The sequence below is a fragment of the Gnatocerus cornutus genome, chromosome 3, assembly GCF_029298725.1.
Source record: "Gnatocerus cornutus isolate USDA-ARS CGAHR chromosome 3, icGnaCorn1.1, whole genome shotgun sequence".
Taxonomy (NCBI): Eukaryota; Metazoa; Arthropoda; class Insecta; order Coleoptera; family Tenebrionidae; genus Gnatocerus; species Gnatocerus cornutus.
Genome location: NC_142235.1, coordinates 12,569,244 through 12,838,300, shown reverse-complemented (window position 1 = coordinate 12,838,300; position 269,057 = coordinate 12,569,244). Strand labels below are relative to the sequence as shown.

Genomic DNA, 269,057 nt, shown 5'->3' with positions numbered 1-269,057 from the left:
ACATCGATTTTTTTCAAAACTTTTTCATGAAAATCTCAACAAGAGTCATCGCGATCAGCATCACTTTGTTGCTGCTCTTTCAAACTTTCCTCTTCTTGGAAAAGTTCGATTTTTGGTACTTTGTCAAGTTTTTCCCATCTTACGGATGCTTCTTCTTTGTAAGTATCAAGTGAAACTCAATTGTTTTCTTAATATGCAAAAAATATAAAGTTTTTTTTTTAATTTTGGTGCACTTATCAATTTGATAGTAGTAAGTAAAGAAGAAGTACGAAACTTTTTGTCATTTTTCCCGTGGTTAAGAATTTCAAAACATGAATTAATGTGTCGCTAGAACTAAATACTGATGAGTGTACAAAATTATCATTTTTTAGAGCCAGAAGTAAGAAATTTTAGATTTAGTATTTTGTGCCAGATTATCTCTAGATTTCGTTCTTGTTCTTTTGTTTATTACTGCATACATTTTTTGCTTCTTTTCTTTTACAGAATTTATTGTTTCTTTTATTGTTTCCTCTGATGGCCACACATTATCAAAATACATTCATCAGTTGTGAGTATTGGGAAATAACCACAGCCAGTGTTGCTACCAAAAAAAGAATTTATTTGGAAGCTCTCTATTTCAACACTTTTACTGTTCTGAACACAATTCTAAATATTTTTTGTTGTTTAACGCACATGAAGCCGATAGACGGTGACGCAGATATTATCTTTCCTTTTGCTATCTTTGAGGAGTTTTTTCCAGAATGGGAAAAAATTCTATCCTGGGTCATTAGACTGAGCTGTATTCCCACAGGTTTGATGACAACGGCTGGATTTTACATGACCTTTTACGTGGGAGCGCGTTTCCGCTTCGAATTCTACTTATTAATTGATTTTTTGAAAAGAATTAATGAAGGATTTAAACATAACAAAACGTTGTTTTACCAGAAAGAGTACCAAGAAGCTGTTGAGCAAAAACTGAAGATTGCCATTGTAAGACACATTTACCTTCGATCGTATGTGTTTTAGTTATAATGTTCTTTTTTATTTTATTGTATTTTTAGTGTTATTGCTCACGTCTTGCGTAAAATTAATACATTAATAGCTCTTTACAGCGTCGCCGGCACCATTTTAGGTATTAGCATTTTAGTTTTTATCTACACTGTAAGTAGATTAAGGTCTAACTTTTTAATCTTTCTGAAAAGTGGCAGGATTTGTTGGAAGAGCGATATGCCAGAATTTATTCTATTTTTGCAACAGCAGCACTGACTTTCATTCATATTATATTGACGGGACAAATGGTGGAAGATGTGGTAAGATTTTGGTACCCATCATTTCTTGTTTTCAGTGGTTTTGTAGTCAAACGAGTTGAGTTCAGTGCTGTCAACAACAAATTGGTACGACTGGAATGGGGAAAATAAGAAGAATTATTTGTTGTTTGTGGTGCATGCTCAAAAGACTTTACAATTAACTTTTTCTAAAGTTATGGCAATTAATTATGATTTAGGACTAGCGGTGGGTAGTACAATCCACAAAATCAAACCAACTGTAAAATTTTAAGATTCTCAAATGGATATACTCAATGGTTTCGCTGTTGAGCCAGATTCAGCGCAGCAGTGACTTCAGCACTAATCAATTCTAATGGCAATTTTTGTCTTTAATTTATTCTCGTGAGTATTTTTAAAGTATATAAATTCTATTGTTCGGGCTGTAAAGGCTTGGTTGTAATACATATTTCTTATACAGGGTGACTTTTAAAAAACGACAGGTGTTGTAGAATTTTTATGTATGAACCGATTCCAAAAATTAAAAAAAATATATTAAATGGCTTTTAATTTACCATAAGCTGAAGATTTTTGAATTTTTCTAAATGTCTTAGTATATTTTGAGCTAAATTCAACTTTTTTTATCTTAAATTGCGTCCCATATATGTTTTTTTCATAATTCGGAAAATAATAATTTTTTTGATTTAGAAATGTGCAATATTTTTTACTTTTAAACAAAAAGATATTTAGAAAAATTATCAAAATTGAGAAAAATTAGGCAATAAAAGCTAATAAAATCTAGATGCGTGGTGTTAAATAAGGCAATGGTGTTATTGTAGTGTCAAAAAGCAGCAAATAACAGAAAGTATTCACAATCTTTTTTCAAATTTTTAGTAACAAAAGACATTAATAATTACAAATCAGAAAAACAATACCTAATTTAATTATAATACTGTTGAAACTCCATCCCGTTTTTTTCACTGCGCAATCCCCCATTTTTTTAATTTTGATATTTATTAAAAAAAAGATTTATTTGTTAAAAGTAGAACATATTGCACATTTCTGAATCAAGAAAATTAATATCTTCCAAATTATTAAAAAAATATGTGTCGCCATTTAAAGTAAGAAAGTTAAATTTAGGCCAAAATATTCTAAGACATTTAGAAAAATTCAGAAATCATCAGCTTATTGTAAATTAAAAGCAATTTAATTCATTTTTTAAATTTTTGAAATCGCTGTTTATAAATAAAAATTTTACAACGCCTGTCGTTTTTTTAAATTTTTATAATATATAAGAGTGTAAAGAAGCAAATTATTCACAACAAATCTCGAGATCGAAGATCGAGAGCAGCCATTCCATGACGGTGATTTGGCAATCAATTTGTACATTATAATTTTTACAATACATATATGTAGTAGATATTGTGCTTAAAGGTTTATATTTTAACATAATATATGTATTTCTTATCAAATATATAATTTTTTATTTGTACGATAATTGCCTTAGAATATGTAAAAAGTGACAAACAATTTCGCAATAGTCTGAGAAACAAATTTATTTAAATTTAAGTATGTACTCATTTGTTCGACGTTGACACTGTAAGATTATTTATTATTGGTTATGTCGAAATTTGTCACAAAAAGTAAATATGTATTTTGGCGGCATATGTTAGTTTAAAACTTGCATTGCATGTACAGGGTGATTTTTTAAAAACGGCAAACGTTGTAGAATTTTTATTTATGAACCGATTTCAAAAATTTAAAAAACAAATTAAATGGTTTTTAATTTCCTATAAACTGATGATTTTAAAATTTTTCTAAATGTCTTAGTATCTTTTGGGCGATACTCAACTTTCTTATTTTAAATTGACACCCATATTTTTTTTTTCATAATTTAGAAGATATTAATTTTCTTGATTGAGAAATGTGTAATATGTTCTAATTTTACAAAAAATATTTACAAAAAATATCAAAAATGAAAAAATTTAGGCAATAAAAGTTAATAAAATCTAGGTGCGTGGTGTCAAATAACACAATATCGTTATTGTAATGTCAAAAAGCAGTAAATAACAGAAAGAACAATTTTTTTTTTCAACAAGATGGGGCTACACCTTACAAGCACAATGCATTTCTCGTAGGTGTCAATTGTGCAATGAAAAAACGGGATGGCGTTTCAACAGTATTTTAATTAAATTAGGTAGTTGTTTTTTCTGATTTGTAATTATTATTGTCTTTTGTTATTAATAATTTCAAAAAAAAATGCCGATCTTTTCTGTTATTTGCTGCTTTTTGACATTACAATAACGGCATTCTTTTATCTGACACTATGCACCTAGATTTTATTAACTTTTATTGCTTTTTTTTCAATTTTGATATTTTTTTTTAAATATTTTTGGTTAAAAGTAGAACATATTACACATTTCTGAATCAAGAAAATTAATATCTTCCAAATTATGAAAAAAAAAATATGGGTTCCAATTTAAAATAAGAAAGTTGAGTATCGCCCAAAAGATACTAAGACATTTAGAAAAATTTTAAAATCATCAGTTAATAGTAAATTAAAAACCATTTAATTTGTTTTTAAATTTTTGAAATCGGTTCATAAATAAAAATTCTACAACGCCTGCCGTTTTAAAAAAATCACCCTGTATGTCCCGTCCGTTAATCTAAAACACGCAAAAGTTAAAAATGTTAGCACAGTTTCCACTTAAAAAAAACTTGATGCTTTTGATGCTATAAGTTTTTTATTGAATCCCGTTTTTTTTTCCAAGTTTTAATTACTTTATTCGCAGATGAAATAATAAGAAAAAATAATTTGAGTTTTTAAAATTTTTTCCGTCCGTTATCACAATTTTATTTTTTTTTAAATAGTTATTTGTGTACCAAGGTCAAAAAGTGTTTCTTATTTGGTCGAAGCTATAGCCGAGGCCAGAAAGAAGGCGAGGGTAAAATGGCACTATTTGGCGGTGATACAAACATGATTTTTTAGGCGGCATCATTAAATTTACTAAATTTAATAAGTTAATTAATTTTTATTTATGATTTATGATTTAATCATTTATAACAACTGAATAATTGTAAATATTTATTAATTTTTCAGAAAAGTTTATATTTTCTTTATTTAATTGCATTGCTCGACAAAAAGTACTACTTTTCTGCCGTATAAAAAAATCTACTGTTATCGCCGACCGTAAGTCATAATTTTCGGAGGTAAACAATCACTTTATTTCACAGTAAAATCAAGCACTTTACCTGCCGTTAATATATACAGGCTGATTTTGAAATAGTAGTGGAAAAAATCACGATTTGATGGAAATAATCATAAGACGTTTTATGTGATTTTTATTAATTTGAAGTAAAGGTAAAAATTCTAAAATCTGGACCTTACTCGCCGTCACTGATATGCACAAAATAACCTTAACAACAACGCAGAGCATTTTGTTCGTTAATAATGAAATGTACCTATATATTGTAACCTTAGTAACCTTAGTAATCATTGGCGTAACATGAAAATTGGAGTCAATTTCTTTTATTTTTTTCTTGAAACTAAGACAGCAATTAAAAAAACGAAATCTGCTAACTTCTTTCATGGACAATAAGCTGTAATGGATTTTTTTCCGCCTTTATTTCAAAACCACCCTGTATTTATCAGCATTGCCATGACTGTATGACATTAACAAAAATTGTTTCAATCGCTGTCACGGCTCTAACAGTGAACGTTTTGTCGCGAATTATATATTGAAGATAATGGAAAAAGATGCAGTGCACGCTTCCAAAAATTACAATTGAAATATTAAATACAGAAACTAAAAATACACCAGTATGACATACATATGTATGGAATGGTGAAACAAACATGGAACGACAAAATGCAGTGCCAACGTATTTTGGCGTATTTTTCCGATTTTTTTAAAGAGTATTCTTCTTCGTCAAAGTGGTCCTATTATTCCATAATAAAAGCAACCCTCAAAATAAAATGCAACACGTTATAACATCTCAATATTTTAAAATTTATTAATTTTTACGGTTGGCGATAAAATTTTGTATGCACCACGTCAGTAAAATGTCGCTCGCTACACTCACTCGGTTTGCAATCCAGACTCTTTCAATAAAGAATCATTTTACTGACTTGGTACATAAATAACTAATATGTCATTAAAAGTTTTGTTTTATTTAAACAATATAAATGCGAACTAATTACTTAATCGTTACATTCTAATTACAAGTTAGTAACTATAACAACACTTGTAACAACACTAATTTTGAATTATCGTCTGAAAAATGCGCTTCGCTGGAACCCCAACAGTCGTTTCCTTCTCCAAGAAAGGTAAAATCCCCCAAAAATAGCCGAAATTAAGTCCTCGTTGTTTTTAGATGACCATCTGTGGCTCCTTCGTCTCCTTTATCTCGATTCTTTCCATAACATCCTCCTGAAAATTTCAACTGGAGTAATCTCCATCAGTATCGCTTTGTTATTGCTCTTTCAAACTTTCCTCTTCTTGGCGAAGTTCGATTTTTGGTACTTTATCAAGTTTTTACCATCTTATGGATGCTTGGTCTTTGTAAGTTTCAAGTGAACTTCTTTACTTAATTTTTTTACAGTACTTTTATTTCTCTTTTTTATCTTTTTAAATATCTTTTAACCATTGACGGATTAGGCATTTTTTTAGTTCGTAGTTACAATTGGTCCAACTCCCCTGTTAGCAACACTGTACCACGACACAGTCAGCAACTATCAGTTTTGGGACATGAGCACAGTCAGTGTTGCAACCAAAAAAAGAATTCGTCTGGAGGGTCTCTATTTCAACACTTTTACTGTACTAAACACACTTCTAAATATTTTTTGTTGTTTAACGTTCATGGAGCCTATAGACGGTGATTCCGAAATTCTCTTTCCTTTTGCAATTTTTGCGGAGATTTTTTCAGAATGGAAGAAAATATTATTCTGGCTCTTCAGACTGACCTTTATTCCCATAGGTCTGATGTCAACAGCAGGGTTTTACATGACAATCTACATGGTGGGGCGACTACGCTTCGAATTCTATTTATTGATTGATTTTTTGAAAAGATTTGATGATGGGTTTAATCATGAGAAAACGTTGTTTTATCAGAAAGAGTACCAAGAAGCTCTTGGGCGAAAACTGAAGTTTGCTATTGAGAAACACATCTATATGCGTTTGTAGGTGTTATACATTCATTGGTCTTTTTCTTTCTATTATCTTTTTAGAGTAACGACCAACGTTCTGCGTAAAATTAGCACATTGATAGTTCTTTTCAGCGTCGCCGGCACCATTTTTTGTATTTGCATCTTAGTTTTCTTCTACAATGTAAGCTGATCTTGGTATAATCTTTTAATTTTTTAAAAAGTGGCAGGATTCGTTAGAAGGACTACATGCCAGAATTTTCTCTTTGATTGTAACAGTGGCACTGACTTTCATTCACATTATACTGACAGGACAAATGCTGCAAGATGTGGTAAGATTTTTGTACCCTTCATTTCTTGTTTTCGATGGTTTTATAGTCAAACGAGTTGAGTTCAGTGCTGTCAACTAGAAATTGGTACGACTGGAACGGGGAAAATAAGAAGAATTATTTGTTGTTTGTGTTGCATGCTCAGAACACTTTACAATTGACGTTTTCTCAAGTTATGGCAATTAATTATGATTTAGGAGTAGCGGTGAGTACTAAAATCCGTAAATTCAAATCAATAAAAAATTTTTAGATTTTTAAATGGATATATTCGATGGTTTCGGTGTTGAGCCAGATTCAGCGCAGCAGCGACTTAAGCACTAAGTAGTTCTAGTTGCAATTTTTGTCTTCGTCGTCTGTGTTTTCAAACTAAAATAAAACAAACCTTGATTCTTGCAAATCATGAAATCATTTTGAGATTAGATTAGATAACCTCAGATTTTAACAGTTCCAAAAATAAATAAAGATTGAGTAATATCACATGAAATAATGACAAATTGTTGATAAAATAACTCAAATAATCATAAAAAATTATCTTTTCTCGGCATTCAGCCAAATCCCTCCTTCGGCTGCTAATATAAAACCATTCGGCTTCATCTTCAGAGGCTGTTTCGTCTTACCATCAACACTAAACTTGTATTGTCTCAACAAAGAAGCCAAACCAACTTTCGTCTGCATAAGTCCAAATCTCTGTCCTGGAATATAAGTTTTGGTACCACCTTCCTCCAGGTCGTACCAACTTACCTATACAAACTCTCGGTCCTTCTCCAAAAGGAAGATGAGCGTAACCATGCCTCTCCTTCTTCTTCTCTTCAGAGAACCGCTCAGGATCAAACTTCTCAGGCTCAGGGTAGTACTCTTGATCGTAATGAATTGCCAGAACTGGTATAATAACGCTTGTACCTTTCTCAATGACGACGTCATCATCTGGAATTTTGTAGTCCTTAACACATCTTCTGCTTAAAATTGAAAACGGAGGGTACATTCTCAGAGTTTCGTCCAAAACCTGGTCTAAGTACTTCATTTCTTGGATTGCCTCATACGTCATGGTACCATGCTTCTTCAAAACAGTCTCAACTTCATCTCTCACTTGCTCTTGGATGTCTGGTCTTCGCCCTAACTCGTAGAGAGCGAAAGCCATGGTGGTGGAGGACGTTTCAAATCCAGCTATAAAGAAAACGAAGCTTTGAGCGGCGATTTCTTCGATAGTCAAACCATCGCCTGAATCCCTCAAGTTGAGCAAAAGCTGAAGAAAATCGTTGCGAGTGATGTTGTTGCTGTCACGGTACTTAACAGTGTCTTTGACTAGTTTCATGTAGAATTCAGTGACGTCGGGTGGAGTTATAGTAACTCCTAACTTCTTAGCCAAGGTGGGCCAGTTCGCCGCAAAAAGCAACTTGAGAATCCGCAAGCGTGACCCAGAAGAAACTTTTTTGCCATACACACGGAAAGGTGAATTCTCGTCCTCGAAGGTGTTACAATCTAAACCAAAAGCACAAGACCCGATGATGTCGGTGGTGAAGCAACCACAGACGTCTTTGATGTCAATAGGGCCTTCCAGTTCTGATTCAATTTTCTGGAGGAGACGAGGGACACAGTCCATCAAAGTCTGAAACATCATCTTCATCTTCCCCGAGGTGAAAGTTGGAGTGATTTTGGTTCTCAAGTTGCGCCATTTTGCACCTTCAAGATTGAAGAGGTGTGCACGGAGGGGGTCGCTCTTCGGATCAAAGAAATTCCCGCGGTGGGTAAAGTACTGGAAGTCTTTCGTCATGACGTTTTTGATGTAGTCCAAATCAACAACCATGTAGGAGGGTGCGGTAAGGAAGTAAAGACCACCATGTTTCCACCCTTTGGCTTTGATGGCATCGTAAGAGCGTTTGGCGCGGAATCCAACTTGCTCCCGTCTAGTAAAGGGGTTAGAAATGGAACCCAAAGGAATTGATGGTGTTAAGAATGGTAAATTTCTTCGCTTCCAGTATTGAAACTTCCACTTGTAGTACACTATAATCATGGCGACCAAGGAAGCCACGACCATGAAGAAGTTGCCCAGGACCATAGCGAGACGGTTCACTCGAGATAAAACACTGAACTGATTTTAGAAGAGTGATATTTCTAGTTACCTAATAGTGGAAGTTGTAAAATATGACGACATATTACGACAAATTTATAATTTTACTTAAATAAACTTGAAAAAGAAAAATCGTCTTCTGAAGGAGTGGCAGATAAGTAAAAAAGAAAGAAAACTAACTGCTCCATCAAGTTATCAATCAATATTTGCCTTTACTGTAGGTGGAGTCATCTGTGAGGAGTCAAAGCAAATTCGTTTTAGTAAACTGTAATGTGGCTACGGAGATTCCAAATCTGGGATTTAAATTCAGATCCGACAACAAATAACTGAGTTATGGCCGATCAAAGTTTCGGAAAGTTGATTTTCATTTTTCCTCATTTTTTCTAATTTTTAAAGATAAATATCTCGGAAACAATTTGAGATATTGAGATGCGGTTTGCGACATTCTTTTTCTCGGTTCATTTTACGTTAGAAAATGTTATCAAAAGCCTAAAATTCGATAGTCGATTTTTCGCAAAAAAAAATGCCGACCCAAAAATTTTTCATTTTTTTTATTTTTGGGCATAACTCGTAAACTATTTATCCCATCGATTCAAATTTGGCCAGTAGATAGATTTCGAGCTCCTCATTCGACTGATGTTTTCGTCGTTTTCATTTTGAAAACATTGATTGAAAATCACCCTGTAATGACGTCCTCAAAACAGTTTTTGGCCAATGCCTCGTTTATTTATTAAGCAAACTCAACAAATCTGGGCTCATTTTACGCAGAATGTCGCGCTGAATCCAAAAACATACTTTACTTTTCGTCAACAAATAACTGAGTTATGGTCGTTTGAATTTTTGGGTTGTCGCCAGAGGGCCAAATTTTTGAACGTTTGAAACAATTTGTGCTCGATATTTCGGAAACTATTTCAGATATTGAGATGCGGTTTGCACCATCGTTTTTCTCGCGATTTTTTACATAAGAAGAAGATTTTTGATTTTTCTACAGTCGAAATTTGTAAATTGTAAAAATTCACGACTAAAACTATGCCAAATCTCTGATATTGATATCTCGCTTATTTTTTAGAGTAAACTTAAGTTATTTACATCGGTGTACGCAGAATTTTCCGCAGATTCCAAATCTGAGATTTAAATTCAGATCCGGCAACAAATAACTGAGTTATGGCCGATCAAAGTCTCGTTAAGTTGATTTTTATTTTTCCTAATTTGTCCGATCGATCTCAAAGGGCAGTATTTCGAGCTTCTTTTTCAATTTAAGAATTTAAAAAAGAACAACGAAAGCAAGAAATGCACACACGTTAGAGGAAAAGAGGAAGAAATTTAAAAAAATTAGGAATAATTCAAATATAAAGGAAAAGGAGTACATATTAGAAATAGAAGAATTAAAAAATAAAAAAATATCAGAGTCCAGAATCAACGAAATTTGAAATTAGAAGATAATTAAAAGAATCCCAAAAATTCCAAGAACGGTGAGAATCTATGCAATACAAAAAATTTCAGTAGAAATTGAAAGAGTAAAATAGTTTTTTTAACACACAAGTCTATTAATTTTAATTTATGAATTATTGATCTAATTATTATTAGATTTTTATAACAACTAAACAATAATTAAAAATGTTTATGTATCCTTCAAACAAATTTATGAAGATTTTATGGACAATCTGTGCTCTTTGACATCATTGCTGCAGCAGCACTTTCGTCACTCTAGTAGAGGTCTAGGAATAATTCAACACGTGTTTCTTGCATTTTACAGCAGTTTATCGTTTAATTTTACTCAAATTATTATTAAATTGGGGGTGCCTAATCTCGTTATCCTGATGTAAGTTACAAAAATCATGCATAGATGGCGCCACCTTAGTACGGAAAATGAAGAACAATGAACAATGAAAGTGCCTGAAGAAACAAAGAAAATAATTTAAAACCTAAAAAAACCTGAAAACTTATTACTTGCTTAAAAATTTAAAAAAAAATAAAATTTAAATTATCCCAAATTTATTTTTTTCTAAAAGTCGAAAATTCCAAAGCATTCCATGGAATCAAAACTGAAAGAGAATACAAAAACGTATTCAAAAATAATATAGATGCAAATAATTAATTTTAATGAAAAAATCTGAAGAATCTGGAAGTAATTAAGAATAAAAGAACTTAAATCCAGAAGTCTAACATGTATAAAAAAATTTAAAATACTCTGTTTTTTGTATTTTCATATATTGTAAAACCACTTCACTTAATAGTGTTGTAGATTTTCTCATTTATATTGTTTTCTGATTCAATGCTTTAAGAGTTGCCTTATAGCATTGTTTTTCAATTGTTTGCGATGCTTTAAGAAACTCCAGACAGCACTGTTTTGTGAGTTTGCACTCCTGTCATTTCTTGTCAGAACTGTAAGAATTGTTCAATAATAAACGTCATTTGATTACAGTTGACACTTGAATGACGTTTCACCAACTTAACCGTTCTACAAAAAAGTCCCAAAATAAACTTAAATTAAAAAAAAACTTAAAAACACAGCTTCAATACAAAACATACCTAGTATGAAAAACCTGTCTGTCGAAACTTGTACCTTTAATATGTATTTCTTCTATAAAAAATAAGAATCTACGTGAAAATTTTTTATTAGACAGGTACACAGTACTTCTTATATATTTTATTTTTGCTGAATTTTCTCGCCACTCAGCCAAATTTCTCCTTCAGCGGACGGTATGAAAGAATGTTTCTTTATCTTCAGAGGCTCCAAGGTCTTCTTATTTACGGTCCACGTGTAGTTCTTGATCAAGAAAGCCAATCCTACTTTTGACTGCATGAGCCCAAATCTCATTCCTACAACCAAAACAAGAAGTAATGAGCACTTTAAGAATCCCACCAACTTACCAACGCAATTTCTTGGCCCTTCACCAAACGGAAGATGAGCGTAGTTGTGCCTCTTCTTTTTATTCTCTTCAGTGAACCTGTCAGGATCGAATTTCTCGGGCTCAGGGTAGTACTCAGGGTCATAGTGAATTCCAGTAACGCTAATATTGACTTTGATGCCTTTCTGGATGACGAAATCTTCACCAGGGATTTTGTAGTCTTTAACACTTTTTCTGAAGAGGATAGGAACCGGTGGGTACATTCTTAAAGTCTCGTTGATGATCCTGTCCATGAGCTTCATATCTTGGATGGCATCATAAGTTATCTTCCCGCCGTGTTGAGCAACGACTGTGTTAATTTCTTCTCTGAGTTGCTCCTGGAGCTCTGGTCTTCGCGCTAATTCGTACATGGCAAAAGTCATGGTGGTAGAGGACGTCTCAAAACCAGCAACAAAGAAAACAAAGCAATTAGCCGCGAGTTCTTCGATGGTCATCGTATCACCGTCTTCTTGGTTCTTCAGATCAATTAAGAGCTGCATGAAATCCTTCCGGGAGTGATTCTTCGTCTCTCTGTACTTAACAGTGTCTTCGACGACCCCCATGAAGAAGTCAGTGATATCTTTCGGTGTCATGGTGAGACCAAACAACCTGGCAAGACGAGGGAAGTGAGTGCAAGTCAACAAAGTGTAAATCCTCTTGGAGTGGCTTTGGAAGAATTTTCGACCATTATCGCGGAACGGGGAGTTCGGGTCTTCGAAGCTGTTGCATTGAAGACCAAACGCACAAGAACCGATGATGTCGGTGGTGAGGCAACCAAGAACTTCTTTGATGTCAATAGGGGCGTGGTTTTCACAATCCGAGTCGATCTTCTTCAAGAAACTAGGAACACACTCTATCAAAGCGTGGAACATCATCTTCATCTTCCCGGAGGTGAAAGTCGGGCTGATTTTCATCCGCATGTTCCTCCACTTTTGACCACCGATGTTGAAGAGGTGACAACTAAGAGGATCAGCTTTTTCGTTGGTGTACATACCACGGTCTGTAAAGTGTTGGAAGTCTTTGGTGAAGATGTTTTTTACCAGATCAAGATCGGTGACCAACAAAGTGGGCGTTAGCATGGAATAGCTTCCGGCGTACTTCCACCCATTTCTTCTCATGGTGTTGTAAATCTCCTTGGTGGCTTCCACGTTGCCTTTGGTCTTCTTGGAATTATTATCGAAATAGGGGATGTTTTGGCGTTTCCAGTAGCTGTAGGTCCATTTCACGTAAGCGATGGCGATGGAGACCAACAAGGCGATGGCGGTGATGAAGAATATCATTTTTTGAAGGTGAAGTTTTTCACGTTCTGGCTAAACATAACGTGGATTTGTGTTTATATATTGTTTCTTCTGATGCATGCGGAGATAAATAGATAAGAAGATAACGCTCGCGGTTTGAAATTTATATTGTGCGAACGGAGAATGAGAGTACAAAAATTGTTTAGTCAGATCATGAATTGCGAAAAATACGTGACGTGACTTGTTTTTATCACTAGTTGAAGTCTTTAAACTGTACTTTTAAATTTGGCGCCTTTGCTTTTTGGACTTCAACTTTTAAATAACTATCTATTATATTTCAATAAACCAGCAATCAAAATGCTTTGGTTTTTTTTGTTTAGATCTAATTACCAAAATTTGAAAAGTAGAACTTCTTAAGCGTTGAAAAATGGCATGTGGATGTATTTGGACTTCGTCTTTCAATTTTTATATCAATTAATCCCACAAAACAAAATTCTTAATTTTACAATTTTTTTCCTCTTACAAGAGTTTTTTTTTGTCACAATTCAAAAATCAGTAAACTGGAATATTAAAAAACAACATTTTGTGTTTGTACTAGAAAATGCGGTCATTTTTTTTATTTTTGAAATTAATTCAGATTTTATTTACATTTGCTTTAATTTCGAAAATGGCAATTCTAAAACATTGAAAAATAAAACGTGCTTGTTTTTGAACAATTTTTGTTAGAAATAATATCCTCAAAGTGTCACAAACAAAATTGAAAATTTTTAGTTTGTATTTTTTAAGTTTAAAAATTTTATTTATCTAATACAGGGTGATTTTTAAAAAACGGCAGGCGTTGTAGAATTTTTATTTATGAACCGATTTCAAAAATTAAAAAAAAATGGTTTTTAATTTACTATAAACTGATGATTTTAGAATTTTTCTAAATGTCTTAAAAAGTATCGTTTGGGCGATATTCAACTTTCTTATTTTAAATTGCCACCCATATTTTTTGCATAATTTGGAAGATATTAATTTTCTTAATTCAGAAATGTGTAATATGTTCTACTTTTACAAAAAAATATTTAAAAAAAATAGGCAATAAAAGTTATTAAAAATCTAAATTTATGGTGTCAATTGTGCAATGAAAAAACGAGATGGCGTTTCAACAGTATTTTAATTAAACTAGGTAGATGTTTTTTTCTGATTTGTAATTATTATTGTCTTTTGTTATCAATAATTTCCAAAAAATTGCCAATCCTTTCTGTTATTTTCTGCTTTTTGACATTACAATAACGGTATTGTGTTATTTGACAGCACGCACCTAGTTTTTATTAACTTTTATTGCCTAAATTTTTTCATTTTTGATATTTTTTTTTAAATATTTTTTGTAAAAGTAGAACATATTAGACATTTCTGAATCAAGAAAATTAATATCTTCCAAATTATGAAAAAAAAATATGGAGGTCTATTTAAAATAAGAAAGTTGAATATCGCCCAAAAGATACTAAGACATTTTGAAAAATTCTAAAATTATCAGTTTATAGTAAATTAAAAACCATTTAATTTGTTTTTTAAATTTTTGAAATCGGTTTATAAATAAAAATTCTACAACGCCTGCCGTTTTTAAAAAATCACTCTGTATTTAAAAAATTCTTGAAGTTTTAAAGTAGCACTTTTATTTTTATAAACTACTTTTTTCCATATTTAAAACAATTCATTCTGTCAATACGCTCAAGGACTTTAGTTTTTCTGCTTACATTCGCCATAAATTCAAAACTAGTAAGCGATATCGAAGTGCCATATTAACAAATTTAAAAAAAAATCGTGCAATTACTTTTTTGTCTGCTTACAAAGCATTCTTTTGCTACAATTTAAAAACCAGAAAATGAGAAGCGCTGAAAAATGGCATCTGCATGTTTTTGGACTTTTCCATATTTTTGCCAAAAAATGAAATAAACAAATTTATTTTGGCTTCTATGCTTACATTTTACACAATTTTAACAGTATTAATTCTAGCACGTTAAAAATGGCACCTGTACGTATTTGAACATCTTTTATCCAAATTTGAAACAATTCATTAAATAATTCTGAGTGAAAGAAAACAAAAAAAAATCTTAGATTTCCTTTAGTAGTTTTGTTATTTGTCACAATTTAAAAACTGGATGTTCTAAAACGTTGCAAAATGGCATGTAGACTTTTTCATTATATTTTTTTTACCGATGTTTTAACAAAAATGCCTCAAACCAAAATAAAAAAAACTTGTAATAACTTTTTGTCTACTTACAAAGACTACTTCGACATAAATCAAAATCCAGAAAATCTGGACCGTAAAAAAAAGCACTTTTATGAATTTAAAATTTCAGAAAATAAAATAAAAATGTTTTATCTTAAACTTGATTTAGTTTTTCTGTTTACTGAGATGCGATTTGCCGTAATTTATAAACCAGCGTTTTCAGAACATTTTTTGCAGGGAGCCAGAATCTAAAATAAAAATTTTATTACAAATTATTATTACAAAATTTGTATTTAATCTTCTTTTTAGATTAGATATATGTATTTATCTTATCTTACAATTAGAGAATGTCGAGCAGCAGATATAAAATACAGGGTCCGGCAACACTTGTGTCCACCCCTAAAATCGTCTTTAATTTTGAAGATAAAATTTTAGAAATTTCATAGTTGACAAAGCTCTAGAAGCTGACGCAAACATTTTGCTTTTTATCACGGTTTGGTTGGCGTCGCGACGCCTAAGAAGTATATTTTTTCGCAATTTTTGAGTTTTTGCGAAAATATTCGCGAATTCAATTTTTTTTCAACGTAACTGTGATACAAATATTTGAGTTTTTACTTTAAATCTAATGCAAATTGTGTTTAAAATTTGCGAAAAAAACGCTGTTTTATCAAGTTAGTTTTCAAAATTATGACAGCGCAGCGCCAAACTACGTTTACACCAAAATTTCACAAGTCACTTCATTCACTCTTATGAAGGTTAATTTTGATTAACACGGGCATGTTGCACTTTATGGACACCAGAAATCGTTAATTAACATCGACAAAGCGACAATTTCACCAAGTAAGACTTTTGTTACAATCTAAAGCAAACCAAAGGATAGATGTCATTTGTGACACAAGATGTTGACAGATGGGTGTAAACGTAGTTTCCAATTTTGACGTAATGAAATTAGAAACTAACTTGATAAAACAGCACTTTTTTCTCAAATTTTGAAGACAATTTGCATTGAATCAAAAAATTAAATTAGTTGTTGATACCACAAACCCTCAAAATTAACTAAAATTACGTTTTTAAGGCGTCGCGACGCCAACACTATCAGTGATAATAAACAAATTTTTGCGTCAGCTTCTAGAGCTTTGTCAACTATGAGCGTATGCAAATTTTCAAAATTTTACCTTTAAAATTAAAGACGATTTTGGGGGTAAGTGTTGCCGGACCTTGTATATGTATTATAAAAGAGTCTGGGAAGAGTGAAAACCAAAACAAAAAGAAATACATAGCCCAAAAAATTAGAATAAAAATGCAAAAAGATCCAGAAGAGCAAAAATTGAAAGACATCAAGAAATCTATATAAAGCAAAATTCTATAAAATACTAGCAAATTAAGCACAAAAACAAATTTATTTGACAAACATTCTATTTCTGCTGAATTTTCTCGGCACTCAGCCAAATATCTCCTTCAGCCGCCGGTATAAAAGCAGTCGCGCTCATCTTCAGAGGCTCCATGGTTTTCTTATTTACTTTCCACTTGTAGTTTTTGATCAAATAAGCCAATCCAACTTTAGACTGCATCAATCCAAATCTCATTCCTACATAAAAAAAAAAACGAAAAAAAATTTTTACTGTGAGAAACCCAACAACTTACCAATGCAATTCCTTGGTCCTTCGCCAAACGGAAGATGAGCGTAGTTGTGCCTCTTCGCCTTATTCTCCTCAGTGAACCTCTCAGGATCAAACTTCTTCGGCTCAGTGTAGTACTCCTCATCGTAGTGTATCCCCAAAGCACTAATATTAACTTTCATACCTTCCGGAATGACAAAATCTTCTCCGGGAATTTTGTAGTCTTTAACACACTTCCTGAAAAGAAGAGGAATCGGTGGGTACATTCTTAGAGTCTCGTTGATAACTCTGTCCATGAGCTTCATCTCTTGGATGGCATCATATGTCACCTCTCCAGCGTGTTGAGCCAAAACTGTGTTAATTTCTTCTCGGAGTTCCTCTTGAATCTCTGGTCTTCGTGCCAATTCGTACATGGCAAAAGTCATCGTGGTGGAAGACGTCTCAAAACCAGCAACAAAGAAGACGAAGCTTTGAGCGGCGAGTTCTTCAATAGTGAAGGTACCACCCTCATCTTGATTCTTCATTTCGATCAGAAGTTGCATAAAATCCTTCCGGGAGTAGTTGTTCGTCTCTCTGTATTTAACAGTGTCTTTGACGACGCCGATGAAGAACTCCGTGATGTCTTTCGGGGTAAAACTGAGGCCTAAGAACCGAGCAGCATTGGGGAAGTTCATACACATCATAGAATTAATGAACTTCTTGGGGCTGCCTTTGAAGAACTTTCTTCCGTTGTCACGGAACGGAGAGTTGGCGTCATCAAAACTGTTGCATTCAAGACCAAACGCACAGGAACCGATGATGTCGGTGGTGAGACAACCAAGAACTTCTTTGATGTCGATAGGAGCGTGGTCTTCACAATCGGACTCGATCTTCTTCAAAAAGTTAGGAACACACTCTATCAAAGCCTGGAACATCATTTTCATCTTCCCTGAGGTGAAAGTCGGGCTGAGCTTCATCCTCATGTTCCTCCACTTTTGACCACCAATATTAAAAAGGTGACCACTTAGGGGATCATCCTTTTCATTAGTGTACATCCCACGGTCTGTAAAGTGTTGAAAGTCTTTGGTGAAGATGTTCTTAACAAGATCCAGATCTGTGACCATCAGAGTTGGACTGAGCATGGAGTACATCCCGGCGTACTTCCATCCATTTCTTCGGATTGTATCGTAGAACTCCTTAGTAGCCTCTCCGCTGCTCTTGGTGCGTTTGAAAGGGCCCATGGAGTTGCCGAAAGGGAATTTCGGCTCAAAGAAGTGGACGTTTTGGCGCTGCCAGTATTGGTACTTCCATTTTACGTAAGCGATGAAGATGGAGACTAATGCGGCGACAACAGTGATGAAGATAATCATTTCTAAAGAAACAATTCAACTTGTGAAGAAGCACCGATTGCATCTGAAGTTATATAGCTGAATTGTGTGGTGTTATTTAGATAAATGCGTTGATAAACAGATAAATTGAGGCAAACAAGATAAGGCTCAAGATTTGAAGATTTCATTGTAAAGGGAAAACGGAGGATTTGAAAAGTAATTAATTAGTCAGATCTGGTGATTTGCAAAAAAATTTGCAAATTTGCAAAAGAACAAAATTTTACCACACATTCAAATTTAATATTAATTTTTCAGTTTGCTAAGAAAGTAAACAATTTAGACTAAAAACTTTATTGTAAAAGACTGTATTTTCTCATTTTACAATAATAAACTGTGACTTTTACATGTATTTTGGCTTGTTTTTGATTTTAGAATAATATATCTAATTGCCATAAGTATCGTGTAATCAATATTGTTTGAAATCGGGTCATCCATGGAAATGAATCCGTATGTCTATCGACAATTCATACTAGCGATCTGACAGCGAACTTGACAACCGATACTGGAAAAAAGGTAAATCAAGCAGTAAAAGAAGGAATTCTGGAAGGTGTTGGACACAAAATGGAAGAAAACCTTCAATGTGGATTCGCTATTTGCCCAATTTTGGAATTGTAGTTGACAACCATTTGACAGATGTCAGTACGAATCTATCAAAGACATACCCACAAATTAATTTCCAAGGCTGACTCAATTACAACAATTATGATCACACGAAATACAAATTTAAATCTGAGAACAAACGTATTTTTCTGCTTATCTTATCTTATTCATGTGTCACAGTGTCAAAACCAGTCATTTTATTACATGAAAATGTGGCATTTACTTATATGTATTAGGACTTTCTGTTTGTACTTTTAAAACAATCAAAATTTTCCAAAAACTACAAATAAAAATTAAATTTGATATTAAAAACGAACTTAATTTTTCTGCTAATTAGGACTTCATGTGCCACCATCTATAAACCACTGATTTCTAAACGTTGACCTATGACACTTATACACAAAGGTACATTTGGACTTCCTACTTTTACATTTTCAATAACGCAAGGTATTCCATGTGCCATAAATATAAATAAAATTTGAAATCTGCAGTGTACCTGGACGTAATGCGCTATAATTTCAAAACAAGTCATTTTAGAACGTTGGAATGGGGCACTCATGTCTATTTAAACTTACTAATTTTATTTTTAAGACAAATAAAATGATTCGAATGCCTCAAATAGTAATAAAAAAATTTTGCTAAAAAGAAACTTAATTTTTCTATTTACTGCGACTTCGTCTCTTACTTTGTCTTCTTACTGAGATTATGTGGCATAATTTCAAAACCACTCATTATAAATTTTTGTTTTTATTCTTAAAACAATCTAAATTTTTCAAGTACCGCAAATAACTCTATAAATAAAATTTAATTTTTCTGCTTCTCCCGAGACATTATGTGCCAGATTTTTAAAATACGTCAATCCAGAACGTTGAAATGTAGCACTGCATATGTATTTGGACTTTCTACTTTTAAAACAATCTTAGTTATTCAAATGCCACAAATATAAATAAAATTTGAAATCTGAAAACGAATGTAATTATTCCGCTTACCTGGACTTAAAGTGCTACAATTTCAAAAACGCGTCATTCTAGAACGTCAAACTGTGGCACTTATATGTATTTAAACTTCCTACTTTCATTTCTAAAACAATCAAAATAATTGAAATGCCTCAGATAAAAATAAAAAAATCACATCTTAATTTTTCTTCGTACTAAACCTTCATGTGCCTTAATTTTTAAACCACTAATTTTAAAACTTTGAACTGCGACACTTACATGTTTTTGAACTTCCTGTTTTTTTTATTTCACAAACAATCCAAGTTTTCAGTGCCACAAATATGAACAACTTTTTGAATTTGAAAACAAACCTATTTTTTTCCTTACTGAGACTTTTTATGACATAATTTCAAAATCAGTTATTCTAGGACGTTGAAGTGTGGCACTTACATGTATTTAGACTTCCTTTTTTTTTGAAATAATACAAGTTATACAAGTGCCACAAATTTCAATAAAAATTTAACTCTTTGAATGAAGTATTTTTTGGTTTTTGAGACATTATGAGCCAAAGTAGCTAAACTGGTTATTCTTGAACGTCGTAATGAGGCACTAGGTAAATATGTGTTTGGACTTTCATTTGTACTTTTACAACATTCTAAGTTATTCAAGTGCTAAAAATAAAAATAAAGTTTGAAATTTGAAAATGAATTTTATTCCATTTCTTCCTGAAGCTTTAGGTGCCAGGAAACTTTCTAAACTACTCATTTTAAAACTTTGAACAGTGGCACTTATGTTCATTTGAACCCTTCCTGTCTTAACTTAATAATACAAATTATAAATATAAATAAAAATTGAAATCTGAGAACAAATTTTTTTCCTGCTTACATGGTTTTAATTTTCCATAATTTCAAAACCAGACATTTTAGGGCGTTGTAATGTAGCACTAAAATATATTCGAACTTCATAAACTCATTTTTCAAAAAATTAAGGTAATCAAAATACCACAGATAAAAATAAAAAATTCATACTGAAAACAAACTTTATCTCTCTACATGTGCCATAATTTCTAAACCACTCACTTTAGAACTGTGAACTGTATCACTCACAAGTACTTGAATCCAATGTTATTTTTTGGAACAATCCACATTTTCCTAATCCCACAAATATGAATAAAAATTATAATTTTAGAACCAATCTAATTTATCTGCTTACCAAACATTTTTATGTCACAATTTCAAAACCAGTGGTTCTATAACGGTGGAATTTGGCACCTGCATGTATTTAGACTGCCTGATTTAATTTTTAGAACAATCTAAACTTTTCAGGTACCACTATTACAAATAATATGTAATTTGAAATCTGTTAACAGGCGTAATTTTTTTGCTTCCCGAGACTTAATATGCCACAATTTCAAAACCAGTGGTTTCAGAATGTTGAAATGTGGCATTTATATGTATTCGGACTTCTTGTTTTTATTATTAAAACAAACCAAGTTATTCTTGCACCACAGATTTAAATTTAAATTCAAATTTAAAACCGAAATATTTTTTCGTTTGTCGGCTCATTATGTGCCATAATTTTAAAACCAACCATTCTAGAATAAAAACCACAAATATAAATAAAAATTTAAATCTGAAAACGAATATATTGTTTTGGTTTATAGGGACTTTATGTGCCACAATGTTAAAACTGGTCATTTTGAAATGTTGAAACGTGACACTCGTATGCATTTTGACGTAATACATTAATTTAAAAAAAAACAGAATGCCCCAGATATTTAATACTGCTATAGGTAACTTATTTATTCTTCTTACTGCCACAAGTTCTAAATAATTCAAGTGCCATAAACCACAATCAAAAATTATAACTCACCCTAATAAAACATTTCGATTGCCATCAAAAAATTTCATTTACTCTACTCAACTTAAGTAAACAAAATCTTTAGTTTCTACAAATACGACGAGATCAGAATTACAAATCAATCATTCTAATTTCGCATGTTCTCAGATCAAGGTCAAGAGTTGCGTAACATTTTAACCATAACATCCCAACCTAACAATATTCTCATTGACTCTTCAGAAATATGATTTACACCAGAAGTAAAAGTTGTTTATTGTGAAGATTCGTGCGAGTTATATTTATTTTTCTGAGATAAAAATAAATGTTACTTGGAGACTCGATAAACAGATGCAGATTAGAGGGTGTTTATAACGTTTTTTTCGCGATTTGGCGTCAGACTGTGACGTCGAAGATGCACTAAAATAGAGAGATATGATAACATGACCTTCACTGCATCGGAAGTTTGGAAAAAAATGTGTTAATACGAAGAGATCCCTTTGTGGATTTTCCTCTATCAATTTGCAGTTTGTAAGACGGAATTCTTTTCAACGTTAGCAATTAATATGCATATTTAATACTGTTGTTATTGAAAATACCGCAGAATCTAATATAAAAGCGGTTGTTGCATTTTCCGAAGTGGTCATTCTGAAATTCCCGAGGATGTAAAAACTAGTTTGATTCAAACATGTGTGGAGTTTTCAGTGTGGGAATTTTGTGGTGTTAAACAAAATGTGGCATTGTTTTGTGGTGGTTTCTTCGATAGTTTTGAGTAATTTTGGGTTTCTTGGTAAGTGAAAATTTTAGAAAATTTGTTTTTTTTGTTCTGAATTTTCGAGTTTTAGCATAGATTATAATCATTTCATTTCACTGTTGTGACGTTAAAACTGACAATCAAATGGGTCATTAATTATTTTTTTTTTAATTTAAAAATTGTAAGGTTGATAAAATGATAACTTTTATATTATGGTGGAGTAAATAAAAAAGTCAAACGTAATAAATGTAAACTAACATTTTTAATACAATTTTTACAAATTTTTGGTTCAATTCAATGTTAAATTTTCTAAAATTAGTTTTTATGGTCTGTAACTTTTTTACTGAAAACATTTAATTGAACTCAATGACCTTCCCTGTCGTTACTTTAGCAGTAAATGCTCGACATTACAGACTGGAATAAAATTTTTGAATCTATCTAAAAATAAAATTTTATAAAATCTATGTCTGCTACTCTACAATTTTGTAATTTGGTACAATTGTGAAGCTAGCCAAGGTTAATAATTTCGCCAAGTTTTGTTGCTGTTGCGTAAAAACTACTGGAATGACAGAGTCAACAAATTTTGAAAATGATTAATTCTACCTAAAAAATTATTTTGTTATTTGTTTTTTTTGCTGTATAATTTTGGAACTTAGATGTGTAAATAGACAAGTGAAAAAAAATAACACGCGAAATTCCAAAACAATAGCCTGAAAACTACCAGAATTACAAGCATTAATTAAAATTTTGAAAATTTTCAGATCTACCCAAAATAGGTATACAGGATTTTGTCAAATCTGTGCCATTTGCTTTATAATTTTGAAATTTAATACAATTGTAAAGCTAGTCAAGGTTAATAGTTTCGCCAAGTTTCGTTGCTTTGGTGTTAAAACTGCCAAAATAGCAGCCTGACAAAATTTCGAATTTTTTTTTAATAAACGTCGAAATAAAACTTTGGAAAATAAGTTTCTTTTGTTTTACAATATTGAAAACTAAATTGAAGTGATTAACCTTTTCAAATTTCATTACTTTATCATCACAATCTAGAGAAATACAAACTGGAATAAAAATTTTGAAATGTTTTTAATCAATCTATAAATTAAATTTTGTTAAATCTGCGTTTTTTACTTAATAATTTTGTCGCTTTTGCTCTACAATTTTTAAATTTTAAACAGACAGGTGAAGAAAAATAACCTTACAAAATTTCGAATTGTTACCCTCAACACTACTAGAATTACAAGCCTCAATTAAAATTTTGAAAATTTTTAGTTCTATCCAAAATATAGGATTTTATAAAATCTGTCCCTTCGACTCTATAATTCTGTAATTCCATACATTTATGAAGCTAATCAAGGTTAATAACTTCACCAAATTTCGTGGCTGTGGTGTTAAAACTGTTAAAATGGCAGCTTGACAAAATTTCGAAAATTTATGGTTAGATTCAAAAATATAATTTTCTAAAACAGTTTTTACTGTTTTATAATTTTGGAATGTGGATGTGTACGTCAACAAGACAAGCAGAGTAACCTTGACCTATCACAACACCGCACTTGATTTTTTTTTATTTAGATTTTACCCAAAAATAAAAATTTGTAACATTTCTCTCTTTTGCTCTACAATTTTAAAACTTGGATGCGTAAGGAAAGAGGTAAAAAGAGTGACCTCAAATTTCAACTCTATGACCATAAAACTACCAGAATTACAAGCCTTAATTAAAATTTGAAAAATTAATTAATCAAAATTCAAAAATTTTGTAAATTCTGTATCCTTTACTCTATAATTTTATAATTTGGCACAATTTAAAAGCTAGCTAAGGTTGATAATTCAGCCAAGTTTTGTTGCTGTGACGTTGAAACTGCCGGAATAACAGAAATATTGATTTATCGATTTTTTTAATTTTTTTTGTGTATAATTTTAAAATTTATGTGTGAACAGACAGATGATAAATAATAACCTCACAAAATTTCAAATCGATGGCTTGAAAACTACCAGAATTGTAAACCTTAATTAAAATGTTGAAAATTAATCAATCCAAAATTGAAAACTTGCATAAAATCTGGTTTACTTACTGTGTAATTTTATAATTGAGCACAGTTAAGAAGTTCACGAAAATTAAAAGTCCAGGAAAATGCGTTGTTTTGGTATTAAAATACTTTGAATCTTTGCCCCACCTCAAAACCAAAATTTTTAAAATTTGTTTTTTGCCCAAAAATTTTGTGTTTTGGACTAGCAAATATATTACAGATCAAACATAACCATGTCAAATTTCATTGATTGAAAAACTTCGGTATAACTCAAAATAAAATTTTGAAAATCAATCTTTTTCATTCTCTTATTTAAAACTTACCATGTGATTTATTAACAAATCATTTAAACTTTGTTGCTGTACTATTAAATTTTTTGAAATTACAGATCAAACTTGAAATGACGATTTTATATGACGATTTTAGCATTTGTTCCTCTTGCTCTAGAGTTTTAAGTCTCTCTTAAAATATTTGCTAAATTTCAATAAAGTGGTCATAAAACTACCAAAATTACAGACTTAAATCTATTGTTTTTGGAAAAATGCAAAAATAAAAAGACATTCGAGAAGCAGTGGCGTAACAATAGGGTGGCAAAACGGCAAAATGCCACGGGCCCCGAGCCAAAAGGGCCCCTGGTCAAAGAGGGCTTCTTAAAAATCAATAGAGAAAGAGCCCCCTCCGATGGATTTGCCACGGGCCTCAAACGATATAGTTACGCCACTGTCGAGAAGGTTAAAGGAAATGTACTTACGACAGGTACAAAGTTTTTATAAATTAATATTAATGGAGTATACAATTATATTAATACGTTGACCGTCCAGTGTTGCCAAATTTTAACTTATAAATGAGTAGGACTATGTAAAAAAATTGTATTTTTTTCAAACACCTTGTATACTTTTGTAATTTTGCACAAATAATAAGCATGTCGAAAGTCGTAACCCCTGCAAATTTCATACCTCTGGCATTAAAATTACCGAAACTACAAACTGTAAGATAAATTCTGAAAATTTTTGTTTTTTCAAAATTTGCAAATTTCCAAAATTTGACTCAATTACTATATAAGGTGTTTATAAATGTTTCTAGCATCAAAGGTGGCTATGAAATGTCAAAGAAATTAGCTGCTTATTACAAATGCGGGTTTAGATTGTTCAACTGACATTTGTAGTTAACCTCAATCATGTAACAAAGTAAGTTTTGAAAGAAAAAACTGTTCTAATTGCGGTTTAAAACCTGAAAATTATAAATTTAAACACAAAACCGTAACTTAAAAGTCGTTGACGCAAAGTACATTCTAAATAATTTTCTAGATAGTTATATTCACTATAAAAACAAAGCGGCAAAATAGTGTATGACAGAAATTCCAGAGCCATCTTTGATGCTAGAAACATTTATGAACACTTGTATAATTTGGCTGTTTCGTAATAAAACTATCAGATTTTTAGAAACCTTTTTTCCAGTGACGTGCTACTTGACAGAGCCCCGCCTCCAAGATCTCACCAACGGTCACACCACCACCGGTCAAAGCATCCACCTCCAGTGCACAGTCACATCAAACCACCCCCACTTTACAATAGAATGGAACGCTCCCCTGAACAACCTAACCGTGAGTCGCAAAAACGCCCCTTTTTCTTACACACCCTGTATATAATTTGCAGCTAGATCGTGTTAACATAACTGGAGTGATTGAGCGAGATTCGGAAACGTACAAAATGACGAGCATTTATAGTGTTAGCGAAGCAACAGTCAAGGACAGCTCAATTTATTACTGCACAGCCGTAGACACGGAAAATGACTACTACTCGAAGTATACGTACATGTGGGTCCCAGTTTACGGTACTTATAAGGTGGTTGTATGTTTTTTGGTCACCCTGTATGTTTCAGGAGTTGAAGAGAGTGTGATTGAGTTTTTTGGGAGCGTCGTGGAGGGTAGTGAAGTGCACGTCTTCGTGAGGGCGCACCCCGATGCCAATTTTACCTGGATTGACAATAAAAGAAACAAGACGATTTCTTCGTCAAAGAAGTTCTCATTTGGTTCGACAACCACGAGCAACTTCGCCAACGTCGACGCGTTCTTGGAGTTCAAGAGACTCTCTGGTGATGACTTCGGCAACTACACCGTCGTTGCTCGCAACAAAAATGGTACTAAGAACTTCATGGTCCCGGTAAACATGACAGGACCTCCTCAAACAAACCTTCAAGTCCGACCTTTTGGCAACGACACCCACATCGTCAAATGTCGAACCACTGCGGACCCCAAGCCCAAAATCCAATGGGAGTTTCATGGTTGTCACGGCTTGGCTTGCTTTCTTGGGGATGTCCAGTACCATGATGGTTCCCCTTGGGCGCCGTTCCGATCCGAAGATGTGGGTCTCCAGACAATATCGTTCGTCACCGTCAACAAGTCGGATTCCGGGCAATTGAGAGCTGTCACGTCCAACAAGTTTGGGCGAAGAATCTCAGTCCAGCACCTCCATGGTAAGACTCCAGACAGTACCATCTTAGTGACAATCTTAGGTTGTAGTGAACCAAGACGATTTCGAGGTCTTCTCGCCAAACATGATCAAATCTGAAGAGACGATTAGAGTGGAGAGCGTCTTCAAAGACGATGTTGAGATGGTTTGCTCAGTGTCTCTAGCCACGTTCTACCACGAAATCAAATGGTACCGTCATGGTCGGAATTTGTCGCTAGATGATGTCAAAGCCCCCATTAGAGGGTTTGATGAGTACCACATCAAGAACTTCAACGCTGTCTATAGCAGTGTTTCAGTTCTTAGAGTTAACATTGACAAAACTGATGCTGGGGAGTACTACTGTCGAGCTTGGACCAAGAATGGTACCAGTGTTACAAAGACAGTGGAACTCGTCGTCAAAGGTGGGTGCTCAAAGTTGGTACTTACTCTACACTTAATTTTTCTTCCAGAACTGCCAACTCTTAACGTGGCCACCAACATGCAGAACAAGACCGTTAAAGCAAAACTGGGTACTTCTTGGAGGTTCTATTGCAACATCGACGGTTACCCAACTCCTTCCGTGCGGTGGTACCATGTAAGTTCCTCTTTTTCCCCATCAGATCTCTATGTTGTTTTTAGCTCAACCGCACCATCATAAACTCACAGAAGTTTACCCTTAAAGAGAACAACCAAACGTTGATCATCAATAAGATCGAGCCTCCAGACGGTGGTACCTATAAATGTGTCGTCAGCAACAGGTTCAATAAGACGACAAAACTCTCTTCGCTTCTTCCACTCCAAGACGACTTCGACTGGTTGATGGTGACCATCATCATCTTGTCTTTGATTGTCGTCGCCTTCACCATCTTCATCGTCATCAAGACCCGCAGAGATAACAAGTTAAAACGAGAGTTGAAAGCCGCGGGGTTGGCCAACTTCGAAGAAGGAGCTGTGGAGAGTATCAACCCAGAGCTGGGTCTTGACCAACAGGCAGAGTTCTTACCATATGATAAGAAGTTTGAGATTGCGACGACGAACTTGAAGCTGGGCAAAGAACTAGGATCTGGAGCGTTTGGTGTTGTGGTCAAAGGCGATCTTCTTGGTCCCGATGGTACTACAACAGTTGCTGTCAAAACGGTGAACAAATTCGCCGGTCATGACTGTATCAAAGCTCTGGTGTCGGAGCTGAAGATCATGGTCCATCTAGGGAGTCATATCAATATCGTCAATCTTATCGGAGCTTGCACTAAAGAGATCACAAAGAGTAAGTACTGACTTAGAGCGTCTTGGCTGAATTTTGATGTAAGAAAAACTTCTGGTGGTGGTGGAGTTTTGTCCGTTTGGTAACCTCCACGACTACATCCTGAAGAATAGTACCAATTTCGTTGACCAAAGAAAAGAAGAATCCTTTGACTGGAACATCCACTACACGACTCTACTCCCAACCACCGAAGAACCAAAGAAGTTCATTTCTAGTCACGACTTCTTGGTCTGGGCCTTCCAAGTAACAAAGGCATGGAGTACCTAGCATCAAATAAAGTCCTCCATGGTGACTTAGCAGCACGCAACATTCTTCTTTCTGTTGACAACATCGTGAAGATCGCCGACTTTGGTCTAGCCAGAAACATGTACAAAAACGATGTCTACAAGAAGACGACCAATGTAGGTACGACCTTGATAGTTCTTTTTTGACGGTACTTCCAGGAACCACTGCCGGTAAAGTGGATGGCGCTGGAATCCATCGGTGAGCACGTCTTCTCCACTCAGTCCGACGTGTGGTCTTTTGGTATCGTCCTCTGGGAGTTCTTTTCTTTGGCGAAGACGCCGTACCCGGGAATGCCGGTAGACCAAGCCTTTTACCAGAAACTGGTAGATGGTTATAGGATGGAAAAACCACAGTTTGCGACGACGGAGATGTGAGCTCAGACGTACGTTTACGTTTTCGGTTATAATGTTTTTTTAGATACCAAGTGATGATGGATTGTTGGAATGCTAGTCCTTCGAGTAGACCAAGTTTTACTCAATTGGCTGAAAAAATATCCAAATTGCTCGAAGCCGCGGTGAAAAACGTACGTCTCTGCTTATTTTCCGATAAAATTCTAATTTCATTATTTCAGCATTATTTGGAAATGACCAATGGTTATGTCGTTATGAAAAATCCTAAAAATATTGGCTGTGGAAAAAACTACATGTCGGTGATAAGTTCACAGCCCACCTATGCTTGTAATTTTGATTATTTCCATGGGTACCAGAACACGGAGAGTTATATTGCTGATCCGAAAGACAAAAGCGAGCAGAAGCAAAGTGATATAGTTTTAGAGACTGTATAATTTTAAGATAATATAATTTTGAGGTTATGTTTGGAATTTTATTCTAAAATTTGAATTTGACGCCAAAACGTGGCCGCGAGAAATTCAAATTTTGATTAATTTTTAAGATATTTTATTTTAAATCTTTTGGGTTTTTAAATTCCTCTTGAAGTAAGTGAATCCTTTTAAAGTTCCAATTCCTACAAATTAATAAAAAGCCTCGTTGGAGTTGGAGTCTCCTTTTTTATTTTCCATCATTAAAAGTTTAGTTCTATTTATACAATTAAGTACTGATTACTTAATCGTTAACTGTTTAGAACAGTAACCATAACAACAATTATAATAATAACACTTTCTGAATATCGGGAGCCCCAACAATTGCTTCGTTTACCCAAAAAGGTATAAAACACCAAAAGCAGCCCAAATTTAATTCCAGTGATGGCAACACTATAATGTGTATTGGAACATGACGACAGCCAGTTCTGCCACGACAAAAAATCGTTTGGAAGCCATCTACTTCAATACTTGTACAGGTATGGTGAAAATTAAGTGGTACAGCTATTGAGCGACATTGGAATCCAAGTCAAAAATTGAACTGTCAATAATAGGCAGTTAATAAATATTAACCTACAAAAGGCCATCTGTGTCGACAATGTAAAAGTGTTTTGTAGATTGAAGATGCATTTAAAACTGAAAAAAAATAATGGCCTTGTTTAACCTACAATAATTATCATTATGCCTACTTTGATAACCGGTTTAACACAGCTCAATTTAATAAAAAATGTGATCTAAGACTTGTACCACTTCATTTTGGCCACCACTATATAAATATACGGCAATACATAAAGATATTTTCAAAGATCTAGGTAATATCGATTTTGTATAAAAATTGAATAAGGATAATTCTCAAAAATATACAGGGTCCGGCAACACTTGTGTCCACCCCCAAAATTGTCTTTAATTTTAAAGATAAAATTTTCAAAATTTGCATACGTTCATAGTTGGCAAAGCTCTAGAAGCTGACGCAAAAATTTGTTTTTTATCACGGTTTGGTTGGCGTCGCGACGCCTAAGAAGTATAATTTTTACCGATCTTTGAGTTTTTGCGGAAATTTTCGCGAATTCAATTTTATTTCAACATAACTGTGATACAAATATCTTTTGAGTTTTTATTTTAAGTCTAATGCAAAATGTGTTTAAAATTTGCGAAAAAAACGTTGTTTTATCAAGTTACTTTTCAAAATTCTGACAGCGCAGCGGCAAACTACGTTTATACCAAAATTTCACAAGTCACTTCATTCACTCTTATAAAGGTTAATTTTGATTAACACGGGCATGTTGCACTTTATGGGCACCAGAAATCATTAATTAACATCGACAAAGCGACAATTTCATCAAGTAAGACATTTGATACAATCTAAAGCGAACCAAAGAATAGATGTCGTTTGTGACACAATATATTGACAGATGGGTGTAAACGTAGTTCCCAATTTTGACGTAATGAAATTGGAAACTAACTTGATAAAACAGCATTTTTTTCTCAAATTTGGAGACAACTTGCATTGAATCTAAAATAACAACAGAGATAATTTTAACACAATTATATTGAAAAAAAAATAGAGATTAATATCACAAACCCTCACAATTAACTAAAAATTACATTTTGAAGGCGTCGCAACACCATAACTATCAGTGATAAAAAACAAATTTTTGCGTCAGCTTCTAGAGCTTTGTCAACTGTGAGCGTATGCAAATTTTCAAAATTTTGTCTTTAAAATTAAAGAATTTTATTGGATCAATTCTTGGTGTTGACAAAAATTATCAAAAATACAATTTATTCCCAAATACCAAATTTCGTCAAAAAATGCTGACGCGCGTTTCAATAGCAGTCATCAGACCGACGATTAAACTAAAAACTAACAAATAATTCGTCCTTATATACTAAAAGCGTGTCGACCCGTCCTCTTTGGCGCAGGTAGAAGGGAGTAGAGGGAGGAGGAGGGGATGGGGCCGTTGTCTGAGTTCATTATTACATTTTTGTTTCTAAATATTTCTAGACTTTCATAAATATCTAGAAATTTACAATTATTTACATTTTTAATTAAACGAAGACAGCTTTTATCAATGTGGTGGTCATTGTCAAAAACATGTGGGCAACGCTTAATTTTTCGAACCTTCCAAATTTGAGATGAGCTTGATGCTCTTCTTCTTCTTCTTCCAGCACGAAGGCACGGCAATGGGTAATTCATTGTCTCCGTTCATTGCTGACCTTTTCATGAGCCGCTTTGAAAAGGAACTTGAATCTGAGCTTGAATATTTTCCAAAAATCTAGATTAGGTATGTGGACGACATTTTGGCCATTTTTGATACAAACAAGTCAAATATTGATGACTTTTTAATAAAAATAAATAACCGTTATCCAACGATTAAATTGAAAGACGAAAAGCTTCCATTTTTAGACACAATTGTAATTAAAAATAAGAACAGATTAGAGTTTGAAGTCTATAGGAAAGAAACCAGTACTCTTCGCTACATCACCGCAGACTTCCATCATTGTCCTCAACATAAGAGGGCGAGTCTAAATTTTCTTGTTTACAAGCTTTTCAACTTTCCATTAAACAAATTTAGATTCACAAAGGAATTAAAATTAATTAAAGGTGCTGCCAGGTGTAACGGTGTCGATTCCAACATTGTTGATAAAATAGATAAAAAGTTTAGATCAAAGAAATTGGTCAATGAATGTTCTACTTTTCAAAAAACACCTGAAAAGACTTCTTTTGTAACAATCCCTAACTCACCTTCAGTGACAAAGGAACTGGAAAGAATTTTCCAGGGTTTAGATCTCAAAGTAGTCTTTACTTCGGGTCCAAGCCTCCAAAGTCTTCTAGGTAATCTTAAAGACAAAGTAGGAACAACAGAAAAGTCGGGGATTTATGAAATTAAATGTAAAGATTGTGATCAAAAAGATATTGGGCAAACAAGAAGGTCAATTTTAAAAAGGTTTAAAGAGCATCAAGCTCATCTCAAATTTGGAAATTTCGACAAATCAAGCGTTGCCCAACATGTTTTTAACAATGACCACCAACCACATGGATGAAAGCTGTCTTCGTTTAATTAAAAATGTAAATAATTGTAAATTTCTAGACATTTATGAAAGTCTAGAAATATTTAGAAACAAAAATGTAATAATGAACTCAGACAACGGCCCCATCCCCTCCTCCTCACTCTACTCCCTTCTACATGCGCCAAAGGGGACGGGTCGACACGGTTTTAGTATAGAGGGTGTCCCAAAACAAGCGTGCCAAATTATTATTATGTTGGTGGTGAAGGTTCTAAAAACCCGAGAAAAGTGTTAAAAAAATTCAATCTGTTGTAGTTTTTAAGACACAGGATTCCAAAGAGACACATTTGAACACTTTTATTTTTATGTTTGAAATTATTATGAGTATTAGAGCTCCAGCATTGGGTTCTGTTAACACCTTTCAATGATATAAGATGCTTTTTAACGTAATTTATTACATTGTTTCTTGTATTTTCAGAAGATTTAGGTGTCGATTTCACCTGAAAAATCATTTGACAACATTGCTTTTCCACCCCACGTCATAACCATAACAATCAAAATTTTCATTGTTAGTGGAAGTCAATGTTGTGTATGTCAAAAAGAGCTGTCAATGTTGTGTAATTCAAAATGAGCTGTCAATGTTTTTCTTCTCTAAAATTTGCGCTATTTGCTGTTCTAAAATGGAAAAGGAAAGTCCTTTGGCATGAGCGATTTGTGTCTGAATTTGGCAGAGGTAAAAGCGATAACATAAAGCCCTGACTGGTCTTATGAAGCCCTTCAAAATCTGGTTTTGTTCTGAGTGGTGGCAATCCTTGAGTTCATGGTGAAATGGCATCTAAATGAACATTTTACGGACATTTTGCTCTCATGAAAGAAATAATCGCATGAAACTATTTCATCTTGGATCGGAACCTTTGGTGTTTTCCAGCGTTTTCTACTAAAATTTCAATATTCATTTATTCATCTTCTTTGGCATTATTATTATATCATTCCCGTCACTATTACTGTGCATTGTCTATTCGTCAGTGAATGTATTTCTTGTTTTACATTGATAATAAAAGTTTTCATTACTGAAAATTGTTAAGCTGTCGAAACGAAGCGTAATAAAACAAGAAATACTTGTTGTTAGTCTTTGAGAATTACCTCTACCATTTTAAAAATAGTTTATTTTGAGATTTATTACGTAAAAATGCATTAAAAAGAACATTCAATTTTAGAAGGTTTAAAGCAAATGTTCAAAGTTCCGACCATTGGCTTGAAGACACCTAACATATTCACCCTTCTAATTTTTTAAAACTGAACATCTTCTAACATCTCGGGCGATACTCCATTAGCAACCATTGTGATTCTTTCTTCTCTCCTTTCTGGCACAGTGGCATAAACCATTTGTTTCGCATGTCCCCAAAAGAAAAAATCCAATGGCCGGCCAATAAACAGGAGCTGCTCGGCCAATCCATTTTTGAGAAAAATTTGTATTTAGTCATTCACGGACCAGCATGGTGAGTTGGTGAACCTGCAGTTGAAACCACATTTGGCGCAAAATATCTAGAGGTAAATCATCGAAAAAAAGTTATAATCGTCAGGTTCCATGTGTACAAGGGTGCAATCTCTCCGTCCTCAAGATTCTTCCTACTAAGCTAGAATTGACCCCTAGTTCTCGAGCAATTTGGCGAATGCTTTTATTTGAAAATTCTTTAACCTGATTAAGAACAACTTCTTTAAGTTGAGGGGTGCTTGTGGTTCTTGGTCTCCCACTATCATAATTTTCTCCCAAATCGATCCCTCCAGTCCCTCTTTCGTGTTGATCCAATCTTTGGAACGTAATTAGACAGGGTTGTCGTCGATTAGGATAACGTTGCTGGTACGTACATCCTTTGGGCTAACCTGAAATTGCCGTTTGCGGCACCAAGTACTTGGTACATGTCACAGTAATCTCTAATACTATAATTCATTTTTTCTATTTCGCGTTCATAATGAAGATATTTTGATACGCGTTTGAGAGTATTTCGGTATCGTAATGGACCAATCCCGTGCCAATATTTCCAGGAACTTATATTTTTCTTAGGTTTGCAGCAGACAAACCGTCAACCTGCCGTCAACGTTGACAATTTAGATTTTGGTTTTGATAAACTTTCGATCAATACACTATTATTTCTGTCCTTGGCTTAATAATTCATCGGAGAAAAACTCTTGGATGCAAGAGAACCATCATGATCATAATCAACATCTTCGCTCTCTTGGCTCCCTTGCGCTCCGATAACCTCAAAACTTCACACCTGTCAAACTGACTGAAACTGGATTTGGCTACTTCGAATTTTTTCCCGAACATTTTGCAAATGCCAACTACTCTAAAATTCCCTAGATTTCGAAATCAAGTTTTTTCGTTTAAAATAAGGCGAAATAGAAAAAATAGCGTATGATACTTGTCCATAATGCATTTTGCCGCACTTACTACTTTATGACACTCCTCGCTGCGCTCGTCGTGTCCTAAAAACGTGCGTGCGGCAAAATATTCATTATGAAACGCGTTTCATAATATACTATTATTTTTGTCTCCAACTTTAGAGTGTTTCAAGTTCCTTTTTTAAAGATCCTTCAAAAGTCTAAAGTAAGGATCTAAGAAACATATCGATTTTGTCTAAACACTGAATAAGCATAATTATCTAAAATAAGTTTAACCTAAATTCAGTCTCCCCCTTACTTTTTTCTTATGAGAACGCAATTGATATGTGACCTCAAATTGTTCAAAACTACGATTATGTGACGAATTTGCTCATAAATTTTTTAACTGTCATTATCCAAATATAGGAAAGTAACCAAAGTAATTGTACTACCGCCAATTAATATTGAATTATCGTCCCCCTAAGATTAAACATGTCTGTCACCGGAGCCCCAACAATCGTTTCCTTCTCCAAAAAAAGTAGAAAAACCCCAAAAGTGTCAACATTTGGTCATCAATGTTTTTAGATGACCGACTTTGTGTCCTCCGCCTCCTTTATATCGATGCTTTCCAAAGCATCTACATGAAAGTCTTAACAGGAATCATCGCCATATCCATTGCTCTATTGCTGCTATTTCAGACTGTCCTCTTCTTGCAAAAGTTTGATTTTTGGTACTTTATCAAGTACTTCCCATGTTACGGCTGCTGTCTTTTCGTAAGTACCAACCGAAACTATAACATCTCTAATTATTTTTCTAGATTCTCGGCTCGATTTCTACCATCCCACATTTAGCACCACTGTATCTAGACGCAATTAGCAATTTTGAGTTTTGGGACATGACAGCCAGTACCGCCACCACACAAAGAATTCGTTTGGAAGCTGTCTATTTCAATACTTTTACTGTTATGAACACAGCCTTGGCCATATTTTGTGGATATACGTGTAGTCAGTGGAAAGATGACTATAAAAATATTATCTTTCCGTTTGCTATCTTTGAAGAGTTTTTTCCAAAATGGGGGACAGTCTTATCGTGGATCCTCAGAATGGGTTTTATTCCGACCGGCTTTATGGCTCCGGCTGTGTTTTACATGACTTACTACGTCGTGGGGATATTACGCTTCGAATTCTATTTATTGATTGATTTTTTGAAAGAGATTGATGAAGGATTTGAACATGACGAAACGTTGTTTTATCAGAACGAGTACCAAGAAGTTGTTGCCCGAAAACTGAAAACTGCTATTGAGAGAAACATTTATCTTTATTTGTATGTTGTACTGAATTGTTCTTTTACTTTTTATTGTGTTTTCAGTGTCGCTAAAAAGGTTCTACGTAAAATTGACCCATTGATAGTTGTGTATAGCATCACCGGCGGCATTTGTGGCATCAGTATTTTAACCTTTTTCTACACTGTAAGTAGAGCCTCTGACCCAAAATGTTATTTTTTCTTAAAAGTCTGAGAATTTCTTGGAAGGACCATCCGACAAGTTCTACCTTTTCATTCTAACAGCAGTACTGACTTTCGTTCACATTATTTTAACAGGACAAATGGTGGAAGATGTGGTAAGATTTTAGTTACTTTAAGTTCTTTCTTTCAGTGGTTTTGTAGTCAAACGAGCTGAGTTCACTGCTGTTAACTACAAATTGGTACCATTGGAATACTGAGAATAAAAAAAATTATTTTATGTTTATGATGAATGCTCAAAAGACTCTTCAATTGACGTTCTCTCAAACTATGACAATAAACTATAATTTAGGCGTTGCGGTAAGTAAAAGAAGCAATAAAAACAAACTAATAGAAATTTTAGATTCTCAAATCAGTGTATTCGGTGTTTTCTGTCTTGAGCCAAGTTCAGACCTAAGCAACTAGTCGTAGAAAAAATATTGTATTTCATCTAGCGAGCGTTCAAATACACAAGGCATGCCGTTGATAAGTTTATTGGAAATGTCACAAATGAGAGTGACAGTTCGTGTTGTATATACATCTTGTTTTATTTGCGCTGTTCTTCGTATTGTATTATTCATGTTTTCAACAAACTACAAATTGTTTAAAATACGTTCAATTTGTCTTTTAGCTCGGTGAGTAACGTGACGTTAAGAGTGACATGGCCTTTGCAAAGTGAGCTCTACGACTTACGTTACTACTCTTTGGTTTTAACAAACATCGTAGGTGACATTTCTCTTTTATTTGACATCTTTTTATACAGAATGTCCCAGAACTCGTGAAAGAGAAAAAAGACAATAATTCTAAGCCAAAATTTCGAAACAAAAATTTTCTAGCTCAAAAAATAATCGAGTTAAGACGAAAAAATCCAATCCGGAAGCTAAACGGAATTTGAAAATTGGTAACTAAGAACACATACTATCGTCCATTGGTCAGGTGAACATTACACTTTCGTTGCCCAAGAAATTGGGATGGCTTTTTACTCCACTTCAAGAGTAAGCTTTTGAGATTGGTTATTTTATCCTTTCTCAAATACTATTAATCTTAATCAATTTTTGTTTTAAAATTTACCATTTTTACCAACAATTTGTCAGCACCCTCTCTTGTTCTCTGGGTCATGAGTTCTGCATAAACTAGCTATTATGATGTATTTTTCATGTTTTTAGTATTTTTCATGTTGTATTTAATCCCACACTTTGTATTCAATTAAAAAAAAAACTTTGATTAACTGTTTTATTCGAAATCAGAGAAAAACCATCAAAACTTGCAGATACATAATTACAAAAACCCAATTTATTTCTTCAAAGGTAACAAGATTCAATTTGGAGCTATATTTTCTTAGCCTTCAACCAAATTTCACCTTCTGCTGCCAATACGAAAGAATTGGGCTTCATCTTCAGAGGCTCCTTTGTCTTCCTGTCAACACTAAACTCGTATTGTCTTACCAAAGAAGCTAAACCAACTTTTGTTTGCATAAGCCCAAATCGCATCGCTGCAAAAAATTAGGTACCACTTCATTCTTGGTCGTTCCTACTCACCTATACAAACTCTCGGTCCTTCTCCAAAAGGAAGATACGCATAACCATGCCTCTCTTTCTTCTTCTCTTCAGAGAACCGCTCAGGATCAAACTTCTCAGGCTCAGGGTAGTACTCTTCGTCATAATGAATCCCAAGGACCGGTACAAAAACTCTTGTACCTTTTTCTATGACGACGTCTTCATCCGGAACCTTGTAGTCTTTGACACACTGTCGTACCAAGAAAGACGCCGGAGGGTACATCCTAAGAGTCTCGTCAATAACTTGATCCAGGTACTTCATTTCTTGGATTGCTTCGTACGTGATGGTACCATACTTCTGCACAACTGTCTCAACTTCTTCTCTGACTCGCTCCTGGATGTCGGAATTTCGCCCGAGCTCGTAGAGAGCAAAAGCCATAGTGGTGGAGGACGTTTCAAAACCGGCTACAAAGAAGACGAAGCTTTGAGCAGCGATCTCTTTGATAGTCAAACTGTCTCCTGAGTTTCTAATGTTGACCAACAGCTGAATGAAGTCGTTGCGATTGATACTGTTGGTCTCGCGGTACTTCACAGTGTCCTTCACCAGGTTCATGAAGAAGTGAGTCACGTTTCGGGAAATCACTGTGACTTCGAGTTTTTTCCCCAACTCGGGGTAAGTTATGGCAAAGATGAACTTTACCATTTCCCATGGTGTGGGTGCGAAGACCTTCTTCCCGAACTCCCGGAACAAAGAATTTTTTTCTTCAAACGTGTTACAATCCAAACCAAAAGCGCAAGTTCCTATGATGTCAGTGGTGAAGCATCCAGAAACCTCCTTGATATCAATTGGGATATTTCCCTCTGATTCGACTTTTCGGAGAAGATTCGGGACACAATCCACCAAGTTCTGGAACATCATCTTCATCTTACCTGAGGTGAAAGTCGGAGTGAGTTTGGTTCTTAAGATCTTCCACTTCAAGCCTCCCATGTTGAAGAGATTGGCAGTTAGAGGATCATCCCTCTCGTTACTGTACATCCCGCGGTCGGTAAAGTACTGAAAATCCTTCGTCAACACGTTTTTGACATAGTCAAGATCCACAAGCATGTAAGCCGGCGACGTGAGCAAGTAGAGTCCACCGTGCTTCCACCCTCTGGTCTTCATGGTATCATATTGGTGCTTCAAGAGAAAACCAGTGTGCTCCGTTCGGGTCACCGGGTTCGTATCAGTACCAAATGGTATTGATGGTACCAGGTGGTAGAAGTTTCTGCGCTTCCAGTACTGGAATTTCCATTTATAGTACGCTATGATGATGATGACCATAAGCGCGGTGGTCATGAAGATGTTCCATAGTATCATGCCTGATGAAGCACTAAACTGTTATGGTAGTCAAATGAATTGGTGTTGAGTAAAGTTAAAAACAAGTTTAAGTAACTGCGTAGTCATTAGCCTTCTGGACACAAATTAATAAGTGGACTTCAAAGTGTTTTGATAGGTATAAAAAAGGAAAAACAGTGGCGCCACATATAATACTGTTTGGACTCTTTTTTGAGTTTCTTCAAATACGTCAGATTGTGACTGTTGAAAATTTTAAACACATTTCAAACTTTAAAATCTGTACTAATCAAAATACATTTTAACATCAAAAGATTTTTCTTGGTATTATATCCTCTCGGCGTTTAACCAAACTTCGCCTTCCGCCGCCAGTACAAAGGAATTAGGTTTCATCTTCAGAGGCTCCATGGTCTTACTGTTAACACTAAACTTGTAGCGTGTTAATAAAGAAGCCAAACCCACTTTTGTCTGCACAAGTCCAAACCGCATCCATACAAAATATGTTTTGGTACCACCTTCCTCTACTCGTTCCTACTCACCTATACAGACTCTTGGTCCTTCTCCAAAAGGCAGATAAGCATAACCATGCCTCTCCTTCTTCTTTTCTTCAGTGAACCTCTCAGGATCAAACTTCTCAGGCTCAGGGTAGTACTCTTCGTCGTAATGAATTGCAAAAACTGGTATGATAACACTTATATCTTTCTCTATGACGATGTTTTCGTCAGGAACCTTGTAGTCCTTAACACATTTCCGTAATATAAAAGCAACCGGAGGGTACATTCTAAGAGTTTCGTCGACGACCTGGTCTAAGTACTTCATTTCTTGAACTGCCTCGTACGTGATGGTACCATGTTTCTTCAGAATAGTGTCAACTTCTTTCCTCACTCGCTCTTGAATGTCAGGTCTTCGAGCAAGCTCGTATAGAGTGAAAGTCATGGTGGTGGAGGACGTCTCAAAACCGGCCAAAAAGAAGACAAAGCTTTGGGCAGCCATCTCTTCGATTGTCAAAGCGTTCCCTGAGTTTCTCATGTTGATCAAAAGCTGCAGAAAGTCGTTGCGATTGATTTTGTTGCTCTCTCGGTACTTAACAGTGTCTTTGACAAGCTTCATAAAGAAGTCGGTGACGTCTTGGGATGTCACAGTAACTCCGAGTTTTCTTCCCAACTCGGGATAAATGTTACCAAAAATCATCTTCGTAATCTCCCATGGTGAGGGTTCAAAAGCCCTCTTCCCATACTCCCGGAACGGGGAGTTTTCTTCTTCAAACGTATGACAGTCCAAACCAAAAGCACAAGTTCCGATAATATCGGTGGTGAAGCAGCCCAACACTTCTTTGATATCAATTGGGGTACTTCTCTCCGACTCAACTTTCTTGAGAAGATTAGGAACGCAGTCCACCAGGGTCTGGAACATCATCCTCATCTTCCCTGACGTGAAAGTTGGCGTCAGTTTCGTTCGTAAGTTCCTCCACTTCGGGCCTCCAATATTGAAGAGATGGGCACTCAGAGGATCACTCTTCTCATTGCTGTACATACCTCGATCTGTAAAGTACTGAAAATCCTTTGTCATCACGTTTTTAACATAGTCGAGATCCACGACCATGTAAGATGGCGACATGAGAAAATAAAGTCCACCATGCTTCCATTTTCTGGCCTTCATAGTATCGTAGTGTCTTTTCAGGTGAATTCCAGGGTGTTCTTTCCGTACCACCGGGTTTGAGGCGGTACCAAATGGTATTGATGGTACCAGACATTGCAAGCCTCTTCGTCTCCAGTATTGGAACTTCCATTTATAGTACGCTATAACGACTACCACCGCAGATGCGATAATCATGAAGATGTTACATAGTACCATAGCTGCAGAAAAATATTTTAAGAGCAAACACTGTGACTACGTGATTGATTTTAGATAAGCTAGTGTGAAAATTGTGAAAGCGAAAGTACTTGAACTAGTAATCAGCGCTATCTGTGTCGGCAACGAAGATAAAACGCTAAACTTATCTCAAATTAGTAATTAGTTCTTCTGCTTAAGTCATGGTACTATGGAAGTTTTTCACGTCCATCGTGTCTTTGGTTGTCGTAATCATAGCGTACTATAAATGGAAGTTCCAATACTGGAGACGAAGAGGCTTGCAATGTCTGGTACCATCAATACCGTTTGGTACTGACTCGAATCCCATGGCCCGGAAGCAACACAGTGGTTTTCTCTTGAAGAAGCAGTACGATACCATGAAGACCAAAGGATGGAAGCACGGTGGACTCTACTTTGTCACCTCTCCGGCTTACATGGTCGTGGTTCTGGACTATGTCAAAAATGTCATGACGAAGGATTTTGAGTACTTTACCGATCGTGGGTTGTACTGTAACGAGAAGAGTGATCCTCTAAGTGCCAATCTTTTCAAGCTTGGAGGCTCCAAATGGAGGCAGTTACGTACGAAAGTAACGCCGACTTTTACCTCCGGGAAGATGAAGATGATGTTCCAAAACTTGGTCGATTGTGTCCCGAATCTCCTCCAGAAAATCGACTCGGAAGGTAGTACCCCAATTGATGTTAAAGAACTCTTGGGATGCTTCACCACTGACGTCATAGGAACTTGTGCTTTTGGTCTGGACTGTAAGACTTTCGAAGATGAAAACTCCCCGTTTCGTGAGTACGGCAAGAAAGTCTTTGAACCCTCACCGTGGCAACTCATGAAGCTGCTCTTTATTACGAATTTCCCCCAATTGGGGAAGAAGTTGGAGGTAACTGTGACGCCCCAAGACGTGACGAATTTCTTCATGAAGCTTGTTAAAGACACTGTTAAGTACCGCGAGAGCAACAATATTAATCGCAACGACTTCATGCAGCTTTTGATCAACATGAGGAACTCAGGAGATGCTTTGACCATGGAGGAGATGACGGCTCAAACCTTCGTCTTCTTTGTAGCCGGTTTTGAAACTTCCTCCACCACCATGGCTTGGGCTCTCTACGAGCTTGCACGTAAACCCGACATCCAAGAACGGGTCAGAAAAGAAGTTGAGGCGGTTCTGAAAAAACACGGTACCATCACGTACGAAGCAATCCAAGAAATGAAGTACTTAGACCAAGTGATTGACGAGACCCTGAGGATGTACCCTCCAGCGCCTATCTTGACGCGAAAATGTGTTAAAGACTACAAAGTTGCTGATGAAGACATCGTGATTGAGAAGGGAACAAAAGTTTTCATACCAGTTCTTGGAATTCATTATGACGAAGAGTACTACTCTGAGCCTGAGAAGTTTGATCCTGAGAGATTCTCTGAAGAGAAGAAGAGGGAGAGACGTGGTTATGCGTACTTACCGTTTGGAGAAGGACCGAGAGTTTGTATAGGTGAGTAGGTACGACCAACAGGAAGGTGGTACCAAAATATATTCTGCAGGAATGCGATTTGGGCTTATGCAGTCGAAAGTTGGTCTGGCTTCCTTACTGAGGTACTACCAGTTTAGTGTTGACGAGAAGACAAAGGAGCCTCTGAAGATGAAACCCAATTCTTTTGTGTTAGCAGCAGATGGTGAAATTTGGTTGAAGGCTAAAAAAATATAACAAAAAATTAAATTAAATTATTAATTAAAAAATTAAGCAAAGAGTTTAAAGAAAAATCTAAAAACTCAAAAAGACTTAAGTAAAATCTCTTAAAAAAGAATCAATATTTGAATTTCCTGCGACCTCTTTCGGCCCTTTCGTCTTTTAGATCAGCAATATAACTCACAGTGTTCTCATACCTATGAAAATAATTAGTTTGGCTACCAAACGTAGGGTGTGAACTTATCATCGACATGTAGTCTTTTCCACAGCCAATATTGTTTGTTTTTTTCTTTACGACATACCATTGATCCTTTTTAAGTAATGTTGAAAAATAAATTAAATCTTTTATCTTATAATAAGCTGAGACATACGTTTTTTACCTCCGCGAAACTCTCTACTCGGAGGAGTAGCGTTCCTGTACATGCATTTTAAAGCTATTTTGACAATTTCATATCAAATTTTTTCTACAAAATTAGCACTTGTTGCAAAATAGTTGCAAAAAACAAAAGTGAGAGTCGTTGTGATTTTAACCTCAAGTTTTAGAGTATAATATGCAATTTTGGATTGTCCTATAAATGTTCTATCAAATTAAAGTAATCGTAAGTTGTTGTGAATCGTCAATAATTTTTTAAAGCCATTTTTAAAATTAATAGACTGATTTTGCGTTAATTTTGCTGGGTAGTGTACATAGTTAAAAACTCTAGAATGTGCGCCTTTTTCTCAACAATTTTCCAGTTTGCTAAAGTTAATATACGAGTGAAAAGTAAAAAATTTCCCTATTTTCATAGCTGTAACACAAAAATTACTAAAATTACGAATTGTAGTGGTGGATGTCACAACAGTTTGCTTCCTCTTAAAAATTAAAATTTCTAGATTATTTTTTTGACCCGATAAAATTTTCCTAAAATCTTGGTTAATTCTACCAGATTGCCCGAAAAAAAAGCTCAAGTAAAAAAGCAAAATAGTTATTTGTGTACCAAGACCAAAAAATGTTTCTTTTTTGGGCGAGCTTTATTTTAATGACCGAGGCGACAGCCGAGACCATAAAAAAAAGGCGAGAGCAAAATGGCACGTTTTGGACGTGTTACAGACAAGAGTTTTTAGGCGACATCATTAAATTTACAAGTTTATTAAATCTTATTTATGATTTATTGATTTAATCATTTATAACAAGTAAATAATTGTTAATATTTATGGATCCTTCAAAAAAGTTTATATTTTCATTTTGATGTTGTTGCAGCAGCACTTTCGTCACTGCTAGACATGCAATAGTTTAATACGTCTTTGTTGTACTTTACAGCGCTTTGTCGATTTTTTGTCGGCCAAAAAACTATCATTTTCGTCCGCATTTGAAAACTGAAATTTCAGCTTTTAGTTAAAGTCGCCTAAAAATTTAATTTTTGTTAAGGTCGCCAAAAAAATAGTTATTTGTGTACCAAGGCCAAAAAGTGGCACTTTTTGGCCGTGATACACACAAGATTTTTTAGGCGACATCATTAAATTTACAAGTTAATTAATTATTATTTATGATTAATTGATTTAATCATTTATAACAACTAAATAATTGTAAATATTTATGAATCCATCAGAAAAGTTCATATTTTCTTTATTTACATTTGCACTTTTGGCTTGTGTAGCTTCACAATTTGTATGAATTAGGTTTGATGTGCTTTTTGGTATTGTTGCAGCAGCACTGCTAGACATGTTCATTTTCAATAATTCAACGTCTTTGTTGCACTTTACAGCAGTTTGTCGCTTTGATTTTACCCAAATAATTATAAAATTGGGGATAATGTAGTATGCAAAACTTTGGATAGATAGACTTACTTTTAGGCCGGTTTTGAAGGCTAAAAATTCCATTATCAGTTTAAGTCGCCTAAAAGTATTTTTTTAAGAATTTCTTCAAATCCGAACCTGATAGAGAAGAAGAGACTTCAAATTCAGAATCAGAAAGCCATTCCACTTCTCCAATTGGGTTGACTAGTAACTTGAAGAACTTGAAACAATCTGGGCTTGGAGACGAAAATAAAAGAAAAAAAATTAGACCTTTATTTACACCAAGTTCTCTATTTTCTGTGCCGTCAGCCACACTTCCCCCTCAGCCGCCAAAATAAAAGCATTACTCTTCATGGTCAAAGGTTCATTTGTTTTACTGCTCACACGAAACTCGTACTGCCTCACCAAAGAAGCTAGACCAACTTTAGACTGCATAAGCCCAAATCGCAGCCCTAAAAACTCAAATTTAGTACCACTTTCTACGTGGTGTCCTTGCTCACCTATACAAGCTCTCGGTCCCTCTCCAAATGGAAGATGAGCATACGCGTGCCTCTCCTTCTTCTTCTCTTCAGAGAACCTCTCCGGATCAAAGGTCTCAGGCTCAGGGTAGTACTCTTCGTCATAATGAATTGCAAGTACTGGTATCGAAACCGTCGTACCTTTCTCTATGATAATATCTTCTCCAGGAACCTTGTAGTCTTGAACGCAGCGCCTCATCAAGAATGGTAACGGAGGGTACATCCTCAGAGCTTCGTCAAGAACTTGGTCCAAGTACTTCATTTCTTGAATTGCTTCGTACGTGATGGTACCATACTTCTTCAGAACAGTCTCAACTTCTTCCCTCACTCGCCTCTGGATGTCGGGTCTTCGAGCAAGTTCGTACAAAGTGAAAGTCATTGTGGTGGAGGACGTCTCAAAGCCCGCCAAAAAGAATACAAAACTTTGAGCAGCAATCTCTTCAATCGTCAAAGCATCACCGGAGTTCTTCATTGTGATCAAAAGCTGAAGAAAATCGTTCCGACTGAAGTTGGTACTCTCTCGGTACTTAACAGTGTCTCTCACGAGCTCCATGAAGAAGTTCGTGATGTCTTTCGAGGTGATTGAGACGCGGAGGTTCCTCGCCAAGTCAGGGAAGCACAAAGTGAAGATCATTTTGAAAGTTTGAAGAGGTGTTACTTGGAAGGCCTTCTTCCCGTACTCCCGAAACGGTGAGTTTTCGTCTTTGAAAGAGTTACACTCCAATCCAAAGGCACAGGTTCCGATAATATCAGTGGTGAAGCACCCCAAGACCTCTTTGATATCAATGGGGGTGCTACCCATCGACTCTATTTTCTGGAGAAGATTCGGGACACACTCTACCAAGGTCTGAAACATCATCTTCATCTTCCCCGAAGAGAACGTTGGAGTTAACTTGGTCCTCAACCTCCTCCACTTGGAGCCTCCAAGATTAACCAGATGGGCACTAAGAGGATCAGTCTTCTCATTATAGTACATTCCACGATCAGTAAAATAAAGAAAATCTCTCGTCATTATATTCTTAACATAGTCCAAATCCACCACCATGTAAGATGGCGTCAGAAAGAAGTAGAGTCCGCCATGTTTCCATCCTCTGCCTTTCATCTTATCGTAATGAACCTTCATTCGGTACCCAACCTGCTGGCGCTTCTTGAATGGGTTGGTACTGGTACCAAACGGAATTCTCGGGGTCAAGAATGGTAATTTGCGTCGTTTCCAGTATTGGTACCGCCACTTACAGTACCCAACGACGATGGTGAGGAAAGTTGCGACGAAAATGAAAAAGTACGACAGTACCATTGGTACCATCTCTAGAAACAACAAAATTAGTGTTTGTTGAGCGAAATTGGTACTTTATCTCACTGTTTCTAGGTTAGGTGACGCCTCTTCTCGTTGTACCGAACCGGAATAAATTAGTTTAGTCATCCTGATAACACCAACTTGAGTGAAGAATGTTGATCAAGTGCAATGATAAGAAAAAATAATTTCGGTGAGACAATAACAAAAACTAAAATAAATATGTTAATTTATTATATAAAATTAATATAAATACAACGAAGATGAACAGAGAACTGATGAAAATGCAACTGGTTATACAATTTCGTATAGTTGGCTGCCTGCCTTAAGTACTAAACTCGCCGCATCATTCTTTAAGTGCTCCATTAATTAATCTCTCATTTTATCACAATTAACGTCAATTAGATCGGTTGCGAGTCCAACCAGATTCCGCCCTTGGCTGTTAAAATGAACGCATTCTTCGCCATCACCAAAGGGTCTTTTGTCTTCGGATTCACCGTAAACTTGTACTTCTTCAAGAGAGCAACGATCCCCACTTTAGACTGAAGGAGTCCGAATCTCATCCCTATAAAAACGTGTAGTACCTTTGATAGTCACGGTAGTACTTACCTATACAGTTCCTGGGCCCTTCACCGAAAGGAATGTAAGAGTACTGCGGTCTACTATTCTTATTCTCTTCAGTGAATCTGTCAGGATCAAACTTGTCGGGATCCGGGTAGTACTCTTCGTCGTAATGGATCCCGAGGATTGGTACTATCACCCGACGCCCTTTCTGGATGGTAGCTCCAGCTTCCGGAATCGGGTAGTCTTTAACACAGGTCCTAGTGACGAAAGGAAGAGGAGGGTACTTCCGGAGACTCTCTGAAAAATAACAGTGAGATAGTGTTGTCGACAACACAAAAAAGTCGTACCTTCAATGACTTGATTCAAGTACTTCATCTCATTGATGGCATCATAGGTAATCTCGTGGTTGTGCCTCGACAATACAACGGAGATCTCCTCTCTGAGCTTCGTCTGGATGTCTTCATTCTTCGCCAATTCGTAGAGAGTGAACGTCATGGTGGTGGAGGACGTCTCAAAACCCGCAAGAAAGAAAATAAAGCTCTGCGCGACGACTTCTTCAACCGTGAGCGTGTACCCGGCGTCGTTCTTCAAATCAATTAACAGTTGCATGAAGTCCGGGCGCCGGTAGTTGTTCTTCTCGCGGTACTCCATGGTTTCTTGCACCAATTTAGTGAAGAAGTCGGACACGTCGCTGGAGACCTGTCGGATCCCGAGGAGTCGCCCCAAGTTCGGGAAACTCGACACGAACGTCATCTTCAGCGACCTCATTTTCGTCGACGTGAAAACCTTCTTACCGTACACACGGAACGGCGAGTCCTCTTCTTTGATGGTGTTGCAATCAAGACCAAACGCGCAAGACCCGATGATGTCGGTGGTGAAGCGCCCGAGGAGTTCTTTCACGTCGATTTCGGCGGTTTTTCGTTCCATGGCTTCCATGAGAAGACCCACGCATTCGATGAGCACCGGAAACATGCTCTTCATCTTCCCGGAAGTGAAAGTTGGGGTTAACTTCGTGCGGAGGTTCTTCCAGCGGGTGCCTCCGATGGCGAAGAGGTGGGCGCTGATGGGGTCGGACTTCTCATTGTAGTACATCCCGCGGTCGACGAAGTACTGGAAGTCTTTTGTTACCACGTTCTTCAGGTACTCCAAGTCGATGACTAAATAGACCGGGCTGGCGAAGAAGTAGAGACCGCAGTGTTTCCAGCCTTGCTTCTTTGCGTGGTTGTACAAATCCTTGATGTGGTACCCGATGGATGCCGTCTTCTTCGACGGGCTCTGGAGGTTCCCGAACGGTACCGATGGTACTATAAACGGGACGCTCGTTTTCGACCAGTACTGGTGCTTCCATTTTATGTAACTTATCACTACGATTAGTATCGATACGAGCACTGTGAAGATGTGGAAGAACACTGTTAGTACAGACATGGCTGGAACAAATGTGGTACTGTTGCTTCGGTGTATTTAACGATAACGTTATCACTAGTTGACATATCTTTTACTCATCAGTACGACGAAAATCGTCGGAATGCTTCTAAGTATACCTATCAGAACCGGTCGTTGTTTACATCGCTAACAAATTAATATCTAGAACGTGATTTCCGAATGAATGATAATGTTTTTGTTGTTGAACAATGAATGGCGTCACGAGAATTTTAATTAGAGGATTTTGTGGTTTGAAGTGTGAGTACTGTAGTCACGCTGAATGTTTGATGTGAATGAGGTGGTACTTGAGAATTTGAGTAAAAATGCCAGGTGGGGAACAAAGTCTGAAAAAAGTGAAAGTAATGGTACTGTCACAGTGAGTAGGGGAACGTGGAGCAAAATGGTTATTAATTGAATTTTTTTTATTAAGTTCTCCTGCTACTCGGATTCACATTTTTATTATTTTTTATTTACTGAGTTTACCTTTTTATCCTCGTCATATTTTTACTTGCTCAGTTTTCTTAGATTCACAGTTTCTTATTTTTCTAATTTATCAGTTTATTTGGTTTCTTTTGTCGTTATTCCAGATCTAGTTCCTCGGGTTTTTTAGATTTTCGGTTTTCTCATCTTCATAGTTAATTTTTTTATTTCTTTATTTCTTTGAATAGTAATGCCTTTTATTTCAGTGGGTTTAAATTTTAATTTGTCTTTATTATATTGTTTGAGAGTTTTTTACTTTATCAAGCAACTAACTTTTCATGTAACTTATGTCTTGATTTCGCGGTTTTTCAGTTTGATTTTTTAGTATCTCATATTTTAATTTTTCAGTTTTCTCAGGATAACAATTTCTAAGATTTTCAATTTCCTAGTTTCTCAGTTACATTTTTAACGTTTTCAGGAACTCAGTTTATTAAACGGCAAATTTCCCAGGTTCACAGTTTTTTAAGTGTTCAGATTTTTATAGCTACTTTTACAGTTTCTCATTATTTGACATTTTTCAGGTTCTTTTAGTCTTTTAGTTTTTTTCAAGTTCATTGTTAGTCAGTTTCTTATTTTTTCTACTTCACAAATGTTTTATTTCTTCGTTTCCCGGATTCTCATTTTTCCAGTTTCTCAGTTTTTGATAAAATTTTGGGATTTTATCTTTTTCAAGATCTTAGTATTTCTTTTTTCCAGACCACAAAATTTCCCAATTTCATAGATTTTGATTTTTTTATTTTTTTAGTTTCTCTGGTTTTTAATTTTCTACTTTCCCATATTTTTAGTTTTTTAGCTTTGTTATTCAAGTTTCTTAGATTCTCGTTCTTCTAGTTTATCAATCTATAAGCATTTCAAATTTTTAGCTTTTTGTGTTTTTATTTTGTCTTTTTCTCAGTTTTTTGTTGCTCATAAATATTTGGGTCATATATTATTTTTCTCAGCATTTTATTTTTTTAGATTACAAGTTTCCGATTTTTCAGGTTTTTGGTTTTAGGTTCTCATTTTATTATGTCCTATTTTTACAGTTTCTCATTTTTGCACTTTATCAAGCTACATATTTCTCATATTGATTTATTTCATAGTCTTCTATTTTTTTTAGTTTTTCAGCTTTTTAGTTTCACAGTTTCTCATTCTTCCAGTTCATCAACGTCCCAATTAATCAGGTTATTAATTTCCAATTTAGCGTTAAATTTGGGGAGCAGTGTAGTTTAATTAATGATTAAAATGAAATAATAATTAAAAATTGTTTTCAACTAATCTAAATGAAATAAACAATCAATAATTTAGAAAAAATACACCAATTATTGTGTCCTAAAACGAAGTAATGAGAAAACTTACTCTCCGATATCAAATTTATACGACAATATGATTTTCACACGCTCAATTAGCTGATTTTATGATTTTGTGTGTATTTTATTAAACAATGATTTATACAAGCTGTGCCAGAACGCTCGCACTTCCTTTTAATGGAAAATTCTTCATCAAAATCTAAGTTGATTGATGTATCAGGTCCTTACAGTTTTTGACTTAATAAGCTCTTTAAGTTGGCCAATCACAGCCCATGAATCGCTGGAGAGCATTCTGTTGTTAAGTTACATACGAAAAATTTTCCTAAAGGAATTGCGAGCGTCTGGAATACCTGTGTAGGTATAGAATTCCCAGTGGAATAAGGTTATATGGCCTCCATAAACCTATTTAACTTCGTTTAAGAGTTAGCTACCCACCATACTTTGTACCATTGGCAGAGATAACTTCCATTGGTAAAATGATGGGCACGCTTGTAAATCAAAGACCTGCTGTAATCCGGGGAAACAGCCAGATGTAAACTAGATAGCCAGGCAAGAATTTTTAATTTATGATGGGGGTAGTTTGGATAATTTCGCCTATTGAAAGAGAAATGACTCCACAACAATAGCGTAAGCACTGACTGATGCTAAGAATGACGAGAGTGACATAACCTAATTCTAAAGAAGCCACCATCACCACAAAAACAACATAAAATTGCTGTACTTGATATTTTCAATGTACGCAATTTCGTTTAAAATCGGTGTCCACTTGTCCACCTTCACACATTTATTCAACGTAATGGACCAATAGAAATAAACATAAATGAACGTTTTATGCTTGAATTACTTTGGGGTGTTTACTTTTAAACGGAGAAACACGCTAATCGTAAAAGAACCCCGTTTCTTTTTTAGGGGAGAACGCACGAATGCGAAAGAACCCCATGGATGGTCAGCTCAGTCTCGTCGGTTAACCGACGGGTCAGATTGACAATTTGCAGTTCATCATTTGGTCTGTGGCTGCTTTTGCGTGGTCTCACGATCTTCGTGTTCTTCCACAGTCATGGTTCCTTTTCTTCGGTGGTTTTCTTCTTTCTTCTTGTTTTCTTCGGTGGCCTTTTGTTTCGGTGGTTTTTCTTCTTTCTTCTTCGGTGGGTCTTGTGTTTCCAGTGTGGGACCTTTTCTTCTTCTTCTTCTTCTTCTTTCTTCTATTCTTCTTCCATTGCGAGTCTTGGCCTCTTGAATCTTCTCGTGGTGGTTTCCTCTGTTTGCTTCCGAATTGTTGGGTTGTCATGTTCTGCTGCCTTCTCGAAGTGCCTCCTGGCGATCTTCTGGATGACATCTTCAATGGGTGGAATCTTCAGGTCGTTGTGGATTTGTTCGTTGGTCATGAACCATGGGGCGTCGATGGCGTTCCTCAGGGTCCTGTTCTGCACGATTTGGAGTTTCTTCTTTCTTCTTTCGTCTGCTTGGTTCCAGGTTGGTGCTCCGTACGTCATGGTGGGCCTAATAACAGAAGTGTAAATACGTATTTTGTTTTCAATACTTACCTTACTCCTCCGGTTGAGGAGTGGGTAGAGTTCCTGGTTCGTTGATGTGCTTCGTTGATGTGCTTCTGGAAGTCAAGTTTTTGGTCCATGGTGATTCCAAGGTACTTGACTTCCGTCTTCCATGGGATGTCTTCTTCGCTGAACTTGATGCTTCTTATTGGTTTGTGCTTCTTTGGTCTCTTCGTGAAGATGATTCCGTTGCTCTTCTTCCCGTTGACTTTGATCTTCCATTTTTCTGCCCATTTTTCGATTTCCTCCAGGTGGGTGTTGATCTTCTTTGCGAGTCCTGCGGTGTGTCTTCCTTGGGCCAGGATGGCCGTGTCGTCCGCGAACGTTGCGATGACGGTGTCATCCGTCGTTGGAACGTCCGCGGTGTAGAGCAAATACAGGAGCGGCCCTAGGACAGAACCCTGAGGGACTCCTGCTTTGCTCCACTTCTTGGTGGATTCCTCTTCGTTGACTTTGACCTGAAAACAGCGATTAGTAAGGTACGAGTGGATTAACTTACCGTAGGCCAACGGGATCCGGAAATCGATAAGTTTCCGGACGAGTCCTTGCAATTTGCAGTTCTGGATGTAGACATCTATATCGAAGAGGTTGCCGTCAGTAGTTAGGGACTAGTAGTCGCGTGCGCCAACTACTTGTAACAATATTAAACTTTGAATCGAAATTAATTGTTCAGTAACTCTTTTAAATTAGGTAAGCCAGTTAATTCGGGTTTTTGTTACTTTGGATTTACTCCACCTACTGTACAGGGTGTTTGGTAAGTAAAGCATCAAACTGTAACAGAAATACAAGGTGTTTATAAATGTTTCTAGCATCAAGGGTGGCTATGAAAAGTCAAAGAAATTTGCCGTTCATTACAAATGTGGGTTTCGATTTGTCAACTGACATTTGCAGTTAACCTCAAACATGAAGCAAAGTAAATTTTGAGAAATAAACTGTTCCAGTTGTGGTTTAAAACCTGAAAATTGAAAACTTGGACACTAAACCATAACTAAAACGTTATTGAACTAAGTAACATTATAAATAATTTTCAAGATAGTTATATTCACTATGTAAACAAAGCGGCAAAATATTGTACGACAGGAATTCCAAAGCCAAGCCTGATGCTAGAAACATTTATAAACACCTTGTATTATAAAGGTGGCTGTAATTAAAATCTCGAAGATTTTTTTTCTGCAGCACTTCTAGTAACCTGTAGAAGGACGTAAAAGTAACCAATCAGTTTGGATATTTAGAAAATTTAAGGAGTCAAATCATATCGTCAAACAAAATTTCACACGTCACATCTGACATTTTGACAGGCGTACGCTGTCAAGTATCTGGCAAGGTGTCCTGAGATTACAATGAATCATTCCTTGTTACGGCGTTTATATCTTGGTTTAGATCGGAACAAAGGACAATTTGAAAGGTTTTATAATTTCGCACACAATACAATTATTTGAATTAAATATGTATTCAGTATCAAGTACAGTACATTTGGGCCGCCACTGACTAATCATATCAAATCTCGTTTTTGTCAAAACCAAACTACATCGTATGTTTTCAGTTAAATCTTTAATTAAAGCAATAAAAAAATAATTTCACTAAGACCTCTTTCTGTAAGCTGTCTGATTCTCCAGGTGACAGTTGGTGCTTTACTTACCAAACATCCTGTATACTCAGTTTCTCAGTTCATCAACTTACCAACTTCTCACATGTTATTTCTTAGTTTCTTAATTTCTCAGTTTATTACTCTGTTAATTTATTAGTAACTCATACGTTTAGAGTTCCATGTTTTCAGGTTTTTTGTTTTTCATCTTTCTCAGACTTATAACTTGTCAATTTCTGTTTCAGTATAGCAAACTCTTAATTTTAAAATTTCTCTTGTCAGTTTTTGGTCTCTTTCAAGTTTCTCAGTTTTCTATTTAGGTACTTACTTTTTTGGCACGATTTTAAAAGAAGTCTTAATTTTTTAAATTTTCGAATTTTCGTTTTTTCAACTTGCTCACTTTTTTATTTTGACATTTTTTTATGTTTACTTGTCTATATTCTCAGATTTATGCTTTCTCAATTTTTAGTTTTATGAAGTGCTCAGCTTCAAAGGTTCAGTTTCTTTGCTTCTCAGATTTTTTTTCAGTTTCTCAGTTTACCAATTTTCCAGTTTTTTAGATTTTCATATTTTTAACTTTTTAACTTTTTTAGTTTATTCATTCCAATTTTTTCAGTTAATTTGTTCAGGATTTCTCAATGTACAAAACTCAATTTTGGTTAAATACACCACCTTACGTAATTTCTAAAAGTTGTCTTGTATTATTAGTTTTTCGATATTGCCAAATTGTCATTTTTTAATTGTTCAGGTTCTCAAAAGTGTCTCAAAAGTTTAAATTCTCCAATTTTGAGATACTCAGATTTTGAATTTTGTCAAAGTTTTAGCTTCTGAGAATGCCACATTTTGGTTTTCAGTATCTTGTTCGTTTAGGTTCAGATTAGGAAAAATTAAAAAAAAGTACAAATATTTTTAGTTTTCTAATAAAATGTGTATTTAGGTAATCTTTTGATCTTAAAATAACGGAACAAAGAGTTTGTAGATTAAGATAAAACGATTAACAAACAATGTCGACATATTTCCAGTTATTTTTATTTTTAGACAAATCCTCTTATCAGATTTTGAAAAAAAAAACAAACAAACAAACAAATATAACCTTAATTGTAACCAGGCAACCAGTAAAGCACTCGTTAAATCAAGTCATCTGTTACTTTCAAGGTCCAATCAAAAGCGAGGTGGTGTGTGTGTAGTTTCGTTACTTTCTCCTGTGTGATCTGTTAACTGATTGGTTAGACAAAATTCCAAGGTTACTACTACTTGAATTATGAATGGGTTTGAATGAAACAACTTGTCAATGTTTGACATAACTATTGAACTCTTTCAGCCTTCAAATAAATTGTATGAAGACTCGAAATAATAAATCTTTGACTATCCATCTCCATCGGCTTCGTCTTTGGACTAACACTCAGTTTATAATTCTTGACAACCGACGCGATACCAATCTTTGACTGCATGGTACCAAACCTAGAACCTAAAACTCTCCAAGTTGACCACAGAGTCAAAACTCAAACTTGGTCAAACCTATACAGTTCCTAGGACCTTCACCAAAAGGTAGATAGGCGTACGGATGCCTACTCTTTTTGCCATCTTCACTGAACCTCTCCGGATCAAACTTTTGGGGCTCCGGGTAGTACTCTGGATCCATATGAAGCCCATACGGAGATATCAAAATGTGGGTACCTTTTGATATAGTCACATGAGTACCACGAAAGGTGTAGTCTTCTGTACAACGACGGTTGAGAGTGGTACCTGGCGGGTACTTCCTCAGGGTTTCTACAAGAAACGCGTACTGTGGTACTGAGTAAAAAATGCGTTACCTTCAAAGACCTGGCTTAGGTACGACATCTCCGACAGACTCTCATAAGAGATTTCATGGTCGTACTTCTCCAAGACCGTGGAAATCTCCTCTCGAAGCCGCTCTTGGTACTCTTCGTTCAGCGCCAATTCGTAGAGAGCGAACGACATAGTGGTGGCACTACTCTCAAACCCCGCCAAGAAGAACAAGAAGACTTGCGCCGCTATCTCGTCTAAACTTAAGTTGATAGTGTCTTTCATATCGATGAGAATCTGCAGGAAGTCGTTTCTCCGGTTCTGGTTCTGTTTCCGGAGTTCAACAGTGTCGGCTACTAACTTACAGAAGAACCTGCGGACGTCTTTGTTATTGCTGGTGAAGCGGAGGAACTTTGATGCTTTTGGAACGTTGGCTATACAAAAGGCACGGATCGACCTCCACAAGTCAAAGTAGAAGATTCTTTTTCCCATAGTCCGGAACTCGGCGTTCGGGTACTTGAAACTGTTGCATTCGATCCCGAAGGCGCAAGAACCGATGACATCGGTGGTGTACCGACCCATGATCTCCTTGATGTCGACTTCGTCGTGGCGACCAACAGCTTCCAACATATTGTTGCAGCACTTCTTCACCTCTTGGAACATCGCCTTCATCTTACTGGAGGTGAAAGTTGGAGTGAGTTTAACGCGGAGGTTTCTCCATTCGGTACCATCGACTGTAAACAAGTTGGCGCTGATTGGATCGTCCTCTTTGTTGAAATAGAACCCGCGATCGACGAAGAAGTTGAAGTCTTTTGACAGAACGTCTTTGATATACTCAGGATCCACGATGACCAAATTTGGCTCCGTCATCATGTAGACACCTCCAAGCTTCACTCCTTGGGATTTGAAGTAGTCGTAGAAGATCTTGCTCCTGATCCCTAGAGTAAACCCTTTGGGGAGGTACGGCTCATTGTTACCAAAAGGTACTCGCGGAGGCATCTGGTGCACGCCCTTCTTTGTCCAGTACTTGTAGCGCTGGTGGAAGAACGTCAAAACCACCAGGAAAACCGTCGTCAAGAAAATCAAAATTTTTGACACGGCGCTGTGTAAAAGGATCTCCATCTTGGACTGGTTCTAATGATAACTGGTGAAAAAACCTTCGTTTTATGCACAAACAATTATAAATGGTTACGATGCACAAGTTTGTTTATTCGTTTTGTTATCTGAGACTGTTTGGTTTTTTTCAATTTTATCAGTGGATTATGTATGTTCGAAGATTGTTATGGAAGTTATGAGGTTTGATAAGTTTGTTGCTTGTAATGGTGAAAAGTTGGGAAAGGAGTCGGCGGTGAAAGCGGAAAGGCATGTCTGAGATTAGTTTAAATTGACAAAAATTAAAAGCTACTGAATTCAATGACAGTTGTTAGTTTTTTTTGTGTCTGGATTCGATTGAAGGTTGAGCGTTAATTTAAAATTTTTCTAACTAGCCATAAAATTTGATGATTCTGTAATTTGGAGTTTCAAAAGACGGCTTAGTTTGAGATTTGGGAATTGGAAATCTTAGTAGAAAATAGAGTACATTAAATAATTTTGCTAATTTGAAATTTTCGATATTTTATTTGAAAAATTGAAATTTTGAAAAAACAAAAAATTAAAAATTTTATGTATAAAATTAAGGATTTTAGAATTTTTGACATTTGAGAAGTAAAAAATAATACATTTTGAGATATTGGCTGATGAAAATTTAGATTTAGATGCTCCAATTAGAGAATTTTGAGAGAAATTTGGAAGTTTTAATTATTGAGGATCTAGAAATTCTGAGATTCAGTGGTTTGAATATTTTAACATTTTAGAAGCATAAAAGAACAAATGAAGATTTGTAGATTACAAAGTTCAAAAATTTGGAATTTTAACAAATGAACATGCAAACAAGTAGATTTTTAAAAATTTAAAATTTTAAAATGTTGATATTTTAGATTTTTTGAACAATTAAAACGGATTTGGAGATTTGAAGCGACGACAGTTTTTTGATAAGATACAAATTTTGGAATTTGAAAGATCAAGATAGTTGAAAAAATGATTAGAACTGCGAAATAAAAATCTGCAGATTTGGAAACTAGAAAATTAGAAAATTTGGAGATTTGCATTACATAAGCGTAGAAAATTTGTAAATTAAAAATTTTGGATAATTAAAATTAATTTTAGGCATTTATAAGGTTGAAGGTTTTAGGTTGAAGGTTGAAGGTTTTGAATCGATGATTATATTGGGCGACTGAAAAAATTGGAAGATTTTAAACATTTGAAAATTGTTGAAATGTTGAAATTTTTGGACGTGTTTGAAAGTTTAAATAGTTGAATTTTTATATTTTAAAGTTTTAAATTTTTGAAAAGTTGGGAAAGAAGAAGAACGAAATTTATTTAAATTGAGTTATAAAAAAGGTTGGTAACTCGCAAATTGCAGACTTGAGACTTTAAAAATCAAATTTTAACCAATTGAAAGTTTCTAAATTAAGTCAGTATTATATAAAAAAATTGAAATATGTAGATTTGCATATTGAAAAGTTAAAAAAAATGTGGAAATTTCAAAATACGAAAACTAAATTTTATAAAATGGCAATTTTTGAGATTTTGAAACATTAAAATTAAATTTTTTATTTGAAGCTATAAAATGATCAAGAGATCAAATAAAAACTCATTCTTAGTTGGCTTTGAAATTTTAAGACATGACTTTGATTGAAGGAACAGTCTTTTGTTTCTGTCAAGTCATTTGACGTTGGCAAAGTGGAAATTTTGTGAAAATTTTAATGAACGATTTTGACAGCGCTGTTATTTTTGATTTATATGAAGTTTAAAGCATAAAGTTTTGTTGTAAAAAACTAACTACAACACGTGGTCTTGCTTTTTATTATTTGCATTTCAAGACAGTTTTCATCTTATAACCTTTAAATTGGCAGCTGTCAAAGTGATCATTAAAGACACGTTGTGGAATTCCAAAGGTAACTAAGGTTGATTTTTATTTTATCTCTCAATACATACAAGGTGTTTATAAATGTTTCTAGCATCAAGGGTGGCTCTGGAATTCCTGTCGTGCACTACTTTGCCGCTTTGTTTTCATAATGAATATAACTATCTTGAAAATTATTTATAATGTTTTTTACGTCAACGACGTTTCTGTTACGGTTTTGTGTCCAAATTTTGAATTTTCAGATTTTAAACCATAACTAGAACAGTTTTCGTCTCAAAACTTACTTCGCTCTATGATTGAGGTTAACTACAAATGTCAGTTGAAAAATCTAAACCCACATTTATAATGAGCGGCAAATGTCTTTGACATTTCATAGCCACCCTTGATGCTAGAAACATTTATACACACCTTGTATTTGGACGAATTATTACAAAATTTTAACATTTTAAAATTTGAAAATTCAGAATTTTGAAAATAGAAAAGTTTGATATTTTGATAACATTCAATTTTGAACGGTAAGAGTTTGGAGACTTGGAAATTAAAAATTTAGACTTTTTATAACTTTACTTAAAAATATTCGTAAGTTACGAATTTTTGTTGTTTAGCCGTTTATAAATGTGGACATTTTAGTTAGATGCGAATAGTTAAAAATTGAATTTTGAAAGTTCGAAACATTTTTTGTATTAGGCTTGAAATTGAAACAAACTTAAAAAATTAAAAAAAAATACAAAAATACGACAAAAACAAGTCCAAACTCGAATTCAAAGCTTCAAGGCTCTTAAATGACGTGACAAATTATTTAATCTATTAATGCGACAATTTCAGATAATAAACAGCAAAAATTGTGAATTATGTCTAATTTGTCCGACACAATGTCAGTTATAAAATAGAAAAACAGTTACTCAGCTGAAAATAATGTCACAAAGGTGAAAGAAAATATCTCTAAAATCCATTAAAATAGTCAAAAAAATGTCAAAGTTCAAAGTAAAGAACATTCATTGCACAAACAAGATAATTTTGCCAATTTTTTATTTCTCTGTCTTTTTATTACATTATTTTCTTAATTATTTATATTCTGAGTTTTTTTTTAATTATAATAAACATAGGTAACCACAAATATGCTTTATTGGCAGTGTTGCTAACATAATTTTTTCGACTACAACCAAATTCCATTACACTTTTTCAACATTTAGAAAAATTTTCTCCTTCGTATTCAACATGAAAGTATACGGATCAAACTCCACCGGTGGATTAATCGGACTGACAGAAACCCGGAAATCCTTGATGATGCTGGAAATCCCAATCTTTGACTGCATCAACCCAAACCTCAACCCTATACAATTCCTAGGACCATCCCCAAAAGGAAGATGAACAAACTGGTGGCGATCCTTCTTCTTCTCCTCCGTGAACCTCTCCGGATCGAACTTCTCCGGTTCCGGGTAAAACTCCGGATCCGTATGAAGACCCAACGTCGATATAAGCACCGGAGTTCCCGCTTCGATCTCCACGTTGGTACCTCGAAGAATATAGTTTTTGGTGCAGCGCCGGTTGAGGGTGGTCAAAGGCGGGTACTTCCTCAGAGTTTCTAAAAAAATCTAGTAGAGTTCTTCAGTTGTGGAATTTCAAACTTACCATCGACGACTTGTTGTAGGTACTTCATCTCGTTCAAGCTCTCGTAGGTAATTTCGTTGTCGTACCTCTCCAGGACGTCGCTGACCTCCTGGCGCAGCGTCCTCTGGATCTCCGGGTTCTTCCCGAGCTCGTACAAAGCAAAAGTCATCGTGGTCGAGCTCGTCTCAAACCCAGCAGCGAAGAACAAGAAGACCTGTGCGGTAATCTCATCGATGGTCAAACTATACGCGTCCTTCAAGTCCATCAAGATCTGCAAGAAGTCGTTTCTGTGGATGTTGTTGTCTTTGCGCATCTTCACAGTATCCTCCACGATCCCCTTGAAGAAGTCTTGTACTTCTTTAGTCACTGAAGTTAGCCCCAGTTTTAAAGACAGTCGCGGGAGGTTCATCGACATGAAGGCTTTGAGCGACCCCCAGATGCTGTACTTGAAGATGTCTCTGCCCATTCTTCGGAATTCGGCGTCGGGGTGCTTAAAACTGTTGCATTCAATACCAAAGGCGCAAGAACCGATGACGTCGGTGGTGAACCTCCCGAGGAGTTCTTTGATTTCGATGTCTTCGCCGGTCTGTCTTTCTAGAGCGGTTTTCATGTTGTTACAACACTCCACGACTGTTTGGAACATCATTTTCATCTTCCCGGAAGTAAAAGTTGGCGTGAGTTTGACTCGGAGGTTCCTCCACTGGGTACCATCAAGAGCAAACAAATGGGCACTGATAGGATCATCCTTTTCGTTGTAATAGAACCCGCGATCGACGAAGTGTTGGAAGTCCTTCGTTAAGACATCTTTGACGAGTTCTGGGTCCACCACCACCAAATTCGGCTCAGTTACCAAGTAAACTCCTCCGAATTTCTCTCCTCGGGACTTAAATTCGGTGTAGAACTTCTGACTGAGAGTACCTACAGACAGACCTTTTGGTAGGAGGATGTTGGTATTACCTAGGGGAAACCGCGGTTTGATAGTTGGCACCCCTTTCTTTGTCCAGTAGTTGTAGGATCGGTGGAAATAATTCGCCACCAGGAGGACGATGGTTGTTACCACCAAAAGAACTTCTGTTAACGTGTCTTGGAGAAAAACGCTCATCGTGGGTTGCAGCTCAAGACAAACTAAATGAAGAAAACGCCGATGAAACTATTTAAAGAGCGTCGTCATGATAAGATAAAGAAGAGAAAAATGTTTGAGCGATTGAGCGGCCTGTGGGGTTTGAAGTCGGTTGGTAGCACTGCAGTTTGACAGGTTGAGGTAAAACGTCAAGGTCATTAATAAAAGTCGATGGAAACAGGGCTGCCTTACTAAATCAGACTAAATTTACCTATAATCCGTGAAATAACAATTAGTTAGATCGAATAAATTGGTTTGACAATATTTTTTTTAATTTGTAATGAGAAAATACGTCGCATCAACACTGTTGCATCATGTCGCCAGTTATCGCGCCGGCTATAATTAAATTTCATGGTACCAACTTTAAAAAAATGAAGCACCCCAGATAACCAAACTTGATAACGCCGACATTTATTGGCTCGCAGTCAGTGCAGTACCTCACACAATGCTCGACTTTTGGTCCCAACTTGTTCTTCTGGTGTCAACAGTTACCATCGCTGTTGTCCTCTACTTCCGCTATGCCTACGAGTACTGGGCGAAGAAAGGGGTGTACACCATCACACCCCATTTTCCTCTGGGGAACACCAACATGGTACTACCCAAAGGGTTTTCCGTGGGCATCCTCACCAAGAAGTTCTACGACGAGTTGAGAGAAAAAGGGCTGAAATTCGGAGGAGTTTACTTCGTCACTGAGCCGCACTTGGTGGTGGTGGACCCGGAGTACGTCAAAGACATCATGAGTACCGATTTCCAGCACTTCGTCAATCGAGGTTTCTATTTTAACAAGAAGAGCGATCCGTTGAGCGCCCACTTGTTTGCTATAGAAGGAGGAGACTGGAGGAATCTTCGGATTAAGTTAACACCGACTTTCACTTCTGGTAAGATGAAGATGATGTTCCATATTGTAATCAAGTGTGCGAACTACATGAAAGAGGCCATCGATGGTTCCTTAGGGCAAGACCTCGACATTAAAGAGATTATGAGTCGGTTTACCACCGACGTCATCGGGTCCTGCGCTTTTGGTATTGAATGCAACAGTTTCACGCATCCCGACGCCGAGTTTCGACGCATGGGGCAGAAGCTCTTCGAGTACAACTTGTGGGAGAGCGTGAAGGCTTTCTTCATGTTGAATTTACCAGAGTTGTCGGTCAAGCTGGGGATACCATCGAACAAGAAAGACATCCAGAAGTTCTTCATGGGGACGATTCGAGACGCGGTACAACTCCGCGAGGAGAACAAGATCACGAGGAAAGACTTTTTGCAGCTTTTGATTGAGTTGAAGAACACAACAGATTTTAATTTGGATGAGGTGAGCGCGCAAGCCTTCCTCTTCTTTATTGCCGGTTTCGAGACGAGCTCCACCACCATGAACTTCGCGCTGTATGAGCTCGCCAAGAATCCAGAGGTTCAACAGAAGCTAAGAGAGGAAGTGGTGAGAGTCTCTGGGGACTACGGTGGTGAAATTACCTACGATGGTTTAATGGAGATGAAGTACCTCGCTCAAGTTATCGATGGTAAGTCTCTTCGTCTTTGGCTCGTCTTTTAAGACTTCTTTCAGAGACCCTGAGGATGTACCCTCCTTTGGCGACCCTCAATCGCCGCTGCTTCAAGAAGTATACTCTTCGCGACACTGATATAACTATAGAGGAAGGTACAAGAGTACTGATTTCCACTCTTGGGCTCCATATGGATCCAGAGTACTTTCCGCAGCCTGAGAAGTTCGATCCGGAAAGATTCAACGAGGAGAATAAGAAAGGAAGACACTCGTTCGTGCATTTGCCATTTGGTGATGGTCCTAGGAATTGTATAGGTGAGGTGGTACCGAAAAAATTGTACTAAATTGATTGAATTGATTTTAGGCTTAAGGTTTGGACAGATGCAGTCAAAAATTGGTGTTGCGACGGTCATCAAGAACTTTAGGTTGAGTGTTAGCCCTTCGACAAAGCCTATCGAGTTTGATCCCTACGTCTTCTTGCTTTGCAGCATTAATAAGATTTATTTGAAGGCCGAAAAAGTGTAGATTATTTGGATTTGAATTTACAAAAAATGTAGCTTGAGTAAAAACTAGTGTTTTCGGTTTTTTCTTTGATAGAAAATGATAGAACAAAATGATAGAAATAAATATAATTAAACATATTTCTTTTAATCTTATCTGGTAACAAAATAAATTGAACAATTATTGTCATATTTATTATTATTGTGTTACGTATTCAAGGCTCTTTTAAATGTGGTAATAAATTATTGTACATGTCATTTTGTCTAATAGAAAAAAAGATAGAATAATACTTTATAGCTTGCAAAAACAAGTTTACGGTTCAAGTAGAAGATATAGAGGAAATAAATATAAGAAAATATAAATAAATAAAAAAATAGATTTGTTCGAAAAATTGAAAAAGTTTGTACATACACTCAATTCAATAAACGCCTCAAAGGTAAGACGTCCAATTACTTTCGTCGCATTAGCAAAAAAATAACTTCCTGAAATTAACAAAACATTTTGAAAATTGTATTTTGAGTTTATTCTCTAAATAAAAAATTCAAACATTTTATTATTTAGTTCTAAAACTCTATAATTTAGTAAACTTTAATAAGTGTCTCTGAAGTAAAATTTCACCATCGGATTTACAGAATTTACATATTAAATTTTGGGTTTGTTCTGTAAAGAAAAAATTCAAAAGTTTCTGTTTATTGTTCAAAATTTTGAAATTTAGTACACTCAGTTCAATAAACGTCTTTAGACTAATACGGCCAATTAATTTCATTACGTTTAGAAAATTACAAGGAAATTTACCAAATTGGATTTTGAGTTTATCTTTCAATTAAAAAATTAAAAAAAAAATTTTTGTTTTAAAATTTTGTTAATTAGTACACTTGATAAGTGTTGATTTTTGTTCTAAAATCTTAAAATTTAGTACACAAAATAAAATCCTCTAGAGTAAATAATTTCACTGCAAATTTTGGATTTGCAGAGTTTAAAAATTAGATTTTGAGTTCATCGTCCAAATAAAAAATTCAACATTTTTTTTTAGTTTTAAAATTGAGTTTTTTAGTACACTTAATAAATGTCTCTAAAGTATAAGTTTATTAGGTTTTATAGCTCTAGTGTTAAAAGAGTCAAATTAATAGAATTTTATTTAAAATTTTAGATTTTGAGTGGTCCATAAATAAAAACTCTAAAATTTTTGTTTTTTGTTCTAAAATTTTGAAATTTAGCACACTTAGTATGTGTCTCTAAAGTAACAATCTCTCAAAATTTCATGACTAACGTTGAAACTTTCAGATTAAAACAAATTAATACATTTTGAACCTTGAGTTTTGTTCTATAAATGAGACTCGAAAATTCTTGTTTCTTATTGGAAAATTTGAAGTTTAGTACACTTAATAATCGTCTCTAGACTAAAACGCTCTATTAATTTTATTGACATGTTGAAGTTGAAAATTTGTTGAAGTTATTAATCACATAAAAAACTCTAAAATACTTTATTTTAGTTCTACAATTTTGTTATTAAGAACTTTTAAAGTGTCTCAAAAGTAATAAAATCCACCAAGTTTTATAGCTTTAGCAATAAAACTGCCAAATTTACGGAATTTTATTCAAAATTTTGATTTTGATTTCGTCTAATAAATAAAAAATTTTGAAATTTTTGATTCTTGTTCTAAAATTTTAAAATTTAGCACACTTAATAAACATTTCTAGAACAAGACGTTTAATAAATTTCAGTGCATGAGTTTGAAAATTTTCATTAAAAATTAAATTTTGACTTCATCGTCTAAATAAAAAATTCAGAAATCTTTTCTTTTACTTCTAAAATTTTGTAATTTAGATCACATAATAAGTGCCTCTAAAGTAATAAATTCACCAAGTTTTATAGTTTTAGCATAAAAACTGTGAGATTTTTTTTAATTTTTGAGTTTTTTCATAAACGAAACATTCTAAAATTCATGTTTCATGTTTTAACATTTGAGAATTTTGTACACTGGTTAGGTTACTAAGTTGTTTACAAAATTTTATTGTTTTAGAATAAAAATTGCCGAACTTGCCGAATTTAATCTAAAATGTTCTATTTTGATTTGGTTCAACAAATAAAAATTCTAAATTTTTTATTTTTTGTTCTAAAATTTGATAATTCAGTGGGGTCAATAAACAGTTTTAAAGGCATAAGTTCACTAAATTTCATAGCTTTAGCGTTAAAACTATTAGATTTACAAACTTTAATTCAAAATTTTGATTTTTGAGCTTGCTAAATAAATGAAAAATTGTAAAAGTTTTGATTCTCGTTTTAAAACTTTGAAATTTAGTAGGTACACTTAATAACCGTTTCTGAAATAAGACGTCTAAGCAATTTCATTCCATTTGCATAAAAACTGTTAGATTTTTGTATTTTATATTTTGAGTTTATCTTTAAAATGAAGAATTTAAAGTTTTCTATTTAATTTTTAGTTCTAAAATTCTGTAATGTAAAACACTTGATAAGTGACTTTATGCAAATTAATAAATTCTCCAAATTTGATCGCTTTGACGTTTAAATTAAGGGATTTACAAAAGTTAACACAAAATTTTCGATCTTAATTTTACAAAAATTAATTGAATCTAAAATCTGTATATTTTGTATTAAAATTTTGGGATTTAGTACACTTAATGAACACCCCTAAAGTAATAAGTGAACCAAATTTTTATTGTTCCAACATGGAAACTGTTGTATTTACAGAATTAAAAAAAATGAATTTGGTGTTCAATTTTCCCTTTTTTTAGTAAGTATTAAAATTCTGTAATTTGAGACACTTAATAAGAGCATCTAAAATAATACGTCTAGCAAATTTCATGGCTTTGACGTTAAGTCTGTGACATTTATATAATTAAATAAGAATTTTTTTATTTTTATTCGGTTCAACAAAGAACAATATTTAAAATTCGTACTTTTTGTTTTAAAATTCTTATATTTAGTAGACTTAATAAGAAGTTCTTAGATAATAAATCCACCAAATTTTTTTGCTTTTGGTTTAATTTTACAGAACTAATTAAATTAAATAAAGAATTTTGATTTTTGAGTTCAGTCAAAAAATAAAAAACTTTAAAATTTTTACTTGTTGTAGTGGAAATCTGAAATTTAGTACACTTTTTAAGTGGTTTCAAATTAATAAGTACACAAAATTTCATGACTTTACGGTAAAATTCGTGAAACTTACAGAATTTAATAAAAAAAAATAATTTCGTTTTTGTTATAAAATCAAATCCGTATTTTTGAATCTAAAAATTTGAAATTTAGTACACTCAAAAACCACCTTTAAAGCATTAAATGCTACAAATTTTATTACTTTGGCGTAAAAACTGCCGAAGTTACAAACAAACGTTTTCTTTACGTATCAACGGCAAGCAAAACGAGCTGAACTTCTATACAATTTGACTTGTACAGGCAGGCTGTGACTTTCAATAAGATGTTGGTGACACTGTCAATCAATGTCATTTTAAGTGTCATTTTAAAAGTAAAGTCATGGCTTCCTCAATTATCTATCCATTTCAGGCAGAATTAACTTCTACCTTGTGGTTACTATAATAGTTGCAATTAAATGTAAATGGATCTTATCAGTTGTAGCATAAAAAATAAAAATTGATAATGAAAACAATAATGTAATACTTTTATTTGGGTTATTTTCACTTATCGTAGGAAGCGAAAACTGTGTACAAACAGGATTCAAATAGTCGCTGTTGAGCAACACTAGCAAATAAAAAAAAAGGGCTTTTTTATGGAAGATACCGTCCTTGAAATCGTGTTATTCTTATCAACTTGTGTCTTTCTTATCATTACTTACGTCAATAACGCGCACACCTACTGGGAGAAGAAAGGAGTCGCAACCATCCGACCACACTTCTTGCTAGGTAACGCCAACACATTTTTTCCCAAAGGCTTCTCCATAGGTACCCTCAGCAAACGCTTCTACGATAACTTCAAAGCTCGTGGGGAGAAATTTGGGGGAGTTTACTTAGTCACCTCCCCAACCCTAGTCATCGTGCATCCAGACTACATCAAAGACATCCTGGTCAAAGACTTCCACCACTTCGTCGACCGTGGAGTGTACCATAACAAGAAAGACGACCCTTTAAGCGCACATCTCTTCAGCATCGACGGTCAAGACTGGAAGAACATGCGAAGGAAATTAACACCAACTTTCACTTCCGGTAAAATGAAGATGATGTTTCACTCCATGGTGGAGTGCTGCGGGTACATGAAAGACGCCATTGAAGCGCGTCCTGGTGAAGATTTCCACATCAAGGAGTTCCTCGGGAGGTTCACCACCGATGTCATCGGCTCTTGCGCCTTCGGGATTGAATGCAACAGTTTTAAGTACCCCAACGCCGAATTCCGAAGAATGGGAAAACGGATCTTCGAGTACGAAATCGTGAAGGCGTTTCGAGCGTTCTTCTTGATGAACCTCCCGAAGATGTCTTTGCAGCTCGGGTTCAAACACACCACTAAAGACGTTAGAAAGTTTTTCTGTACCATCGTCGCCGATACTGTTAAACTTCGAAAGGAAAAGAATGTTAGAAGAAACGACTTCTTGCAACTGTTGATTGATATAAAAGATGATTCGGGTTTAACTTTGGAGGAGATGGCCGCGCAGGTTTTTCTGTTCTTCATTGCTGGCTTTGAGACGAGCGCCACTACTATGACTTTCGGGTTGTACGAAGTAGCGAGAAATTCCGAAGTGCAGAAGAAGTTGAGGGAGGAGGTGAACGAAGTCGTCAGGAAGTACAATGGAGAAATTGCCTACGAAGCGCTCGCGGAGATGAAGTACTTGGAACAGGTCATCGAAGGTAAGAATCTGTTTTCGTAATCTTCTGTTACCAGTTTCTTTGCGCAGAAACCCTGAGAATGTATCCTCCTGTAACAACCATCAATCGCCGCTGCACCAAAGACTACACTCTCCGAGACACCAACATTAATATCCCCAAAGGAACCCCCATTCTCATCTCAACTTTGGGCCTCCACATGGACCCGGAATTTTACCCTCAATCGGAGAAATTCGACCCTGGACGATTCGCCGAAGAGACTAAGAAGAAGAACAAACACTCATTCGTGTATTTACCGTTTGGAGAAGGACCCAGAAACTGCATAGGTTGGTGGTAACTACTCAAAGACAACTAATTTCTTCGTTTTCTTAGGTCAGAGGTTCGGTTTAATGCAGAGTAAGATTGGCATCGCCACAATGGTGCAAAATTTTGAATGGTCGGTCAGCCCGGCGACAAAACCGGTGGAGTTCCATTCGACCATGTTTTTGTTAAATTTCCTGCACCCTGTTTATCTCCGGGGGCGCAAATTGTGAGGGAAAAACGGGATAATCGGGAGAGGAATGTTGCCATGTTGACACGCGCAATGTTGGTTGCCTACCTCATAAAACAAAATTTAAATAATTGCAATTTCGCTGAACTACTTGTATTTATTCATTGAAATAAAGAATTTAGTTTGATTTTTGAGTGAAAATTGTTTGGAATTAATACAAATCAAAATATATTATTGATTTTGACTATATGGTGCACATGAAGCCATAATGAAAAGAAGTCGGTAACAGGGGGCGTAGCTCAGATGGTAGAGCGCTCGCTTAGCATGCGAGAGGTACCGGGATCGATGCCCGGCGCCTCCACTTTTTTTTTCGTAGTATCAATACCCCATAATTATTACCCTATTTATAACCAACCACTGATAGAGAAAATACCTATTTTTATTGATTTTTATCAAAAATCCTGTCAATAATGAAAAACGTAATTATCTTCAAGGTCATATTTATCCCCAGCCAACCCCGACTCGTCTCAAACATTTGAAACTCGCACCGCCACTGCGCATGCGCAGCACATTTACCCAAGTCTCCCATTCCAAGAAGTCTTCAAGTTGAACCGCAACAATGGTCAGTTGTTAGTTTCCCACGAGGAGGTTAGGTGCGTTGTGTCGAAAAAGTGCAGTGTTACCAAGCGTTCAATTAAAACTAACCAAAATGAAGTGATTTCCACGGATTATCGGAAAATCGGACGAGGTAAGAGACCGTGTTGAATCGCAGGCGGCGTGGGCGATGACGTTACCAATAGCAACCAACAAACAATAACCTCTAAGCGGAAATATTAATCATGGGGGGCTGGGAATTTTTGGGATGTGGTTATGTTGAGTCGATAATGGGTGCGATGGTACCGACCGGCACTTGTAGGGTACTTTTTTGAGGGGAATTGGTACTTTGGAGAAAGCCGGGTCTGGAAACCATCTGCGGCGGCAGATGTTTTTTGAGACGGATTGAGTTTCGCCCTAAGTTGGCTGTGAAAGAGGGCTTTGTGTGGTGATCAAGAAGGCTGGGTGATAGGGGACAGTGGGATACGTTGAGTTGGAGGGTATGGGAATTATTGAGCTGCGGAGTTCTTGTGCTGGAATTTTGATATTTAGAATGCAAAAAGTGTTTTAAGAATAATTTTGAAAATCTAATTTAAAACTTTCTATGATTTCACTGCATCTTTGCGTTATTTTGTGTAAGTTTCTCATTCCTAGAGATTCTAAACATTATATTAAATAGAATTTTAGTTTTCTAAAATTTCGGGGAATTTTTGGAATTAAAAAGTAGAACATTGTTTCTTCAGAAAATATTAAAAAAAATTAAGTTTTCGGTCATTGTTTCAGAGAATATAAAAATTAAATTATACAAATAAATTAATAAATATTATGGATTTTCGAAAATTTTTGGGATTTTATAGGTCCGATAAAATCTCCAGTTCCTAACATTTACACCGACGTAACATTTTATTTAGTCATTTAATAGATATTCTAATAAAAATTTGAGGAATTCTAAAATTTTTCAAATTTTTTTAGCATAACCAAAATTTGAATACTTGTTTTCCAAAAATTCTAAGAAAATTTTAGAAATTGTTGTCCAAACCAATGTTCTATGGCTTTTAGAGTTTTTTAAAGGAATTGTAGTAATGCTAAATTTGATGAAAATCCAGGCTTACAGGCTGTATAATAAAATTTTGAAAATTTTTATTTTTAGTTTTCTGAAACTTTTGTTTTTCGCTCCACATTTTTGTAATTTGGGACTTTTAACTAACAAGACAAATTTAATTGTTGTATCATTAAAACATTTTGAAAGTTTACGGTGCTAAAATTGAAAATTTGTTTCTACGATTCGAGTTCAAAATTTGGTCAAGTTTTTTATGTTTTTTATATTTTATAATATATTGTCAAAATACCCAAATTGTCAAAATACCCAAAAATTAATAACATTCTAAAAACTTTAGATTGATTTCAAAATTTTGAAAAATTTGTTTATTTAGTTAGATTATTTTGTCTTTATGACGACGCCAAATTTCATAATGTATCATCAGAACTACCCAAATTGCAATGCGTAATAAAAATTTTTCAAATTTTCAATTTTCAAAACTCGTCTTTTACGTTACATGATTTTGTCTTCATGACGACCTCAAATTTGTGCTAATATATTGTCAGAACTGCATAAATTGCAAATTTTGAAATTTTTTTTGGGTTTTTCTGAAATTTCGAAACTGTCTAAAATTTGTCTTTCTTTCAGATTTTTGTAATTAGACACTTTCTATAAGGTGGTTATAAATAGTATTGTAGTCTTAGAAGCGTCGACACCAAGAAAGATGTCAAAATTTTATAAAAATAAAAAGGTTGCAAAATTTTAAAAATTTACAAAATTAGTCTTTTTCGTAATATAATTTTGTTTTCAAAAACTGGACGTAAGTAGTGACTTCCGAAGCTTTAGCACCACGAAAATTCTCAGAATTTTAGAACAATCAATTTAGAAGTGGCTTGAATGTGATCATCACACTTTGTAATGAAATTTCGATCCCATTTTTCATGTTCCACGTCATAAATAATAATTTCGCGCCCACTCCTAGCAAACTTGCTTCACAAATCAATTAAAATGTTATTAATACATTGATGATTGCAAACTTTATTTATCATTAAATCTGAACATGTTGCTACTAATGGCGTAATCTGTTTAGTTTCACAACACGTAAATTTTTCAAGTCAGCTCCAGACAACAACACGACTTGTTTAATGTTTTCGACAAGAAAAATAAGATTTTTGTGACAGTTTCAATGTTTTAATATCCGACTTGAGCAAGGTTGTCCAGTTGAACGATATCAACTAGTAGAACCCCATTAGAAAGTCTTGATCCACTTGATAAAAGTCACTTGAATTTTTTACCAGAACATTTCACGTTGACTCAGATCTGGCGATTGCGACGTAACAATTCAGAGTTTGACAGAACCCGACTCAAGGCCACGATTATCCATAAGTGCACTTGGAATTATCTTGGGTCAGATAACTTTTTGTTATTAGAAACAAAATACCACAGATACGTTGAACTTCGCTGTTTTTCTTCTGACGGTCACATCCGGCTCGAAGGACCACTTGCAACGACCTTGAGACCGGTTGATTACATAGTGGGCGCTTGTAATGCCAGGAATTACATCAAAGGCCGCATTTTTGCCAAATCTAAAGTGCAATTGAAATTGTGTCATTGCAAGTAACCCAATTCCGAAATTTGCGGAAGATTACAGGGACTTTTTATTGGTTGTAAAATCATGTTTATTTTGACGCGTTTGATAATGTTAACGGTGCAGCTTGTAAAATAGAGCAAACATGAGTAAATGTGTCTCTGTGAAAGAAAAAGTAAATTTATCTTGATTTATTCGCTTCGGTTGGTTAAGTGGTTTTAAGTTAAGTAGGTCAGACTTACGATTTCTGTACTGTGACTTAAATTTGGTTGGATTTATGCGCAGAAATTTGAGTCGAAGTCGTGTGCGGTGAGTATAAATAAAGTCTATGAATAAGTCGAGTCGGAAGAATTTTAAGGCTTCCGGTTACGTGCTATTTTCGGGCGAGATTGTCGAGAAAATGATTTTTTGGATTTTTTTTTGGTCGGTTTCAAATTTTATTTCTGATTTTTCGAGGATTTAGAAATCTTTATAGTTTATATTTTTATTTTTTTTAATCTTAGTCCTTTTAGAAATTCAGATTTTTGAAATATTGATTTTAATTTAAAAAGGCAATGAAGTTTTAACGCGATAACAACGAAATTTGGGAAAGTTATAACTTACGACTCTAGAAAATTTTAAAATTCTAGGAATAAGAAATTTGCATTTATAATTCATTTAGGATAAACACGAAGGTTATAAATAACATTGAGTTGATTTGTAACTTCATATTTCTAAGCCAGTAGACAGACTTTTAAAAATGTCGATTTTTTTGGAAAACATTTAAAATGCCGGAAGTTTTAATGTTGAAGCAATAAAATTTTGAGAGGTTTCCACAAATGGTTTGCTCATATTATTAAATTACGCAAAATTACAAGATTATAGTGCAAAATTAACAACTTTATTTTTGAACCGATTTAAAATTTTATTTTTTTAATTTGTTAGTTTTGTGGTTTTAATGCGATAGTGACAAAATTTCGAGAAGTTATAACTTATATCAATGAAATTTATAGAGGATTTTACTTACGATTTTGTGTTTATTAATCTATAAAGTTTAAAGAAAATGAGACGGATTTTTCAAAATTCAAATTTAAGGCGGTTTGACACGATCACATTTTTCTCAAATTTTTACGAATAAAAATTTAAGAATTGAATAAAAATTTGAGAATTTATTTTCAAACAAATATTCTCCTGGCAAACAGCGAATTTGGAGAAAATATTTGCAAACAAATTTGAAAACATGTTCTAAAAATTCACAAATAATTCAAAATTACCTATTTTATTTTTTTATTTCTTAACCGATTTAAGTTCTTATTTTTTTTAATTTGTTAGTTCTGTTAAAGAGTGTAGAGAAGTTAAAACTTACTAATACTTGTTAGTTAATTACAAAATTTGGAGACAAAGAAGACAGATTTTTCAAAATATTTCATTTCAAAAAACTCCAAAATTGTTATTATAGTTTGTAGTTTTGCAAGATTTAATGCCGCAGCATTGCAATTTTGGAAGGTCTCCACATTTGACATGCTTATAAAGTGTGCTTAATTGCAAAATTATAACTATAAACGATACAAATTTGGAATATTATTTTCGCTGAATCAAAAATTCTTTATTTTTTCCAATTTTTCAAAATTTGAATGCAATATACATGATATTTGTAAAGGATTTTACATACGATTTTGTGTTTATTAATCCATTAAGTTTTAAAGAAAATAAGACAGATTTTTCAAAATTCTAACTTTTAAAGCGATCACATTTTTTCTCAAATTTTTACGAATAAAAATTTGAGAATTTATTTCCAAACAAATATTCTCGTGGCAAACAGCGAATTTGGAGAAAATATTTGCAAACAAATTTGAAAACATGTTCTAAAAATTCACAAATAATTTAAAATTAACTATTTTATTTTTTTTATTTTTTAACCGATTTAAGTTCTTTTTTTTAATTTGTTGGTTCTGTGGTTTTAATGCGATGGTGATGAAATTTAGAGAAGTTAAAACTTACTAATACTTGTTAGTTAATTACGAAATTTGAAGAAGACAGATTTTTTAAAATATTTCATCTCAAAAAAATTCAAAATTGTTATTACACCTTGTAGTTTTGCATGATTTAATGCCCCAGCATTGCAATTTTGGGAGGTTTTTACAGTTGACGTGCCTATAAAGTGTGCTTAATTGCAAAATTATAACTATAAACGATACAAATTTGGAAAATTAGTTTCGCCGAATTAAAAATTCTTCATTTCTTCCAATTTTTCAAAGTTTGAATGCAATATCAATGTTTGTGTTTATTAATCCATAAAGCTTTAAAGAAAATGAGGCAGATTTTTCAAAATTCTAATTTTTAAGGCGGTTTGACACGATCACATTTTTCTCAAATTTTTATTCGTAAAAATTTGAGAATTTATTTTCAAACAAATATTCTCCAGGCAAACAGCGAATTTGGAGAAAATATTTGCAAACAAATTTGAAAACTTGTTCTAAAAATTCACAAATAATTCAAAATTACCTATTTTATTTTTTTATTTCTTAACCGATTTAAGTTCTTATTTTTTTTAATTTGTTAGTTCTGTTAAAGAGTGTAGAGAAGTTAAAACTTACTAACACTTGTTAGTTAATTACAAAATTTGGAGACAAAGAAGACAGATTTTTCAAAATATTTCATTTCAAAAAACTCCAAAATTGTTATTATAGTTTGTAGTTTTGCAAGATTTAATGCCGCAGCATTGCAATTTTGGAAGGTCTCCACATTTGACGTGCTTATAAAGTGTGCTTAATTGCAAAATTATAACTATAAACGATACAAATTTGGAATATTATTTTCGCTGAATCAAAAATTCTTTATTTTTTCCAATTTTTCAAAGTTTGAATGCAATATAAATGATATTTGTAAAGGATTTTACATACGACTTTGTGTTTATTAATCCATTACGTTTTAAAGAAAATAAGACAGATTTTTCAAAATTCTAATTTTTAAAGCTATCACATTTTTTCTCAAATTTTTACGAATAAAAATTTATTTTCAAACAAATATTCTCATGGCAGCGAAATTGGAGAAAATATTTTTGCAAAAATATTTGCAATTTTTTTTTAAACATTCACAAATAATTTCACAGTTCTGCGCAGTAACAATGCGCTAAGTGAAGAGAATGAAACCCCAAACCGCTGATTTTGGAGGTTTTAGCAAACAGGGAACATTTTTCTGCATTAATTTTGTGACAGATCTTGAACGTCAATTTGACAGAAAAATTCGTAAAAATTTGAGAAAAAAATGTGATCGCGTCAAACCGGTTTTAGGTTCAAAAGTTTTGAAAATTATTGGTAAAATTTGCAATTTTGTTAGTTTTACTGAAAATTGAGGAGATTTTAACAGTTGCTTACTCTACACAATTCCAGAACTCATGGATGAAAGAAAGATTTGTTAAAATTTTTATTTACATTTCAAAAAAATTCAAAATTTTTTTTATAGGTTGTAGTTCCGTAGATTTTAATATCACAGCAATGCAATTCTGGAAGTTTCGCATATAAACTCATAAACTCCGCTAAATTTTATAGTTTTAGCTAGTACTGAAACAAATTTTATTCTTTTCAGTCGAATCAAAAATTTTCCTTTTTTTTATTTTCTACTGTTGTAGGTTGTAGGTACTAGGTTTGAATTCAATATTAATGATATTTAAGGATTTTGTGTTTATTAATATGCAAAATTCTAGAGAAAATGACAGATTTTAAAATTTCGAAAATCTTTATTATGGTTATAATGTTTGAGTGGTTTAGTAGCAATAAAAAACAAAAGGGCCAAATTTAAGAAATTTTCATTTAAGAAGACATGATTTGTCAAATTTGTCACATTTGTTCTACGATTTTCTAATTTGACACAGATAATACGCAAATCACAAGCAGTAATCCGCCATAATTACATCGCTGTAGCATTAAAACTTACAGCTTGTAATAAACATGTTCGTGTTTTTTTTTGACACAAAAACGAAAATTTTGAAAAATCTATCACGTTCGTCCTAGAATTCTGCAATTTTGTAAATTAATAAACACGTGACTTATGACGTTCTTTTCCAAATTTAGTTATAATCGCAATAAAACCAACAAATTTACGAATTTTTATGAATTTTTGGGAAAAATAAAAATTTAGTAAAAAATGTTTCTGGTCAAAACTGCACTTGCATAAAGTTAGAACAGTCTTTCCAAGAAAATGTTAAAGATTAATTATTATGGTTCTCGGCGCGAAAAGTGAAAATACATATTGATCACATTGAAACCACTAAAAAATTTCCCAACGTTTCTCATAGCAACCCGACGCATCCACCGTAAAATAAATAACAAGTGTAAAAGCAATCTCTTGTGAAATTAAACAAATTACACCGTTCAGAGACATGTTCAGACTTAATGACGAATAAAATTCGTAATCATCGTGAAAAAGTCTATAATAACATTTTATGGGAAACTTTCAATTATCCGCCATTGTACTTCCTCGTAATTTTCTATGACTCGTTTAAGGATTTTTCATGCTTAATGTCAGATTCTACCCTTTTGTGCAAATCGTGTCACGTATGGGCTTTAAAAATCATACTAAATTTAATGAGAAAATTATCTTTCCATTGTTCTCTATACGACTAAAATTACGTCTAATGCTAATTGAGGTGTCACAGGTTTGAATCAAATTAAAAAAGAGAAAAGGATTAAGTTTACGGTGGATGTTATCAGGTGTTTGTAAATTGTAAATGAAATGAGGAGAACTGTTGACGGTTTGCGGTTCGAGCTTATCGGAGCTGGTTTTCCCTGTTGATGAAAATCGGTGCTGAAAGTTTCCTTGTAGGATTAATAAAATCGTAAGTGTTAACTCTTTTAAATTTCGTTTTTATTTTTCTATTGCGATTTTTGACAGTCACTTCTAAAAATTTTGTTGTTCAGTATTAAAACTTGCACAATAATAAAAATTCTGGATTTTTTCCAAAACTGAAAGTTTTGAAAAATCTGTGTTTTGTCCTGGATTATTGTAATTTTGTATACTAACAACTGATCTGCTAAAGCTTCCACAAATAACGTGGCAACAGAATTAAAAATTTTGGATATTTTTGACTTGAAAACGAAAATTTGGAAAAATCTATCTCTTTTGTTCTCAAATTCTGTAATTCGGTAGAGTTACTGAGTAAACCAACCGAACTCTATAACAAACTGTCAACCCAATTGAAATATAAAAAACCAAATAAATATAAAAATTTAAAAAACCCATAGATATATCCTCTAAAATCAAATCCTTTGAATAAAACCCTCTTAAGAAAGGAAGCCCACACAAAGCAATTTATATTACGTTATAATCTCTTCAATTTTCATGTTAAAACTAACAAAATTACAAATTTTACTAAACATTTTCAAAATATTTTGACCTAAAAATTAATATTTTGTAAAATCTTTCTCATTTTCTTTAAAGCTTTGTGAATTAATAAGCACAAAATTGTAAGTTGATTTTGCATTCAATCATTAAATAATGCAAAAAAAAATGTTTTTTTATAGCTATAATTTTGTAATTTAGCACAGTTTATGACCAAGTCACATTGGGGACCTCCCAAAATTGCATTACTGTGCCATTAAATCTTGCGGAACTACAAGGTGTTTATAAATGTTTCTAGCATCAAGGGTGGCTCTGGAATTCCTGCCGTGCACTATTTTGCCGCTTTGTTTTCATAGTGAATATAACTATCTTGAAAATTATTTATAATGTAACTTACATTTATGATGTTTCAGTTACAGTTTTGTGTCCAAGTTTTTGATTTTCTGGTTTTAAACCACAACTAGAACAGTTTATTTCTCAAAATTAACTTTGCTTCATGTTTGAGGTTAACTGAAAATGTCAGTTGAAAATCAAAACTCACATTTGTAATGAGCGGCAAATTTCTTTGACATTTCATAGCCACCTTTGATGCTAGAAACATTTATAAACACCTTGTATAAACTGTTTTAAAAAATTTGAAATTTTTTTATTTAATCTAAAAATTAAAAATGAAAAAAAGTAACTCATCTTTTATGATCTTACCGAATTTTGTGTTAATACTAACACAATTACAAATTAAAAAAAAAAGTTGGAAAATTGTAAATTTTTTATTCAGTTTGAAAATGAAAATTTTGAAAATTCGGTTTCTTTAGTTCTAAAATTTTGTAATGTAAGTGGTTACTAAACAACTTATATTTTAGATAACTTCTGTAAAATTTGTATTAAAACTATGTATCAGAATTACAAATTTTAATAAAATTTTCGCAATATTTTATTCGATCTAAAAATGATATTTTGAAAAAATTGTTTAAAGTTTGTTTTTGCTGCTCTCGAATTTTATAATTTTGCGGAATTAGTAGACATCTTATGTTACAACCTCTCTAAATTTTGTATAAAAAATTAAAGAAATGAAATTTTAATAATTTAATCTTTGGAAATTTTTTATTCGACGTAAAAATAAAAAATTTGAAACATCTGTTTTTTTCTCTAAGGTTTTGTAAATTAATAAACACAAGATTGTAATTACATAATATTCTCCCTAAATCGATGTTGCATCCAACAACTTTAAAAAAAAAATTAAGATTTTTTGATTTGGCAAAAAAATAACGAAATTTTGCTATAATTTTGTACAAAGAAAATTTATTGGATCAATTTTTGGTGTTGACAAATAATCGCTCTGATGATGATAGCACTGCTATCGAAACGCGCGTCAGCATTTTTTGACAAAATTTGGTGTTTAGGAATAAATTGTAACTTTGATAATAATTTTGTAATTTCGCATAGTTTATGAGCAAATCAGATGTGGGGACCTCTCAAATTTCATTCTTCATTCAGTTCTATTAAATCTTACGGAATTACAGGCTGTATTAAAAATTTTGGATTTTTTTGACTTATTAATGAAAATTTAGATTTTTATTGGGACCAAATTTTTTCGAAATTTCACCATTCTGTTGTTCTTGCGATCGCAATGAAATTAGGGCCGATTACTACGGTCGATTTTCTTATTATTTGTCTGAAATTCCAAAATAAAAAAAAGTTTTTTCGATGTGACCAACACATTTTTAAAAAAATTCAATCAAAAATGGTACCAATCGTAACGAAAACTAATAAAAACGAACTACTTATCGACACTAAAACATTAAATTCCACTTGAAATTTGTGCTAATATGTCCCACAATTAATTGAACGTTTTCCACTTTCTAGGATTCGTTTTCTCTACTTCTTACACCATTTCTGTAACACTTTAGCAGGAAAAGCAACTCAATAAAACCTATTTATGCACTTATTTTTATTCGCTAAATCCACAGTAACGTAAAACAGAGGCTTAAGGACAATTACCATAAAATAATTATAGCCACCATAAACCCACAGATTGCTTTTGCAAAACAATGACCTTGGAGCGATCGAACTATTTTCAATCGCTTGAGGGCTCAAATACCGCAAAACGTTATTTATACAAACGAAAATCCCGTTGATCCAAGTCGGCTGTGGGTTGCAAACTATATTTTTTTCACACTCTAATTCCACGGCTTGCTCTTCTAACATATAACACGTTAACATTTAAAGCATCTTGATCGAAAGTAAAAGTTGACATTTAGCATCTCAAAGGTCATTGGTTGATTTAAACAATTGAAACAATAGGTTGAGTTATAATATCCACTTAGAACACGTGACCTGGAAGGAAGTGGGCACCCCTGACTTTAATATGGAATGTCTCAGTCCGCCCCTGACTCCTTGAATTAATTATGAAAATTATGGATCGCGTTTTTTATAGAATCTTACGAATTATTGATGGAGTTAAAACTCGATTTATTGTAATTACTTAATTAAATACAACAATAGCTAAAAGTGAAGGTTTTTCCACGTCGACCTGTCAAAAATATCTTTAATTAATTAATTTAATTTTGGATAGGCGTAAAGTCATTTCGAACTGGTTCCAACTGCACTTTGCACTTCTATATTTAGCCAGCTCAGAAACTAAATTATTGCAATTGAAGATTATGGCGTAGTCGTTTCTTCGTGGACTGGAAAATTGAAATCAATCGTTCTGGCACAGATGTTTTTATTAATTAATTAACTAATTGAATAGTAGATCTGGAAGAGTTGGTCCGTTACAAATTAATAAATGCGAAGAATTTGTGAAGTGTGAAAAAGATTCATTAATTATGTAACTAGGGTTTGAAAAATTATGAAATTCAGATTTTGGCCTGATTTTCTATAAAAACAATAAATATTAAAGGTGATGCGTAAACCTACTTTAAAATAATGTGAAATTGAAGTTAACCTAAAAAAAATGGATTGTCACAAAGATTAAATTTAGAAAATTTATTTACTATTGATCAAAGTCAACATTTTGGGGATTTTGCAATTTCGTCCATTGAACAAGCCAGGAGGGGTGGTAATTCCGATTTTATTGGAATCTCGTGTAAATTAATTGCAAGTAAGAAATCACATTTTGAAAATTTTCGTTTTAAGAAGAACCAAAATTTTCCAAAAATTAGTACTAATACTTGCACCTTTGGGAGTTTTATCACGATTGACTTTTATTGACTTTCTTAAATTATAAAATTAGAACAGAGGAGATAAATTTCAGAAATTTTGGTTTTTAGGAGAAACCAAACATTTGTCAAAATTGTTATTTTGACTTGTAATTTCGGTGGTTTTAGCTCCATATCAATGAAATTTGGTAAGGCTATTATTTTAGATTTGCTTATCTGTGCCGAGGTACAAAATTGTTGAACAGAGCACACAGAATTTTGTATATTTTTTTTACGGCTACGTATAATTTTCCAATTTTTTTATTTTTGATAAACAGTAGTCAAATTCGGTGAAGTTAACATAATTAACTGTTTGAAATGGCAATCTTATCCAACTAACGCCAACGCGAGAAATTAAAGAAATTTTGATTAATGGCGAAATTTTTTAGTTAGGTTTAAAAATTGGTAAGAATTGTATCTTTTGTTCGAAATTTTTTTAATTTCACACAGATAATTTGGAAATCACAAGTTGTAACCCCGCATAATTGCGTTGCAGTAGCATTGTAAACTACGGATTTACAAGCTATAATAAAATTTTGGAAATTTTTCATTTAACGTACAAATTAATGAGAACTTTTATTGGGGCCTGGAAATATCAACGTTACAACTACGCAATTGTGGGAAGTTATTACCTATTATTTGGTTAATAAGCGTACAAAATGACTTATAAAACAAACTGGACTATTTTTAGAAATTTGGAGCAACATTTTTAGTTCGACTTAATTTTTTTTATAAAATTGGTCTCGGTGGTTCAATAATTTTCTAATTTGGCACAGAAAAGGCACAAATCACATGTATCAAACTGTCCAAATTTTATTGCTGTAGATTGAAAATTTTCGAAATTATAGGCTTCAATAAAAATTTTGAAACATGTAATTTGGTTTGTTCCACATAAAGTTTCAAAATTTTCTTGTGTTTTTTTCTATAATTTTTAATTTTATAGAGTTACAAGTAGTTCGACAACGACCTTGCAGGAGTTTGAGATTCAGAAATAAAATCTACTTTCTGTCAAAAATAAAATAAAATTAAATGTATCTACATATTTGTTTCTATAATTTTGTAATTTGGCGGAATAAATGAAATAGTCAAAAGTGATGCTTTCTGCAAATTGTATTGTCATTACGTCAAAACTCCCTGGGTTAAAATTTACCAAAAATTTTAAATTTTTTAAAAGTCAAAATTTTTAAAATTTCTTTTTGCAGTCATCGCAAAAAATTAAAAATTTGTCTGATCAATAATTTTGAAATTTAACTCTTTATTAGTTGGTTTTAAATTGTACCTTCTTCAAATTTTACCTTTTAACGTAGCGTCAAAACCACCAAAATCCGACATTTTCAAAAATCCAAAAAGTGGTTTTAATGTGATCATCATAATTTTAAATTTTACTGAGATCATTTGCGACACAATTTTACAAAATGGCATACAGTTGAAATTGAGAATCGAAACTGATGAAATTAAACCAAAAATTTTGAATTTTTTGAAGGTTAAAAGTTTCAAAATCCGTATTTTTCTTCTGAATTTTGTAATTTGACAGATCACAGACGCGTCAAATATTATTGCTTATGTTAAACTTTATTATTGATTATTTTATAAAATTTTGGATTGCAAAAAAATCAAAATTTGTCTTTGTTCAAAAATTTCCAAATTTCACTTTTTCATAAGCTCGCCGTAAATTGCATCCTCTTTGAATTTAGGATTTTTTTGGAATTTTGCTCTTGCAGCGTCAAAACTTTCAAAAATCGAGATGTTTTAAAAATATGAAAGTGGCTCTAATCTGATAGCTTTGAATTTTGAATTTTATTGCCATCATCAGCGACACAATAATACAAAATTTCACACAAAAGAAGTAGTGTAGAAATTGCTTTAAATGTTAACATAAAAGATGGTACAAAACGGACGAAATTATACCTAAAATTTTAGATTTTTAAAAGTCAAAATTTACAAAACTCGTGTTTTGCTTCAGAATTCTGTAATTTAACAGATCACAAACGTGTCAAATATTATTGCCAATGTAAAACCTTATTATTAATCATTTTATAAAATTTTGAAAAATGTTGGTATTTTTCGAAAATTCAAATTTCCAAAATTTTTGGCTCTATCCATTAAGCGAAATTCTAAAATCAAAATTTGTCTAGTTTTTTTGCAGTTTTTAACAATTTTAAACAACACATCGAAACCAGCGGAAAATAGATCTAAACAAAATTTCTAAATTTTTTGAATCTCAAAAAAAATCTAAATTTGACCGATAATAATTTCGTCAGCGGGTCGTAATTAGTACTCTCTTCGATTTTTACTTCCGTAGCGTCAAAACTACCAAAATCCGCCATATTTTCAAAAATAAGTGGCTTTAATGTGATCATCACAATTTTGAATTTTTAGCACAATTGTTATACAAAACGACACACAGAGAATGTAGTTTAGAAATTGCTCTAAATATCCACAGAAAATGAGAAACAAAACGGATGAAATTATACACGAACGCGCCCGACCAAATATTTGATGAAAAGCAAACTAAGAAAATTGTAATAATTTCTGCATTTTCCAGTAGCTCCGAATCTTAATTAACCCCAAGCAGTAAATTATTCCCATCTGTGTTTCACCGTTTGACAACCTGACCAGCTGACCCTTGACTCCCATGCATTCTACCATCACAGTCCCATCGTTTTCACCGCTCTCTTAACATTCCAATATTTCCAAACGCGTCCTCTTCATTTTGAAAATCAGAAAATTACCAATTTCACAGTGAATAGTAAATAAAAGGTTATCATGAATGGATCGGATTGTGCAAGCGTAATCCTCATTAAGTGCTAATTAACACGACCGGTGGCAGATTAAGGAAAATCGGTCATTAATCCAACAGATGACGTACGCGGAGCGTAACATACGTCTATTATTAGTACCATTAAATTAAGAAGAAATAGCACGAGTTTTCTAAAAAATGTGATTTATTTTAAACAAAAACTTTCTATTGCAGTGATGGTACGATAATTGATGAGCTTCAATTCGAGAAGAAATTCTTCCTGGTGCATGATTTCTTTACACGTACGAGGGGCGAACGAAAAGTGTATACGAGGGCCAGTCACAAAGTGAGTTTCCTTTTGTTACATATGCATGAAAATGCTAATTACACGAGCAAAGTATTATTTCGGTGGCAGACAATGGCCGGAAACGTCATATTCGTATTTACAAATGCACTTCGTTCAAATCAGATTTTCTAATTTCCTGGCTGTCTGGCCTTGACTTTGGCGTGACCGTGCTGTGGAGTTTTATCTGCCGTCTAGATTGCCTCGTGTTGGGATTTTGGGGAGATTCCAAGAAAAACTGTAATTTGGAGGTAATTGGTAGTTAATGCGTTGCTGGAGGATGAGTGAAAAAAAAATGGACGCAGTGTAATTTAGAGTCGTTAAGAAGGCATTTTAATGACACTTTTTCCGTGATTTTTTGTTCTTGCAATGTTGGTGTTTTTTTCTCTCGATTGGTAGGAAATACTTTGAATTATTGAAATTGTTATTTCTAAAATTACATATTTTAAAATTTAGGCTTCTTAAAAAATTTTAGGTTTATCATATTAGGAGCGTGTCAAATAGATAAAAATTAAGGTTGATTTTCTATGTTTAGGCTTTTCTAATCTAAATGTTTTTGTACCAAAAATTTTAGGCTTCTCATATTTGAAACTTTTTTACAAACAAGAGCGAATTAGGTCTATATCTAAAGTTTGAAACCTGGAATCTTAGGCTTTTTATGTATAGAACTGGCCAACTTTTGAAAGCAGTAACAATTATTTTTTAGGTCGGTTCTTAAAATTCATGCTTGCTAAATATAAAAAAGGTTTTTATGATCTAAAAACGGGTCCTACACTAGAAATTCTAGGCTGTATAAAAATTCAGGCTTATATTTAACGCTTTATGTAGGTGTTTTACATCACAAATCTTAGGCTTCTCATGTTTTATCATTTTTTCTCGCTTAAACAGTCAAAAATTCTAGAGATTTGGGTTACTCGAGTCAGAGTTTTTAACCTGAATCTTAGGTTTCAGTTTTTCAGAAAGTCAAAATTTGGTTTTAATTATTATACCTTACCTATTCACGCTTTTAAAAAAGTAAGAAAACAAGAAATTTGACTTCATATTTCAGCATACTTTTCAAAATTTAGGCTTCAAAAATCTAGAAATACCAGAACTCTTAGGTTTTTTATATTTGCAGTTATTCTAAAAGGATTAAATCAACATTAGTCGAGTTTTCAAGATTTAGGTTATTAGAGTAAAATTCAGAGATTTAGGTTTGTATTCAATTTTTTTATGACTTTACATTGCTTTTAAAATTTAGGTTTTTCGAGAAATTGTAGGTTTCTCGTATTTGGAACTTATCAGTTAAAAAATTATTACTTATTACAAGAAATTTTGGGTTTCTCATACCTTTTGGAGCTTCTTATCTCGGAATTTCAAAAATTTTGATTTATATTTTAACACAATCTATCGGTTTTTCATTATTTGTCAAACGGATTTGGAATTTTTTTTATAGACTTATTTTATTCTATTCTAGAAATTCCAGGCGTAGTCAGTCATTAAGCCGTTGATATTCTTGCAATTTAGGCTCTCATTTAACATCTGACAAGTCAGATGAGAGATTTTTAAAATTTAGGCTTCCCTATCTTTTTGAACCACAAATCTTGAGCTTCTCGTATTGGAAACTTCCCAAAGGGTTTTAGGCTCAAGAGGTTTAGGCTCATATTTAAAACAAATTAGGCTTCTGGAATCTAGACTTTTAACCTGGAACCTTTAGGCTTTTTACGTTTAGAGTTTCTCAAAATTTAAAACAACTTGAGAATTTAGGCTTTCTAAAAATAAAGGTTGACAACTTTAGGCTTCTTAAGCTTTTTACAAATACAAATCTTAGGCTTCTCATGTTTTCGGTTTTTCAAAAGGTCTACAATTTAATATTTAGGCGCCAAAAAAATTCAAAAAATTAAAAAAAAGCTAGGAATTTGGGTTCATATTTCAGCAAATTTTGAATCTGCTAAATTATTGCTGGATTTCTATCCAGAATTTAAGCTTCACAAATTTAGAAATGCCAGAAATCTTTGGCTTGTTAAATTTGCAGCGTTTCAAAGAAAAAGTTGTTAAGTTTTTAGAAACAAAATTTAAAGATTTAGGTTTGTATTAGAAATAATTTAATGATTTTACATTGTTTTCAAAATTCAGGTTTCTAAAGAAATAGGTTTAGGTTTTTCGTATTTGGAGCATAATAGATAAAATACTTAAAAATATTTTGGTTTTCAAAATTGAGTTTTTTTACGTTTAGAGCTTCTCGAAATTCTAAGGTTTGATACTTTTTACAAGAAATTTTGGGTCTCTTTTTTAGAGCTTCTTATTCACAAGTTCCAAAAATTTAGGTTTATATTTTAACAGAATCATAAGACTTTTGGTCTTCTTTGATTTCATGCTAAGAAGCCTAGGTTGCAGTCGTTATACCAATGAAATTGGTGAAAAAGACAACAGATTTTCAAAATTTTGGCTTCGTTAGTTTTTTGCACTACAATCTTAGGCTTCTCACATTTGAAACTTTTCAAAGAGGTTTAGATCGTTATTTCTTCTGGGATCTACGGTTTTCAAGCTGAAATTTTAGGGTTTCTCAACATTTTGAGAGAAATTTAGGCTTCTCAGGCTCTCAATACAAATATTAGGCTTCTCATGATTGCGGTTTCTCAAAAAGTCCACAACTTAACTGACATTTTTCTATTGTTTTTAATGCTTTCTATATTTAGGCGTCAGAAAGATTAGGTTTCACATATGTGGAGCTTTTCAAAAAGTCCAGCAAAAACAAGAATTTTGGATTTATATTTCAGCAAACTTTGCTAAATTATTTCTGTATTTTTTTCCAGAATTTAGGCTTCACAAATCTAGAAATGCCAGAAATCTTATGAATCTCAGTTTAAAAAAAAAATTAAATTTAAAAAAATATCGAGTTTAGTTTAGTTTAAAACAAAACTTAAAGATTAGTATTGGGTTTGAAAGAATTTCATAATTTTAAAATGCTTTCAAAACTTAGGTTTTTAAAGAGATAATAGGCTTATCGTGTTTGAACATTTTAATCTTCCTTGATTTTATACTAGGAAGCCTAGGCTGCAGTCGTTGAAATTCTACCCTTATTTGTCGTTTTTACAAGATAGACGAAAAATTTTAAAAATTTAGAGGTTTTTAAATTTTTTTGCACTGCCATTTTAGGCTTCTCAAATTTGAAACTTTACAAAGATTTATCCGCTAAAGAGGTTTAGGTTGATATTTGAACGAAGTTAGACTTTTCGAATACACATTATAACCTGGAATCTTAGACTTCTGGTTTTAGAGTTTCTCAAAATTTTAAACTTGGGGCTTCTTAAAAATAAAAGTTTAAACGCCGCTTTCATGGGCAGATTTTTTAGGTTTTGGCCTTCTCAATCTTTTTGCAATACAAATCTTAGGCTTCCTATATTTTGAAGATCATGGTCAAATACCTAAATTCAGATCGGGAAGCCAAAAATTGCACAACCTAATTTTTTTTTAAAGAACACCAAACCTGAGAATTTTTAAAATCAGATCGTAGTATTGTATAAAAACAAACCTGAGATGGAGATTTTGAAAATCGAAAGCTTAAACTTAACGGAAATTGTCAAGACGTGGAATGCCTAAGATAAAAGAAGGAGAAATTGGGAAACGTAACTTAGAAACCTGAGTCATAAAGGTGTACGAAGTCTAAAAATTGAAGAATCTTTACCTAATGACTCACATTTTTTAAGGTCAGGCAACTTGAGATCCTTGGGTTTCCATAAACCTAATAGTTTATCCGTAGTAGAAATACAGTGAAAGCCTAATCACCTAATCAATAAACCTGCCGCTTAAATTATGAAAAAATGCGTTGACTGTGACACAGCTAAAAATATCCAAAGTAAACAAAGATCCTAGGAGACAACGACCTGAAACACTGTTAGCTTCGCAAACATCGGAAAACCCGCAATAGCCGCCAAACTGACCAGACACGAACCCGATCGGAAATATGTGGACGCACCTAAAATTGAACCAAGGCCGTCATAGATTCGCGATTTTAGCGAAGAATTTAAAAAAAAATCGCGGAAGCATTTATCTGCCAAAACCACGTCAACAAGCATTTATAACATGTTTCGAGAGAAAAACCGGAACTCCTCAGGATCCATAAAAGGAAGAAACTGCATTCTCTGTCACGATGCGCATTGACACTAAATCAAATTCCAGCAGGGAACCGCCAAAAAAAAGTGTTATGTAAAACCATAGCGAGAGTTTAGAAAGTCGGGATCTTCGGCGCATCACGACTTATGGCCATGCACTTTCCAATCTGCATCCTTGGGAATGCCACAATTTGACTTAAATATGAGCGATTCGCGTGCCAAATACTGAATAAATAAGTCATAAAATTAAAACAATACAAACATTCTTTTTATGCAAAAATGTCACCACGCCTTTAAATAATTCAGAACAAGGTCTTGGGAAATGTGGCAGAAATCCCAACTTCCTCTGGCGTCCGAAGAGTGTCATTATACTAATCAATAAATTTGGTGGTACTTGACCGTAATTTCGTGATGGTTACACAACGAGCATGAGGGTAATTACTAATTATAATAATCTATGACCTTTATTTTTATGGTAATAGCGATTTGCTCATGTATGTTAATTGATAGTTGAACAGCTCGAGATGGAGAGGTGCTTTTACTTGTTTTTTTAGGATTTAAGAACTTTTACTTTAGACAGGTAATTTTGTTTTGTTACCTAACGGAGTGATTTTTGTCTTTTTAATATACCAAACACCGTGACAAAATGAAACTTAAAAAGCAAAAACCACAACAGAAACAATAATGTAGATAATACAAAAAACGGTGACAGCTTAATTTAAGTTTAATTAATTATTTATGGGCCATTTCACCAGGAAGTTTAGGTTTCGGCTTCATAATTTAGGCTTGCTTACACGAAACTTTGACAATTTTAGGACAGACATTCAGTCTGTTTATATCAAAAGCCTAAGATTTCTGGTCTGTCAGTTTAAAAAAAAACTGTTTTCTCTATTTTACAAGTTTTTAATTTGGTGAAGTTGATATTAATCATAGAAAACATTAATTGCCATAGCGTTGAATACAAATTTTTATTTATGAAAATAGGTAGATCATATTAGACAAAATTTCATTGCTATAGGGTTAAAATTACCGGAAATACAAATTGTTATTTATGAAAATGGAAAATTGTTAGTTCGTTCGCAAAATAAAAATTTCTAAAATCTGTTTCTTTTGCTCTAACACATTCTAATTTGGTGGAGTTGATAACCATGGTAAAAATAATAAACTCCCCAAATTGCATTCCCATGGCGTTAAATTTACTAGAAATACAAATTTTTATTGATAAAAATTGATGTGATTTAGTTAATTCTCGAAATAAAAATTTACAAAATCTGTTTCTTTTGCTCTAAAACATTCTAATTTGCTGGAGTTGATAGCCATGGTAAAAATAATGAATTCTCCAAATTTTATTGCAACAGCGTTAAAATTATCAGAAATACAAATTTTTATTGATGAAAATAGAATTTTTTTATTTTGTTCGCGATATAAAAATTTCTAAAAACTGTCTTCTGCCCTAAAGCATAATAATTTGGGAGAGTTAATAATTATGGTAAAAATAATAAACTCCGCAAATTTTGTTGCAGGAGCGTTAACCTTACCATAAATACAAATTTTTATTTGTGAAAATGGAAAATTGCTAGTTCGTTTGCAAAATAAAAATTTCTAAAATCTGCTTCTTTTGCTCTAAAATATTCCAATTTGGTGGAGTTGATAATGATGGTAAAAATAACAAACTCCCTGAATTTCATTGCCATAGTGTTAAAATTACTAGAAATACGAATTTTTATTGGTGAAAATAGAACATTTTTATTTCGTCCGCAAAATAAAAATTTTCGAAAACTTTTTCTTTCGCCCAAAAACATTCAAATTTGGTGTAGTTAATAATCATGGTAAAAATAATAAACTCCCTAAATTTCATTACCATGACGTTAAAATTACCAGAAATACAAATTTTTATTTGTGAAAATGGAAAATTGCTAGTTCGTTTGCAAAATAAAAATTTCTAAAATCTGCTTTTTTTGTGCTCTAAAATATTTCAATTTGGTGGAGTTGATAATCATGGTAAAAATAACAAACTTCCTGAATTTCATTGCCATAGTGTTAAAATTACTAGAAATCCGAATTTTTATTGGTGAAAATAGAACATTTTTATTTCGTCCGCAAAATAAAAATTTTCGAAAACTTTTTCTTTCGCCCTAAAACATTCAAATTTGGTGTAGTTAATAATCATGGTAAAAAATAATAAACTCCCTAAATTTCATTACCATGACGTTAAAATTACCAGAAATACAAATTTTTATTCATAAAAATTTATTATTTTTAGTTTGTCTCCGAAATAAAAAATTTCCAAACTCTGCTTCTTTTGCTCTAAAACATTCTAATTTGCTGTATTTGATAATCATGGTAAAAGTAACAAGTTTTCCAAATTTTATTGCAGCAGCGCTAAAATTATCAGAAATACAAATTTTTATTGATGAATATAGAATTTTTTTATTTCGTTCGCAAAATAAAATTTTTTAAAAACTGTTTGTTTTGTCCTAAAGCATGTTAATTTGGCAGAATTGATAATTATGGTAAAAATAATAAACTCCGCAAATTTCATTGCAAGAGCGTTAAATCTACCAGAAATACAAATTTTTATTTGTGAAAATGGAAAATCGCTAGTTCGTTTGCAAAATAAAAATTTCTAAAATCTGCTTCTTTTGCTCTAAAATATTTCAATTTGGTGGAGTTGATAATCATGCTAAAAATAACAAACTCCCTGAATTTCATTGCCATAGTGTTAAAATTACTAGAAATACGAATTTTTATTGGTGAAAATAGAACATTTTTATTTCGTCCGCAAAATAAAAATTTTCGAAAACTTTTTCTTTCGCCCTAAAACATTCAAATTTGGTGTAGTTAATAATCATGGTAAAAATAATAAACTCCCTAAATTTCATTACCATGACGTTAAAATTACCAGAAATACAAATTTTTATTCATAAAAATTTATTATTTTTAGTTTGTCTCCGAAATAAAAAATTTCCAAACTCTGCTTCTTTTGCTCTAAAACATTCTAATTTGCTGTATTTGATAATCATGGTAAAAGTAACAAATTTTCCAAATTTTATTGCAGCAGCGCTAAAATTATCAGAAATAGAAATTTTTATTGATGAATATATTATTTTTTTATTTCGTTCGCAAAATAAATTTTTTTAAAAACTGTTTATTTTGTCCTAAAGCATGTTAATTTGGCAGAATTGATAATTATGGTAAAAATAATAAACTCCGCAAATTTCATTGCAAGAGCGTTAAATCTACTAGAAATACAAATTTTTATTTGTGAAAATGGAAAATTGCTAGTTCGTTTGCAATATACAAATTTCTAAAATCTGATTCTTTCGCTCTAAAATATTCCAATTTGATGGAGTTAATAATCATGGTAAAAATAACAAACTCTCTGAATTTCATTGCCATAGCGTTAAAATTACTAGAAATACGAATTTTTGTTGGTGAAAATAGAACATTTTTATTTCGTCCGCAAAATAAAAATTTCCGAAAACTTTTTCTTTTGCCCAAAAACATTCAAATTTGGTGAAGTTGATAATCATGGTAAAAATAATAAACCCTCCAAATTTCATTACCATGACGTTAAAATTACTAGAAATACAACTTTTTATTTATGAAAATTAATCATTTTTAGTTTGTCTCCGAAATAAAAATTTACAAAATCTGTTTCTTTTGATCTAAAACATTCTAATTTGCTGTATTTGATAAACATTGTGAAAATAATAAACTCCCAAAATTTTATTGACATAGCGTTAAAATTGCCGGAAATACAAATTTTTATTATTGAAAATGGAAATTTGTTAGTTCGTTCGCAAAATAAAAATTTCTGTTTCTTTTGCCCTAATACATTTAAATTTGATGTCATCATGGTAAAAATTATAAACTATAATAAACATAAATTTTTATCTTAAAAAAATGAAAATTGTTTGTTTGTAAAAAGTAAGACACTTCTGTTTCATTTTATTTTTCTTATACAGGGTCCGGCAACACTTGTGTCCACCCCCAAAATCGTCTTTAATTTTAAAGATAAAATTTTGAAAATTTGCATACGCTCATAGTTGACAAAGCTCTAGAAGCTGACGTAAAAATTTGTTTTTTTTATCACGGTTTGGTTGGCGTCGCGACGCCTAAGAAGTATAATTTTTAGCGATTTTTGAGTTTTTGCGGAAATATACGCGAATTCAATTTTATTTCAACATAACTGTGGTACAAATATCTGAGTTTTTATTTTAAATCTAATGCAAATTGTGTTTAAAATTTGCGAAAAAAACGTTGCTTTATCAAGTTAGTTTTCAAAATTATGACAGTGCAGCGGCAATCTACGTTTACACCAAAATTTCACAAGTCACTTCACTCACTTTTATAAAGGTTAATTTTGATTACCACGGGCATGTTGCACTTTATGGACACCAGAAATCGTTAATTAACATCGACAAAGTGACAATTTCACCAAGTAACACTTTTGTTACAATCTAAAGCGAGCCAAAGAATAGATGTCATTTGTGACACAAGATGTTGACAGATGGGTGTAAACGTAGTTCCCAATTTTGACATAATAAAATTGGAAACTAACTTGATAAAACAGCATTTTTTCCTCAAATTTTGAAGACTATTTGCATTGAATCTAAAATAATAACTCAGATATTTTTAACATATTTATATTGAAAAAAAATTAAATTAGGGGTTGATATCACAAACCCTCACAATTACCTAACAATTACATTTTTAAGGCGTCGCGACGCCAAAACTATCAGTGATAAAAAACAAATTTTTACGTCAGCTTCTAGAGCTTTGTCAACTGTGAGCGTATGCAAATTTTCAAAATTTTATCTTTAAAATTAAAGACGATTTTGGGGGTGGACACAAGTGTTGCCGGACCCTGTATAGTGGAGTTGTAAAACCTGTTGCTACTCATAAACTTCCAAATATTTGTTATCATAGAGTAAAAATTACCAGAATGAGAAATGATTTAAAAAAAAAGGAAATTTTTGGTTCGCCCCAAAAAATGTACCTTTGGTTCTTCAAGTTTATAGGCTGGAACTTTTAGGTATTCTTAATTTGGAAAATCGCCTAAAAATTTGCGAATTTTGCCAATGCCATTTTTGGCAGCCTAATAGTATTTAATGCCACTTTAAAATGTACTTTTGAAAAAATTCATTTAAAGTCGACGAAACGAACTGCGGCAAACAATCCCAAGAAATCTCTCGTTATCTTTACGACAGCAGGTATTTTGCCCCCACAAAAATCCCATAAACCATTTTTCTCGCTGCGGTCGCCCTGCTTTTCTCTTCTTTTCTAATAATAAGTAAGTAAACTTTTTGCTAATTTCTCGACCACCAAGCCGAATTTTTCAGTTTCAAAAAGCTTTCACGCGTGATTTACCATAGAGTTCATTCCGTTAGTTGCAGTCATTATTAAGAGTTTTAACGAACGCATCTGCACCGTTATGAATCTTTTAACATTACCGGCAATTTGCCGATCACCACTGTCCACGTTTTTTAGGTTAGAATCCTCGTTTGTAAAATAGGAACACAATTTCAATATCGAATACCGTAAGGTCAACTAATTTCCTCGAGGATTTCTTCACGAAGATAACTGTTTAGTTGAAAGATTTTTAGAGCTGGTTTCAAGAGGAAGTTGTCTACGCCCAAATTCAATACTCAAAATGTCAAGGAGATTTCAATTAAAAATTACACCGACAAAATCTAATTATCTAGAAAAAAATTTAAATAAATTTACTTATCTCCGCCATCGGCCTTGACTGAGCTAGAAATAATTCTAATTAACGCGCATCCACTGCAATTTTAATATTAATAATAACAACCTAATCTTGATTGTTTCGAAATTTTGAATACGAATTTGAATTTTTTGAGCTTTAACCCCAACCCACATTTTCTTGGGCGCGTTTTTCTTAATTTTATTCATTTTATTCAATGACTCAGATGCGGGATTAATTTAATGCAAATAAGCGAACGAGTTTGCAACAATGCGTCGATGACATTTTGTGGCTCAAAAATCCGGGGAAGTAGGGGAAGGTGGGTTTTCCGGAACAATATTGGATGGGTTAGGTCACTGTTTTATCGGCAGTGCTGGTGGTTTGACGTACGCGCGCTTGATTAATGTAAGTACCTGTCAAAATTTCAACCTTCGTTGGCGAGCGGTTGTTTATGTCGTGCAGGTTTCCTGTTTAAAAAATTCTTGTTTGGCATTTTGGTTGCAACCTGTTTCGGTTTCTCTACTTTTTTAATAGTGTTATAGGTTGGCTTGGGTGGTTTCTAAATTCAGGTTTTCTGCGGATGGATTGGAAAATTAGGTTGTGACATTAAATAAAAACATAAATTAATTTAGATTGGTAAACTTCCTAAAGTTGTATGTTTTCAACTGTTATTCTTAGGTTTCAAAAATGTGAGTTTTGTGGATTTAGATTACGATATTTTCTAACAATTTTGGATTTAGTTTCTTTGTTTCGAAATTTTTCTCGCTTTTTTTTTGAATATCGGATTTTTGGGATGCTTTCTTTTAAGGTAATTGGCTTTTTAAATAAGAAGTTTCTTTTATCTTTTTGAATGTCAAGGTTTTATGTTTTTATGTTGATTTTCAAACCTGCAACTTTAAAATTCAAATTTGTAAACTAAATTCAATTCAATATTTTCTGTTGGTTTTAAATTTTTCAATTTTAATTGTGGCCAAACAGACACTATTAAAAATGATGTAAAAAGTCGTCAAAATAAAAATTTATAAAAAAAATTTTACTGTATTAAAACTTTTTAATTTGGTGAAGTTAATGACCTTGTTTAAACTAGTTAATTTTATTCTCATTGCTATATAATTACCAGAAATTTAATACAAATTTTTCTTTGTAAGAATGGAAAATTCTTAGTTCGTAATTGCATTATTTAATTTTGGTAAAATTATTCAACTTGTTCAAACTAGTCAACTTTTTAAAGTTTATCGTCATATCGTTAAAATTCAAATTAAAACAACTGTTTCTTTTGCACCAATATATTTTTTTATTTATATTTATATTATTTATTTGATGGTGTTAATAACTATGTTAAAAATAAGAAACTGCCTGAATTTTATTGCTATAGAGTTAAAACTGCCAGAATTACGAATTTTTGTCTAAAAAAATGTAAACTTTTGATTTGTTTTCTAAATAAAAATTTGTAGAAATTGTTTTTTTTGCTCTATTTTTTTTAAATTTGGTAGAGTTGTTAAACTTGTTTAAACAAATCAATTTTCATTTATTGTCATTTTGTTAAAATTAGCAGAAATTGTATAAATTTTTATTAATGAAAATTCAAAATTCTTAGTTTGTCTGCAATATAAAAAATTTCTAAAAACTGTTCATTTTTCCTCTAAAACATTCTAATTTGGTAGAGTTGATAACCATGTTAAAACTAATAAACTACCTGAATTTTATTGCCATAGTTAAAATTACGAATTTTTATCTAAAAAATAATATATTTTTGCACGATAGAACAATTTTGCTTAGTTACCGCGCCTGCTGTTGGAACAGTAAGTTGAGTTTACTGGTTACCAAAATAAACAAAACGGTAAGCACAAAATTTAAGTAAAAATTTAAAAATAGTCATTAAAAAAGAAAGATTTCATTCTCAGACCGAAATTTTGACTTTTCAGGAATTATTTAAGAACAATTAATGTCAATTATTTGTAACATTTTTAGTTTTATAAAAATAATCGAAATTTGTCTATCGTGCAAAAAATATTATAAGCATCACGAACGTTAAGGACTATACCGATCTCAGACAATAATTGGAGTCACCGCTGCGCTCCTCCTACAAACAATTGTCTTCGATCGGTAAAGTGTCCTTACCGTTCTTAATACTTAATATACTATTAAGTTCGTCGTTAAATAAAAATTTGCAAAAACTGTCTTTTCTGTTCTATTTTTTTTTAATTTGATAAAATTATTTAATTTGCTCGAGTTGGTCGACTTTCCAAAATTTTATTGCCATTGCGTTAAAAGTAACAGAAATGCATATTTTGATTTATATAAATAGGAAAATTATAGTTTGCACACAAAATAAAAAGTTCTGAAAACTTTATTAAACAACATTATAATTTAGTAGAGTTGAACACTATGTTAAAACTAATAAGTAATAAACTACCTGAATTTTATTGCCATGGAGTTAAAATTACGAATTTTATCTGAAAAAAAAAATATGAAAATTTTGGGTTCGTCGTTAAAATAAAATTTTTACAAAAACTGTTTTTTCTGATCTATTTTTTTTAATTTAATAAAATTATTTAATTTGCCTAAACTTGTCAACTCTCTAAATTTTATTGCCATAGCGTTAAAATTAGTGGAATACAAATTTTAATTTATGAAAATAGAAAATTTTCAATTATCCTGATAAAAAAAATCTAAAAACTGTTTCTTTTGTTCTAAAATGTTCTAATTTAATGGAGTTGGTAACTATGTTAAGAGTAATAAACTCCCGAAATTTCATTACCATAGAGTTAAAATTGTCAGATTTATGAATTGTTGTCTAAAAAAATGTGTAAATTTTTAGTTTGTCTACCAAATAAAAATTTGTAAAAATTGTTTTTTCTGCTCAATTTTTTTTTAAATTTAGTAGAGATATTAAACTTTTTTAAACTATTTCACTTGCCAAGTTCGTTTGCCACATAATTCAAATTAGCAAAAGTACAAATTTTTATTTTTATGAATTTTTAAATTCTTTGTTTTCTTTAAGTTAATCATTTCTAAAAAATGTTTTATTTTGTTTTGGACCATTCTAATTTGGTGGAGTTGATAATCATATTTAAAATAAGAAACTCTCAGAATTTCATATTTTATTGCTATCGCGTTTAAATTGTTTTTCTAAAAAAAATAATAAATTTTTTAGTTCGTCTTTAAAATAAAAATTTGAAAACTTTTTTTTTAATTTGGTAGAGTTATTATTTAAACTAGTAAACTCCCCGAATTTTATTGCCATTGCGTTAAAACTAACAGAAATACAAATTTTTTATTGATGAAAATTGAAAATTCTTCGTTCTTATGCAAAATAAAAATTTCCAAAAATTTGTTATTGTTTGCGCTAGAACATTCTAATTTGGTGGAGTTGATAATAAGGTCAACAATAATGATCTTCACGAATTTCATCGCCATAGAGTTAACATTTTCAGAAATACAAATTTTTATTTTGTAAAAAATGAAAAATTTCAGTTCGTCTTCAAACTAAAAATTTCTGAAGTGTCTAGAACATTTTTATTTGGTGGAGTTTATAATCAATAAATTGTAATACCATTTTCAGTGGTTTAATACCAAACTATTTCTAGTCCTCACAACGGAAAAAGTGATTAAAACTAAACGAAATGCATGATAAAATACGAATAATTAATAAAATAGTGTATGCTCACATTGAAACCATTAATAAAAAAAATTTGATTTTACTCTAACAAAAGCTGTAAAAACTGTTTCCCATTGCTGGAATACACAGCAGCCAAAAATTATTTTTATCAAAGAAGTTTCTATTTTCTATTTTCTGTTTGGATCAAAAAAGAAGAAATTTGACGAAGATTTTCTCTTTTGATTTATTTTTTTTTAATGTAATAGGTGGAGATTCTAAAGTCAGAAAAGCGATATTTTGTAGTTTTAACAATAAAACTTGTAAAAATACATATTTTTAACAAAAAGTGTGTTCACATTGAAACCACTTGTCTGGTTTAACAATTTCTCCGATTTTTCACATTTTCGCCTGAAAGTGAACGCTCTTCCTTCCAAGTCACGCAACACCGCAATAGAATTTGTTCGTTTTCGTGTCCATTTCATGATAAAATCTCCCCATTTAACCGTTTTCGCCAATGTTTTTTAATTGTCTCGTTACTCAAATGTAACGCAACCAAAATCTATTGTTCCTCTCCCCAACTTCCGTGTCATTCCATCGAAAAAAAATCCAAATTGATTCCCAATGAACACCACACTTTCGTCTCACTTCACACTAAAATCTGATGTAAATTTTAAATTTAGACCTTGCTAAATCACCAATTAAAACATTAATCAGTACTTATCCGTTACCTTCGTAATCCGAAGAAGATATAAAAAAGCCGCCAAGGTCTCAGATGACTAACGAAAGAATCTAACTAACAATTTTAATGATAAACAATAGTGTCGTCACTAAAATTACAACGATGACTTAAGTATATACGAGACACGGTTATTTAATTCAGTTAAAGAGTGGTACAAGCGAAAGTATTTTATTCTTCGATGTCTTTCGTCACTTCGTACAATGGATTTTCGTGGTCGGCGGTTGAAGGCTGGTTGTACATGGGGTTATCGAAGGATTTGGCGATGTCGAGGATTGACCCGGTTTCGGAGTGACCGTCGATGATGAGGTTCTCATCGGTGGTGTCGAAGCGGGCGAAGAACGACGTGTTGAAGATGGAGCCTCTGCTGCGGCTGAATCTAAAAAGAAGATGAGTTTTTTAGTGGTTTCAATGTGATCAGGTCATGTACTTTTTTATTTTTTTTATTTTATGTTATCGTTCGTTTTTAATTTTTTTCTTCGTAAATGCTTAAAATAACGAATTTTATTAAATTAATGGAAATGGTATTTTCATTTTTTAATAAAAGCTTTGAAAATTTGGAAAAAAATCAATTTCAAATAAAATAATATAAAAATAAAAATTAGTGGTTTTGCAGATTTTGAACTCTTTGCAAATCCAAGCCAGAAAACGGCGAGAATCAACGAGAAATCGTCGTTTAGCATCAAAATTTCTAGAAATTAAAAATTCAAAATGTTGAACATTGACGAAAATTGAAAACTGAAGATTTTTTAAATTCCAAAACCTGCAGATAAAACTTTGTTGTTCTCAGGCAACGAAATAATAATTTTAGAATTTTTTTTTCAAAACTAAAATCCTATTTTTAAAAATCAAAAATTCAAAATTTTGAACAATTAGTGAAAATTGTAAAACGAGATTCTTTTTAAATTGCAGGAAAGTATTGATAGAATTAGGTTATTTAATACCGACAAAGTAATAATTTTAAGAATTTTGCTAATTCCAAATATCCATTTCAAAAAATCCAAAGTTACAAAATTTCGAAAATTGGAAAACTGCAGATTTTTTTTATTCAAAAATGCAGATCAATCTTTGTTATTAGAAGTCTACGAAGTGATAATTTCCCGATTTATTCAATTCATAAAAAAATTACAAGTTTTGAACAATTGGAGAAGACTGAAAAACTGGAGTTTTTTTATTACAGGAATGGATATTTAGAACTAGATATTTTATGCCGACGAAGGAATTATTTTGAGAATTTCCCCAATTCTAAAATTCCATTTATAAAAACCAAAATTTTATAAGGTTTGTTTTGGCGAAAATTGGAAAACTGAAGATTTTAAAAAATTTAAAAAGTGCAGATTAACTTTACCATTTTGGGAATTATTCTCCAAATCTAAAATCTTATTTTTAAAAATCGAAAATCCAAAATTTTGAACAATAATTGACGAAAATTGTAGAACTGATAGAATTGGTTATTTAATGTCGACGATGTAAAAATTTTGAATTTCAAAATTCTATTTTTAAAAATCAAAAATTCAAAATTTTAAACAATAATTGGTGAAAATTGGAAAACGAGATTCTTTTTAAATGGCAGGAATGTTTTGAAAGAATTAGGTTATTTAATACCGACAAAGTAAAAATTTTAAGAATTTTGCTAATTCCAAATATCCATTTCAAAAAATCAAAAAATCCAAAGTTACAAAGTTTTGCGAAAATTGGAAAACTAGAGATTTTTTTTCCAAAAATGCAGATCGATCTTTGTTATTTGTAGTCGACGAAGTGATAATTTTCGGATTTATTCAATTCCAAAGTCTAAATTTCTAGAAATAAAAAAATTACAAGCTTTGAACAATTGGACAAGACTGAAAAACTGGAGTTTTTTTTTATTACAGAAATGGATATGAAGAACTAGTTATTTTATGCTGAAAAATTTTATGCAAAATTCCATTTATAAAAACCAAAATTCAAAAAGTTTGCTTTGGCGAAAATTGGAAAACTGAAATTTTTTAAAAATTTAAAAAGCTCAGATTAACTTTATTATTTTGGGAATTTTTCTCTAAATCTAAAATCCTATTTCTAAAAATCAAAAATCCAAAATTTGGAAAATTGGTTATTTAATGCCGACGATGTAATAAATTTGAATTTCAAAATTCTATTTTTAAAAATCAAAAATTTAAAACTCACCTTTTGACGAAAATTGGAAAATTGGAGTTTTTTTTAATTAAAAATGCAGTAAGAACTTTATTAAACGAAATAATAATTTTGGAAACTTTTTCTATTACTTTTAAAGTTTCATTTTGAAATATCAAGAAAATTTAAATGTTGAAAAAAACTAAAATTGAAAAACCACAATTTTTTAAATACTTAATTGAACTAATTTTTTGGGCCGATGCGCGATGAAGTAATAATAATAATTTTGAGAAAAGTTTTAATTTCAAAATTCTTTTTCTAAAAATCGAACATTCCAAACTCACAAAATAAGGCGAAAATAGGAAAACTAGAGTTTTCTTTTTAATTCAGTAAAATGCAGATTGATTTTTGTTATTGGAAGCCGACGAAGTAATAATTCGAAAGTTCCATTTCTAAAAATAAGAAATTCAAAGTTTTGAACAATTGGCGAAAATTGAAAACTGGAGGTTTTTTTATAATCACAGGAACTGATATTTAAAATTGGTTATTTTATCCCGACGAAGGAATATTTTTTTGGAATTTTCTCTAATTCTAAAAACTCAAAATTTTGAATTGGCAAAAATTGGAAAACTGAAGATTTTTTAAATTTCAGGAAAAACAGATGTGGAATTAGTTATTTTATGCCCACAAAGTAATAATATTGAGAATTTTTCTAATTCCAAAATTAAATTTAAAAAAATTAAAAATTCTCAACTTTGAACATTTAGCAAAAATTGGAAAACTGGAGTGTTTTTTTATTTCAAAAAAATGCAGATTGAATTGAATTTTATCAATTCAAAATTTTTAACGACGAAAATTCTAGAACTTGAGACTTTGTTAAATTCCAAATAAATGGAGAGTACTTTGCTATTCTAAGGCAACGAAGTAACAATTTTTCCAATCTCAAAATTTAATTTCTAAAAATCGAAAATTGGAAATATTTTATATTTTATTTTTTGAATTAATGGTACCTAATTTTGAGAATTTTTCCTAATTCCAAAATATCATTTCTAAAAACAGGAGAATTGTTTTGCTTACCTGCCGACCACGTCCATAACCGACGGCTTTCCATGGAAATAAATCAAAACTCCAAAGAACACTAGCACTCCAACCAAACTCCCAAAAATAATCCCCAGCCCATGCCCTCCTCCCTCCAAAATCTCCCCCGACTTATACATCTGTACCTTTCCCGCTCCAGCCTCCTCCAAAAACTCCCGAAAAATCTCCGCTTCCTCCACACTTCTCCCCGTATACTCATTCTCTCCAAAAACAACTTGCACCATTTCTCCCCCCAAATAATTCTTCACTCGACTCGCATAAGTGTCAACTTGGTACTCCCTCAACTTCTTTCTAATCTCTTCCAATTTGGGGCCTCTCCCTGGTTTAAAAGTCAAATACGCCCCACAGATCCCATGACAGGACTCCTCGGGAACGATTGGGTTTTCACAATTTAGGGGTACTTCTTCCTGGTTTTCGTAACAGATGACGGGGTGATCGTGACAGAGACACCCATATGGGTCAGTACATGGGGACGTTCCTATATGGAAGAGGTGGAGGTTTAAATCAGCGCCTTCTTTGGTTCTTATTGATCTAACTCTTATGAGATTATTGAAGTGGAGATCGACGTGGGCTTTTTTGGGCAAAATGACGTCATCGTCCACGCACGGGATTCGTTCTTTGTCGGGGATGGCGACATTGTCTGGGTGGACCCAACTGTTGGGGTCCTCCCAGTAGTGGACATCGATGGGCTTCAATTTAATACCTGCACAGTTAAAAATTGTTGGTATCGAACATGGCGGCGGTCGCCATTTTGAATATATAGCTCCACTCACATTTTTTGTTGTCCTTCAGCTCGATGAAAGCGTTCTTTTCGAACACGATGCTTCCATCATGGGGCAACTGCACCTCCCCCGTGGTCAAGCTACTGATGGACACCGGCGCGGTGTTCACCTCCGAAAAATGTATCCCTTTACAACCCTCCGCTAATTTCCCATCGATCCAATTATCAGGATTCGATATATCACTGTCAAAACGCCAAATTACTTCTTTTGTTTCGATGACAATGAAAAAGACAAGTACAAGAAAAAATTGACGGACGATTCTATACGGCATTGTTTCAGACTGCATCTGTTTTCGTTCTCAACGCCTACTGCAATTCGATACGGGGGTGTTGGAGTTTTTTGTGATTCGGTAAAAGCGTTTAGTTGTTAGCGTGGTAATGTAAAGAAAGTGAAATTGACGAGGACACTGACACGGTTTAAAGGTTGCAAGGTAAAGAGTGCGACTTTTAACTAGATCTGGCGATTTTTTTGGCAGAGTTGATTTGGGGTGAAGAAGTTCTGTGGAAAATTGAGAGAGGAATTTAACGGTGGCATTGGTTTTTTTCTAGGGATATTGGGGAACAAAGTTTGCGGCTCAATTCACAAATTTGGAACTTGAGCAATTTAATTCATAATTCTAATTTTGTTTAATTTTAAACGCCAGTTTTTCGACTGACATTTCTTAAAATTCCGAAGTTTCAGAGGACTTATTGGATTATTTGCATCTTTGAATACATAGGTTCTCAACTCAATTCACGGAACAAATTTGTATTCTATAAATTTCAAGTTAAAAATTTACGAATAAACAACCGCATTAGCCAAATAAAAAAACTGAAATGGTCAAATTCGAAGAAAGAAATTCCCAAATAAAAAATTCTCGAATTGCTATTTATTCTGAAATCTAAAAATCTCATTTGATATGTCCAAATTTGGTTAAACATTTTTAATTTTTGAAGCCAAAAATTCTCAAATTGGCATTTGGAAATTCACCCAAATTTCTATTTCAATTTTTAACAATAGAGAAAATTTACAACACTAAAACACTTTTTTCTGACCTCAATTTAGAATTCAAAATTTTTCAGATCCAAAATTGCTGTAAAAAATATTTCTAAATGTCAATTCTCAAAACACAAATTTTCCAATAGAAAATTCTCAAATTTTCAATTATGAAATTTGGCTCTTAAAATATAACAACCAAGTTCAAAGTACTCAAAATTTTAAATCTTGCATCAGACATCTGTGTCAAATTTCCGAATTTCCAAAGCAAATTTCAAAAAATTCTCAAATTAAAAATATGTATTCTCAAATTGTCTGTTTCTAATGATTTTCCGAATAAAGAATTCGCAAGGTTTTATTCCTCATCTCGGACAATTTCTAAATTCCCGCATTGGCAATTCTCAAATCGACAATTATTTTGGATTCTGAAAATGAAAATTCTTAAATTTAATTCGAGGCTCGGTTTCAGCTTCCAAATTGAGAATTTCCAAATTAAGAATTCTCAAATTACCAATTCGCCAGTCGAATATTTTCACATTGCCAACAATTTGACCGAAAGAGAAAGTTAATAGTCCAAACTTAAAAGTGGAAATTCTCAAACATTTGAAAATTGAAAGATGGAAAAGAATTCATACTGAAATTTTCTATATTGAACATCAGATAAATTTCTCTAAAATTTTCAAATGACAATTTCTCAACCGTTAATTTTCACATAATTCACTATTCTCAAGTTAAAAATCTCCGAAGGCGAAAATTTTTAAATTCCCAATTCTCAAATTAGACAGTGGCGCATCAAAACGTAAATGCTCAAACTAAAAATTCTCAAATCGAAGATTATTTTAGAGATTTAAAATCAAAAACTTTGACAAATCGGTTTCACTTCTCAATTTCCGAATGAAGAATTCTCTGTTAAATTTGATCAAATGAAGAAACTAAAAATTCTGAAATATTTGAAAATTCCAAAATGGTCAAGAATCCAGAATTGGAATTTGAAAGTTTGGATATTAAATTATCCTCCAAGCTCATTTGTGAATTCGAATTTTCCTATATCCAGAATTTCTCTAAAATTCTCAAATAACCAATTCCCAGATAAAGTATTCTTAAATTTCCAATTCCCAAGTTGAAAATCGGTCCTAAGGATAGAATCACGAAGTTAAAAATTTTCAAATTTCCAATTCTCATATCGAACAACGGCGTCAAGTTTCTGGGTCCCAAACGTGAATTCCCAAATTGGCAATTCTCAAATTCAAGACTATTTTGAATTATGAAAACGAAAAGTCACAAATTCCCTGCATTAAATTGAAAATCGGTGTACGCGCTTAAATTTGCAATTCCCGAATGAAGAATTCTCACATTGCCAGTTCGACAATTAAATATGAAAGTAAAATCAAACGAAGAAACTGATTATTTATAATTCGAAACTAAAATTTCAAATTACTACTAATTTTCAGATAGAACTTTTGTAAATTCTCAATTCCCGAGTTGAAAATCGGTCGCAATGAAACAATTCCGAAGTCAAAAATTCTAAAAATTTTAATTTTGATATCGAACAGTGGCGTCAATTTTCTGGGTCTCAAGCGTGAATTCCCAAATTGGCAATTCTCAAATTCAAGACTATTTTGAATTATGAAAACGAAGTCACAAATTTTCTGCTTTAAATTGAAAATCGGTGTACGTGCTTAAATTTATAATTCCTGAATGAAGAATTTTTACATTGCTAGATCGAAATTTACAACTAAATATGAAAGTTTGACCAAACGAAGAAACTGATTGTATATAATTCGAAACTGAAATTTTATCAGATAGAATATTTGCAAATTTTCAATTCCTAAGTAAAAAATTTGTTCAAAAGATACGTTTCCGAAGTCAACAGTTCTCAAATTTTGAAATTCCAATATCGGACAGTGGCGTTAATTCCCAAATTCACAATTTTCAAATAGAGGATTACGAAAAGAAGAAGAAAACTCACAAATTTCATTTTTTAAACTGAAAATCGATCAGAAAATTTTCCATATGGCGTGAATTTGACATCTGTTCAAGAATTTTTCTAAACTTGTCAAGTTCCAGTTGTTAAACCACCAATTCCTAGACAGAATTTTCTAAAATTTCCTATTCCCTCATAAAATTTGGTCCCAGAGATCCAAAAATCGAAAATTCTCCAATTTCCAATTCGTGTATCGAAAATCGCAAACTCCCAAATTGAGAATTCCCGAATCAAAACTTCAACATCTAAAATTTTCGAATAAGAAACAAAGTCTTCATTTCATTACATGGAAATCCCATCAATCCAAACAACTCTTTGTCTGCCTTCCTAAAACCAATAACACCGATTTATTGATCCTCGTAAACACCGACTCGTTAATTTAAATCTTCAAACAGACTGTTTATATCCGCATTGTCAAATACAGTTACAGTAATAATAACAACATTCAAACCGACTCATTAGAAATTTTTTTTATTGCGTCCTAATAACAAAGTATAAACTTCGCAAATGACTCAAATATGACTAATAACTAGTAACGGAACTGATGTTTATATTTATACCAAACTACAATGAACATATTTGAAGTTTCAATTAAGGCGCGCGTACACGAGTGACGCGCGACAAAAAACAATGCAACATGGCGCCCACCGCCATCTTGAGATGCCTACTGCGACATTCCCACAGTGAAAGGGGACGTGTGGGATGCTACAGATGCATTACCATACTCGTTACGTAATTGCAATAACGGGTGAAGACGATTAAGTGAATTTGCATACATTCCTCAAGTGTCACTCTCATTACGCGATTGAGAAAGATCGAAAATCACCGTTCGGCTTTCTCCAATTGTTTCCAAAAACAGTCTTAGCCCACTCGATGCTTTATTTTCGTAAATCATTAACAAGTGAACGTCTAATCTAAGGTAACTGTGTCATCTTCCTTTCTACTGATTTATTACGATACCATTCACTGGTATTGTCCGTGTTTGATATCTTTGCGGTTGGTAGACCTGAGCGGATTAAATTTAGCTCGCATTTCACTGTGTTTTTGCATCACGACAATCTATGATACGACGTATCAATTATTAAGTAATCGTTCTTTACGTAACAAGGACGATTAAGTTGTTGCATGTTAATGATGGGAGTTGCGATCGTGTCTGAAATTAATTTTTTTATTGTTGCAGATGTCAACGATGATTTGGATCGACAGCACTAGTTGATGTTAAGAATCTTCATTGCATTGGAAAGAACAAGGTAAAGTTGAGCAAGTGCGTAGCCGCGTTGCAAGGTCGAAAAAAAAACGTGACAAAGTTCCAAACTTGGAATGTTGATGGTTTTAATCAAACGTGATCGCGGTTGGTCGTGGAAATTGACTGTATGGCGTAATCTAGCGTTCCATGAAAAGTCTAGTGATAAGAAACTAAATTTGTTGATTTATATTGTTGTTTTTGACAAATTTTGAACACATTTTTGGAAATATGGAAGTTTTCAAAATTGTCAAAGGTCCTGTTTGACACTTTTTGCGATTTTACTACACCAAATTGTTTGAAAATTGTTAACAGACGTTAAGTATTTTTAACAAAACGAAAGTAAAAAAGGACAAATGAACCAAATTTTGACAATTTTGGACTAAACTTTTCAAATTGTCAAAATCGCAATTTGGTTTAAAATGTTACTAACAAAATATTACGGAAAAATATAAATGAATGTATTTTTTTGCTATATTTAGGTGTTTGACAATTTTTGACAACATCTTTGGCTATTTTAAGAGAGAAAAATACAGATTTAGAGCAGTAGTCGGCTAGATTTAATATTAATTTTTGACATCACCGTGACCTTACATGGCCTTAAGAGAGACTAAAATCTGACAATTTTGACTAAATTTTTAAAATTGTTAAAGTGCATACTTGATTTTGTCAATATCGATCAACTTTCCCTAAAAGGTAAAGAAAAACAATGAACAAATTTATTGGTAGTATCAAAATTTTGGTTTCATGAACTGTTTGACAATTTTTGACCTCTTATTAAATGAAATTATTGAAAATTGTCAACAAGGATGTAAGAATATTAAAATATTTACAACTCAAGACCAAGATCTTTGAAATCTCGGGATTAGGCGAAAATAATCCAAATTTTGACAATTTTCGACATTTTTTTTCAAATTGTCAAATATGCAATGAGCTTCAAATAGTTACAACATTCTATATAGAAATTTTACTTACAATAAATACATAGATTACTGAAATGAAATTCAAAGTATATGTCAATTTTTTGTTTTATTTTTGGGGTCTGACAATTTTTGGAAATTTTATAAGGGCACCAGTAAAATACAGATTTAGTGGAGTTCGCTAGATTTAATATCGATATTTGACATTAATGCAATTGTCATAAAACTTAAGATAAACTAAAACCTGACAACTATTGACTAAATTTTCAAAATTGTCAAAGTGCATACTTGATTTGTTAATATCGGTCAACATTATCAAAAAAAAAAACAAGAACAAACTTATTGGTGGCATCAAAATTATGGTTTCACGTATTGTTTCTCAATTTTTGACGTTTGCTTATATCTATTAAATTTTTGAAAATTGTCAACAATATAAAGTAAGAATATTGAATTCTTAACAGCTCAAAACCAAGATTTTTGAAGTGTCGCGATTATTATTAAAAGAAAAAGAACCCAATTTTGACAATTTTTGACTAAAATTTTCAAATTGTCAAAGACAATTACGTAGAAATAGATAAAATTATCGAAATGTTACTAAAGTAGATTACGGAAAATAATTTATAAGTGAATGGCAGTTTTTGCTTTATTAATGTGTTTGACAATTTTTGACAATATTTTTCCCGGTTTAAGAGGATTAAAAAACAGATTTAATGCAGTTAGCTAGAATAAATATCAATATTTGACTTCACTGTTATTATGATATGAGTAAATTTTCAAAATACTTGATATTGACAATATCGGTTCTAAAAAAAAAGTAAAACCAAAAATTTATAAATGTATTTCAGGAGTCAAAATGTAGTTTCACGTTTTGTTTGACAATTTTCGGCGTTTTCTTCAAGCAAATTTTCGAAAAATGTCAACTAGTATGTTAGAATATTGAATTCTGAACAACTCAAGATTAAAACTTTTGAAATGTGAATATTATTTTATAATAATTGTTGTTTGACTTATGTTAAACCAAATCCGACCATGTTTGACAATTTTTTCCAAAATTGTTGAAATGTTGAAAATATATAACCAAAAACAAATTAAAAGTACATGCCAATTTTTTACTTAATTTTTTGTGTTTGACAATTTTTGACAATATTTTGGTATTTTAAAATACTGATTTAGTACAGTTGAGTAGATTTAATATCAATATTTGAATTCAGAGAAATTGCCGTAGAAGTTGGTTTGACAAGTCTGAATGTTGACTAAATTTTCAAAAATGTAGTCAAATCAAAAACTCATATTCCTCAAATTGATAAAAACTATCAAAAATTAACAAAAACAGTGGATACATCAAAATTTGATGTTGACTATTTTTAGTTTTACCGTTTTTGACGATTTTTAAAGTTGTGTCAAAAATTGTTAAATTTCAGTTATTTTTTGTCGAAAATGTGGACATTTTCAACGATTTTGGTCAAAAATTGTCGAAATCGAGATATTCATAGGTCATGCCTCTCAGATCGTCTAGAATATTATCAAAAATTGTCAAACAAGACAATTTAGTATTCAAAACGTCAAAAGTGTTTATAGCTATTTACCTATTTATCATAACAATCTGATGTTAAAAATTGGAGCAAAGTAGTCAAATGAATACAATATAAATATTTCACATTGTATCAAAAATGTTGACATAAAGTTATTTTTGTCCTTTTTGACAATTTTAGTCATTTTGGATACCAAATTTTTGAAAATTGTCAACAAAGATGTAAAAATATTGAATTTCTAACTTGTAACGTTGCGGCTGTTAAACATAAAAGTGTCAAGTAATAATGAAAATATGTAAATAATAGCACTTTTTTTCTCAGCCCATTCGATAACTTTTTTTCGCTTCCTCAGTAATAACTTCCTTATGCCGCTCATAATCTAATTAAAGTTTACGCAATTTCATAACAATCGAAATGAATATTTGCTTGATTTGCTCCAACTTTCTACTGTACCCACAAAAACCCACACTTATAACCTTAAGGTCACCGGAAAACTGCAGGAAACTGCAAAGCCAACACGAATCCCATTAAAAAATGCAATCTCCTGTAGGCGGTGCTAATTCGACGTTATTGTGTATAATTTACTCCGTATCCGCCAACCTTCACTGAAACCAAACACTCGGTATATGGAGACGTGAACGAACGCAGACTCGCGATGGCCTTGTCAAGGTTATTCTTACCTCATCTTCATCGTAAACAGATAAATAACGATCTTACGACCATGTTGGGTCATTTAATTGCAGATTTGGTTCGTTGACTCGCTAAGTTTTTTTTAATTTTTTGGGCGGATCGAGTTTCATCGACCTCGATTTCTTCAATTCGGTTTCTACGAGGGAAAACGATGCTATTTTCTTTTATGGATTTGCGAGTTTATGGTTTTATGGCCATTGTCGCGGTCAGGAGTATGGAAGCGGAACGCATTCGCTTGTTAAATAACAATAGTTGTAAAATTTATGTAAATACCGCTGCGATAATATTTGTTGTAAAACATTTACACGGTTTTCAAGTAAATATAATTCATTTGACGCGGGTAAAGTAGGAACCTGCCTCGAATCACCAATCACAGAGCTGCATTTTAAATTTGGCGCCTACCACATATGCAAAAGTTGAAATAAACGGCGCTGTGATTGGTCGTTTATCAACGACACTTTTGAAACAGTTGTCATTTCTGGGGAATGTCGAACCAGACCTGTCACATTTTTCAAATTGTCACCAACTTGTAGGAGTATAGTTTGTACAGTGAGAGATTGAATGACCGAAAAGTCACTAAATTTACGCGCGAAATTTAAAATAACAAAATAAGCCCACTTACTGTCAACCCTGTCAACTCAGTTCGCGTAGAAATTTAGTGTTTTTAGTGTATTTTGTAGCATAATTTGCTGCCAACCTATATGTCAACTGTCAAAATCTCCCAATTTCTCGTTGGATATAAAGTGCAGCTCATTCTGCTCGGTCGACTCTCCTGTGTAAATTTTCGAAACTTTTTAGGTGTAAAGCAGGTTTTTGAGTCCTTAGGGAAAAAATTAGGGGAAAATTGAATGTATAGTTTGTACAGTGAGAGATTGAATGACCGAAAAGTCACTAAATTTACGCGCGAAATTTAAAATAACAAAATAAGCCCACTTACCGTCAACCCTGTCAACTCAGTTCGCGTAGAAATTTAGTGTTTTTAGTGTATTTTGTAGCATAATTTGCTGCCAACCTATATGTCAACTGTCAAAATGTCCCAATCTCTCATCGGATATAAAGTGCAGCTCATTCTGCTCGGTCGACTCTCCTGTGTAAATTTTCGAAACTTTTTGGGTGTAAAGCAGGTTTTTGATTCCTTAAGGAAAAAAATAGGGGAAAATTGAATGATATTTTGTACAGTGAGAGATTGAATGACCGAAAAGTCACTAAATTTACGCGCGAAATTTAAAATAACAAAATAAGCCCACTTACTGTCAACCCTGTCAACTCAGTTTGCGTAGGAATTTAGTGTTTTTAGTGTATTTTGTAGCATAATTTGCTGCCAACCTATATGTCAACTGTCAAAATCTCCCAATCTCTCATCGGATATAAAGTGCAGCTCATTCTGCTCGGTCGACTCTCCTGTGTAAATTTTCGAAACTTTTTGGGTGTAAAGCAGGTTTTTGATTCCTTAGGGAGGAAATTAGTGGAAAATTGAATGTATAGTTTTTACAGTGAGAGTTTGAATGACCGAAAAGTGACTAAATTTACGCGCGAAATGTAAAATAACAAAAGAATCCCACTTACTGTCAACCCTGTCAACCCAGTTTGCGTAGGAATTTAGTGTTTTTAGTGTATTTTGTAGCATAATTTGCTGCCAACCCATATGTCAACTGTCAAAATCTCCCAATTTCTCATTGGATATAAAGTGCAGCTCATTCTGCTCGGTCGACTTTCCTGTGTAAATTTTCGAAACTTTTTGGGTGTAAAGCAGGTTTTTGAGTCCTTAGGGAAAAAATTAGGGGAAAATTGAATGTATAAAGTCCGTTTTTTTTTTAAAACCACCAACACCGCAATTTTTCCTTGCATTACAACCGGCAACGTTGCCTAGGGAGATTTTTGGTGAGAAAATAGTTGTCAAATTTTTGACATTTCTGAAAATTAGGCAGTGTTTCCGTTAAAAACGTGTTTTTTTACAGCCTGTTGGGTTGCAAATCAAAGGATTCAATAGTGAAAAGACTCGGCACAGCCTGAAAGGCCGTTTTGTGTAATCAAATTGTCAATTAGGCAGCTAACCTATTTGATTTTATCACCAAAAAGTCACCATCGACGACGTTGCCGGTTGTGAATTGTTAGAAGAGTGCGGTCGGTGTTGGTGGTTTTTTAATAAAAAAACGGACTTTAGTTTATATAGTGAGAGATTGAATGACCGAAAAGTCACTAAATTTACGCGCGAAATTTAAAATAACAAAATAAGCCCACTTACTGTCAACCCTGGCAACTCAGTTCGCGTAGGAATTTAGTGTTTTTAGTGTATTTTGTAGCATAATTTGCTGTCAACCTATATGTCAACTGTCAAAATCTCCCAATCTCTCATCGGATATAAAGTGCAGCTCATTCTGCTCGGTCGACTCTCCTGTGTAAATTTTCGAAACTTTTTGAGTGTAAAGCAGGTTTTTGATTCCTTAGGGAGAAAATTAGGGGAAAATTGAATGTATAGTTTGTACAATGAGAGATTGAATGACCGAAAAGTGACTAAATTTACGCGCGAAATGTAAAATAACAAAAGAATCCCACTTACTGTCAACCCTGTCAACCCAGTTTGCGTAGGAATTTAGTGTTTTTAGTGTAGCATAATTTGCTGCCAACTTGTATGTCAACTGTCAAAATCTCCCAATCTCTCACCGGATATGCTATATCATTAATAAACTTGTCAGTTGCATGTGGAGCCATCTATTAATCAAAATTGGCATGTACCCATTACAGGTATCTAACTTATCCCGTTCAAATCCGCGGATTTATAAAATTGCTCCTTTGTAAATCGGAGAATTCTCTGCAGGAAAAATGGCGTAAAATCCTGATCTGGTAACGAGGCCATTTATAATCCCTCCAAATTAAGAGCGTCTTATTAAAATTCATACAAGTTCACGCTCATCAAACCCGAAAAACTGCTCTTTCTATCGCCAACTTAACAGACCGAATTCCCATTCTGTAGAGTCTGCTACCGTGCGAAGACTTCGCAATAATTTCCCGGTCGAACACCTCTCACCTCTGTTCTTCTTGTCCATCTTCGATAACACAAATTAAACGCGCTCTATTAAATAACAATCTCTGATATACACAGTGAAAAAATTGATTGGGATCGTTGACCCCGTGCCCATCTCGATTAGATTCGCGTCCGTTCTTCAATTATGCCACGTACGTAATAAAAGCGCAAAAAGTGCCAATGTGTTGAATAACACGCTTCATGGCGCGCCGTCATCACGAAAAAAGGGGAATCTAATGCGGTGAAAATGACGACTTGGATGGCAGGATGCTCGTTTGGACTTCCGCGGTGGCGTGTGAACGTGGCTTTATGAGACGGGGGCATTTTTAAAGTGGCGACTTTATGAAAGATTTTAGCGCCACCTAGAGGGTACACTTGGTCATCATTGAGTGTCAGGCCTTTTCTTCTCAAAATTCTTTCAAATCAAGTTGGCACTTTGACAGTTTTTTAAAACTGCCAAAAATTGTCAACTTGGCAGTCAAAAATTTCTCAATTTTTGTCAATTTCGACAAAATCAAGTACATATTTTGACAATTTTTGATTTCATCAGTGTCAGTTCTTGAGTTCTACAAAAACATTCTTGGTACAGTCAAAAATGTAGGCAAACGCTATTGCAGAATTTCTCATTTCTCAAATTTATGAAAACTGTCAAAGTTTGCCAAAACAGTCGAAATTTTGTCATTGAATGTGTACTCAGTTTTACCGTATTTGACATTTTTTAAATTTGTGTCAAAATCTGGAAAAAATTTTTGGCCGATGCTGTTGACGATTTGACGATCAAAAATTGTCAAAATCGAGATATTTAAAACTCACATCTCTTTGAATCTAGATTCTAGAACAAAAATGAGAGGAAAAGAAAATTAATTGTCTACAATTTTTCAATTTTAGACATTTAAGTACAACAAAACTGTAAAAATTGCCAACAAAAATGTGAAAATATTGCATTCTCAAATTCTCAACACCTCAATTCCAAGATTCTGGCAAGTTGACTAGATTTAATATTAATCTTTGACATCACCGTAATTGTTATAGGACTTAAATGAACTAAAATCTGACCACTTTTAAATATTTTTTTTAAAATTGGCAAAATTCATGCCGGATTTTGTTAATATCGATCAACTTTATCTTAAAGAAAAATTTAAACTAAGAACAAACTTATTGCTGGCATCGAAGTTATGGTTTTGCGTATTGTTGACGTTTCCTTTTATCATTTTTTTTTTTTAATTGACAACAATATAAATAAGAATATTGAATTCTTAACAACTCAAAAGATTTTTGAAGTGTCGAGATTATTATTAAAAGAAAATGAACCAAATTCTGACAATTTTCGATTAAAATTTTTAAATTGTCAAAGACGCAATTAGGTTGAAATTGTTGCAAAATTATTGAAATGTTACTAAAATAGTAAATTACGGAAAACAATTTATAAGTGATTGTCAATTTTTGCTTCATTAATGTGTTTGACAATTTTTGATAACATTTTTGAAAATTTTAGGAGAGTAAAAAACAGATTTAATGCAGTTGGGTAGATTAAATATCAATATTTGACATCACTATTATTATGATAGGAGTTGCATGAATGAACTAAAATCTGACCAGATTTGACTAAATTTTTAAAATATCCATCAAATTTTTCTAAATGAAAGAGTAAAACCAAATAGATATTTGTTTCACTAGGCTAGAAAATGGTCAATCGCGATTAGTTTGAAATTGTTACAAAATTATTGAAATGTGACCAAAATAGATAACTAAAAACAAATTAAAAGTTTGTGTCAATTTTTGCTTTATTTCTTGAGTTTGACAATTTTTGACAATATTTTTGGCTATTTAAGGAGAGTAAAATGTTGATTTTGTGCAGTTGATTATATGTGACATCATCGAGCTTACCGTAAGAGTTGATTAAACAAAAGTTTAACAAATTTTGACTTAATTTTCAAAAATGTAGTCAAATGTATCAGAAATTCACATTGAAAACTGTCAAACATTAACAAAAACAACATATAAATCGAAATTTTGACATTAAATGTATTCGTAGTTTTACCGTATATAAATAAAAAGTAAAAAAATGTCAAAATCTTTAAAGCTGTGTCAAAAGTTGACAGATTTTAATTTATTTTGTTCTGGAAAAATGGGTGCTTTGTGAACGACTTTGGTCAAAAATTGTCAAAAACTATATATTTATGCCTAAAGGCTGTTTGACACAATCATATTTTTTCTCAAATTTTTATTCGTAAAATTTGAAAATTTATTTTCAAATAAATTATTCTCGTGACAAATAGCGAAATTGGAGAAAATATTTTTGCAAAAAAAACAGCTTTTACGCTCTTCGGAATTAGTAGAATTTTATGAAAAATTGTGCAGCAATATGAATGAAAGTGGTCAAAATTTGTTAAAACCCTTTCAAAAATTGTCAGTTTTGTGTTGATTTGTTTTTTCCTCAATGGTTTCAAGCTAAAATTCTTATGAAATCAATCTTTGTTATGACTTAATAATTTGATCTCTTTAAACGTCAAAAATTGACAGAATTTGGAGTCTAGTCCAAAGTTTGCTGTTGGTTTTACTTTTTTTGTAAAAACTTTGCAAACTTTGGACACTAGACTTTAAATTTTGTCAAAACTTACAAGTTTTTACCAACTTAAATAAAATTTATTTGATGTTATGACAATTTTCGAAATGTAGTCCTTGCTCGTGTCTGTATTTCTACAACAATAAAAAATTGCAGTTAATAGCGAAATATCAGTATTTTATAAATCTAATAAGAATCTCTTAAAATTGTCAAAAATGTGAAAGATTTTGACCACCACATTTAATGTGCTCTCTGTTTTACTATTGTTGATAACATAACTAATAGTTCACTCAAAATCTAGGTGCTCTAGTATTTGACAACTAATCAAAAATTGACAGATTTCAGCTTATTTAATGGGCAAAAATGTCAGCAATTTTACTCCAAAGTTGTGAAGAGCAAGATTTCTGTCGCTCATGTCTCTTGGAATCGTCCAAAGTGCTATCAAATATTGTCAAACTCGTTACAGAAAATGAAATTGTGACCGGAGCGAAGGTAATTCATCCTCAAAATCTCAATTTCATTACTGAATATACAACCTGAAGATAGTGTAAACATTCTTTGTCACGAATTAAAAATCAATTTACGCCACATAATTTTTCTTCGACTTTGACCATAATAATTTATATTGACAAGTTCATTATAACGAATTATAGCGCTGCGTCTACCGATAATTTCCCATCGTTAGGTGCATATTATTTATTATTCAATTGTTAGATAAGAAACCACAAACAACCATTTTCACCATTTCTGTTTTCAGCTCCCGGCGATGCTGTGCAAGTCCAAAGGCGGCGGCGGCCGCTTCCTCACCAAAATCCTGATCCAGCTCATGGCCTGCGGCATCATCATCTTCACTATTATCCAGTTCCGCCCCATCAAACTCGACATGAGCGTCCCTCATCTCAACAGTAGATTCCTCCTGCAGAAGCGTCTGGATCCTCTCACCCGGCACGCAGACTCCACCACGGAAGCCAACGACCTCGAGCTCTTCATCGACAAGAGTCCATCGTTATCTGAAGACAAACTCGTCGAGGATATTCAACAGAGGATGCCGAACCTGCCCATCGTTTACTGGAACAAAAACAAGAACAAACCGATGGGGTTGAACAACACCTGCGCGCGGTTTCCCAGCATGTTCGATCTGGAGTTCAACAATTTGTACTGGCAGACGCTGAGGACCTCCAATGGCACGTTTCAGTTGTTCGGCGCGTATTTGGATAAGAGAGCGAATAATCGGTTGGGGCCCACGGTGAGGATCCTGGGGATGATCGACAGGATAGAGCCGGCGGTGGTGACGTATTGCCAGTTTTGGTTCGACGGGAAGAAAGAGCCTGTGATAACAAAGTCCTTCGAGTATAAGTACATTTGGTACAAGAAATGGGGGAATTACAAACAGGGGATTTACCAACCGTACTTGACAGCCTGTGTGATCCCCCCGCAGTGGAAAACGAAAATCCCCCAAAGTATATCACTCGTGGAAAAAGCGTGCGATAACTCCACCAACAACCTGCGGGTCATCTTCGAGAAGCCTGAAGTGAAGAAAGACTTCGCGGTGTGTGTCAAAGGCTTGGATTTCCTCCACGAAGACCTCTCGGTGCGACTCATTGAATGGATCGAGTTGTTGAACCTTCTGGGAGCCGACAAGGTGTTCTTCTACGAGCTTCAAGTGCATCCTAATATTAGTAAGGTTCTGAAACACTACCAGAAGGAAGGGAAAGTTCATGTTACCCCCATTAACCTGGCGGGGGGGCAACCCAACGCCCCCTCGTTCCAACACCTCTACTTGACCAAGAAGACTAATCACAAGCGACAGAATGAGCTCATTCCGTACAATGACTGCTTCTACAAGCACATGTACCAGTACAAGTACATCGCGCTGCTTGACATCGACGAGGTGATCATGCCTCTGGAGGGCACCACCTGGAAGGAGCTCATGGAGAAAGTCCTCCCGAAAGCCCTGAAAATCAACAAAGAAGAACGCGCGAGTTACAACGTCCGCAACGTGTACTTCTTGGACGACCTCCTCCACAACCACGGATGGTTCAAAGAGATCCCTCGCTACATGCACATGCTTCAACATGTCTACAGAGCGAAGAACTTTACCAAGCCCGGACAGTACGTCAAGTGTTTCCACAATACCGAGAAAGTCTTGACTTTACACAACCACTTCCCGCTTTCTTGTCTTGGAAGTGGTTGCACGTCGTATCCGATGGAGACCACAGACGCTCAACTCCACCACTATCGCGCGGATTGCGTGAAGACTTTGAAGAAGAGCTGTGAAGAGTATAGGAAGACGAGCGTGATGGATACCACCATTTGGAAGTTTAAAGAGCCGCTGGTGGCGCGCGTTTCGGCGACTTTGAAGATTTTGGGGTACTTTGCTAATCAGGCGGAAAACAAACGGTGATTCTCGTGCTCAAAACTCTTAAGTTCCTTGTGAGAGACCAAATTGTGATAAATTGTTGAATGCCATGGTTTTGCTCAATTGGTTCGTGCACCTCTCATGTAAATAGTTTAGGATAAGACTTTTCATTACTGTGCCTTTAGAATAAGAACTATTTATTGTAGATCTAATTTGTACACTAAGGTTAATAAAGCGATTCGTAAAGACTTTGAACACGAATTTTTGAATTTCCCGCCTTGTACAAATAAGTTGTCAAAGGAGGCTGTGGAATTTGACACGTCTCTAATGGTTTGAGGTTAAAAGCCTGTCATCTTCGAACGGTGAGCAACAGTGGTACCAACATTCCAATGCTTGAAACTGTTAAATTCTTCATCTTTGTGAACTTTGAACATTTTTTTAAATTTCCCGCTCGATGACGCGATACAAATGAAACTCATAAAGAAAACCGTTGAATATTTCATATATTTCATATAGTTGGTACAGTGAGAGTTTGAATGACAGAAAAGTCACTAAATATACGCAATAAAAAGTGTACCATACGCGCGAAATTTAAAATAACAAAATAACCCTAGTTACTGACAACCCTGTCAACCCATTTCGCGTAGGAATTTAGTGTTTTTAGTGTATTTTGTAGCATTATTTGCTGCCAACCTATATGTCAACTGTCGAAATCTCCCAATCTCTCATGGGATATAATATATATTTGATGGTTTGTGGTTAAGTACCGTCATATCAAAACTGTAAAAACAGTGTTACCAACATTACAAATAGAAATCACTGATGGAGGCTGTCAAATTCTTCACCTAAAACGTCTTCTAAAGTCCAGCTCATTGCTATCAGTCCACTCTCCTGTGTAAATTTTTGAAAATTGTTGCGTGTAAAACAGGCTTTCAATTCTTTAGGGAGAAAATTAGGGTAAAATTGAAGGTGGCGATTTGGAAGGTCAACACGGTGTCGGTTAAGTGTATTAATCAATAATTAATTAAAAATTACTTGCAAAAGAAAGGTTTCAATAGAGATTTAACAAGTTTTGAGAATCTTGCGTAGGACGATTAGCTTCTACGCATGCCCCAGTTGCGTCAAGGTCAAACGCTTTTGCTGCCAACTGTTGCGGATAAAAATCGCTAGGGGCTACTGCCAACTTAACTTTTTAATGAGTGGACAGATATAGTTTGTACGGTGAGAGATTGAATGACAGAAATGTCACTAAATCTACGCGATAAAAAGTGTACCATACGCGCGAAATTTAAAATAACAAAATAACCCCAGTTACTGACAACCCTGTCAACCCATTTCGCGTAGGAATTTAGTGTTTTTAGTGTATTTTGTAGCATAATTTGCTACCAACCTATATGTCAACTGTCGAAATATCCCAACCTCTCACCGGATAAACTATAGTAATGAGCTCTGGTATAATTATTATTAGCGATTCGTAGACTTTATTTTTTTTTTTAATTTTTTCCCTTTTGTTTTAGAGCGGTTTAATTTAAACTCTCAAAGGAGGTTGTGGAATTTAACACATTTTTGATTGTGCCTGTCATTTCGGAACAGTGGACAAATGTAATACCAACATTCCAAACAGAAATCACTTTTGGGACAGTTAAATTCCCCAACTTTTTTAAAGTCGGTTCAATTGAAAATGTCTACTCAAGGTAAGTACACATTCTAAAATTTTCATCGTGTGACCGCTGCAAATGAGTTTCTATACCAGAGTTTATTACTATCAGTCCACTCATTAAAAAGTTAAGTTGGCAGCAACCCCTAGCGATTTTTTTCAATAATAGTTGGCAGCAATAGTGTTTGACCTTGATCCAACTGTGGCATGCGTAGAAGCTAATCGTCTTGTGCAAGATTGCCAGAACATGTTAAATCTTTATTGAAATCTTTCTTTTACAGCAAATGGTTAATTAAATATTCATTAATGCACTCAACTTTGACAACGTGTTAACCTCAAAAATCGCTACATTCAATTTTCTCCCTAAAGAATTGAAAGCCTGATTTACACCCAAGAATTTTGGAAAATTTACACAGGAGAGAGGACTGATAGCAATGAATCGCACTTAATGTAAATTGGGTTTTGGGGTACAAAAGACGATCGTCTAAAGAGTCTGTCATTGCGATTTGTCAAAATTTAATTGTTTTTTTCTCTTTGCAACCAGCAGCCACTTCACGAGAAACATATTTAAAGGCTCTAAGGGAACTAAAGTCCTTTTTTTTTTTTAAAACCACCAACACCGCAATTTTCCTCTGCATTACAACCGGCAACGTTGCCTAGGGAGATTTTTGGTGAGAAAATAGTTGTCAAATTTTTGACATTTCTGAAAATTAGGCAGTTTCCGTTAAAAACGTTTCTTTTACACCCTGTTGGATTGCAAATCAAATGATTTAATAGTGAAAAGACTCGGCACAGCCTGAACGGCCGTTTTGTGTAATCAAATTGTCAATTAGGCAGCTAACCTATTTGATTGTATCACCAAAAAGTCACCATCGACGACGTTGCCGGTTGTAAAGTGGTTATAGAGTGCGATGTTGGTGGTTTTTTAATAAAAAAACGGACTTTAATTGTTATGGAACCGAAATACACGGCAAAATTTATGTCAAAATTGACTATTTCTAGAGACGCAATAATTCCAACCATGTCATTTTAAATTGACATCGATTGACAGATTTGTAACTAAAATTGGGACAGGTTGTTTTATTGTTAGGGGTAAAGTTTGTAAAACGATATGCCGATTTTATGGTAGTAGGATAATTAGCTTCGACATACAAGGTGTTTATAAATGTTTCTAGCATCAAGCATGGCTTTGGAATTCCTGTCGTACACTATTTGGCGGCTTTGTTTTCATAGTGCATATAACTATCTTGAAAATTATTTATATTGTTATTTACGTCAATGACGTTTCAGTTACAGTTTTGTGTCCAAGTTTTTGATTTTCAGATTTTAAACCACAACTAGAACAGTTTATTTCTCTAAACTTATTGCTCCATGTTTGAGGTTAACTGTCAGTTGAAAAATCGAAACCCACATTTGTAATGAGCGGCAAATTTCTTTGACATTTCATAGCCACCCTTGATGTTAGAAACATTTATAAACACCTTGTATAATTTTACGGTTTTAGAGGCCAGGCAACACTGTAAAAGTCTCAACCTCGGAAGAAATGAGGGTTTGTTTATTACAGGACCGCACTAGTCGCCCCCATCTGTTTACTAGATTTTTACCTCATTTATGGATCTTGCGGTTTTGACCATAAAATCGGAATATTTTTTTAGGAACCATATTTTAGACAGACATAGCCTACCAAGATGTCAAATATTGTGAAGTGGTCTACAACTATATCAAGCGCCTTAGGTAAGCCCTGATTAAGCTATAATATTTTATTTTTTGACGCAATCTCGTGTAAACACTCTAGATATTTGGTAACTATAGCAAATCAAGCGATCCATGGAAATCAGTTAGATAATTTTTTATCAGTTTGAACAACGATTTCAACGTGTAAAGCGGAAGTATCGATGTGAAGCCTCAAACTGTGAGTTTGCCGGTGTAAGTCAACCCTTTTGATAAAAAAATTTAAATTTGCCGCTTATTTTACCTGTAATTTAAATATTTACATTTTCACAGTGTCACCAACCCACCACAAAATGATCGCGCGAACATTTATTGTGCCAGTCATCACCATCATTATTCTGTCTCTACTCATCACCTTCCAACTCTTTCAGTCTGAAAACCATTTCCCAAAACTCTTCCTCAGGGAAAAGCCCTTTCTGGAACCCCCCATTGTAACCCACTTTACAGGAAACGTCCCCGACTTTTACCTGTCCAACCAGAAAACCCCCAAGACTTCCGGTCAAACCTGCGGGAAATTCCCCGACTTCTTCGATCTGCGCTTCAAGAACGACCTCTGGCAGATGCAGAACACCACCAACGGGACGTTGCATCTTTTCAACGCTTACATGGATCCCCGCAATGGGGGCTCCATCAGAATTGTAGTTACGTACGACGTGTATAGAGTCAAATCCAAGTTCTTCTGTCAGTACTGGTTTGGAGGTGCCACCCCTAAAAGTGTTGAAAGCGAGGTTCCTTATTGGATGTTCCGACCGAAATGGGGTGCTGATAAGGGGTACTTCCACCATCCGTACTTAGTGACGTGTCCTCTGGTTGTACATAAAGGGCAACCTCCTGTTTCCGTGTCCTTAGTAGAGAAGTCTTGCGACAGCGCTACGAACAACTTGAAGATCTTCAATTACACGGGCGAGAAAAAGAACTTCGTTGTGTGTGTCAAAGGGCTATCGTTTCCCTTCAGTGACTTGAGCACGCGTTTGGTGGAATGGATTGAGCTCCTCCGCTTGTTAGGTTGGTACCAGTGTCATTACCACTCTTCCTATCTCTCGTTTCAGGTGCCGACAAGATCAATTTCTACGAGTTTAGTGTCCACGGGAACGTCCAGAAGGTCCTGGACTACTACCAAGCGCAAGGTTTTGTTGAAACAACTCCTATTACACTAGTGGGTGACTACTCCAACGAGCCCTTCTTCCAAAACGTGTTCCTCCGGAAGAAGATCACTCCGAGACGCCTCCAGGAAGTCATCCCGTACAACGACTGCCTCTATAAGCACCTCCAAGGGTACAAATACGTTGTTCTTCTCGACACTGATGAGGTGATCGTTCCTATTGAAGGGACATGGGCGCCATTGGTGAAAGCGTTCCAGAAGCAGTATCCCAAAGTGAACTCCTTCATGGCGCGCAATGTCTACTTCTTGGACAGCCACATGCACCAGCACGAGTGGTTTTCCGACATCCCCAAGTACATGCACATGCTTCAACATGTCTACCGCGCGAAGAACTACACCAAACCTGGGAATTACGTCAAAGGCTTCCATGATACGACAAAAGTGGTTGCCCTGCATAATCATTTTCCTCTGACTTGTATCAACGGGGGTTGCAACAATAAAGAAATGGATATAAAAATGGTGCATCTTCAGCATTACCGCTCTGATTGCGTCGCCGGAGTTAAAGACTGTAAGGTGATGAAGAATAACAGTGTGACGGACTACCGAGTGTGGAATTTTAAGGAGGAGTTGATTGAGGGTGTGAATAAAACGTTGATGGCGTTGGGGTTGTTGAGCAGGGATGAAAGGCGGTGATTTCTTCGTCTTCAAATGAACGTTGAATATTACATGTTGGTGGTGTAGGCAAGCAGTTATACACCGCGCTAGTCCAAAGAATATTTTTATAAGGCTGTTATTTAATAAATGTTTTTGATTTTACGAATGGCTATATTTAATTGACAAATTGTCAAAAGACTGTCAAATTTATAACTATACTCCTACACTCCTTCGTCCATATTGCCTAGACTGCATTTAATTGTCAGAAAAATGTCAAATTTATGAGATCCCTTTGTCCGTGTTGCCAAAGCTATATTTAATTGTCAAAAGGTTGTCAAATTTATGACTAAATTTCGGCATTTCTTCGTTCGTCTTGCCATGAATACATAATTGTCAAATTGTCAGATGACTGATAAATTTATGACTAACCTGTGACATTGTGATGATCTAAAACCCAGTTCCGCCAAAATTCAAATAAACCGTCAAACTTGAAAAACCGCGAACTTTAAAAAAACAAAATGGCCGAAAATCGTTGTGTTGTGAAGGCGGATGTTCGTTAGATACAAAGCAGTGCATCGTCTTTTGGGAAGAGCGTACCAACATAGAGAAATAAAAATACACTAGACAAGATAGAGTTTAAATTATTTTATTCAAATCTTGGGAATTTTGAATATTTTCAATCCAAGTTTTACAATTAATCATTCATTTAAGACATTTCGAGATATCAAAATATTTTACAATTTCAGTGCGAGAGAAAGTCACTTCACAAAATTGACATTTCGGTACAAAAATTCAATAGAGGAAATAACTGGAAGTGAATTACACCAAAAGACCCACAAACAATCTTTAAGTCCATCAACTTCTCAACAAAAATCCCTGCTGTCGTTGTGGCGCGAAAAATTTGAAATTTGAATTTGAAGTAGAACACTACATCTTTTTGTCCGTATTTTCAAGGCTATTTTTAATTGTCAAAACACTGACAAATTTATGTCTAAGCTCCGACATTTGTTCGCTCGTGTAATCAAGGCTACAATAAATTGTTAGTTTGTCAGAAGAGTATTAAAGTAAACCCAGTTGACATATACCTAGTAAACATTTTATGGCTTAAGTCAAACCACCCTTTGAAATAAAACTGGGTGTTGTAAACTGCAGCCGACAAATGTCTAGACAGAGGGTTGACCGATGCTTGAATAGGCGTGCGTCTATTTTTATGGTCCCCAACCGCAAGGATTAAACTGCCCGGTCCTCTTATAATGTGGCCATAAAATTTACTAGGTGTATGTCAACTGGGTTTACTTTACTATTGCGAAATTAAAATTTTAAACATTCACTTTTAATGACTTATGTGACTCATGTTTTATTGTCATATTCTGAGACTCGCTGTGTAGTTTATTGATTTATAGGATTACAAAAGGATTAAGGACAATTTACACTTTTAAACTGTCAGTAGATTTGATGTTAAAAATTTTAATTCCGCGATAGTAAATTTATGACTAAGTCCCAGCATTTCTTCATCGCTGTTGCCAAAGTTATATTTAATTATTAAATTTTTAGAAAACTGTCAGATTTATGACTAAGTTCCGACATACATTTGTTCGTATTCCCAAGGCTATTTTTAGTTGTCAAAAGACTGTCAACTTTATAACAAAGCTACGACATCCAAAAAGATTTGGCCGCGATAAATTGTCAGAATAATATCAAATTTATGACTAATAAGCTTTGATATCTGTTCATCCGTGTTGCCAAGGCTACATTTAATTGTCAAATTGTTAAAAAAGGGCCAAATTTATGTCCAAGATCCGACATCCTCTCGTCCGTGTTGCAACTTCTATATTTAATTGTCAAAACGTTGTCAAATTTATGCCAAAGCTCCGACTTCCGTTCGTTCGTGTTGCCAAAACTATATTTAATTGTCAAATTGTCAGAAGAATATCAAATTTATGACTAAGCTCCGACATTCCTTCGTCCGCTTAGGTCTACTCTATTTCAATTTTTTGTTGACACCCCAAATCGGTACTGTTCGGGATTTTATATCAATTTTTTCTAAACTTTAACCACTACGGCTAACTTGATATCAGTATTGATCACTGATATCAACTAGTCATCCGTAGGAGCTTATTTTAATAACAAACCTACTCGCAAAGCATTCACAATAAAATGTATATCATAAACTAACATACATCTTTAGTTTGATTATTCTGATAGAAGTAACCTTCAGAGATAAAAAAATATTTGATCAGTACTGATAACTCGTAGGTATGTCAGCAGTGTGGCTTCGATTAAAGAAACTGTAAGTCTGATATCTTATCAATTTTAAATATGTTTGATAAACAGTGGTCAGGTGCGAGACGCTGTAATAAATTTGAGTTCTACGCTTTTTATGAAATCGTCGTCTAAGCGCAAACTCAGTTGTAAAAATATTTCGTTTTCTCAGATAAATTTTTCGCTGTAAACTTACTGGTGGGAATTATTTTTTGTATTTTTGAATAGATCTGACTTTAAGCTAAGATTTGATATCAATTAATCATTGAAAAAAATTACGTACACTACCAAAAAAACAGTTTTTTTGCCGCTTAGACGACGAAATATTACTTATCAATGGGATCATGGTTTCTAAGAAACTTCGCGAGGTGGCAAATTTGAATTTCGCGCCACGTTTGCATAGTAATTTTGGCACCAAAGTGATCATAGTTTCTAGGAAATCCCGCGATATGGCAAATTTGAATTTTGCACGTTTGAATAGTAATTTTGGTGCTAAATTCAAAATTTTCTTGTTTTAAAATCCGAAATTCCGTCATGATTTATAGTTCTCAAGTGTTTTCACACTTCTCTTTGGATTATATTTATGACAGGTCCCATTGAAAAGTGACGAGACACCTCTGTTATAAATAATTTAAAGATAAGATAATGTCTAAATTGTTGATAAAACAGATCCACACGTTTTTTTCTTCCAGTACAATGATTTCGCGACAACTTCTCGTCTCCTTCCTCACAATCGTCATACTCTCCTCTTTCCTCACCTACCAACTCTTACTCACGGAAAAAATCCCTTTCGAGGGCCACACATTACGCCAAATTCTTCGAATCAAACCCCTTCATGACCACCCAGTTGTTCGCAACGTCACTGGAAACGTTCCAGATATCTACCTTACCGACACAAAGAAGAAGAAGACTTCCGGTAAAACCTGCGGCAGCCTCCCTGGCTTCTTCGATCTGCGCTTCAGAAACAACCTCTGGCAGTTGCAAAAGACCTCCAAAGGGACGTTTCATTTGTTCAACGCGTATGTGGACCCTCGAGATGGGGGCTCCATTAAAATCCTCGCCACGTACGACGTGCATCAAACCCAAGCCAAATTCTATTGTCAGTTCTGGTACGAAGGCAGTACCACCCCCAAAACGGTGGAAAGTGGAGTTCCTTTCTGGATGTTCTACAAGGGATGGGGTGCCGATAAAGAGTACTACCACCACCCGTACTTGGTGACGTGTCCTCTCGTTGCAGACGAAGGAGTTCCTCTTTCAGTGTCTTTGGTAGAGAGGCCTTGCGAAGACGCCACGAACAATTTAAAAGTCTTTAACACCACGAGCGAGGGGAAGAACTTCGTTGTGTGTGTGAAGGGGCTGTCGTTTCCTTTCAATGACTTGAGCACGCGGCTGGTGGAGTGGATTGAACTCCTTCGGTTATTAGGTTTGTGTTGTCTTCACCACGTTACCACTCTTTCAATCTTGGGTTTTAGGTGCCGACAAAATTAATTTCTACGAGTTCAGTGTCCATGGGAATGTCCGGAAGGTTCTGGACTACTACCAGGAGCAAGGGTTTGTTGAAACTAGCCCCATTACCTTGGTGGGAGACTACTCGAATGAACCCTTGTTCCAAAACCTTTTTCTCCACAATCGAAACACGCAGAGACGCCTCCAGGAGGTGATACCATACAACGACTGCCTCTACAAGCACCTCCAAGGGTACAAATACGTGGTACTTCTCGACACCGACGAGGTTATAGTACCAGTTGAAGGAACATGGCGCACATTGATACACACTCTTGAGAAGAAACTCCCCAATGCGAGTTCTTTCATGACCCGCAACGTCTACTTCTTAGACAGCCATTTGCACCAACACGAATGGTTTTCCGACATCCCCATGTACATGCATATGCTTCAGCACGTCTACCGCGCGAAGAACTACACCAAACCTGGGTACTTCGTCAAAGGCTTTCATGATACGAAGAGAGTTGTCGCTCTGCATAATCATTTTCCTTTTGCTTGTCTCAACGGAAAGTGCAACACCCCTGAAGTTGACACCAAGTTAGTGCATCTTCAACATTATCGCTCGGATTGTGTCCGCGGAGTTTCAGACTGCTACTTAATGAGGAATAACAGTGTGATGGACCGGCGGGTGTGGAATTTCAAAGAGGAGTTGATCAAAAGTGTGAATAGGACGTTGACAAGTTTGAATTTGAGTGGTGATATTCTGTGATTCTATTTATTACGTGTATAAAAAATCAAATCAAAAGTAGTTGCCTCTCTGTCTAGCTCATACTGATTGTATCTGCTGTCTCTTTATTGTGATTTTTTGACACGTGAGGCTGAGAAAGACGGGAGATAAAGGAAAGACGAAATTAGTGCCAAAAACTGTATTTCAGTCGAAAGCTTCTTCAACTGACATCTTCTCAAACATCCGATTCATCAAACCCTTGAAAATCTCCATTGTAGCCCCCAAGTACTCAACTTTCACTTCTTCGAAAATCTCCCGCCAGTTGTCGTTCAACAGTTGGTTCATTCTCTCCCCTAGCGCTTTGTCGCCCCCAAAAACATTAAAAATCTGAAAGACAACTTTGTCCATCCACGCATCGATTGTCCCATTGGTCAAAACAATATACGTCTTCTCCTGTCTCACCTTTTCTTCAAACGACACGTTCAAATAAAGTTCAATATTTTCTAAAAAACTATACAATACACTCGTCGCCACAAACTCGGGACTCACTCGCTGCCATGGTACTCGACCCTTCTCCTTCAATGGGTAAGAAGAGAATATGACCACTCATCTTGTAGTCACAGACCGATTTCATCTCGAAAAACACAACCGAGATCTCAACATCTTGTTCTTGAAGTCAAACCTAGAAGTGTCAAAGTAGGCTATAATGGTACCACCTCTTTACTCACTCTGCACGTTTGATTTTCTTCGGACGCCCGTACCCGTAAAACTTACAATTATCCATCTCTTGGTTCAACGCCACCTTGTCTCTTCCAACGCGAATGTTGATGTGGGGGATTTCCAGAGGGATGAAACTGGGGAGATTTAGTTCTTTTATTGGTTTCCTGAGCAGGGGAAGGGCGTTCTGCACTGCATCAGCGACGCACTCGTAGAACTTCGGCTCGGATCGGTTACATTTTTTGAAAAACGGCGCTAAAACAGAAGTTGAAATTTTTTGGGTTGAGGGTACAAAAAAGTACGGATTCTGGTGGCGTCGGACAAGATGACCGTTGTGAGGAATATAATTACAAGTTTCAACATGTTCACATCGACTGGGAATGACCATTGGTTTTGTGATCGAGCTTTTATCAATTGCGCGGCAACAATTAGAAGCTTGTTTGAGATAAAAAGTGCACGTGTAAAGGAAGGGAATTTGAACGTCATTTTTAAGTGAAAAGTACTTTGTCATTGTGGCGAAGGTTACATCGGAAAGTACACGAATGTTTAATTTCCGTTCTAAAAAAGGAATTTGGGAGCGAGCGAAGCGAGCTACACGTAGAAAAGCACGGAAATTGATAACAGAGAAGCGTTTGATTAATCTGCTGTGAAAAACATCAAACCCACTCAGCGTACGCCTTAACTTGAACATTTATTAAAAAAACTGCAAAAAAGGGTTATATTACAAAATAGTTATTTGTGTACCAAGGCCAAAAAGGTTTTTTTTTTGGCCGAACTTTTTTTTAATGGCCGAGGCGATACGCAGTGGGCAACTTGCATGGTTCTGATTGAACGAAAATCATAGCGCTTAAACGCTTAAGATAATTAGTTGAAATTTTTAGGATTAACATAATTTAACCTGATTTATTTTATTATGTAAAAAAAATAATTTTTTTTTGAGTATCAGAACAAAAATATAGAAAACGCCAATTAATATGTTAAAATAAACGCAATTCTCAGATATTTTTCAATTTGTGACTATAATATTCTTTAAAAACAATATAAAGATATACAGGGTGTTTGGTAAGTAAAGCACCAAAACTGTAACAGCAATGTTATGAAGGTATCTGTCAACGTGTGCTGAACAATTTCGCAATGGTCATGAGATTAGAATAAATCATTCCTTGTAGCGGCGTTTATATCTTGGTTTAGGTCGGATCGAAGGACAATTTTATTGGTTGTATTCGATTTATTTTTCGAATTATTATTCAGTTTTCAAGTACATTTGTGCCGACACTGACTAATCATGTCAAATATGACAGTTGTTTGGCACTCTCGTTTTTGTCAAAACCAAACTACTCTGTTTTCAGTCAGATCTTTAAATTATTTTTCGAGTCCTGATTGGTCCTGTATGCTCCCTGATTCTCCAGGTAAGAGTTGGTGCTTTACTTACCAAGCACTCTGTATATATAAAATTTTATATGAACAGTAGGTAGGAAATATTAAAATAAAAAAATAACAAGTAATATTATGAATGGTGTTCATCTTCGTCATCGTCATCATTTTCATCATCGTTATTATTTTCGTCATCGTCATTGTCATCGTCGTCATTGTCATCATCGTCAGTTTCGTCATCAGTATCCTCTTCTTTTTCTTCTTCGCTGGTGTTCTCTATTAAATCTAAAACTTTTGGATCCGTAATTTTTCATACGTGGGCACTTTTTCCTTTAAAATCACTAATATAATTTATGGTGGTCAACTGCAGGTAGTAAGAATTTGTCTCCAAATTTTTACTTACAGCAAAAACAAATTGTACTTACTTACACTTACTTACATTAGAAATAAATATATTTAAGTGCACCAGTGGTATTTGTGGTAAAAAATCGTGTATACAGGGTCCGGCAACACTTGTGTCCACCCCCAAAATCGTCTTTAATTTTGAAGATAAAATTTTGAAAATTTGCATACGCTCACAGTTGACAAAGCTCTAGAAGCTGGCGCAAAAATTTGTTTTTTATCACTAATAGTTTTGGCGTCGCGACGCCTTAAAAATGTAATTTTTAGTTAATTGTGAGGGTTTGTGATATCAACCCCTAATTTATTTTTTTTCATTATAAATGTGTTAAAAATATCTCAGCTGTTATTTTAGATTCAATTTGAAAAAAAAAATGCTGTTTTATCAAGTTAGTTTCCAATTTCATTACGTCAAAACTGGGAACTACGTTTACACCCATCTGTCAACATCTTGTGTCACAAATGACATCTATTCTTTGGCTCGCTTTAGATTGTAACAAAAGTCTTACTTGGTGAAATTGTCGCTTTGTCGATGTTAATTAACGATTTGTGGTGTCCATAAAGTACAACATGCCCGTGTTAATCAAAATTACCCTTTATAAGAGCGAATGAAGTGACTTGTGTAATTTTGGTGTAAACGTAGTTTCCCGCTGCGCCGTCAGAATTTTGAAAACTAACTTGATAAAACAGCGTTTTTTTCGCAAATTTTATACACAATTTGCATTAGATTCAAAATAAAAACTCAGATATTTGTATCACAGTTATGTTGGAAAAAAAAAGAATTCGCGAATATTTCCGCAAAAACTCAAAAATCGCTAAAAATTATACTTTTTAGGCGTCGCGACGCCAACCAAACCGTGAAAAAAAAAAACAAATTTTTGCGTAAGCTTCTAGAGCTTTGTCAACTATGAGCGTATGCAAATTTTCAAAATTGTAACTTTAAAATTAAAGACGATTTTGGGGGTGGACACAAGTGTTGCCGGACCCTGTATAGAGGGAGTTATGGAAATGAGTACACAAAATTAAACTGGTAAGAGAACTCGCCATATGCAACAACTTTTCTTAATAAAAAAATTCCAAAATGCTTTCATTTTCGAAGTAAAAATCAATGAAAATTTGCTGTGAAAAGCGTTACCCGCCTATGCATTAAGGATACTAACCTTCGTCTATGCGACAAAAACCATTGCTTCATAAAAACGAGTGGTTACATCAGGTTGATACTTTGTCGCTCATTTGTTTGTAGGAAAAAAAAACAGCAATAAAATCACAAAAACCCAATTGAACAATTTGTTTATAAAAATTGTTCAAAATGTCGTTCTTCACTGTTAATGCATGCCTGAATTCTCCGCGCCATTGAAGTTGGTGTTCTCACAATTATCGCTGGGTTTTAGGGAATTGTTTCATCCCCAGCATTCACACGTTCACTTAATTTTTCCACTGAATTCACGGGGTTCGCGTACACCAACTCTTTCATATCTAACCACAAGAAAAAATCGCAGAGATTTAAGTCTGGCGAACGAGGGGGCCACAACACTGGTTCATTTCTACTTATCCACTTGTTTTCAAAGTGCACATTTAGCCATTGGGACACGAGTACTGTACAGACGCTTTACCCCGACCTTCCCCATAGAGAAGCATCATATCCGTGTATTCCATGTTGGTATGAACCATTTTGTACCACCTTTTGCACTTTAAGAACGATCTGATAACTTTGACACTGTGAAAATTCACAACAAACTGAGCGTTTTTAATTAAATTACAGCTGATCAGTCGTTTTTATAACAAAAAATTGTGATAAGGTTTAAGTCAAAAAACCTCCTCGTTGCAGAAATGAAAGTGAATTTGTTTAGAGACATCGAACGGTTGGCCAAATTAAGGGCGGAAAAAAGCGAAAATTAAAATGCGTTTACGGGAAAAATTATCTAGAAAAGTTGTAGATCTTGATACGTTCTAACCGGTTAAATTTTGTGTATTTAATTTCATAACCTGTTATGATTTTTTTGAATACAATTTTTGTGAATTCCCAAAATGTTTTACTTTATGTTAAACTTAATATGTAGTTCTAAACACCACCGCAAATTAATTTAGAATGGTCATTAATAGTGTTTTACAAGTGAACTGATAACGCAAAGTTTTTTTATGCTATTTTGTTCTTTAATTTTATAGCAATTCAATGGTGGGTGGGCGACTCGTCAAAATGTAGGGGGGAAAAATTAGTTTAAAAACATGCGATTTCAAAAAAAAATTATTAAGAAAAGTTGTTGCAAATGGTGAGTTTTTTCACCAGTTTAATTTTGTGTACTCATTTCCATAACACCCTGTATAAAAAGAAAAAATCTTTAATATCGGAAGACAACAAGTATCCGCTTAGACACTGGCAATGCGCGCCTCCGAGCGCACAGCATATCAGCACATCGAGACAGTTTTCTCCGATTTTCAGGAAGACGGGCAAGTATGTGCACCCAAATTTAATTACTTTGTATACTAGAAAACCTAAGGAACATTTTGGTATAAATATCTTGATGTAGACTCGTGTAGATCAAAACGTAAATTTTACTTAAAATTTAAAAATATCTAAAAAAAAGTGCATTCTTAAAATATTTTTTACGGCTTTTGTATCCAAGATTTTATAAATATTTTTTTATGAAATGAAAGCTCAGATCATAAGCTTTCCAACGATGTATATGTTGTTATGTATGTGCCAACTTATTAGCAAAAAACAAGCGGCGAAACTGTCCGCAATTTAGAGCATAAACTGCGTGATTAAAATGTATGCGATTTTAGCGAATTTAACGGCCTATAATTTTTAAACGGCTTTGTGAATAATTCTAAAATTAAGACAATATCTGGTGCCCATTTAGAACTTGCACTTGTGTTAATTGTAGCTCGACACAAAAATGTCGATTTTTTGATTTTCGTTCAACCAGAAGCATGCAAGTTGCCCACTGTGCGATAGCCGAGAAAGAAGGCGATTTTTTTAGGCGACATCTTTAAATTCACAAGTTAATTAATTTTTATTCATGATTTATTGATTTAATCATTTATAACAACTGAATAATTGGAAATATTTATGAATCCTCCAAAAAAGTTCATATTTTCTTTATTTACATTTGCAGTTTCGGTACGTGTAGCTTCACAATTTGTACGAATTAGGTGCTTTTTGTTGTTGTTGCAGCAGCACTGCTAGACATGTTTATTTTCAATAATTCAACACGTCTTTGTTGCACTTTACAGCAGTTTGTCGATTTGATTTTACTCAAATAATTATAAAATTGGAGGTAATGCAGGTATCTTGATGTAATATGTAAAACTATGGATAGATGGCGCCACCATAGATCGGCCAAAAGCGTTTGTGGCCGCTTTTGAGACCTAAAATAGCTATTTGTGTACCAAGGCCAAAAAGAGTGTCTTTTTTGGCCGAGCCTGTTTTTAATGGCCGAGAAGGCGAAAGCAAAATGGCACTTTTTGGCCGTGTTACACACAAGATTTTTTAGGCGACATCATTAAATTTACAAGTTAATTAATTTTTATTTATGATTTATTGATTTAATCAATTATAACAACTGAATAATTGTAAATATTTTTGAATCCTTCAGAAAAGTTTATATTTTCTTTATTTACATTTGGCAGTTTCGGCATGTGTAGCTACACAATTTGTATGAATTAGATTTGATGTACTTTTTGATGTTGTTGCAGCAGCACTGCTCGACATGTTCATTTTCAATAACTCAACACGTCTTTGTTACACTTTACAGCAGTTTGTTGATTTGATTTTACCCCAAAAAATATAAAATTGGGGGTAATGTCGGCATCTTGATGTAATATGCAAAACTATGGATAGATGGCGGCCACCATAGATCGGCCAAAAATGTTTGCGGCCAGAAAAGACTTACTTTTAGGCCGCTTTTGAGGCCTAAAAATTACATTTTTAATTAAAGTCGCCTAAAAATTCCATTTTCAGTTTAAGTCGCCTAAAAATGTTATTTTCTGTTTAAAGATAATAAAAATACTTACAATTGGTCTACAAAGACGTCAGAGCGCAATTATTGATTGTCGGTAATTCCTGGAATGTTGTAATTTTCCCCAATAAACAATTACATAGTTGACAAGTGACATTTATCAATTAACAGCTACAACAGCCGTGTTCCTACATTTGTTTTTCACAGCAACTCGTGATTAAAACTGTTGTTGATCGTACGGGCATAAATAAGACTACAGGTTAAAAACAATACGAAAAAAACTCCAAATTTTAATCAAAAAGCTCCTCCACTGAAATTTTGTTGTACATTTTGGTAATAATCTGGGTTATAATCCGTCCAGTGGCGTCGTCGTAATCCGGTTTGACGTCATTGTAAATTTCCCTCCAGTTTTCATTAAGAACTTTGTTAATATTGTCACCCAATTCCTTATTTCCATCAAACAGATTATTAAAATAAAAATGAACCAAGTCCGGATCTGTCTTCATGTGGCTTTCCACCACTTTTAAGTGAGTTTTTCCCTTTTTTGTGAAAGTAGTCAAAATGGCGGAGTAGTTAGAATGGTAATTTTCTGTGAAAAAAAATAATAAAAAATAAAAAGTGTGGAAATGAAGAAAATTACTTACTGAAAGTTATGACACTGTCGCCTTCTCCTTTTATAGGAACCAAGAGGACTTGCCCATCTAGATTGTACTGGCAGTTGAACTCCATTTTTGGAATGACTCCTGTAACGTCCAGAGTCCCTTTTTTTAGTTCCAAGCTAAAATAATATGGTTACGATTATTTATCTAGTTGCCTTGATTTCTGTCATAATTTGACATTTATCAAGGATTTGACGTTTAAACGTGAAGTTCAGACACGTTTGCAATTTAAACGTACTCGAATTTCTCAATCTTCATTTCCGTGAAGCCAAAGATTTTACAATTTTTGAAATTCTGGTCCACCGCCACGGCTCCTCCGCGTCCTTTCACTGAGAGTTGAGACACTTCCAGAGGTTCCAACGATGGTAAATCCAGAGCCTTGAATGGTTTTGTAAGAAGGAGAATTCCTTTTTGGGCGGCCTCAAGATGGCAGGTGTGGAAGTTGGCGTCTTGACGGTTACACTTTTTAAACACTGGAGCTAAAACGGATTTAAGATAAACGTGTGTCATAGAAATATGAAAAGAATAAAAAATACTTACGGACGACACTGTAGGTTGAAGTGATGAAGAGAATGCAGAATGCTGCCTGGAAAAGTCTCATGATGATCGAAAGAAAGAACGAATGCTTTTGTCTGGTTCGCTGGTGGCGATTTTATATGAATTCGATTTGATTTAATTTATGCTAATTTTGTTTTAATTGGATTGTCAAGGATTCGGGTAAGAGATTCGGTCTAGAAAAATTTTGCACTACGTAAATTCCAACAACTTTTTAAAACGCTTCAAATTGATTGTGTGATTTTTTTTGAAGTTTAGTTCGACAATTGTTTAAAAACTTTGAAACAAATATTTTTCTTCTTCAGTTCTTTTGAGATTGCAATCAAATTTACACAAATTTATTTAATATCGTTATAAATATCGTTAGATGTTTATTAAACAAATATTTTGAAAAACAAATGATTTTAAGTAGCGACCTTACATCTTAAATTAATATGCCATTTTTTTTGTTTAATAATGGGAAAGAATAAAATATCGAGATTGTATCTTTCTGGTTCAGAGAAGCTTGAAAGAGATTTTAGGAAGCTCTTTTGCCTCTGACTTTTCATTCCTTTTCATCACTTGCATTTTTTTTTGTTTTTATGTTCTCTTTTCCTTCCATTTCCTGGACTTATGTTCCGGTCAATAACTTTGTCTCTTTGTTTCATTGTTTCTGTTTTTTTTTGCTCTTTTGTCTATTAATTTCTTAACTGCTCTTCTTACTACTTTCTATATCTTTTTGTAATTATGTGTTGTTCAATTCTACAGGTTTCCGTAAAGTCGCGCACCACCGTGATACTGTATCATGGGACAATGCTATCGATCATGGAAAAAATGTTAAAAAAATCTATGTTTTCATTTTTTCGAGATACGAAGAGTTGAAGCGTAAAAGTTTAATACCAAAATTACCGACTTTTGTGCAGAAGTTCTATGTTCAAATAAATGTGTTACTTAAAGGACATTTTGCACAAAGGCATGATGCAAAAAAAAATCGGAAAAATCTTGTGAAAAATGGCTGTGAACACTGTTAACAAGATTTTTGAACCAACAATCTCAATCAATCAATTTATCGTTCAGCAATGTTGCCATTTTCCTAATTTTATTTTGGTTCTACTGCGAAAACAGAGAGTTTTTTTTTAAATTTTTTGATACTTTGGGGGACCACTCAATTACCCCCTTTTAAGGTGGTGCGTCACTTTTTGGACATCTGTATTTGTTTCTGCCAATAGCTTTGTCTCTCTCCTTCTTTTTATAACACTATTTATTTTATTCCATCTCTTTTCTTTCTTTTTTGATCTTCTCGTTAATTCCGTTATTTTTGTTCTTGTCTAGCTCACTACTTCTTGTATGCTGTCTTTTTTTATAATTTTTATTTGCTGTTTCTTACTATTGTCTATGTTTCTCTATTGTTGTTTCTGTTTTCCTGACTGTTTTCTTATTTCTCTGTCTTTTTTATTACTTTTTATTACTCTCTTTGTATTTGTCTGTTTTTAAATTTATAACACTACTTATTTTCTTCCATTTCTCTTCTTTCTTTTTTGATCTTTCTTTAGTTTCGTTATTTTTGATTTTTTGTTTAGCTCATTATTTCTTATATGCTGTCTTTTTTTATAATCTTGGTTCGTTACTTTTTGTTTCTGTTTTTTTTTTCTGTTGTCTACGTGTCTTTATTGTTAACTCTGTTTAGCTGTCTGTTTTCTTATCTCTGTCTTTTTTCTTATCATCCTTGTACCATTTTCTATCTCTCTGTATTTGTGTGTTTTGAAATTATTTTGTTTCTGCCAAGAGTTTTGTTTCATACTTTCTTTTGATACTTTTTTAACATTCGTTACTTTTTGTTGTCTTTGTTTACCTGCTTGTTCTTTTATTCCCCTGTCTTCTTTATTACTGCTTGTTGCTATTTTCTATCTCTTTTTGTATTTGTCTGTTTTTAGATTCTATTTGTTTCTGCCAATAGCTTTGTTTCTTTCCATTTTTTGATAACACCATTTATTTGTCTTTATTATTCCTTTTTCTTCCTCTGTCTCGTTTATGTTTTATCATTGTTTTGCTCATTGTGTTTTTATTGCTATGTCTTTCTCTTATCATGTTATTGTAATTTTTACTTTTATTTCTGTTTTTTTTTATGTTTGTGTGTCTATTGTTATCATCATTTTTATTGTCTTTCTTTTTCTTTTCGTCCCTTCAATCTGTAATTCTTTAACTCCGTCACTCTGTCTGTCTTACTAACTCTCCCTTTACACCAATATCTCATTTTCTCTCTGTTCTTCTTTTTAGGTTTAGTCTTTAGATTTTTTTTCTGCACATTATCTTTTTTGTTTTTTTTTCTTTTTCTTTGTATTTTCGTTGATACGGAATAGGAACGGAAATTGACAATGTCACAAAAGAAAATAAAGATAGTTAAATAAAAGAACACAATAAAAAAGGAACCAAGAAGAAACATGGAAACATGGAGGCAAAAGAAAACGAATAAGAACAAGGAAACAAAATTAAAAAAAACAGTTAATTCCTAATTGAATGCCTCCTCTTCTGATATTTTCTGAAAAGCCTTATTAAATAATGTCACCAAAATATCTTTAATAAGCCCATTAAACCCCTCTTTAATATCACGGTAAATCGTCAACGAGTTGTCATTCAAAACTTGGTTCACATGGTCCCCAAGTGCCTCGTTTCCATTGAAAAGGTTCTCAAAATGGACGTGAAGACTCTCCGGAAATGTATCAAGATCGCCCTTTTCTTCCATGAGTCGCAACAAAGTCCAATTCTCCTTTTGGAACTCATTGAAGAGATCAGAAAAAGTCACCAAAAAGTTCTCAAAGGTCAGCGAGCTATCCCCTTTTCCTTGCATCGAAATGACTAGAATTCTACCATTCATTACGTACTGACAGTTCATTACCATTTTTGGAATTGTAATAATCGCCCCCAGAGTTTTCTTCTCGAAGTCGAGGCTGAAAAAAAGTGACAAGTTTGACAGTTCGGAGTTCCCAACTATTTTTTTCTTACTCAAATTTCCCAATTTTTGCCTGTGTGGGGCCAAAAATTTTACAATTTTTAAAATTCAGATCCAAGAAAACCACTCCGCTTCTTCCTTTCACCACCAAGCTGTCAATTTCCAGGGGCTCCAAACTGGGAAGATTAACCTCTTTGAACGGTTTGGTAAGTTGGTGGAAGGCATCTTCGACGGCTGCCCGAAGACACGTGTTGAAGTTGGGGTCTTTTCTGTTACATTTTTTGAAAGTTGGAGCTGAAATCAATTGTACCAACTGAGGGAAAATTAGTGTGGGACTTACGAATGACGCTTTGGCTTAGAGCGATGGACAGAAGTAGAATTAGGAAAGACTTCATGTTGGTATGAGGGAATGAGGGAATTGGGACTTCTTATATGTTTTGCCTAAAGTGTACAAAGTATAGGACTTTATCAAGGTGAATTTAATTATGATAATTATAATATATTATAATTATAATTTATGATAACTCGTGCTTGGGTGGTATTACAAGATTTATTAATTTAATTTTTTTGGTTGTTTTTACTTTACCGGCAATTCAGCTTTTTTCGTTTTGTGTTTACTTCTCAGTGAATATTTCTGTTTCCTTTCATTTCGTTTCTATTTATTTTCTTCGTTTTGTGTTTTTTCCACACGTGTCTGCCTCAGTTTCTTATCTTCTCTAATAATATGTATTTGTCTGTCTTTCTTTTTTTAATTTTTTTGTCTTTTAGGTTTTGGAAAAGATATACAGATATAATTAAAAACAGTATAAATAGAGGACAACAAAAAATAAGGAATACCCTAGTTAGAAAGAGCAAAAAAAATGACAGTAAAATAAAGAACAAAAAACAAAACATAAAGAAAATAACAGAGATGAAACATAGAAATACCCGCAGAATAAATAAAAAATGAATATTCTTAGCTTGTGGCGACAAATGTATTGTATATGACTTATTGGAAAATCAAATTTAAAAGAGAAAATAAGAGGCAGAAATAAATAAACAAAAAATAAAAATTGACATTTAATAACAAGAAAGCATGGGTGCAGTTTTATATTTAGCTCATTTTTTAAGGTTATGGATCATATTCTCAGCTTTTAACGACAAGTGTATTTATCAGAAAAACAGGCAAAACCAAAAGATATAAACAGAGGAAAAGAGAGATAAAGAAAGTGTGGAATAAAGTCATGGAGATGATGAACAACAATAAAATTGAAATTGGGCGATAAAAATATAGCAGTATACATAATACTAAAAAAGAAAAAGTGAAAGATGCCTGGAATTATAAACAAAAAACATAAATGTAAGAGACAAGGACGAGAAAAAAGCACAAAACGTGAAAAAAACGACAGAGATAGGAACCGTAACAAAGACAAAACGACAAAAAACAAAGCACAAAGATATACAAAAAAAAGTAGAAACATATGTATGAAAATAGAGTATATAAAAGAGAGAAAGATGCAATTATGAACGCGGAAAACTTGCGAAAACAACGAAGATGGAGAATTTGCCACCACTATAAAGACAGAGAACTAAAAAAAAATAGTTCAACACTGGCGAGCACGCCGCCTAATTAAATTAATGCTAATTTAACTATTATTATTAACTATTAATTAAACTAAATTGATGTTTAGATTAGATCTCGAACACGTCGTCAGACGCATAACGAAACTAATATCAAATCATTTTGATATAAATCACTAAAGGCTTTTTTTAGGTTCTATGGAACTAAAACCCTACGCGATGGAAAATTTCTGAAAAATCCAATAATTTTATAAAAACAACTCGTAAACAAACTAAACCGGTTGATTTAAACTTTGAAACTTCGATTTCTTGTATAAAACTCATCTCACACTTTTCGTGTCACAACCATGAAGTTTTTACTTCTAGTTACACTAATAATAGTCTTAGCCCACTCTGAGATTCGTGAGTGCTAAAACTAATTGTTCTTTTAGTTGGTACGTCTGATTCTAGCACCAACCTTCAAAAAATGTAACAGAAAAGAACCTAACTTCCAAGAATGTCTTCTGGTTGCTGCCCAAGACGCGCTTGGACAGCTGGATAAGCCTTTCAAAGAGATCAATCTTCCGAGTTTAGAACCACTGGAAATCGAATCTTTGTCGTTTCATGCAGAAAGCGGTGCGATGCTGTTGGACATGGAGTTCCAAAAGTGTAGATTTTATGAAGCAACCAAAAGCAAATTCGAGAAAATTAGGTAAAATAAAGCGAGTTTTTTCTTCTTTTTAATGTCCGTTTTTAGTCTTAACTTCGAGAGCAAAGTTTTTGAAATTGCGGCTACAATTCCGAAGCTTGACGCAGAATGTTTGTACAAAATGGAAGGCAGAATTTTGGTTATACCGGTTCAAGGTCAAGGAAACAGTTCTTTTGTTTTTTGTAAGTTTAGTTCAGAGTTGTGAGTTTACAGTTCTGATTATTTTAGTTCTTTTTGTAGCAAACATGCGAGTGACTTTTAAGAGTTCTTTTAAAGAAATTCGAAGACATAATAAAACTTATTTAGCTCTCTTGAAGAAAAACAGTGTTCTTGATGCAGAACCAGAAGCAATTCAGCTGCATTTTGATAATCTTTTTGAGGGGAATAAAGAATTGGGTGATAATATGAATAAGATTTTAAATGAAAATTCGATGGAGTTTTTTGAAGATTTGAAAGCTACTTGTACTGAAGGACTAAAGCAGGTGTTAATTAGAATTTTTAATAACATTTTTCAGAAGATATCTAATGAAGAAATTTTTGATGGGATGTAGTTTTGTTGTTTAATAAAAAAATAAAAAAATGGGTGCGGTTCTTTATTTCAGCTCTTATTTTAAGGTTATGAATGGTATTCTTAGCTTGTGGCGACGAGTATATTATACAGTATAAGTCACATAATAACGGGACCCTAACGAATTTAAGCTGCAACACCAAATACACATTTCATAGGCATTGCTTTGTAAAATTTATTTCTACGAAAATTGCAAAAATAGATAAATTTGACATTAGCAATAATTCTGTCAAATAAACGCAGCAAATTGTTGCAAATATTTGTGTTATCGTCGTTAATTTGTTAATTTGGAGTCGTTTATAGGTATCTACATATAAGAGAACTCAAAGTAAGAAATTTTGTTTTTTAAGAATTGGCAGAACTAATTAGTCTGGCTGTCACCCGTTTCCTGTCAAATTCTTGGTCAATTTCACCATTACGGATTTTACAATTCGTGTTTAATAAATTGCTGCGTGAATAAAAAATGTATCAATATAATTGAATTGCCCTTTGCGGGCAACAATATATGTTTGTACCTAATTATAATAAATGAGAATACAGGTTGTGAGGTTAGGTTAAAATTCAGAAACTCAATAAATGTCAAATTTTAAATTGAATTTGAAAATCAAGTGGCAAGTCGTGGTTACAAAACCATTACCAATCGTGTAACACAAAAATTTTTAGAATTGGAAAATTAAAATTTTTTATTAAAAAAAGGGTGCAAATTCGAAAAAATAGTATAAAGGTCTTGTTTTGTAATGACGTTGGTGCACTTGTCCCATACAAAACTCGCGCACGGCTTGTTTTGTACACCGGGAACTCGTGCACCAAATTGGCCATTATAAAACACGTTCTTTAATATACAAGGTGTTTATAAATGTTTCTAGCATCAAGGGTGGCTCTGGAATTCCTGTCGTACACTATTTTGCCGCTTTGTTTTCATAGTGATTATAACTATCTTGAAAATTATTTATGACGTTATTTACGTTTCAATTTTGTGTCCAAGTTTTTGATTTTCAGATTTCAAACCACAACTAGAACAGTTGATTTCTCAAAACTTACTTTGCTCCATATTTGAGGTTAACTGCAAATGTCAGTTGAAAAATTTCTTTGACATTTCATAGCCACCCTTGATGCTAGAAACATTTATAAACACCTTGTACTATCAAAGCACCTTTAAAATTTAAAGTGAGTTTTTGCCATAGAAACAAATTGTTGTAACAATACTTTTTTAAAGTTCCTTTAGTTAAAGCCGTTTTTAAGTGATGATTATGAAACTGGTCCTAACCAAAAGAAAGAATGGCTAAAGCTCGAATAGTCAGAGCCATGCAAAATGAGGTCCAAGTAATCAATAACTATTTAACAAACAAGTTAGTTAATGAAAGCGAATAATAATTGAGCGATTTTTAACAAGCGAGATTATTAATCGCCCATTAACCTTCGAGTTAGTTGCAAAACTTTTCCGGTGATCGAATATTGAAAAATTCACCAAAAAAACAAAATTGGTGCAAAGGTGGTTATGCAACCAAAAATACAAAATCAAAGTGGGGTTATGTGTATAATGGATGTGCCCGATGTGTCGGCAGTTGCCAAATATGAGTGGAATTCCAAACGATGTCTATCGAACTAGTCTCTATGTGAAGTCTAAAAATCGTCGTTTTGATTTGGCATTAGTAAACCAACAGATCCAAGGCCTTCAGAGCCGCGTCTTTAGATTATTATTGAATTTATTGAATTGCGTGTGTAATTGGTTGCCTTTAATAAACACATAAAATTATTCATTAATAGCCCACTTTAATGCATGATTTCAGCCGACAAATCATACATTAATAGTACCTAAAAACAAACGATCGCCGAAAAAATTCAAAAATTGGATGCCTACCCACTTAGATCCTTAATTTTTTTTTTAAATATTTTGGTATCCAATGACAAGAAGAAGATGTATTTTGTGTTGCGTTTCCAAATCGTTAGGGTCTTGTTATTAGACGACTCACCTTGTATATTTTCTAAAACGATATTCCGATTATGATAGTAGAGTGATTAGTTTCAAACCTCGCAAGAATTGAGGGTGTGTTTATTACAGGACCGTCTGTTTACTGGATTTTTACCTCATTTATGGATCGTGCGGTTTTGGGTTTACAAGCAACCATTAGAACCATTGACTCTCTGAAGACCATAAAATTGGAATATCTTTTTAGGAACTTCATAGAGGTTGCTGTAACAAGACGATAAAGAGGGAAAAAGAGAAATAAATATAAAGAAACTGCGGAATGAAGACTTTTGATTGCATGAAGTTTTGATATTTAATAAAGGAAGTGAAATATTTTTTTTTAGTTCGTTACTAAAACAAAGATAAGGACAAACGAAGACAGATTTTGGTACAATAAGAGAGAAAGAGAGAGAAGGAGATGAAGAACAACAAAATTAAAACTCAGAAATTAGGCGATAAAAACACCAAGAAGGTTATGAAAGACACAATTAGAAAAAAGTAAAGAAACAGACTAAAATAAGAAAAAGAGAGAGAGAGAGATGTATGGAAATGGAGAGAGAAAGGTATAAATGTAAGAGACAGAAGTAGAAATATTTTAGATGAAGATAGAAAATATAAGAGAGAAAGATAGAGTTATAGATAGAAATAACTTGCGAATACGACAGAGATAGAGAAACTACAACAAATAATATCCATCAAGAGAAAGATAGACAACAAACATGAAATCAGAAAAAAATTAGAGAAAGAGAGAAATAGTTCAGTAGTGGCAAGGACGTAATTATAATTAAAGTAATGCTAATTTGATTTTAATTAAAGGAATTGATGCTTACAATTAGATTAAATCTCAAACACGTCATCCGAAACGTAGCGAAAATAAAATCCAATCATGTTGACCTACGGTCCTTGGAGGCGAATCTACCTAAACTCCACGCGTCGGAGAATTTCTGAAGTCCAACAATTAGATAAAAATAACTCTTGTAAACAATTAAAACCGGTTAAATCAAACTTTGAAACTTCGTTTTTTTGTATAAATCTCTTCTCGCGCGCTTCGTGTCACAACCATGAAGTTTTTACTCCCAGTAACACTGATAATAGCCCTAGCCCACTCTGGGATTCGTGAGTGCTAAATCTAACCGTTCTTTAGTTGGTACGTCTGATTCTAGCACCAACTTTCAAGAGATGTAACCGTAAAGATTCTAACTTCAAAGAGTGTCTTCTAGTTGCTGCCCAAGATGCTCTTGGACAGTTGGATAAGCCCTTCAGAGAGATAAATCTCCCGAGTTTGGAACCACTGGAAATTAAATCTTTGACGTTTCATGCGGAAAGTGGCGCGATGGTACTCAATCAGGAGTTTCAAAACTGCAAATTGTATGGGGCGACCAAAAGCACGTTCACCAATATCGGGTAAAATGAAACGATTTTATCTTCATTTCTTTATGGTGGTTTTTAGTTTTAATTTCACGAGCAAGGTTTTTGAAATTGCCGCCATCGTTCCGAAACTCGACGCAGAATGCTGGTACAAAATGGAAGGCAGGGTTTTGGTTATTCCGGTTCAAGCTGAAGGAAACAGTTCTTTTGTCTTTTGTAAGTTTGGTCTAAAACTCTTATGGCAATTTTAGTTTTTTTTACAGTAAACTTGCGAGCGAATTTTCGGAGTTCTTTTAAAGAAAACCGAAGACATAATAAAACCTATTTAGCTCTTATAAAGAAAGATAGTGTTCTTGCAGCAGAACCAGAGGGAATTCAGTTACATTTTGATAATCTTTTTAGTGGGAATAAAGAATTGGGTGATAACATAAATAAGGCGTTAAATGAAAATACGATGGAGTTTTATGAAGATTTGAAGGATAATTATAATGAGAACCTGAAGCAGGTGTTAATTAGAATTTTTAATAGCATTTTTCAGAAAATATCTGAAGAAGAAACTTTTGATGGGATGTAGTTCAGATGTTTAATAAAAAAAATTAAGTATGCGTAGAATTTTGTTTTAAGTGTCTTTTTTAAGGTTATGTATTGTATCTCAACTTGTGGTGACGAGTATATTATAAATGTATTGTCTAAAAAACCAACAGAGACAAAGAAATAAGACCAAAAAGAGGGAAAAAAAGCCGAAATAAAGAAACAGCAAAATAATGTTTTTTCATGAGCTGAAGTTTAGAGAAAAATTACAAAAAAGGAAGAGAATGCGTAAAGTTTTATTTTTAACGCTTTTTTAAGTTTTAATGACACAAAGAAATAAGACCAAAGAAAGGGAAAAATAGACAGAAATAAAGAAATAGTAAAATAACGAATTTTCATGACCTGAATTTTAGAGAAAAATAAAAAAAATTAAGAGAATGTGTAAAGTTTTATTTTAAACCCTTTTTTTTGAGGTTATGTGTAGTATTCCTAACTTCTGGCGACGAGTGTATTATAAATGTTTTGTCTAAAAAACAAACAGAAATAAAGAAATAAGACCAAAAAGAAGGAAAAAATCCGAAATAAAGAAACAGCAAAATAATGTTTTTTCATGAGCTAAAGTTTAGAGAAAAATTACAAAAAAGTAAGAGAATGCGTAAAGTTTTATTTTTAACGTTTTTTTAAGGTTTAAGGACACAAAGAAATAAGACCAAAAAAAGGGAAAAAATAGACAGAAATAAAGAAATAGTAAAATAACGAATTTTCATGACCTGAAATTCAGAGAAAAATAAAAAAAAAACTAAGAGAATCTGTAAAGTTTTATTTTTAACCCTTTTTTGAGGTTATGTATAGTATCCCTAACTTCTGGCGACGAGTGTATTATAAATGTTTTGTCTAAAAAACAAACAGAAACAAAGAAATAAGACCAAAAAGAGGGAAAAAAGCCGAAATAAAGAAACATCAAAATAATGTTTTTTCATGAGCTAAAGTAGACAAAAATTACAAAAAAGTAAGAGAATGCGTAAAGTTTTATTTTTAATCCTTTTTTTTGAGGTTATGTATAGTATCCCTAACTTTTGGCGACAAGTGTATTATAAATGTTTTGTCTAAAAAACAAACAGAAACAAAGAAATAAGACCAAAAAGAGGAAAAAGCATAAATAAAGAAACAATAAACTTTAGAGAAAAATTACAAAAAAGTAAGAGAATGCGTAAAGTTTTATTTTTAACGCTTTTTTAAGGTTTAAGGACACAAAGAAATAAGACCAAAGAAAGGGAAAAAATAGACAGAAATAAAGAAATAGTAAAATAACGAATTTTCATGACCTGAAATTTAGAGAAAAATAAAAAAAAACTAAGAGAATCTGTAAAGTTTTATTTTTAACCCTTTTTTGAGGTTATGTATAGTATCCTTAACTTCTGGCGACGAGTGTATTATAAATGTTTTGTCTAAAAAACAAACAGAAACAAAGAAATAAGACCAAAAAGAGGGAAAAAAGCCGAAATAAAGAAACATCAAAATAATGTTTTTTCATGAGCTAAAGTAGACAAAAATTATAAAAAAGTAAGAGAATGCGTAAAGTTTTATTTTTAACGCTTTTTTAAGGTTTAAGGACACAAAGAAATAAGACCAAAAAAAGGGAAAAATAGACAGAAATAAAGAAATAGTAAAATAACGAATTTTCATGACCTGAAATTTAGAGAAAAATAAAAAAAACTAAGAGAATGTGTAAAGTTTTATTTTTAATCCTTTTTTTGAGGTTATAAATGTTTTGTCTAAAAAACAAACAGAAACAAAGAAATAAGACCAAAAAGAGGAAAAAGCAGAAATAAAGAAACAATAAACTTTAGAGAAAAATTACAAAAAAGTAAGAGAATGCGTAAAGTTTTATTTTTAACGCTTTTTTAAGGTTTAAGGACACAAAGAAATCAGACCAAAGAAAGGGAAAAAATAGACAGAAATAAAGAAATAGTAAAATAACGAATTTTCAAGACCTGAAATTTAGAGAAAAATAAAAAAAAACTAAGAAAATGTGTAAAATTTTATTTTTAACGTTTTTTTAAGGTTATGTATAGTATCCCTAACTTCTGGCGACGAGTGTATTATTAATGTTTTGTCTAAAAAACAAAAAGACAAAGAAATAAGACCAAAAAGAAGGAGAGAAAGACAGAGATAAAAAAACATTAGAATGACTTTTATAAGCTGAATTTAGAGAGAAAAAATAATGCTTGGAGTTTTATTTTTAGCGTCTTCTTTTTAGATTATGTATGGTAACCCTATCTTGTGGCGACGAGTGTATTTTATATGTCTTGTCGGGAAACTAGAGAGAGAGACGAAGAGACAAAAACCAAAAAGACGAAAAAAAAACAGAAATAAGGAAACAAAGAAATGAAGACCTTTGATGACTTGCACAAGGTGTTTTTAGCATCAAGGGTGGCTCTGGAATTCCTGTCGTACACTATTTTGCCGCTTTGTTTTCCTAGTGAATATAACTATCTTGAAAATGATTTATAATGTTTTTTTGAGAGTTTTTGATTTTCAGGTTTTAAACCACAACTAGAACAGTTTATTTCTTAAAACTTACTTTGCTCCATGTTTGAGGTTGTAAACTGTAAACGTCAGTTGAAAAATCGAAACCCACATTTGTAATGAGCGGCAAATTTCTTTGACATTTTATAGCCACTGCTAGAAACATTTATAAACACCTTGTAGTTTCAAATTTTTTAAAATTATTTATGGTACTGATCTTTATTTTTTGTGGCGACAAGTGTAATTGTGTATAGCTTCAAGGAAAAACATATAGGGACAAAACGGACAAAAAAAATACAAATGAAGAAGAATGAAGACAAAACAAAAAAACTAAAAAAAATAAATAAAATAGAACGACTAGGTTAAACAGGTACAATTTTTATTTCCTAATCGAAAAACTCCTCCAGTGACACTTTATTCCAGACTTTATCCATAACCTGTGTCACAATCACCCTCAACAATTCCACGTAATCTCCCTTCATCTCCTCGTAAATCTCGTGCCAATTATCATTCAGAACGTGATTAATATTTTCCCCCAACTCTTTATTTCCATTGAAAAGATTATCAAACTGAAAATGAACATGCTCTGGTACTGCCTCTATGGTCGTCTTAACAGTCTTATAGTAAGTTTTCCCATTCTTGTGGATCTTGTCAAACTCCGCGTGGTACTTCACTCTGAAATTCTCTACAAGACAACTATACGGAAGTAGTACCAAAAACTCACTCATTTTGATAACACTGTTGCCGTCCCCTTTAACAGCCAGAAGAAGTACTTTTCCATCGATTGTGTACTCACATGCGAGCACGTACTCAGGAATGGTACCATCCGAATTGAAGACGTTTTTCTCCAAATCAAGTCTAGAAAAATAGTACCGTGGTCAAGCAGTACTGTGATTACAAGTCTTACTCAAATTGGTCAAACTTCATGGTGGTCAACCCGGAAATCTTGCAATTCCGAAAATTTTGGTCGACGGCCACCGCACCACCGCTTCCACGAACTTTCAACGACTCCACCACCATTGGTTCTAAAGTTGGTAAATCGAGACCTTTATAAGGGCGGTTTAAGAGGGTCACTCCAAATTGGGCCGCCTCGAGGTAACATTTTTTGAAGTTGGGATCTTTCCGGTTGCACTTTTTGAAATTGCGCGCTAAAAAAAATGAAGAAGAGGAACACAGCAGGGATGGTACTTACGAACTGAAGAAGTGGCAAAGGCGGTCAAGGCCAAAAAAATGATGAATTTCATGTTTCTGTGACGCAATTTAAAGAAGATGTGAATGATATGTGATAAACCAGGGCTACTTAAATGAAACTTTCGTGGTCAACTAGTTTGCCTTGTTACGTCATATAGGGGAACATGGAATAAAGAGGGAGAAGAGTTTTATGACATGTTTTGTTCTAGTTTAAGTTTTGTTACAATTTTGAATTGTATACTTGTTTTTGTTCAGGGACGTAAGAAAACGTTGTTACACGAAAAAAAATGCGGACAAATGGCCAACTTAAGTTGGCGGTGCTTAGCCTATTCTCCTCTACTTGTCTAAATACTCGCACGAGTGAATACTGTCATTATTCTAATTATCTTTTAATGTAGGAATTCAGTAGACAACGATTATTTCTTCATTATCATTTGCGGTTTGCATTAAATATTTCACCGCAACGTGTAATGTTATAAGTGATGTTAAATTGTGTTAATTCTGACGTGCACCGTTTGTAATAATTAGAGTCAATTATTATCAACTTATTTACGTTTATCTCATCTTAGATTCCGTTGTTTTTTGCTTTTACTTTCTTGTTTTATTTTTGTATTGTTATCTTTTGCTTCCTTCATATTTGTCTTATTTGTTACATAGTTTTCTTTCATCTTTTTTGTCTCCTTTATGTATAGTTTATTACATTTGTTTGTTTCTGCATGTTTACTACTTTTTCCAGTCTTTGTCCTTTTAATTTGTATTTCTCCATTTTCTCTCGTCCTTGGTTTGTTTATCTCGACAAATTAGAATTCAGCGTGAAAATTTGCGATAAATGAGCTTCTACAACGCAAGTTTTTTTCACATATTGACCCAAATAGGTTTTCAGGTTTTTTAGGGTGATATTCAAGAAATGTTTGAGGGCGAAAACGACGTTTTATGCCTTTGAGTTTTATAGCAATTGAAAAAGCAGCTCGAAGTCGATCATCTGGCTAAATTTCAGATTTTTAGGACACATAGTTTACGAGAATTGGTCAAAAAAACAAATATTCAATTTTTTTCATTGTTTGTATTTTTGTTTATTGTTTCCCTTTTTTTCTATTTTTTTAATCTTCTATGACTTTACTTTATATTATTTGGATTTAGGTTTTGTTTTTTTTTTAATTTTTTTATGTATTTATTTTTATCTACATATTACCTAAAATGGTATTTATCTTCTTCTATTTTATTAGTTTTATTTTTTACTCTATTTTTTATATCTGTTTTGTTATATTTACTTGTTTGGTTTGTTGTCTTTTATATTCAATATTTCTCTTATCTTTTTTCTTTTTTTTAATTTTTGTTTTATTATTTAGAAAAAAATAGAGGTGAAGAAGAAGGAAAGTATATTAAAATACGAAGAATAACACAAAAACGAGAAAAATGTGATACAAAACGAACGACAGAAACTGTTGTAAACTAGTTGGCACAGGAAAATATACCTAGAATACCTAGAAATATATACCTAAATAGAAATGATATAAAGTTAGCAAAACGCCAAAGAAAACCAAGAAAAACGAAAAAAAATAAGAAAATGACGTAAGCAGAAAAGAAAAAATGGAGATATCATGATATTATACAGCCGCGGATACAAAATCTAAATTAAAATTTGAGTGTAGTTTGTGCATTACTGTCATTGTCATTACTGACGTTTAAAACATCAAAGTATTGACAAGTTGTCAATTCAAAATTGTCATGACTGAAGTATTTAAGCCGATAAAATTAGAATAGTCTCTTTAGTCCAGAGTGGTATGGTCTACATCACGTCCTTGCAATATTGGAAATACCGATAATTCTATCCATTTTGATATTAAAACATTAAAACTGTCAAAATTGACAATTCAAAAAAGTAAGGTTGCAAATTCTAAGTGGAGTTTTACACCATGTGACAATTAGATAATACTGACGTCTAAGATTTTTTTGTTTCCGCTGCATGTATAACAAAGAAAGAAAACAAACAGTAAGTCAAAAAAAAACAAAGACAAAAAATAAAAACAAAGGTAAATTTAAAAACAGTGAAACAGAGATAAAGGGGGGAAAAATTGAAAAGAAAGAAATTATTAAAGATTGAAGGACAGACTAAAAGAAACTGAGAAAGGTAAATAAACAAAAACAGTACAATGAGGAAGAAAACAGTCAGAAGTATTAAAAATAAAAACAGAAAAAACGTAGATATTATTACAATAAACGGAAAAAAAGGGACAGAAAACAAATATGTAGATAGACCGAAACCAAGAGAGGAATAAATAAAATATAAAAAACAAAGAAAAATCAATATATATTTAAAACAGTAAAAAGAAGAAGACAAAAAGAGAAGAAAGAATCTAGCAATAAAACAACAAATAAATACACAAGAAAATGAGAAAAAAATTAAAAAAGACGTAATCGTGGTAATACAGAAAAGCAAAGAGATGGAAAAAGGCGGAAAAATAAATACAAACAAAATCGAGACAATAAAAACAAAAAACAGAGAGGCAGGAAAAAAAGAGAATGAATAAATAGTATAGACCAATACAAAAAAGAAAGAAAGTTAACCGAAAATACAAAAAGATTAAAGGCGCAGACTGAAAAAAGCTGACAAATAAGAATAAACCAAAAAAGAGAAATGGGAGACAAAAAAGTTTTGATATCTTGATAAAAATGAAGAAAAAAAGAAACAGAAACTAAGACAGAAGTGAAAAATACAATCACAAAAATCAAAAATAGTAAATAACAAGAGTCGGGAGAAAAAGAAAACTACAAAAAAATCACAGATAAAAGGGACAGTAGTAGAGAAAGACTGACAAAAATAAAGAAAAAGAAAGTAAACTACAAATGTAGAGATATTAATAACTAAAAAATACTGTAATAAACTGAGAATAAACACATACAGGAAAAAAAGATAAAAAAGAAAGCAACAAAAAAGACGAATAAATCGAGACATAAACAAAGAAAAAAAAACAAAAAGTTTTAAACAAAAAGCTTTAAACAAAAAACCAAGAGAGAAACAGAATGTGGCAAAAAATATAAATAAAGAATAACAAAATCCTAAAATCTGAGGAAAAAAAAGTTTTGGAAATTATTCACATTGTAAATAAACAGATGGACAAAGAACGAATAATAGGCACTAAAAAGAGGAACGCTAGAAGCGAATAATTCGAGACAAAAACAGGAAAAAAGAGACAACAATTTAAAGAAATAAAGAAAAGTGGCGGAAACGTAAAAACAGAGAAAAACAGAGAAAATTGGAATACTAAAAACAGAAAAAATATATTTTTTAAAAAATAAAGATGGTAAAAAGCTAACTGATGAACAAAGAAAGAGAGTGGAAGAATAGTATATTAAAACACCGAGTTTTATAAGACCAATTTTAAGGCACAAATCCAAGTTTATAAAACGAGCGGCAAAGCCGCGAGTTTTATAATGGATGAGTGCCTTAATGGCTTTATAAACGAGATTTTAATACTATTTTTCCTAATTTGTTCTTGAAACAGAGCTATTTTCGCTATTTCTTCATTCGTTTTCAGTGCTATAATATCCCATTTCGATACGCGATGCTATAATACAAGGTGTTTATAAATGTTTCTAGCATCAAGGGTGGCTCTGGAATTCCGGTTATGCACTATTTTGCCGCTTTGTTTTCATAATAAATATAACTATCTTGAAAATTATTTATAATATTACTTACGTCAATGACGTTTCAGTTACAGTTTTGTGTCTAAGATTTTGATTTTCAGGTTTTTAAACCACAACTAGAACAGTTTATTTCTTAAAACTTACTTTGCTCCATGTTTGAGGTCAACTTCAAATGTCAGTTGCAAAATCGAAACCCACATTTGTAATCAGCGGCAAATTTCTTTGACATTTCATAGCCACCCTTGATGCTAGAAACATTTATAAACACCTTATAGCTTTGTTTCCATAACAACTTGGGAATCTTTAAAATACAAATTAGGAAAAAGAATTTCGTGCGTCAAGAATCTATTCTGACTTTTTTTAGTAAGAAAATAGGTAACACAGCATTCAAATCGAACAATTGAAGATTAATAATCCTTTAAATTCAAATGTGTTTCTGTAATTTTTTGTTGTACTTTACTTTTCGAAGGTCATTGGTTTTCAAATGGGCACTTAAATTTATACAATTGACATGTCAGAACAACAAAGATGTCACCTAGCAAAATATTTATAATTAACTACTCTAAATGTCACGCTTGCTTAGACATTCAAATGATGATTTTTATTGCCGCAAATGAGTTTCACAAATGCCATGAGAAATGTCGGAGCCACACAAAATAAATTTTTAGAAAATAATTACAAAGAATATCAAAGGAAATGAGAGAAACATGTGTATAAAGAAAATAGTGGGAAAAGAAGAAAATAAAGAAACAGAAATAGGGAAAATCGAGAAACAGCGAAACGGAAAAATAAAAAAAAAATAGAAGAAATGTAGATAATTTCGATCCAAGTTATCGGCATTTCTTTGTCGACATTCCTCATTATCACGTCCGAAACCATGACCTTTTCACTGAACCTAGTGTCACCGGCAACGTAAAGAATTTGATCGAAATCCGCGAAAACTTTTTCTGCAACTGCTTCGTTTCTTTTCCAGTTTTCTGATGTAGTTATAAACCTTGAAATTACAAATTAAAAAAAAAATGCTAAGCCAGAAAACCAGTCTTTATCCAGTAATATAAGTCAACCAATTCAACAAAAATCTTCATTTGTGTTCCAGCTCGCATTGAAAATGAAACTTGAAATCGTTTTCGTTGTTTTCGCTGTTTCTTATGTCGACCTGCTCCGTAAGTAACTTCTTATAAATCACCCAAAAACGAATGTAACGTCCACATTGCAGCGCCCGCTTTCAAAAGATGTAACCGAAAAGACCCGAATTTCAAAAAGTGTTACTTCGACGCGGCCCAATTTGGGGTGACTTTACTCACGAAACCGTACAGGACCATGGATTTGCCCAGCATGGAACCCTTGGAGGTGGCCGAATTGACGGTTCCTGGGAGTCAAGGTGTCGTGGCGGTGGACCAGAAGTTTAAAAACTGCAAGTTGTATGGACTCACCGCCGCGAAGTTTGAGCGCTTTGAGTATGTAGTACAAATTTTTTTCCACACCACTACACGGAGGAGTTTTAGGTTGAATCTAGAAAAAAACGAGTTGGATGTGGTGGGTACCATTCCTAATTTAGTTCTGAAATGTGATTATCAGCTCAATGGGAGAATTCTTTTGTTGACTATACAGGGTGAAGGCAAAAGTACCGTCGTTTTAGGTAAGAATTTTAGGGTGTTTTTTGAAAATTTTATTTTGTTTTTATAGATAAGTTTCATCTTTCTTTTCATGCTAAGTATGAAAAAATGAAAAAACAAGGAAAAACGTATTATAAAAATGTGAGCAATAAACTGTCGTCGCAGCCTGAACATGTGAGTTTTTATTTTGAGAATCTCTTCAATGGAAATAAAGAGTTGGGTGAAAATATCAACGCAGTTATGAATGACAACTGGAAGGAAATTTGGAGTGACGTTTCTGAAGGTTATAATAAAGCTGTTGAAAATATCATGAGCCAAGTGGTTGACAAATTGTGGACCAAAGTGTCGCTAGAGGAATTTTTTGATTAAACTTTGAAGATTTTTAATTTGTTTTATTTTTTCTATATGAATATTTCAAGTTAACGTTAAAATTTTTGAAAGAAAGCTTTCTAGAATTATTTCTAATAAGCATAAAAGCACAACTTAAATTTTTAAAGCTTGAATCAAACTTTTTTAAAAATTGGGATCTTAAATATTTTTCAAAATTAAATTTTTTAGATTATTTTCTAAACTGTTAGAAAGTTAGAAGTGTCACAACGAAAGCTGCATAAGCAGAAAGTCAAAGATGAAAATCAAAATTTCTTCTTTTGTGCTTGAAAAAATAGAAAGATAAAATATTTAGAAAAAACGGCTTTTTAAACTTATTTGTGAAACAATTAAAAAGATAAAAGTGTCAGAGAAACTAGACGAACAGAAAGAAAAAAAGTAACTAAAATAGACATTTTTAGTTTTATTTTTAGTGACTAAAAATTTCTCTCAGATTTTTTAGAAAATTAAAAATTTAGAATTTATACTCATTTTTTAAAAAACTAGAAAACCCGAAATATCACAACAGAAGCTAATGAACAGAAAAACAAAAATGACGAAAATCACAATTTCTAGTTATATAAAAGTATTTAATAAAAGTAAATTTTTCACCTAGACTTTCTAGAACATTAGAATCTATTTTCAGAAAACTATTTTCTAGATTTATTTCTATAACAATTAGAAAGATATATGAGTCACAACAAAAGTTAAACGATCAGAAAAATAAGAATAACTAGAATAAAAATTTAGTTTGAATTTAAAGAGACTAAAATTTTCACTCAGACTTTCTAGAAAATGGAAATCTAGAAATTTAAAAAAAAACTAGTTTAGTCACTCATTTCTAAAAAACTTAAAATCTAGATGTGTTAAAACAAAAGCTAAATGAAAAGAAAGACAACATTTATTGGATCAATTCTTGGTGTTGACAAAAATTATCAAAATTACAATTTCAAAAAAAAAGGAGAGTTTAATCATCGCTCTGATGATGGTAGCGCGTCAGCATTTTTTGACAAAATTTGGTGTTTGGGAATAAATTGTAATTTTGATAAGTCTTGTTTTGAATTTAAACAAGCAAAAGTTTCCACTCAGACTTACTAAAAGATAGAAATCTCTAATTTAAAAAAAACGACTTACTAGACTAATTTCTTTCGCCCAGACTTTCTAAAACGTTGGAAACTAGAATATTTTCTAAAACTATTTTCTATATTTATTTCTGAAAAAATTAGAAAGATAGAAGAATCACAACAAAAGCCAGACGAACAGAAACAGAGAAACACAAAAATGAACGAACATCATAATTTTTAGTTTTAGATCTATACAGGGTCCGGCAACACTTGTGTCCACCCCCAAAATCGTCTTTAATTTTAAAGATAAAATTTTGAAAATTTGCATACACTCATAGTTGTCAAAGCTCTAGAAGCCGACGCAAAAATTTATTTTTTATCACTTATAGTTTTGGCGTCGCGACGCCTTAAAAGTGTATTTTTTAGCTAATTGTGAAGTTTTATGAAATGAACCTTTAATTTAATTTTTTTTCAATATAAATGTGTTAAAAATATCTCAGTTGACATTTTAGATTTAATGTAAATTGTATTCAAAATTTGAGAAAAAAATGCTGTTTAATCAAGTTAGTTTCCAATTTTATTACGTCAAAATTGGGAACTACGTTTACACCCATCTGTCAACATCTTGTGTCACAAATGACATCTATTCTTTGGTTCGTTTTAGAAGGTAACAAAAGTCTTACTTGGCGAAATTGTCGCTTTGTCGATGTTAATTAACGATTTCTAGTGTTCAGAACGTGCTAATCAAAATTCACCTTCATATGAGTGAATGAAGTGACTTGTGAAATTTTGGTGTAAACGTAGTTTGTCACTGCACCGTCAAAATGTTGAAAACTAACTTGATAAAACAGCGTTTTTTTCGCAAATTTTAAACACCATTTGAAGTAGATTTAAAATAAAAACTCAAATATTTGTATTACAGTTATGTTGAAAAAAAATTGAATTCGCTAATATTACCGCAAAAACCCAAAAATCGCTAAAAATTAAACTTTTTAGGCGTCGCGACGCCAAAGAAACCGTGATATCAAAACAAATTTTTGTGTCAGCTTCTAGAGCCTTGTCAACTATAAGCGTATGCAAATTTTCAAAATTTTATCTTTAAAATTAAAGACGATTTTAGGGGTGGACACAAGTGTTGCCGGACCCTGTATACTAAAAATTTCACTCCGGCTTTCTAGAAGATTGGTATCTAAAATTTTTAGAAAAAACTAGTTTTTAGACTAAATTCTAAAAAAACTAGAAAACTAGATTTGTTACTACAGAAGCTAAACGAACAGTAAGTCAAAATTAATTAGAATGAAATTTTTTAATTTTGAATTTAAAGAGACTAAAAGTTTCCACTAAAACTTTCTAGAAGATTGGAATTTAGAATTTTTACAAGAAATGAATTTCTAGACTATTTAAAAAAAAACTAGAATTCTAGAAGTGTCGTAATAAAAGCTAGACGAAAATGAACAGAATCGAAATTTCAAATTTTGTATTTGAAGGGACTAAATTTTCCACCTAAACTTTCTAGCACATTAGAATCTAGAATATTTACAAAAAACAACTTTCTAGACTCATTTTTGGAATAATTGAAAAGATAGATGTGTTGCAATAGAAGCGAGACAAACGGAAAGGCAAAAATGAGCAAAATCAAAATTTCTATATTGGTATTTGAAAAAACTAAAGATTTAACTCAAATTTTCTATAAAATTAAAATTTAGAATATCTACAAAATCAACTTTCTAAACTCATTTCAGGAAGGATTAGGGGAGGAGCTAAAAGTGTTACAACAGAAAGTAGACGAAAAGAAAGAGAAAAATGATAAAATTTAAATAATTTAGTTTTGTATTTGAAAAGACTAACCAACTTATTTAAACATTGGAATGGGGAAAATATACATAAACCGACTTTCTAGAGTAATTTCTGTAACAATTAAAAAGCTAAAAGTGTTACAATAGAAAGTAGAGAAGCAAAGATGACCGAAAATTCTCAGACAGACTTTCTAGACTCGCTTCTGGATCTATTTAGAAAGCTAGAAGTGTCACAATTAGACGAGCAGAAAGAAAAATTTGACTGAACATACACTCTTTCTGGAAGGTGGAAATGCTGGATAACTATTCACAAAAAGCAACTTTCTTGGCTCAGCAAAAGTTTAAAATCTAAAAATAAAAACTTTTTTTATATGTATTTTAACTATTTATACTCATTTTATCAGTTATTCGAGTACTGAAACAACAAATTATCAATTATTTATTTGCGTACGTTCCTACAAAAAAAAGTAGAATCTATAATAAATTGAATTCCAGACCAAAGTTTTTTCTTTTGCTTCCGAACGTCATCACAATTAAAAACGGCGTCATAAGCCAAATTCCTGTTTTTTTTTAAATAGTCCACAAGAAAAACTTATTTCTTAGTATCATCATCAAAACTCGACAATTAAAAATTTGAAACTAATTAATTGCCACTTTTTAGATAAACCAAAAGAAGAAACACGAAAAAGTGGACACAATTGCGTTCCTCAAGGCTCTGGCACCGGTCCTCTTCTAACTTCAATGTCAAGATTGTTGGTCAGGTTCAGCGACTTTCCCTGCAATGAACAAAGACAAGCGAAATGCAAATTCGGAATATTAAGCTGAATAAGTGACATTTCCAAATATGCAGAAAATTTGATCAGAATGTTGTATAAATATGCAAACTAATAAGATAGAGGAAATAAATTTGTTTTCTGTTTGCGGCAAATTGATGAAGATTTAGATTAGGCAAACAGAAATACGTCTTTGCAAACTTGTTATCTAACATCTAACACTTTAAAGATGCGTGTTCGGATATTAGAAATATTTCGATCGTTTATAAATACGAAAGCACAGCCTTCGCCAGTGGTTTCATAGGTACAGACAGTTTAGAAAAAACTTTTTACAAAAAATATACTGCAAGAATCTAAAACCAAATTTCTGTGGCCCTAACAAACCAAGCTTCAGAGTAAACAAGTCAGTTTAACCAGTCCAACCCACACGACATCAAAATTATTTTTTTAGTCCGTCATAAAAAAAAATTAGCAAAGTCCAGGTATAAAACGTCGTCACCACCACAACCATAATTATATCTCTCACAATGCAAGTAATCATAACATGCACCTTAATTGCACTAACTGCAGCAGTGAATTTACGTAAGTCGCCACAACATTTTCAAAAAAAAAGTTAAAATTTTAGCCCCCAACTTCAAATCCTGCAACCGCAACCAGTCTGAGTTCCAAAAATGCGTTTTTGAAGCCGCTCGACATGGAGTCCACCAACTGACTCGTCCCTATGAAGAACTAAATTTGCCGAATTTGAGCCCTTTTGACCTCACAGAGTTGACGATCAACGGCGGCGATGGGCCGGTGAGTCTCAAACAGAAGTTCACGAATTGTAAGTTGCACGGACTGGCAACGTTGGAATTGGAAAATTTTGAGTAAGTTGAGGGGTTTTGACTGGATAGTTTGACTCTCTAAAGGTTTGATTTCGAGAAAAAGGAGATTCGGATGAGCGGGGTCGTTCCAGAGGTCCAGAAACTGTGTCAGTATGAGATCAAGGGGAAGATTTTGTTGCTGCAGATCAACGGGCGAGGTCACAGCAACATCACTTTGAGTAAGACTCGCGATATTGTTTTTTCTTTTTTTTTACTTTTTTTTAGAGGGGCTCAGAGTGATGGACACTCTTCCGTACGAAGAATTTAAAAAAAGAGGTAAAACGTACTTGAAGTTCACCTCGAGTTCCATCACCCTGGATCCGGCCCTGGTCATCTACGACTTTGTCAATTCCGACGACAAGAAGCAAAGTGACGCCATCAATCCCATCATCAATGATAACTGGAAAGAAGTCTTCGATGATGTCAAAACTGGTTACATGGAGATGATCGATCGGATTGTTTTGACCATTGCCAATGCTTTCTTTTCCAAAGTGTCAATGGAGGAGGCCTTTGACAACTAATGAAAGATTGTTGCCCTGAAGAGAAGTGCATAGTGATGGCCCTCAAGTTTGACCTCTTGGACCTTTTCTTAGTAGTACGTTTAATCGTGGGTAATTGAGCCATTGACAACTGGTAACATTTAAAAGTCAAATTTCGGAGCAAAAAATTCCGCTGCTGAAATAAAATTTTGTGTATTTTTTGTGTTGTTTTTTTATCAATTTGACAGGTTAAGGTCAAGCACAGGTGTCAACAAAAAATTGATGTAAAAAACATGAAATTGACCACAGCTAACTAAATAGACAAAGATGATACCATCTGACGTGGGTGAAAAAACAATTAATTCTTGTTTAAGTTTCGTAACTCAATTACTGATAAAAAGATTAAATAAATTGTTTTTGTGAAAAAATAAACAAAAAAAATTTAAAACAAATGTCTGCATTAGAAAACAAATACAGACAATTTATTTTACTTTTTTGATTTTATAAAAGACAGCTCAATGTCATGGTTTCAGATAATAATAATGGAAAATTACTAATTATATTAATTAAATTGCAAAATTAGCAAAACAAGTGAGTGAAGAAAATGAAGAAAGTAATAAAATATGACATTTAAGAAAAAAAAAAGAACAAAGGACAAGAACGAAGAAACTGAAAAAACAAAGCGCAGAAATAAATAATTTGAAGACAGTAATATAACATGACATTTGTTTAACACATATTGTTTGTTACTAAAATCAAACAACTTGACATGAATATTAAGTAAAAAATATAACACCAGAATAAAAAAATTGAAGAAAGCAATATAAAATTACGTTTCTGTCCACATATTCTTGTTTTTCATTACAATCGATAGGTTTGACGTCAAAATAAGAAAAAAAAAACTAAACATGTGAATGAAGATATTGAAGAAAGCAATATAAAATCACGTTTCTGCAAACCATTTTCTCTTTTCTCATTCAAATCAGATTTAACGTCAAAATTAACAAAAGAACCAAACACATGGATGAAGATATTAAAGAAACTGACATCAAATGACATTTCATCAGCACATTTTCGTGTTTTTTTTGTAAAATTGTAGAATTTGACTTTAAAATTAAGAAAAGAAGAAAACATGAAAATGAACTAATTGTAAGAACAAAACACAATAATGGAAAATTTAAAGAAATTAATATAAAATGACAATTATTTAGCGCATATTTTTGTATCTTACTACAGCCGAAAAATTTAACATTAAAATTTAAAAACGACTATAATTCGAGAATAAAGACATTGAAAAAAAAACATAAAATTACATTTCTGCAGCACGTATTCTCATTTTTCATTAAAACCGATCGATTTGACGTCAAAATAAGAAAAAACCAAACCCGCGAATAAAAATATTAAAAAAGTGACATCAAATGACATTTCTTTAGCACATATTCTTGTTTTTTGTTTGTAAAATTGAGGAATTTGACATTAAGATTAAGAAAAGAACCAAATACAAGGGAATAAAGAAATAAAAATAAAAAGTAATATAAAATGACCATGTATAAGCAGATATTCCAATTTCTTACTAAAATCGACAAATTTAACATCGAAATTATAAGAATAGAACAAAGTAGCAGAATGAGGAAAATAAAGAAAATAATATAAAACAATATTTACAAGCAAATATTTTCGTTTCTTTCTAAAATTGATTATTATTTATAAAAATTCAAATATACGAAAAAACACGATAATAAAAAAATTGAAGGAAGTTAAATAAAATTACATTCCTTTAGCGAATATTTTCGTTTGTGACCAAAATCCACGTAAATTGACATAAAACTTAAAAAAAAACACGAAAATAAAGAAATTAGAAGAACAGAACACAAAAATAAAGAAATTGAAGAATTAAACATCAAAATTAAAATATAAAATAAAAAAAAACAAAATATAAAATAAAGAATTTAAAGAAAGCAACATAGAATGACATTTTTTTGCAGCGTTTTCATTTTTTTTCTAAAATCGACGAATTTGACATCAAAATTAAGAGTAGAACAAAACGCGAAAATGAAGAATTTAAAGAAAGCAATAATAAATGACATTTAGGATATCGCAGTTTTTTGGCTTGAATTCGCAAAGAAGAGCTCGAAATCTACAAAACCATCAATTTTTATCAAGATTCAACGGCTAAATTGCAAGAAAACAGCAGAAATCTGCACGAATTCATCAGATTTCTTAGACAAATCCGCTTATTTCGATGCAAAACGACGATTTCTCGCTCATTTTTGCAGTTTTCTGGCTTGAATTCGCAAAGAAGAGCTCGAAATCTCCAAAACCATCAATTTTTAGGAAATTAGAAAAAGAAAAAACAGGAGATTAAAGAAATGGAAAGAACAAAACACAAAAATTAAGAAAATGAAGAGAGTATTTTCTAACACATATATTTTTATTTTTTTTTAAATTGTCAAATTTTACATCAAAATTAGGAAAAAACAAAATAGAAGAATGAAGAAATTGAAAGAGCAAATCACGAAAATAATGCAACTGATGAAAGTAATATAAAATAATATTTCATTTAAACAGTTTTTTGTTTTTTACCAAAACCGACAAATTTGATTTTAAAATTATAAAAGAATCAAAGACAAGAATGAAGATATTAAAAAAAATAACATAAAATAACATTTCTTCAGGTCATAGTCTCGTTTTTTACTAAAATCTTAAATTTGACATCAAAAAAGAACCAAACAAGAAAATGATGAAATTAAAGAAATCAATATAAAATAACATTCTTAAGCAAATTTTGTCGTTTCTGACTAAAATCGACCAATTTGACATAGCAATTAAGAACGGAACAGCACAATAAGAAAATTGAAGAAAATAATATAAAACAATGTTTTATTAGCAAATATTCTTGTTTCTTACTAACATTGAAGTATTATTCATCAAAATTCAAATAAAAATAAATGATATTTCAAGTATGCTTTGATGTTACTATTAAAATCGACGAATTAGTCAGATTTTGTAATTTCAGTCACTTCCCGTAACGTTGCTTCGAACTTTAAAAAGAAAATACTGGAAACACAAAATTTGCATAAATACAAAGTAGAAATCAATTAAAAATAGGTAAACACATCCTGACATCATATTCAAAATATAATTAATAATTTACTATTAAAATAATAAACAAGTTCTTCCCACCCAGTTTGATTGATTTATGTAAATATTGTGGTAATTATCATCAAAGAGAAAAACATTAATTTCTCGTTTATATTTCAAAATTTAAAAATTTCCAAAGAACTGAAGATTATAGCACTCATTTTCGAGTACTACAGAATTACCCAAAAAAAATTGCATAAAGTTTGCATGTGTTACTGGAATTCTTCAAATCAATAAATAAAAAACTCCGATCGATTTGAAAGTCAGATTAGGAATTAATTATCTACTATTCAATCATTGCTAATTAGCATATCAATCCTTCCGTTAATTTAAGGATGTGAATTGTTTGACTGAGTTTAACAAAAACAATAAATAACGAAATGAAGAATATGTACTGAGATAAACATACCTGTCAACCTTCGCCCAATGTCAAAGCCTTGGTTTGTTAATTATATTTCATGTAAATTATTCTTGGCGGTTTGTTTATTAATACAAAGTTGATTTAACTATACATCTTGTTTTTCCGAGAAAATGGGAAAACTATTTCTTTGCTTCTCCGATACCGTAATCTGACGATTTACATAAACATTAAATTAATTTGGTTACATTAGTTCATTTTCGTGGAAATTTTAGCATATTTCTTTATTTCGAAGCTGTGTGGATTTTTTAATAAATTTCTAAATGTTTTTCCAAATAACGAATTAGATTACAATTTTTCTTATTTTTAATTTGCGAGTTAGTAACTTTGCCTTTTTGGATATTTTCAGTTTATGTTTCGTAAAATGACAGTTTTTGCATTTATAATCTATAAGCAAACATTACATAAATTAATTTGTTTTCAAATTATATTTATTTAGAAACATTTTAATTTTTTTGCTTTTTACTTTGTACAAATTACAATTTTCATATTTGTAATTTTTAAACTTACTTCATGTTACAAATTTCCAAATTTTAATTAATAAATTGACAGTTTTTGTATCTCAATTTTCTACTTTTTAAAATTGCAGCTTTCATATTGATAATAGTTTGTAAAGAATCATTTCCTACCTGAACTTCTAATTAACATTTTCTATGAATTTACTTGTTACTTTGTAAAATAACAATTTTTACATTTGTAATTTTTAAACTTGCCTATCAAAGTTCCAAATTAGTAAATTGCTATTTTTCTGCCTCAATGTTTTACTTTGTACAATTACAATTTTTCTATAAATAATTTATAATAATTCAATTCTCACCCCTTAAGTTGGCAAATTACATTTTAAATTTCTATTATGTCAGTTAAAGATTAAAACTAATTACTTAATTTACATTTTTACAAATCTTTAATTTCTGATTTGTTGGCATTAAATTGCAATTAATAAACTGATATTTTATAATAGTTTATTTTTTATTTTGCAAAATTTTATTTTTTGCATTTTTAATTTTAACTAACTTCTTCCACATTTTACTTAAATTGACATTTTTATTTATCCATTTTTTAATCTGTAAATTACAATTTTTATATTAATAACAATAATTTATACAATAATTGTAATTACAATTTTCCATATTAATTTATTAAGAGTCAAATCCCACTTTTATATAACAAATTACAAATTTGTAACTTATCAGATAAAAATTAAAACTGCTTTTTTTACATATTTTACTTTCTAAAATTATATTTTTAACATTTGTAATTTGTAAACTTACTGAATTCTTCTTTTTAATTTCTCAGTTTTTAATTCCAATTAATAAATTGACATTTTAATGATTGATTGGTACTATATAAACACTCAAATTGCTACTTTTTTGGTTACAAATTACAAATTTCTAATTTAAATTAGTTTAATTACATTTTTAATATACCTACCTAATTAATCTAATCACTTTTTACTTTGTAAAATTACAATATTTTTATTTTTGATATAATTATTTACTTTCTGCTTTGTAAAATTACAATTTGCAATACTAATATCTAATTTGTCAGTATTAAATTTCAATTAAGAAATTGACATTTTTTATGAATTCAGTTTTTACTTTGAAACTTACAATTTTTTCATTGGGAACTTATAAACACTCAATTCCTACCTTTCTAGGTTAGAAATTACAAATTTTTAGTTTGTTGGTTTAAATTAAAATTGGTGTAGGTATCTATATTTTTTTTATATAAATTACATATTCACTTTTAACTTTGTAAAATTACATTTTCAACATTTGTAATTTGTAGACTTACCGTGTTACTAATTAATTTCTAATTTTGAATTTGTCAGTTTTAAATTCAAATTAGTGAATTGACATTTTTGATAAATACACTTTTTTCTTTGTAAAATTACAATTCTTTTATTGGAAATTTATAAACACTCATTTGCTACATTTTCAAATTTCAAATTACAAGTTACAAATTTCTAATTAAAATTAGTTTATTTACATTTTTGATATAATTATTAATTTTTTATTTTGTAAAATTACAATTTTAGCATCTGTAATTTGTAGACTTACCGTGTTACTAATTTTTAAATTCTTATTTGTTAGTTTAGAATTCCATTGAGTAAACTGACTTTTTTTATGTAAGTATTTAAAAATTTTTCACTTTGTAAAACTACAATGTTCACATTGGGAATTTAGAAACATTTAATTGTAACCCATTTAGGTTACAAATTTCCAATTTCAATTAGTAAATTCACATTTTTAATTACAATGTTTACATTTTAACAGCGGTTTTTACATACTTTTAAAAATTTAAAAATTTAAAATACTACATGTAAATACATCAGAAATTAGCACTTTACACGTTACAATTACAAAGTGACTATTTTAGACAATTTAAAATAGACAAATTTTAGACAACATAAATCAGTTTTTATCAATATTGATCTCACTCATACTAATGAACCACATTACAATTTTAATACCCTAGAATTACCATAAAATATTCTCAAGAACAAAAAGCCAGCAAACTTGTTTTAAGAAAAATCTTCACATTTTTTATGCCAACTTGTTCCTTTTTAAACTCAAAGACCAACGACTCAGAACCAGTAACAGTACCAACATGAAGGAGACCAGTACCGTTTTTCTTTGTGCTCTGATCGCCGCCACTTACAGTGTCAAATTACGTGAGTTTTTCTAATTACACTCGAATTAACTTAATCGAAGTTTATTTAATTAGCGGCGAATTTCCAAAAGTGCCATCGAAACCAACCAGATTTGAAAGAGTGTATTTTAAAAGCGGCCCAAAACGGAATTGTGCAGTTGGAGCATCCGATTCCGAATTTTAGATTGCCTAGTCTTAATCCATTTGAACTACCGGCGGCCACCATCGGGGGCAAAGGGACAGTGGCGGTGGAGCAGAAATTCACAGATTGTAAGCTTTACGGCCTGTGGGACACCAAATTTAGCCAATTTGAGTAAGTTTTTGAAAACAAAATAAAAAATAATTCGATTTTTTTTCGAAAATTTTAGATTTGATTTCGAGAAGAAGACGTTAAACATCACGACAGTCTTCAGGGAAATTAAAAAAGCATGTCAGTATGAGCTCGATGGGAGGATTCTTTTACTGCCCATCAAAGGAAAAGGCCCAAGTACCATAATTTTAAGTAAGTTTATCTACGATTTTCTTCTATTTTCCAATATATTCCTCTTTTTTAAGAATCTTTACATACCAAAGTTCTAATGCAATATGAAGAAGTAAAGAAGAATGGTAAAAATTACATCAAATTCGTCTCAAGTAAACTTCAGTTAGATCCAGAATTTATGAGTTTCAATTTTGAAAATTTATTTGATGGTGACAAGAATTTAGGCGATAATATCAACAAAGTATTGAATGAAAATTGGAAAGAAGTGTTCGATGATGTAAGAGATGGTTACCAAGTACTCATCCAAGAGATTGTTGTGAATGTCTTCAATAGTTTCTTCACAAAAGTGTCTATAGAGGATGCTTTGGATTAGAATTTTATATTTTGAATCTGTCTGTTTCTAGCATTAATAAACTTTTTTCAATAAAAGCGTTAATAAATTACTAGTTTCTTGTTTTGGGTACATTTTTCAAATTTTCAAACTAAAAATAAAAATTACCTAAAAAGTTAAATTAACTAGATGATTGCAAGTACTTTCTTAAACAAATTTATTTTATTAATTTCATTACTTCAATATTTTTTTCTCAAATGTTTTAATATTTTTAGAAAAAAATTACCTAAAATTATTATTCATTTCCATTTTCATTAATTATTTTTCTTATTTTCGCAACGTTTTTTAAGTTTTTAAAATTTTAATTTTTTTTAAATTATCTAAAATATGGAATGTTCTGAGTGCCTTTCTCAAAATAAATCATGTAAATAATGCCAACACCTTTGGATTAAGTACTCTAATAAATCTATCAAATTTTTTAAATTTTTATCAACGTGAAAGTTTCTACAATTGTCTAACTCCGAGAAATTGCGAGATTTTTTGTACAAAATTATGTGACTAAAATTATCGTTTATAAATCATTTTTTCAAATACACTAAAATTTAAAGTCAAATGGCATAAAATTAAAGCAAAAATTATTATCAAATACATATTTATCTTCTTGTAATTAATTTTTCTTGATAAAATTCCTAACAAATTAAAATAGGTTTTTCAGAATTTTAAAATTTTAAAAACTAAAAAAAAATGTATTAAAGATTTTTTCGGAAGATAAAACAAATCACCAAAAATAGTTATTCATTATTCTGATTTTCTTACTAAAAACATTAACAAATTATCAGTTTTGTCTTTCCAACTAAGTGGAAATTGTCAAATATCGTACCAGTGCACAAGAGTTCACATAAAAGTGAATTATCCAATTATCGGCCAATCAGTATAATCTCTTCTTTACATAAACTGTTTGAAGATATTTTGGCTCCCCAGTTTGCGTCAGCCTTCAGAAATATTATCCGCCCAGAGCAACATGGATTTTTTAGTGGTAGATCGGTTGAAACCAACTTGTTTGATTTTGTGTCTTTTGTTTTTTCTTCCTTGGTTCAGGGAACTGATGTTCACTCTGTCTATACCGATTTTTCAAAGGCATTTGACAGAGTGGACCATGGAATTTTAATTTCGAAGTTAAAGCAGTATGGAGTTGGTAATTCTGTCACGGATTGGTTTCACAGTTATTTAAGTGATCGTGAGGCTCAAGTAGTTGTTAGAGGTTCGGTCTCTCGCACAATCAAAATTACCTCAGGTGTCCCCCAGGGATCTCATTTTGGTCCTCATTTATTCCTTGCCTTTATTAACGATGTTTCTGCCAGATTAAGTTCCAATTTTCTTCTTCTGGCCGACGATCTTAAAATTTATTGAAGTATTTCATCTGAATCAGACATTGTTTGTCTTCAACAGGATCTTGATAGATTATCTGAATGGTGTGTGGACAACGATTTGCACCTGAATATCAAGAAATGTAAAGTAATTTGTTTCTCAAGGAAAACTCTACCATCTCGTCCAGCTTACTTTTTGTCAAATACAGCTCTTGAGGTCGTCAATTCTATACGGGATCTTGGTGTTTTACTGGATTCGAAGCTTACCTTTTTCGAACAATTCGATTACATCGTGTCTAAAGCAAATCGAATGCTTGGATTTGTTTTCCGTCATTGCACTGAGTTTAAGAATATTAGAACTTTGACTTTACTTTATACTTCCCTTGTAAGATCTCATCTTGATTACTGTAGTATTGTGTGGTCTCCATTATATCAGTGTCACATAAACCGATTAGAGAATGTACAAAAGAGATTTTTGCGTCTGGTTCGATACAAATTGCTTACCAGTAACGATGTACTTCTGGAGACGACCGACGATGTAAGGAAGTATTTGGGGATAATGACCCTCCAAAATAGAAGGATTTATCAGTCTCATCACTTTTTCTTTAAGTTAGTAAACGGATTTTCGGATTGTCCAAATATTTTGGCAGATCTAAAATTTTTGGTACCTGCGTATCAAGTAAGAATGAATCGTTTGATAATGGTCAACTACGCTAGAACTGATTACTATGAAAATAGTCCTTTAATTCGAATGTTAAACAATGTTAACGCATGGCATGATAAAATTGAATTTTTTGGTATGTCAAAGGGTAAATTTAAAAAAACCGCTTCTGTTGTCCTAATCTAGTTGTACTTGTATTGTATTTGTATTGTACTTGTATTTTCTTGTTGTATTATTCTTAATCTGTTTGTGTTCTATTTGTATTTTATTTCATGTATAAGTTCTGCGTCAATAAACATTTATTTATATTGAAAACGTTTTTTAAATTTCCGAAATTTAAAAAAAAAATAAAATTTTAACATTTTTTAAACTATCCGAAATCTAAGGGGTTGTGAGTACTCTTGTTATCACAAACAAAAGACTCAAATCATAAATTTTAGATTTCTTTTTCAAATTCAGCAAAATTTAAAAAAAAATTAACAAAAAAATATCGAAAATTATTAATTATTATACATCTTTGGTTTAATAATAATGAGTTTCCTTCTATGCTTTCCTAAAATCTTCTAAAATCACTGAAGTCATAATATCTAGACATTTTTTTCAAATTAAGCAAAATTTTCAGAAAAAGTTTCAAACATTTTTCAAACAATGCAATAAAAAATTATACAAAATATTATTTATTTATCTTTGTTTTAATTAATCTTTCTTACTAAAAACATTGACAAACGTTAAGTTCTTATATTTTGAAAACATTTTATAGAAATTCAAAATTTTTCACAAAAATTTTCGAAAAATATAAAAGTTGATGTTTTAGTAAGTGTTAATACATAAATATATCAAAATATGTATTTATCTTTATTATAATTAATTGTCTTTGATTAAAAGGATTAACAAATCATAAGATTCCTCATTTGAAGTTTTTAAACTCAAAATAATTTTAAAAAAATATTTAATTTGCAAATCGTGGAGTATTGTGAGTGTTTTATTGAAAACAATCATGTACATAATCAAATTTAGATAAATAGATCACTTTTACATATCTATTAAATTTTGTTTAAATTTAATCCAGTCAAGTCAAATTTTTGAAAAAGTAAAAAAATTGACAAAAATATTTTTGTTTTATCTAATTTTTTTAGATAAACCATTATCGAATAACCAGCTTCTTTATTTTAGAAACGTTTGACAAATTTTCAAAAATAAAATCAAAAAAGAAAACTTTTTCAAACTCTCAATAAAAATTTATAGAGACTCAATTGACACCTTTCATATTACCAATTTGTACAAGTTGAGTTAATTAATTTGCATTTTAATAGATTTATGGTATCGTTTTTATTTTGTGTTCAAAATGTTCATAATTATTATGATTTTTTTAATTTTAATTATTTCTGTTCTAATTTCTTAGTTTCCAATTAACAAATTTCAATTTTTGTTGTGTAAAATTAATTTTCCGGCTACAAATTAATAATTTTAAAAGAGCAATTTCAATTAATTAATTTGAAAATTACAATTCTTACATTTGTGAATTTGATTACAAAAATTCCGGTCGTACGTATAGTATTAATTACAAAAAAGTTATTTAGATCATCACGCAATATAATTTCAAATTAGCTTTTTTAATCTGAAATTTATGCTTCCATTTTTCTACAAATAAACATTAATTATAAGAAAATCAGTTTCTTTGAATATCGATCCCACTCTTATTAATAGACCACTTTACACTGATAATTCCCTGTAATTACCATAAAATATTCTCAAGATCAAAAAGCCAGCAAACTCGTTTTAAAAAATACTGGCAATTTTTTTTTCCGAACTTGTTCCTTTTTAAGCCCAAAGATGAACGACTCAGAACCAGTGTCCCTACCAACATGATGGAGTTCAGTATCATTTTTCTCTGTGCTCTGATCGTCGCTACTTACAGTGCTAAATTACGTGAGTTTTTCTAATTACACTCGAATTAACTTAATTGAAGTTTATTTAATTAGCGGCAAATTTCCAAAAGTGCCATAGGAACCAACCGGATTTGAAAGAGTGTATTTTGAAAGCCGCCCAAAATGGAATTACACAGTTGGAGCATCAAATTCCGAATTTCAGGTTGCCTAGTCTCAACCCGTTTATCTTGTCATCGGCTATTATCGGGGGCAAGGGAGCAGTGGCGGTGGAGCAGAAATTTAAGGATTGCAAGCTGTGGGGGCTGTGGGACACAAAATTCAGTCAATTTGAGTAAGTTTTTATAAATAATATTAAAAATTTAAAAGTTTATTCGAATAAAATATAGATTTGACTTTGAAAAGAAGACATTGAACATCACGACAGTCTTCAAGGAAATCAAGAAAGAGTGTCAGTACGAGCTCGATGGGAGGGTTCTTTTACTGCCGATCAAAGGAAAAGGTCCAAGTACCATAATTTTGAGTAAGTTTTCTGGCATTTATCTTCAATTTTTTTATTTTTTTTTATTTTTTTAAGGAACTTTACACACTAAAGTTTTTATGCGATATGAAGAAGTAAAGAAGAATGGTAAAACTTACATCAAATTCGTGTCAGGTGAACTTCAATTAGATCCAGAATTTATGAGTTTTAATTTTGAAAATTTGTTTAACGGTGACAAGAGATTAGGCGATAATATCAACAGTGTATTGAACGAAAATTGGAAAGAAGTGTTTGATGATGTACGAGAAGGTTACCTCAAACTTATTCAAGAAGTTGTTGTAAACGTCTTCAATAGTTTCTTCGCGAAAGTGTCCTTGGATGAAGCGTTAAATTAGGATCTCTTTCCACAAATCCTTTAATTTTCTAGTATTAATTAATTTTAATTAATCTTTCTTAATAAAATTATTAATAAACAAATAGTTTTTTATTTTGTAATCTGCATGTACAAAAAGAGTGGTAATTCTTTGTCACAAGTTGAGTCTATTAATATTAATATTAATTTAATATTAAATTATGCTCTCAACTTGTAAATCGACCATACCGCTCTTGATACTTAAATAACTATTTTATACTTCATACTTCTTCTGGAATAGCGCAAGACTGTTTTATAGATGCATTTCAAAAACATTTTGTATCTACAGGGCGCGGCAACACTTGATGATCACTGCAAAATCGTCTTTAATTTTAAAGATAAAAATTTTGAATTTTGCGTATGCTTAAAAAATGGTTGATCAAGCTCTCCAATCTGACAAAATGTGTTTATTAATTTTTAGCGATTTTTGAGTTTTTGCGGAAATACTCGGATTTTTTTTTAAGATAACTTACAAATATCTGAGTTTTTATTTTAAATCTAATGCAAATTATGTTTAAAATTTTAGAAATAATTGGGTAAAGCGGGCAAGTTGCATTGTTTGATCACTAGAAATCGTTAATCAACATATTACAGTCTAAAACGAACCAAAAGATAGATAACATTTGTGTCACAAGATGTTGACAATTTTTGGTGTTAAACATAGTTCTCAATTTTGACGTAATAAATTTGCAAAATAACTTGAGAAAATTGCATTTTTTCTTCAAATTTTGAACACAATTTACATAAAATCTAAAATGACACCTGAAATATTTTTTACACATTTATATTAAAAAAAAATTAAATTATCTATTGGTTCCACAAACCTTCACAAATAGCCAGAAATTATATTTTTAAAGCGTCGGCGTCACGACGACAAAACTATAGGTGATAAAAACAAATTTTTGCGACAGCTTCTAGAGCTTTGTCAACTATAAGCGTATACAAATTTTCAAAATTTTATCTTTAAATTTAAAAACGATTTTGGAAGTGACCACAAGTGTTGCCAGACCCTGTATAGTCAAAATTACCAAAAAAATTAATTGACACCTGTAAGTGCTATTCTGAGCAAAATCACGTAACTAAAATCATAACCGTGAAAACGGTTGATATCCAGCAGTCTTGGAAAAAATTGTCAAAATTTTTTAAAGAATAAAAAAAATACAAAATATTTACTTATCTTCGTTTTAATTACTTTTTTCTTACTATAAATATTGACAAATATTTATAGTATATACATATACATATTTTGTAAACGTTTTTCAAAAATCAAAAATTTTTACAATAAAAAAAATAGCTAAACCTAATGATCACCTGACTAAAATCTTAATATTTTTTATTTATTTTGTACCTGGATGGATCACCCATCCAAGGAAAAAATTGAGTAAATACGACCCTGTTATGTGGATTGTTTTTGTAAATTTTGTAAATTTTGTAAATTTTGTAAATTTTGAAAATTTTGTAAAGAGTAAATTGCATAAAAGTAAAAAATTCGTGAAAAATATAGGTGTCTCAGAACGCTCGCACATCCTTTTAATGGGAAAATTTTCATCAAAATCTGAGCTGATTCGCACAATGTTTAGGCATTTATAGCATTCAAGTTGATTTGTTCAAAAATATTTTTTTGTTATAACTAATGTTTCTAACCTAACAAATGAGCAGTTTACTTATTTTAGAAGTGTTTCCCAAAATTTCAAAGAAATTAAAAAAATTATGTATAAAATTAATAATTAATAAAAATTAATAATTTTATAGAAATGCAATTGACCATCTTCAAATTACTAATTTTTAACTTCTAATTTGTCAGTTTCTAATTAGCAATTTTCTTTATTAACATGTTTAATTTTTAGTTTGAAAAATTACAGTTTTTACATTTGAAATTTGATTAGAACATCAAAGAAATTAAAAAAAATATGTAGAAAATTAATAATCAATAAAAATTAATAATTTTATAGAAATGCAATTGACCATCTTCAAATTACTAATTTTTAACTTCTAATTTGTCAGTTTCTAATTAACAATTTTCTTTATTAACATGTTTAATTTTTAGTTTGAAAAATTACAGATTTTACATTTGAAATTTGATTAAAACATCAAAGAAATTAAAAAAAATATATACAGTATGTCCCCGGATTGAGTTCACAAGAGGGAAAAAAAGTTTATTTTCCATTTTACAAAAAAATGACAAAGGAATAACATTTTTTGCTTATTTCAAAACAGATAAATCTGCAATTAAAATATCAAAATTATTAGTTTGTACTCTTAAAATTAATTTTTTCATTATTTTTCTTTATTTAATTTTGTAATTGTATTCAAATAATAGCAGGCTGTGGCTTCAGAAAATCAAGTGCGTTAAAGATTAAAGAAAAATTTACCTCTAATAATGTGTAAATATTAAAAAATTGGAAAAAATGCAATTGCATCCTTAACAATAATTGAGAAAATTTGAAACAGTCGAAAGAATTACGAATTGAACTAGGTGCTAAAACAGGTAATGGGTCAACCAAATAGTAGAAATTGGTTTGAGTTAAGGAACAAATTTCATTCCTTTGACATTTTTTGCTAAATTAAAATAAAAAAGTTCTTTGTTATTTTTTGTTTTTTTTTCGATTTCCAGAACACAGCTTGATAATATTAAAGTTTTAATTAAAGATTTATTTATTTTAAATTAAGCAAAAAAAATTATTCCTTTGTCATTTTTCTGTAAAATGAAAAATAACGTTTTTTTTCCTCTTGTGAACTCAATCCGGGGACATACAGTATAAAATTAATAATTAAAAAAAATTAAGAATTTTATAGAAATGCAATTGACCATCTTCAAATTACTAATTTTTAACTTCTAATTAGTCAGTTTCTAATTAGCAATTTTCTTTATTAACATGTTTAATTTTTAGTTTGAAAAATTACAGTTTTTACATTTGAAATTTGCTTAGAACATACAACTTTCTACGTATGGTATTAATTAAAAAGAAATTCCTGCATATTGCAATTACAGTCGCTTTCTTTAATTTGAAAATTGCTCCAATTTCTCACCAAATAAACATTAATTAAAAAACAATTAGTTTCTTTAAATATCGATCTTACTTTTACTAATTTGCACTGCTAATTCCCTGAAATTATCATAAAATATTCTCAAGAAAAAAAAGGCAGCAAACCCGTTTTAAAAAGTCCTAGTCATTTTTTTTCTAAACAATCCAAAGCTGAACGACTCAAAACCAGTGTCAGTCAGTATCAATATGATGGCGTTGAGTGCCATTTTTCACTGTGCTTTTATCGCCCTCACTTACAGTGCTAAATTACGTGAGTTTTTCTAATTACACTCAAATTAATGTAATTGAAATTGATTTAATTAGCGGCAAATTTCCAAAAGTGCCATCGGAACCAACCGGATTTGAAAGAATGCATTTTAAAAGCCGCTCAAAACGGAATTACGCAGTTGGAGCATCCGATTCCAAATTTCAGATTGCCTAGTGTTAACCCGTTTGAGGTGCCGGCGGCCACCATCGGTGGCAAGGGGACAGTGGCGGTGGAACAGAAATTCACGGATTGCAAGCTGTGGGGGTTGTGGGACACGAAATTAAGTCAATTTGAGTGAGTTTTTGAAAAAAAATATTAAAAATTTTTTCGAACAAATTTAGATTTGACTTTGAGAAGAAGACATTAAACGTCACCACAGTATTTAAGGAAATCAAGATAAAATGCCAGTACGAGCTTGATGGGAGGGTTCTTTTACTGCCAATCAAAGGAAAAGGTCCAAGTACCGTAATTCTTAGTAAGTTTTCTTGCATCTTTCTTACATTTTTTATTTTTTTTTATATTTAAGAAACCATACACGCCACAACTTTAATGCGATATGAAGAAGTAAAGAAAAATGGTAAAACTTACATCAAATTCGTGTCAGGTGACCTTCAGTTAGATCCAGAATTTATGAGTTTCAATTTTGAAAATTTGTTTGACGGTAACAAAAGATTAGGCGATAATATCAACAGTGTATTGAATGAAAATTGGAAAGAAGTGTTTGATGATGTAAGGGAAGGTTACCTCAAACTTATTCAAGAGGTTGTTATAAACGTCTTCAATGGTTTCTTCGCAAAAGTGTCTTTGGAAGAAGCGTTAGATTAGAATTTCATTGTATAAATCTTTTATTTCTTTTGTGGTAATTAGTTTTAATTAATTTTCTGTAATAAAAGCATTAATAAACAACTAGTTTTTTGTTTTGTAAACGTTTACCAAAATTTTAAAAGCTTTGAATTAGCTGAAACTTTATAATCGTATATTAAAGAACGTGTTTTATAATGGCCAATTTGGTGCACGAGTTCCCGGTGTACAAAACGAAAACAAATAAAAATTTGAGAAAAAATGTAAACGTGAGAAACCGCCTTTACGAAATTAAAAACTCTAATTGGCTAATTATTCATTATACAGTATGTCGCGTGTGGTAACTTACATTTTACAGCGCGAAATCAGTTTGAAGCACGACGGCGTAGCCGGAGTGCTTTAATGATTGAGCGCTGTAAAATGGTTAACGCACAAGAGTTGTATTAAACTTTTTGGCCGAAAAATTTCAATTTAAATAATTGAATTTTTCAAAATTTATGAGAACTGTCACATCTGACATTTGTAAATTTCATCATCTGTCAATTCTGTCAATTTTGTAGTTGGTGCACAAAAAGTACACAAGATGGCGCTGTATAAAAACGTTTTAATATTACTTTAAAAATCGAAATATTGTCTTAATTGAGATAACAATTTAGGTAGATTCCACTTTGGTGATCAATCTTCATTATGGTAAAGTGATTTTAATTTATAAACGCATGTGAAGAGCAGACGATTTGGGCAATTTTTACCGCACGGCGTGTGTAAACGTCCAGGGCGCTTGTAAATCTAGTGTTTCCGAAGATGTCAATTGAATGTTAATTTAACGTTTACAATTCATGAGGCCAAAAAAGTATACAGGGTGATTTACGAAGTTATGTAAATATTTAAACCAGTAATGGTCCCTAAAATGGGGAGGCCTAAAAAAATAAAAAAAAAAAATTACTGCCAAAAAGGACCCAAGATATAACGCTTCAAAGTTTTGGCCAAAACCGTTTGAGAACCGCTAGCGAGAGTGAAAGTCTTAATGTAAGCAAACCCTTATCTCTTAGCTTCAACAAAAACTGACTTTTTGCGGCTATTATTCAGGTGGGACGATAGTCTTTTTAATTGCTTCAGTGTTAGTTTGACTCTGTGACGGGAATTGTTAAAATGTTTTCCAATAGTGAAATGATCATGATCTACGGAGAATCTCGTGGAAATGCTCTTGCGGCTCGCGAGTTGTACAGTTTGCGTTTTCCAAATCGACACGTTCCTGATTCTCGTGTGTTTGTAAGAATCATGGAAAGATTACGAGAACATGGTTCTTTTAAAATGAACACAACAAACATAGGCCCCACCGAAAGTGATCACAGATTAGAAGTTGAAGAGGAAGTGTTAGATGCCGTTGAAGAAACTCCAGGTACCAGCGCCAGACGATTAGCCTCACGTTTTGGATTATCCCAGAGCATGACTTGGCGAATTATTCATGACCAAGGTTTGCATCCTTATCATGTGAGAAAAGTGCAAGCCTTAAAACCGGAAGACTTTCCTCGAAGAGTGCACTTTTGTGAATGGTTACTTAATCAGCAGAATGACAACAATCTTTTTCTTACCACCGTTTTGTGCACTGATGAAGCCGGATTCACGCGAGATGGTGTTCATAATGCTCATAATACCCACATTTGGAGTGACGAGAACCCCCACGCTATCGTCGAGAAAAATTTTCAAGAAAAATTTTCTGTTAATCTTTGGATTGGAATCGTCAACAACTGTTTAATTGGTCCGCATATTTTACCGCAAAGATTAACAGGTGCACAGTATTTGGAGTTTCTCGAAAATGATCTAGAAGATTTGTTAGACGACGTTCCTTTAAACATAAGGGCTCAAATGTGGTTTTTACAAGACGGAGCTCCTCCCCATAGTGCGCGCATAGTGTCCGAGTGGTTGAATAATAATTTCCACGAGCGGTGGATAGGAAGAACTGGACCAGTGTTGTGGCCCCCACGTTCTCCAGATTTAAATCCGTGCGACTTTTTCGTGTGGGGTCATATGAAACAACTTGTGTATGCGGAGCCTGTGGATACAGTGGAAGAACTTCAGGTGCGGGTTGCTAATGCGGCAACAACAATTCACGAAATGCCGGGTATTTTTGAACGCATACGTGAATCCTGGATACGTCGAGCTCGAGCCTGCATTGACAACGGAGGGCGGCATTTTGAGCAATTTTTGTGATTTCAAGGTAAGATTTCCATGCGTAAACACCAAGGTTTTGTTGAAATCGCAAAAAACCACCTTCGTTTTTTGTTCGGTCGTCGATCCAGTGACCACCAAAAGTTCTTTCCCGTGCACATTTTTTTCAACTTGATGGGAAACATTTTTTTTGATGCCAAGTAAATGTATTTAACGTATACTATCCCCAGTTTAAATATTTACATAACTTCGTGAATCACCCTGTATAAGTATTAAAAATCGGATAATAAATGAAGTTGCATCCATAACAATAATTGAGAAAATTAAAAACAGTCTTAAAGAATTACGAGTTAGAATTGAATTTTGTGCTGAAAGAGGTTGTGCGTTAATCGAATAGTTAAAATTTGTTTAAATTAAGGAATACATTTTATTCCTTTGACATTTTTTGCAAAATTAAAAATAAAAAAGTTCTTTGTTATTTTTTGTTTTTATCGATTTTAAGAACACAGCCTGATAATATTAAAGTTTTGATTAAAGATTTATTTGTTTTGAATTAAGCAAAAAATATTATTCCTTTGTCATTTTTTTGTAAAATTATAAATATAGTTTTTTTTTCTCTTGTGAACTCAATCCGGGGACAAACGGAAAACAATATTCACGATATTTTTACACAATGGATGTCAAACGGTGATCATATAAATCACCTAAATTACATATTTACACAATAATTCAAGACGGTAAATTTTAATTTCTTATCTATAGCAGACAGTTTTACCTGCAAACATGTCTTATATTATCCAAAGCGATAACAAGAGATGGCCCCAATACGTGGTTGTTTTTACCGGTAAGTTTATACAATTTTTTTTAAATTTTGGTGGCAGGGCAACCAACATGAGTCTATTTTTTGTTGGCAGCACTTCTGGCGGTGTTCTGCTCGGGGATCCACCTGGGCTGGCCCAGTCCAACCATCCCCCGAATCTTATCAGACGAATACCCTTTCAAAGTCACTACCGAAGAAGCCTCTTACATCACGATTATTGGTCCTCTCGGTGACATGATTGGTACCATCGCCTCATCGCTATTGGTGGATTTCATCGGAAGAAAACGAACAATTCTTTTGATTGGTGCCCCTCAGGTTATTTCCATGACGTTGATATACTTCTCTAACACCTCAGTGATTCTCCTCTACGTTGCTAGGCTAGTGGGAGGAATCTCAGAAGGTGCTTGCTTCACAGTTCTTCCTTTATACATCTGTGAAGTCGCAGAACCAAAAGTGAGAGGTTTCTTGGGGTCTTCGTTTTCGGCGGTGTTGATGCTGGGGCTCATCTTTGTGAACGCCGTTGGTAGCTATCTTGATATCTTTTCTTCTTCTTTGGTCTACTTAGCATGTTCAGTGTTGTTCTTGGTGAGTTTCAGCGTCATGCCCGAAAGTCCCTACTTTTTGGTAATGAAGCAAGAACTAACAGCGGCTGAAGAAAACTTAAAGAAACTCCGAGGAGGTGGAGATGTTGAATTCGAACTCCAATCCATCACTCTTGATGTAACGCGCCAGATGACAGAACCCGGAAGATTCAAAGATCTCTACCAGATCAACTCCAACAAGATGGCGATGGTCGTCTTGATCATCCTACGCCTTCTCCAACAGTTCAGTGGCATCAGCTCCTTCACATTCTACGCCCAGCTTTTGTTCAGAGAAGCAACAACAGTAATTCCGGAACATTTAGCAGCAATCCTCATGTTATCCTTCCAAGGAGTTGCCACATTTTTTTCGATCTTCTTCATGGACCGCTTGGGCCGCAAGCCGATGATTCTTTTCTCAATTTTCGGCTGTTTTCTCACCTTAACACTTAACGCGGTTTTCTTCTATTTGCGTGATTTCACGGAGTTTGATCTCTCTTCTTTAAGTATTCTTCCGCTGATTGTTTTAATTCTCTTCATTGTCTTCTACGCTATCGGATTGGGATGCACTGTTAACCTCTTAGTCGGGGAGCTCTTCCCGGCGACTATTAAAGCGAAAGCTTCTTGTTTTTTGAATTTGATTTTTGCTGCTGGAATGATGATTAGTACCAAATTTTACCAATTTACGGTTGACGAGTATGGTTTGGTTATTCCGTTTGGAGTTTTTAGTTTTATTCAGTTGATAGGCTTTGTTCTGTGTTGGAGGTTTGTACCCGAGACGAAGAACAGGACGCTGGAAGAAATTCAACAGGAATTGAAGCGACGATAAATAAATTTTTTGGAAAAATTTGTTATTTTATTTTTTTTAAGTTTGAAATGACATCCACCTACCAAAAATTGACTGGATTCTTCTCGCGTTTAGGACGAGTCGATTTTGCCGTTAAAAATACAAGGTGTTTATAAATGTTTCTAGCATCAAGGGTGACTATGAAATGTCAAAGAAATTTGCCGCTCATAACAAATGTGGGTTATGATTATTCAACTGACATTTGTAGCTAACCTTAATCATGGAGTAAAGTAAGTTAAAAATCTGTTCTATAGTATATCCGGTGAGAGATTGAAAGATTTTGACAGTTGACATATAGGTTGGCAGCAAATTATGCTACAAAATACACTAAAAACACTAAATTCCTACGCTTATTTTAAATTTCGCGCTTAAATTTAGTGACTTTTCTGTCATTCAATCTCTCCCTGTACGAACTATAGTTGTGGTTTGAAACCTGAAAATCATAATTCGTAACTGAAACGGCGTTGACATAAGTGACATTATTATAAATAATTTTCAGGATTGTTATGTTTACTATGAAAACAAAGCAGCAAAATAGTGACAGGAATTTCAGAGCCACCGTTGATGCGAGAAACGTTTTTGAAACTTGTAGTAATTTTCTTGAAACGATTTAGTAATGATATCTACAGTATGTTCCCGGATTGAGTTCACAAGAGGAAAAAGAACTATATTTTTCATTTTACAAAAAAATGACAAAGGAATACTATTTTTTGCTTAATTCAAAACAAATAAATCTTCAATTAAAACTTTAATATTATCAGGCTTTGTTCTTAAAATCGATAAAAACAAAAAATAACGAAGAACTTTTTTTTTAATTATGCAAAAACTGTCAAAGGAATGAAATTTATTCCTTAATTCAAACAAATTTCAACTATTCGATCTCTTTCAGCACATAATTCAATTCTAACTTGTAATTCTTTAAGACTGTTTTGAATTTTCTCAATTATTGTTATGGATGCAACTGCAGTTCTTATCCGATTTTTTATACTTATCTACTTTTATACACATTATTGAAATTTTCCCTCATCTTTAACGCACTATTTAATAAATATTTTGAATTCACAGCCTGCTTATATTTACAAACAATTACACAATTCAGTAAATAAAAATAAAAAAAAATTGAATTTCAGAGTACAAACAGATATATTTGTTTTGAATTAAGCAAAAAATGTTATTTCTTTGTCATTTTTTTTTTTAATAGAAAATAAAGTTTTTTTCCCTCTTGTGAACTCAATCCGAGGACATACTGTATATGCCTAGGCAGCAAAAGTGTTTCCATCTCAACGAGCGCTTTTCATTACTTCATTACTAACAAAATTGTCTACTTTACTGTTTAAAAACGACTAAAAAATAGTGACTTTTGATAGTGACATTGATTTTTTTTGTAGAATTTCAAAATTTTTGGAAAAATCAAATTTTCTAAAATTTTCAAATTGTGTACTTGAAGCATAGAAGGTTTGACCGCTTCTCTGAACAATAGTTATTTGTTTCACTAGACTAGAAAATGGTCTTTTGGAAATGCAAAGAAAGTATTGAAATCCGAGCCTGGGGGGCGAGGATTTCAATTTCCGAGCATTTCCAAAATATTTTCTAGCCGTGTCAAACACGAAACTTTGTGTGCCGACAATTATTAATACTTATTTATTTTGACTTTTGGTTTGAATTTGAAACGTCATTTCCTCATTTAGGGGAATTTCATCAGCTGGGAAATAGGTTGGTAGCACCCCATTCAAATCAAACGATTGCAGATCAATTTAAATTCAAATGTGTTTCAGCAAATTTTTGTGGTGTCTTTACTTAATTAGTTTACTTTTATTATTTTCGAATGTCATTGGTCTCCAAATCGGCTCACAAATTGACACAATTGACATTTATGCAGCGATGCCAACTTGCTAAATAAAACCAACTATTCGAAATGTCACGTTTGACTGCCTAGACATTCAAAAGGTGATTTTCTTGCCGCAAATGAGTATCACAAATGCCATGAAAAATGACGGAGGCGCACAAAATTATATGACTAATTTCATCACCTTTCAATTACTTGCTCAAGTCCTTCAAAAAGTTAAAAAATAAAATAACAATTTTTTCCAAAACATTTATTTATCGTCGCTTTAACTCTTGTTGAATCTCCTCCAGCGTCTTATTCTTCGTCTCCGGCACGAACCTCCAACACAGAAGAAACCCCACCAACTCAATAAACCCAAAAACCCCAAACGGAATAAACAAACTATACTCGTCAACCATAAACTGGTAAAACTTGGTGCTCGTTATCATGCCAGCAGCAAAAATCAAATTCAGAAAACAAGCAGCTTTTGCTTTAACACTCGTCGGGAAGAGTTCCCCGGCTAAAAGGTTAACAGCGCATCCTAACCCGACAGCGAAGAAGATAATGAAGAGAATTAGAAAGATTAGCGGAAGAATACTAAATGAAGAGAGATCAAACTCCGACCAGTCGCGGAGATAGAAGAAAATCGCGTTGAGTGTTAAGGTGAGGAAGCAGCCAAAAGTCGAGAGAAGAATCATCGGCTTGCGGCCCAAGCGGTCCATGAGGAAGACCGAAAAGAATGTGGCAAGTCCTTGGAAGGATAACATGAGGATTGCTGCTAAATGTTCCGGAATTACTGTTGTTGCTTCTCTGAACAAGAGCTGGGCGTAGAATGTGAAGGAGCTAACGCCACTGAACTGTTGGAGAAGGCGGAGGATGATCATGACGACCATCGCCATCTTGTTGGAGTTGACCTGGTAGAGATCTTTGAATTTTCCGGGTTCTCTCATCTGACGCGTTACATCAAGAGCGATGGATTGGAGTTCGGTTTTAACATCTCCACCTCCTCGGAGTTTTTTCAAGCTTTCTTCAGCTGCTGTTAGTTCTTGTTTCATTACCAAGAAATAGGGACTCTCGGGCATGACGCTGAAACCCAACAAAAACAACACCGAACATGCTAAATAAACCAAAGAAGAAGAAAAGATATCAAGGTAGCTCCCGACGGAGTTAACGAAGAGAAGCCCCAGCATCAACACCATCGAAAACGAAGACCCCAAAAAGCCTCTCACTTTCGGTTCTGCAACTTCACAGATGTATAGAGGAAGAACTGTAAAGCAAGCACCTTCGGAGATTCCTCCCACTAGCCTAGCGACGTAGAGGAGGACCACAGAGGTGCTGGAGAGGTATATCAACGCCATGGAGATGATCTGAGGAGCACCAATCAGAAGAATTGTTCGTTTTCTTCCGATGAAATCCACCAATAGCGAGGAGGCGATGGTACCAATCATGTCTCCGAGAGGACCAATGATGGTGATGTAGGAGGCTTCCTCGGTTGTGACGTTGAAAGGGTATTCGTCTGATAAGATTCGGGGGATGGTCGGACTGGGCCAACCCATGTGGATCCCCGAACAGAACACCGCCAGAAGTGCTGCCAACAAGAAATTGGCTGACGTTGGTAGCCCTGCCACCAAAATTTGACAAAAATTGTATAAACTTACCGGTAAAAACAACCACATATTGAGGCCACTTCTTGTTTTCATTTTTGGAAATGTAAGACATGTTTGTGGGCAAAACTCTAGCTATAGATAAGAAATTAAAATTCACCGTCTTGAATTCTTGTGTAAATATGATAATTGAGGTGATTTATATGATAACCGTTTGACATCCATTGTTTGAAAATATCATGAATATTTTTTTGCATTTGTTTAGAATTTTTCAAATTTTCGAATTGGGTGAACGGGGCTTTATTCATGTGAATGCCCCTTTATTTGATGATGACTTGAAATTTACAAAAAAAATTAGCTGTGCATGTTTGGAGGCGTATTTTGATTGTGTTGTCTTTAATTTCGCCTCGTGGTGAACGTGGAAGTTAACTAATTTGTTGAATTAGCAAAATTAAAGAATAAAATAAAAATTTAGCCAGGTTCTAATCCAAATTTGACATTTGACGTTCGATTGACGTCAATCGCCGCAGCGCCCTCTACTTCGCCCGCGCCGCCATTTTGTGTGCGTTTTCACAAGGTTGAGTGATAATTTCTCTGAGAAATGGGTTCTGCAAAGGCAGAATCTGCCCCAAACAACGTGAAAAACCTCATAAAACCTTACGGCAAAGTGATCTTAACCTTAAAGAACAAACTCCTTCCCGACGAGAAGCTTTCTCCAACGCCGAGTCAAAATGACGGTCTCGACATCGAAACCGAGACCGATTTACGTATTTACGGATGTGAATTGATCCAAACCGCCGGGATTTTGTTGAAATTGCCTCAGGTGAGTCGTTCGTTCCTTTCTGCAACGTTTCCAGTGCTTGTCGAACTTGGTGTTAAATGTTTCTTGGCCGATGTTTACAGGTAGCGATGGCTACAGGACAAGTCCTATTGCAACGTTTTTATTATTCGAAGAGTTTAGTGCGTCATCCTGTGGATCACACGGCGATGGCGTGCGTGTGTTTGGCTTCGAAGATCGAGGAAGCCCCCAGGAGGGTTAGAGACGTAATCAACGTTTTCACACATATTCGACAAGTGAATTCAAACAAGTAAGTTTCTAAGGCTAGGCGTAGAGTAGTACACTTACAATGACACTTCAATACGAAGCATAATGTGTTCTTTTCAAAACGGGGTTGTTTAGGAGCAGAGGGAGTGAATTGGGCCCTGGTGACTGCCACGGGCCCATCATGGCCCAATTTACTGGTTCAAGATTGATTGAGTACTTGGGTGGGGGCTGCCTGTCTTTACACCAAGTGCAGGTTGGATTTTCGCAGCCAAGGACCCAAAAAACGACCAATTGTAGAAAACTGTCCGACTTTCACTGCGCTCTCCACAGATGGCGCCACAGTCAAACTTTTAAATCAAAGGGGCTTTGGAACTTGAGATGTCGTGGGGGCCCCGTCTTTCGATGTCTTAAATTGTCTTGTCACCGGGGCAGATATCTTTGATTGGAAGACCAAAATTTACCACTGCCATGATCTAACCTCACTTTTTGTAATTTTTTTTTTGTTTTCAAAATTCTCGACTCACAAATTAGAGCTCAGTCACTTTGCGTTTAGGTTCAATTTACGCAACCTTTTTTGGCTTTGTTTGGACTTGAAATAACGAATAAACTTTAAATTGATAAATTACAGCTCGATCATTGCAAGTGGCGAGTGATTAATGGCAGATCGATCATTGTAAGCTGGGGCAGAATTTCTCGAGTTCGACTTTTGTCAAAAACAAGTAAAATTGGCTGTTGTCAAATTCTCCTCGCAGCGATTTGTGGCTGAAATCCAACCTGCACCGAACCTTGGTTGTTAAATCTCGGTTTGAGTCAGAAGTTTCGCCATGTTTCCGGTCGTCGGCATCCCCGGAACATCCGTCACTAAACAAATAACTAACAAATTCAAAACTCAGTACGTCATAAAAAAGCTTGTAGACAGTAGTGAAAAAATCATCAAGGTAAATATTACTGAAAAGTGTTGTTTATTTTTGTTCTAAAGCACTTGGTCGTCGATTCGCTATTTTTTGTTCTTTCGTGCGACCAATCCTGGTCACGGCACCAGGATCGGCCGGCATTTGTCAAAAAAAAAGTTTACTCGGTTGCTACTGTTGGCGTCGGAGCAAAGGAGATACTCAATATGTTGTTGTTAATTTACAGAGGCTACAAATGGCTCCAATAGGGCCTCTGTCCCCCATAATCTTCATGGCGCTGAGTGGGATCCTTAATACCACACAGACATGAATCTGCTAGAAACAGACACAGTCACGGCCGTCCATGATAGTGACGGTTTTCGGGGAAAGCAATGCATGTGTTGAATTCTCATTGGTCGGTGCGTAGACCAACGAGGATTGAACCATGCATTGCGGCGGCAAGCGAAGAAGAGAACGAAGAGCGAAGAAATCAAGTATAACGAGCATAGTACTAATTTGTGAGGTTATGTTTATTGTAGGTCGCCAATCAGACGATTGGGGGCGTGGTGGACTTTATATTTTGTGTGTATAGTGGATGAAGAACAAGCAGGTAATGTCGACAACAGAAAATGGTGGATCTAGTTTAATACATAATGCTTCGTATTGATGTGCGAATGTAATTTGGAGACTTAATAAACAAATTAAACTTGATCACCATTTTTGAATGTTTTTTCTGTTTTTTTGTTTGTGATTTTTCGTTTCATTTGTTTATTTTCCGCTCCGAATTACACTTCTCCCCTCGTGTAACGTCGGAGAATTGTAATTGACGGTGTTTCAACTTGTGTTTTTTTCTTTTCTTGAATATGTGCAGACCTATACAGCCTGTGATACTGGACGTTAACTATATCCAATTGAAAAATCTCGTGATCAAAGCCGAACGGAGGGTCCTTAAGGAGCTCGGCTTCTGCGTCCACATCAAGCATCCACACAAAGTAAGTAACTCGTGCAGTTGGTACGATTCTACTTCTTTTTTCCCGCAGATCATCGTCATGTACCTCCAAGTCCTCGGCTACGAAAAAAACCAGAAACTCATGCAGTACTCCTGGAACTACATGAACGACTCGTTACGCACGGACGTGTTTGTCCGTTACCAACCCGAGACAGTGGCGTGCGCTTGTATATACTTAACAGCGCGGAAATTACAGCTGCCCTTACCGAAAAACCCGTCCTGGTACTCAATTTTCGGAGCCACGGAAACGGAAATCAGGGATATAGCCATTAGGATACTAAAACTGTACAATAGACCAAAGGTACCATCTTCAACCCCTGTCCACTCGTTTCTGACTCAATTTTTCCAGCCAAACATCGAGCAACTCGAGAAAAAAGTCGAAGAACTCTGTAAACAATACCACGACGCTCGAGTCAAAGCTAGGGGTAGCTCTGGGAACAACACCCCCAATAACGATTCGTCGAGTCCCAACGCGCAAAAGACAGCAGGGGCGCATAACGCGTGGGGGGGCTTTATCAGTCGCTCCGGAAGTCACATAGCACCTCCTGTTTCGGACAAACGCTCGCGATCGCGCTCAGGGAGTCACAGTCCTGTGGGGAAACATAATCATAAGAGGTCGAAGAAGCACAGGTCGAGGAGTCGCTCGGCGAGTCGTAACCACAAGAAGAACCACAAAAGGAGGAGTTACTCGAGGTCGAGGAGTAATTCTCCACACAAAACGTCCAGGAAGGGAAGGTAAAGTTGGAGAGGGAGTGTCTAAGGGGAATACTTATATTAGTTTTAGGGAGAAACGACGTTCCACTTCTCCCGAGAGGGAAAGTAAGAACGATAGGTATATTGATAGGTACGAGAAATATGAAAAGAATGAAAGGTACGAGAAGGAGAGGTATAGTGGGAAGGAGGAGAGGGAGAGAGACCGGTACCCTGACAAAGACCGGTACGAAGAAAAGAAGGATAGACATGACAAAAGTGAGAAAAAGTATGAGAGAGATGATAAATATAAAGAGAAAGAAGACAAGTATAGGGAAGACAGGGATAAATATAAGAAATCCAAGCATGAGAAAGACATAAGGGAGAGATCGAAAGATCGGCGGAGATAGAAGTGTACAGTGGCATATTTTTAGCACTAGGAGAATACAGTGATTTTCTTTTAAGTCATTGATAAATTTTAATGTGTACATGCGAACGGACTTTTAATTTTTTAGTTCTTTCGTTTACGTTTAGACACCGAATTATTCTGTAAGTGTACAAATTTTGTTTAAAAAATTGATTCGATAGAATATATTTTTTGATATTATGGAACGGTGTTTTATTGATGCGCGAAATTTAATGATGCTCTGGAGCCTTTGATTTGTTTAAATGTTGGTATCTCCGGTTTTCTGTCAAAAATTCTAAAAATGCAATTTGGTGGGTTGGCAACCCTGTTGCAATTTCGATTGCTTGTTCTTAAAACGTCAAAGTAACGTGAGTTGACTGACAATTTTATAGAATTGGAATTTATTTAGGTGGTAATTCAGTCAATTGTACAAGTAAACCTAAAAAATCTCAACTACAGTCGCGAGCAAAAATGTACCACTGACATAAATTTTGGGGACAGTCGTGGGGAAACCCCAAAGTTCGCCCAATTTAAAAATTCTGCCAAAATGAAGGAAGCACATTTTTCCGTTTAGTTATAAGCGGAAAACTGAAATATTTAACGCGGCCACCGTGTATATGTCGGTGGGTATTGCAGGTCCCTGTTTAGTGGTGCGCCGAACCGTTGCGCGCGTGCCCTCTAGATGTCACTGTGTTCGTGCAAATGGCAGCTCTGACGTCACGAATCGGGGACTAGAATCGTTACCGCAAGGGCACCGGCGATTCTCGCACCGCACCCAAGTAGGAAAGCGAGAAGGAAATTCGCGTTTTAAAACATTTCGGTGTGATTTAGGTGCGTGAATAGTGTCGTTTAGTGTATGAACCGTTCAAGAAATAATCTCACATGTTCATAATTAGTGGACGAGTGTATTTGTATGGGTGTAAGCGGATGTATTCGTGATTTTGTGACGATCACAATAGGATAGTATAGTCTATAGTGGATTGGGAAAGCCGAAGCCGATTGGAAAAGTAAGTGCTCCCACCCCCAACAGCCCCCATTCCGCCCCCGACGCCGATCGCAGTGTGCCTCGAAACCCAAAAACCCGAAACAAATGAACGTTTCGAGCAGGTGCAGCGACTGTCATGGCGGCTGTCAATTTATTTTTATTCGACGATGAAAAAACGACGAATTGCGGGTTTCTGCCCCCGATTCGAGCCTCCGTCGGGGGCGGGGGTGCCGCTGCCCCTCGGCAGCCCCCCGGCGGGGACCCGCGATTCAAAGCAATGTTTATAATTTTGTTAAGGGCGTAGGTGTGTCCAAAAAACAAAATCCTAATTTTAAACGTTGGCGGGAAGTTTAAAGGATTCTTTTTCAAATTTTGGAGAAATGGGCCAATAGTAGTACAGTGACGTAGGTGTGTTTTTAAGATGGGTTATGACGACCGTGTGCGACCACAAAACGTTGATAAAACAGGAAAATGATTAAAAGTGACCCCTTATTGCCAGTGGCGTAACAAGTGCGATTTCCGGGAGAATTTTCGCGCGGAAATATAGAGTGACTCAACGAACTTTGCAGCTGACGCACCGTATTTATCCAAGGCGGACTTCCCGATTGCATTCTTCGTTTTATCTAATCAAGTCGTCAACAAACTTAACCAACCGATTGAATTTATTTGTTTTCCCGCTTTCTGTTCAAAATGGCCGGCCTCCGCCATTTTTCCCCGACATAACCTCAAACTTCCCTTCCACTTGGTATACCCCAAGATAAGTCAATCGAACTCTATTGTCGTCTATTGTTTCACCGTGAAGCTAGCAACTAAAGCAACAATTGGCAGATGTAGGTCAGACGAATCAAATAAACACAACTTCATGAAAATATCGTAGAAGCACAATTTTACCACTTTTTGTTTATAAATATGTGGCCTATAAATCAAATTTTGACATTTATGACATCACGAGCTTTTGTTTCTTTTCCATAGCAGACTGATATTTTCGCTGGTAATGGAGACTTCCAGCTTCGAATGTGATTATTTTTAGACATGTTCGCGAATGGAACATTTTCAGGTGTTAATGTTGAAAGATTAAATTAAATGTGATTGGTTCTTTCAATTCGCGAGAAAGAAACTAAACATTTGTAATTTATTTAGGAGAATCTAGCAATAAAAGTGGTCGGTTTTGACCAATGGCGGGGTGTGGGTGGGATTAACACAATTAGTGCGATTGGCTCATTTTGGCGCCACTTTTTAATTGAGCTAAAAAGAATCTCAATTAACCAATCAAAGGGCCCTAAAGATTTGTCACTTGAATTGACTAAATGCGATAGTTAAAAACGTTAATGTTTCAACATTCTTCTAGTTAGTTACTCTAATAGATAGTACCAAATTTGTAACATTTACCTGCCACTGTTAACCCGTTAACTATTAACTAAAAATTTAACTGTTGGCGTAACTTACAGTTAGTACAGTTTCTAATAGCTGATAAAATATTAATTTAACTAGAATTAGTTTATAAAGTTCAGTTGGCGATTAGCTAAATAAAAACTAACTGAAAATCAATTGGTAAATTATCAATATACCGAGTGATTCAATATCATTCATATTCAATATACTGATTGAAAACTAAATATTTGACAGGTTTTATGGTTTTTTGTGCAAAAAAAAATGTTCAAAAAGCATGGCCTGCTTAGAATGGAAATTATAAGTGAATTAATTAAATCGCTATTAAATGGTTAACATAATTACATTGCATACGTTTGATGAAAATTGTTAACTCGTTAAAGTAATCTTAAACATGCTTGCAATGCACGAACTATTCGTCTAAGAAGTAACTTGCGTTATTGCAAATCCCATTTGCAACATAGCAACGCCAATCACATTGCTCATACCATGGCAACGGTTGCAAATTTGCGTTAACGCAGTGACTTGAAATCGACCCGTAAGTAACAGTAAAACCAAATGTAACTAAGAATTAGTTAATAACTTTCAAATTTTAAGTGTTGATCTCACCAACTTGTTGATACGAGTTATAGTTAATTAAGATGATAAAGATTAAAATACAATCTAACTAATTTGGATGAAAGAAAAATAACTCGCTAATATAATAATAGTAATATAATAATAATATAATAATAGTTCGCTAATGCTCGCCTCAAAACCTAATGAATTTAAGTCAAATTACATTCAACTATCAAATATGTATACTACCAATCAAAAGTATTTGTCCACTTCAAAATATAATTATCGACACTTTGGTATTTGCATTTAATTTATAGGCTGGTGGATTGTGAAAATATGTGAAACGATGTCTTTGTTAAAATTTTTAAAGGTATTTAAAAAATAAAAAAAAAAGATATTTTCAAAAACATCAAAAAAGAAAAAAAATGCTGTTAGCATCAATGAAGTTTATAAACCTGAAAACAAAAAACGCCAAACAAGCGGAAAAAAGAAATTATTTTGGAGTTACTTAACAAAATGTGTCGGTGGGCAAATACTTTTGGGCGGTAGTGTAGTTAACTAATCTGCCAAGTAACTTGATAACTATAAATCAGTTATGTAGTAATTTTTAATGTTCATTGGTTTTACGATTCATTTAGTTATGCATATTTCTTCCGGTTAATAAAAGTCGGTTAATTTGGTTGAAAATAGCTACTTCTTTAATTAACCTTGACATGAGTTCACGTTTTATAAAAATGAATGAATGAGTTAGTAATTACCAAAAAGTTGGCCAACTCATGAGTAATCTGTAACTAAAAACTAATTTACATATTATGTAATAGCTATATTTGTAGTTGTTATTTTAGATATTACTTAAAAGATCTATAGTTAACCTACGTTATGGTAACTAAGTTACAATTATTGGTTATTGCTATCAAGAATTGGATAAAAACGTGTATTCGATTTTAGAGAAAATAGTAATAGTAAAACATTAGTAAAGTCCGTTTTTTTTTAAAAAAACCACCAACACCGCAATCTTCCCCTGCCTTATAACCGGCAACGTTGCCTAGGGAGATTTTTGGTAAGAAAATAGTTGTCAAATTTTTGACATTTCTGAAAATTAGGCAGTGTTTCCGTTAAAAACCTTTCTTTTACAGTCTGTTGGATTGCAAATCAAAGGATTTAATAGTAAAAAGATTCGGCACAGCCTAAAAGGCCGTTTTGTGTAATCAAATTGTCAATTAGGCAACTAACCTATTTGATTTTATCACCAAAAAGTCACCATCGACGACGTTGTCGGTTGTAAAGTGGTGGGAGAGTGCGGTGTTGGTGGTTTTTTAATAAAAAAACGGACTTTAGCTAAAAAGTCATTCTGAAAAATAACTAAACAACACAATTGTTTCCTCTTACTAAAAGAAGAACAGTTTAGTTAGTGTATTTAACACTAGCTAAAAAGTAATTGATTGTTGTTAAAAACTTTTTTAGCTATTTATTTTCACTTTGAATTGTCGCTCAAATCTAGCGTAATTGTTATTTGTCCAAACTTAAGTTTAATGGACTCCCATTGGTTATAAGTTATGTCACGTCGAAGATTAGACCAATAACAAAACGTGGGCGTTACTATCCAATCGAGCGCGGTTTTTTAAATAAACGATTTTAGTCACTCACTTGAACTAAGATAATTCAGGTTTTTTCGCAGTAAGTTTAATTTCTTGAGTGACGATTTATTGATAAACAAGATTAGACATGACAACGTTTGCGATATGTTTTGTATATTTCTGTGACCCATTTGTCGTACCTAAAGCCTTTGTTAAAATCGCAATAATCTAACTTCTATAATTTTGCAGGCGTTCGTTGTGCCATAGAGAGTGTTGGGCAGTATGAACGAATTGGATTCTTTAAGACAAGAAGCCGAAACACTCAAAAATGCGATCAGAGTAAGTATTATCATCTGACCGCCCCCCAAAACCCTGAGAAAATTGCCTCCTGATAAACCTCATCAAGATAATACATTCGATGTTTCGTGTCATAACCTCACATCTTCCCTCGGGCTTTATGCAAGACGCTTTCAAATAATTTTATAAAGCTCGCGAGAGAGGGGAGGGGTCAAGGATCAGAGTGCAGGCTTTTGTTGCATTTTGCGTGCGAATTCACGCAACTGGTCACGCAGAAAGTAAAGCATTCACGCACGTGCGGTGTCTGTCAGACAGTCGGCTTCGGCTGCCATGTTGTATTGATCCGTTACCCCGCCCTCTCGCTTAGATTATATACCCTTCGAAGGCGACGTTGCCGGATGGGGAAGGCGCGGATTGGAGGAGACGCGAGGGGTTGCCAAGTTGCGAAAAAGCAACAAATTGGGGGCTCTGGGCCAGTTGTTGCATTTTAGTTTTTTTGCCACCATTTCCTTGTCTAAAATTGTGTATTGGATTTTAGGATGCCCGGAAGGCGGCGTGCGACACGTCTTTGGTCCAGGCGACTGCCAGCCTTGAGCCCATCGGAAGGGTGCAAATGCGAACTAGACGCACCCTTCGGGGTCACTTGGCGAAAATCTACGCCATGCATTGGGGTTCGGACAGCCGCAACCTCGTTTCAGCCTCCCAAGATGGTAAACTCATCGTCTGGGATTCCCACACCACCAATAAGGTAATTTAGTGCCGCGACCAGGATGTTATCAAACTACGGGTCGATTGGTGTACGCCTGTGTTAAAATGTTTGTTTATAGGTTCACGCGATCCCCCTGCGGTCATCATGGGTGATGACGTGCGCGTACGCCCCATCGGGCAGCTACGTCGCTTGTGGCGGTCTCGACAACATATGCTCCATCTACAGCCTAAAAACTCGCGAAGGCAACGTCCGAGTGAGCAGAGAACTGCCCGGTCACACCGGCTATCTTAGCTGCTGTCGCTTCTTAGACGACAACCAAATTGTCACTAGTTCAGGCGACATGAGCTGCGCCCTGTGGGACATAGAAACGGGACAACAAAGTACGTCGTTCTTGGGTCATACAGGCGACGTCATGTCGCTGTCGTTGTCGCCCGACATGCGTACGTTCGTTTCGGGGGCGTGCGACGCTTCGGCGAAATTATGGGACATCAGAGAAGGCTTATGCAAGCAAACGTTCCCTGGACACGAGTCGGACATTAATGCCGTCACGTTCTTTCCTAATGGTTTTGCGTTTGCGACGGGTAGTGACGACGCCACTTGTAGACTCTTCGATATCAGGGCGGACCAGGAGTTGGCGATGTACAGCCACGATAACATTATTTGCGGGATCACCAGTGTGGCGTTCAGCAAGTCGGGGCGGCTGCTATTGGCTGGCTACGACGATTTCAATTGCAACGTTTGGGATTCGATGAAGACCGAAAGAGCAGGTAGGGTAGACGCGCTTTAGGATGATGAAGGGACTGACGTCGCCGACAATTTGTTGCAGGTATCCTCGCAGGCCACGACAATCGCGTCAGCTGTCTAGGAGTTACAGAGAACGGGATGGCGGTAGGAACAGGATCTTGGGACAGTTTCCTGCGCATTTGGAACTAGACAGTGTTGCCAAAAATTACATGTAATTATTCGTATCTCACCTGCATCACAGTCTTTTTTCTTTCTTTTTCCAAAGAGTTTCTTCCATGGCTCTCAGCATTTAAACCAGTCACAAGTACATTTTTTTTATTTGAATTTTGTACTATAGGATTTTATCTGTTATAGTCGTCGTTCGCTTATGTAGTCTTCATTTTTATAAGGTAGTTTGTGATTATTGTTTACTGTAAGGTATTGTTATAATTTCTGTCTGAAGCCATGCTTCGACTGTATTTATTTACGAGTATTTTAAAGAAAAAAAATGTGAAAATTTAATAAACCAGTATTTTTAGTTTTTTTTTTTTTAGTTTTTTTGTGATGTGGGTGAGACGGTTCGTGGATTCTGGAGTGTATTAGTTCCAAGTCTTTTGGTTAGAGAAGTGCAAAACTAACACACGACCAATGTTTAGTAAAAGTTTTTGCATTTTTACATGAGCGAAATTGGGTTGGGCGTGAGTGAGAGAGATTTTTCTGCCTGTTTGTCCATATAAAAATGCAATAATTTTGATTTCATGGCATATGCTACTAGTCGGGTATTACCAAAAAGAAACTTTACACACAAATCATGTGCCATAAACCTGAAATTTTTCGCACAGAACCTCAGAAAAAGTCAGCGTCACAAAGTACCAAATTGATTGTGACGTCATAACCAAATGCGTTTGTGTAAGAACTGGCAGGTTGTAAAAATCAAAGTTTTTGAGATACTGCCTCAATATTTAAACCTGTTAAAAACAGTGTTCCATTAATTTCGTCACTTCATACAAAAAACAAAATCCCCAAAAAAATCATCACGTGATTAAATCACTTGTTTCGTTCTTGTAAATATTGAGTTCCTTATTGTATTTGCATTTTTTAGGATACAGCCATCATCATGTCTTAAATAGGAAAACTTACGATATAATAGCTTCTGCTTGTCATTGATTGAATGTGAAAAACAGTGATGTATGTTTACAAACTCTCGACACAAAGAAACTGTTTTATAAAGCCAAATTCACACATTTTTTTTTGATGCACGTTCAGCGGTTGGCGCGACGCATTTGAAATTTCTTGGAGCGATGCGTCCCGCCAACGCCCGATAATTTATTAGTGAATTTGTATGGTAGTAATTTTGGACGATTGTGGCTGAGACAGGTCCAGGGCCGCCGTGTGTTCGGATGTTCTCGTAGCCGCGACCAATTTACATTTTCCGACACTCCATCAGTCGACCAAAGGGCTCATCTATTGGTCGCCGCTGCGCGAATCCCCAATTTGTTCGGCGTTTCGATTTTTTATATGTGCACCTTCAGGGAACACCGAGCAAATTGATTCGACGCACGCCTCGCTTTTATACATATATCATACACCCCCCTCCAGCCACCGATTTGGGGATTTCGGCTCCTCAAGTTGGCAGACCTGTCCGGCGAGCGCGGGTGTTTTTATATTTATAAGTCATGTCACAAATATGAATATTAAACAAGAAAAATAAAAATTTTATTGTCTCGATTATAATCAACCGCTATTATTTCAAATTTGGGCACAAACTGCGCATTGTAGCATTTTTTTAAACGCTGGTTTTTAGATTTTCTCGCAACACTTTGTCCCTCGTTACATTTTTTTATTCTTTTATACGCGACGTCATAAATACCGGACACGTGGCCCGGCACTAATTCTAATATGGCGCATTCAAATACAAAAATTTTCGTTATGTTTCGCATCAGCGTGTAGTCACAGAATTTTATACATTCTTGTGGTGGCATGCCTTTTTCAAAGTAGGTTAGATTGTACTTTTTTTATTGTTAATGATTTAAATTAAAAGCGTATGGTGTATGACTACTATAGCAAACTATATGTTATATTGTAACGTAATAAATAAATAAACAACAGTTGGCTTAGTCTCTTATATCCAATCAACATGACCGAAAATTAAACACCCCAATTTAGTGACTTTTAACCATCAAGGTTGCCCACCATGCCACTCATTTACAGTAATTATCTCCAACTAACACGACCGAAAACTGAACAGTTCAATTTAGTTACTTTTATCGTAGGAGGTTGCTCACCATTTCACTACTATAGTCGCCTCATTCTTATCCAACTAACACAACCGAAAACTAAACTCTTCAATTTAGTGATTTTTTATTTGAAAGGTTGCCCCCACCCCCCCCCCCATGTCACTCACTCTACTGTAGTTACTTTCAATTAACACGACCGAAAACTAAACCCTTCAGTTTAGTTACTTTTATCTTAAGAGGTTGTCTACCATGTCACTATATTACTGACAGTAGTACCAACCAAACCTGACAGTTCCTTCTTTCAACGTCATGTGAACATAGACATCAAGAAAGAATAAGATATCTGTGCATGTGAATTAAAGAACGCGGCCATTAAACATTTTATTTAACAACTTTACATGTCTGTCAACTGCATTTCTAAGGTACACTTAATTTCGCGTTTTATGACTGGAAGAATTTCTTCACTTTCTTCGTGTTGCTGTACTTCTTCAATTTTTTCGTTTATTTCATATTTGTTTGTGCTTCTTGTGTCAACATCTTGTTTTGTTGCATCTATGTGTACTTCTTCGTTTCTTTTCGTATTATTTTCATCTTCACTTTCCTTCCGACTCTTCATCTTCATTTCCTTCCCTCGCATCTTCGTCTGCTCCATAAACTCCTCGATGTCCTTACAAAATCCCGCCATGTCCTTCCTCAAGCTCGCAATACTTTGAGCCATCTCACTAGCACTCTCTCCTTTGACATCTTCAATCGCCAATCTTGGAAACATAACAACGTCGCCTTCTTCAACTATATCCCGCGGTGGTACCACAGAAAACTCTTCATCTTTCTTCATTGCTTCAATCAACTCGTACAACTCGTCGTCTTCATCAACTTCAATCCTCCTCTTCTTGATCGGCAGCAAAACCATCTTCCTTTCTTCATTTATCTTCAACTTCCATTCGAGGATTTCCCGGTATTGTCGATCGGGATTGGCACGATCCAGTTCTTCGACGTAGAACGGCTTCGGAAGATCTTCTTTCGTTAGGAAGTGATCGGAGAGAGTTTGAAGAGTTTTATGGCCGTCGTTTCTATCCAGAAGGTGGTCGAAGTCTGTGCTCGTGGAGGTGTCAAGTTTTTCGTAGTAACGCTCTTCTTCTTCTTCTTCTTCTTCTTCAAAGATAGTTGTTACTCCAATAGATGAAACAAGCTTCCCTTCTGCATTTGCGTCGTTTTGATTTTGACGTCTCTCTTCTTTTCTGTCCTGATTTTGACGTCTTTCTTCTTTTCTATCTTCATAGATTTCTCTTCCCATTCTGTTGACAGCGTCGAGGAAGATCCTTCCTAGATTTTCTGATTCGTCTTTCTTCTCATCATCTTCTTTGAGCATGTTCGTGATGGCAGCAACGACACGTCTACCATCTTCTTGGGTTTCTTCATCTTCAGTTTCTTCTTCGGGTTGTATAGTGTTGATCTCTTCGGCCATTTGATCGACGGCCGCAATGAGTTTTCTTCCGGTTTCTTGTGTTAGATCTTCATTGCTACTTCTCAAGTCTGTTTCTTTATTCTTTAGTTCTATTTCTTCATTCGTGTCCTGTGTTTCTTCTAGCAGTGTGTGGGTATCGTCGTTTTCTCTTTCTTCTTTTTTCTCATCATTTGTAATGAAGAGTCTTTCGTCTTCTTGCTTTTCTTCATCTTCAGTTTTTGCTGCTGCTTGTTTCGTATTGAGTTCTTCCGCCATTTGATCGACGGCTGCGATGAGTTTTCTTCCGGTTTCTTCTCCTGAATCTTTATTGCTAATACTCAAGTCTGTTTCTGCATTCTTTGCTTCTATTTCTTCTTTTTTTGTCTCTGTTTCTTCATTCCTATGATCGGTTTCTTCAGCCAGTATGTTAAAGTGACTTTCTTTTTCCACTTTCTTCTCATCAGTTTCAGGTTCATCTTTTTCCGATATTTCCTCTTGGTTTTCTTTAACTTCAGTTTCCAGTTTCGTGTTGATTTCTTCTGCCATTGTAAGTTTTTTTCTGGTTTCTTCATTTGTATCAACTATTTTTTCAATCAGTGCGCTTTCTTCTTCATCTTCAATTTCTTCAATTAATGTATTTTTCTCCTTTTCCACGTTTTCCGCGATCATCAAATTCCTGAAGCACTCGCCCAGATCATCATCCTCCTCCTCCTTCTCCTTGTTGATTTCTTCCTTCAACAGTTCGCGCAACTTCTCGGGATCAACGCTTCGACTCTTCTTCTTTTCGCCTACTGTTTCTTCAATTTCTTCAACGAGCGGTCTTCCTGCAGCTCTCGGCTCAAAATCAAAGATGCGCTCTCGGTACTGTGAGTAGTCTTCACTTGTTTGTCTATCTGCCATGAAATCTTCTTCTTCTTCTTCTTCTTCTTCTTCTGAGCTGCTATCAGATCCTTTACTTTCGTTTTCGGAGTCGACGACGGAGGTCCCGACGCCGCTGTCACTGTGCGGCGTCTGACGTGCCGCTTCTGCTCTTCTTCTGTCTCTCATGGCGATGAGAGCTGTCAAAAGTCATTTTGACTACATTGAAGAGTTAAACTAGTCTTACCGTCAACGCTATCCATGATTCTTTTTTGTTCGCGTTCGTTCCAACGTTGCCGTTCTGCGTTCTCCTCAGCCATACCGCCACGTTGCCAAGCTTCGGCGCATGCGCGGTCTCGGGGAAAAACCGGCCGGTCGTCCAAATATTGCAGGTTTTTCTAAGAGATGGCGCTGTATTACGTTAAAATTTGAAAAATACTTACACAAGCTAAAATCATTGTTTTTCTATAAGCGGGGACCTTTCTTATCGCTGGGTTTCCCATAAGATTCACAACTCGGAGCTCCGGCATGTTTGCCAACACTTCAACCAATAGAGGGTCGTCCAAGTGGTTGTTGGATAAGTCCAAAACTGACAGTTCGTGGAGTTTTTCGAGGTGTTTAATATCGTCGATTGTTTCTACGTAATTATGCGATAAGTTGAGAGTGTGGAGCTTTTCGATGCAGTCCAAATTTTCGATTTTTTTCACTTGGTTGTAGGCCAAGTTTAAATTGTCTAGTAATGGACAGTTGTGAAGATTTTCAATCTTCTTGATCAAATTGTAGTGTAGAAACAGACTCCTCAGTTGTGATTGGGCGTCCAAACCGCTAATTTCTAGAATCCCGTTGTTTTCTAGCCACAAACATTTCAAACTCGTGTACTCCTCCAAGTTCTCGATATAAGAAAACCCTTTAAAGTGTAAATAAAGAACGTCGTTCAAATGCGGGGTGTGGTACAGTTTCAACTCCTTGCAGTGCTTCAAAAGGTACTCCTTCGTCATCCTGAAAAATCTCGTTACGGTCCTGTTCCCACTCCGGTCCTGTTTTCTTAAAAAACAGTTTGTTCTCACCTGGGTCCTTTGAACAGGTCTTTGAGCCCGTAATTCGTGTTTTGTTCATTCTGGAGCGGATTTTGCGCCGCCACCGACATTTTTTCCCGAATTATTGATAAAACAATTTGAATTTCGTGCGTGGAAACTGTCATTTCTCCACCTATGGGAGCGTTGAAGATGAGGACCAATCACAACCTTTGGTTAATCTTTCAAATTTTGGGCGCATTCAAACTGTCAAAGCTGTCAAGTCGCGCCTATTTTCTTCCGGAAATCGTTTAAATTGCTCGTGAGGCAGCCCCCAGAATGCCCTGCGAGATGATAACCCTCCAACTGGGCCAATGCGGCAACCAGAGTAAGTCTTTGTGTTTGTTTATGTTTTTTGAGGTTATGCTCGTTTTTTTTTAGTTGGTTTTGAATTCTGGAAGCGTCTTTGTGCGGAACACGGGATAAATCCTGAAGGAATTCTCGAGGATTTCGCTACTGAAGGTATTGATCGCAAGGACGTGTTTTTCTATCAAGCTGATGATGAGCACTACATTCCTCGCGCTGTGCTTCTTGATTTGGAGCCCCGTGTGATCAACACCATCTTAAATTCACCTTATTCAAAGTTGTATAATCAGGAGAATGTGTTTTTGTCGAAGAATGGAGGCGGTGCGGGGAACAACTGGGCGAGTGGATATGGACAGGGGGAGAAGTTGAATGAGGAGATTTTTGATATCATTGATAGGGAGGCTGATGGGAGTGACAGTTTGGAGGGATTCGTATTGTGTCACTCCATTGCTGGGGGCACTGGGTCAGGAATGGGATCAAACATCCTGGAGAAGTTGTCTGATAGGTTCCCCAAAAAGTTGGTGCAGACTTACAGCGTGTTCCCCAATTTGGATGAGATTAGGTGAGTGCCATCAAAAGTTGATATTGATCGTTGATCAAAATTATAATCTGATAACTTAGAATATTGCCTGACTTGATTGGTCAGAGTGCTGCAATTTTGATCTTGTAATATGTATGTAACTATTTTTAGGAAATAATGATCTGCCATGATTTTGATCACATGGAAAAGTTTGATATTGATCCACAGAAAATTCATTTGTGTGATTTTAATCACATAACATTAATTTTATCATTTTAATGAGTTTCAAACCTCCTTTGATGTGATCATTACATAATCATAAATTCAACTTTTGAGTATGAATTATGTTTTGATTATTTAAAGTGGCCTAATTGCGTGAATAATAATTTGATTTCGATCGTTGCGTAGGCTAGATTGTCTGATTCTAATATGATGTGATATCTTCTGTTTAAAACGCTGTGATTTGATATTTGATATGATCATGATCAGCCAGGATTGGTGGATTTTGATTATGAGGTTATTACATAGATTTGATCATTTAGATCTGTTTGAAACTTTCTTTAATATAATCATTACATAATGATAAGTTTATATTTTGAGTATGAATTCTGATTTGATCATTTAAAGTTGTGTAGTTGAGTGAATTATCATTTGATCTCGATCAGTGCGTAGTGTAAATTGTCTGATTCTGATATGATATGAGACCTTTTGTTTAAAACGCTGTGATTTGATATTTGATATGATCATTATCTGCCATAATGTGATAGTTTGATATTGATCCACAGAAAATTCCGATAATCTTGATCATGAGGTTATTCCATTAATTTAATCATTTAAATCTGTTTGAAACCTCTACTGATATGATCACTTCATAATCATAAATTTAAATTTTAAGAATGAATTCCGATTTGATCCTTTAAAATTGTATAATTGAGTGAACAATCATTTGATTTTGATCGCTGCGTAGTGTAGATTGTCTGGTTCTGATATGATGTGAGACGTTTTGTTTAAACCGCTGAGATTTGATATTTAATATGATCATTATCTACCATGATGCGATGGTTTGATACTGATCTATAGAAAATTCCGATAATCTTGATCATAAGGTCATTACATTGATTTAATCATTTAAATCTGTTTGAAACCTCCATTGTATTGATCATTACATAATCATAAGTTAAAATTTTGAGGGTGAATTCTGATTTGATCATTTAAAGTGGTATAATTGAGTGAATAATCATTTGATTTTGATCGCTACGTAGTGTAAATTGTGTGGTTCTGATATGATGTGAGACCGTTTGTTTAAACCGCTGTGATTTGATATTTGATGTGATTATAATCTACCATCATGCGATGGTTTGATATTGATCTACAGAAAATTGCGATAATCTTGATCATAAGGTTATTAAATTGATTTGATCATTTAAATCTGTTTGAAACCTTCATTGTTATGATCATTACATAATCATAAGTTTAAATTTTGAGGATAATTTCTGATTTGATCATTTAAAATTGTATAATTGAGTAAACAATCATTGATTTTGATCGCTGCGTAGTGTAGATTGTCTGGTTCTGATATGATGTGAGACGTTTTGTTTAAACCGCTGAGATTTGATATTTAATATGATCATCTACCATGATGCGATGGTTTGATACTGATCTATAGAAAATTCCGATAATCTTGATCATAAGGTCATTACGTTGATTTAATCATTTAAATCTGTTTGAAACCTCCATTGTAATGATCATTACATAATCATAAGTTAAAATTTTGAGGGTGAATTCTGATTTGATCATTTAAAGTGGTATCATTGAGTGAATAATCATTTGATTTTGATCGCTACGTAGTGTAAATTGTGTGGTTCTGATATGATGTGATACCGTTTGTTTAAACCGCTGTGATTTGATATTTGATGTGATTATAATCTACCATCATGCGATGGTTTGATATTGATCTACAGAAAATTGCGATAATCTTGATCATAAGGTTATTAAATTGATTTGATCATTTAAATCTGTTTGAAACCTTTATTGTTATGATCATTACATAATCATAAGTTTAAATTTTGAGGATAATTTCTAATATGATCATTTAAAATTGTATAATTGAGTAAACAATCATTTGATTTTGATCGCTGCGTAGTGTAGATTGTCTGATTCTGATATGATGTGATATCTTCTGTTTAGAACGCTGTGGTTTCATATTTGATATGATTATGATCTGCCAAAGATGTGATCTTGATCATGAGGTTATTACATTGATTTCATCATTAGATCTTTTTGCAACTTGATATGATTGTTACAGAATCATAGGTTCAAATTTTGAGTATGAATTCTGATTTATGATGTAATGGTTTAATATTGATTCACAGAATATTCGTATGATTTTCATTATGAGGTAGTCAAATTGATTTGATAATTTAGATCTTTTGGAATCTTTTTTAATATGATCATTACATAATCAAGAATGAGTAATTCTTTAATCTCGATGACTACGTAGATTATCTGATTCTGATATGATCGCATCTTCTACCTAAAACGCTGTGATTTGATCGTTGATACATGATCTTGCGATTTGATTTGATCATCTGTTGCGAATTGTTGACTGATTTTGATCCACTTATTGACTTGGTTTTGATCATTTGTTTGTCTTTGGAAAAATTTAAACACCATCTAGAATTACTCTGATATGATCATCTCGGTTTTAATTTTGATCACTTCTTTGTATCTGAAGGAAGGATTGTGCGCATTGATCACCTGATCATGATTTTTGCAGTGACGTGGTGGTTCAACCCTATAACTCCCTTCTCACCCTCAAACGCCTCACAAAGTCCGCGGACTCCGTCGTGGTCCTCGACAACACCGCCCTCAACCGCATCGCCGCCGACCGCCTCCGTATCCAGAACCCCACCTTCACCCAAATCAACAGTCTCGTCAGTACCATAATGTCAGTTTCCACCACCACCCTCCGTTATCCTTCTTACATGAACAACGACCTCATGGGTCTTCTCGCCCCGTTGATACCCACCCCCCGCCTCCACTTTCTTATGACCGGCTACACCCCTCTCTCCACCGACACCGACGAAGTCAACGTCCGGAAAACCACCGTGTTGGACGTGATGCGCCGCCTCCTCCAGCCTAAGAACATGATGGTTTCAACAGCCCAAGACCGCAACTCCCAGCATTGTTTCATCTCAATTTTGAATATTATTCAAGGGGAGGTGGACCCGACGCAGGTGCACAAGTCGCTGCAGAGGATCCGGGAAAGGAAGCTCGCGCAGTTTATTCCGTGGGGGCCCGCGAGTATCCAGGTGGCGCTTTCGAGGAAGAGTCCGTATATTCAAACGGCGCATAGAGTGTCGGGGCTCATGCTTGCCAACCATACAAATATCAGCTCGGTAAGTCGGTGTGACGATGAGACAACTAATTTGTTTGTAGTTGTTTGATAGGGCTTTGGCACAGTACGATAAGTTGCGAAAGAGGGAGGCTTTCCTGGATCAGTTCCGGAAGGAGGAGATGTTTAAGGATAATCTGGATGAGTTGGACTCCAGTCGGGAGGTTGTCCAGGATTTGGTTGATGAGTACACCGCCGCCACCAGGGAGGACTACTGCACCTGGGGGCAGAGTTAAAGTGCCATGCTCTCTGTTCGATTTTTGATATTCTAAGCTTGTTAGGTTATTTATAATAAAATGTTTGTTTAGGAAATTTGTATTTCGCGCTATCAAATCTTATCTTATCTTGACATTACAGTCAAAATTGTCAGTGTCAGTGTCAAATTACAAACAACAAATGGGGACCACTGTAAGTGCCATCATTCGCATTCGCAACTCAACTGCCACCGACATTGTCTCCATCACTGCCTTCGATATCGACTTCTTCGACTTCGGAGATCTCCGTCCAGAGAAAATCTTCAAAGAAACGACAATACCATCCTTCAGTTGCATCGAGAAAACCATCGACTTCTCAGTTTTGTCTTCAACTTGCCCCTTCTCAATGAAAGTCCTCTTCAAAAACGGGTCTGCAGACATCTTCAGAATGAACTACAAGAGCTTCCTCGACGGACACCACACCCAACTGTCTCATTCAACAAAATCGCACGTTCTGAAGGTAAAACAGACCGGACCAAGAGTCGTGGAGATCATCTTCGAGAACACTGAGGAGCAAATCGAAGACCAGAACGCGCAGAAGTTGATCGAACACGGTTGCAAGCTTATGGACTTGGGGAAGTACAACGAAGCCTCGGTGAAGTTCATGGAAGCGGCGCAGAAAGCGAACGACAACCACACCATTCTAGATCTTCAAAAAAGCACCCATAAGTTAAAAACCGTGAAAGAGACCACGGAGGGAGACAAACGCGCCAAGAGTTTGAACAACGAAGGCATGCAACTGTTGAGATCCGTCCAGTTCCAGGACGCGGTGAAGAAGTTTGATGAAGCGTTGAAGTCGGCCAAAAGCGAGGAGAGTATCGCGTTGATCGAAGACAATTTGAAGATTGCGAAGGACGCGAAGATGAACCAAGACGCCAAGAAGCTCAACCAAGAAGGTCTTCTTCTGAGAAAGAGCGATCATGAGGCTGCTATTATGAAATTCGACGCAGCTATTGAAGCGGTCGTGGACACTTCCATACTCAATAGCATCCAGCGGAACAAAGCGGAGACGCTCGTCGCTCAAGCTGAAGAGATGTTAACGAAGGCGTGGACTTTGGAGTTGTGCGAAGAGTCCATCCACCTCTTTGCCAAGGCGAAGTTCTTGTTTCAGGAGGCTGATAGTGTCAAGCACCACGTTTCGTACCAAGAGCACGTATCTTCAATTGATTGTAAATTGGAAGGGGATAGACTCTTCAGTGTTGCTCTTCAGCATGAGAATGAAGGCTCGAGACTTATTGATAAAACTGTGAGCTCGGAGAAGGCTGAAGACTGTGCTGTCGCTAAAAAGAAGTACGAGGAAGCGTGGAAATGCTATAAGGAAGCTCTAAAGAAGTACGAAGAAGGGGGGCGAAACGGGGGGCACTTCAACAAGTGTGTGACTGTCACAAGGGAGGCTATGAATGGTATTGAGACAATCCTAAGCGAGCTAGAGAAGGCCGAAATTGAGATCGCCGTCGCAAATCGGTGAAATAGTGGAAATTGGGTCGATACCCACTTTTGAATCTCGATGTAAATAACACGAATAGAATTTAAGACTAATTGAAGTCTTCTAAAGTCTTTAATTCCCGCCCTGATAATACTAATAGTTTCTAACCTCACTCCTACGTCCAGAACCATCGTGATGATTTCATAGCATTGATAGCCCCCCACGATTGTAGAAATGAATCTACCCCTCGAGTTCTCCACGTCAACCGTTGAGAAGCCCCCCAAAGTAACCACAACAGGAAAAATCCTCGTCGGTGTCACCGGTAAACATAACCTCAATTTTCCACGGTTTGAAATGCATTTTCAGGGGCCGTAGCCCTGGGTCTCACTGTGATCAGCGCATCATTTGTGAGCCCCGCGTTCCGAAAATTCTGTCTACCGTACATCCCAGCGACGAAAAACCAGATTGACAACATTCTGGTGGCGCTGAGCGGAAGAAGGGGGCTCTTGTTAGATTTGGGCTCCGGTGACGGTAGAATTGTCTTAGGTACGTTTACAGCCCCCCACGACTTCTTCTAAGTGTTTTAATTTACAGAGACCGCGAAACGTGGATTTGTGGCTCATGGAGTTGAATTAAACTTCTGGTTGGTTTTGTATTCGAAGCTCGACGCCCTCAGAAAGGGGCTCAGGGGAACGACGGAGTTCTATAGGAGGGATCTGTGGCGTTTTGATGTTGGGAGCTACGACAATGTTGTGATTTTTGGGGTTGGACAAATGGTTGGTTGAGTTTTGGGTACTATTTGGGGTACTGTAGTCACATATTATTGGGTATTATAGTGGTTCATTACGGGGTACTTTGGCTATGCGCTATGGGATTCTAATCATCCATTATGAAAGGTACTAAGGTCAAACGTATTTGGGGTACTTTTTTTTTCATTGTGAACTGATTAGGCACTCGTTATGGGGTACTTCATTGTGAACTGATTAGGCACTCGTTATGGGGTACTATGGTCTTCCTTAGTAGGAACTTTTGTCATTATAACGGGTGATTAAAAAGTTTTCAGTTTAGGGTAGGCTATAGATCAATTTTTTCCGTCTGTAATACAGTCATACTAACAGCGTTAAATTCAATGGCAAAGTCTAAACTTTCAAAAACTTTAATGTAATTTAATAAGTTTAAAGTTTTACAATTAAACCTAACACATACTCAACAAAAACATCCCATACCCTACCATAATCTGAAAACTTTTTGATCACTCGTTATTTAGGGTGTATTGGTCAATCATTAGGGGTTCTATGGTGAATTATTATGGGATGCTATATGACATTCATTAGGGGACCATATTTATTATGAGGTACTATTTTTTTCATTATTGTTTATATATGTATTCATTCTTTGTTGGATACTGCGATAATCCATTATGGGGTATTATGATCATTCTAATGTGCTATATGGCCATTCTTATGGGGTATTGGTCTTCTGTTGTTAAGTAATTTTGTCACTCTTTATTGGGTATTATGGTCATTCATATGGGGTACCTGTTCATCCATTATGGGGTACATTATGGGTCCTATAGATATTCATTATGGGGTACTATTTGGTCATTTATTATGGGGTACTATTTGGTCATTTATTATGGGGTACTATTTAATCATTTGTTATGGGGTACTATTTGGTCATTTATTATGGGGTTTTATGGTTATTAATTATAGGGTACTATGGATTTTTATAAAGGGGGTACTATGGTCCTTCATAATAAGGTACTATGGATTCTCCATAATGGAGGTACCATGGGCCCTCCATAATGGGGTACTATTGTCACATGAGTGGCCCATTATGTGGGGTAATATACAAATCATTGTTTTTCTATAGATGGAGGATTTAGAGAGGAAGTTCGAGGAAGAGTGTAAAACCGATTGCAGAGTGATAGCGTGTCGTTTCCCTCTGCCTAAGAAGAAGCCCATAAGGACGGTGGGGCATGGGATTGACACGGTTTGGGTTTACTCATTTGAGGACAAATAAAATTATAAGAGTTGTTTTATTAATAAACTGTTTAATTTTGCCTTATCTTTTTTAGATTTTAGATATAGAAAAAAACTTGTAGTCCGAAGAACTGAAAAGGATAGGGAAAAAAATAATGTTTAGAATGCCCAAACTATCTATTGATTACACCATTACACAAGATTACATATTGATAAAATGATTACACAAACTACATTAAGATTACATATTCCTTCGCATTATCCTCGTCCATAGCCCAGTCGCCATTTTGTCAAACCCACCCCCTAGGAAAAGAACATGGGATTCCTCGTAGCAAACCGCTCCTCGATTCTCACCAATCTTTGATCCAAATTCTGAAGATCCACCTGCTTGGCGTGGAGATACCCCTTCGCCCTATCCGCCGCCAAATGGGCAAAGTAAGTGGGGGCAGGGTAGCTCACCGCCCTGTTACATCTCGTATACAAATGGCACAAGTAAAACGCTAGGATCTTCACATCGTTGGTACTCAGGTCATTCTCGTCGCACAACACCTGATACTTCGTAGGTCTGCCTACCCCTTTGATACTCTGATGCGACAGAAGATAGAAATTCTGAGCGGTGGGGTCGGTAATGACAGTGTCCACGTAAGTCCCCGGAGGAACATTACAGTATTTGTCTCTATCAGCGAAGCTGTCTTTATCAAGCGGGAAGAAACGAGTGTGATGTCTTTTTTGAACCACGATGAAGGTGAGCTTGGGCTGGGGGGCGCCTTTGTAGAAGATCTGACAGGCTTTCTTGATAGCGGCGACTTCACTGTTCCTCACTCGCTCGAACTCCCCGTCGGAGACTCCATCTCTAAAGAAGTAGATTCGTTTAGGGGCCTCTTTGCAGCGATGGAGTTTCTCGAGCACGATCCGGTCCAACCCTTGGATGATCTCAGTTCTTGGCTCTTGAATCGTAACTGAGATATTGTAGCCGGTGGCAGTGCGGTCATGGGACGCAGTAACAGCGACCACGCTGGGGATGGTTCGTGCTTGAGGACCGGGATGGGTGACATCCGCACCCATGACCATGCAGGGCTCATCAGTGATGAGTCCCAAGTTTTGGAGGACATGGTTAGTTCCGTTCATCTTGCAGTTGATCTTGAGGAGGATATTGCGAACGGTTGTTTCTTTCAACTTATAGAGGGTGTCGGTTTTGACGCACTGGGTGAGGAGGCCGATGCGTTGTTCAGCGACTTGTTTCACCATGTAGTACGAGTCTTTATTTGGGGTGAAGACCACGACGACGAGATCAAAAGAGCTCTTTTTCTCCAAGGCAGTCAGCAGAGATCTTTGGTCGTTACGGATGTACTCGAAGGGCTCCTGGGCTGGTTGAGCAAACTTCATGCCGCTGTCATTTCCATAGTCGAGGATCATCTTCGCCAACTCCTTGATCTTGTCCTTGAAGCGATCCTGCTGGACCCCGAAGCCTAATACAGTCCACTTCTTAATGGACGCACCGTTTTTGAACTTCTTCGCCCACCAAGCACCATTTCTTGGTTTTACTATTCCGTCAATATACTGCAAAGTGGGTGGATCTAGAACTCTTCCAGTCAAGCGCTCGAAGTCGGAGCCGATGGAAAACCCAAACTCTTGGATGTACGGGTTTTGGTTGTGTGCGGCTGTCTTCATAACCCCTTGGATCTTCTTCTTCCGTTCAGTGGTGGATGTGGCCGAGTAGCCGATCATTTTGGACGTCTGGGTACCCAGAACTCGATTGCCTTCAAGTGGTTGGCCTTCTTTAAGCCTACAGAATTCGATAGGGACACAAATTCTTTTGTCTCTGGAGCCCACCCAGACTGTGGGTAAATGAGGGTACTGTAGTTTAATATGGTACTTGATCTGGAAGTACTGCTCGACATTAATGGTATTATTCTCATGTTGGAATTTTTCTTCGCGAGCTGAACCAACAAGTTCGTTGACTCGATAGACTTTTTTCAATGCTGGAATTTCATAAAGTACCTTTAATCCACGCAGGTACTCATTGATCTGTTCAATTTGCCATATGTTTAAGTTGAATTTTTGGTGTTTGACGTCTTGCTCAGTCAAAGGTCTGTTACGGGTACTACACATTTCAACGATTAAATTGATGAGAGTTGTGCTCTTCGTGAAGGCTTTGTGTGCTACATCCACGTTCATGAAAGGTACAGAACCTTGGACAGCTGCTTGGAAGCCCCCAAGATACATTACAGCCCCACAACCCAAATCGTAGTTTGAAGAAGTGTAGAAACGTCTTCCTACATTGACGAAGGAGTTGACGTACGCTTGTCTCATAACAACTTCAACGCATTGGAAAACCTCGTCCTGAGACATATTTTTCTTTTGTAGTAATGTACGTAAAGGAGTGAGGCTAAGGGTTCCTGTTAGTTTAACAGTGATCTTGAATTCTTCGTTACCACGGTCGGTTTGGATGGTCACTGCACCAGATATGGTGTCATTCTCCAGTGGTAGACTCTTGGCGCTGTAGAGCAGTTTTTGACCATCGTACGACGGGTGATTCCTCGGGTAGTAGGCTTGGCGGAAGAGTTCCATAGCCTCACGAAGCATCCTCTTAGGTTTCTTCTGAGGTTCGATACTGACGTCGTATCTATAGGCTGTGGTCAAACTGCCTAGATTCAGACGCACGTGGTTGGTCTCGATTCTTATTGCTCTTCCGACCGTTCCGGGTTTGATGGCGGAGATTGTTAAAGGATCCAATACCGGTAACTCTTCGCGAGGAGCAGGAGGAGCCTCGGCAGATGTTGATGGCCCTCGGGGTCTGGCTCCGCCCCAACCTACTTCTTGACTGCGTTTAGCTCCGCCTTCGTCACGGCTTTCACCACCTTGAAGATGGCTAACCCCGCCTCGACCCCCTCGACCTCGCCCTCGTTGCGACCAGTCTCCACTTGGTCCAGGTGTAGTTGGAGCACCGCGGCCTTGGCCACGCCCTCGTTGCGACCAAACTCCACTTGGTTCAGATGTTGATGGGGCGCCGCCACCTTGGCCACGCCCTCGTTGCGACCAATCTCCACTTGGTCCAGGTGTGGTTGAACCGCCGCGGCCTTGGCCACGCCCTCGTTGCGACCAATCTCCACTTGGTCCACGAGCTGGTGGAGCGCCGCGACCTTGACCACGTCCTCTACTCCAACCCTCAGTTTGCGATTCATGGGGAGTTTGGGGTAATTGTCCCCTCCCACCAACTTGCGATTGTTCATGGCCTTGAGGAGATCGCATCTGCTGTTGTCCTTGATGGGGCACTTGAGGCTGCGCCCCTCTTTCCCCAGCCATCGACTGGGTTGTCTGGGGTTGGGGAGGAGAAGGCTCAGAGGCTAAAGGGGTAGATTGGGCACCTGCTTCAGTGGGGGCTTGGCCTTCCGAAAATTGCTGCCCTTTACGACCTTAAAAAAGAAAATTTTAGCTTCGGAAGACACGAATAAATGTTCAGAAAAATCTTAAGTGCATCAAATATTCAAGTAGTTGAGGTAAAACTTTCCTTTGTGACGCGAACAAAGGAATGTTCTAGAATGGACAACGGGGAATCCCCGACAGTAAAAAACGCGTAATTTTTGCCCAAGGGCCCTATTTCGAATTTCCCACGCTCTAAAACTCACTTACCTTTCTTTTTACCCATTTTTGGCGATTTTTTTCTTGCTAAAAGAACTTTTTTGAGAATAATTCACAAATTCCACTTCCGTTTCACTCGAGAACTGCGCACAATTTGCAGGAGGAGCTTTCCTGTTCGGCTTTTTTGTACGAAGCGCTGTCGTAATATTGTGCAATTATGCAGGATGTGGCTAAAGTACCACGACCGGGATTCATACCGATGAAAATTAGTAACCGGTGACTAATAAATGTGCAGACTTTATTTAATTATAAATTATTGACTAGACTCGGTCCCAAAATGTTGTCGACATATTCGTACAAATTCAGACATTTGGTTTTGGTGTTGACGTCATTGCTGCTGCCCCAGATAACTAATCCGTCGATGTTTGAAGCCGACAAAGTCGAGAAGGCGTTGAATAGGTCTTCCTAGAAAAACAATTGAACTTGTTGTTTCCGTTAATGACAGCGTACCTTCGTGACGAAAGTCTTTCCGCCGTGGTACTTGTACCAAAAATATGGTACAATTTTGGGTGTATGAGTTTTCGTCTTCACCGCACTGACGAGTCTGTGAGCTTCGTTGATCCGCCCTTCTATCATTTGAATTTTTTCTTTTCCACTGAGACGAGGGTCGAAATAAATCGAAGGGTAGTAATTGTCGCTCATTTTAAACAACCAATCAATTCTACAATCTCAATGAATAAAAAATTATCTGCATTTTTTTCCTTACCGATCATTCTCTTTCTGTACTTCAATAGGACAGGCCGTCCTCATGTTACTCGGCGCCATATTGAAACAATATGGATACGCGTAGTACCCCCACGTGGCGTTCCCTCTCAAGATCTTCGCCACAGCGAGAGTCTCCTCCATGAACTTTTGCGCGTGGAATTCAAACCGTCTTGTGGCCTCTTTCTCCACTAGAAATTTCGGCCAAAAAGGATGTTTCTTCTGTTCTATTTCGATAGATAGGTCTTTATACGGCGCCAAAGTCCCGAAATTCTGTCGAAAAATCGGGCGCCAACTTTCAAAGTCTATAATCCCCAAACCGGAGAAGTCCTCTGCGATGAGTTCTCCCACGAGCTCCTCGAAGAGTGTTAAATGTAGCGTTAAATTCCCCTCCTGAGGGACTCCTCCGTTTCGTCTGATTATCCTACTGTTGTCTTTGAGGAGTGCTGGGAAGCTTCCCGGGTCATACAAAATAACAATTTCTTTCCCTCTGAACCTGTCGTTGTCATTTTGAATAATCCCATACTTCTCTGCAAGATCTGTGAAATTCAATTTGTGGGAATCGCACTGGAAAGTTGGGACGTTCCAGTAATAGGGGATTTTTTTGGTCCGATGTATAGTCCTGGTACTAGTTACTATGTTAGTTTGGTGAAGTTGGTACGACTGTTTTACCTGTTGGTAGTCATTTCCACTGTGAAGAGGAGAAGTCTGAATATGATGAGGGTGACGAAAAGTGACGGCATTCCGGCAACACTGCTCCAATGACCGAACATTACCGACTATTTCAAAATGAAATGGCACCAAAACAATATCACGGAGTTCCTGCGGAAATTTCTAATTTAAATATGGGAAACAATGAATATGTGCATATTTTACACACATTCTACACCTAGGCTAATTATTGCGGACCAGTGGCGCAAAATTTCGGCCCCCAAAACGGATTTTTCCCTCCGGACAATGCTAGAAGGTGGAAATACCGAGCTGGAATGACAACAATCGATGTTATTTTTAAATTGGTTCAAGAGCAAGAGTTTATCGCGCTCGGAGCGATTATATTTTGTTTTCCACGGCAAGTGACACATTTCCCATTTTTCCGCGACCTTGATACGCCACTGGTAAAATGCAAATTTTCCGTATCAATTAGAACAAACTTGTTCCGCACATCAACGCTAATTATATGACTTACCATTCTTTATCTTTGCAGAGCGATAATCTTAGCCCCATTACCTTAATTAATTTAAAATTGCTAATGACTGACGCAACCTTAATCACCGAAAGTGACAGGTGCCGGAACTTTAGCCAGCGCCAGTATGGCTAACGCGATTTTAAACACTATTTTGAGGAAAGCCGCTCCCTTCGCCGCCCCCAAGCACGTGCTGACAAACGGAGCCGCCTTGATACACACGAGGTACGAGGGCAAAGCCCCATTTCTTTTTTTAATCTGTGTATAACAATTATGTAATAAAAGTGAGGTTATGTTTTGACACTAGACGTCAAATGTCATTTTTCGCAGTCTTTTAAGGACCCGCACGATTACAAGTGAGATTGTGTTTACAAAATTATGTTTTTTTAGCGGCCATGAGAAGGCGAAGTGGTACCCCGACGCCGAATGGATGGCGCAGTTCCAGGGCCCCGTCATGTACCCAGACGAAGTTACCAGTAAGTGGAAGTTGCCCCCATGGAACGCCCAGAAAGCCCCAATCGAGCGGTCGGTGAAAAACTTGACTTTGAACTTCGGGCCTCAGCACCCGGCGGCTCACGGGGTCTTGCGACTCGTCCTGGATCTCGACGGAGAGGTCTGTTTTTCTACGCCCAAACAGTTTTTTTGACTTCAAATTTTAGATTGTGAAGAGGGCGGACCCCCATATAGGGCTCCTCCACCGCGGCACCGAGAAGCTCATCGAATACAAGACTTACACTCAAGCTCTCCCGTACTTCGATCGCTTGGACTACGTCTCTATGATGTGCAACGAGCAGTGCTACAGTCTCGCTGTGGAGAAGCTGCTGAATATCGACGTTCCTATTCGCGCTAAATACATCAGAAGTAACACCAGTCGCCCCTATTTCCCGTGATTTAGAGTCTTGTTTTAGCCCTCTTTGCGGAGATCACGCGTATTTTGAACCACATCATGGCTGTGGGTTGTCACGCTCTTGACGTGGGGGCCCTCACTCCTTTCTTCTGGCTGTTTGAAGAGCGAGAGAAAATGATGGAGTTCTACGAGCGCGTTTCGGGGGCTCGAATGCACGCAGCGTATATCCGTCCAGGAGGCGTCTCCCTGGACCTTCCTCTAGGTTTAATGGACGATATTTACGAGTTTGCGGCTAAATTCAGCGAGCGTCTTGACGAAGTGGAGGACGTCCTCTCAACCAACAGGATTTGGGTACAACGCACCCAGGACATCGGGATCGTCTCAGCCGAAGACGCCCTCAATTATGGATTTAGGTTCGTAAGAAATAACACAACGAAATGTCATGGCTAACTTGTTTTATAGTGGGGTCATGCTGAGAGGCTCGGGGATCAAATGGGACTTGAGAAAAGTCCAGCCATACGACGCGTATGACTTGATGGAGTTCGACGTCCCTATTGGAATCAAAGGGGATTGCTATGACCGCTACTTATGTCGTATTGAAGAAATGAGACAGTCCCTCAGGATTATCGATCAGTGTCTCAACCAGATGCCCCCCGGGGAGATTAAGACAGACGATGCTAAATTGACCCCCCCAAGCAGAGCTGAGATGAAGGTAAGTTGGTTTTGATTCTAAATTCGGTAGTCATAGAGTATGTTGAAGACGTCCATGGAGGCCCTCATCCACCACTTCAAACTCTTCACCCAAGGCTACCAGGTGCCCCCGGGTGCCACTTACACAGCCATTGAAGCCCCTAAGGGCGAATTCGGTGTCTACTTAGTCTCCGATGGTGGATCTAAACCTTACAGATGTAAAATCAAGGCTCCAGGTTTTGCCCATTTGGCAGCACTGGAGAAAGTTGGTAAAAACCACATGTTGGCAGATATTGTCGCCATCATCGGTACTCTAGACGTAGTATTCGGCGAAATCGATCGATAATTTTTCTCTGCGGTTATTTAATTGTAAATAATGTAAGAACTATTTTAAATAAACTAAAAAATTAAGTAAATATATTTATATATTTTTTTAAATTATAATATACAGGGTGTTACGAAGATTTTGAGTTGGAAGAACTAAGTATACTTGTTTCGGATCTGCGACGTTTTTCCTTCGACTTCTAGTTGTTGCAGGAATCGTGTTTGCTTTCAGAGTGTTTTTTGAAAAAAACTAGCAGTTCTACCAACATTCAAAGTCTTGAGGCTCTTGCCTCTTCAGAGTCGTCGAACTGCACCACCTCCTTCTTCCTGTCTCTGCTCCTCGACCTCTTCCTCTCCTTGTTCCCTTCAGTCGCCCCCTCGTTCTTCGCCTCTTCACCACCACCACTCTCTGTACTCTTTAATTTGAGGAACACTTTCTTCTTTCTCTCCAGTTGAAGAGCGCTATCTCGAATTGTTACGTTTTTCCTTTTATTCTGTAATAAATTTCGTAATAAATTACCTATACCCTATGCCATATAAACAGGTATTCTAAAAAATCACGGTGGTGTTATTAATCTCTTTTCAAATATGCAATTTAAGAGCGAATTGCGAGTTATTGATGACTATTTCAAATCGTGCAAAATAATCGTGTACTAGTAAAAATAATTTTTTGGGCATATTTTTACACTTTTGGTTCCTTCTGCTTCTAAGAAAAATTAGATTATCTGGACTTAAATCACACTTAAGATAGCTTAAGTCACACGTTATTAGAAATAATCGCTAAAAAGTAATATTAAAATTAACCCAAATTCTGCAACTTCTATGGACTATTTAACTTAAAAAAAACTCCCACAAATTTTGTTCTTGTGACACCAAAAATGTCGAAATTAAAGCGGGTTCAAGTTTTTTTTTGTAAATTTTTTTTAGCTGCTCGAAATAAAAATTTATACAAATTCTCCCCTTCGCTCTAAATTTTAAAGACAGTCAAGAGTGATAATTTCGTCAAAATCACATAAAAAATAAAGAAATTACAGGATCTAAAAAAAAATTGGTGGCAATTGACATTTTCACAGTTGTCCAAATAAAAAATTCTAAATATTTTCCTTTTTGGTCTAAATTTTTCTAAATCGGTACTCTTAATAAGGGAGTCAAGACTTATAAACACCACAAATTTGGTTATAGTGACATTAAAAATGAAAAACTTACAGGTATAATTTTTAGTCGTTTTTATTGCTCCTCGAAATCTAAATTTCTAAAAATTCTCGTTTTCGGTCTAAATTTTTCTAGATCGACACTCTTAATAAGACAGTCGAGAGTGATAATCTCCACAAATGTCGTTAAAATCGCATAAAAAGTAACGAAATTACTGGATCAAAAAAAATTGGTGGCATTTTTGGGTCTAACAAATTGAAATTTTATTTTATCTTACTCATAACTAAACCAATTTTAATGATATCGATTTAAACTTAACGGGAAAGTGTTTTTAAAAGTGTTCTTTACTAATTCTTAGTTTAAAAATTCACAAAAATCGGACATAATAATTCTTAGAGGCTTTCGCTTATTTCGATGTATTTCTCGCTGATTTTCGCCGTTTTCTGGTTGGAATTCGCAAAGAAGAGCTCGAAATCTACAAAACCATCAATTTTTATCAAGATTCAACGGCTGAATTGCAAGAGAACAGCAGAAATTACTAAAACTACCCAAATTATCGAATTTTCAAGTAATTTAACTTTTAAATAAATGTTTTTTCCAATGTTTGTTACTTAGTTTTACAAGAAAATGAATACAAGCAGTTGATGATAAGAACGAAACTTATACATTAAAATATGCAGAATATTTAGACGATACTTTACATGGGATTCTCCATAAGAAAAATGTTTTGGCACTCGCCTTAAAGCTTGTAGAACTGCCTTGCCATCTGTCAGAAATAGAAGGTTTATGTTTGAAATGTTTAGATGCAACATCTCTTGGAAAAATAGGTACGATTTCCATTTGGAATGTTGTAGGATCTTCTCCAAGTGGTATTGTTTCTTTTAAGTTCAGTTGTGGACAATACAAACTTGTCTTTATTTAACTTTTTTATAAAGATATCTAAAATGGATAAACAGAACAGTAATTTAACATTACACTTCACATTTAGGAAGGACATAAAGAGTCTTTTTCAGCCTGTACATTTTATGATAATCACACAGCCGAAAATCTGACCACCTTAGATTTACTACTTCGTTACAATTGGTCACCACAATCCTAAGAATTTGATTTTTGGAATATGTTGGACACACTGTTTTCGATAGATTTGCTGGTGCGTTTTTAGTTGTCCATGTGATTTCTTTAAATGGTTCGTTTTCAGCCATCTTTTTCCAGGACACCGCAGCAGCGTAGGTTCCCTTCACAGGACTAAAAGTTAGTTCAGGGCTAGGCTTTGGAACATTTTCTTTTGAAAACGTAGGTGAGACGGTCATCTCAAAAAGGTGATCACTTCTAATACGCAACTGCTTAACATGATGTAATCTTCCGAACTTGTTGTAATAAGGACTGTTGGAACGAACCTGTATTTTGTTCAATGCATCTATTGATACAGGACAATTAATGCCTAAAACAGAAAAAGTAAGGTTTTCTAAATTGTTAGATGTAGGAACAAGACATACTTGACAGAAATTTGTCTTCAAATATAATTATCCCAGGACATCTAAAATTCGTTTTGAAGTTATCCACCGTGTGGACAGATACCAACCATTTGTGACGAGTCAATTTCTTTTCTATTTCGATAGGTCTCTCAGTTGGGATTTCACCGAAATGTATGTCTGAATTAGTTCCATTAGGAAAAACTCCATACAGGCAAGGGCATTTAGCAGCTGCTACAGGAAAAGGCAATGCGTAATCACCGACATAATACCAATTCACGTCAATTACATAACGCGGCAAAACGAAACGGAGACATAACGCCAAAATGATGTCTGCTAGCACGAAAAACGATGCAGATATTATTAAAATCAAATCTAATGTTCGCGGGTTCATTCTGATCAAATGTCAGTCAAAAACTGTTATAGCAACCATTTTTAAAATAAAAGGCGAAGGTTGCTTGTTGTAACAATAAACTCGTAATAAGAGGCGCAAAATTAACACATTATAGTTATTTTTGCTCGATAGAACAATTTTGCTTAGTTACCGCGCCTGCTGTTGGAACAGTAAGTTGAGTTTACTGGTTACCAAGATAAACAAAACGGTAAGTACAAAATTTACTTACCGTTCTAGAACACTAAGTAAAAATTTAAAAATAGTCATTAAAAAAGAAGGATTTATATCCATTCTCAAACCGAAATTTTGACTTTTCAGGAATTATTGAAGAACAAACAATGTTAATTATTTGCAACATTTTTAGTTTTATAAAAATAATCGAAATTTGTCTATCGTGCAAAAAATATTATAAGCATCACGAACGTTAAGGACTATACCGATCTCAGACAATAATTGGAGTCGTCGCTGCGCTCCTCCAAACAATTGTCTTCGATCGGTAAAGTGTCCTTACCGTTCTTAATACTTAATATACTGTAGTGTCCCACTTCAAATTCAAATTTCAAACTTTTCGCGCCACAACGACCGCAGGAATTTTTGCGTTAAGAAGTTGGTGGACTTGGTAGTTCACCGCCGCCACAGCGGAGGAGGCGGGCGACGCCGGAGGCAATGATTCTTGGTACGACTTCGGAACTACCAAGGTGCTGTGTTATCGAGTGCGTTTCGCCAAATTTTTCCAAGTGTTATGTTTAATTCCTATTTTGTTTTAATTTTTCATTTTGTGTTTTGTTCATTTGTAGTTTGTCAAAATCTTGTAAATAATTTTCTTTTTTTTTAACCCATTAATTTTGACGCGAGTGTAGTGACCATTTTAGGGCTTCTTGTAGAAGCGCTTGTGTGTTGTCACCTTTTGGTATGTAATAATTTTTGTCATTTGTTGTTTTAAGAAGGAAGACACTCCGGATTCATGTAAAGTAGCTATTTTCTGTACAATTCTAAAGTAACGCGTTTTTCCGATGACGTAAGCGTCTGGATTCAACCAGTGTTCGCCCGCCGTCCGATAAGACACGTGCAGAAGCAGTTTAGATTCGTGGAAACCCGATAGTTTTGGGAACTTGAATTTTATTCGATTCAGTTCAAGGAATTTATACTGTTGAGTTCGAAGGATTAAAAATAGAATCGAATTTTAAAGAAATTGTGAAATACATCAAATTAACTGGGAATGTCTTTTTGAATCGCTCTGTGTCATTCGTGAGCAAAAACGAGTACATTTTTCCTAAAGTCCACGACTTTCTCTTCCATTGTATTTTATTGAAACTGAAACTGAAAATTTATATGTTTATGTATTTTATGTATGTCCCTTGTTTTCTTAGCTACTCTGTACTCGTCCGAACCCAATTCTCCTTTCTAGATTTTCTTCGTCACAAAAGACTCAACATAACAAACAGCCTCTCGCGTTAATGTTAGTATGTTCTTTTTAGAGTGTGATCAATTCAAAATTAAACTTTGATTTTGACTTTCGAAAACCCTCCAGTGCTGGAAGCTTGTTACGTGGGACTCGCGGGGTAGTCAGGGTTCACCTAACTAGCGGGTCTTCCGCGGGTGAGATGTTGGTTACTCTTAATCTGGCCATAATTTGTTAGTACTCTCGATAAGACACCGCCTGTACTATGCTTGCGGAATGGGAAAGATTGTCTTCGGGTCTTCCGAAAACATAATCTCGTCCTGTTTCTGTGTGTCGCCTTTGAAAATAATTATCATTTTATTATTAATGTTTATTGATAAATTGTTTGTATATGTTTATTTGGTAAATTGTGTGTTGTTTTTCATTGTTATTTTGTTTAAATAATTTTTGTAGTTTGATCACACTCACAACAGAGCGAATGGGAGATTTTGTAGTTCTTTTGATGTAATTCACTTTCCGCTAATTTGTTTATTGCATTTTTGTACCGAAACGTTTCTTTGTAAAGTGACTTCTTTTAACATTAAAGATTATTAAGAATTTTGTAACATGATCAGTTCGTCTGTTCAAATGCTTGTAATTCTTGAACAATTAGCTGTACAATTTAAATCAAAACCATTTAAACTTCTAAAGTCTGAATAAAACAAGTTAAACCACATTTGGTCTGGTGTATTTTTATTTCTTTGTGTTGGTACGCTCTTCCCAAAAGACGATGCACTGCTTTGTATCTAACGAACATCCGCCTTCACAACACAACGTAGGTCCTAGCCGTTTCAGACGATCACGATTTTCGGCCATTTTATTTATTTTAAAGTTCGCGGTTCTCGAGTTTGGCGGTTCATTTGAATTTTGGCGGAATTGGGTTACAGATCATTACAATACTATAACGACATAAGGCCGATATTAAGCATTTAACAGGCAAGGAGATGTTTGTAAAGCCAAGGCGTCAGCCGCGGCGTATAAAATCTCCGCGCCTGTTAAATGCAATATCGACCGAATGTTGTTCAACGTTTTTCGTAATAGGTGTCCTAAGAAAAACATTTTAAAAGTGAAATTTTTAACAACGTAAATCAGCGTAAATAAAAATTCATTAAATCAAGTCATTACGGCCGGACTTCATGGTAACAGAATTTGTTATTTTCAAACAACGTGCCAATTTTCATCAAAAAAGTTTTCTGTGGCATAAAAATGCAAAGAAATTGAGCTACGGTAAGCATTCCCGACGAAATTCTTGCACAAGCTTTAACAGCGAGTCAAGCTTTGTTACCAGCGAAGATACCAAAAGGAATATGAAGATTTTGTCTCATGGCGGAAAAGCAAGAAAGTAGAGGGCACAAACGAAGAAGTTGTATTGGCGTATTACTCAAATGTGTCTACTAAATTTTCTCCAAACAGTTTGTGGTCAAAATTCTCGATGCTCAAAATTTGTTTGAAAGTAAACGAAAATCTTGATATTTCCGGGTAAGGATCAAAGTGAAAACATACGCATCACTATTTTTAGTGTTTTTGTCTAGGTATGGAAGTTATTTATCTTGCTCAAAAGAAACTCTGAAGGCTACAAACCAAAAAAAGCTGCAGTTTTGGATGCAGAGCAAGTAACTAAATTTCTACTGGAAGCTCCAGACAAAGTGTTTCTATTGGAAAAAGTTAGAATTAGAAATTGTGCAAGAAATAGTTCAATTATTTAAGTTTCGATGTAATTTAATCTCCAATAAAATTTGATAATTTGGTGTTTTTGACACTATTTAACAGGTCCTTGGCCCGATAAATGAATTTAACGGCCGTGGCTCTTTAAACTAAATTTAACGGCCGTGGCTGTTAAAGCTACCTTAACAAGATAGAAAACAGTACTGATAAATCGATTTAACATACACCTATTACGAAAAATAATTTTTGTCCAACTGTTCATAATCAGGGAATAGCTGCGCTGAAATATAAGGTAAAATCAAAGATTAGAGAACCAGGCGGATTTTTTTCAAAATTCGTCAATTTAGTTCAATTTGAGAATTTTGGCCTTGCGAGACTTTTGCTGCCTCAAAAAACTTTTCAACAGGTAGTAGTTGTTCGTATTTGAAGATGTCAAAATGCTTTGGAAATGCTCGGAAATGAAATCCTCGCACTTCCAAATGAGCATTTTTCAGCCTTGTTAAACCAATAACTATTTATTGCCTCTGGTAGAATTTTCGTAAAATTGATGATAAATTATGTTTATCGATTACTGACATCAGTTTGTCTGGAAAAAAGTTGAAGTGAAAATGCAGAGACATCCACCTTTCCAACAAACCCATTGTTTCCCAGAAAACTCTCAACAATTCCTTTCAAAGATTTCCACCCTCCAGCACGTTTGGTCCATAAGCAAGCGAAAAACCATTATTTTGGACTGCATAGTAATACAGTAGAACCTCGATTATCTGGGTGCGGATTATCAGTGCAAGGATGTGCATTCGATTATCCGTTCATTACAAAAACGCACAAATCGAAAACCAACTACTTCGTACTTTTGCTTCCAATGTTAAAAAACTTAAAATTTGGAATTTCACGAGTAACGGTTGGTATAGTTTAATGAGATTTAAATCAGTGCAGAGAGCAAAAACAAATTTTTTGTCTTTGAATACCCAGTAGCGTTTGCAAACATTAACAAAGGTGCTTGAAATAAATTCATTTGTAATGAAAACCTCATAATTAAGGAAACTGAAAACTCAAGTGGCAGAGAAAATTTTGGAACAAAAAAAAATAATTGAAAGTACCAGATTTTTTTACTACAAAATAGTTACTTTTATGTAATAAGTCTGATAAAAGTTGATTGTTTCAATTTTTTTCTATATTTAAAATTGTTTCTGTTAAGATGTTGATAAACGTTGTTAAAGTTTTTTATATATTTTGAATTGAAAAAACGTTCCAAATCATTCTGTTGTCTTTTAAACATATGTTTATTTAACAACTCGATTATCCGGCCCGAGAATCACGGATAAACAAGGTTGTACTGTATATTACGCGACGTGTGAGGTAAAAAGTCAATTACGCACGAGTGAACAAGCAGCTCAAAAATGATCGAGTTAAGACAAAAAACGGTAGCCAATCCCAAAGCTGAACAGAATTTGAAAATCGGTAACTATGGACACATACTATCATCCATTGGTCAGGTCAACATTATACTCTCGTTGCCTAGGATATTGCGATGGTCTTTTATTCCACCTCTAGAATAATCATTCGGGATTGGTTGGTAATTTTTTATATTGTGTGATTCATTAAATTTCCATTCGCAGTTGGCTTTGAGAAAAAAATTCATGTCGTAACTAACACCATTACAGTAGTTTCGACTTAATATTTGCAAAATTTGCTAGTTATCGAACAAAAAGTCAACGCACGTCCAAAATACACGGCCCACCTAGAATGGAAATTTAATGAATCACACGATACTTTCTTGAATACTGTGATTCCTGAAATTTACCATCTGTATGGTAAATTTGTATTCTGTATGGACTGTCGGCACCCTCCCTTTCTCTATTGGTCATGTGTTCTGGAACATATGTATAAAGAAACGTTAAATACATCAAAAGTAACACTAGTTGTCCCCGTTTCCCGTAATTTAGAGCCTTATTTTAGCCCTCAGGATTTGAGTACAACGGATCCAGGATATCGGGATCACCTCGGCCGAAGACGCCCTCAATTCAGGTAAGACGATTCCCATCCGTTAGAAACAAAACTAAGGACTGTCATGGTTTACTTGATGTTTCATAGTGGTGTTATGCTGAAAGGCTCCGGGATCAAGTGGGACTTGAGGAAAGTGCAGCCATACGACGCGTATGACTTGATGGAGTTCGACGACATCCCTATTGAAATTAAAGAGGATTGCTATGACCGATACTTATGTCGTAGTGAAGAAATGAGGCAGTCCATCAGGATTATCGATCAGTGCCCCCGGGAGATTAAGACAGATTATGGTAAATTAGGATGAAGGTGAGTCAGTATTGATTCTAATTCCGTAGACAGAGAGTGTATTAAAGACGTCAATGGAGGACCTCATCCACCACTTCAACTCTTCACCCAAGGCTATCAGGTGCCCCCGGGTGCCACCTACACAGAAATTGAAGCCCCCAAGGGCGAATTCGGTGTCTACTTAGTCTCCGATGGTGGATCTAAAGGGCCCCACAAACCTCGTTCTTGCACGACGTTTTTAAACGTCGGGTCAAACTGTTGGAACGAAGAACGAAAGCCGGACGGTGCCACACACCTTCAGTAATTTTTGGTCGGTTTTGAAGCGATAAACAGAATCGTATTGTTGTCAGTAGCGGCGCGGTGGTTTCCTACAAGATGTTTCCAGAAAATATCAATGATTATAATTTCAGAAAACGTTGATTTCTTTTCCTTCAGATTAACGAGATTTATTCATTAAATAAAATAAAGTGAAATGTAAAATTATAAAAAAAATAAATCAATAAATTTTGGAAAACGTAAAATGAGCTTCCCAATATAGCGCTTATAAATTTTTTAATTTTTTCTAAGTATATGTAAAAATGTGGTAAATCAAAAATTTTGGTTTCCTACCACAGTTACCATCGGAAAGAAAATATTGTTACGAGAAGATTCTGGAAGCTTCGAGCGCCAGCGCTGGAATGTTCCGTGCGTTTCGAGAATCGCCGTTTCTAGAAGGTCGCTGAGTCATAGGCGGAACTCCCGAATATTCTCGCAGCGCTCCAGCATTAGGCTAGTAGTAGGGGAATATCTGTATATAGGGGAGTAGCGATAGGATTGTAGATAGTCTAGTATTTGGAAGTCCTGTAAAGTGAATAATTGTGAAGTACGAGAGTGTTCATAGTGCACAATAAAATTGTTATTGTTACAAGCGAGACTTTTGATCTTTCGGCCAACGTGACAATATCTCCAATTGATCAAATCTGACTTTTAAATAGTGTTTTCTGATATTAATTTGACGAGTGAATTCAATGTACGTTTTTCAATAATTAAAGTGCTTAATTTGAATCCCCGTTGATGATTTCCGAACTCAAATTAAATAATGAGTATTAAATTAAATCGCCCGACATTTTCTGAAACGCACTCGTATCAGAAAATACAAAAAGAGAAAACTTTTATTCTAAATTATGGACGAAAGAGTTAATAAAACGAGTGACTCTTGGCCATTCCAACTATTATTATAGAAGAATTGAGATAGGCAGCAGTAGAAGACTGTTGAAAGCAAAATAGCACGAACGACACTGAAAAAGCACGACGGTTTTTGCCCACACACCTCGTGTTTACCCGAACCGATAGAACGAAGACGGACGGATTTCAAAAATTTCTGATATTTTGGAACGACGGTTCAACAAGACGGTTTTTACCCACAGACCTCGGTTTTTCCGACCATTCGTTCCAACAGTCGAAAACACGTCGTGCAAGAACGAGGTTTGTGGGGCCCTTAAACCTTACAGATGTAAGATCAAGGCTCCAGGTTTTGCCCCTTTGGCAGCACTGGAGAAAGTTGGTAAAAACCACATGTTGGCAGATATTGTCGCCATCATCGATACAGTTAGTAGACGTAGTGTTCGGCAAAATCGGTTGATAATTTTTCTTTCCGGTGATTTAATTGTAAATAATGTAAAAACTATTTTAAATAAACTAAAAAATAAAGTATATTTACATCTTTTTAAATTATAATATACAGGGAGTTTGTACTATGAGGTTACGAAGATTTTGAGTTGGAAGAACTACCCGATTCGGATCTGCGGCGTTTTTTCTTCGACTTCTTCTTGTTGCGGGAATCGTGTTTGCTTTTAGAGTGTTTTCTGAAAAAAACTAGTAGTTCTACCAACATTCAAAGTCTTGAGGCACTTACCTTTTGTGTGACTTTTTCTTCTTGGAAGACCTCCTTTTGCGTTCCTCCTCATCTCCAGAGTCGTCGATCTGCACCACCTCCTTCTTCCTGTCTCTGCTCCTCGACCTCTTCCTCTCCTTATTCCCTTCAGTCGCTCCTTCGTTCTTCGTCTCTTCACCACCACCACTCTCTGCACTCTTTAATTTGAGGAACGCCGCCGCTTTCTTCTTTCTCTCCAGTTGAAGAGCGCGATCTCGAGCTACTGACACCATTTTTTCCCTCGCAGCCGCCGCAAGTTTGTCTTTGATCTTGTCTTCAGCTAGACAATTGTTACGTTCTTCCTTTCATTCTGTATTGACTTACCTCTTTTAGCGTCTTTCCGTTCTTCCGTGTCGTCAGTCAAATCAATCATTTCTAGAAGAGGATCATCTGCGTCGAAGATCCCGTTCTTATGACTAGCTTCATCTTCGTTCGACGACTCCGCCTCTTTCGTGGGCGTGTCAGGAGGCGGAGGCTCCGAAACATTGGTGTCTTCGTCGTCGCTCTCTTCTACAGGCAACGCGCTTTTGATTTCTTTGGGCGGGTCGTCTTTTGGTTTCTTGATGGAGAAGCTGACAGGCGCTGGATTGTCATTAGTGGGTGCTAAAACAGTGACCACACACTCACCAATGGCTTTCTTTTCTTTGGGTTTAGGAGGAGTCGGGGGCGTGGCTTTGGTGTCTTTTTTCTCCGCCTCCAATGTTATTTTGATTTTGTTTTTGTAGTACTTGTAGTACTCGTGGCTTTCGGTGAGGAACTCGAATCGGGGGTCACCTTTGCCTTTGACGATTTCTTCAAATTGGACGCCATTTTTAGCAACGTAGCTCGCCATCTTGTCGATGACAATCTGAATTTCACCAGTGGGGGTCTTAAAGTCTTCAGAGGTTTCCTCATGGTCGGTTTCCGAGTCGGAGCCGTACTGAGCCAATGACAGGAGAGTACTAACTTCCTTTTCCGGTTCATTTTTTGGCACTGTTTCGATCGTGGGCAGCGTTGGGTACGGATTTGACACTTCTTTATTGCTGACGTTGGAGACGATCTGCGCGTAGGGATTGGAGTTTGCTGCTTGATGCTGCATGTATTGAGAATACGCCATCTGTTGGATGTAGTTTTGGACAGACGGGTCTAAATGCGTCTCCGGGAGCTGCGGACCTGGGGAACCACCTCGAAGTTGCGCACAATACTTTTTCAATGACTCACCTTGCCCATTTCCTTGTTGGTAGTGGGCTAATTGTTTGTAGTACTCGTAGTACTGCGCGGTGTAGTAGTATTGGTAGTACTGTTGTTGCTCGTACGTCATTTGGTTGAACGCTTCGGGAGGTTTCGTGGTGGCTTCGGCCGGGGGCGTGTCCACTTGAGTACTTCCTTGAATCCTATTAACCAATTGTGAATAGGAACAATTGGCCGAAGGCTTGTATGGTATTGATGGTATACTGGTTTGTACGTCCTGTCAGACAATAAGTAAAAGTTATTTTTCTGCGTACCCTGTAGATATGTTTAAATGATATTTTCGTCAAAAAATTTAAAATAAAATCCTAAAAAAATTGTTCCAAAGACAATTTTTTAAACGAGTCGACACACACGAATTATCACCTTAGTACCTGCAAACAGAAAAAAACGTTATTAGTTGTTCACGACATTAAAACTAAGAGAATATTATCAAAGCGTTTATTTTACTACCAATACAAAGGCGTATAATTATCACAAAGTAGACGAATTTAAGGATGAAGAGACCTACCGGTTGGGTAGTGGTAGACACTAAGCTGGGGTGGAGGTAGTGATCCTCCGTGGAACTACTCTCAGTGCTCTCCTCCTTTTTCTCCTCTGAAACGCGACAAGAAATGTAAAAATAGGTCTGGATCAATCAACAACACACCGTCACATTTTCACAACCGACGCGCGTTACCAATTTTAACACAAATATGTAGTGACAAATAAAAAAATACGTGAAGCTCAATCAACGACACGCCGGCAAATTTCCACAGCCGACTCGTGTGAACAATTTAGTTAGCAACAGCAACAAAAAATGTTGCAGTTTAATCAAAGACGCACTGCCCGTTTCCACACTGAATCGCGTCACCAATTTTGACGCAAATGGGCTCAACAAATTAAAAAGACGCGTGGATTCATCAACGACATGCTGACACCTTTCCACAGCCGACTCGAATGACTAATTTTGTGTAAACTAATGACAAAAAATGAAATAAAATAGTAATTTAATCAACGACATGCTAAACGTTTATATAACCCTTTTGCAGGACCAATTTTGCGATGACAAACACAAAAAAAAGAAATAATATGTATTTAAATCAAATTATTGTCGATCAATCAACGACACGCCGGCGCCGGCAAATTTCAACAGCCGAATCGCTTTACTAATTTTGACGCAAATGGGTTAAAAATACCTACGAATCAATCAACGACACACCGGCGCGTTCCCATAACCGTAAAAATAAAAAATATCAAAAAATAAAAAACGGTGTGAGACAATCAACGACGCGCCGGTCTGTTTTCACGGACATTTTGTGATAAAAACTCACCTTTTTTAGCAGAAGCGACCTGGTAGCGCCCGTTTTTGATCGCCGCTAAAACGTGCCTGTAATACTTGTAGAGGTTGTGCCCCTGGTTGAGGAACCCAAATTGGGGGTTGTCAGCTTGTTTGGCTTTGATGAGTATCTCCATCTGTGGTCCTTGCTTGCATACAAAAAGCGCAGTCTTCTCAATTCTCGTGTTTTCTTTCACTGTTTTAGGCTAAAAACGAATCATGTTTACATAATCTTAACTTTCTCTGTGTCTTACTATAACAATGTCAACTGGGACGTCTAGAATTGGAGAGGGCACGTACTCCTCGTCCTCCTCTTCCGCTTCCGGTACCGTGGGGATCATTTCCTGCACCGGGTTCGGCTGCACGTCGTAACTATACTGGAACTCATTGGCTTTCTGTCTTTTTTGTTCCTCCTCTAAAAACATGAATGAACAGAGAGAAAAACAAGCGGGGGTTGTCTACCTTTGTACATTTCTTCTTCTTCTTCATTGATATGCAACGAGTAGTACCGTTCCTTGTCACAGAGTTGCTCTAGCTTCCTTTCTGAGTCACTCAGCCCCAGCCACCTCATAGCGTCAAAACCTTCTCTGCTGGCTTCAAAGGGGCTCAAATCTGACAGTGCCCCTCGGCAATCATACCTGAAACTCTCACAGTCACAAAAGAGGTACTTTACCAAGAAACTAACCTGTCAATTTTGAGTTTTTCGTCACCCATCCAGGGAATGAGGTGGTTCCCTTTATCAATATAAGACGCTTTGTCATCGTCCCGGAACAACTTGCAGGCGTATCCGAAGACTAGAAGATCGTCGTGGTTCTCTTTTGGCTTGTTTTTTCGCAGAATTCCGGACTCGGAAGTTGTTCCCCATTGCGCCATGTTTGTTTGTACGAATTTGACGTTTGCCCAATCTAGGGTTTGTAAGTGGTGAACATGGCGGCGCGAAAGTCCCTAGATGGAGTTTGATTTTAGCTGATTTTCGGAGCTTCTAAACTTTTTTTCACGTCCATTTGCATCAAAACTAGTTTAATGGGGCTACTAGTGTGATTCTTGATGTTCAATTATTATTTATTCTTTGGTTTAACATTCAGTATAATGGTGAAAAAACTGAGCAGGCGCGCGACTGTCAAAGGCGTCAAAATTGAAATTCGTGCAAATTTGAAGCAAAAACCGGCGAAAAAGTGCCCTAATTCCCGTTTTTATTGCAGTTTTGCCTTGCAGGACACTCTGAGAAACCGTAAGTACCACTTTTTATTCAAACTATGATACTAAGAATGGATTCATTAGAGCCTTTTTTACTTATGAACTTCACAACTTCCGCTAATTTTTTGTTTATTTCTCAACAAATACTCTAAATACATTTAAAATTAAACCACGCCGCCTTAATTCACAAACATTGCGATGAGTATTCCCCCTAGTAAAACTCCGATGGTGCCCCCCAAGGCCCCCGCAGCATTGTCATCATCGTCAGGGTCTTCGTCTTTGCTGGGGGCCGAATCTAGATTGAAATTCCTTCCAAATATCCCGAACGTCAACAATCTATTTTGATCCGTCGTAGAAAAAATAGTGTTCACAACATTTCCAGTTTCTTCTTGTCTCCAAACAGTCTTTTCTGCCTCGATGGGAAGGATTGAGCTCAAAAGAGAATTCGGAAATTGCGTTTTATTCACGTTTTTTTCAAACTCCGCCGATACTGTGATTTCTTTAAAAGTTATAGGCCACTCTATGTCGTCATAGTGCGGAAAACGTTTCCCACACGATGATACAGAGTCGTCCAAACAAGCCAACACTCCACAGAGCTCAATACCTCCGTTGTAAACTCCATCAAACGAGCGCACCCCTGAAAACGCTGCCAGGTGGTAAGTGTAATAACTCCCGTTTTTGGGGCCCTCAGTGGCGTTAATCTTAAAATGACAGCAAAACTTATCGTGGCAGACGTCCTGCTCAAGTAACGACGTGTTAAGGATCACTGAAACGTAGCTGTCGATAGCTTTGTCGGTTTTTAGGTGGAACTTATCCATGGTTCTAGCCACAGTGTCTGTATCTTCCCTCTGAGGGGGCACACTTGAGGACGTGTAGATGAAATGGTGAGAGCCCCCTTGTCCGATAATTCCGCTGGTAACCGCCCCTTGAGCTCCTAAAAAGAAAATTGAATTTTGAGAAGCTAAGCACAGTTAGTACCTTTGTAGATCCCGCTGCCGCCGCTCCCCACAAACGGGCTGTTAGCTCCCGCGGCTAAAAACAAAACGTCGTGTCTTTGAGCCCACATCTGCTGCGTCTGCACCGCTGTCAAAAACGGCAATTCTGAAAACCACATCGTCGGGAAAATAACCCCGTCAATCCCCGCGTCGACGAGGTCCTGAGCTGGAGTCTTAAACAAGATGTCAAAGCACGTGAAGACTCCAAAGTTGAGACCGAAGTCCGTCCTAACTATCACAAGGTCAGCAGTCTCGGGCTTGTCCAAGTCGTACTCTCCAAACAAGTTGTATTTCCGGTACCTACCGTGAAGCTACAGCCCGTGTTGCAAACAAAATTTTTTCTACGTACTTATTGATGATGGCACCATTACGATCGAAGACCACGTCGGTGTTAAAGAACTTGAAGCCGGACTTCTTGCAGTTGGAACTCTCGTCGGACTCCTCACATTTTGATTTTTCGACCAAGTTCACAACGATATAAGTGTGGTATATGCGGGCAACGAAAGACATTTCTTGGAGAGGATCCGGACAGGTCCCATCGCAGGTGGTGTTGATGGCTACTTCAACGGCGGTTTCTGGGGAGGTGCGGAGGACCGATTCGGGAAAAACAATCAAATCGAAGGACTAGAAAAGTGAGTTTTGGGTACGAACTGGTGCAAAAGGATTTACCGTATCCACTGATAAAGAAACGACGTGTTCCATAAACTGAATGGTGTTAAGGAGGACTTTGGTTTCACCAGAGTCAGAAATGGAAGAAACGGGTTGGTACTCCACCACTGCCAGGGTTGCATTTAGGTTGTCCCATACTGCACCCTTTTGAGGATTTTTAGTGCCAATAAGTGTGGTAAAAAAGAACTTACCTGGGCCAAGGTCACAAGAGTTAGGATGACAATCAAAACCATCATCCAAGCCAGACGTATCAGGTGATTTTGTTTTGGTTTACGATTTTAAATCCGCGCGAAGATAAGATAATTGTATTGTCTCTAAAACTAGACTTTGATCCATCAAAGTTTAAAGATAATGGGACAAAAGACTGGATATTTCAAGAAAACAACCTCCGAGATAATCTTCCAATCTTTTATTACCTCCATATGACAAATTACAAAACTCTTAATTGGACACTTAATACTCTTTCCTATGATCTCTACGTTGCCGATTCCAATCTTGATTCGTACCTCTATAGTTCTGTCTATCGCCTCTGAAGTTGCCCTGCAAAATGGAATATTGTAACGAAGTTCATATCGGCCTCGTCCGACAAAGTGCCCTTTATCGGCCTCGTCCGCCAAAATCACATTTTTCGTCCAACCGATCAACTTTACCTTCAAATTTCCTACCTGGTTCATGCCCCTCGAGAAGAAGTTCCCTTGCTTCGTCTCCAAAATCCTCTCATTCGAATCAACGAAATTATTAATTTTATCCGCCAATTGCAGCGCCAGCGACTGCAGACGCGATGGCTCGCTGCGATGCATCACCACCGTCTGTGTCGGGTCGTCCAACGACGCCATCAACTCCTCATTGATGATCATCTTCGAGATGGTGGAATGTACGACCGGTTTCTCCAACTCGAACATCTGTGCTAACGTTGCCATGGAAATAGAGTCGTAGACGTGGGAGTACGTAAAGAGGTAAGTCCTCAAAGACTCCTCTTTGATTAGTTTTGTTAACATGGCTCTGACGGCGTCGGCTTGGTAAAACAGATCCCAGACTTTCGCGTTCATCTTCTCGTTGATGATGTAGGTATTGCAAGCTGACCAGTTACCATTACGCATGGCTTTAGCCGCCGCTACGACATGTTCCCGCATGCTCTCCGGAGGACCGACTAAACTCTGGCGTTCAGAACTGCGGAGTTGCTGGTAGAAAGTCTTGGAGATCATGCGGCGGCGGGCATCGAATTCGTGCGCCGCCATGTAAGGGATCTCGATGAGCATCGCCGAGACCAAATACACGCATTCGAGGAGCTCCAAGTTGATGTGCATATGGAAGGGCATCTAAACACTCCTTTAGGTCAGTGTTAAAACAACTGCCACACTCACCTGTCGTTGTTTCTCGATCTTCTCTTGTTCTTTGCTCCTCTCGTGTTGGCGCTGAGGGAGTAATCCCTGGGCTAGGAGCTCCTTGGGCTTCCCAGTCATCATCAAATCTACCAGGCAGTTGTGGGCGTCTTTGATGTTGGCGTGGCGGAACGCGCACAGCCCTAAATGGGCCATCATGCGGTTGTACAAGATTTGAGTACTGGGATCTGAGTGGTGGATGGTTTCCTGGAGGTGGGACATGAGGACCAGGTCGCGCGCTTGGAACCAATTGTCGTGGAGGGCGTGGTGGTAAATATGGGAGAGGATGGCTCGGGTGCGAAGACGATCAGTACCGTCCTTGGCGTAGATAAATTTGCATAACTTCTCCATTTCTTGGACGGAGGTGTAGAGGTCCTTGGGGAGCTCGCCCTGTAAAAAAGGGCGTGGTTTAGTTAATTCGTCCCGCCCTCTTAGTTAGTTCTTACCGCCTTTTGTTGCAACACTCTCGGATCAAACTTGTAGTACAAATGCTCGATCTTCCTTAAATAAATCCTGCAGACCTCCGAGGGAACGCTCGCCCTCTCCAAGTACTTCATGGTCTTATCGATAATCCCCGACACCCTCGCCTCGTCTTTCAATCGCTCAACGTACTCATTACTATGCGGGTCGCACTCCTTCAACAACTTGGTGAACTCGTCATCAAGGCGCTCAACGGACGTTAAGACGCAGCCTCGAATTTTAAACGGGGGCTCCTCAAGATTCTCGGTTTCTTCCGTGATGGACTCGGAGACGATCAAGTTGCTGCTGACGAGCAACGCGTCGAGCATTTCCGACATCCGATCGAGCAACTTCACCCAGTACTCCGGTTTCATCGCGTCGGAGACTTTAGGGTTGTAATCAAAGATGGCAGAGATGATAGCAAACTTGATTTTGATGAAGATCGCGTTCCCGAGCTGGTGTTGTTCGGAGACGTTCTGAAGCTCGTGGAGGAGCTCGATCTGTTCGCGGCGATCGGTGCGTTTTTTGCCTCGGGCGGCCATAATTTCGCTGAGTTTCTTAATGACGAGGCTGAGGTCAATTTCCGCGTCTTTGGCGAACATTTTGGGCTTCTCCTAGAAGGGAATCGATTCATTAAGGAGGAACGGGGGATTTTTTGGTGTTTACTTACACTGGGGATGGCAATGCCGCCTTTGACGTACTCCCACTCGCCTTCTCCGTCTTCTTCGTCCTCTTTCTTGGCTTTCCTCCGGTCTTTTTCTTTCCTTTCTTTGCGCTTCTCGTCTTTGCGTCGTTCGCGCTCTTCGTCGTCTTCATGGATCGTTCCCGACTTCTTCAAGAAGCGTTCTCGCATACTCTGGTACTTCCCTTCGTCTTCGTCGGAGCTGTCCGAGCTGGAATCGCTATCCGACGGCCAGTCGTCGGAATCAGACGAGCCTTCATCGTCGATAACTTGTCTTGACGCCACCTTCGCCACGGGTTTCACCGGAGCTTCGTTCTCAGAGTCCGGTTCAGGCTCGCGCTTCTCTTCTTCTTCCTCGTCATCGGGCTGATCCGGATTCTCTCTAAACTTCGCGATGTCTTCTTCAAAGTCCTTGATATACTTCCTCAGTTTTTGCCGCATGGAAGCCAATGATTTACTGTTGTTCTTGCTCATGTTCTTTCTTCCTTCGCGATCTTCCCACATCTCAATAATAAAGTCCTCCATCTCGACCAAGCATCGCGTGAAGAACCGCGGAGTTTGACCACTTTCTTCTTTCGCAATGACCGGAGCGGCCTTCACGTACGCCTTCTGAAGGTCCTCGAAACTCGTCAACATGCTGCTCATGTCTTTGATTTTCTTAAAATTTCGGATTTGTTTGATGATGTTGGTGAGTTCTTCATAGCGTTTCTCTTTGGCGGAGCGCACGACGCGCTTCACCTCTTCTTCCTCATCGCTGAACTACAATTTGAGGTTAGGTCTGTTTGGCAGTTTGGAAGGATTAACTTACAGTGTAAACTTGCGCTGGTGCGCGTTGGATTGGCTCTTCTTCAGATGAGCTGTCGGAATCAGAGTCCGAACCGGCGAAAAAACGACTCATTTTAACCTTTTTTTACCTGAAAATAAATATGACATAACCTCAATGTTTTGATTGATCGGATTGAAATTCAATGGAGTTATCAATTTTAAATTGTAATCAATAAAAGTTGTGGTGTGGATCAGTTTTACTCGTGTTTTTCATGGGATTTTTGAGGGGGCCATGAGGTTCGGCGTGGTACCATATGGTGCAGTCGCCATAGTACGGCTCTGATGCCCAGAATTTGGTTTTGGATGGGTTAAATGAGTGCAAAGGGGTAGAAAGGGCAAAAATAACTTACTTTGGATGCTTTCTTTATTCACTTAACAGATTTCGTGAAACGTTGTAACCACAAAAATGGGTAGAGAACTGTCAACTGTCAAGTTTGGGGATTTTTGTGGCAGGTGGTTGGTGCGACGGGTAAAAATTGGCGGAATTTTTCAAATAAGTGCCCAATTATTTTTTATTTTCACGATGATCTTTTGTAAATCTATCTAGACTTAAAAATTCTAGCGTTTCTATCGTGCGACCTATTTAATTGACATTTTAGGCATTTCGAACCAGAGATTTGGGAATTATTTTCCAAATCTCTGTTTCGAACGCATGTCAGTTTCTTGATCGAAAGTTGTCAAATCTGTCAAACGTTTGGTTTTTATCAGTTTTTATCCTCTGTTTTTATCCGTCAAAACTGTTGCGATGAGATGTTAGTTACGACATGATTTTTTTTCTCAAATCCAGTTTCAAACATGGAGTATTGGCCTGAAATAAAAATGGTGGATGCGCCGGGTACTACTATAATAATTTATTCGTTCTCTTTACAGATTCCTACATTACCACCTTAAACCTACATAAACAAAATTATTTCTTCTTAATGATACTCTGGATTTTCTGCCACTCCCGATCTAAATGCGCCTTCTCATTCTTATCCTTATGCTTCCTGGACCGCCTCCCATCGGCCATCTTCAGTCCGTACTGGAACGCGGCCTTCGGCAGCGCTTCCTTCTGGTTCATATAATCCGAATACTCTTCAGCCGTATCGAAATCCCACCTCCCAATCGGCCCCTTCTTATTCCCAAGATCCATCTTCGAGTAATCCACCTCGTCATCCGAATCATCAATCGCATCATTCATCTCTTCTAAACCAGGATAACACTCGGCGTATCCCTCCGGTTCTTGCGCCAACTTGTTCAAAATCTGCGCAGATTTGTTAACTTTGTAAGTAGGAGCGTTGTTTTCAGCCGATTCCTCTTGTTTATCGAAATATGTTTGTTTTCCGAGATCTCTTGACGAGTGTTTGTTGCCTCTGCCCGGGACGTAGTCCCCGATGTCACCGTAGATGGAGTCGTCGATGTTAGAGCGTTTCGGGGGCTTTTTACCCTCCTCTTCGATGGGCTCGTTCTCGCGGGTTTCGGGGAGTCCCCGTTTGGTTTTCTTGTTCTTGCGGTTGCCTTGTCGGAGGTAACTGAGGATTTGGGTGAGTTTGTTGATGACGATGTCGTTGGTGGTGAGGGTCGTGGTGAGCTCGAAGGAAGGAACGTCCGCCACGGAGCGGATGAGGGTCGTGGGGATGTCGCTTTCCGCTTCGTCGTCTGAAATTCAAGAATAAGTGGTGTTACCAACATGATAAAATTGAAGTACCTAGATCGATTACGTAGGCCATGCGCCCCGGAACGAAGATCTCGGACTTTTCGATGTGTCTACTCTTCAAAGAGCAAATCGTGTGATAGATCGACTTTCCGATCTTCGTTTTGAACTTCAATTCGTCTTCCTCTCTCTTCTGAGTCTCTTTCTTCTCCTTTTCTTCAGTGGTTTTGGTCGCCAACCTCTCCAACTCCTGTTCCTGTTCCTGTTCGATCGTCTGGATTTCGCTCCGGACTTTCTGGAGCAGCGCATAATCCAACCCCTTTACTAAATGAGTGTGCTCCATGTCACCCCCCAAGAATTTTGACTCCTGGATCATCTGTCTCCTCCTTTCCGCCGCATCAAATCCCGACTTTAAATCAGGAGCCACAGCCCTATACGCCTGAGCTGTATTAACAGGATCGTCGCTCTGGTAATCGGGATTCACCCCTTGTCTCCTTTCAGACGCTCGATCTCTGTACTTCTCCGCCAGTTCGGCCATTTTATTGTCTTCCTGTTTCTTTAGTTTCGCGTAGTAACTCTTCTTTTTGCGACGGGCCTCGTTCTTGTCCTCCTTGGGGGGCGGCATTGTGGAGGAGTTCGCCATGGCCTCGCGAATGGAGCCCGGGGCAGGGGCATTCGCGGGGGTGGCTCGGGGGGTCATGAGGAGCTTCCGGAAGTCATCGTTTGTGAGGCGTTGCGAGCCGGAGCCGGGGGCGGCGTCCGACGGCATGGTTGTGAAAAGAAACAACACAACACACTTAACCTGTTTTGACAAGTGACAGCTGTCAACTGTCAAAAGTTGTGATATACAAGGTGAGTGGAGATAGTCGCGAGCCACGTTTTTTCCATATACGAGGTGGGTGGAAAGGTTTGTGATCAAAGAAAGATCTTAGGATACGAAAACAAGCTTTATTAGTAATTTTCTTTATTTTACAAATTTTGCAAAGGCACAACTCTCAAAAATAACAAACATTATAACAATAATAACTAATAATAGGACAACCAAACGAAAAGAAAAAAAGAAAAAACTCCATACATGCGCAAAACAAACTTAACACTAAACTTACATACATACAGTGTCTTTTTTGAAATGTTACACCCCCTTCCATATTATATTGTCGCGATAAATTTACACATGAACAATGAATAACAAAAGAGCCGAGGGTGCATATATCCCAACCATACGAAAAAAAATTGCACTCTACTTTTACATTCTAAAAAGACAACCAATAGAAATGAGCAAATGGCATCGTAACACTAGTGACAGGTGAAATCGAACCCAAAAAAAAATTCGACTAAAAACTGATCGTCATTTGAAGGAAATTCGGCTGTCGCTAACATAGTAGAAACCGCGACACGGCCCTCACTTGTCCCCTATATATCTATATAACAATAACGATTCAACATGACAGAACAATCAATAGACATTAGATTTACAAAGAGACATTTTTAAGCAGTGTGACGCACTTGAGTCCTGCCTTAAGCGTATAACTCAGTCTCTTCGAGCAGGCCTAGGGATAAGGGGGGGGGGGGGGGGGGGTGAGTGGGGCGAGATTGACACCATAATAAGTACAAACCAGTGTCTCAACAGTCTCTTGTTTTCACAAGACGTAGTGCGTCACACTCATTTCATTATCACCAGATCTAAGCCGAGGGGAGAACGTTTTAAGTACCGTCACGGGTGCCAACATCACATGATGCTGCAACAAATAGCCCTGTAAGGCAAGTTTCCGTGCTTTGGATAGTTATTCCTGAGCTCCTGGACCTCGGCTTGTGTCTTCAGGTACTCTTCGTCCTTTCCGTAAACACTTTCGTAGTCTTCCAAGACCTCCTCCGCTTCTTCAATCGAAGAAGTTGAAGTCTTGCGCGTCTCCTCCCCGCAGGAAAAAACCGTCATTTCTTCCTCACCACCGAACTCCTTGAAGATGGTGCTCGGGCTCTTTAAGATTTCGACGTCCGGGGTGTTCTCGCGTGTACGGGTCATCCATTCCTTCACTGCTTTGGTGATGGGGTAGAGGCTGTCGTCGGTCGCGATCGCGTCACCACCCCCAACAGCATCGGGGGTGGTGGGTTCACCTAAAAAATCGCCCGGATTTCGATCGAGGGGTGGCGCCGGTTTGAGTAAAGTCGGATTCGTGAGTAACCGACTGTAATTGGGGTTTTTGATGTAAGGGTGCGTTTTTTCCACGCTTGACTCTCGACTTGATATGTTGGTGATTATTGACTTGAAGAAGGTGTCATTAGAGTCGATGTTCATCGCTTTGATTTTCTCCTCGAGGTTGCTATACATCCCTCTTTGAATCAGTTTATCCAGCTCTTGGGACACCTCTACGTTCGTCTTCTCCATCGACTCATCCAGAAGGAAGTCGTAGGAATCGTCGTTCACGTTGAGGGTGGCACTGGAACTTGATTGGCTGCTTTGAATGGAAGTCTTTGGAGGTGTTTTCTTCTTCTTCTTCTTTGCCTTTTTCTCAGGTTCTTTCGTTTTTTCTTCTTCAGGCTGCTCTTCGTCAACTTTCTCTTCTTTCGTTTCTTCGACCACGACAGGTTTCGTTTCTTCTTCCACCTCCTCCTTTTTCACTTCGGACAAGTCCACGTCCGTAATAATCACTCTTCTGGTGACTGGAGGAGGCGTCGTCTTCGCTTGGCTCTTCTTTGCCTTCTTCTTCGTTTTCTTCTCTTCGGGCTGTACCGGAGGCGGCGTAGGTGGTTTCGGTTCGGGCACAACAGGAGGCGGTGTCGGAGCTGGTGGTGGTGGTGGCGGCGGTGTTGGTGGTGACGGTGACTGTACCTCCACAACCACCGCAGGAGAAGCAACCACTTCTTCAACCGCCTCAACACTCTCTTCTTCAGTCTTTTCTTCCAGCTCTTCCACGTTCTTGTTCTTTCGTTTCTTCCTCGATACCGATATCCACTCGTCGGCGCTCTTCGGCATCACCTTCTCTACTTTCTGGTGATTTTTCGTCACACTTTCTTTCGCAATCTTGTTCATCTTCGTTTTCTCGGCACTTTCGGGTCGTACACTTGGAGGAACCATCGATTTCTTCAACGTTTCGGAATAGTTCCTCGCTGGTTTTGGTGGTTCTTCCTTCTTCGGGCTGTTCTGCGTCTTCGTCCACGTTTTCCTCTCCTCTTTCCTTAGCTCGACTTTCTGGAACTTGTGTCTTTTCTTCGTTACATTCTTCGTTTCTTCCTTCGTCTCGTTCTGCTCTTTGGCCGCTTCTTCCAGCTTCGACACGATCCTTGCAATGTCGATCTGATTCTTAGGAACTTCAACCGTTTCTATCGTCTCCTCCTTCTTCTCTTCTTCCTTTTCTTCCGCTTGGTTCACCGGTTGTTTATAGGGAACGAAATTGACAAAGTTCTGAGGTATGAAATTGATGGGAATACCAGGCGGAATAAATGCGTTGAATTCGCCCATCGGGTTGATGATGGGTACTGGTACAAAATTCGATGGTATTTTAATAAATTGGACGTTCGCTTCCATGGGAATGGTTTCTGGTTGTCTGTACGCTCTCGGTACGAACTCTTCGGCGTCCGGTTTGAGATCATACTTCGTGGGTTTATTGGGTTCTTGAGAGTCTTCGGGTTGTGCGTTGGCGTCTTCTGTTAGTTCCGGTTCCGGTTCGTTAGATTCCGTCACCGGTTGTGGTGGTTCTTCCGCCGCCGCTTGTGCTACTTCTTCAGTCTTGGTTTCTTCCTCGTCGCTGAAGATTTCGTCAGATGATTCGGATGTGCTGCCTTCTTCCTTCGACCGTGAGACCTTTCTTCGTCGGCGTTTCTTCACGCGACGCGGTTCCGGATCGCAAGTCGGCACGTCTGAAGAAGAACGAAGATTGATTTAAGTACTTGAAGATGGTCCACTTACCTTGCGATTGACACGCGTCGCCACTGTAGTAGTACCCCGGATAAATGACATTGTAGACAGGGTTCAACTCCGAAACGTTACTTGGCGTCTCGCTTTGACTCAGATCTTGACTAGCTTCCTCATTGTTGGGACTCGTCGATTCCGTCTGAAAAAGCGCGCCAGATTTGAAATTTCCCGCCAAAAATTTGCTCTATTCTAGACGTGCTATTTTCGCCGGCAAATATTGAGACATCGCGATGTTTGAGCTTTTGTTTGTCGTGTACTCATTAGGAAGATTTTGTTTACTCACCAACGATCCTGTACTAGATCTCTTCGTTTTCACGTTGGTATAGTCTGGGTAGTACGTGGGTGGATTGTACACCATGACGGGATACGGCTCGAAACCTGCGAAGGAAAAATGACACTGATTATGAATGACATTTTGAGGATGACAAGGACGTAAGAGATGCGTGAGATGTAAATTTCCAACGCAACGGATTGCGTACGTTTTCGTAAGACCGGGGAAATTCTTGTCTGTGTTGGTAACAACGCGTTTCGTAATTTATGAGTTATTTGAGGTTGAGGTTTTTCTTTATTACGTATAATTCCGTGTCAATAAAAACACGGAAAAAACATTGTTCGTGACCATAAATATTTACGATTTTTCGGAAAGCAAACTTCCCCCCTCCCTCGTCTCGTTCATTCTAACAGAAGTTCATCAGGTTCCACTTTTATCCTGGCGCCATCCCAAGATTTTTTGCACACACCTCTTGTCTATCATTCGTGTTATCATTAGTGCCAACTTAATTAATACCCCATTGCCGATACAATGTTAACAATCTCAGAGGAAGTATACTCACTGTTAACGTAATAGATTCCGTTCTGATCGACGAAACCATTCGGGAAGACGAACTGCGACTCGTATTCTAAATCTGCAAAATTTTGGTTAACAGAGGTTGGTAACAATGACGAGTTGGTACCAGTGGATTGGTGGTCCGGAGTTCCGTTTCCGGTGGAGTTACCAGTCGACGTGGTGGAGTTTCCTGTTGACGTTTGGGTCTGGTAGGATTTTGGTTTGTTCAAGTAACCCTTCTTAAATAGTACATCTTGTCTTGGTGTCGTAATGCGCGTATATTCGTCTGGAAAAAAAAGACGCCATATTGGATTTTCTACATACTGGAAGCCGCCATCTTGCTTTTCACACGATACATACTTAAAACGCCATATTGAATTTTTACATATGCGAAGCCGCCATCTTGTTTTTCACACGACATGCTTTATTAATATTAACAGGCTTATTACCAACTTAAGATTAAATTATTTCTGCCTCGATCCATCTTTATCCGGTTAATTGTCTCCCACGTCTCTACTAAATGTCGCTCCCGAGTAAAATATTTACTTCCGTTCGTTCTCTTCGCATGTGGGACCGAATATCGAATTCTGCCTTCACATTTAATTTCATAAGAAGCTTAATCGGGGATGTTGAGATTCCCTCGGGGAGTAATTTCGTACTTTACGCCCTTGTTTCGCACATCTAGAGCTCTGGATGGCTCTTTACCAATATCCCATTATAGTTTCACGATTGTATTATTTTTAGAAAATCGAGGTAAGAAAAGTGAGGAAACCGAAATCAATACAGCGGCGGCACAGATTTACATAAGTGAGATTAAAGTGCCGACGTCGAGCTTATAATAGAACTACATAGTGTAGTATTTGTTTTTTATTTTTAACGATGAAAATGCATAACTTCGCCAAAACTTTTTTAGAGAACAAATAAATAATGAACTTTATAATATTATGTCTGCGAGTTAATTATAAGGCAAAGTTTAATGATAATTGGCCAATAAGGAAGCTAATTACTTGATTACGAATGGAAGTTTTTATTTAGCCTAAGCGTTTGGGTCCTTTGAGCCGGATTATAAAAGCGATGTGTCACACGTTACGCTCACGGTTCTTCACGCGACCAATTCTATCTATACATTGTTTCCATGACCAAAAAATCCCATCTCCGCTAAATATAGCAAACTCGTAAAGCACGAAGAAAAAACTTTGGCATAGGAAGATGTATGCGACTTGTGTAACATTAAGAAATTTATTAATCTAAACACGTCATCCTTTATCTAACTTGCTCTAAATCGTTAATAAAATAATTCTTAGCCTTTAATTATACCATCAAGTGCCAACATCGCTAATTATCCTTCCAATTGGCCGAAAATTACGACACGCACACTATCAACGCGTTACTTAAATGTCGTCTTTTTGGCAGTGCTTCGAAATTTTTGATAAAAATTTTGCGTTCCCAACCTTCTGGAAGTACCTGCCGTAAATCGGTAGCGACGTATACGAGCTTCCGCTACTTATCTGACTATAAATTTTACTTATCATAAGCACACTGTTTTGACGGTTATATGGTTTTTTTGATTTTTTCGTGTTTACAGCAGTGAAACGATTTGGCCGCCGCATGCACGCGCCCTTTGATCTTTCTCTATTGAACGCACTATAAATAGACGTGTTCCGTAATAAATAATTAGAGATTATTGTTTTTCACTTTGTTGTTTGTTTGGAAAGTTTCAAAGATTACCACCAAGTCCAAAAAACGGAAAAAACCACCATAGGCGGTAGATTGTATGTTTTTGTTTATTCCGTTTCTCAAATAAACCAAATTATCGAAATGAGCTAAATTTGTTTGTTTTGGTCCTTGGAGCCAGATCTAACAAGATGGTTTTAACGCTTCAATTGTCACGAAATATGAAAATCATTTCCTCACCTTCGTTGAAGGTAGTTTTGTTTTCACTGGCAGTGCTGCTGGACCTCGTCGATTTCGTGCCATCGCACTGATATCTTCTCGTGGGCGTTGACTGACTAGAATACGTGAAACGCGAATAATACGATTTTTGCGGGTATCCCTTGGGCACGTGGTGACCCGAGGTCGTGGTATTTGATTCTTCGCTGTCGCTGTGTTCATCTGTTGACATCAGAAAGACACAAATAGAAAAAAAGACGATAATTTTAGGACAGGGACGAGGTAAAGGCTAAGGACGGCCGTTTTGGGGCGGGCGAATAGAGGACGTTTCGAAATGGGTTTGACGCAAGATGCTCTTTCGAAACGTATTGCCCAATGCCCAATGCCCGCTGGTGCGCCTGAAAACTCCCCGCGTTGGCGTGTTGTGGACGCTGGCGCCACCTGTCCACCCCCTGTATGACCAACAACTTCCGGAATTGTTCCAATTTTTGGCCAGTTGATAAGTGGTGCAAAGTTCGACACAACTGTATTGTTGGCACAAATTCGAAAATGAGGTTATCGACTTAAGAAAAATGGTTTTGGGAAAGAAACCGATCACAGGTCCATTATCTCTGACATTCGGATCGGTTAAATATGAAAGATATGTTTATACATGTTATCGGATAAATAACAACCTTCACCGTTTGCCAATTTCGCCATTAACGATAACGGAAGCTTTCGAAAAGATTATTATGTCTGTATTTTCGTGATATATTGTGAAATAACAACAGTTTTCCATAGTTATGTAACAAATGCTTTGTTGTAATATGGTGTAACAGTCATCTTCCGTTTAATGCGACATCATTCATGTTGATAAAAGAAACTACCTGACTTGTAAATTACACCAATAAGTGAGCAAACAGAGGACTATACAAATATACTTGTTGGGATTTATGATTAGTGATGTAAACAGTTACAATGTAACAGGATTGACGGCGTGGACACGAGCAAAGTCACAGTTGCGGTGACACGCGAATGACAATAGCCAAAAAACAAAGTTGCCAGCAACCAAACCAGAGCTGAAACCTATTGAAAATTCAATGAACATTGCACACCTGATCTAACACCCATTGAAACGTTGTGGTTTCCAAGTTTTTTAAAAACGCTGGGAATTCACCTTGACTTCTGTAATATTTGTACATCCAGCATTAGACTCGGAACTGAAACGCATTGAATTCCGTTAAATTTGAACGCTAAACCTCTCCTTGAACTGTACGTTATTTTGACAGAGAAAGACTAGAATAAACTACAAAGCAAACACGAAACAAGCGGCCACCCGACCTGAAACCCATTGAAAACTCGTGGTGTACACTAAATATAATTAGCTCCTTTGTAAGTATTTTTAGTTTCAACTTGAAACGTGACATCAAACTTTGAAAATGTTTGCTTTTACACGTCGGATGCGACACGTAACGCTAAATTATCCAGAAATAAAACAGGGAAAAACTCCCTCGGGAGACATTTCCATTTGCTCGCCTCGCCGTCAATTAGACCGTTTATGAAACAGGAAATGAACGTTTCAGGTGGCTTTGGAAAAACAAAACGCAAAACTCGGTCAAATGTCAGATAACCGATCTAAAAACAAAGTAAACGAATTAGCTATAAATTAGCCACGATAAACACGAGATAAGAAGAATTGGAATTTTTGCTGCCGGTAGTCAATCCGTGTCATTCCGAATGACACGACTTTCAATTTTTTCCATTCAAGTGATCGGCGCCCGCTAGTCTAACGATAAAACAAAAGTCAATGACAGTTTCTTACCGTTCGTTGCCTCCATCCCGAAACCCCATCTGACTACTCCCGTTGTCATGACATCATACTATATACTCCCTTCCCCGTTTTACGAAAACGTGACTTTCTTGGACGCTTTCAATGAACTTTTTTTTCCTATTCATAGAACCTACGCGTGATCGTGTTTTTCCCCTTAACCTTCGACTTTCGAACAACTGACACATGTCAATATTGTGACCTTGAAATGTCGATGTTATCGAAAAATGCCGACTTCCGGTCGTTTTCGCGGATAAATAAGCGCGAGATGACGCAACTTTGCTGGGACCGAAATAGTAGTCACGGGAACGTGAAACGAACAAAATTTTTTTAGAAGTATCGAATGTGCACGTGGTTTACGGATTTAGACGCGGGGAACTCGTGATTTTGCATGCGGTTTTCGCTAAAATTACTATTTTTCTAGCAGGGAAGATTAATCCCTCGTTTGAACCAGATTCGGCGCCAATTGAAATCCGGTGGTGTAGAAATTTCAAAAGGCCACCAAACTGGGTGAAATTTTGTGAGGTCTAAACTAGACTTGAAACAGTTAAGAATACATGAGCAGACTAAAATACCGACTGAATCTGTGGTGTTGAGTGAGGGCTGTGCAAGAACAGAACTAGCCGCCCAATTTCAAGTTGACTTGCGCCCTTGCAAGTGCAAGTTGCCGTAGCGAAAACGGCATACGTTGACGCAACTTTGCGTCGGCTTAAAATTAAACAAATATAATTAAAATAGAAAGAATTTGGCGGCGACCTATCCATCCAGATCTTTATTTTCCCGCATTGAGTCATCATAAATCAGTCCAATTTTGCGATCAGAACATCCCGAGGTCATCAAATCTCATAATAAAAATGTCGACAGCTGCTTTCGGCATTTTTCACGCTTTTCCCTTGTCAAAATCTCATTTAATTCCTGCGGTATAAATAGCCGCAACATTTGCCTCCTAGACAAGAAGTAGCGTCTAGTAAAATTAAATAGACGGACGAATTTACCGACAAGACATTAACAAATACCAACATAAATCAAGCGTTTGAGCTTCAAAAATAAAAATCCCACGTAAAATAAAATAATCCTGTGATATAAAAGTCACAAGTTTCTATTCTAAAATAGCTCTCAGAGATGTCGCCGAACTATATTTGTTTCAATTATGATTTATGGCCTATTTAACGGTTGGTTTGTACTAAAAATGACCGTAACAAAGCAGATATTGTTTGCTGTGTCATTACATCGAATTACCGTAATTACGAATTGACGAGGAATAGAAATGTCAACACGCAAATGTCTTTTACGTGGAACGGGCCTTCTGCCCGGAAATTACAAATAGTAATACAGGAGGAGCAGATTTTAATCCCGTTATCATTTGTGAAGATATTTATGACATCACTGTTGACTTTATCAGGTCTGTTATCACTGAACAGCTTAAGACAACTTGGATAAAATCAACGTATTTTAAGGTCTAAATTTATGAGGCAAGGCGATAAGACCTCGTAGGCGTTAATATAGACTTGGGTGATAAGCTGAGGGCTCGAGAAATTTAGTGACAGCTGGCTTTGAAATTGAGAAAGCGTTGGTACCTCTGTCGATTCTTAACCTCAAACTGCCATTCATTTTCTAAAAACGATTTTTAGTTCGAATCGCCCACATGGATCTAAGGTCAAGTATCAAACTGATAAGCTCTTTACATATTCCCGACGAATCAGTTCAAAGCAAATAGACTTAAGAGGTTCCGAGTAAACACAGAATGGAGTGTGTCGTAAAAATCTCGGTCGAAAATCAAGTTGGCACCAGTAAAACAATATCAATTAGATATCGCTCTTTGAGAAACGAGCTGGCTATTACATTGTTTTCAAACATTTTTAAAAAAGAATGAAATTTTTCTTAATGAATTTTATAGAATGGGGGCAAAAATAGAATAGTGACATTAAAATATAAATGTTCTTATCGCTAGTGCCAACTTTGTGCCATAAAATGAAACAGGCGTAATTTTATTGTATTGAACCGCCACGGCTCATTAAAAAAATTAGAAGAAAATTCATGCTGGCGCCAACTGGAAGTTTGTGGTGCAAATGACGTTTTTGATTTTGTTGACATTTGACACAGGTAAAGGAATTGAAAATGAATACATGCAATTCTTATCCATTTGTATAAAACAATCGCTGCCTGTAAAATGTCAAACCTATCATTTACGTTTTAGTGACCTGATATATTGTATGAAATGAAACATTTGACGAAGCGGTGCCAATTTTGACACTTACAATGTTGGGTCTTTATGATTATGGCGCAACAAGATTGCCTGGCAAAAATTTCGGAAAATATGGCATCTGGAAAGACTGGCGGTGCCAAAAAAATTCCAATTACAAATAGAGGTGCAAATAACATCTCAACAATGACATCCGAGTAATCTCAAAATTGTTTTCGTTGCCTTTATTTTAATCTAACATAAGTATATTATGACACATGATCATAGCTTGCTTGATATAGAACCTGGCGCGTCTTTTGGCATTCCAGGTCATTTGCACCACGAGTTCTGTGGTGATGCTACGGTACCCTAGAAAAGCGGGAACCGTGTACTTTAGCCTCTGGACTCGACAAATATTGTTTGTTGGAAGATTTACAACGGTTAGTAAACTGATAAGGATGATAAGACGGTATATCTTGTGATTTTTTCCACGTTTCGTAATGAACCACAACTGCAATTTTTCGTTCGAGGAGTTTGAACCCGGTACGCCACTGGACTCTGTAAACACATTGCGTAACAATGCGAAATTTTTTAATCGTGATTAGCGTAATTACAAAACGTACTTAGACCGGAGATAATTACGAACAAATTGTTATCATTAGTAGGTCAATAGGTTCGAATTTCGTCGTCGCGTCCAGGTAGATCGATAACAAATAAGTCTTAATCCTGCGGGACTCTCTTCCCGGGTGTGGCTTTTTTCCCCAAATTCCCAAAAACACGCAATCATCGATAAAAAGCCGCCCCCGGTACAGTCTGACACAACATCTTGGCAGAAGTCATCTATGCAAATCGAGATTTTATTGTAACGCCAGTGGCGTAACAACTTCGATAAATCACATCGAAAATTATAATCATAGATTCTATTCCCATCCAAACGACTTGGCAGCCGCCGCCGTCGTCGCTCCCCCCACGTGACATCCCAGCGTTGGTCTTCCATCTGTCACTTTTGACGGACGTTTTTCGTTTGTTCCGCACACGTGACATTAACTAGAAATAGTCGTCTAGATTCGAACGGTGACCTTGAACTCACCTGATGGAAATTTAAATATTTTTTCCGCCCCAGACACACCCAATGCCGGCCGGCGAGGAGAAAATTCCGGGGAAATTCCGGGGAAATTCCGGGGCAAATGTCAAAGGTCAAAGTGCGGATCTTACCAGTGATTGTTAATGTGCGCCACCTGGTCCTGCGACCCTTCTTTCCCATTTTTCACTCAACCTGTTTCGGTCACTTTAAATCCAACATCCGTACACAACTTTCCCCAGAGAAAAGCACAGTTTTTTTTTTACCCCGCGTGTACACTCGAACAACTATTCCGAAATCACATCACCTTCTGAGTTTTGCCCCGCTTTACCCCATCCGCTACAGCATGATTGTTACCAGTGATATTACATAACTCGAAGCGCACGTTATCGACTAAATTGTCTGCATATCCACGAAAACTCTGCGCCGGAGCGCCGCTTCTTCCACTATTTTGTAATCGATCGGGGACCCTCGGAAGTGCTCGGTTTCGACGCCGCCGCGTCCGACCTTAACATGGCACCGTTTAACCCTATGAATCCACAAATTTTGTATTTTTACTTGAACTATAGTCACCCCGAAACCGAAATAACGAGACGACGCTGGAGGGGGGCAAACAAACGCAACTATCGCCTATAAAACCTAGGTGTATATAACAATCCAGTCGTAAATTTTGGTCCTTTGAGCCAGATCACATCGGTACCAAGCAAGTAATTAAGTAATTAAAACTTAATGGATAAAGGAGCGTTGGTTCTTGTTCGAATTTGCCAGCATCTAAAGTAATTGAAAGAAAACAAGTAGAAAAATTGGCCATTGCGTCATCTATCAACCAGTAGCTATACTAATATCATCAGCAAAAGATTCCATTTTTTACAGCGCCATCTGGCGACTTGTTTCCGCCCGTCAGTGTTCGCCGAATTCAATTTTGGCTCATGGAGCCCCCCGACGCCGCCGAGGTGCGCCTCAGCGACGTCTGCCGCGCCTGTTTGATGAAAACACACGATATGTCGAATTTCGCTCCAAAAACCGATCAAACTTCCGAAATAATCGCAATGTTGGCATCGGTCGGCAACATTGAGGTTATGTCAAGTAAACAACATCTTCGAAAAAATCACAATTTCGTTTTCAGATCGAAATAAACGAGTTTTTACCGTCTTATCTCTGTAAGCCATGCGAAGAAAAGTTAAGGTTATCTTACGACTTTCAGTTGTTAATTCAAAGATCAAACGAAATCATTCGAGAGTGTATGAATGGGGGCGATATGGTAATGTACAACCATGGAAAGGGGGTGATAATGTTGGTGTAGGTTTCAGAGGAGGCTCCCGAGGACGATAAGTCCAACATTGAAGATATTCCCGAGATTAAAGTTGAAGAGACTCTCCTTATTGTTAATCCAGTTATAAGAAGAGCCTCAAAGACCGTGGAGCAGTTTTCTGCCGAAGAAGTCGAAGAAGCGATTCGCGAGCACCAGGAGAAGTACACCACCAACACAGAGTGTATAAAATGTGGCTTCCTCACAAGTCACATAAAGGCGCTCTCCGCTCACATGTCGCGCCTCCACAAGTATACAACCCCCCCCTCCTAGTCCGCCCCCATAACGGTCTCTTTTTAGGGACATCAAAGACCGCTGGTGCGCCGTCTGCAACATTGAAGTCGACAACTTACCCGAGCACACCGCGGCCCATGTAGAGACCCACTTTAAATGTAAATTCTGCGGAAAAAGATTCTCATCAGGGGGGCACCTGTACGAGCACTTACGCTGCCACTCTAACGTGAAGCCCCACACGTGCTTTATATGTCACCGGGGCTTCATCGCGTACAGACACCTCGAAAAACACCTGAGGGTGCACATGAACAATCGCTTATACAAATGTTCGTTGTGCCCCGCGAACTTTGCAGGGCGCAGCGCCCTGAAAGCCCACCTTCAACGACACCACTCTCCGGTTAAAAACGAAGAAAACTGTGAAGTTCCCGCATTAAAACTGTAAGCCCCCACCCGATGCCTTGTTACCCCCATAATTCCTGTTTTGTAGAAGTCACCCCCAGAACTTCTGCAAGGTTTGTAAGAAGCGCGTGCGGAGTTTAGAGAAACACACTGAGCGCTTTCACGACCCTGCCGGGGCCCCCACTAAGAAGACGGAGGGTATTCTATGTCCTCAGTGCGGAAAAAAATTCAGGTTGGTACTACTGACGCCGTTTACTCCGTTTTTTTAAGTCATCTGGCAGTTGTTTGTCTCGGTTTCGTCTCCACATGCGGACCCACACCGGGGAAGCCCCCTACAAATGTCAATTCTGTGATAAACGCATGACGAATCGTAACCACCTAACAATGCACGAGCGGACCCACACCGGGGAAAAACCTCACGTTTGTACAATCTGTGGCCGGGTAAGTTCTAAGTTGGTACGACTGCCACTAACAAGAATTCTAGGGTTTTTCTCAAACCAGTGTTCTGAACACGCACATGCGTATCCACACCGGGCGCCCCTACAAGTGTGATATTTGCGCGAAACGGTTTTGTAGAGTTGCGCAGTTGAGATTGCACCTGCGCAAACATACCGGGGAAAAACCGTATCAATGTGACCTGTGTGAACAAGCCTTTAAACAAGCGAGCCATTTGACAGAACACAGGAAGCGTCATAGCAGCGAGCGTCCCTACAAATGTTCCCAATGCGAGAAGAGCTTTAAGCAGTTATCGACTTTAAAATCGCACCTCACGATACATACAGGTTTGGAGGTTGGTAGTCGTGATTGTTTCTAGGGATTTTGTTTTAGGGGAAAAACCGTTCAAGTGTAGTCAGTGTCCGTACGCGTGTCGGCAAAGGTACAGTCTAACGCAACATATGAAACAACATAGTGTGGACGCCCCTGACCCTGAGAAGCCTCATTTTTGTAGGTTATGTCAAAAGGGGTACAATACCATGGCTATGTTGATGTCGCATAACGATCTAGTGCACAGTGCGTTTAACATAATAGTCACTTGAGAACTGGCAACATTTTATTACTTATAAATACAGTTTTAGGAGGAAACTAATTTAAAAATGACTAAAACCACAGCCCCCGTTGCCGCGAAATATAAAATCTGTTTGGTTTTCGCTTCATGCTCGCGCTCGAGCATTAATGCAACTTCATTTTGCTTGAAATTTATCAAGTCAGTTAATCGCGAAGTCTCACTTTTCACTAGATTTAGTATGTCACTGGACACCTCACTCGAAAGCTCCTGAGGGGTGTTCTGAACCACACTCTCTTCAATAAACCTCTTTAAATCGTCTTTTCGCAAAGTTGTGTAACAAAATGCAAGGAATGATCCCACTATACTTAAAATAATCCCAAAATACTTTGTATACTCCAACTGAGCCCTCTGCTTCTCATGCGAGTCCCTCACTGCATTCGTAAACGCCGTAAACAACTCCCTCTCAGCTTGATCACACTCCTGGAACAACCTCACAACCTCATTCTCCTCCCTCAAAACAACAGTCTCCTCCTTCATTAGAGTGAAGAACCTCTCCAAATCCTCCTGTCGCCTAACCTTGTGAATCTCATCTTGTAATTGGTTGGATTTCTTACGAATCGCAGCGAGGTTCCGCCCCGTTTCGCGCCGCCTTTCTTGGGCTTCAAGAAGGCGCTCCTGCAGGGACACCACTCGATCCTGGTACAACTTCACCTCGTCTAGTCCAAGGAACTTGGTGTACCAGTTATTGATGCTCGTCATTTTCTTGAGAAACGTTTCATTGCCGACAGTTTTAACACTACGCCACACCAAAGGGACGTCGGATCTGAGACGAGTTAGCACTTGGTTGACTGTGGCCAGGTGAAAGTGGCGCAGCGATGTGAAACGCATTGTGAGCCCCTTTGCATGTCACCGCGAGACGGGGGCAAAAGTCACTGACAACACCGGACAACACATGGTTTTGACAGCTGTCAAATATCAAAACAGCCGTAACTGTAGTCACTTCCAAAAATCACCCAATTTTCTTTTAAAAACATGTGGAAACGCGTTATTAATATTTCAGGTCGCTGCGTTCTTCCGTTTTTGGGTTTTTGTTGTTGCTTTAAAGCCCTTTTATGGTAATAAGACGTAATTGTAGCCACAGCGATTTATGTCAATGATAGTTGACGCGCAGTGTTGCCACCTCATTTCAATTGGTTTTAAATGGTCTTATTTACATCTTTTTGGGGCGTGAAGATGAAACTCGTTGCTCTCTCAGGGTGACGGCAGTGAAATTACAGTGGGATCTCGTTTTGGGAGCTTGGAAAATCTTTTCAACTGTCAAACGTCAACAGGGCTGCCAACTCGACGCCGCGAAAGTGTCGCATCGCAAAATTGCATCTTATCACTTTTGTGGGCAAATTCCGCTGTTTACGCCGTAAAATCGGTAAAAATGGCCCCCCGCCCGAATCTGGCGTCATGAAAAAGTCTCCAGGTGAGTGCCCCCATCTCATGAAATCAATGTATTTAAAATGTACAATTCGAAGCTCATGCGGTAATAAAATATAAACTATGAACACACACACTTAATACTATGTACAGGAGAGGGGTTAAGCGCCGAAGACTTCTTGTGATGCATAAGTGATGTAGAGAAATCCATCTGGAGCTGCATGCTCGCTGTAGACCTCAGCCAGAGTTCTTGAAAGACTAATCATGGAACGATTATTGACTAGTAGATAGAGAGCGTTGGTCGGTTCCAGCTGGAGTCTGTTTCTACAATGAAACGTGACATTATAGCCCCCTTGTGTCGTTAAGATCACCTTATAATAGTCTGGAACTGCGACATGGTGATCTCCTGGGGCACCAAAAACTTGCACTTATCTAATTCCGGCAAGGTCTGCTCTTTTCCGTACCGTTTGATAATGATCTAGAAACCACTCATGAGCCTTCATCAAAATTTGGGGGTACACTTACCGGAATCTTAGTCGGGAACTTAACTCTCAATGCCAACACCTCTTCACATCGCGAGTCTCCGCTCGTTTCACTGTCACCCATATTTCCATCTACTGAACAAACTGCGAATAATAAAAACCGGCGATAATGTGAAAAAACTACCTGTTTTTCTGCATTGGTGATTGAAATTGAGATCCTTTATCTTCCCGTTCATCACTTTAAAAGGACAACTGTTGTTATTTTCGCACTTGTACGCGAACAAGTTGTCGCTGGTATCCGTGAGATACATGGGGGCTGTTTTCGTGCAACTCGCGACCGAACAACGCTCTCAAATCGAATAATTAAGAAGCGGAGACCCCCACTACTTCGCGATTACTTCTTTATTATTGACTGATAGTTAAAAAAGTCGGAATAACAATGTGATAAAGGCGAGCGGGGACGCTTCTTCGGGGGGTTTTTCTACCAGCGCCCCAATTTGACAATCCTTCACACATTTAGTTTCAATGTGTCCATGGCCGCTACACGTTCTCATTACATTTTTATCTTTGTTTCTTCGTGATTCGCCTTCTTCATTAATTATTTTTTCTAATTTTGTTGTTCTAATGTCTCTTTCGTTTTCTTCTCTTTGTATTTTTTTCTCTCTAGATTCTTAGTTCATTCGATTTTGTCATTCTTCATTTTCCGTTATTCCATTCTTATTTCTCATATCTCATCAGTTTCTCTATATTCTAATTAGCCGCTTAAACTGCTCTTTTTTTACCCCAACTCTGTTGCATTTTCAATCTTCTTCCTTTCATTTTTTTTCCAGATTCGTCATTCCTCTTTGATTCTTTTTGCTTTTTAATTTCTCATATTTGTTTGTATAGTTTCTCTATATTCTTTTCATTATCCTTTCCATATTTTTCTATAGTTGTTTATCCAGATTTGCCATTATAATTTTTAGCTACTTTATACTGTTATTACTTTCATTGTTCTGCATTCTGCTTATTGTTTCTGTTAATTCTATCATTTTCCAGATTTGTTTTTTTTTTACTATACTTCTTTCTATATTCGTTCATCTTTTAACAATCTCGTTGCAATTACACTTCTTTTTACCGTCCCTTTTTCGTTTTCTCCCACTTTCCCTTCAAAGTCCATGTAGTTAGTCGAGCCAATGAACTTATCCAGCGATAAAAATACGATAATCTTGTCGTGATTGTTTATATTTGTGCACTTTATTGGGTCCCCCCTTTCATTTTTCAAGAAATAATTCTGGAACGCTGTAATGCAACAACGAGTTCAAATTGTTACATGATAATCTTAATTAAAATTTATATTTAGTTTATCTGTTCACACTTAATAATTTATTACACTGAAAAGAAATAATTTTCACATTTTATAGCGCCAAAAAAATGAGAGTAATGAGTTCGACGATAGCGTGGTTCAGGGCAGCTAGTAGGGGAGAGTAGAACAACGAGTACCGCAAAACCAAAACGCGTCGATCTAGCATGCCGTGGAATATTTAACGAATCTAAAATTTCACTTCTATAAACAAACAGACTTTAAGTTCCATCGCCTACTCAGACGATGTTTTTATTCAATCAATGCAATTACGTAAGGCGTCATTTTTTTCGGGCAATTTGTCGCATGATCTTGATTAAGATGCACTAATTGGTATCAATATTTACAAATTTTCGTACAAACAACTTTGAAAATTTTTAACTAATGAGTGTGATATTGTGAAGGACAAAAATAGGGCACGCCGGAGTAAAATAAATCTTATTTTGAGCACTCGGTACAGTTTCCAGTCCGTGCCCGAATCAAGATTCGCTGACCCAAAGTCAAAAGTTCATCGCTCATTGTTAACGATAATTTTTGCTTTGCTCATATTTATATAACAATCGTCAACTTAAAAATACTTTTATTGTTGTATGTTTACAGTGGATGATTATACACAGAAAATATCAAGGATGGTGTAGTATTTATAAGAAATATTTTTTCTTATTGTTGCCAAGTGTCCTGAAAATTTTGACATTTCTTGACACGATAAAAGAAATCGCGATGCATCACCACACAAACATTGAATCAGGTCACTGGTGCTCCAACAAACAAATGACGAAAGGAAAAAAAAACGAACAAACAAGAGAGTCATTGATTATGATCAAAGTTTAAAAGGAAACTGTAGCGTTCGACATTTAACCTAGGCAGCCAGTAATACACCCACGTATATTTTTTTCCAAATCGTAACTTAATTAGACAGTATTATCTTGTGTTTTTCATAATATTATGATTGACGGACGTAATTACCCATTCAATGAAGTCCCTCGGACGCAAACTGTACGATAAAATGAATTTTTTCGTCCGATTTAAATAATTTTGTTACAAGGTCCCTTCGTGATAAACAATGGTAAGATTCCTCTAAATCCCTCAGCAACAGGATCTAGGATGTCTTGATACAATTTGTTTCTATTTTCCAGGTCCGCGCCCCCCTTAAACCAGCATGCTCTTCACTCTCTGCTACGCCTACGCCACTGTAATGCAGTGGTGGCGTTTGCGGACACTCAGCCGGAAACTGAACGGAACTCTGAACGACCAAAACGCCCTTTTGGTCTGTTCAGGGGCGTCCGTTCACGACAGCCGAAAACATCGCAGTCTGGAAAATCTACTTTTTAAGACGGATAATCGCATCGCTTGTACAATAGTCCCTAAAGTAATGAAAATTCTTTGGTTTTTCTCTCATTTTCACTGTTTTTTTCTCAGCAAAAACTCAATTTAAGTCAGTGGATCGCTTTCCCGAAGAACCTCCGATACTTCCCGATCTTCATCGAAGACAACGCGGTGTCTATAAATCAAGGAGGCATCTTCATATTATTGCAAGCTGTTTTAGATAATTACGTTAAACATCAGAGTGAAGTTATTCCAGTAAGTATGGTATAGTTAGAGTGACTTAAGTCAGTGGGTGGGGCTTCAGATGGAGAATTTCGGCGAGCTGATTGGTTGGAAAGCTAGCGATTCGTTCGAGGTTGTGATCAAAACCGACTTAGACCACTTAACGAAACTCATTAACCAGTTTTCGCAAAGTGACGTGGATATCAACCACGAACTGAAACTGATAAAGATTGAAAGTGAGTGATGAAGACACCACGACTTCTACTTATTGAATATTTCGTAGCTGTGGACGTGGAAGGCTCGGCAACTGTCATAAAATACGACAAGAAGTACCTGAAGGAACAAACATTGAAGTACTCGTACGCTCCCGTGCATTGGAACCGGTTCGTGGCCGACGTCAAGGAGTTGTACTCGAAGATTCGCGACATTACCAAGTACTCCTTTCATTTCTGTTTTCTTGTCACCTTCTTCTTTTTTTCTAGTCCGAAAATCAAGATTGAAAATGGCTCCCCGAAGTGTTTTGAAAGCACGAAATCAAAGAAAGAGGCGAAGAAGAGCGAAGATAAGAACACGCTCGATGTGAAGAAGGAAGGGAAGAAAGGATCGGAAGATAAAAACACGTTAGATGTTGCTTCTTCGGAACACAGGCGACACAAGAAGAGTAGAGAGGGCGCCAAAAGTAAAGAAAGTACTAGTAAAAGCAAACACAAAGGAAAGACCGTAGAGGAACCACCGAAGAAAGAACATAAACATAAACGCGCGGCAAACAAATTGGTCAAGCAGAGCTCGGTGAAGGAAAACGAAGAGGTGAAAGTTGAAGTTAAGGCAAAAGTGGAGCGGGATGGAGGTACCGCTCCGAAACCACCCAATGTCTTGGTCTACGCCGACAGCTTGGTGACCAAGGATAACGTGAAGAGGGTACTCTTTTCCATTCTCAATAAAGAGAGGTTTGTGGTGGTACCAAACCGCACCAGGTAAAGTCCTTGTTGTAGGTACACCATCTATGACCTCCCGACCTCCTCCAAGCAAACGGGCTGGGACAAGTCTACTACTCTCGTGGTGGTCTGCGGTAGCGTCCCTCCGGATTTAACCTCGAACCTCATCCAGTACTTCCTCGCGGGAGGAAAACTCCTCTGCCTTTGTAGCGACCTCATGTACAGTGTCCTTTACACGTTCACCACTGCGGAAGTCCGCGAGCACGAGCTCGTCCGTTTTTCGTACGGCTCCTGGGAAAGGGTCAAGATGATGCATCATATCTTCTGCTATCAAGCATCTCCGGCGAAAAAACAATTCAGTAAGGACTCCGAATCCAACCATAGTAGCAACGGGTCTAGTCCGTTGGCGCCTCGACCGCCGTCCAACGTCGAATTGAGACACAACGAGAAGGATTATAACATCCAAGTGCAGGTTTTGGGGACGGAGGAGACGTGGCAGACACCCAGTTTGTTGTTGGCGAAAGTGAAAACCTCAGCGGGAAAGGCGGTTTTTTCACAGGTCCACCTGGAGATCGATCCTGAGGAGTACGAGAACGATGAAGACAAATATCGGTCGCTCTTGAGTAGCAATGAAGCCAGGTTGGAGATCCTGAAGGACATCCTCGAGAGTCATCTAGATCTGAGCTGTGATGACAGTTTTGGGAAGGTGCAGTACAGCCCCGGGTACTTCTTAGGAAGATACGATGTGAGTACCGTAAAAAACTCGACCCAATCGCAGGTCTATTCTTCTAGGCTAAAATGAACATGATGTCCGACTGCGAGAGCATCTCCAACAGTCAACTCACTTGCGACAAAATCGGCGTCGTCTTCTGTGGTCACAACGTGGATCCTGGTCAAGCCACCAGCATCCGTTTACCAGTCCTCATCCATTCCTGTCCTTCAAACTTCTCCACTTTACAATACTACGAGACCTTAGAGACTGAAGACCTCGGTCGCCTAGTCATATACACTGACATTTTAACCAGCTCTCAGCATCTTCTGACGAAGAAGTTGAGGCACGGGTTGGTGGTAATCCCTCGGCAACAAACCAACGGCATGGGGCGTTCCAACAATGCGTGGTTGTCGCCGATGGGCAGCGCCTCTTTCTCTCTTCAAATGCACATTCCTTTGAATACGAACATGGGACGATGTCTTTCCATGATCCAGCATCTAGTCATGGTAGCTGTGATTGCCGCCATGAAAAAGCATGGCTACGAAGACCTTAGTCTGGGCATAAAATGGCCTAATGATCTTTATGCCGACGGGTCGGTCAAAATTGGCGGACTCATGGTTTCTTCCGCTATTTTCTCAGATATTGCTGTTGTAAATATAGGTTAGTTGAGCGCCACCTCTTAACTGGGTACTATACCATGATTTCTAGGTTGTGGTGTAAATTTATCCAATCAGAATCCGACGCTTTGTATAAACGATCTCATTGAACGATCCAATAGAGAGAACGGCACCTCCCTCCAGCCTCTTCCTTACGAAAAATATTTCGCTATAGTGTTCAACGAATTGGAGAGGATCTACAGTGAGATTCAAAAAAACGGAACCGAGGCGTTGGTCAAGTTATATTACAAATACTGGCTGCACAGGTAAAATCCTTTTTGTGTTGATCACACTGTATGTGCTTTTCCAGTGATGCTGATGTGACGATACGAACGGAAAATGACGAATCAAAACCTGCGAAAATCGTAGGGATTGATCCGTTTGGATTTTTAAGCGTGCGATTGGCGGATGGATCACTGACATCGGTGCAGCCGGATGGTAATACCTTCGATATGATGAATGGATTGATCGCGCCGAAGAAATTTTAAGCTGTTTTGTGGTGTTTTTCTATTTTTTTAAGTCGGTGTTTTCATCTTGTTGTTGTCTCTTGGTGTAATGCAGATTCCGAATATATGATGTTGGCTAGTTTGAGTCAATGCCCAATGCCCAATGCCCAGGGGTTGAGGAATTTTTTTTTTCGTTCCTGCAATACCCAATGCCTAGGGGTCGGTGTGATATTTTTATTTTTTTGGTTTATAGAACTGCCAATTGTATATTTCTTTTCTTTTTGTTATAAAATGAAACCTCCGTTTTAGTTTGTTTTTGTGATATTGTTTTTGCCCACCCTCATTCCCAATATTGCCAAACGCAACTCTATTAACCTAAAACTTTATTGAATACAAATTCAAAGCTTTTAACATCATTGCCTTGTCAATCAAAGGCTCTTGAAAGAGTTCATCAGCCACCGTCCTTGTCAAGCTGATGTCATCAATCACTGCTGGCGATTTTTTATACGCTCTCCAATGACTCATCAATGTTACGAATACATTAAGTCGATGAAATATCGATCGTCAAAGGCCACAGAAAACTTCATAAATCACACGCTCTAGGACATAGTACGTCCCCATTTTTTATTTCCAAAAAAGAAAAATGAGAACGCCTCATCAACACTATCACAATGTGACAAAATAAATACTATAAATTAACAGATCACACAATAAATACACACATATCACAAAATGTCTCTACAAGTTAGGAATTTTCACTTTGGACAGTTGGTACTGCCTGAAGTCTTCATCGTGGGGTATTTGACTTGTACTTCCCCCGACAGGTCGACCGTCGGGATAAACTTTAACTTCGAACGGTTTCCCTGTCGTGGTGGAGGTATATAATTGTTGAAATCTTGTATAAGCTCCATTTTTCCGTGTATTGTAGGCATTCGTGGGGTACGTATACTGTGGTGTTCCTGATTGGATGGTATAAACGAAACCTTTAGGAGGAGGCACCCTATATATGTTGTCGATTTTAGCCGAAGCAGCACCGAAATCTCCAAAAGAATCGTCCTCGTTACTGTTCGGTGCGTGAGTAGTGGGACGAGGGTTAGAGGTCTTCATCATCTCATGACCCTCCATCATCGAATCCCATACTAAGATAAACATTATCATTATTATTATTATCATTGATTTTTTATAATGAGGACTTACTGATGTCATTGGCCCCCCTTTGGTAAGGGTCCATGGTATCGAGATGATCTTCCGGCATGTCCTTGAGCTTCCCAAGGCCATATTTTAACAGTTCTTTATTACAGTTGACGATGGTCGACTTGCCGCAAAACTGTTCGACCTGATTAGCGAACATCGAGTACAAGTAGGACATCTATCAATAAAACAAATTAATCTTTCCGATTTTCCTCGCTTTTTCACTCACTTTCTCCTCTTTGCTCAGAAACTCCCACATCGGAATCGCCGAAGACTCCACCGCTGCTAAGTAACAAAAGCACAACACCAAAACAAACGCGTGCGATTTCATTTTGGGAAAGTAGAACACTCTGTATATTATCGTCTTCGCTCGTATGTGTACGACTCGGTTGTGTGCGATCGCCGCTTCGTTCACTTGTTTTATATGGCGTACGTGACGTCATTATCCGCATTCTTTGCCGGCCGGGGAATCCGTTTTGTTTTTGGATGTTGTTGTGTCGTGAGATGAATATGCTTTTGGAATTTTTCATTGTTGCAAATTTCTATATTTAGGAAAAGACGACTCAAAGATCTATAGAGACGCGCTTCTACAGCCTGTGGGTGCATAATGGGCGGCGATGCATGGTTTGTTTGGTGCTTTCGCAGCCTTGATAAATTTGCACGTCGATGCTAATCTAGAGAAAATCCCAACGGAAAACGCGAGAATTTTCATGCCCACGCACACATGCACAGCGCCCCGCGTTGGGCGCCTAAACATACTACGGATGCGTGTTGGGCGCCAAGCAATGCACTGTATTTCGTGTTGTAGAAACAGAAAATGATGCCTTTGGGCGCCAATGTAAGTCCATTTGAGTCAATTTTAGAAAAACCCACCTTGGGCGCCAAAATTTAAGTAACTATATTAATCCAGGAAGTAAAATACCAATTTTTCATCGTCACTGTGTAATGGTAATAACAATCAAAAATAATAGCCCAATTATATGTATAATTTTTAGCTAACAAGTTCCCCGGAACTATAAAAAGCGCAAACGCAAAAAACCCGGAGTCGCAGCTAATTATAAAAGATAATTTCCTAAACATCTCGGAATCCACGACCATTAATAAAAATCGTGCTCGTTTATGAGATCCTGCAGAGAAAAAAACACTTTAAAAAATCAACAACTCAATTCGAGCGTAATTTATTGACCAACGTAAGCAACAGAAAAACCCAAGAAAACTCTTAAATCAAAGCGCGAACCAAAATATTTTTGTTTACGAATTTCAACTTTCGGTAACCTCCCAGCCTTGGTCTTTTTCTTCAAATTTATCGTAGTTGGCAGTGATCGTCCTTGACCATGGAGGACCCTACCGAGAAAAATCAAGAGACGCAGTGAAAGTTTTTTCCTTTAGTCATCCAAGATATCGCCGTAGTCTATGGAAAGTGAAGAGCGTTGACTTGGCCGACAAAGGTCTGAAGAAAGTCAAAGCGAAGAAAAAAAACTGAAGATTACGAAGAACAAGTCGAGAAATTTCTACTGGGGCAATGTCAAGAACGAAAGCGGCAATGCGTTAAAGTGAATGCGTTTGTTTTGTTACAGATAATGAAAATCAAGAAGGCGTGAATTCGTGAAGAAAGTCACGCACGAAGAAATCGCGAGATTGTTGTTTTGGTTTTGATCTAGTAGGCGTTGAGGATTACGTCAACGGGCAACAGGTGGAATGATGACCCAATTCCTAGATCCGCATTCGAGATAAAATTGGAGGTCACCTTGGGAATGAATTTCGGAAAAGGGAAGACAAGGTGTGAAATTTTGGTCCTTCGAGCCGGATCTTTCGTCATGTCGTTAAAACAAATCTTTGGTTAATGAAAGCGCAAATCACCTCACTGCAGTAAACCTAATTTATAATCATTACCACTTATTCTTTCGTTCAAGCAGGGTCATGTTGTTCTAGTAACACCTCAGCATTGTCGATTATCTCGTCTGCAATTGTAAGGCCGAACACGACTCTTACGATCTTGTTTGCAAGGTTCCGACTACTCACCAGCCGTGACCGGAAGATACAAGTGCAAAGACGTTAAAACCGAACAGAAAAAACTCTTCAAAAATCATATTAAAAATGTCGCACACGTGGGGGCTAAATTTGGCATTGACATTAGATTCTTCAACATGACGCATTTTATAATTTATATCCATTCGTTCGTGTCCCGATCCAGCGTCAATGTCTCCGAACGAGATTACCTAATTGGTCGAAGATGACGACATTGTCTCCATTTCATCGGAAAAATCAAGTGACACTTGAACTATGAACTCTATGAGCCGGATCAAGAAGGCCGCGGCCTTGTCGGGAATCTGGCGCCCGTTTGGCGACGGGAATTTGTTTGTTTTCGCGAAGACCCTAGATGTCACCGTTTTGTTGATATTTTGGTTTTTTCCGTGGATGACATATTATGTTGTTGGCAAAATTATCCACTCATTGGGTGATCAACCGCATTTTGCGACAAAATTCCGCCAACGCATTCCAAATTCACACTTCTAGAAGAAGCCCCGGCATGGGCGCCAAAACTTATACAGACATATTGTTTAATGAACGACTTGACGGATAATTTTTTATAAGCGCCACAACACTGAGCGCCAAAATGACAAATTATCCTGTCTTTAAAATTATACACTTGCTGAGTAATAAAACGCAAGTTGGGCGACAAAATTACTCCAACGCAACATCCTAAATTGTTCACACTTCAGGAAACACGACTGTGAACGACAATAATCCACGCTGAGCGCCAAATAATTTTACGGATTACATCAGGGGCACTACTCATTTTTGGCGCTAAAACATTTCCTGTTTGTTTTCCAGACTCACCAAGATGGTATCCAATCTTGTTGAGCGCCAAATATTTCAACAGGTGCCATCGGGTGCCAAAACTTTTCCAACACCACTTCAATTTGTTTTACAGTCTGGCGCCAAATATTTCAACGGATCCCATTGGGCGCCATAAACTTTCCGACGCCACGTCTATTTGTTTTCCAGGCTTGAGATGTCACACAATCTTGCTAACATCTTTTGTTTTTTTTCCGTGCATTCAAATTATGACGACTTGGTTATGGTCAGTTAAGATCGATTTAAAGATAAGTGCTGTGAAATCATTGTTTTTATTATGAAGGAACTTTTATGGTCGTAGCAAATCAGAGAAAGTTGCACCTAATAGTAAATTGTTGTAAAAAAAGTAAACAATTGAATTTATTAAATGCAAAATCTGCATGTTAGAAAGTGTGCGCTTCTATTGAATAGTTTGAGCTGGTTTCTAGAATCACTGGGGGTTTTCAGAACGCAAAAATTGTCATAATTTCGATGTTGACATGTCAATTTCGATGAATCTTTCAATTCGTCGATGTCTCTTGTTTTGTTTGTGGTTTCTCTCTAATCGACAAAATTTCGACGTAGAGGGCACTCCAGGCTTACTTGATATTACAAGTTTATTTAAAAACCACAAATGGATTTGTTTTTGTAACTCTCACAATATATCATAAATTACTAGACTTACTACGGAATTTCGACATTCCGAAAAAGGTTACGTGCAAATCGATTAACATTTCGTTTTATTTATGACGATGTCGTTCCTAAAATTACAACAACATAACGCCATTAATGTAATGACAATTTTTGATTTACATTAACAGCCACAATGAACTATAATTTTTCGTTGAAACAATAGAAAAAAAATGCTTTTATATTGTTGCCACAAATCATTAACATCTTCTCTCGAACAATAGAAAAACATAGAAACAAAACATCAGATAGGACGATTAACATACAATAAAGTCGTTACATGTAATTATGTAATAATTAGTAATAACAGAAATGGTCGCGCATTTATTAGTTTTTTCATAGCTCCATAAATTAAATTGGTAGCGGATGTGAGACCACTTCCGCATCAGGAGTGGAAGGAAACGAACCTTGACCTTCACCACAAGAATAAAGACATTAAAAAAATACAAGAAAAAAACAACTTCCCATCTTCAGAAAAATGTCAAGGGACTGGCGAGGCCGTGGGGGTGGAATGTTTTAAATGAGATTAGTTATAATTATTGACCACAATTTAAATTTTCTTCGGTTTTCACCATTGCCGCCACTTTTTCAAACTTCGATGTAACCTTTTCGTTTCGAGGTAACTCGTCCGACATCGAATCCAACTGTCAAAGTTTCGACGTAACTTCCGCCATCTTGCAGGTGCACTCAACACCCGATAAACGAAAATCCAATTAAAACAATGATTTAAAACCGAAGCAGGCTGTGCCGTGTTGACATCTAAACCTCGAATAGTCCCATAAAGCCCCTTTTCAACCACCACCGAAGCCTCCTCGTGACAGCCCCATTATAAAATGGTAAGAGAACCCCAACGCCCCCTTACATTAAAATTAATGCTTGCTTAAAAATTCAGAGCTTTTTCGGGTTCGGTCAATCGGCCGAAATCGAAGTCTATTTGGATGGACAAGAATCGCGAAAAACCGCCGAAGTGAAGACTGAAGATGGGAAGAAAGAACGACTTTTGTTGTACTACGACGGAGAGACTGTCTCCGGAAAGGTACGTGAGGAAACACTGGATTCTAACCTCAATGATTGCTCCTAACCTCACTTTCAGGTTAACATAAGTTTGAAGAAACCTGGGAGCAAATTGGAGCATCAGGGTATTAAAATCGAGTTCATTGGACAGATTGAGATGTTCTATGATAGAGGGAACCACCACGAGTTTATTTCTTTGGTGAAAGAGCTAGCGAGACCTGGGGACATGATAGCTCACACGAGTTACCCCTTTGAATTCAGCTGCGTGGAAAAACCATTTGAAGTGTACACAGGGGCGAACGTGCGACTGCGGTACTTTCTCAAAGTCACGATAATTCGACGTTTGGCCGACATCGTCAAAGAGGTGGACATTGCCGTCCACACGCTCTCCAGTTACCCAGAAATGAACAACTCCATCAAAATGGAAGTGGGGATTGAAGACTGTCTTCACATTGAATTTGAGTACAATAAGTCCAAATATCATCTGAAGGACGTCATAGTTGGGAAAATCTACTTTTTGTTGGTTAGAATCAAAATTAAGCACATGGAGATTGCTATTATCAAAAAGGAGACGACTGGAACTGGGCCTAACACGTTCACGGAGAATGAAACTATCGCTAAGTACGAAATTATGGATGGAGCCCCAGTGAGGGGCGAAAGCATCCCCATTAGAGTGTTCCTAGCGGGGTACGAACTCACCCCCACGATGCGCGACATCAATAAGAAGTTTTCAGTTAGGTACTTTCTGAATCTAGTGCTCATGGACACGGAGGACCGGCGGTACTTCAAGCAGCAGGAGATCACGCTGTGGCGGAAAGGTTAATATTTTTATCCAATTTAAATTAAAATTTTCGTGAAAATTGACGAATTCAGTTGGTTTGAAAAACTAATGTCATGGTTCGTTTTTTCAGTCAATTTTGGCCTGAAATCATGTGCCACACTTGTAGATTTGAAGGATTTCTAGGTGGTACTACTGGTGGTACCATGGTACTTCGTCTACGAAAATTGTTACAGTTATGATGTGTGTTATGATATATGAAATCAAGCTAAAATTTTCTAATTAAACGAATTATGACGGTTTTATTTGCATTGATACATTATTTCTAGAGTTGTGTCGCTATTGCAAAACCAACATCATTTTTTACTTGAAAATATGTGTATCGTTATGTTAGATTAAATTAGGTTTTAATCATGTTTCTAACGCTTGTGAAATGCCAAAACCAGAAAAAAAATTGTTCCTAACACTCGAAAAGCTGAGTTTCCAAATTCACATGGAATCAAATCATCAGGAAGGCAGATTTTGTTTTGTTTGCGGGGGTACTGGCACTAGTATCAAATGTGACGTTCTTAGAATTGAAGACATTTTTACGAAATTATAAAAATATGCTGATTTTCCAGGCGACAAGGTCCGAAAGCCGAACCTGCAGAGCCCCGCGATCCTCGCCGGCACTCAAAACATGACCAACACAGCAGTCTCCATTCCCGACGAAGACGAGAAGACCGAGTCCCCAGCCCCGAAAGAGGACTTCCTTCGTGCCCCCAATTCCCAATCAAACGACAAATTAAATTCTACTGATCCATTTGATCAAAGAGCATCATCCCCTACCGAAAGCCCCCCAGAAAGCCAAATTCAAAACATGACGCGAGAGGCCGGTGATGGACAGAACGATCCCGAAAACACCGAGTGATACAAGGTTGTCTTTGGCAAGTCGGAGGCTGTTTTAACTAGTTTTGTTACAGAATGAAGCTGATTTGTGATTTGAGGTTATGTAATGGGGACTTTGGGGCGTATTTGCGTGCACGTTTTTGTAAATATGTAATTGTTATTTACAGTTGAAATTGGCATTCTGTATAAATAAGCAAATTTATTATTTACACATATTAATTGTATATTTCTCATATAGGAAATAAAAGAAGTTATAAAATTTATAGACGTGGGAATGGGGCTGTGGGGCTTTTATACAATTTCATCAAAACTGACTTACCCTCTCTCGCTGACAATCACACGCACTTTGCACATTTTAAGCCCCCACGGCACAAATGTTGTCAGTTTTCAACAACACTGGAACTTTTTTCAAAATGGCGCTGGATTTCCGAAAATCGAGTAAGCTGGTCAGGGCTACCAACGTTGTAGCGGCCAACTGGAAACTCGGTGGCGGTGGCTACGAAAACACTTCAAATTACAATTTTGCTTTTGATACACTGCGAAAACAAAAAAATGTTTTCGGGCCCCCATTGTAGGGCCGTGGGTAACACAATTCAATCGAAAACTAACCTACGCTCGGTTGGAACACTGCTCAGAGGCAGCTTTTTTCATGTTTTTCACTATAAGCGTCGTTTTTCAGGCTTCAAACACTAATTGATAAACAAATTTGGACACTTTGGCACGTTTTTTAAAATGGCGCTGTATTTCTGAAAATAAAGTGAGCTGGTCAAGTTGCCAACTTTGCGCCCGGGCAACTGTCTAGATCAATTTTTCCCTAGAAATACTCAAAATTAAAGACAATTTTGTTTTTACCGCGCCGTTAAGCTGAAATAATGTAATGAAAATTTGTTTTTAGGCTTTATTTGTTGTTTTATAATTTGATTCTTGAGTTTGAATGTCTGAAATATCAGTTTTTTTATGAAGAAACAATTGATAAACAGTTCAATATTTTGTTTAACTTAAATAATTTTAAATAGTATATTGTATAACAAGTGTTGAAAATGGAAGATTTCACACGAGTTTTGCAGAATTGAGTGAGCCTACGGCTCGTGGCTCGTGACTAGTGGCTTAAGCAAACGAGTGTGAAATCGAATTTTCAACACGTGTTGTACACGATATTTTTCCGACGACCACAAAAATCGCAGAGTTAATTATCTCTGGTCAAGTTAAAACTTAAAATGTCATTCGGCAGAGCACCTAGCCGCGGACAAAATAATTATGCCGTTGCGCCGAAAGTGAGATACCGATAATGCCCGATCTGTGTCAACCTGTGTGCAATGTAAAAACACACAGCTGTCGGCCAATCAGAGACCTCAAATTTTTCATTGCACACGGGTATGCGTTTCGTTCGTCTTCGCCCTGAAATTGTTTGCAATTTTAAATTTTCACTACGAGAAAACTATGAAATGTGGCATATTTTATAGTGGTCGTCGGAAAAAAATATTATACTAATTATGACACTGCCCGATAAATTCAAACAAATTTTATCTGCCCTTTTAGAAAGTTTTGTGTTTTGTTTTGTGATCTAAACAAAGTACAAAACAATTTTTTTACCTTTAACCTTCGTATCACGTACAACCATAATATGTCAATTTGAAAAATAGTTAAAAAATATAGAAAAGAGGTTGTTGTTATTGCAGGTTAACGTATTAAATTTATTGTAATAAATATTTAAACTATATCAAGAAAAACGAAAATTTTAAAACAATTAAATAAAAGAAATTATTATGCAGATCATAAATCATAAATTATCTGACCGCCAACTTTGATGCAAACTTTTGCGCTCACAAATATTCGTTCTTTTTACATTAGTTTTGAGTTAATTGGATTTAAGCAGTGTAAAGTATTTCGTTTTGAAAACAAAAAAGTTTAATACTTACAAAGTCATAAGCTACTTGATTTAAAAATTGGTAGCAAAACAAATGAATCGCAACAATTATGATGATACACAAGTCTTCTTAAATTACGAAAAAAAAATTATTTTTTTGTTTATTATTTAATTTATACATGCTGTAGACCAAAACTTTGCATAAAATTTGAACCGCTCTTAATAGAAAGAATAAAAGTGATATCAAATTCTACTAAGATGGCCCCTTGAGAACACAGCGATTTTCAAGGGTTAACAGAAAAGCAGAAAAATCGTGAAGACTCCCGTTTTTAAGATATATTTTAAAATTAACATTTTTTTAAATGGCCCCCTCAGAACACAACACATTTTTAAAGCTTTTAGCCTGGTTTTCAAAGTAACTTCAAAGAATTTGCTCGGTTTTCAAAATCACCCTTTTCAAAAAAAGTCAACATTTCAAGGAAAATACACCGTTTTTTCAAACAAGAATACAGTTTGGTCCAAACAAATTTTTCTTTCAAAAACACTTAAAATTAACATTTTTCAAAGATTTTACCCTGTTTTGAATTTTATACTAGTAGGCCTCCTCAGAACACTTTGTTTTTTTGATGATTTGGCCTTGTCTAAATAAGGTAAAACGCATGCTATAGAAACTTATGCAGATGGGTATGTTAAGCACAACAGTTTAAATTTCGCTTCGCTCATGAGGGCTTCGCCCGAATTTAATGATTCTAGAAATCGACCCATTGAATAAGTTTTTAATCAATTTCAAATATTGATAGATTTGTCTGTAAAATTGATGTGAAAACTACTTGTTAATGAATAACAGATGATTATAAACTTTATTTAAAAGAATTATGTGAATTGGAAAATTTGGTGTATACCCAAACGGTATACACTTAAGAAAATGGTCCATTTTTAAGGTACCTACCTAAAAAAAACTACTCCACTTTTAGTCCATTTTGTGCTCGACTTTGTGGACGCTCATGAAACCACATGAAACTGTTGAATTTTAAATAGATAGAGTTTGGACCACTGATGTATTTTGGGTTGCATAAGCCCGTGCACACGGGTACATTTTATAAAGTGCAAATGTCATGCTCATCGCACATGAATGTGCGCATCTTAGATGAAAGAATATACAGGGTGGGCCAACGAAAACGAAACAGAGGCGTTTTGAAGCACTTACCGGTGGAATTTCAAAAAACGCTGAGACCGGTCAATTTTGGTTGTGAGGGGGACACACAACACACGTATTTTCAACTTTTTGCAGTCAGCTCCCTAAGAGGGGTGAAATTAACTCATTTCATTTTTAAAGATAGGTATAGGACATGGCACCTTTTTTGAAAGGTCCATTGAAGACCTTTACAGTGATATAATATTTTTTTTTATTTCTAAGCCCTATAAAAATTTTTTTGAAAACGAAACTTTGGCGTTTTGAGGCACTTACTGGTGGAATTTCCAAAAATGCCGAGACAGGTCAATTTTAGTTGAAAAGGGGACACACAACACACGTATTTACAACTTTTTGCAGTCAACTCCCTTTGAGGGGGTGAAATTAAGCCCTTTAATTTTTAAAGATAGATATAGGACATGGCACTTTTTTTGAAAAGCCAATTGAAGACCTTTACAGTAATATAATTTTTTTTTATTTGCCATTTTTGTTAGAATGTATTTTTCAACTTTGGGGTAATTTCCACCCTGTTGATAAGGTTATTCTAAAAAATACAAAATTGCTATTGTTTTTGAAATAAAATGTACGTATTTTAGTGCTATACATGCCTGGTTATGTTGATAGATATGTACATAAATTCATCGCAACTGTTTAGTGCTAATATTTTTTTATAGAGGTTAGATAGAAAAAAAAAATTCTATCATTGTAAATGTCTCCAATGGGCCTTCAAAAAAAGTGCCATGTCCTTTACCTACCTTTAAAAATTAAAGGGGTCAATTTCACCCCTCATAGGGAGTTGACTGCAAAAAGTTGTAATTACATGTGTCGTGTGTGTCCCTCACATCTAAAATTGACCTGTCGCGGTGTTTTTTGAAATTCCACCAGTTAGTGCCTTAAAACGTCCCAAATTCGTTTTCGAATATTTTTTTATAGGGCTTAGAAATAAAAAAAATATTAATATTACTGTAAAGGTCTTCATTGGGCCTTTCAAAAAAAGCGCCATGTCCTATACCTATCTTTAAAAATTAAAGGGGTTAATTTCACCCCTCAAAAGCAGTTGACTGCAAAAAGTTGAAAATACGTGTGTTGTGTGTCCCCCTCACAACTAAAATTGACCGGTCTCAGCGTTTTTTGAAATTCCACCAGTAAGTGGCTCAAAACGCCTCTGTTTCGTTTTCGTTGGCCCACCCTGTATATCTAGATAGCCCACTCCACGGTGAATCGAGTAGATACGGTGGCCGCATCTCTCTAGCCGAGCAGAATGATGACGTCACAGTCGCCCTGAAGAGAGGCGCTTGCATGAACATTTTACGATTATTTCAATAAAATTTCGCAGAAATAATGTTTAAACTTTTATTAGCATATCAGAAAATTATACAGCGATTCCTTTCACTTTGGGGAAATACATTTTTAACCATATCTTAGCTATAATTTAGCATAAATATTATTCCTAGTTTTTTAACTGTTGTTATAATTTTTGTTTCTGTAACATGTTCTATCTCTTTTTTGAATTAAAAATAACAAAAAAACACGTAATTATAAAAAAGAAAAGTATGTATATAATACTAGTGTTGGTTTTTTCATTTTTTTAGCATTTTTAGATTTTATGTGTGTTTGTGACTTTATTTTTGCCCTCGCATATTCTTCTTGACTCGTATTTAATCTTTTTACCTTCATATATGTGCGTTAAAAATATATTGTCAGCTTATTAAGTCGTTAAGTTGCTAAGTCCATTTCGAATTTTTTTAACCGAGGTCGAGATATCTTTTTTTTTTTTGGGGAACGAAAATAGAATGATCCAATGCTGTACTATTCTGTTATTCTTTTTATAAAATTGAAAACGCATTTTGTTCAAAAATGGACTTAGCAACTTAACAACTTAAACCGACGATATGTGACAATAATGCTTTACAGCTTACAGCAGTGAATAATTTACGGCGTACAGTACAATATTTTGTTACAAAAATTATTAACAATACGTCGTACGAAAATGAGGCCAAAATGCATTTTCTAACTTGATAGTTTTGTAAAATACAATGAGTACGTTTTAAATAACCAACCGTTTTGAACTCTATTGTGTTTATTATTTTATTACGCGTTGATAAAAAATGCAAGGTGGCGTTTGATCAGACACCGACATCAAAAAGTGCCGAGTGTCTTGGCTTGAGACTGCAAATAATTTTAAATCTTTTCACAGTAAAGCCGTAAACAAAAATAAAAATATCGTTAAATCTATTACTAATGAAATAAAAATTTTTTAAAGAATTTCCAGGGGAAATTATTGCTACATATATTCTTCAACGCACATACAGGGTGATTTTTAAAAAACGGCAGGCGTTGTAAAATTTTTATTTATGAACCAATTTCAAAAATTTTAAAAAGAAATTAAATGGATTTTAATTTACTATAAACTGCCGATTTTAGAATTTTTCTAAATGTCTTAGTATCTTTTGGGCGATACTCAACTTTCTTATTTTAAATTGGCACGCATATTTTATTTTTTTTAGATTTTTTAGATTTTATTAACTTTAATTGCCTAATTTTTTCGTTTTTGATAATTTTTTTAAAAATATTTTTGTAAAAATAGAACATGAAAATTAATATTTTCCAAATTATGAAAAAAAAAATGACTCCCAATTTAAAATTAAAAAGTTGAATATTGCCCAAAATATACTAAAGGGTCGATTTCAAGTGTGACTTGCGTTACTGCAAATCCCATTTGCAACATAGCAACGCCAATCACATTGCTCATACCTTGGCAACGGTTGCAAATTTGCGTTAACGCAGTGACTTGAAATCGACCCGTAAGACATTTAGAAGCATTCTAAAATCATCAGGTTATAGTAAATTAAAAGCCATTTAAATCAATTTTTAAATTTTTGAAATCGGTTCATAAATAAGAATTCTACAACGCCTGCCGTTTTTAAAAAATCACCCTGTATATAAGAGTTGAAAGATTAAATACGAGTCAAGAAGAATCCGCGGGGGCAAAAAGAAAGTCACGTACACACATAAAATCTAAAAATGCTAAAAAAAAATGAAAAAATTATAACCTAATATATTATCAAAACTTTTTTGTTTTATTGTCAAAGCTGGCATTTTTGGTTTAAATACTAAATAAACTTTTGTTTGATGAATACATTAATTAACAGAAACATTTTTCATTTAAGGTTTTGGTCCACTTTTTCTCTGAACCCCACAATTATAATGTTTTGTGTATTTCTCTGTGTATTCTAGTTTTAGGTCTTATATTTATGTCTTGTATAATCCTTTTAATTCATGGGTACCAACACTAGTATTAGATACATACATTTAATTTTTATTATTATGTGTTTTTTTGTTATTTTTAATTAAAAAACAGATAGAACATGCTACAGAATTAAAAATTATAATAACAGTTTAAATAATATTTATGCTAAATTATAGCTATGAAATGGTTAGAAAATGCTTTTTCCTAAAGTGAAAAGAATCGTTGTTTAATTTTCTGATATGTTAATAAAAGTTTAAACATTATTTCTGCGAAATTTAATTGAAATAATCGTAAAATGTTCATGCAAGCGCCTCTCTTCAGGGCGACTGTGACGTCATCATTCTGTTCGGCTAGAGAGATGCGGCCACCGTATATACTCGATTCACCGTGAGCCCACTCTACAGTAAATGTTCGGAAATCCGCCTACCTCAACCATCGCCGACTCCATCTTATACCAAGCCTGTTCAATTTTGATTTCTCCCCTTTGCAAAAAGTTCCCTCAAGGTCATCGCCGTACATACGCCAGCGACCCCAA

At 35.5% G+C, this 269,057-nt stretch overlaps 47 protein-coding genes, 1 long non-coding RNA gene, 1 other non-coding gene and 1 pseudogene across 68 annotated transcripts; 25 read left to right on the top strand and 25 right to left on the bottom strand.

The window, feature by feature from the left end:
• Positions 1-6,023: 6,023 nt before the first annotated feature.
• LOC148177073 (putative cytochrome P450 6a14) lies at positions 6,024-8,977 on the bottom strand. Its single transcript, XM_088032480.1, has 2 exons — positions 7,455-8,977; positions 6,024-7,405 (listed from the first exon to the last, which is right to left on the bottom strand). The coding sequence occupies exons 1-2, from the start codon at positions 8,767-8,769 to the stop codon at positions 7,242-7,244; spliced, it is 1,479 nt and encodes a 492-aa protein (XP_087888606.1). The 5' UTR covers positions 8,770-8,977; the 3' UTR covers positions 6,024-7,241.
• A 2,404-nt stretch (positions 8,978-11,381) lies between these two features.
• Positions 11,382-25,800, bottom strand: LOC148177072 (putative cytochrome P450 6a14). Its single transcript, XM_088033514.1, has 3 exons — positions 25,710-25,800; positions 11,656-12,982; positions 11,382-11,604 (listed from the first exon to the last, which is right to left on the bottom strand). Exons 2-3 carry the CDS (start codon positions 12,950-12,952, stop codon positions 11,432-11,434), a joined length of 1,470 nt encoding a protein of 489 aa, XP_087889640.1. The 5' UTR covers positions 12,953-12,982; positions 25,710-25,800; the 3' UTR covers positions 11,382-11,431.
• LOC148177071 (putative cytochrome P450 6a23) lies at positions 16,462-25,983 on the bottom strand. Of its 4 annotated transcripts, none has more exons than XM_088033513.1 (3): positions 25,901-25,983; positions 16,773-18,098; positions 16,462-16,716 (listed from the first exon to the last, which is right to left on the bottom strand). In XM_088033513.1, exons 2-3 carry the CDS (start codon positions 18,094-18,096, stop codon positions 16,544-16,546), a joined length of 1,497 nt encoding a protein of 498 aa, XP_087889639.1. In that variant the 5' UTR covers positions 18,097-18,098; positions 25,901-25,983; the 3' UTR covers positions 16,462-16,543. The 4 variants fall into 4 exon arrangements, with proteins under 4 accessions (XP_087889639.1, XP_087889638.1, XP_087889635.1 ...); XM_088033512.1 differs by lacking the exon at positions 25,901-25,983 and adding an exon at positions 25,710-25,794; XM_088033509.1 differs by lacking the exon at positions 25,901-25,983 and adding an exon at positions 21,522-21,677.
• Positions 21,904-29,070, top strand: LOC148177070 (vascular endothelial growth factor receptor 1-like; annotated as a pseudogene). Its single transcript, XR_015769868.1, has 11 exons — positions 21,904-22,275; positions 25,721-25,866; positions 25,919-26,096; positions 26,145-26,738; positions 26,785-27,135; positions 27,184-27,308; positions 27,353-27,977; positions 28,021-28,375; positions 28,418-28,629; positions 28,677-28,782; positions 28,831-29,070. The product of XR_015769868.1 is annotated as a vascular endothelial growth factor receptor 1-like (transcript).
• An 8,113-nt stretch (positions 29,071-37,183) lies between these two features.
• LOC148177069 (putative cytochrome P450 6a14) lies at positions 37,184-38,826 on the bottom strand. The gene is made up of 2 exons (XM_088032523.1): positions 37,503-38,826; positions 37,184-37,456 (listed from the first exon to the last, which is right to left on the bottom strand). The coding sequence occupies exons 1-2, from the start codon at positions 38,815-38,817 to the stop codon at positions 37,293-37,295; spliced, it is 1,479 nt and encodes a 492-aa protein (XP_087888649.1). The 5' UTR covers positions 38,818-38,826; the 3' UTR covers positions 37,184-37,292.
• Positions 38,827-39,150: 324 nt separating this feature from the next.
• Positions 39,151-40,989, bottom strand: LOC148177068 (putative cytochrome P450 6a20). Of its 2 annotated transcripts, none has more exons than XM_088032526.1 (2): positions 39,333-40,989; positions 39,151-39,217 (listed from the first exon to the last, which is right to left on the bottom strand). In XM_088032526.1, the coding sequence occupies exons 1-2, from the start codon at positions 40,645-40,647 to the stop codon at positions 39,189-39,191; spliced, it is 1,344 nt and encodes a 447-aa protein (XP_087888652.1). In that variant the 5' UTR covers positions 40,648-40,989; the 3' UTR covers positions 39,151-39,188. The 2 variants fall into 2 exon arrangements, with proteins under 2 accessions (XP_087888652.1, XP_087888650.1); XM_088032524.1 differs by having other exon boundaries at positions 39,205-39,261.
• LOC148177067 (cytochrome P450 6a2-like) lies at positions 40,767-42,454 on the top strand. Its single transcript, XM_088032522.1, has 2 exons — positions 40,767-42,141; positions 42,191-42,454. The coding sequence occupies exons 1-2, from the start codon at positions 40,827-40,829 to the stop codon at positions 42,352-42,354; spliced, it is 1,479 nt and encodes a 492-aa protein (XP_087888648.1). The 5' UTR covers positions 40,767-40,826; the 3' UTR covers positions 42,355-42,454.
• A 1,916-nt stretch (positions 42,455-44,370) lies between these two features.
• Positions 44,371-46,106, bottom strand: LOC148177066 (putative cytochrome P450 6a13). Its single transcript, XM_088032520.1, has 3 exons — positions 45,991-46,106; positions 44,613-45,936; positions 44,371-44,564 (listed from the first exon to the last, which is right to left on the bottom strand). Exons 1-3 carry the CDS (start codon positions 46,051-46,053, stop codon positions 44,389-44,391), a joined length of 1,563 nt encoding a protein of 520 aa, XP_087888646.1. The 5' UTR covers positions 46,054-46,106; the 3' UTR covers positions 44,371-44,388.
• A 30-nt stretch (positions 46,107-46,136) lies between these two features.
• Positions 46,137-48,179, bottom strand: LOC148177065 (cytochrome P450 6a8-like). The gene is made up of 3 exons (XM_088032521.1): positions 46,836-48,179; positions 46,534-46,785; positions 46,137-46,489 (listed from the first exon to the last, which is right to left on the bottom strand). The coding sequence occupies exons 1-3, from the start codon at positions 47,911-47,913 to the stop codon at positions 46,326-46,328; spliced, it is 1,494 nt and encodes a 497-aa protein (XP_087888647.1). The 5' UTR covers positions 47,914-48,179; the 3' UTR covers positions 46,137-46,325.
• A 5,544-nt stretch (positions 48,180-53,723) lies between these two features.
• Positions 53,724-55,805, bottom strand: LOC148177064 (putative cytochrome P450 6a23). Its single transcript, XM_088032205.1, has 3 exons — positions 54,632-55,805; positions 54,336-54,587; positions 53,724-54,285 (listed from the first exon to the last, which is right to left on the bottom strand). Exons 1-3 carry the CDS (start codon positions 55,704-55,706, stop codon positions 54,122-54,124), a joined length of 1,491 nt encoding a protein of 496 aa, XP_087888331.1. The 5' UTR covers positions 55,707-55,805; the 3' UTR covers positions 53,724-54,121.
• A 2,756-nt stretch (positions 55,806-58,561) lies between these two features.
• On the bottom strand, positions 58,562-60,617 carry LOC148177063 (cytochrome P450 6a8-like). The gene is made up of 2 exons (XM_088032608.1): positions 59,182-60,617; positions 58,562-59,134 (listed from the first exon to the last, which is right to left on the bottom strand). Exons 1-2 carry the CDS (start codon positions 60,260-60,262, stop codon positions 58,722-58,724), a joined length of 1,494 nt encoding a protein of 497 aa, XP_087888734.1. The 5' UTR covers positions 60,263-60,617; the 3' UTR covers positions 58,562-58,721.
• Positions 60,618-60,677: 60 nt separating this feature from the next.
• LOC148177062 (cytochrome P450 6a2-like) lies at positions 60,678-62,467 on the top strand. The gene is made up of 3 exons (XM_088032609.1): positions 60,678-61,794; positions 61,839-62,090; positions 62,140-62,467. The coding sequence occupies exons 1-3, from the start codon at positions 60,726-60,728 to the stop codon at positions 62,298-62,300; spliced, it is 1,482 nt and encodes a 493-aa protein (XP_087888735.1). The 5' UTR covers positions 60,678-60,725; the 3' UTR covers positions 62,301-62,467.
• A 3,483-nt stretch (positions 62,468-65,950) lies between these two features.
• Positions 65,951-67,631, top strand: LOC148177061 (putative cytochrome P450 6a23). Its single transcript, XM_088032356.1, has 3 exons — positions 65,951-67,094; positions 67,142-67,396; positions 67,443-67,631. The coding sequence occupies exons 1-3, from the start codon at positions 66,026-66,028 to the stop codon at positions 67,601-67,603; spliced, it is 1,485 nt and encodes a 494-aa protein (XP_087888482.1). The 5' UTR covers positions 65,951-66,025; the 3' UTR covers positions 67,604-67,631.
• Positions 67,632-67,848: 217 nt separating this feature from the next.
• On the top strand, positions 67,849-67,921 carry TRNAA-AGC (transfer RNA alanine (anticodon AGC)). Its single transcript has one exon. It is a non-coding gene; the product is annotated as a tRNA-Ala (tRNA).
• A 197-nt stretch (positions 67,922-68,118) lies between these two features.
• LOC148177058 (uncharacterized) lies at positions 68,119-116,056 on the top strand. Of its 2 annotated transcripts, XM_088032755.1 has the most exons (4): positions 68,119-68,308; positions 82,272-82,383; positions 104,647-104,716; positions 114,200-116,056. In XM_088032755.1, the coding sequence occupies exon 4, from the start codon at positions 114,209-114,211 to the stop codon at positions 115,844-115,846; it is 1,638 nt and encodes a 545-aa protein (XP_087888881.1). In that variant the 5' UTR covers positions 68,119-68,308; positions 82,272-82,383; positions 104,647-104,716; positions 114,200-114,208; the 3' UTR covers positions 115,847-116,056. The 2 variants fall into 2 exon arrangements, with proteins under 2 accessions (XP_087888881.1, XP_087888880.1); XM_088032754.1 differs by lacking the exons at positions 68,119-68,308; positions 82,272-82,383; positions 104,647-104,716 and adding an exon at positions 113,824-113,934.
• On the bottom strand, positions 96,690-100,778 carry Amnionless (amnion associated transmembrane protein). Its single transcript, XM_088033253.1, has 3 exons — positions 100,499-100,778; positions 99,705-100,428; positions 96,690-96,897 (listed from the first exon to the last, which is right to left on the bottom strand). The coding sequence occupies exons 1-3, from the start codon at positions 100,776-100,778 to the stop codon at positions 96,690-96,692; spliced, it is 1,212 nt and encodes a 403-aa protein (XP_087889379.1).
• A 3,248-nt stretch (positions 116,057-119,304) lies between the features above and the next one.
• On the top strand, positions 119,305-121,107 carry LOC148177057 (uncharacterized). The gene is made up of 3 exons (XM_088032419.1): positions 119,305-119,384; positions 119,463-120,194; positions 120,239-121,107. The coding sequence occupies exons 2-3, from the start codon at positions 119,483-119,485 to the stop codon at positions 120,982-120,984; spliced, it is 1,458 nt and encodes a 485-aa protein (XP_087888545.1). The 5' UTR covers positions 119,305-119,384; positions 119,463-119,482; the 3' UTR covers positions 120,985-121,107.
• Positions 121,108-123,211: 2,104 nt separating this feature from the next.
• On the top strand, positions 123,212-125,559 carry LOC148177056 (uncharacterized). Its single transcript, XM_088032198.1, has 3 exons — positions 123,212-123,235; positions 123,900-124,630; positions 124,680-125,559. The coding sequence occupies exons 2-3, from the start codon at positions 123,904-123,906 to the stop codon at positions 125,417-125,419; spliced, it is 1,467 nt and encodes a 488-aa protein (XP_087888324.1). The 5' UTR covers positions 123,212-123,235; positions 123,900-123,903; the 3' UTR covers positions 125,420-125,559.
• A 6,544-nt stretch (positions 125,560-132,103) lies between these two features.
• LOC148177055 (uncharacterized) lies at positions 132,104-136,423 on the bottom strand. The gene is made up of 22 exons (XM_088033252.1): positions 136,310-136,423; positions 136,023-136,263; positions 135,532-135,967; positions 135,263-135,318; positions 135,089-135,201; positions 134,971-135,039; positions 134,752-134,916; positions 134,648-134,698; positions 134,489-134,599; positions 134,357-134,412; positions 134,193-134,305; positions 134,106-134,112; positions 134,036-134,043; positions 133,746-133,817; positions 133,606-133,676; positions 133,479-133,544; positions 133,319-133,347; positions 133,169-133,216; positions 133,026-133,125; positions 132,724-132,964; positions 132,471-132,604; positions 132,104-132,415 (listed from the first exon to the last, which is right to left on the bottom strand). The coding sequence occupies exons 1-22, from the start codon at positions 136,362-136,364 to the stop codon at positions 132,117-132,119; spliced, it is 2,541 nt and encodes an 846-aa protein (XP_087889378.1). The 5' UTR covers positions 136,365-136,423; the 3' UTR covers positions 132,104-132,116.
• A 1,436-nt stretch (positions 136,424-137,859) lies between these two features.
• On the top strand, positions 137,860-142,734 carry LOC148177053 (uncharacterized). Its single transcript, XM_088033251.1, has 21 exons — positions 137,860-137,931; positions 137,980-138,220; positions 138,266-138,399; positions 138,458-138,764; positions 138,820-138,832; positions 138,879-138,953; positions 139,326-139,333; positions 139,510-139,562; positions 139,970-139,981; positions 140,083-140,134; positions 140,214-140,229; positions 140,351-140,505; positions 140,655-140,761; positions 140,809-140,981; positions 141,155-141,226; positions 141,284-141,338; positions 141,420-141,528; positions 141,591-141,618; positions 141,899-142,158; positions 142,205-142,338; positions 142,386-142,734. The coding sequence occupies exons 1-21, from the start codon at positions 137,877-137,879 to the stop codon at positions 142,694-142,696; spliced, it is 2,370 nt and encodes a 789-aa protein (XP_087889377.1). The 5' UTR covers positions 137,860-137,876; the 3' UTR covers positions 142,697-142,734.
• On the top strand, positions 141,127-142,057 carry LOC148177054 (uncharacterized). The gene is made up of 2 exons (XR_015769745.1): positions 141,127-141,901; positions 141,975-142,057. It is a non-coding gene; the product is annotated as an uncharacterized LOC148177054 (long non-coding RNA).
• A 2,806-nt stretch (positions 142,735-145,540) lies between the features above and the next one.
• Positions 145,541-146,465, bottom strand: LOC148177052 (protein takeout-like). Its single transcript, XM_088031820.1, has 4 exons — positions 146,375-146,465; positions 146,090-146,330; positions 145,907-146,040; positions 145,541-145,867 (listed from the first exon to the last, which is right to left on the bottom strand). Exons 1-4 carry the CDS (start codon positions 146,424-146,426, stop codon positions 145,569-145,571), a joined length of 726 nt encoding a protein of 241 aa, XP_087887946.1. The 5' UTR covers positions 146,427-146,465; the 3' UTR covers positions 145,541-145,568.
• A 4,577-nt stretch (positions 146,466-151,042) lies between these two features.
• On the top strand, positions 151,043-152,019 carry LOC148177051 (protein takeout-like). The gene is made up of 4 exons (XM_088031818.1): positions 151,043-151,184; positions 151,238-151,478; positions 151,527-151,660; positions 151,708-152,019. The coding sequence occupies exons 1-4, from the start codon at positions 151,130-151,132 to the stop codon at positions 152,004-152,006; spliced, it is 729 nt and encodes a 242-aa protein (XP_087887944.1). The 5' UTR covers positions 151,043-151,129; the 3' UTR covers positions 152,007-152,019.
• A 4,070-nt stretch (positions 152,020-156,089) lies between these two features.
• LOC148177050 (protein takeout-like) lies at positions 156,090-157,199 on the top strand. Its single transcript, XM_088031819.1, has 4 exons — positions 156,090-156,218; positions 156,262-156,502; positions 156,545-156,678; positions 156,725-157,199. The coding sequence occupies exons 1-4, from the start codon at positions 156,164-156,166 to the stop codon at positions 157,018-157,020; spliced, it is 726 nt and encodes a 241-aa protein (XP_087887945.1). The 5' UTR covers positions 156,090-156,163; the 3' UTR covers positions 157,021-157,199.
• Positions 157,200-163,117: 5,918 nt separating this feature from the next.
• Positions 163,118-164,113, top strand: LOC148177049 (protein takeout-like). Its single transcript, XM_088031816.1, has 4 exons — positions 163,118-163,211; positions 163,265-163,502; positions 163,558-163,691; positions 163,745-164,113. Exons 1-4 carry the CDS (start codon positions 163,148-163,150, stop codon positions 164,041-164,043), a joined length of 735 nt encoding a protein of 244 aa, XP_087887942.1. The 5' UTR covers positions 163,118-163,147; the 3' UTR covers positions 164,044-164,113.
• A 3,745-nt stretch (positions 164,114-167,858) lies between these two features.
• Positions 167,859-168,873, top strand: LOC148177048 (protein takeout-like). The gene is made up of 4 exons (XM_088032452.1): positions 167,859-167,958; positions 168,012-168,249; positions 168,305-168,438; positions 168,493-168,873. Exons 1-4 carry the CDS (start codon positions 167,895-167,897, stop codon positions 168,789-168,791), a joined length of 735 nt encoding a protein of 244 aa, XP_087888578.1. The 5' UTR covers positions 167,859-167,894; the 3' UTR covers positions 168,792-168,873.
• Positions 168,874-171,941: 3,068 nt separating this feature from the next.
• Positions 171,942-173,008, top strand: LOC148177047 (protein takeout-like). The gene is made up of 4 exons (XM_088032259.1): positions 171,942-172,105; positions 172,159-172,396; positions 172,444-172,577; positions 172,629-173,008. The coding sequence occupies exons 1-4, from the start codon at positions 172,042-172,044 to the stop codon at positions 172,925-172,927; spliced, it is 735 nt and encodes a 244-aa protein (XP_087888385.1). The 5' UTR covers positions 171,942-172,041; the 3' UTR covers positions 172,928-173,008.
• A 2,770-nt stretch (positions 173,009-175,778) lies between these two features.
• On the top strand, positions 175,779-177,350 carry LOC148177046 (facilitated trehalose transporter Tret1-like). Its single transcript, XM_088033250.1, has 3 exons — positions 175,779-175,916; positions 175,987-177,289; positions 177,341-177,350. The coding sequence occupies exons 1-3, from the start codon at positions 175,856-175,858 to the stop codon at positions 177,348-177,350; spliced, it is 1,374 nt and encodes a 457-aa protein (XP_087889376.1). The 5' UTR covers positions 175,779-175,855.
• Positions 177,351-179,417: 2,067 nt separating this feature from the next.
• Positions 179,418-180,861, bottom strand: LOC148177045 (facilitated trehalose transporter Tret1-like). Its single transcript, XM_088032816.1, has 2 exons — positions 180,801-180,861; positions 179,418-180,730 (listed from the first exon to the last, which is right to left on the bottom strand). Exons 1-2 carry the CDS (start codon positions 180,859-180,861, stop codon positions 179,418-179,420), a joined length of 1,374 nt encoding a protein of 457 aa, XP_087888942.1.
• A 386-nt stretch (positions 180,862-181,247) lies between these two features.
• On the top strand, positions 181,248-184,987 carry LOC148177044 (cyclin-L1-like). The gene is made up of 6 exons (XM_088032603.1): positions 181,248-181,569; positions 181,650-181,834; positions 183,553-183,673; positions 183,722-183,991; positions 184,040-184,425; positions 184,475-184,987. Exons 1-6 carry the CDS (start codon positions 181,348-181,350, stop codon positions 184,788-184,790), a joined length of 1,500 nt encoding a protein of 499 aa, XP_087888729.1. The 5' UTR covers positions 181,248-181,347; the 3' UTR covers positions 184,791-184,987.
• Positions 184,988-185,476: 489 nt separating this feature from the next.
• Gbeta13F (guanine nucleotide-binding protein subunit beta-1) lies at positions 185,477-191,569 on the top strand. The gene is made up of 5 exons (XM_088032258.1): positions 185,477-185,793; positions 189,545-189,634; positions 190,131-190,340; positions 190,420-191,068; positions 191,128-191,569. Exons 2-5 carry the CDS (start codon positions 189,578-189,580, stop codon positions 191,232-191,234), a joined length of 1,023 nt encoding a protein of 340 aa, XP_087888384.1. The 5' UTR covers positions 185,477-185,793; positions 189,545-189,577; the 3' UTR covers positions 191,235-191,569.
• A 2,016-nt stretch (positions 191,570-193,585) lies between these two features.
• On the bottom strand, positions 193,586-196,732 carry dtr (defective transmitter release). Its single transcript, XM_088033249.1, has 5 exons — positions 196,631-196,732; positions 196,007-196,562; positions 195,811-195,961; positions 193,660-195,763; positions 193,586-193,604 (listed from the first exon to the last, which is right to left on the bottom strand). Exons 1-5 carry the CDS (start codon positions 196,708-196,710, stop codon positions 193,586-193,588), a joined length of 2,910 nt encoding a protein of 969 aa, XP_087889375.1. The 5' UTR covers positions 196,711-196,732.
• A 72-nt stretch (positions 196,733-196,804) lies between these two features.
• LOC148177041 (tubulin gamma-1 chain-like) lies at positions 196,805-201,168 on the top strand. The gene is made up of 4 exons (XM_088032267.1): positions 196,805-196,964; positions 197,018-197,504; positions 200,239-200,860; positions 200,901-201,168. Exons 1-4 carry the CDS (start codon positions 196,916-196,918, stop codon positions 201,090-201,092), a joined length of 1,350 nt encoding a protein of 449 aa, XP_087888393.1. The 5' UTR covers positions 196,805-196,915; the 3' UTR covers positions 201,093-201,168.
• Positions 201,169-201,218: 50 nt separating this feature from the next.
• On the top strand, positions 201,219-202,654 carry LOC148177040 (uncharacterized). Its single transcript, XM_088032268.1, has one exon. The coding sequence runs from the start codon at positions 201,253-201,255 to the stop codon at positions 202,576-202,578; it is 1,326 nt and encodes a 441-aa protein (XP_087888394.1). The 5' UTR covers positions 201,219-201,252; the 3' UTR covers positions 202,579-202,654.
• An 18-nt stretch (positions 202,655-202,672) lies between these two features.
• Positions 202,673-204,598, top strand: LOC148177039 (ATP synthase subunit C lysine N-methyltransferase). 2 transcript variants are annotated; one of them, XM_088032271.1, is made up of 4 exons: positions 202,673-202,858; positions 202,912-203,082; positions 203,131-203,312; positions 204,409-204,598. In XM_088032271.1, the coding sequence occupies exons 1-4, from the start codon at positions 202,771-202,773 to the stop codon at positions 204,556-204,558; spliced, it is 591 nt and encodes a 196-aa protein (XP_087888397.1). In that variant the 5' UTR covers positions 202,673-202,770; the 3' UTR covers positions 204,559-204,598. The 2 variants fall into 2 exon arrangements, with proteins under 2 accessions (XP_087888397.1, XP_087888396.1); XM_088032270.1 differs by having other exon boundaries at positions 202,678-202,858; positions 202,903-203,082.
• Positions 204,599-204,676: 78 nt separating this feature from the next.
• LOC148177038 (protein argonaute-2-like) lies at positions 204,677-208,284 on the bottom strand. Its single transcript, XM_088032827.1, has 2 exons — positions 208,152-208,284; positions 204,677-207,934 (listed from the first exon to the last, which is right to left on the bottom strand). Exons 1-2 carry the CDS (start codon positions 208,165-208,167, stop codon positions 204,822-204,824), a joined length of 3,129 nt encoding a protein of 1,042 aa, XP_087888953.1. The 5' UTR covers positions 208,168-208,284; the 3' UTR covers positions 204,677-204,821.
• A 93-nt stretch (positions 208,285-208,377) lies between these two features.
• Positions 208,378-210,134, bottom strand: LOC148177037 (hyaluronidase Api m2-like). 3 transcript variants are annotated; one of them, XM_088032633.1, is made up of 5 exons: positions 210,049-210,134; positions 209,535-209,684; positions 208,867-209,490; positions 208,611-208,821; positions 208,378-208,565 (listed from the first exon to the last, which is right to left on the bottom strand). In XM_088032633.1, the coding sequence occupies exons 2-5, from the start codon at positions 209,633-209,635 to the stop codon at positions 208,407-208,409; spliced, it is 1,095 nt and encodes a 364-aa protein (XP_087888759.1). In that variant the 5' UTR covers positions 209,636-209,684; positions 210,049-210,134; the 3' UTR covers positions 208,378-208,406. The 3 variants fall into 3 exon arrangements, with proteins under 3 accessions (XP_087888759.1, XP_087888760.1, XP_087888761.1); XM_088032634.1 differs by lacking the exon at positions 210,049-210,134 and adding an exon at positions 209,743-209,842; XM_088032635.1 differs by lacking the exon at positions 210,049-210,134 and adding an exon at positions 209,743-209,832 and having other exon boundaries at positions 209,535-209,696.
• Positions 210,105-211,998, top strand: ND-49 (NADH dehydrogenase (ubiquinone) 49 kDa subunit). The gene is made up of 6 exons (XM_088032632.1): positions 210,105-210,270; positions 210,436-210,658; positions 210,705-210,906; positions 210,954-211,305; positions 211,355-211,604; positions 211,653-211,998. Exons 1-6 carry the CDS (start codon positions 210,173-210,175, stop codon positions 211,926-211,928), a joined length of 1,401 nt encoding a protein of 466 aa, XP_087888758.1. The 5' UTR covers positions 210,105-210,172; the 3' UTR covers positions 211,929-211,998.
• A 9,990-nt stretch (positions 211,999-221,988) lies between these two features.
• Positions 221,989-225,680, bottom strand: su(w[a]) (suppressor of white-apricot). 3 transcript variants are annotated; one of them, XM_088032579.1, is made up of 9 exons: positions 225,465-225,680; positions 225,242-225,417; positions 225,034-225,194; positions 224,775-224,985; positions 223,973-224,058; positions 222,862-223,681; positions 222,559-222,816; positions 222,217-222,514; positions 221,989-222,166 (listed from the first exon to the last, which is right to left on the bottom strand). In XM_088032579.1, exons 1-9 carry the CDS (start codon positions 225,650-225,652, stop codon positions 222,064-222,066), a joined length of 2,301 nt encoding a protein of 766 aa, XP_087888705.1. In that variant the 5' UTR covers positions 225,653-225,680; the 3' UTR covers positions 221,989-222,063. The 3 variants fall into 3 exon arrangements, with proteins under 3 accessions (XP_087888705.1, XP_087888707.1, XP_087888706.1); XM_088032581.1 differs by having other exon boundaries at positions 222,217-222,508; XM_088032580.1 differs by having other exon boundaries at positions 222,559-223,386; positions 223,435-223,681.
• Positions 225,681-226,088: 408 nt separating this feature from the next.
• Positions 226,089-227,933, bottom strand: LOC148177034 (vanin-like protein 2). Its single transcript, XM_088032485.1, has 5 exons — positions 227,832-227,933; positions 227,641-227,784; positions 227,321-227,595; positions 226,955-227,271; positions 226,089-226,910 (listed from the first exon to the last, which is right to left on the bottom strand). The coding sequence occupies exons 1-5, from the start codon at positions 227,874-227,876 to the stop codon at positions 226,156-226,158; spliced, it is 1,536 nt and encodes a 511-aa protein (XP_087888611.1). The 5' UTR covers positions 227,877-227,933; the 3' UTR covers positions 226,089-226,155.
• Positions 227,934-228,034: 101 nt separating this feature from the next.
• eIF3c (eukaryotic translation initiation factor 3 subunit c) lies at positions 228,035-231,433 on the bottom strand. 2 transcript variants are annotated; one of them, XM_088032530.1, is made up of 7 exons: positions 231,339-231,433; positions 230,972-231,077; positions 230,152-230,922; positions 229,469-230,095; positions 229,005-229,412; positions 228,291-228,959; positions 228,035-228,180 (listed from the first exon to the last, which is right to left on the bottom strand). In XM_088032530.1, the coding sequence occupies exons 2-7, from the start codon at positions 231,059-231,061 to the stop codon at positions 228,094-228,096; spliced, it is 2,652 nt and encodes an 883-aa protein (XP_087888656.1). In that variant the 5' UTR covers positions 231,062-231,077; positions 231,339-231,433; the 3' UTR covers positions 228,035-228,093. The 2 variants fall into 2 exon arrangements, with proteins under 2 accessions (XP_087888656.1, XP_087888657.1); XM_088032531.1 differs by having other exon boundaries at positions 228,306-228,959.
• Positions 231,434-231,824: 391 nt separating this feature from the next.
• beag (IC cytokine homolog beag) lies at positions 231,825-233,462 on the bottom strand. Its single transcript, XM_088032197.1, has 2 exons — positions 232,676-233,462; positions 231,825-232,626 (listed from the first exon to the last, which is right to left on the bottom strand). Exons 1-2 carry the CDS (start codon positions 233,388-233,390, stop codon positions 231,896-231,898), a joined length of 1,446 nt encoding a protein of 481 aa, XP_087888323.1. The 5' UTR covers positions 233,391-233,462; the 3' UTR covers positions 231,825-231,895.
• A 106-nt stretch (positions 233,463-233,568) lies between these two features.
• Positions 233,569-244,761, bottom strand: LOC148177030 (uncharacterized). Of its 4 annotated transcripts, none has more exons than XM_088032069.1 (7): positions 244,455-244,761; positions 239,275-239,472; positions 237,488-237,646; positions 237,368-237,439; positions 236,818-236,912; positions 236,529-236,673; positions 233,569-236,479 (listed from the first exon to the last, which is right to left on the bottom strand). In XM_088032069.1, the coding sequence occupies exons 1-7, from the start codon at positions 244,501-244,503 to the stop codon at positions 234,351-234,353; spliced, it is 2,847 nt and encodes a 948-aa protein (XP_087888195.1). In that variant the 5' UTR covers positions 244,504-244,761; the 3' UTR covers positions 233,569-234,350. The 4 variants fall into 4 exon arrangements, with proteins under 4 accessions (XP_087888195.1, XP_087888196.1, XP_087888194.1 ...); XM_088032070.1 differs by lacking the exon at positions 244,455-244,761 and adding an exon at positions 241,052-241,115; XM_088032068.1 differs by having other exon boundaries at positions 237,368-237,646.
• On the bottom strand, positions 243,727-244,441 carry LOC148177031 (uncharacterized). Its single transcript, XM_088032072.1, has 2 exons — positions 243,863-244,441; positions 243,727-243,797 (listed from the first exon to the last, which is right to left on the bottom strand). Exon 1 carries the CDS (start codon positions 244,234-244,236, stop codon positions 243,898-243,900), a length of 339 nt encoding a protein of 112 aa, XP_087888198.1. The 5' UTR covers positions 244,237-244,441; the 3' UTR covers positions 243,727-243,797; positions 243,863-243,897.
• A 439-nt stretch (positions 244,762-245,200) lies between the features above and the next one.
• Positions 245,201-247,345, top strand: LOC148177029 (uncharacterized). Its single transcript, XM_088033502.1, has 8 exons — positions 245,201-245,396; positions 245,447-245,581; positions 245,624-245,880; positions 245,930-246,301; positions 246,351-246,494; positions 246,544-246,703; positions 246,747-247,044; positions 247,091-247,345. The coding sequence occupies exons 1-8, from the start codon at positions 245,250-245,252 to the stop codon at positions 247,297-247,299; spliced, it is 1,722 nt and encodes a 573-aa protein (XP_087889628.1). The 5' UTR covers positions 245,201-245,249; the 3' UTR covers positions 247,300-247,345.
• On the bottom strand, positions 247,301-248,697 carry LOC148177028 (mitochondrial potassium channel-like). The gene has a single exon (XM_088033503.1). The coding sequence runs from the start codon at positions 248,154-248,156 to the stop codon at positions 247,335-247,337; it is 822 nt and encodes a 273-aa protein (XP_087889629.1). The 5' UTR covers positions 248,157-248,697; the 3' UTR covers positions 247,301-247,334.
• Positions 248,652-255,127, top strand: Hcs (holocarboxylase synthetase-like protein). 3 transcript variants are annotated; one of them, XM_088033501.1, is made up of 10 exons: positions 248,652-248,739; positions 251,654-251,886; positions 251,937-252,098; positions 252,148-252,301; positions 252,349-252,499; positions 252,548-253,012; positions 253,058-253,745; positions 253,793-254,372; positions 254,421-254,634; positions 254,679-255,127. In XM_088033501.1, exons 2-10 carry the CDS (start codon positions 251,677-251,679, stop codon positions 254,854-254,856), a joined length of 2,802 nt encoding a protein of 933 aa, XP_087889627.1. In that variant the 5' UTR covers positions 248,652-248,739; positions 251,654-251,676; the 3' UTR covers positions 254,857-255,127. The 3 variants fall into 3 exon arrangements, with proteins under 3 accessions (XP_087889627.1, XP_087889625.1, XP_087889626.1); XM_088033499.1 differs by having other exon boundaries at positions 252,349-253,012; XM_088033500.1 differs by lacking the exon at positions 248,652-248,739 and adding an exon at positions 251,460-251,583 and having other exon boundaries at positions 252,349-253,012.
• On the bottom strand, positions 248,710-250,296 carry LOC148177027 (microtubule-associated protein 1 light chain 3 alpha-like). Of its 3 annotated transcripts, none has more exons than XM_088033505.1 (4): positions 249,360-250,296; positions 249,219-249,319; positions 249,065-249,171; positions 248,710-249,017 (listed from the first exon to the last, which is right to left on the bottom strand). In XM_088033505.1, exons 1-4 carry the CDS (start codon positions 249,484-249,486, stop codon positions 248,855-248,857), a joined length of 498 nt encoding a protein of 165 aa, XP_087889631.1. In that variant the 5' UTR covers positions 249,487-250,296; the 3' UTR covers positions 248,710-248,854. The 3 variants fall into 3 exon arrangements, with proteins under 3 accessions (XP_087889631.1, XP_087889632.1, XP_087889633.1); XM_088033506.1 differs by having other exon boundaries at positions 249,219-249,310; XM_088033507.1 differs by having other exon boundaries at positions 249,219-249,307.
• A 277-nt stretch (positions 255,128-255,404) lies between the features above and the next one.
• Positions 255,405-256,426, bottom strand: Reg-5 (Rhythmically expressed gene 5). The gene is made up of 3 exons (XM_088033504.1): positions 256,235-256,426; positions 256,012-256,183; positions 255,405-255,953 (listed from the first exon to the last, which is right to left on the bottom strand). The coding sequence occupies exons 1-3, from the start codon at positions 256,334-256,336 to the stop codon at positions 255,553-255,555; spliced, it is 675 nt and encodes a 224-aa protein (XP_087889630.1). The 5' UTR covers positions 256,337-256,426; the 3' UTR covers positions 255,405-255,552.
• Positions 256,427-260,162: 3,736 nt separating this feature from the next.
• Vps26 (vacuolar protein sorting 26) lies at positions 260,163-262,476 on the top strand. Its single transcript, XM_088032951.1, has 5 exons — positions 260,163-260,369; positions 260,426-260,569; positions 260,627-261,365; positions 261,946-262,241; positions 262,288-262,476. Exons 1-4 carry the CDS (start codon positions 260,367-260,369, stop codon positions 262,233-262,235), a joined length of 1,176 nt encoding a protein of 391 aa, XP_087889077.1. The 5' UTR covers positions 260,163-260,366; the 3' UTR covers positions 262,236-262,241; positions 262,288-262,476.
• The last annotated feature ends 6,581 nt before the right edge of the window (positions 262,477-269,057 follow it).

Bases quoted from the DNA above. Each gene is read 5' to 3' on its own strand.
- Hcs (XM_088033499.1), top strand. From the start codon at position 251,677: ATGCTCTTCACTCTCTGCTACGCCTACGCCACTGTAATGCAGTGGTGG. The intron at 252,099-252,147 runs GTAAGTATGGTA...GTGGGGCTTCAG, and splicing joins ATCAGAGTGAAGTTATTCCA to ATGGAGAATTTCGGCGAGCT. The intron at 254,635-254,678 runs GTAAAATCCTTT...GTGCTTTTCCAG, and splicing joins TACAAATACTGGCTGCACAG to TGATGCTGATGTGACGATAC.
- LOC148177028 (XM_088033503.1), bottom strand. From the start codon at position 248,156: ATGCGTTTCACATCGCTGCGCCACTTTCACCTGGCCACAGTCAACCAA.
- Vps26 (XM_088032951.1), top strand. The intron at 260,570-260,626 runs GTACGTGAGGAA...CCTCACTTTCAG, and splicing joins GAGAGACTGTCTCCGGAAAG to GTTAACATAAGTTTGAAGAA. The intron at 261,366-261,945 runs GTTAATATTTTT...CTGATTTTCCAG, and splicing joins GATCACGCTGTGGCGGAAAG to GCGACAAGGTCCGAAAGCCG.
- Gbeta13F (XM_088032258.1), top strand. From the start codon at position 189,578: ATGAACGAATTGGATTCTTTAAGACAAGAAGCCGAAACACTCAAAAAT. The intron at 189,635-190,130 runs GTAAGTATTATC...ATTGGATTTTAG, and splicing joins CACTCAAAAATGCGATCAGA to GATGCCCGGAAGGCGGCGTG. The intron at 191,069-191,127 runs GTAGGGTAGACG...AATTTGTTGCAG, and splicing joins GATGAAGACCGAAAGAGCAG to GTATCCTCGCAGGCCACGAC.
- LOC148177073 (XM_088032480.1), bottom strand. From the start codon at position 8,769: ATGGTCCTGGGCAACTTCTTCATGGTCGTGGCTTCCTTGGTCGCCATG. The intron at 7,406-7,454 runs GTAAGTTGGTAC...CTTATATTCCAG, and splicing joins AGGACCGAGAGTTTGTATAG to GACAGAGATTTGGACTTATG.
- LOC148177040 (XM_088032268.1), top strand. From the start codon at position 201,253: ATGGGGACCACTGTAAGTGCCATCATTCGCATTCGCAACTCAACTGCC.
- Reg-5 (XM_088033504.1), bottom strand. From the start codon at position 256,336: ATGAAATCGCACGCGTTTGTTTTGGTGTTGTGCTTTTGTTACTTAGCA. The intron at 256,184-256,234 runs GTGAGTGAAAAA...TTTTATTGATAG, and splicing joins TTCTGAGCAAAGAGGAGAAA to ATGTCCTACTTGTACTCGAT. The intron at 255,954-256,011 runs GTAAGTCCTCAT...TGTTTATCTTAG, and splicing joins AAGGGGGGCCAATGACATCA to TATGGGATTCGATGATGGAG.
- LOC148177062 (XM_088032609.1), top strand. From the start codon at position 60,726: ATGCTCGACTTTTGGTCCCAACTTGTTCTTCTGGTGTCAACAGTTACC. The intron at 61,795-61,838 runs GTAAGTCTCTTC...GACTTCTTTCAG, and splicing joins CCTCGCTCAAGTTATCGATG to AGACCCTGAGGATGTACCCT. The intron at 62,091-62,139 runs GTGAGGTGGTAC...AATTGATTTTAG, and splicing joins TGGTCCTAGGAATTGTATAG to GCTTAAGGTTTGGACAGATG.
- LOC148177050 (XM_088031819.1), top strand. From the start codon at position 156,164: ATGCAAGTAATCATAACATGCACCTTAATTGCACTAACTGCAGCAGTG. The intron at 156,503-156,544 runs GTAAGTTGAGGG...GACTCTCTAAAG, and splicing joins TTGGAATTGGAAAATTTTGA to GTTTGATTTCGAGAAAAAGG. The intron at 156,679-156,724 runs GTAAGACTCGCG...ACTTTTTTTTAG, and splicing joins TCACAGCAACATCACTTTGA to AGGGGCTCAGAGTGATGGAC.
- LOC148177065 (XM_088032521.1), bottom strand. From the start codon at position 47,913: ATGTCTGTACTAACAGTGTTCTTCCACATCTTCACAGTGCTCGTATCG. The intron at 46,786-46,835 runs GTACGACTTTTT...GTTATTTTTCAG, and splicing joins CTTGAATCAAGTCATTGAAG to AGAGTCTCCGGAAGTACCCT. The intron at 46,490-46,533 runs GTAAGTACTACC...ACGTTTTTATAG, and splicing joins AGGGCCCAGGAACTGTATAG to GGATGAGATTCGGACTCCTT.
- LOC148177051 (XM_088031818.1), top strand. From the start codon at position 151,130: ATGAAACTTGAAATCGTTTTCGTTGTTTTCGCTGTTTCTTATGTCGAC. The intron at 151,185-151,237 runs GTAAGTAACTTC...TCCACATTGCAG, and splicing joins TTCTTATGTCGACCTGCTCC to CGCCCGCTTTCAAAAGATGT. The intron at 151,479-151,526 runs GTATGTAGTACA...GAGGAGTTTTAG, and splicing joins GCGAAGTTTGAGCGCTTTGA to GTTGAATCTAGAAAAAAACG.
- LOC148177055 (XM_088033252.1), bottom strand. From the start codon at position 136,364: ATGAAGTCTTTCCTAATTCTACTTCTGTCCATCGCTCTAAGCCAAAGC. The intron at 134,699-134,751 runs GTACAAGGATGA...ACAGCTAAACAG, and splicing joins ATACAGAGAGATAGAAAATG to AGTTAACAATAAAGACACGT. The intron at 133,126-133,168 runs GCATAAATTAAA...AATCGCCACCAG, and splicing joins ATCCAATTAAAACAAAATTA to CGAACCAGACAAAAGCATTC.
- LOC148177064 (XM_088032205.1), bottom strand. From the start codon at position 55,706: ATGGAGATCCTTTTACACAGCGCCGTGTCAAAAATTTTGATTTTCTTG. The intron at 54,588-54,631 runs GTAACGCATTTT...CGTTTCTTGTAG, and splicing joins CCTAAGCCAGGTCTTTGAAG to AAACCCTGAGGAAGTACCCG. The intron at 54,286-54,335 runs GTTTGACCAAGT...GGAGAGTTTTAG, and splicing joins AGGTCCTAGGAACTGTATAG to GTTCTAGGTTTGGTACCATG.
- LOC148177056 (XM_088032198.1), top strand. From the start codon at position 123,904: ATGATTTCGCGACAACTTCTCGTCTCCTTCCTCACAATCGTCATACTC. The intron at 124,631-124,679 runs GTTTGTGTTGTC...CTTGGGTTTTAG, and splicing joins TGAACTCCTTCGGTTATTAG to GTGCCGACAAAATTAATTTC.
- eIF3c (XM_088032530.1), bottom strand. From the start codon at position 231,061: ATGAGTCGTTTTTTCGCCGGTTCGGACTCTGATTCCGACAGCTCATCT. The intron at 230,923-230,971 runs GTAAGTTAATCC...CTCAAATTGTAG, and splicing joins CACCAGCGCAAGTTTACACT to TTCAGCGATGAGGAAGAAGA. The intron at 228,960-229,004 runs GTGAGTGTGGCA...AGGAGTGTTTAG, and splicing joins AGATCGAGAAACAACGACAG to ATGCCCTTCCATATGCACAT.
- beag (XM_088032197.1), bottom strand. From the start codon at position 233,390: ATGCCGTCGGACGCCGCCCCCGGCTCCGGCTCGCAACGCCTCACAAAC. The intron at 232,627-232,675 runs GTACTTCAATTT...CTTGAATTTCAG, and splicing joins GGCCTACGTAATCGATCTAG to ACGACGAAGCGGAAAGCGAC.
- dtr (XM_088033249.1), bottom strand. From the start codon at position 196,710: ATGTCGGTGGCGGCGCAAAATCCGCTCCAGAATGAACAAAACACGAAT. The intron at 196,563-196,630 runs GTGAGAACAAAC...GAGATTTTTCAG, and splicing joins GACCTGTTCAAAGGACCCAG to GATGACGAAGGAGTACCTTT. The intron at 195,962-196,006 runs GTAAGTATTTTT...GCCATCTCTTAG, and splicing joins AAACAATGATTTTAGCTTGT to AAAAACCTGCAATATTTGGA.
- Amnionless (XM_088033253.1), bottom strand. From the start codon at position 100,778: ATGCCGTATAGAATCGTCCGTCAATTTTTTCTTGTACTTGTCTTTTTC. The intron at 100,429-100,498 runs GTGAGTGGAGCT...TTAACTGTGCAG, and splicing joins GCTGAAGGACAACAAAAAAT to GTATTAAATTGAAGCCCATC. The intron at 96,898-99,704 runs GTAAGCAAAACA...TCTTCTTTTTAG, and splicing joins GTTATGGACGTGGTCGGCAG to ATTCAGCCGCAGCAGAGGCT.
- LOC148177030 (XM_088032068.1), bottom strand. From the start codon at position 244,503: ATGGGAAAGAAGGGTCGCAGGACCAGGTGGCGCACATTAACAATCACT. The intron at 239,473-244,454 runs GTAAGATCCGCA...TGATGTCAACAG, and splicing joins GCGCACATTAACAATCACTG to ATGAACACAGCGACAGCGAA. The intron at 237,647-239,274 runs GTGAGGAAATGA...TTTTTTTTCCAG, and splicing joins CAAAACTACCTTCAACGAAG to ACGAATATACGCGCATTACG.
- LOC148177039 (XM_088032270.1), top strand. From the start codon at position 202,771: ATGAATCTACCCCTCGAGTTCTCCACGTCAACCGTTGAGAAGCCCCCC. The intron at 202,859-202,902 runs GTAAACATAACC...ATGCATTTTCAG, and splicing joins AATCCTCGTCGGTGTCACCG to GGGCCGTAGCCCTGGGTCTC. The intron at 203,083-203,130 runs GTACGTTTACAG...TTTAATTTACAG, and splicing joins TGACGGTAGAATTGTCTTAG to AGACCGCGAAACGTGGATTT.
- LOC148177066 (XM_088032520.1), bottom strand. From the start codon at position 46,053: ATGACTAAACTAATTTATTCCGGTTCGGTACAACGAGAAGAGGCGTCA. The intron at 45,937-45,990 runs GTGAGATAAAGT...TTGTTTCTAGAG, and splicing joins CGTCACCTAACCTAGAAACA to ATGGTACCAATGGTACTGTC. The intron at 44,565-44,612 runs GTGAGCAAGGAC...TTGAGTTTTTAG, and splicing joins GGGACCGAGAGCTTGTATAG to GGCTGCGATTTGGGCTTATG.
- LOC148177047 (XM_088032259.1), top strand. From the start codon at position 172,042: ATGATGGCGTTGAGTGCCATTTTTCACTGTGCTTTTATCGCCCTCACT. The intron at 172,106-172,158 runs GTGAGTTTTTCT...TGATTTAATTAG, and splicing joins CACTTACAGTGCTAAATTAC to CGGCAAATTTCCAAAAGTGC. The intron at 172,397-172,443 runs GTGAGTTTTTGA...GAACAAATTTAG, and splicing joins ACGAAATTAAGTCAATTTGA to ATTTGACTTTGAGAAGAAGA.
- LOC148177063 (XM_088032608.1), bottom strand. From the start codon at position 60,262: ATGAGCGTTTTTCTCCAAGACACGTTAACAGAAGTTCTTTTGGTGGTA. The intron at 59,135-59,181 runs GTAAGTTTGAAA...AGATTTTTTTAG, and splicing joins CCTACAACAAGTCGTCGATG to AAACTCTGAGGAAGTACCCG.
- LOC148177069 (XM_088032523.1), bottom strand. From the start codon at position 38,817: ATGATACTATGGAACATCTTCATGACCACCGCGCTTATGGTCATCATC. The intron at 37,457-37,502 runs GTGAGTAGGAAC...AATTTTTTGCAG, and splicing joins AGGACCGAGAGTTTGTATAG to CGATGCGATTTGGGCTTATG.
- LOC148177071 (XM_088033513.1), bottom strand. From the start codon at position 18,096: ATGATTATCTTCATCACTGTTGTCGCCGCATTAGTCTCCATCTTCATC. The intron at 16,717-16,772 runs GTAAGTTGTTGG...TTTTTTATGTAG, and splicing joins AGGACCAAGGAATTGCATTG to GAATGAGATTTGGATTGATG.
- LOC148177049 (XM_088031816.1), top strand. From the start codon at position 163,148: ATGAAGGAGACCAGTACCGTTTTTCTTTGTGCTCTGATCGCCGCCACT. The intron at 163,503-163,557 runs GTAAGTTTTTGA...CGAAAATTTTAG, and splicing joins ACCAAATTTAGCCAATTTGA to ATTTGATTTCGAGAAGAAGA. The intron at 163,692-163,744 runs GTAAGTTTATCT...CTCTTTTTTAAG, and splicing joins CCCAAGTACCATAATTTTAA to AATCTTTACATACCAAAGTT.
- LOC148177034 (XM_088032485.1), bottom strand. From the start codon at position 227,876: ATGATGGTTTTGATTGTCATCCTAACTCTTGTGACCTTGGCCCAG. The intron at 227,785-227,831 runs GTAAGTTCTTTT...AATCCTCAAAAG, and splicing joins CTCTTGTGACCTTGGCCCAG to GGTGCAGTATGGGACAACCT. The intron at 226,911-226,954 runs GTACTAACTGTG...TTTTCTTTTTAG, and splicing joins CGGCAGCGGGATCTACAAAG to GAGCTCAAGGGGCGGTTACC.
- LOC148177052 (XM_088031820.1), bottom strand. From the start codon at position 146,426: ATGAAATTCATCATTTTTTTGGCCTTGACCGCCTTTGCCACTTCTTCA. The intron at 146,041-146,089 runs GTAAGACTTGTA...CTATTTTTCTAG, and splicing joins ATGAAGTTTGACCAATTTGA to ACTTGATTTGGAGAAAAACG. The intron at 145,868-145,906 runs GTGAGTTTTTGG...GTTGTCTTGTAG, and splicing joins CAACAGTGTTATCAAAATGA to AGAATTTCAGAGTGAAGTAC.
- LOC148177068 (XM_088032524.1), bottom strand. From the start codon at position 40,647: ATGGTACTATGTAACATCTTCATGATTATCGCATCTGCGGTGGTAGTC. The intron at 39,262-39,332 runs GTGAGTAGGAAC...GGACTTGTGCAG, and splicing joins AGGACCAAGAGTCTGTATAG to ACAAAAGTGGGTTTGGCTTC.
- LOC148177046 (XM_088033250.1), top strand. From the start codon at position 175,856: ATGTCTTATATTATCCAAAGCGATAACAAGAGATGGCCCCAATACGTG. The intron at 175,917-175,986 runs GTAAGTTTATAC...TTTTGTTGGCAG, and splicing joins ATACGTGGTTGTTTTTACCG to CACTTCTGGCGGTGTTCTGC.
- LOC148177029 (XM_088033502.1), top strand. From the start codon at position 245,250: ATGGAGCCCCCCGACGCCGCCGAGGTGCGCCTCAGCGACGTCTGCCGC. The intron at 245,397-245,446 runs GTTATGTCAAGT...TTTCGTTTTCAG, and splicing joins CATCGGTCGGCAACATTGAG to ATCGAAATAAACGAGTTTTT. The intron at 247,045-247,090 runs GTTTGGAGGTTG...ATTTTGTTTTAG, and splicing joins GCACCTCACGATACATACAG to GGGAAAAACCGTTCAAGTGT.
- LOC148177044 (XM_088032603.1), top strand. From the start codon at position 181,348: ATGGGTTCTGCAAAGGCAGAATCTGCCCCAAACAACGTGAAAAACCTC. The intron at 181,570-181,649 runs GTGAGTCGTTCG...CGATGTTTACAG, and splicing joins TTTTGTTGAAATTGCCTCAG to GTAGCGATGGCTACAGGACA. The intron at 183,992-184,039 runs GTACCATCTTCA...CAATTTTTCCAG, and splicing joins AACTGTACAATAGACCAAAG to CCAAACATCGAGCAACTCGA.
- LOC148177045 (XM_088032816.1), bottom strand. From the start codon at position 180,861: ATGTCTTACATTTCCAAAAATGAAAACAAGAAGTGGCCTCAATATGTG. The intron at 180,731-180,800 runs GTAAGTTTATAC...TCTTGTTGGCAG, and splicing joins ATATGTGGTTGTTTTTACCG to CACTTCTGGCGGTGTTCTGT.
- ND-49 (XM_088032632.1), top strand. From the start codon at position 210,173: ATGGCTAACGCGATTTTAAACACTATTTTGAGGAAAGCCGCTCCCTTC. The intron at 210,907-210,953 runs GTAACACCAGTC...GTCTTGTTTTAG, and splicing joins TCGCGCTAAATACATCAGAA to CCCTCTTTGCGGAGATCACG. The intron at 211,306-211,354 runs GTTCGTAAGAAA...CTTGTTTTATAG, and splicing joins GCCCTCAATTATGGATTTAG to TGGGGTCATGCTGAGAGGCT.
- LOC148177037 (XM_088032633.1), bottom strand. From the start codon at position 209,635: ATGTTCGGTCATTGGAGCAGTGTTGCCGGAATGCCGTCACTTTTCGTC. The intron at 208,822-208,866 runs GTAAGGAAAAAA...TTGAGATTGTAG, and splicing joins GTACAGAAAGAGAATGATCG to AATTGATTGGTTGTTTAAAA. The intron at 208,566-208,610 runs GTACGCTGTCAT...TTGTTTTTCTAG, and splicing joins GAAAGACTTTCGTCACGAAG to GAAGACCTATTCAACGCCTT.
- LOC148177067 (XM_088032522.1), top strand. From the start codon at position 40,827: ATGGTACTATGGAAGTTTTTCACGTCCATCGTGTCTTTGGTTGTCGTA. The intron at 42,142-42,190 runs GTGAGTAGGTAC...TATATTCTGCAG, and splicing joins AGGACCGAGAGTTTGTATAG to GAATGCGATTTGGGCTTATG.
- LOC148177057 (XM_088032419.1), top strand. From the start codon at position 119,483: ATGATCGCGCGAACATTTATTGTGCCAGTCATCACCATCATTATTCTG. The intron at 120,195-120,238 runs GTTGGTACCAGT...CTCTCGTTTCAG, and splicing joins TGAGCTCCTCCGCTTGTTAG to GTGCCGACAAGATCAATTTC.
- LOC148177072 (XM_088033514.1), bottom strand. From the start codon at position 12,952: ATGATATTCTTCATCACCGCCATCGCCTTGTTGGTCTCCATCGCCATC. The intron at 11,605-11,655 runs GTAAGTTGGTGG...TTTTGGTTGTAG, and splicing joins AGGGCCAAGAAATTGCGTTG to GAATGAGATTTGGGCTCATG.
- LOC148177041 (XM_088032267.1), top strand. From the start codon at position 196,916: ATGCCCTGCGAGATGATAACCCTCCAACTGGGCCAATGCGGCAACCAG. The intron at 196,965-197,017 runs GTAAGTCTTTGT...GTTTTTTTTTAG, and splicing joins GGGCCAATGCGGCAACCAGA to TTGGTTTTGAATTCTGGAAG. The intron at 197,505-200,238 runs GTGAGTGCCATC...TGATTTTTGCAG, and splicing joins CCCAATTTGGATGAGATTAG to TGACGTGGTGGTTCAACCCT.
- LOC148177061 (XM_088032356.1), top strand. From the start codon at position 66,026: ATGGAAGATACCGTCCTTGAAATCGTGTTATTCTTATCAACTTGTGTC. The intron at 67,095-67,141 runs GTAAGAATCTGT...TTCTTTGCGCAG, and splicing joins CTTGGAACAGGTCATCGAAG to AAACCCTGAGAATGTATCCT. The intron at 67,397-67,442 runs GTTGGTGGTAAC...TCGTTTTCTTAG, and splicing joins AGGACCCAGAAACTGCATAG to GTCAGAGGTTCGGTTTAATG.
- LOC148177027 (XM_088033505.1), bottom strand. From the start codon at position 249,486: ATGTATCTCACGGATACCAGCGACAACTTGTTCGCGTACAAGTGCGAA. The intron at 249,172-249,218 runs GTAAGTGTACCC...AGTGGTTTCTAG, and splicing joins AGTTCCCGACTAAGATTCCG to ATCATTATCAAACGGTACGG. The intron at 249,018-249,064 runs GTGATCTTAACG...GTTTCATTGTAG, and splicing joins CAGTTCCAGACTATTATAAG to AAACAGACTCCAGCTGGAAC.
- LOC148177058 (XM_088032755.1), top strand. From the start codon at position 114,209: ATGCTGTGCAAGTCCAAAGGCGGCGGCGGCCGCTTCCTCACCAAAATC.
- LOC148177048 (XM_088032452.1), top strand. From the start codon at position 167,895: ATGATGGAGTTCAGTATCATTTTTCTCTGTGCTCTGATCGTCGCTACT. The intron at 167,959-168,011 runs GTGAGTTTTTCT...TTATTTAATTAG, and splicing joins TACTTACAGTGCTAAATTAC to CGGCAAATTTCCAAAAGTGC. The intron at 168,250-168,304 runs GTAAGTTTTTAT...AATAAAATATAG, and splicing joins ACAAAATTCAGTCAATTTGA to ATTTGACTTTGAAAAGAAGA.
- LOC148177031 (XM_088032072.1), bottom strand. From the start codon at position 244,236: ATGGAAGACCAACGCTGGGATGTCACGTGGGGGGAGCGACGACGGCGG.
- LOC148177053 (XM_088033251.1), top strand. From the start codon at position 137,877: ATGAAGTTTTTACTTCTAGTTACACTAATAATAGTCTTAGCCCACTCT. The intron at 140,506-140,654 runs GTGTAATTGGTT...CTACCCACTTAG, and splicing joins TTGAATTTATTGAATTGCGT to ATCCTTAATTTTTTTTTTAA. The intron at 140,762-140,808 runs GTATATTTTCTA...TAGAGTGATTAG, and splicing joins GTTATTAGACGACTCACCTT to TTTCAAACCTCGCAAGAATT.